Source organism: Dasypus novemcinctus, chromosome 3, assembly GCF_030445035.2.
Source record: "Dasypus novemcinctus isolate mDasNov1 chromosome 3, mDasNov1.1.hap2, whole genome shotgun sequence".
Lineage (NCBI taxonomy): Eukaryota > Metazoa > Chordata > Mammalia > Cingulata > Dasypodidae > Dasypus > Dasypus novemcinctus.
Genome location: NC_080675.1, coordinates 130,935,151 through 131,144,652, shown reverse-complemented (window position 1 = coordinate 131,144,652; position 209,502 = coordinate 130,935,151). Strand labels below are relative to the sequence as shown.

At 43.6% G+C, this 209,502-nt stretch overlaps 1 protein-coding gene across 3 annotated transcripts; it reads right to left on the bottom strand.

Annotated features, from left to right (window-relative positions):
* Positions 1-23,493: 23,493 nt before the first annotated feature.
* On the bottom strand, positions 23,494-205,642 carry CGNL1 (cingulin like 1). Of its 3 annotated transcripts, none has more exons than XM_058294261.1 (19): positions 205,623-205,642; positions 142,104-143,723; positions 140,941-141,035; positions 139,311-139,416; positions 132,890-132,991; positions 132,203-132,351; positions 130,741-130,876; positions 114,376-114,588; positions 54,949-55,155; positions 53,947-54,051; positions 48,141-48,293; positions 47,096-47,266; positions 42,301-42,462; positions 39,331-39,420; positions 29,633-29,716; positions 28,768-28,892; positions 27,732-27,840; positions 27,218-27,381; positions 23,494-26,225 (listed from the first exon to the last, which is right to left on the bottom strand). In XM_058294261.1, the coding sequence occupies exons 2-19, from the start codon at positions 143,706-143,708 to the stop codon at positions 26,090-26,092; spliced, it is 3,912 nt and encodes a 1,303-aa protein (XP_058150244.1). In that variant the 5' UTR covers positions 143,709-143,723; positions 205,623-205,642; the 3' UTR covers positions 23,494-26,089. The 3 variants fall into 3 exon arrangements, with proteins under 3 accessions (XP_058150244.1, XP_058150242.1, XP_058150245.1); XM_058294259.1 differs by lacking the exon at positions 205,623-205,642 and adding an exon at positions 205,286-205,407; XM_058294262.2 differs by lacking the exon at positions 205,623-205,642 and adding an exon at positions 204,680-205,054.
* Between the last annotated feature and the right edge of the window lie 3,860 nt (positions 205,643-209,502).

Below are 209,502 nucleotides of genomic sequence, written 5' to 3'. Positions count from 1 at the left end.
ACCCACTAGGATGGCTATCATCAGAAAGACAAATAATAACAAGTGCTGTGAGGATATGGAGAAATTAGGACCCTCCTCCACTGCTGGTGAGAATGTAAAACGGTGCCTTACTTTGGCAAACTGTCTGGAAGTTCCTCGAAAGGATAAATATAGAGTTACCATATGGCACAGTAATTCCACTCCTAGGTACTCGAAAACACTCCAAGAGACTTGAAAACATATGTCCAAACAGAAATTTGCACATCTTTCCATAGCAACAATATTTATAATAGCCAAAAAGTGGAAACAGACTAAATGTCCATCAACTGATGAGTGGATAAACAAAATGTATAAAAAATAGTACACCCATTTGGTGGAATACTGTTTGTCCATGAAAAGGAATGAAGTCCTCATACATGCTAGAAACATGATAAATCTTGAAAACATTATGCCAAGTGAAAGAGACATAAAAGGCCACATCCTGGGGAGCGGATGTAGCTCAAATTGTTAAGTATCTATTTCCCATGTACAAGGTCCTGGATTCAATCCCCAGAACCTCCTAAAGCAAGCAAACAAAAAAGACCACATATTGTATGATTCCATTTTTATGAAATACCCAGAATAAGCAAATCCATAGGGATAGAAATTTGCTTACTGGTTGCCTAGGGTTGGTCGAGCTTGGGAGGAAATGGGGTATGGGTTTTTCTCTCTGAGTGATGGATAAGTTCTAAATTTGTGTGGTTGTACAACTCTGAATATACTTTAAAACATTGAATTGGACACTTTAAGTGGGCAAACCATATGGTATGGTATGTGAAATATATCCCAATAAAGCTGTTTCCAAAAGAAATACGACACACATGTTAGTAAACAAAACTTTACACACACAAACAATGATTGCCAGGCCATAGGGTGGCAGAATGGGAGTAGGTAGGTTGATTGTGCAGCAGAGCCAGTCTAAATCTCTTGCTTTCTCTGAGAAGCCCCAATGGCAGAGTGAAGACAGCAAGTGAAAACAAAGACCAATAATAACTAACAATAGTTAAAATTTCCTGAGAACTTCTGTGGGCCATGCACTATTAAAGGCTTCACCCACATTATCTCTTTATGTGGGATCACATCCTCACAACTTCACAATGAGGTGGGTACTCTCATATACCCCAGTTTATGCTGAGGAACTTGAGTTCCTGCAAGATTAAGCAACTTGCCCCTGATCTCACAGCCTGTAAGGAAGGCGTGGGGACATGGGCTGGGGACACAGGCTGGGGACACGGCTGACTCCTCAGCATGTGCACCTGTCTGACTCTTGGTCAAAGCTGTCTTCCCCGAGGGTGGAGTCTGGTGCCAGAAGCTAAGGAGAAGTGGGATGCTGGTTCACTGGGAGGGCCCAGACACCCGGGGTCTCAATGAAGGTGAAGAACTTGTTCTGTGAGTGTGGCCGTGGGGGTGGAGAGCTGCAGCATAAGCTAAGGAATATGTGTGGAGACAGGACAGTCTAAAGCTGTGGTGCCTTCCAAGGTGTGCAGTAAGTGAAGGTGGGAGGGGAATAAAGAGCATAGGGATTAGACCTGGGGCTTTGTCTGGGACAGAGAACATGTTGTGCCTCTTCCCAGATGTCAAAATGAAAACTTTATGAATTCTAGGAATTTCTGAGGAACATACATGCCAAAGATACATCCCTGGGGAAAAGGTAAAGTGATTTGTGTCAAATACCAACCAAATGTCAAGACAGAACATGCAAGAACCAGGACCTTGAACATTGTGCCTGGGAATTTCCTCCTGTCAGCCTTCATGTTACTCAAATGTGGCCAGTCTCGAAGCCAAACTCAGCATGTAAATGCAATGCCTTCCCCCCAGCGTGGGACATGACACCCGGGGATGAGCCTCCCTGGCAACGAGGGACCACTATCAACTACCAACTGATGATGCAACTGGAAAATGACCTTATACGGAAGGTTCAATGTGGATCAGCAGAATATCCATGTCTACATAAAATAACATGACTTTAAAATGCTGTTTGACCTAAAGTAAGGGGGAAATGGAAAGGAGAAATGAGTATATATGGCTACGAGTTTCTAAAAAAGAGTCTGGAGGCTGGCAGAAGGATTGCCCTTACGCACAACTGAGCAGAGTCTGAGAGACAGATAAAGCAGATACAACCCCCAGATATTGGTTCCTTTGAGGGCTAAAGAGACCCATGGGAGTTATGGACATGGCCGATGGGGTTAACTACCAGGGCAGATGGCCCCTGTTTGGAAATGGTGTTTATGTGTGATGAACCTGGACTCAGATGGGATCTCCCTTCATAAGACTTTCATGCTAATGTGCTGGAGGTGCAGTTAATGTTGGGGTTTAAGATATACTTAGGGGATTTGAATCTCTGGACTGACAATGTGATAGCCAGGTCCTGAGCCTCAACAGACTCCAGCACCTACAATCTGATCTATTGGACTTACCACACTCAGCTAAGATGGAGTTGAAGAAGGACAACCACCACACCATGGAGCCTAGAGTGATTACAACTGAAAGTGGGAGGATTGCATCCAGCATCCAGGTGGAATCTGAGCCTCCTCTTGACATAGAGGTGCAATGGACACAACCAATCCAATGTCCACATAGAAGAGGTGGCATTGGATTGGGAAAAGTGGACATGGTGGACGATGGGTATGGGGAAAGGCAGGAAGAGATGAGAGGTGGAGGCATCTTTGGGACATGGAGCTGCCCTGGATGGTGCTTCAGAGGTAATCACCGGACATTGTAAATCCTCACAGGGTCCACTGGATGGAATGGAGGAGAGTATGGGCCATGATGTGGACCATTGTCTATGAGGTGCAGAGGTGCCCAAAGATGTACTTACCAAATCCAATGGATGTGTCATGATGATGGGAACGAGTGTTGTTGGGGGGGGGGAGAGGTGGGGTGGGGGGGTGGGGTTGAATGGGACCTCACATATATATTTTTAATGTAATATTATTACAAAGTCAATAAAAAAAAAAAAAAAGAACCAGGACCTTGAAGGGCACATTTCCTCTGTCAATGGTCCCACATTTTCCATCACCAAGGACATCTTTTAATAACACCCACGAGAATTGCTCATTTGTAAAGATGTTGTCTGCCAGATTACATTTTATGGGTAATTAATATGTCCTCACCCTTTTCATTAATCAAAGAGATTTACAATTGCCAGTTAGGGCTTCTGATCAGCCAAGCCATGCCAAGAAACAATGATTTCATTGGCCAGGCGGCACAGTACTTGGATAGCTGGATGGGTTCTCTCTGTCAAGTGCACCAGAGTAGTGAAAAGGCCATTAGAACATCTTCAGGCCCCTGGGCGTCCACGGGGCCATGTGTCCAATATCATTGTCCTCATATTGTCTCTGATGGTTAGGGCTGGCTTATTATTAGGCAGTACATTGGGCAGGCAGCTGTGAATTAGGCCAGAGTTTGGGTCCCTGGAGGAGAAGGTGCTACTTAATTGAAACAAAGGCATGAACACCTCTCCCCAGCTTCCTGGAGTGGTACCAAGTCTGATTCTTTTTTTTTTTTTTTTAAGATTTATTTATTTATTTAATTCCCCTCCTCCCCCCGTTGTCTGTTCTCTGTGTCTATCTGCTGCGTCTTGTTTCTTTGTCCGCTTCTGTTGTCATTAGCAGCACGGGAAGTGTGGGCGGCCCCATTCCTGGGCAGGCTGCGCTTTCTCTCACGCTTGGGTAGCTCTCCCCACGGGGCGCACTCCTTGCGCGTGGGGCTCCCCTACGCGGGGGACACCCCTGCATGGTAGGGCACTCCCTGTGCGCATCAGCACTGCGCATGGGCCAGCTCCACACGGGTCAAGGAGGCCCGGGGTTTGAACCGCAGACCTCCCATGTGGTAGACAGACGCCCTAACCACTGGGCCAATTCCGCTTCCCTGATTCTTGTTCTTTTCAGTAGGGCCACTCATTGGGTCTAGAGTCTAGATCAGTGCTGTCCAATAGAAATATAATGAGTCTTTCTTGTAATTTCCATTTTTCTAGTAGCCATATTAAAACAAAAGGTAAAAAGCGACAGGTGAAGTTAATTTTAAGATTATATTTTATTTAGCTCAACATATCCAAAATATCATTTCACATTAATATTGCAATGTTAACAATAATGTTAAAATATTAAAGAGCTGTTTTATAATTTTTGTACTGTCTTTGAAATTCAGTGTGTATTTTACACTCACGGCACATCTCAATTTGGACTAGTTATATCTCAAGCCACCAACAGCTACATGACATAGGTCTAGTGGCTAGTAAGGAGCCAAAATGAGGACCCCCTTCCTCAGATCCACAAGCTAGCATGGTCCCCACTGCCACACGAAAGCCCTGTTTAGTTCCAGCACAAGTAAATGACTTCCCTGAGGACCCCTCACCCATCCAGGATGCGGCTCTGCTGTGGCCTCGGGTCTGCAGACACATCAGGGCACCAGGCAAAGGGACCTAGCGCCCTTTCGTGTGGATCACTCCCTTCTAGCTCCTCAAGGAGAGTGCATTTCCAGCTGGGACCTCCCCTCCGACCTTCCAGAACGTGGATCCCAGACTAGTTTGTCTTATCCCTTCTCCAAGACCCAAATCACTCCCTACTTCTATGTCCATATGAAGCGTTTGCAGCTCCCTTGGGAATCTGATGGCATCTGCTGGTTTGCCTGCCCAGCCCCCTGTGCTCCCCTATTGTCCCTCTCAATTATGTTGTCATTGTTCTGCTCTCCGGGTGATTTCCTTCACCTCATTTTCTAATTGTAATTTTTCCTTCTACTCTCAGGCTTTGACGTTCCAGGAGTTCTGTTCGTCCCCTGGGTGCTGCCTTACTCTAGCCTCGCATTCCTGAGTCTGTAATCCCGAGGCTCAGTCACCGGACGGTGATGATGCTGGTGCCGCGGTGACTTCCTCCGCTGCCTGGACTGCCTTTTCTTTCCAGTACTCTACTCTCCTTCTTCTGGTTGTCTTCCTCTCTGCCGTTGATATTAGAGGCTTCTTCCCCTCCAATACCTGAGGAACCCTGGCCGTCCACTCATATTAGGAACGAGGCGCTAAGGAGCTCGGGGACGACCCCGTGTGGGAGGCCAGGGCCTCGACTGTGGGGTTGCGAAGAGGGCCAAGGGCTGGGCGCTTGCACTGGGACACAACTGACCTCCGCATTTTCAGGTTCTGTGAGCTAGTGCCAGGCACCTTCCCCAGAAAGGCATCATGGCCTCGTCAGCTTGACGTAAAACTGGCCGCCCGCGCTCTTGGCGCAGTGGGGGAGGAGGGCCCGGGGTCTCGCCGCTCGGCACCTAGACCTTCACTCGGCACCCTGGGCGCAGCCCCGCGCAGGCCAGCAGCTCCAGAGGATGACAGTCTAGGCTTCTGCTAGGATGAGGGAGAGGTCTGGGGACCTACCTGCTTCCTATGCAAACTTCCACCAGAGCCTGCCGTTTGCAGCCCACCACACACCACCATGAGACGACCCTCCTGCTCGGGGCTCAGCCTGCTCTCCACAGGTGACACCTTTCTCTGGAGTCCACTAAACGGCCACTCGGCCATCCCCTCCCAGCTTCCCAGATGGTCGTGCTGTTGTTTCCCCTCCTAGTCTCTTTTTATCATTTATGACTTAAAAAAACCACCTCTTTGTATCATTTTAGCAGGGCTTCAGGAAGGAGCGGTGGCAGATGAGCCTGTTCTACCTGTCGTGTTAGCAACTATGTCATCTTGGTGAGCTACTTCCTGTCCTTAGGCCTCTTCTTCCTCATCTGGGAAAGGCTGTCAATTATACATGACTCACCGTGCTGTTTTGAGAACAAAATGAGAGAACGTTTGTAAAGTACTACATATGGTTTCTAGCACAGAGTATGTGCTCGATAGATAACGGCAACTCTTTTTGCATAGCAGATCCCTTCTGGAAGGAATTATTTGTTAAAGGTGTCCTTTTTCCACACCGATAAAATTTTAAGAATATAATGGATCATCACAGTCTGTGTTACTTAAATATAGTCCTTCCTGGAAGCAGAGGACTGGGTGAGACAACCTCTGAAATCACAAAGACTCAATTTATCTCTGATAAGTAAATGCCACAGGGAAATAGGGCAATGGTAATATGGCAGCCCTTTGTCCCTAGGTATTTGAATTGCTTCATTTTCCAAGCTGGGAGCTTCTTGGAATATTATAGGAGCATATAGATTGACATAATGCTAGGCCAGGAAACGTGCAGGTAGATTACAGTAGTAGGTGGGGTGGGAGTATTGCAAGTGTGCATTTGCATTAGAGCTGGAAAATAAATTTGAATTTAGACAAGGAACACCCAGCCCTCAGCTTGACACAGGGCCTATGTGAACGAGGATGCTGAGTTGCTCGGGTCTGGGAAATAAGCAGCCTTCCTGGAGATGAGTTTTGAGGGGTTCTTCCATGGACTCTGGTATCTTTTTCCTCCAGAGTGAGTTTACACAATAAAAGGTTAAAATACAGAGAATGCTTGGGAATATATAAACTATTGGTGGGGGTTTCTCTAAGGAGAAAGCATGTCTGACCAATTTCAGAGGAAATTAATATAAACATTGATGTTAATGTTAAGGGGAAGCAGTTGTATAATTTGTAGACAATGAGAAAGCATGTGACAAGATTCTTCTGCAAAGGGTATCCTTTCAAAAGAGTCCTGGCTGTGGGGAGTGTTTTCTGGCTTGGGGAACAGGCTTGAAGGCAGGCGGGCAGGACCAGGCATCAACAGGAGCTGTGCTATGGAAGGACTGGCAAGCCCACAGGTGCCTGGGTGCTGAGCCTACCACCCATCTCTTTTTCCTTTAAAAAAATTTTGGTTGTTACATGCTCGCTGTTTAGAAACAAAATAACATAATCAAGAAGAACAATCAATTTCTTCAAATCCTGCCACCAATTCTAGCTTTTTCATAATTGTTCTTTGTATAACAAGGAAGATCTAGAAAAATCTGCTACTTGACCATGGTACTAAGTTCCTCCAACAACGTCAAGCTGCTGGTCTGTGCGTAGAGGAGGCTCCTCTAGAGTCAGATTTGAGAGGGCCCCAAAGGTCATTCTGCTCTGCTTTGGGGCCTGGTGTTCTCACCACCACAGATTCCTTCCTAATGGGCAGATGTTAGGATTCGGGGAGTCCCCTCTTGGCCTTTAACACAGAATAGTGGGGATTGTTTTGCTATAAGGCCAACACCTTGGAAAGCAGAGTACAAACCCTGAAGTCAAGGGTTGTAGAACAAAGCTTTGCAGCCACAGAGACCTGTACAAAGAGAATGTTATTCTTATGGGTCCTAAGCGATGGGATTTGGGGTGAAAGTGTGATAGGAGCGCTGCACTGAAGTCATCAAACTCATGGTTCATGAATGACCACAGTCAGGTATCGATAGAACTACTAGACACTAAATAGAGACAATTATCTAAAAACATATGGCGAGCCAATGTGGTCCTGTGGTTGAGCACCAGCTTCCCACATAGGAGGTACCGGGTTCAATCCCTAGCCCCGGTACTTCCAAAAAACAAAACAAAACAAAAAAACATATTCAACCATGGGGACCAAGACCTGGTAGACCTGCCAACTTGTCTTGCCAAAAGATAAGAGGATCTTAGCTGAATTGAGAATTTCCTCTGCACTATAAAACTGTGAGCCTGGGAGCAGGCGAGCCAGTCAGTGTGCGACTACCTAGCTTTTAGAGAGTCTCATGGTAAGGGCAACTAAAAGCCATGAACTCATCCATTGCTGGTGGGATTGAAAAATGAGGCAGACAATCTGGAAGTTCCTCAAAATGTAAAGCAGAGTTACCATATGACCCAGCAATTCTACTCCTCAGTGCAGACAAAAAGAATTGAAAATATGGGCCCCAAAAAAAACGTATTCAGGAATGTTCACAGCAGCCTTATTCATGATAGCCAAAAAATGGAAAAAACCCAGATGCCCATCAACTAATGAATGGATAAACAAAATGTGGTGCATATATACAATGGACTTTTTCATCCACAGGAAAGAATGAAGTACTGATACATGTGACAACATGGATGACTTTTGAAAATATCATGCTACGTGTATTAATCCAGACACAAAAGGCCAATATTATGTAATTCCATTTGTATGAAATGCCCAGATTAGGCAAATTCATAGAGACAGAAAGTTGCTTAGTGGTTTATAGGGGCTGGGAGGAGAGGGGAATGAGTGACTGCTAAAGGGCATGGGCTTTCTTTTTGGGGTGATGAAAATACTCTGAAATTAGATGGTGATGATGACACAATCCTGTGAATATACTAAAAATCATTGACTTGCACACTTTATTTTTTTTTAAGATTTATTTATCTACCCTACCCCCCATTGTTTGTGCTCGCTGTCTGCTCTTTGTATCTGTTTGTTGTATGCTTTGTATGTCAGCTGGTCTTCTTTTAGGAGGCTACAGGAACCAAACCCAGGACCACCCACATTTGTTGTGTCCTCTCATTGTCTCCTCGTTGTGTCATCTTGTTGTGTCAGCTCATTGCGCCAGCTCACTGTCTTGCTCGTATTCTTTGGGAGGCACCAGGAACCAAATCTGGGACCTCCCGTGTGAGAGGCAGGCACCCAACTGCTTGAGCCACATCTGGTCCCCAATGTACGCACTTTATTTTTATTTTTTTATTTTTTTAAAGGTTTGCTTATTTTATTTATTTCTCTCCCCTTCCCCCCCACCCCAATTGTCTGTTCTCTGTGTCTCTTTGCTGCATGTTCTTCTTTGTCCGCTTCTGTTGTTGTCAGCGGCACGGGAATCTGTGTTTCTTTTTGTTGCGTCATCTTGTTGTGTCAGCTCCCCATGTGTGCGGTGCCATTCCTGGGCAGGCTGCACTTTCTTTGGCACTGGGTGGCTCTCCTTCCAGGGCGCACTCCTTGCGTGTGGGGTTCCCCTACACGGGGACACCCCTGTGCAGCATGGCACTCCTTGCGTGCATCAGCACTGCACATGGGCCAGCTCCACACAGGTCAAGGAGGCCCGGGGTTTGGTAGACGGACACCCTAACCACCCTAACCACTGGACCAAGTCCGCTTCCCAATGTGCGCACTTTAAATGAGTAAATTGCTCGGTATATGAATTTTATTTCAATAAAACTGGTATTAAAAAGAAAGACATAAATCTCAAAGACTGCTTGTTCTTCCCTGTCTGATACCTGGGCAAATCTTAGCCTTCTTCCCCAAATATGTCATCTATTGGTGTCAGCAAGTAATCTGCAAAAGGGAGTGGCGATCTAGCAGGTGGAAAAACCTGGGCGGGAGACTATTCCATTGTAAAGCAGCCAACAAATAGAATGCATGGACCAACTTACGGAATCAGAGGGTGGGGCCAGCCCTCCATGGTCCACCTGTGGTTTTGGTTGCCTAATTCAGGAAGGAAGGAGGTCAACTCCACAAGCACCCCCCCACCGGAAGTGTGTGGAACAGGAGCAGCTGTCCTGAGCGAGGGTGGAAGAGGAGTCGGGATGTACTGCTGCTGATGGAAGAGCTAGAGCAACAGCCAACCGGATGCTGCTGTCACTGTGTTGAACTCCCTTCAACATGAGGAAACAGCGGAGAAAACCCAGTCCGATGCCAGGATCCTTCTAAATAGATAGGTCTCTTTCCAAACTGGTCCTACCTTCCACTGACTTCACCCTCATGTACCCAGCTTTTGGCGTAGACGCCTAGCATATAGCAGGAGCTCAATGAATTGGCAGGAAACAAAGAAAACAACTCAAATGTTCTACAGTAGGCTACTGGCTCATCCACATTTATGATATATCCACAACTGGGCAAGTTATTTCATCTTTCTGTGCCTGAATTTTTTTTTTTTTTTTGAGCTAAAACAGAGAGAATATTATCACCTACCTCCTAGGAATGTAGCAATGATTAAACGAGTTATATATGTAAAACATCCAGGATACTGTCTGGCATGAAAATACAAAATCAACATTAACTATTATTATTCCATGGAATGCTATATAGCAGTTAAAATTATGTTAAGGAAATATACTTTTATGTATGGAAAAATCCACTGTAATTTGTAAAGCAGATTATGTAATAGTGTATTTAGTGTGATTTCAATTTTTGTAAAATAAACAAAAAGTGTAGAAAAAAACCTAGGCAAATATACATCAAAATACTAACAGTTGTTATGTCTAGATAGTAAGATCAAGGGTGATTTTTCTTTTTTTCTTTTTGCTTATATTTTTTAAAACAATGAGCACACATTTGTGTAAGTGAAAAAAATACAAAATTTTCAATTTTATGCAAAAAAAAGTGTTCATAGCCTTTAAAAAAATAATTCTGGTTTGCGGATCCTATTCTAAAAAAATTCCAAACAGAAGAAAATATTGACTCTAAGAATTAGGTAAAATGTGTTTTCCGCACATGGTAGAAAAACACATGGTGATTTTAAAAGATGTTCATCATGTTCAAAACATTAGATGTTCAAAACTGTTCAAGGGGAGCAGATATAGCTCAAGTGGTTGAGCACCTGCTTCCCATGTACAAGGTCTTGGATTCTATCCCGGGTACCTCCTAAAAACAAAACAAACAAACTGTTCCACAACAATAGAATAATGTTCAAAAATATTTAGAAGATCGCTATTATAATATATAATATATTAAGTAGGATTAACTGGTATCTTATCTGAGCCTGGAGGAGCTCCCCACATCTCTGTGGAGGCGGGTCTTGCCTGGAGGAGCTTGCCGCCGCGCCTGGAGGCGGTCTGCAGAGGCTCGGTGATCAGCCAGGGCATTTCGATAATTTGTCAGTAGGTCAAGTGCGGGTTCAAGCAGATGACTCCCTGAGAAGTCGAGGAGCTGATGTGGAAGACCCAGGGCCCTAGAAGATCTTGCTAGCCCAAATCTGAGAAGCAGGTATTTAAGAGAGGAAGTTTTAAAAGGCAAGTGGTAGAAGAACAAGAGATGGGGAGCAGACTTAAGAATGCCCCACGGAAAATGTTAACAAGAGGTGGGCATTTTAAGGTGCCCGTATGTGGAAGGGGCATCAACCAAATGACTGCTTAACAAACCCACTAAAATGAGCTAATCTTGTCGTGTACGGATGGAGGACAGGGTCCAGAAGTATGAAGTTCAGTCTCAGTCAACAAAGTCAAAGTGCCCCAGTATGAGAGGGATAGAAGGTACCATGGGGAAAAGGCTCCAGGAGCTCCCACCTGATGTGGAGAAGGGCACCTACACCCATAATTCCAAAACGTTGTGTGTGAGTCGATGATATGTGAAGAGTGAGTGCAATAGGGGCGCAAGGAGGGGACAGTCTGCCTGGGGGGTACCCCCAAGGCGGTGCTCCCAGGGGCCCCTTCACTTTCAGAGTGATGGAAGGAATGACTAGCACTAGCTAGAGGTGCGGGTTTGGGTTGGGAGTTGATTCAATATCATGTCAAACACAGAATGATTAAAGAAGCAAGGGCTGATAGCTCGGAAGAAGAAAAACCCAGAAGGGGCATACTAGCCTTCTTGAGTAAAGAGCTACCACGAGAAAAGGGAGAAGACTTGATTTGACTTGTTCACACAGAGGGCCCCAGAGGGCAGAAGATACACTACAACTTCTCACATCGCATTCAATTCTGAACTTCCATCAGAATCTACAAAAGGGCACAGGGTGAAACTGTAACTAAGCCCGAGAAAGTCCAGGATGCGTTTAGGGAGGCAGGAGAGAGGATAGGAGCTGGCCTCAGAGGTAAGGGTCCCTGACCCTTCCTTCCACCACTGGGTTGTTGAGGGAAGCCACGACCCCAGGGCAGGCGCCCACACTGTCCCCCAGGTGGTCCCCAGGTGGGAAGCTGCTGATGGGGCCAAGTACTGGGCAGTGGCCCGGGCGCTGCAGAGAGCTGGGGGCAGAATGCCAGCCCACTTCGGTCACATCTTGCTAGTTTCTGAATTGTCTCGGTCGGGGCTGTCTCTGCTGAGACACTGTGGGCAGTGAGTTGCGGTGGGTTTGAGGACCTCAGATAGACCCCACATAGCCACAGCCTAACCCTTCCATTCCCGACCCGGGTCTCCCTTTCCAAGGTGTAGGTCTAGGTTGGGGTTGTAGAGGGGATGTCCTAGAGGAGGAACAAGGTGTCTACAATGCGTTCTTATGCTTTGAGTAGCTATGATTTTGCGTTTGGTTTGAGTTTTCATTTGATAGCCAAGGAGACCTGAATTGAGACTCCTGGAAACAGCCCTCGGCAGCCTCTGCCTGAGGACTCAGCTTTGGCCACAGTGCCGAGCCTGTGGTGCGCTCTGCTGCCACCCAGTGGACCCACTGAGAACACTCAGGAAGTTTAATCCAGAGGCTCTCAGTGCGGTCCCCAGAGCAGCAGCAGCAGCAAATCCAGAAACTGTGGGAGTAGGGCCAACAGCCGTGCTTTAACAAGTCCTCCAGGTGATGCTGACGCGCACTCAAGTTCGATAAGCACTGGTTTAAACTGAGTAGTGATTTGCACCCTGCGGGACATGAAATGGATAATCAGAGATTTCTCAATTGGGAGAAACTGATGCTCCTTCTTGATGAGAAGGAGTCATACCTTTTATAAGAACTAAATTTTACCAGCCTATTTAAATACTAGTCATCTGAATCCCAGAAGAGAAAAAAAGGCAGAAAACCCAACTCCTCTGCTTTTAAACATAGAATCCCCAGCTTAACAACTTCCACTGTTTCCTGTTTCTGAGAGTAGCATTCAAAGTCCTCCAAAAATCTGACCTCACACCCGTTTTCCAGTCTCCCCTCCCATCAGTCCTTCACTTCATTTACCTAAACTCTAATGCAACTGATTCTGATTCCAGCCTCATCTTTGGATTCACCTTTCTATAGTCAAAGACGCACCCATCTCTAAGATTAAAAATTCAAAATAAAATGTTCTAAGACATCGCACTCATTTTTCAGTCCCGCTCGAACACCATTTCCTCTGTGAAGCCACCCCGGATTGCTCCAGCCAATGCTGACCTTTCCCATCAGGAACCACCATCATGCTTCGTCTCTACCTCTCTTTTAGTGCTTTGGACTTTGCCCCTTGCATTTTAGTTCTACCTGGACAGTTCTTACCCCTTTGAGGGCAGGGCCTGGGTCCTCCTCATGTCAGCATAGCCCTATGCAGAGCAGGTACACAGCAAATGCTCTTTGAAAGGTGTAATGAATGACTTTGGTCTCACAACATAGCACTCAACAAATGCTGGAATTAAAATCAGTGTGATGCAGACATTGCGGCAGAATTGATATGGGGATAATTTTGGAGCACCAGATGAGCTTGGCAAGGTTGGGAAGACAAACCTTGATATTGACCAAAGTCCTTTTGGGGACTCTGCCACTGATAGGTGGGGCCCTGGACCCCAATGCCGGGTAATCTACCTTGTCACAGGGGACAGGAAGAGGCCACCAGCTCCCTCTGCTGGCCACTCCAGGTATTACTCCAGGCTCCCTCCAGGCAGCCCTGTGAAACCTTCAGTCCCATCAGGCTCTTAAGAACCCACCAGGAAACAGGCCCCTTCAGAGAACACCGCCCTTGCAACCACTAATACCTTTTTGGGAATGCTGCTCCCCCAGACCCTGAGCTTTTGGTCCAAATCTGTTGCCATTTCAAGAAAACAGGGTCAACCATGCTCCTCTCCCAGGCCACTTCCCCGCGGGCCCCAGCCCACTGCCCTCCTCACCGAGTGGCCCGCGGGCCCCAGCCCACTGCCCTCCTCACCGAGTGGCCCACGGGCCCCAGCCCACTGCCCTCCTCACCGAGTGGCCCGCGGGCCCCAGCCCACTGCCCTCCTCACCGAGTGGCCCGCGGGCCCCAGCCCACTGCCCTCCTCACCGAGTGGCCCGCGGGCCCCAGCCCACTGCCCTCCTCACCGAGTGGCCTGCGGGTCCCAGCCCACTGCCCTCCTCACTGAGTGGCCCTACGTTTGCCACTTTGACGACTGTGGGCCCGCTAGGGAAGAGAGACCCACGAGACCCAGCACGAGCCAGGGCAGCGGGTGCTCTTGAAAGAGAACCAGTGGGAAGCCAGGGGGTACGAAAACCAGGACCTGCAGAGAAAAGCTTAGAAGCGGCAGAAGGCAGTCGCCCCCAAACAGAGAGCAAGCGCTCTGGAGGCTGAGCGGGCAAATGGGGAAGGCCGACCCCCGGGTGCACGGGGCTGGCGCGGGGCCCGGGCCTGGCCCGGCGTGGAGTTTGGGTGTCCGGGGCCTTCGGAAGACCTAGGCCGCTTCAGACAGACTTTGGCCCCTTACGCTGAAGCGCCCTCGTGTATTTGGTACCAGACTCCTTGAAGATAGCTTTGCGGACGGCCTTCTTCTAGGGTCACGCCAAGGTGCCCCGAGTGCGGGGCCTGGCTGCGGCGCCTGGCAGCCGTCCACGGGCAGGCGGGCTCCTGCGCTGGGGGCCGCGGGGAGGCTGCCGAGGAGCCCGTGCCAGGACGGGCCAGCTGGGGGGTCCCTGCGCCCGCACTTAACCGCGTCGTCTTTTACAGATGCCTTCACGCTGCTTTTATTTACCTTCCTATGAATTTGTCCAGTGGGACATTTATAAATTCTGGATGAAACAAGAAGTTGGCTTGAAAGAAATAAAAGAAAGTAGAAATACTGTTGCTCGTGGGTAGAAAAACTGGAGAAATTGAATCAAGGATGGGGATTTATTTCTCATCGTTTTCCCATATTGCACTATTTGAAATTTTTATTATACGCCCTTTTAAAAATAAGCTAAATTTAATAAATGACAATTTAAAAGGCAAGAAGAGACTAGTCACAAAAGGACATCTTATAAAACAAACCTCACTCACAATAAAAAGGAGATTAATCCGATTAGAGAGAGATTAGTCTATTACTCAGAAAAAGACATTAATAATGAAAGCTTGGTGGCTGGGGGCGAGAGGGGAGCAGACTGAAGAATCTTCCACATTCCAGCTTTGCTGATATCGCTGCAAACTGATAACACTTTTAAAAGGCAATTTGGCAGCATTTATAGAGACAAAGATATATTTTTTTTCATTTGATACTTCAGTAACTACTTCTGGTCATCTAGCCAAAGCAGATCATCTGAAATACAGAAAACACTATTGACACAAAGGTGTTCATTTTAAGAAAGCAGAATTTGGAATCCTAAATGTCCAATAATAGAGGGAAGGATAATTAATGGATGGGATTCACTCAATTTAATGTTATGCAGCATGTAAAAAGAGTGATAAAGATGATCCAATAATAGGAAATGTGTTTATTGTATAATGTTAAGTGACAGCCAAAGCATATACAAAACACATTATGGTCATGGCTATGTTTAAAAGACTGCATAGGAAAAATGACTGGAAGGAAATGTACCTAAATGCTAATAATGCTTGCAATAGGGTGGCAGGATCATCTTTTTTTGTGATAGTTACCCTATTTTATATGGAAAACTATGTGAAGAAAGAAATGAGATCTACACACACACACACACACACACACACACACACACCATCTGCACACATGAGGTCTCTTGGCAAGTGGAGGTGTTAGGCTGTTTTCAAAAACTTCTGGCCAAGAAATGCATAGTTAGGGAAAAGCAAACACCATGACACATGACTCCATTTCCAAAGTATTTCAAAACTCCTCCTGGGATGTAAGGACTCCAGCTACTATACTGAAGGTAAAAGGAAAGTTTACCAATACAGTTCAAGCTCCACTTACTTGTAAAGGGTCCAAATGAAGTTTGGCGAAATAAAAATAGCAACTAGCACCCAGCTCGTCCTGAGTGGTGTGCCCAGCATCCCTCTTCACCTGTCAGACCATCCAAAGGCAGGTTGTTAGCACAAGGGCCCTTAGAGACAACAGCCAGGGAGGAACAATGGCCAATTCCAAACTGAAGTTGGGTGTCTCCAGGTATGACACAGGATGTCACTGTTTGTTCTCCACGGGAGGAAGCTGGTGAGACATTGGTCTCTATGAGCCTGGAACTAGACATGTGAGCACCCCAGGCAAGCTCAAATGCCACTTCCCAAACAGGTTAACTTGTGTTCCTTCAAATCAATATTCTTTAATATTTGTTCGCCGTATTTGAGGGACAAGGGGAAGCAGTATGGTAGAATTAAGATGGAGCGAGCCAATCTCAGGTGGCACCCTCCTACCCCCAGTCTCTCCTCCACTTCAGCTCTGACCCAAACTTGGCAGTTTAGTCATCATAACATTAGTTATGGTTTTGCAAAGATTCTTGTAGGGATCTTACCATTCCCTGATATAGCTATTAAGGTATTAACTTCCTTTAGCACAGTTGTTTTAAGCAATTTTCTCCATACAGCTATGTTTCCAATGATACCTTAGTGCCACATCGGAATTTGAGTACCCTACAAAATGGCACCCAACTGGACTCCGCTCCACAGAGTGACTCTGCAAGCTTTCCTGGTATCCATACTCCCCACTATCTGAAATCCCTCTATCTCTGTCTCAGCCTTCAATTTCTAACTGCAGAGGATGATCTTCTGTTTTTAAAAATTCTTGGGTGTTTGATTTATAAACACACATATAAGTGAACACGTACGCAAAGGACATGCTTATGATTTTGCAAATCAACTTCTTTTAAATCCTCCTTCAGTTGTAGGTTTTCAAAGGCCATGCCTGCGGTATAGGGGTTTTCCGTCACTGTACTCAGGAAGCCAATGTATCTGGTTGAAGTGGCTCTTCCTTCTCAGCTGCTCTCCACAGGCCTGTGGATTCTTGTTTTGTCTTCCTTATGATTCAATTAGATTTCCCTACCTTTTGATACTCACTCCCATTATCCTAATTTAAATCTTTACCCACTTTATAAAACACTTTAAAAACAGTTGAAATAAATTTTTATGTTTAAAAATTTCAAATATGCACAAGCCTAAGAGGGAGTGTTACAATGAACTCCTATGGACCCATCATGTAGCTACAACATTTAACCAAATTTTGCCAATCTTATTCCAAACTTTTCCCATCAGATGTTCTTGCTTCCATTTCCTTCACCCTTCAATCTATACTATCATTAGTTAATTTTCTTAAAAATACAGTATGTGCATATCACTGTCCAGAAAAAACTTTTCCATGGCCCCCATTGCCAATGGAATGAAACCTGGTCCCTCACCAGCTAATTCCAATTAATTATTTCAATGTTTCCCTACATCAGTCTCTTAAGGAGGGAGGGAAGGAGAGAGGGAAGGAGGGATAAAAAAAAAAAAAAAAAACTAGAAGATTCATGGTTTTGCAAACATGGAGTTACATATTCCTGACCCTACACATCTGCTCATTTTCTGTACTATTCCTCCTGCTCTTTTTCCTGAACCATTTTTAGGGAAAAGTTCTTCAATTATAAAGCTTCCCCAGTCACTGCTGCCCTTACAAATTTCTCCTTCTTTCTAAATCCATTAGTACTTATTATAGTTATTGTAGTCGGGCCATTTTGAATATCATCATCTTTCACTAACTGGATTATATTTCCCTCTATTCCCCTGAGTATAGGAAACTCAGAATCAGATTTTCTGATTAAGGTCATTTACAGAAGGTCTGCAGGCAATAAATTACCCATTTTTTACTTGTCTGGAAATGTCTCCATTTTGCTTTATTTTTAAAGGATATTTTCACTGGGTATAGAATTCTGAGTTAGCATTCATTTTCTTTTCGTACTTTAAAGACGTCATTCAATTTAATCTTACTTCCTTGTTTTTGTTGAAAACCTAGTGACCAGTCTTATTGTTGTGCTTTTGAAAGTAAAATGTTATTTTTAGTTTCACAGGCTGTTCAAGTAAATACCATGAAATGGTTCAGTTTAAACAATGGGAATTTATTCACTCACAGTTTTGAGGCTGGGAAAATGTCTAAATCAATCATCATTAAGTATATGGTTTCTTCCCAAAAACCAGCATTCTGGGGCTGGCTGCCAGTGATCCTGGCTCCTCGGTCACATGGCAAGGCACATGGCAATATCTTCCGCTCTCTCCCTTCTCTTCCAGGTTTCATTGATTTCAGGTTCTTGCTTCTGAGGCTTTCTTTCTCTCTGTCTGAATTTTATTTTCTTACAAAGGACGCCAGTACTAGGATTGAGACCCATCCTGACTGAGGTGAGTCACATCTTAACTGAAGTGGCCTCATCAAAAGCTACTGCTTACAATGGGTTCACACCCACTGGCATGGACTAAATTTAAGAACATGTTTTTCTCAAGTACATACAAACTACCACAAGTGTCTTCTACCCTCTTGGTGCTTTTAAGATTTTCTCTTTGTCTTTAGTTTCCAGCAGTTTTACTCTGACATACTGAGGTGTAGTTTTCTTGATATTTATTTTGCTTGGATTTTGTAGACCTTATTGCATTTGTGGATTGATGTCTTTTTATAATTTTTGGAGAATTCTCAGTATTTATTCCCATAATGTTTCTACCCCATTCTCTCCTGTAGGGACTTTAATTTCATATATGATGGGCTTTTTTTACTGGGTCTCCTGTCTCTCATTTTTTCCCAAATTTTCTATCCTTTATTCTCTCTGTATTCAATCTGGATATTTTTCTATTGATTTATCTTCCAGTTCCTTAATCCTATCTTCTGCTGTGTCTTGTCTGCTGTTAAACCCATTTATTGAAATCTTAGTTTCAGTTATTTGTTTTACAGTTCTTGGATTTCTATTTGATTTTTTTTTTTCAGGATTCCAGTTTTCTGGTGAAATTCTCCATCTTATCACCTATCTTCTTAAATATATTAATCGCAATTATTTTAAAGTTTGTGTCTGATAACTCCAATATCTGAAGCATCTGTTTTCACTAGCTATTTTTCGCTTGGTTTAGGGTATTTGTTCCTATTTTCTCATGTGCCTAATGTTGCTCTGAACACTGAACATACTATTTAAAATTTATAGAGAATCTGGATTATGTTATTTTCCTCTGAGAAGATTCCATTTTCCTCAGGTAGGCAGTTAGATCCAGTTGAGGCTGGCCACTTTCTAATTTGTCCTTCCTTATAGGACACAGACTTTTTAGGGATGTTAATTGAAAGCCTTCCTTTGCTTTCCACTACAAGCCCTGAACTCCAAATTTTTTCTTTCCAGAACTGTGAAATCATTGTTAGTTCTGCTGATACAATCTCAGTCTCTCAGCAGCTTTCTCCTTAGTTTCTTGGCATCTTGTCCAGCTTAGTAGGCAGCAAATGTGTTAAGGGGAAACTGCACGCAGAATGCCAAGCACACTTCTCTGGAGTTAACTTTTTTCTGAGATCACATCCCCCGAGTCCCAGCTGCCTTTGTTGTTCCTCAACGTCTTTAAATGGCCGTTTTAAAAATCATTCTATCCACCTTTTATAGTTGTTCTCAGTGCAAGGGTTTAGTCTAATGTCAACTCCTGTGCCATACTTGATGCAACACTTAAATTTTTCTTGAAAGTGAATGGCACAATAAGGCAATCAGTATTTTACAAACTCAGTACTCAGCACCTAAAGAGAAATGGGTTGAAAATACACAAAAGCAAAATAAAAAAAGGAGTTGACTAAATCTATCTATATCAAACATAATTTTGAATGAAAAAAGTCAGAGTAAAATGTACGTGATGCTAAAATGTATATAGAATTTAAAAACACAAAAAAGAATATTATATAGCATTTATGAAAACATGTATGTAAAAATATAAAAAATTGAATGGAAGAATGCAGAATTGTGGTTGCCTTTGGGAGGGAGGAAAAGGAATGAGACTGGGAGTGAAGGACAAGAGACCTTTTCAATAGAATCTGTAAGGTTTAATTTCTTTTGTTTTCACATGTGAAGCAGATATGACCATATGTTAATCCCTGTTAATTCTTGGATGAGAACACAAATTTCTCAAGAAAACAAACCCCCAAATCCTCAATTTGGAATTCTTAGAGATCAGATGCCATGTTCGGTTATGTTACCTATATTTGGTGCTCTCTAAATTTCGATGTGATAATGTTGATAGCAAAGTCACTGAGACTAACTCCACAGCTGGCTTCTTAGCATGTGGGAAGCTCTGGATACACACTGGCACTCTGATGCCCAGCCCAGGAACGCCCAGCATCCAGCCTGCACACCTGATGCTTTGGAAGCCACGTGTGACTCAGGAGCAAGCCTTGTCGAGCAAGGCCAGAGCTTCGGCTTACATCTTGGCAGGGACCGCAGGCAGGCAGGCGGGTCAAGTGGCAGCCAGTTCTATTTTCTAGTGTCTTCATTATCCAAATGCCAGGAGGAGTCTCCCAGGGAGAGCAGTCAAGGTTGGATGTCTCCTTCTGGGGAAGCCGGGCACCCAAGAGGGAAATTGGGCGGCAGTCTCCTCCAGATCCTATTGCCCTTGCTGGCTCTGCAGGGAGGCCTGTCCCTATCTCCAAAGGGCCGGGTTTTCATGCCCAGTGATAAGCCGTGAACCACTGGAACCCCATGAAAGGCAGCCCCAGCCACGGAGACAGAACCAAGCAAACCCAGGAGCTTGTGCGCGGCCCTTTCAAAGGCAGGAAGGCATCTGCCTGGAGACAGCTGGTTTATCTTAATCTCCGAGCCCTTTCCTGGAAAACAACCCTGTCCTGGAAGGGCCAGAAGGCCCAGGGGCAGCTGGAAGATGACTAGCTAAGCTGGCAGCACGCAGGGCAGAGAGCAGGCTGCTGCCTCCCCTTCCTGCAGGCCTCCCGCCCCCAGAGCAGACTTGGGATCCAGGGGCCAGGGCACTGTGAGCGCAGACAGAACACCCAGCCGTTGCACGTCCGTGCCCTCTGCAGGGGAAATGTGCGTGGCTATTTCCGAGGGGCAGCAGAGAGAGAATGGCTAAGGTGTGGGGAACCCATGGGTGGGCCAGGGCAAAAGAAATGGGATTTTAGCCCAGCTCCACGATTTTCTAGTTGGGAGACCTTGGCAAGTGATTTATCTTTCTGAACATGTTCCTGGACATGTGAAAGGGGGTACCGCAGGATGCAGATTAAATCAGATAAAGTACAAAAGTTCCTGGCACACGAGTTTGCCCAATTGTGATTCCTACTCTGTTAAGGAATTTTAGGCATTAATAAGGAATCGTTCCCATTGCCCCAAAATACCACTGGGTCTTTTCACAGCGCAAAGTTGATTAGACTTTATTTATAGAGTCCCTGGATGGAGTCAAGGTTTGCCCACTGACTGTTGTGCGGGTGAAGTTTGACTATTAACCCCTTGTGGACACAACCCCCTCCCCCAGTCCAACACACACCACACTAAAGAGGCCAGGTGTCCAGCTTCCCCGGCCAGAGCCCTACTACTCCTGGGGACAGCTGGGAGGGGAGGGGTCCCCTTCCTCAGGTTGTGCCTCTGTGTGCAGCCCTAAGTCCCGAAGCTAGCAGATTTCCTCTCTCCCTGGACACACACAGATCAGGCCCCTGCCCGCTGCCAGCAAAACAGACACATTCCTCCCGTGACCACCACCCCTAGCTTAGCTCATTTTTGACTGAAGCACAGAAGCTGGGCTGGCAGCTCCAGGAAGGCAGCCCTCTGCCATCAAGGCCAGGGTTTCAGAGACTCCCGCCCAACTGCCCAGGACCCTCCAAGGACCTCCTCTGGGTGACCAGCGGAGAGTGCTCTTGGGACAATGTGCTGATTTTGGGGTCAAGTGCAATACTGAGTGCAAGAGTAACGCAGTGAACACTATTGTTGCTATATATTTTTATCAGGTTTTCATCACAGAGCAGCCTGGAAGTTGCGAGAGCGCGTGTTCCCTGAGAAATTCCCATACTCGGGGACTTGCCTGACGACCACCTTCCACACAGTGAGACGGTGGAGGCCTGAGGACCACCCGGCGCGGCCGGGCCCTGAGCTCAGGCTTGGAGAAGTCAAAATAGCCCGGTGGCAGTGGGCCATCTGAAGTGAAATGAGAGATCCAAAGATCGCAGCAGTGAATTGCACCACGGCCAGCCAGGTTAGCAGAGCAGCTACACATCTGTGGCTGGCTGAGGCCACGAGGTCTGTGGCTTCAAAGGTTAACTTTGATTTTCATCTGCCTTTGAGTGCAGGGCTCAGCGTGGGGGCAGGCAGCAGCTGCCCGAGCTGCAGAGAAACCTACAATTCAATGGGATATCTCAAAAACCCGTGATCAGGAGGCCTCAGGAGGCTTCGGGAGTCCCTAACAGAAGGGATCAAAGTAAAGACTTTTGTCCTCTAAGGCATGTTGGTGTAAGTGAGAGGCAGTCAAACTTCCTGGTGGAGATGTGAACTCTAGAGCCAGACCCAGGTGCCAACCCCAGGTCTTCCATTCCCTTCTGTTTACCTTTGTAAAAGTAAGTAACTTCCCTCTGCTGCCTCTTCGGTCAACTGTGGGTGACAACAGTACCTACTTGGGGGGCTGTCAAAGGGATCGAGTGAGTCAATACCTGTGAAGGGTGTAGAACATGACAAGTAAATGTGCAACGCGTGTGAGCTATTGAATTGTGTATGGTCTCAGGGAAAATCTGTCAGTGCGGAGTATAGATAGAGGACAAGCAAAGCAGAAGAAAAACAGTTAAATAACGAACCGCTTCATATTTATATCACAATATTCCTTGAGGCAGTTGTAAATCCAGATCCCTGGTGGTGGTCCTGAATTTCCATTAATTCTCTCAGTGTTCACCACAAACCCATTCCCCGAACATTTAGTTCAGAAACTGGTTCTTGGGCTGGAACTCCACCAAATTCCACTTCTTCAAGTAGCTTCATCATTTACTTGGCTACTTCTTGGAGGTCATGGAGCCAAACTCCAGAGAAAGCAAAAGAGTACAAACTGATGGAAATCCCACCTCTAATTACATACCCAAAAGAACTGAGAGCAGGGACTCAAACAGATATTTGCACACCAACATTAATGGCAGCCTTATTCCCAACTGCTAAAAGATGGAAGCAACCCAAATGTCCATTAACAGACGACTGGATAAACAAAAGGTGGTAAAGACATTTTGGATGGATTTGTGCTTTTCTGATATGTATCAATAAAATTTGTTAAAAAATAAAAATAAATTGGCCATAGAAAAAAGCATGGTATATATACACAATGGAATATTATTCAGCTGTAAAAAGGAATGAAGTTCTGAAGCATATGACAATATGGATGAACCTTGACGACAACGTGTTGAGTGAAATAAGCCAGACTCTGAAGGATAAATATTGTTTGATCTCACTGATCTGAAACAATTAGAATAAGCAAATTCATAGAGTAGGAAGGGTAATGATGAATTGGTGCAGAATTTCTGTTTGGAATGGAAAGTTTTGGTAATGGGTGGTGGTGACGGGGGCACAACATTGTGAATGTAATTAGTACCCATGAATTATACAATTGAGTGGGTTAAAAGGGGATTAGGCTGTATATATGTTACTAGAATAAAAATTTAAAAACAACATAGGATTGTACAATACAGTGAGCTCTAGTGTAAACTATGGGCTATAGTCAACAGTACAATTACAATGATAATCTTTCCTCAATAGTGGCAAAGGTACCACAAAGTGTTAATAACAGGGAAAACTGCCTGTGAGGGGAGTACATGGGAACTTTGTATTTCTGCATGATTTTTCTGTAAACCTATAACTTCACCAATTTTAAAAAAAACATTAAAATAAAATGATAGAGAGTCGTGATTCCAGTCAGGTGACACTTTATTGAAAGGCAATCTTCTTTATACAGGAGCTCACTTACATGGATAGCTGTAATAAGAATATCTCTTCTCCATGACAAACCAAAACAACTAAACCATGCCTGAAAGCAAAAGCTCAACAGAATAAGCCTCTTGGCACTGGAGAATGACATACAGAAACAAGAAAAAAATTAAAAAAGATATATAATGATTGTCTCCTCAGCATTGCATCTGGCCAGGTATTTGTTTTTTTTAAATAAAATATATTTTTAAAGCTAGATAAAGAAAATATTCTTGAGCAGGATTAGTTCATAAAGTAATAAACAGGAAAGAAATATATATATATATATTTAACAAAATCAAAGAATGTAAGCATGCTAGAGCAGAAAAGGATCTTGAGGCCAAATGTTCGTTTTGTCCCCAGGCAATCTGCAGGTCTGAGAGTGAGTACCCTGCCAAGATGAGCCAAGTAAGGAAAAGAACTGAGACTTGAAACCACTACTTTTATTAACTCCCAGCCCAAAGTTCTTCCTACCTCACTAAACCATATATAGCTACCTCACTGCCAACTCCGTTACAACAAAGAATAGCATGTGTTACAATCTAAAACAGCCTATCCTTAGGGTTACAGTCCAACTCTTTTGAATGGTGACCTCCTTTCTCTTGCATGGGCAGCTTGGCTCCTTAGAGCAAGCCTCCCAGCTACCAGAAAGAATTAGCCAGAACAAGGGGCACAGATAGAAACAGACAGTGACTCGCTCCCAAAGTTCTGGGGCCTACTGACCTTTCTCATTTCAGTTCTCTAATTATGAGAGGATGGAGGCATTTTAGAAAGGTTTATCGGTTAAGTGTCGAATGATGGCAGAAGCAGCAGGGAAATAAAGCTCATAGCGAGGACTGAAGACCTGTGCGTTGCAGTGCGCTAGGCGGCCAACCACGGTCCTGTCGTGCCCCCGGAGAACAGGGGCCGAGTGTGGGGACGTTCAGCCTCTGTGTCAGTTTGTGTGACTGTGGTCTATCATCACTCCCTTTCCCCTGACTAAGCTCCAGGAGAGGAGGAAGTGTACGTGTTTGATTCACTGCAGTCTTCTCAGGGCCAAGGACTGTGTCTGGCACATAGTAGATGCTTAAAAAAAAACCTGGTAAGTAAATTCCTTAAAGGGAGGAATCCCTGCACATCCCAAATAAGTGAAGAGAGGCAAGAACTCCCAGCTGTGGTTCTGTGACGGTGACTGACAGCAGCGGAGGGCCCGGGCCTGAGGGCGCCCCTGGCCTCTGGGGCGCCTGGGAGCCCTCAGGCGTGAGCTGAGCCGAGGAAGGGCTGGGGACCAGCATCCTCCCAATGCCACCTTCTGTAATTCTGGGGGACCTCAGACCTCACCCATTCCGTCACCCTGTGCCTGGGGCTGGCCAGTGTGCCTTGCACAGGAAGCTGGAGGAAGCCTTTGGTTTGCACAGCCTGACCGCTGTTTCTGTCCGCTCTCACCTGACATAAACCTGAGACCCTGCTCAGTCTCCCTCTTACCTACACATCCCCCAGCTCTTGAGAACGCGCCTTTCCTTCTCACACCTGGTCCCACACACACCTGCTCATCTCTCTCCCCTTCCTCACACCTAAGCCCGTGATTGCCTCCCCTCACCCTCCCATCCCACTCAGGCACCACCTGTCGGTGCTGAGAGAGCAGTTGGGAGCCCTAGTGAGGAAGGGAGGAGGAAAGGGCCAGTAAGAAAGGCCCCAGGGCTCCATCTTTCCAGAAACAACACTATTGGTCAAACACTTTGCTTACAAGATCCCCTGCCCCCATCTGCATTAAGGAAATTACAATTGCTGATTGAGGATTGGTCTCAACACAGTTCAGAAACTTTAATACGTGAGATAAAATAAGCAACCTAGCCACAGATACAACCTGCCTTCTGCGTTCTTTTCCTCTGTCAGAGAGTTGCTTCGTTAGACGACATGAATTTCTGTTCAGTATTGTCTACTATCACTAAGACAATTCCTTTTCCAACTCTGATTTCCAAAGTGGTCTTTATTCTACCTTCTCTCTCTGTCCTCTGCTCCTTAATACTTAAAACCCAGCTTCATATTTAAGAAAATAATACTCAATAGAGCTGTGTGAACTTTACAAACAAGCCACCCTATAAAGCCTCTGTGGCATTCCAAAAATGGAACTGCAGCAGTCCATGAAAAGGTGTGGTTTAAAATATTTACAACCTACACATCCTCTTACCCCCGCACGAGGGCTGTTAAGTAATAACTAGCACAGTGGACCCTTTTCCTCGGCAGGGGGAGAGGAGGGCGGGCAGGAGCAGCGCTGCAAATGGTCACGGGCAAAGAGCGGTGCAGAACCCGGGCTTCTTCCTACCAAAGTGGATTCTTCAAAACGCCCCAGGGGATGGTGGCTCCTATTTCTCAGGCTACTCGCACTTTAAAACGCAAGAGCCACCTAAGGACAAGAGCCTTCGGAGACCCGAGGGAGGGAGGAACGCTGAGGGATCGGAGCTGGCGGGCGCAGGGAGAAGTTCCCTCCCCTGCCTCCTGCCTGGGTAGCTGAGGAGCTCCTGGGAAGGACCGGCACCTGGACGACCCTGCGTGTGACTCAGATCTGGGTGGTGGCGGTGCCGTCCTTGGGGAAGGTGTAGCTCAGGGGTGCCTCGTAGAGGCTCCCGCCCTCGGTGCTGAGCTCGTCCTCGTCGTCCAGGTCATCCAGCACTTTACTCGGCAGCTTCTTAAGTCTGCAGAAACAAAAGGGCAGGTTTCCGGGCCCTGGACCAACTGCGCACCCCCGAGTCGGGCTCCTGCTCCTCCACCCCACTGAGGGGGTACAAGCACAGGTACCCCCCCCCCCCCCCGTCTGCATCCGCCTGTTCCCTCGGCAACAGGGGGCCAACTGCCCACCAGGCAGGGGAGGCGGGGGCTGGGCGGGCCAGTGTTACCGCCCTTCCCTTCTTCCTTGGGCTCCAACTGGCCAGGGTGGGTGCTCTTTATTGGCCCCGTTTTAATTTAAAACGTGGGTATTTGTTCACTGTTGATTGTTGACATTAATTCTGATTTTTAAAAATTGCTGCATTAAAGTATCATCTCTGTTGACTACTGAGTTTTTTGGTGCCCCTTAAAGTTGATGCCCAAGGCGAGCGTCTCCCTCAGTGTCTCACCTTCTGACAGTGCATAAGACCATTTGTGGGGGCAACTTAAAGCCCCAGGCCACAGTCAGCCTCTGAGAGAGGACCAGCCGAGGGATGAGTGAGGGCTGATCTCACCCCCTCACCCGAAACCCCCAGGCAGTGGCCCTGGGGCAGGGAAAGCAATTTGCCCAATCCCCCCCTCCCCCATTTTATCCCCTTCCTCAAAGCCATGAAACCAGGCTCGGGTTAACCTCATCCTCATGAGAACACGAACCAAAACTTGATCTTCCTTCTCTCTAAGTCAACAGAAGCAGGATTGTAAATGTTGGCCCGGGAGTTGCCCCTCCATTGTGGTATGAGCTACTCTCACCTGCTCTAAGCCTATTGGTATGAAGATGACACAACTGAGGCCCCGGTGAACACGTGGGGCAACTGCAGAGGACACAGCCGCTGTCATCTCTGCAATGCAATGATTACAAGAGGCAGCAAGGAGGAATCAGCTCAAGAAAACAGAATTGAGAGGGCTCTGAAAAGCACCAGCTGCTTCTCAAATGCCAGGGGGCTTGTCGGCCGGCCTCTGTGCAGTCACTGCATTTACTCACCTTAAGTCCTTCTTCATGGAACTGAGCTGCCCCTGCAGCTGCTCATTCATGTCCATCTGCTCCTCCAGCTCCCTCTGCAGCTTCTTTTTGGAACTTTCTAGACGGTCGATTTCCTCCTCCGCTTCCTCCACCTGTCGCTTCATGGCTTTCAGGCGCAAGCTTAACTGCCATGGGAGAGGGGCAGGTTGGATACTGGCCGATCACCTCCCCCAGCAGGGACGGAACACAGCCCCAGCGTGGAGCTACCAGCTGCCTGGCCACCCTCTTTCGAGGCAACCAAAATGTGGGAAAATGTTACATGATTTCAAGATTTTTCCCTGACTTTCAGGGATAAAGTGGGAGTAAGTTTCTAAGACAATAAGACATACACGACCACTTTTTAAGAGCCAAGTTCAGGATCTCCTATGATATAACTAAATAGAATGGAAAGGAAAGAATCCATCTGCCATCACTCCACTGTGCCAGATGAGCTCTAAAACCTCAGCTGAGCAGAAGCATGCAGAGAGCCCCTCACCTGGTCCTTCTGATCAGTCAGCGACAGGTGCTCATCATCCACCTGCATCACCAGCTCCTTCACTTTCCGCTCCAGCCTTCGGTTGCTGAGCTGGAGGCTGGCCCGGTCCCTGGAAGGGCGGGGAAGCAGAACCCAGAACCCTCTTCATTCCCAGCCCCACAGAAGGACCAACCTCAGGCTCCACCAGGGATGACTCAAGGCTTAGGGTCAGAGGAACATGCAACTGGACAGGAGGAAAGAGCTGCTCCTTAGACAGATGCGGAAACCAGGGCTCCGAGAAGGTGAATGACTGCCCAAGGCCACAGAGCCAGAGAGGGGTTGAGCTAGGACTAGAAGGGCCCTGATTTCTCCTAGTCCTGGGCTTTACTTTGGAAGGCAGGCAGTCACAGCAGACATTCTGGATCTATTTCAGGCTGCTCCAACCTAGCCACCCGTAGGAGCTATGAGAAACAGGAGAGCCTCAGAGGCACAGGCATACACACCCCTTCCAGGGAGGTGCGGGGCCAGGCTGTCACATTCAACTCACTGTCGGCCCTCAGGCTGCCATCTGAGTCAGCTGCAGAGAATCATGGCCAGCTGATCCCGTGTCCCCGTCCCCGGCCTGCTGTGGGAGGACTTCCCCACCTCTGACAGATGGCCACTAGTCCCTGCTTGAATACAACTGCCACCAGGGCAGAGGCAGTTCCCTCCTCTGAAGCAAGATGTCAGCAGAGGACAGAAATCTGGCTCAAAGTCGGTAGCCTCTGAGACTGCCTGTCTTATTCAGGGATGAGGAAGGAGCAGCAAGCACAGGGAACAGCCCGTGGCCTTGGACAGGGAGCCCTTAGTCCAGCTACACCAGTGTTCACACGGGCTACCTTGCTCAAGGTGCTCACCCTATGGGCCTCACTGTTCTCGCCTGTTAAATGGAAACCAGGCTGTCCTTGCTCAGCCTTCCTCGCAGGCTCATGAGGATCGAGGAAACTCAGATGGTCAGCGCTCCGTAGGGGGATTAGCTGCCCGCCAGGGCCTCGGCACCCCAAGTGGGCCGGCTCACCTCTCTTCGCTCTCCAGACGGTCCTCCAGCTCCACGATCCTGGCCTCCATCTGCAGCACCAGCCCCTCTTTGTTGGACCTGTAGGAACCTTCCAGGTGGGTAATCCGGCTCTTTAAGTCCTTGTTCTGGAATCAGGCAGGGAGACTGTGAGGGACTGAGTCTGCTCTGCTTGTGCAGGACAGAGCAGAATACAAGGGGAGTCAGGTGTGTGGTGGGTGCTTTCACAAAGGCTGCTTTCCACCCAGGATGCACGGCCCTGAGGGCCCCGGGGGAGCCTAGGCATGTTTCCAGGAAAAGGTCTTGAACTTGGGTCCTAGCAGGCCGGGGGAGGAGATTATATCACATTCCCTTGTAAGCCTGAATGAAATCTTTGGCATGTCCTAAGACTCCAAATATACCTACTGGATGCCAGACAAACAGGCTTGGGCTGTCCTTTTATGAACTTATTAAGGGTGGGGCAGGGGTGGGATGGGCAAGAGAACTAGGTTCCCTCAGCAATCATATTCAGTGAAGAATTTATGTGAATAACATGTAGAAGAAATAATGATTCAATGAAGCTTTCTTAGAAACTCATGTTTGATGTCATGACACTGGTTCTTTTTCATTTCCTTTATATTGGAATTTAGCCATCTTTAGGATCTAGGAAATAATCTGCAAACCCTACCTCACCCTCCTGCCCCCCAGCTGCCAAACTTCCAAACAGATTTAATATTATTCAGAAAAAAACTGTCTGGAAATGAGCTTTAAGATACCTCTAACCTGCCAGGTGAGTTAGACACCACAGTTCTTGGGGTGCTGAGTAAAGGGGTTCCAGCCCGAAGCCACAAAAAGGGAGGGAGGTGCTCATGGGGCCAGCTGCCCTCACCTGCCTCTCGAGGGAAATCTTGTCACACTCCAAGTCTTGCTTCACAGCTCTCTCCTGCAGGAGTTCGCTCCTCATCTGCTCAATCTACAACACAAGGAGACAAGAGCCCAGAGATCAGAAAGATTCCTGGGTATCAAATTCCAGCAACCAATTCAACAATTCTTCATGGAAGAGGGCCAATCTACAGGGCTTGTTGCATCATCTCTTGGATGCAGGATCTATTTCTTAGATCTATTGGTTTCTTGATGATTGCAGAGATAGTGACACAAACAGCAGTAACAGTCACGGTTAATCCCACGGAGCACTCCGCAGGCACTAGCCTCTTGCTTCCCTGCACCAGCCCTGTGAAGCAGGCCATGCTGTCTCTGCCAAGGACACTGAGGCAAGCTGCCTTGTAGATGACCAACCATCCCAGTTTGCCCAGGACTTGGGAAGTTCTTGGGACGTGGGACTTTCAATGCTAAAACTGGGAAATTCCCGGCAAACTATGATGAGTTAGCTATCCAACTTACCCGAGGGCTATACAACTAGTAAAAGGGGAGCTAATATTCACTTGTTGGTATTCACATTCCAACTGCTGCATTACAAGTTCAAACTTCAGAAAGGGCTTCTATCATTAGCATATCTCAGATGCAGCTACATTCTTCCCTTATGCCAGAAACAGAAGTTAGTAAGATCACCAGGCAGTTCCAGATGATCTAAATATTTGTGAGGCTTCCTAGCTGAGAAGCAGCAGGGAAATCACCCGCCACCTGCCTGTCAGCATCTCCTTTCCCTCTTGCCCATGTTCTTGAGCAGGCGTGAAATCGGCATCAGAAGCACAGGCCCCAGACTGTCCTCAGAACTGACTTCCACCGCTGTCCAGCAGAGGGCGGCCCGAGGGAGCCAAGAAAACGAAGTGGGTGAGCCATTGAACTAACGCAGCCCTTTCCTCCTGGGGCCCAACCTGGGTGAGCGTCACAGAGAAGAGCCCCCTGGAAGCAGGGCCGGGGAGTATTTGGAACAGTCTTGCCCAGTCTGACCTCAGCTTGGGTTTTCAGTAAGCAAAAGATGAGCTCGTCCCTTCCAAGCACCTTCCCCCTGGAGAGTGTTAACTAGGGTCCTGGGAATGACATCTGCTCCTACGTCACGTGTGTGGGATGGGCGGCAGGGAAGTGGGAAGGAAGAGGCTGGCCAGGCAGGGCTCGGACAGGGAGGCTTCCCACACCAGGAGTTAATGCTCCCATTCTTGCAATCCTCACTGGCAATTTTCAGAATTTTACAGCAGAAAAAACTCTCTGAGGCCCAGAGAGGCCCAGGGCAGTTATTGGAGGGACCAGGGCTAGATCCCAGGCTGAGCCAGTTCACTGCCCACTATTCCAACTGCCTCTGTCTCTCTGCAACAACAAAGTGAAAAGACTGCAAACAGACGGAGGGTTCAAATACATTTGCAACGTATAAACCAAGCCAGGGGGAAGCAGTCCCATCTCTCCAGGGCTTCCTTACATTCAGCAGGGGGAAAAATGCCAGCAATGCAAAGGGTCAGCAGGCAGGGCACATAAAACTCTGCATGGCTCCAAAGCCCCTGGGAATCACGTGTTGCAAAGGGGACGCCAGAATGATTCCTGTACCTGTTACATGAACACAAAGTCCCCAGGTAACAAATGTGGGCTGCACGTGTGAAGTCACCAGAACGTTGATGCCTCCTGGGGAAAATGGTTGTTGACACACCGGATGCAGAGTACACAGTTAAACTTTTAATGAGACAGGGAGAATTCTACAGACAAGAAGCAGTGAGCTCAGTTCCTCCCAGCTCTGCCTTTGACTTGCATGTGACCTTGACCATCTCATCTCTGGGATGCAGTTTCCTCGTTTCTAAAGCAAGGGCCTGAAGGATACAGCCTCTTGCGGGCCTTGCTGCTAGCCTAAGATTCGTGAAAGCACCCTTGGGGGCTGCTCTTCAGGGAGCGGTGCAGGGCTCCTTCTGAGGAAGCCAGAGGCCCTTGCCTCTATCCTTAGGCTAAAACAGCCACCCCATCTCTCCAAGCCTGCAGGAGTGTCCCCAGAAAAGGCCTGCCTTGTCGAGGTGAGAGTGCGTGTTTGTGAATGCACACGCTGGCGAGCTGGGGTGGGGCAGGCTTGAGGTGGTGAGCAGGGGTTTGTTCATTCATTCCAACAATATTATTCACTCCGTGCTGGACACTGTGACTAAAGACCAACACAGCACTTGACCTCCGAGCCAAGGCGGGTGGGGAGGTAAGCAAACAAGCCCTGTACATGGGGTTGGTAGTACTACGATGGGGACAGAGAGGCCCAGGGGCAGGTATGAAGGAGTGGGTACAGCACAGACTCGGAGGGTCAGAGAAAGGGACTCTCAGCTGAGCCCTAAGTGTGACGCCGGGTTAGCCAGGAGAAAGGGGCAGGGTAGGAAATGTGGTGTTCCAAACCCGGGGGCCACAGGAAGAAAGACGAGGAGGAGAGTGTTCTAAGAACTGCAAGCATTCAGAGGACTGAACTGGACACGCTGGGGAGATGAGGGGATGGGCGGAGAGGGAGGCAGGGAGCCCGGACAACGGTTACCAGGGATAACACCTGTACTGCACGCACTACACCAAGGCCCAAGCATTTGCAGGTTTCATCTCCTTCAGCCCCCAACATGACCCAGTGGCGTAACTTCATCTACCCAGGAGATGCTGCAGACACAGGCAGGGAGGCCGGACGGTGCCAGCTGGAGTCAGGGGACAGAAGAACTCTTCAAGGAGAAATGAATGAAGAGAGAATGTAAAGGGTGCAGAGCCCTGCCTTGGGAAGGATGGGCCACCGCAGGAGGACCGAGGGAGAAGCCACTGGGCTTGGCCAGGAGATGTTTGCTCAGGCAGGCTCCGTGAGGGTGCTTGGGGAAGGCACTGGAGGTGAAGCAGTGGATCAAGAGGCAGAAGGCTCCTCTAGGACCCAGCAGGGGCTGAGGCCAGCACCTCTACTCGGAGGCTGGAGACGTCACAGAAGCGTTTGGAGGAGAGATGGGCTGAACCTGGTAGAGGCCACCGAGGAGAGTCCCAGCTGATGGATAGCGAGAAGGGCAGGAAGTTCCTCAGGGAGGGGAGGGCTGAGACCCAACCCCAACACCGGGGTGAGCGTGAGCAGGGGAGAGAACCTTCCTCCAAGCCCGAGAAGAACCGAGGGCTTAGGGGAAGGCAGGCTCCCATTGCTTGGGGGGTGGGAGATTATAAATTCCCAAAAGTAAGGGGATAAAGAAGCACTGGAGATTTGAAGAGAGGGAAAGAAATTTAGAAACCTAGTTGCTGTGGGTGTGAGGCTGAAAACCACCCAAAGGCCAGCAGAGTGGCGGCGGGGCTCTCATGCCTTCAGCGCGGCAGGTGGGGACGCCTGCAGCTGTGCACGAGCCAGAGGAAGCACTAAGAATCCAGAGCCTCCCAGCAGGCACCGAGCCGGGCGTCGGTGACCCCATTCATCCTCCCGGGAAGTCTGAGGCAAGTGGCATCACCTGGTTTTCCAGGTGAGAGGTTCCGGAATGTGCCTCAGGGCAGAGTTAGCTGGAAGCAGCTCTGGGATTCTAACCCGGGTTTTCTCACGGAAAGCCAGACACTCCTCTGCCCCCTCCCCAACGCGTCTCAGGCAAACCTGTGGGTCCCAGTTCTCTCAAGGAAGTAAAAACCCTTTGAGGAGGGAGAAGGTACCGCAGAGATTTAGGAGCCCAGAAGGAGGAGGTGGCTACAGCGCAGCGGGGCAGCAAAAGCACCAAGGACTGACGAGAGCCGCATTGCCCTGGGCCCTGAGACAAAGCAGCAGCCTCTGGTCAATCTCTCACTTCCGGTGCCCCGGTTGGAAACTCTGGCTCCCACCAGGGAATGGCTCTCCCCATGCAGGAAGGCGCTGGAGGTTTCTGCTGGTTCAAAACTCCTTGGAGAGCCCCCAAGCAAATGGTGAAGTCTCAACTCTTCAAAAAAGACAGCCCTTGTCTGAGACTAAATCCCAAAGGAATTCCGCCATGTGGAGTCCTACACAGAAAACACTCCGTGGCAAGGGCGGCTGCACCTTACTCCAGGAGCATTCTTGTGTAGCTGATTGTAGCTGTGCTACTAAATATGGCGATAAATAGGCCTGCGTCCAATGACCTGGGAATATTCCAAATCAGATTTTTCTTGCCCTGAGCTCACACTGGTCAAACAAGCAAACAAAACCTCCACCACCGCATATCCTCTGGGATGGCCTGGCCGGCCTCCTGCTAGACTAGGAAGTAAGCCCAGGCTGGGAAGACAATTCTTTATATTAGTGTAGTGCTTTACGTGTCGTTTACCCTTCAACTATATTAAACAGGCCAAACAAAAACTCTCCAGTCAAATTAAAAACAGAACAGGAGCTGAAGGCAACACGTTATCACAGCTGGATTTAAAGAATGCTGAAACCTAGCATTTTGATCGGAAATAACAGTATCAGATTCCAGTGCCTTATGTCAGAGGCTCGAATGACCTGAGCCAGTTTCCAGGATTAGAAGCAGCTGCCTTTTGGGCTAATGAAAAGCCAGGGAGATTTTTTTTTTACTGTAAAAAGCAATATTTAACCCCATCACTTGTGTTTATTATTGGCTTAGAAAGGGGTTGGCAAGCTTACATTCCTGGAGTGTATTAAAAATGATAATCACAAGAAAGGAAAATTAGTATTACCCAATTGTACACAATGGATTTTTGAGCAGCTGATACAATGACAGGAAATTTTGAGGCTTGAAAACATTTTAATTAAAAAAGAAGAAAACAAAACCCCTTCTGATCCTCCACTCGTTGACTGCGATGGAGACTTACATCCAGTCTCATTTACTGGCTGCCTCAGCCTGGTGCTGACTGGGGAGCAGGTGGGAGGCGGCCGCTGGGGAGCAGTTGCCTGAAAGTGACTGCAGGTGCCGGCAACTGTATCCACTAGGATCGATCCTGCTGTTGCCAAGGCAACAAGGCGGGCTCCATCAGCCCCTGGAAAAACCATGAAGCTACCCGAAACCCTGAGTCGGTATTTTACCTCCTGCCTGTGGCTGCCCAGGCGATATAAATCATCTTTCCATTGGGCTAGGTCATCTTGGCTTTTGTGGCTGGGAAAACACTCTTAGGCCCGGCACTACTGTGAACTGTTTGCACTCAGCCACCAGCTAATATGCAGCAATGCCCAGTGAGCCAGAGTATCAGCCTGTGGGACTCATTTAAAACACACCAAGCAGGGCCTGCTCTTTGAATCTGGTACTCAAAGGGAGAGTCAGGAGAGGATCAGTTCAACTTAAACCCACAGTAAGAGATGCCATGACACCAATTTCAACTTGCATTTTGGGGACCCTTCAGAGCCTCACGTGGTCTAATGCAAGGATGATGGGAACAGATGCAGGCGGTAGGTTCCATCTGACAAACCCATGGAACCGAAATCATGCTCTAAATCGTAGCTCCATATTTTAGAAGCTGCGATCCTAGGCAGAAACTTAGCCTCTCAAGCCTTGTAAGATGAGGGTAGACCTCAGAGCTTTGTGCTGACATGACAACATGCAGGCAAGGCACACAGCCCAGGGCTCAGACTCAAGGAATGGCCATGAGTTAGGAGGCCACTGTTAAAGGAAACACCGTGTCTGCAGGAAGGAGAGGAAAAAGGATTTCTCTGGATTTAAACAGACCAAAAGCCCATAACATACCTACTACTGAATGGAATTTTCCTTCAATGTGCAAGTCAATCAAAAACATTTCTGTATAAGGTGAAACTCTATATTTGGGTGGGAGAACAAATACTCCTCACCTCTGGCTTATGAAAGAAGATACCATTTTAGAAAACCCAAAGCCGTCCCATCTCCCTTATATTAGCCAGATCTGAAAATAAAATCCAAGCCTCCAAAGGCCTTGAAAAGCTTTTCAAAACTGGGTTTCCCTGTCTCCATCACCTGGAATGGGTTAAAAATAAGGTAAGAGAGGCCGTGGCCAAAACTTTCTTCAGTGTCAAATGGATAGAATGAATGATCTAAGCAAATACCTTTCCTGTCTTCTCTCACTGGGACTGGCCCAGTTAAGGCTCCCACCTCCTCCCAGTCTTTCTCCTCCAGTCATTACCCCTTCCAACCCTTCCTATACCCCCTGCCAGATTAATTTTCCATAACAAAGTGCATGCTTCACTGTTCTGCTCAAAATCCTTCAATGGCTCCCTACTACCTTCAGGATAGGGGCCATTCAAAATCTTCAGCCTGCCTCTCTAAACTTATCTCCTATCATTCCCTTAGGGAAACAAGAAATCTAATCAAACCACACTAGTGACTGTTCCTCAAAATGCCGTCTATTCTACTATCTTGCAATTCTGGTTAACACCATTTATTCTATCTAGAATTCGATTCCATTCCCCTAACTTGGTTTAAATCATATCCTTTCTTCAAGTCTGGCTCTAGGCTCAATTTCCTCTATTAACTTTTTAATGGTCACCTTTGCTTGATGGTCTTTCCCCCATCTGCAGCCTGAATCTTCACTTGGCATTTAGTATCTGCTGCTTTTTTTTATTGTTAGTTATTCATTTTTAGGCATGATCCATATCCTCAAACAAATTGGGCCATTTTTGATCATTCTGTAGCCTTACCACAATGCTAAGCCTTCATTATATATTGCAAGCCTCGGCTGGCAGAACTCAAGATACTAGGAAGTCATTGGTCTCAAAAGTCAAGAGACCTAAGGCAAGCGCTGCAACTAAACAGCTGTAACTCTGGCCAAATCACTGAATGGCTCTGGGCCTCAAATCTCGTTCTCATTACATGAGAATTTTGAGGAGATGAACTCTGAGGTCCTTTCCCAGATCTAAGATTCCATGAGAGGGGCTTGCCATTCGCTAATATGGCTGGAAAACCCTTTGTATGGTTTTTTCACTTAAGCCCTATCACTAAGACTAGGAAAAAGAATAGGAGATGTCTGGAGGAAACTAAAGATTCAGAAGAGAAGCTTGTGAGAATTCAGAATTTAAAGAGAGTTGTAAATTTGTCTCGCTCTTTTTAATTTAAAAAGAGCAAGATCCAAAAAATAAAATTTCCCACACCTTCTCTTTTGAGTACCTAGTAGTTTTCATGGGAGTCCAGGGCCAATAGTATAAACCAGATTAGACATAACAGAGGCACCATTTCGCTTCTTAAAAAGGCATCCCCTTGTTAAATCATAAGGTTAGCAATTGAGTGGGGAAAGGAGCAGGGGTCTTAAATTTGGAAGTTTCTCTTTCCTTGCTCTCCTTCTGGCAGGAAAGCAGGTACATGGCCTTAGACACTTACTCACATGGACTGAAATGGTTGCAGAATCAGGGCCCATCTGTCTACACCCAGGGGCCTCTGCTTGGAGCAGGGGCTGCCTTCCCTTTCAGAGGCAGGAAATAAGACTTGGATTAATCATTTAATCTCAGGATTTTTGTTTTGTTTTTGTGGTGGATGGTGGTTGTAGTTGTTCATACAATTCCTATATCCATTTGAACATGATGCCCAGTTTCTCTACCTAACAAACACCATGCCCTACCCTCCCTACTGCCAAGACAGCAACAAGAAGAAAATAGAGTAAACAGAGCCTTGTGGGGGGAAGACACTATAGACATTTGTAGAATTCATCTTTTTAGGCATGTAATTTAGATACAAAGAGAGAATGGGGAAAATGAAAGGGTGAATCAGACACTTCTGGTCTTATAAAACCTTTTCATAAGATCTTATAAAACCTTCTCAATGTTAGAATTCAAAAACGCCTTCAGAAATCTCAATTTTGTAGACTGAAAAGACTGAGCTCAGAGAGACTGACGTTCCCAGAGCTACATGGAGCTGGTGCAGGAGCCAGGATGGGGACTCTTGGCCCAGTGCTCTTTCCAGCAGACCAAGTTCATTGTTTTTACTTCCTCCCTGCGCTTACTTCAAGCTCTTGGCTCTGTGAAAATATTTTTAATCTTGACCGCATCAGAGAGAGCAATTCTATCCCCTGTGATCAAAGTGCCGGTTGAAGGGGTTAAAAGAAATCCTGGGACCAGATTCTCTCTCACTGGTGGGCTATAAACGGAGTTAAGGGAGGCTGCAACCACGCTCTGGTTCAATTTGTCTGTGTTTTGATTTTGTATTAAAACAGGAGACGGGAGTTTGTTTTAACTGTCTGGTTATCGCGAGGATAACATACCTTCCCACCGCTCTTCCTTGCGTAATTCACAAGCTTAGCTAAACAAATTCATGGTCACTTCTGTCAGTGTGAATGCTTAGCAGATCCTGAAAACCTTTGGTAATTTGGCCCCTTAGCCAAACTGGCAGGAACTCATAACAAAATAGCTTTTATTCCAGTGAGAAAACTTGGAAAATGCAAACCTCAGGAAGAACCTATTAGGGCCCAAATGCCGAGGCTGGGCCCTCCCTCTGGACTTTTGGTTTTCAGGAAGGTTGTTCTCTAAATCTCTGCACTTCAGGGCGAATGGGCCGCCACCCCTCCAGAGGAAGGCTGCCCGCACGGTGCTGGGACGTGCACACAGAACCAGAGCCAGTGGAGACGGGACGGCGTCTCGGATTGGAACTTGCTTCACTCCAAGGAGCAAAGCAAATAACCTGTCAGCCAGGGAAAGGTGGTACATGTGAAAAAGCAGATGAGGGACCACAGGGAAGGGCCCCTTCGGATTGGGAAGATGTCACCCAAATTATTTAAATTTCAGAGTTTTAATTTTAATCCTTTATACAGATAATATCCTAAAGGACACAGAGTATCAACCCTAGGCTTTTAGGTTTTGTTTCCACTGTTTAATTAAGAAAATTCCCAAAGCTAGGCATGCTTCCACCACTTAAGACCAAGAGGACGGCCATCAACATCCAGCACTGTGGGCAGCTGTGGAAAAGAAGAGAGGGCTTCCTAAATGTCTGGGTACCATTCCTTCAGCGCCGTTTTCAGACACTCAGCATACAACGCAGTAAGTTGTCACTGAAAGTGCACCCTGTCACTGACAGCGCATCCACAGGTATCAAGTGCCAGTAAAGGCAGAGCTGAGATTAGTGCATACAAATCAATTCCCTTTGGAGGACTGTGTCATGGAAACCAGCTAATGGCACTACCACTTTCTAGCCATCTGCCACACCTGCACCACCATCACAAGTACATCCCAGAGCCCCTCTGACCCTTTTCTTAATTAAAAAACAGAAACAGAATCCAAAAACCTTGCGGTGACACAGAGCAGAGTTTAGGAAATTACTTCCATCATCTACAGTGTGAGAATGAGAACTGTCCCTGACTGCCTCACAGTGTTGTTGCCAGAATTAAACGTGAGTGAAACTCCTCTCAACCCTACAAAAAAGCATTTACTTGGAAGGTATTGCTATTGTTTTCTGCATGTTTCATAAGTGCCCGCATTGCTAATTAGCCTGCAAAGTTCTTAAAGTAAAAGTCTACATCCTATAATCTACTTTCTGTTGCAGCTAAATAGTGCTAGCTACAATTGTGTATTGACTCAATGATTCTTAGAGCCTCGGGTCTTAAAGCGTGTTGCCTGCTATGGCTAGTGGATTGTTACCCATAACTCCTCTGGAAACTTCTGCTTTATGCTTTCTGTTATCCATTGCCTCTTCCTCCTAGTGGCTTAATCCGAGGAAGTTGATTCGATTGTACATCATTTTCCAGATGGCATGAACTTTCCCTCCCTCCTCTTGCTGGATCCTCAGGTGCCACCTCTCACACTTCTTTTTTCATACAGGACAGTACCTGTTCCCTGCTCCGAGTGATCCTCTCAGACAGCAAATCTGAGTTGTTTCTTTCTTCTTCCAGTTCCATTTCCAGTTGAGACACCTTGTCCTATGAAAGAAGTCACAAACACAGCCCACGTAACTTGCACTTCCTTGGACTAGCAACAAGAACTACCTTGTGGAAGGGAAACTCCAAAGGGTAAAAGAGAGCTGAGTACGACTGGGGTTTGGAAGAGGATGTGTCTATTTCTTGTAGTGCCCAAAGCAGAGATTTTAAAAACAATACATTTTATTCCTTTCATAACATAATTGTGCATATTACAGAAAATTTAGAAAATACAAAAAAGAAAAAATATTACTCCAAACAATAATACAAATACTAAGGCTATTTTAGCTTGTTTCCTTCAAGTCTTTTTTTCCCCTATGAAGTAATATCTTTCAACAGATCTACCTAAGCCAGTTACCTGTTAAAAAAACAATCTAGGGGCTAAGAAATCATCTAAGACTTATTTTTCTAAATTCTTCATACTTGGGAAAATGTTTTACCTCCCTCTGACTCAGGATTTCCAAGAACCTTACAAGATTAAAGCCTTTTTTGCACCTGCCCCTTCCTTCTAGGGAAATCTGTACACTTTGCATTATGCATCCCCAAACTTGCAATGGATTAACATAAAGGCACTGCTGGCCAATTCTGCTAAACCATTCGTCACAGAGGAAGAAGAATTGCTGGCTCCTCATTTAAAATCATTAAGTATTAAGGAATATGCATTTCAAAGTAGCTTTGTGTATAAAGAAAGAAGTTTCTGACACAATCTAACACAAACCATTTCACCAGAACTGCTGGGCTGTAGGGTTTTGCATGAGTTGTTTCTCCTCTGTAATTACTGTCCATTTGGCATATGTCTGGGTTAACCTAGAGCCACAAACACTTAGAAAGCAATCGGCATTGTGAATTTTTAAATGTGAGTTCTGCAGCATTTGTATATAAATATTGTCTCTGCAATTGCCCAAGTTGACTGACAAGCTATGTATGCCTCTATAAGGATCAAAAATAAAACTCAAAGAGCTCATGCCACAGACATGTCTGTGACTAGCCTTCCCTGTTAGTGCTAGAGAAAACTATAGGAAAGCCAAAAAGATCTTTCCCAGAGGCCAAGAGTCCCAAAGACAAATATGGTACAAAGAACTAAGTCCTGCGCAAAAGCTCCTATTTGTTCAGTGGCTCCTAATTTCTCCAAGGCTATAGTGAAAAATCACTAAGGCGTAGAGAGATTAAGAGGTAAAGAGTTTTCCTGTCTGTTTTTTTGTTTATTATTATTAAAATGATGAAAATGCTCTAATAAAGATTGAAGTGATGAATGCACAGCTATGGTTATACCAAATACCATTGATTATACACTTTTGGATGAATTGTATACTTTACTACCCCTCAGGTACACTTCACAGGGATGGGGCTTGGAGAGGAATTCATTTTTGTAATTAATGGTGAAATGCCTAAAATATTGTACAGGGCAAACAAAGCTTAGCTATGCCACTGTTTCTGGCCATAAGCCAGCAAAGGGAGATGCTCTTTTTATTTAGAATATTGTAGAAGGAGACGACCCGACAGCCTAATCTTCAGTGATTGGCCCTTTCACAGGACTCTCTTCCTGCCTAAACTCTGTTATTGCACAGAACCCAGCAGGATCACTCAGGTGGGATCCAGGCCAGGAGTTACCCTATGGGTTCTTATAACTCCATGACCTGCAGAGCCTTTCACTTGCTTTTTTGGGAAGGGGGTAGGGTGGAGATGGGGCGTGGCAGGGGAAAGGTACCTGGGCCGAGGATTGGACCCAGGACCTCACATGTGGGAAGCCGGCATTCAACCACTGAACTACACCGGATCCCTTTAGCTTGCTTTCAGCCAGGTTGTTTGGACCCTAGAATAATCAGTTTGTAGCTAGCTGGGTTGACTTATCATGCCTTAAAATCCTCTTCCCTAAAGAGATCAGAACAAGGACATTAGCAAAATGTGTAGCTAATGTGTAATTAATACTACAAAAGAATAATGAAACTGCAAACAGGTTATTCTAGCCTCTAAAAAGGGGTACATCTAATCTTTAACAGTGGAAACAATCCCCAGAAATAAACTGCTACTAAATTTCCTGGATGTTTTAAATCGTTATTTCTATTTATTTGCAAAATTGAACCAGGAATTCCACTGATTTTAAACTCAAGCCATCTCTCCCTGGCCTTGAGCATTGTCTGCCTTTTATCAGAACCTTGACAATTTAAACTCTCCAGTATGTCTGAGGCTTACTTTTTTTTCTCTCTCTCTCAATTCCATTTCTATGTGTGGGTGTGGGTGTTTATAGTATGGTGTTGGTTTTGTTCTTGAGAATTATTCTTTCCCAAAGTTTAGGTGGACTCATTCTAACATTCTTCCTATCATCATCAGTGGACTGTCATATTTAGATTCTATTACTTCATTTGCATTGTTCTAATTTGTTGTGTTTCAACTTGTGAACAGATCACCCCTTCGGGTGACTACTGGTTAGCACTTTATGATAGACTCTCTTGGACTGTGTATACAAAAATGGACTGAGCCGGAGTGAGCCACTAGTTTTGGCAAAGCTAGATAATCTGTGAGGAAAAAACAAGCCAGGAATACAAAACAAGAATGGAGTATGTGATGAACCAAACGGGCCTTGATTGTCCCTAGGAGTCAGGCGGTTTGGGTTCGAGGTACAGCTGTGCCACTCTGTTCTGCCTTGTCGTCAAGAAAATGTAGATTTAGACTTAATTATTTATATCATGTCCTTGGCACTACGTCCTATGAGTCCATGAACTACCAGCTTCTTGCCCCCAAATCAAGAAATGATATCACGACCCTCTGGCTGTCTGAGAGAAGGAAACTGAAGATTTCCCAAAGACCGAGGAATGACCTGGGAGGCTGCTTCCCTCACGCCCCAGACTTGGGCTACCCCAGTCCCCACCCGTGCTCACAGACCTCCATCTGCTTGAAGAGCCTGCTGCGGTCATCCTTAAGGTGACTCTTGGCCTCCAGCTCGTACTCCAGGTCCTTCAGCGTCTGCTCCAGAAGCTGCCTTTTTGTGATCGCTTCATCCTGGGCTCTCTGGTGGTCCCGTAACTCTTCCTCCATCAAGTGCATCTGGAAGGGGGGGGGCGTGGTTTTCTAAAATGCATCAGGAGCACAGAGATTCCCCAAAGCAGGATACAGGCTGACACCAAAAAACCATCGACAAGTGGACCCCACAAGATTGGAGATCAGCAGGCCTTGAGCAAGTACCACCTCCCTCTGAGCCTCAGTTTCCCCCTCTGTAAAAGAGGTGGTTAGACTAGGTCAGTTGCCCACTATAGGTAGCAACTCACTAGATTATGAATTCAGTTTAATTAATGTTGTCCAGCATGTTTTAATTAAATAACGAAAAAAAAAGTTGGAGTAGAGTAGAAGTAAATAATGTTTTGTGGGACTTTTGTATTAGATATTCATATAGATGTATGTACTTACGTATGTATGCATATAAATATATATTACTGGATTGCAATGTAAGATGTATTTCTTTCTGTGAGTCAAGGTCAAAACACCACTTAAAACCACTAAAGTAGGTAAGTGTTTCCCAGAATCTAATTTATCACCCACCTGTATCAGCATTACCTAAAAAGCAGTTTAAAAATTGGGGATGGGGGAACCTAAATTAATGATCCCAAAGCAACCTGTATGCACAAAATAAAATAAGCATGCAAATTAGGTGACAATCATTGCTCTATAGAAGAAAATAATCAATTGTCATAATTTACAATGCTTTTTTCCATCCACAAGGTGGCACTGAGCTAGTAGTTTTGAAGAAGGTTTATCAGACAAAAACTTGTATTCACAAGGGAATCTCCCCAAGGAGCCAGCATCTCAGGCACACAGTAGGTATACCTCAGACATCTGTGTGGACTGATTCAGGGAAGCCGAAGATCCCCTGGAGATGGTACCGGGTTATAGGTGAAAGCACAGTCTCAGGAATAGAATACACAGGCATTTATCACATCAGGGAGGAGAGATGAGTGGCAAATACCATGACAGACACCACCCTTTTGGGGAGGTTTTCATGGAATAGTTAAGGAAGACCCAGAAATGGCTAGTTCAGGAAAGACCAGTGGGCAGAAGTCAGGACGTGTTTTCTCCTCTTGGAGGCAGGCTGACAGGAACGCCTGATGACGTTTCTGACACCAGCCTCGTCATCGTGCAGAGCTCTCCAGAGAAAAACCCAAGTCTATTTTTTGGTGATAAATGTGAGTTAAAGCACAGAGTAAAAACATCCTATGGAAAAGGGATGATAGGACACTGTCTGGATAAAGAAGGTGCTTTATTCCCCTAGACCATTAATCTCTCTGTGCCTCAGTTTCTTTATCTGCAGTATTGGGTCAATTCTAAAACCCACCTCATACAGCTGTTATAGAATCAAATGAGATAATGCCACAAAGAAAATGGGTTTGAGAAACAGAAAGACCAACAGGCAAATGCACCACCTGTATTTCCTTCTTGGTATCCCTCCTGACACCCACTATGGTCCTCCCAACGCCAGGGCGTCCCTAACATCCACAAGGGTCCCTCACACTGAGAGGACCTGATGAGGATATGCAGAGAAAGTAAGGACCATCGCGCCTCAGAACAACTTACCTGGAATCAGGTAACTATTAATCCTAGTTATTGCTACTTTTAAGTAGTTAAAATTGCCCTTTGCAAAAGAGGATTTAGAAAACAACAGCAAACTTGAGGTTTTAATTCTCTACAGATCTATCTTAATCAAAACCTTACCATCAATGGCTCTCGCCTTCCGATGGAAAAGAGGCTAAATCCCTGGCATTCCAGGCCTTTTATGATCCACCACAAGCTAATTTTCAAGTCTCATCTCCTGCTACTCCCTATGTGGGTGCCCTGCGACAGTCAGGCTGAGCTGTTCACCAACTCCCCAGGATCAGTTCAGAATTTTCTGCACCTTCACTCTCAAGCCTGGCATTAAATCATTGCAGTCAGCCAGAGGGGGAACCATACAGCAGTTTAAGGAATCCAGGGCTAGAATTGCAATGGGAAAGAGCCTGAGGATGTGGAGTTCCCTCAACACCCACATTAGGCAGACCCCAGAGAGCTCATGCAACCTGAAGATGCTCTTCTCTGTGATGATTTAGAAGTTTAAATGAAAGCAAGTCAGGAACAGGAAAACGGTAAAGGACCCAAATAACACATTAAACATTTCCAATAAAAATAAATTAAAAAGACAATTAAATTCACAAATGATCAAAAATGCAAATGAAAGGCAAGCAACATCAACTTAGTCCATGTAATTTGACAAAGGTGTTTTTAAAATGAGAATGTGAGAGGAAAAAAAAAAAATTAAAATAAAACACCATAGAAGATGCAAGTTTGGTGAGGACCCAAAGAAACAGGCAATCTCAACTGTTTTTGCACGGCAGCTTTCTAAAGGGCAATTTGGCAGGGTTCATCAAAAGCCTTAGAAATGTGCTTACATTTTAATCCAGAATTTTATTTCAAACATTATCTCTAGGATCTCATACAAGTTTTGTACTAAAATATATCTACTAGAATGACAATTTCTACTGCAACATTAATTGTGGAGAAAAACAGAAACAAGTTATAAGGCTAACAACAGGAGATTTGATATATTAGTATGATTAATTTAAACTGTCCTTAAAATGGATATTGCACCAAATTTAAAAACAAACAAACCTAAACCTTTTTTATTTTCTAGTTTTTCATCAAAGGCAAAATTGGTAAATGTCTATCTCTACTTCTTTCAGAGCAAAATGACAGGAACTACAGCACTGAGGTTGGAGTCCCTGTACCTTTTTATACTGAGCACTTAAACTCAGTTCAGCCGAAATACGGGGTGAGGAGAGGTGAACAGTGTGGACCTCAACAGAACTGAGTTTGACTTTTTCAAGGATCCAGAGTGACCTTGGCTTGTTAACTTGTTTTAAACCACTCCATTCCTTCAGCAGTTTATTCAAGGGTGTTATCTGGCTGCAGTCTCCCTTCAGAATGATGAGGCGTCCATTTCTGCCCTTCAGATGGAAACAGTTTCTCCCGGGGTTCTGCCCCTGAGAAAAGCTAGGAAAGGCCACCTTTGTCTTCATAGTAGGGAACCCTTTTTTAAATTACTGCTCTTTTATAAACAACACAGGTCTCCATCTGGCCTTAACAAATACCTCTGGGCCCCAGCTTCCTTATCTAACTAGAGGATCTCTAAAATTCCTTCCAAACCCAAAGATCTAGGATAATAGTCATTATGGAAAATCAATGGGAAGTATTGTACATGGGTCACTGTGACACTGATTTTCTGAAATCAGAACAGCAGACCAGGTATTCTGGTAAATCTGAATCCCCCCAGCCCCAACTTTCCCGTAGAAATAAAAATGATTTTTTCCTAATGCCAAAGAGAACTATGATGTCAGCGTGCTGATTTCAGCTGTTGCTTTTGAATCCTGTGCCTTATGACCCTCAGCCAAAGGGGATCTGTTATCAGGGTCCTTTCTGAAGTCTGTAATAAATATCTATTGTTCTTTTTCACAGTTTTAGCACTGACTCATGGGCAACTTTTCTTTGATCATCAAAGAAATGAAAATATTTTTTTTTAACGGAAAACTTGTTTTCCTGTGGACTCTTAGTGGTCTTGGCATTGTACGTGAAAAAAAAAAAAGCCTTAGAATTGAAGAAAGGGGAAATAATATTTATTAAGTGTCTGGGATATACAATATACAGGCCCTCTGCTAAATAGCCTCACATTATCTCATTTAATTATTAAATCATTAATATTTTATATATTTTAAAAAGGTAGAAACAGATTGCTCAGAAAATTGGAGTAACTTGCTCAAGGTCACCTGGCTGGTAAGAGGCAGAGCTAGAAATGACCATTCACTCTACTGGCATTTTAAAGGCTTTGACTCTCCATTAAAACAAAGAAAAACATTCCCTTTGTTTTCCTTAGTTTCTTTAGAGGTTAAGGCTAAAGGGAAGGGAGTGGATGCAGCTCAAGTGGTTGGATGTAGCTGAAGTGGTTGAGCACCTGCTTCCTACGTATGAGGTCCCGGGTTCGATCCCTATACCTCCTAAAAACAACAAAGGAAAAAAACCAACTCTCATTGGGAAGTAGACGTCACTCAGCGATTGAGTGCCTCCTTCCCATGTACAAGGTCCTGGGTTCATTCTCCATTACCTCAGGGGGAGCTAATATTTTGGGTTACTTTGCTCTACTATTCTTAAATATAAAACCAAGAATACGTTTTAATAATTTTAGTAATCACAAATTCTTGAGCATTTCTTTTTGTCTCCATTATTATTCTGAAACTCTTGTCCACCTCCCGCCACCCTAATAAAAAAGTCTGTATTATCAATATCAAATGGTAGAAAACAGTTGGTTACTATAATTCCTGTCCTAGGATTAAATTAGAGGATCAATGCACATTAGCATTTGGACACAGCTGGGCACACTATTGGTGCTCCATAATTGGTAGCTGGGCATTTTAGGCGGAATAATTTGACTGAATCAAGAAAATGGTCAAGTTAAAGTTATGTCAGTTTCGCCTCAGAGTCCACTGGTCCTTTGTGCCTGAGAATGCCATTTGCTCCACGTAACCATCCAGAGTGTCAAGACTGACGAATCAAGTAGAAAGGCAGTCTTAAGAATAATCTACCTGCAATCCCTCATAGAAGGGTTTCAAAGCAATCTTGAAGGATACTTTGAATAAACTATAAAACCCAGGCCAGGCGTTACCTCATCCTGCATTTTCATGGCTGTAAGACGGGACTTTTCTGCCTCTAGGGTTTTCTCCTTCAACTGCCTTTGCATTTCTGCAAGCTCCCTGCGATTTTTCTCCTTGTACTCATCCAGCTGGTTCTGGAGCTCCAGGGTGGACGTGCGGGATGCCTCAACGATGTCGGCCATCTGGAAGAAGTGACACGGGCACAAGCACACTCTGTGATGGAAGCTCCACTGGGGCCAAGGAGCTAGGGTGGAATCCCCTTTAAACACAGAGCACACTCCTCTCTCCCTTCCTTCTATAGCCTCTGCCTGTGGTGGGCAGCTTATGTTTGGTCTCTGACTCGGAGCAGCGTGGAGGAGAGGACAAGCACACTGATACACAGCTCTGGGCTCACACTCCTGCTCTGCATTTGCCAGCCACGTGACCGGGACATTACTTAACTTCTCTGGGTTTCTTCAGCATCCTTATTGGAAAAACTGAAATTGTAATATTTACCTTGCACGGTTGTCAGAATTAAAACAACACATAGGTATAGATGGAATTCTAGCTAGTAAAATGACTGGCACATGGTATATATCAGAAGACAGCAGCCACTGCTGTTAGCATCTAAAAACCAGGGAGCCCCTCAGCTTTGCACCGTTCCCCTTCTGGGTATTTTTGGGCAGAGATGAGCAGAGGAAGAGTTAACTACTGGGCTCTGGAATGGCCCTTTATACTCCTGAGACAAGTCAGATAGGTACTGACCACTCAACAAACCACAAATACAAAGATTCTGGTTCTGGTAACATTTGGTAAGTCTACATTTACATGCCAGACTTATTCAAGTAATTTTTTAAAGGAGCTGGGCCCAGCACCCAGAGGATTCTGACACTGACAGCTTCTCTGTATCTGCGAGTCTCAGCAAGTCCACAGTGCTGCTGAGGGGCTCGAGAAATCCCTGATAGATGCCCCCAACTGGGTTTAGACATGACTGTTCTGCTCCTTTCAGACCCGCAAAGGGAGTTGGGTGCCAACAAAAGGGTTATGCCCTACGCCCTCTCCCTCCGACTCCCTCACCTCCTTCTGCAGTTTCTCGATGGTCTTGTCGAGGTGCCATCGTTCGTTCTCCATTTCATTCTTCAGCCTCCTCAGCTGTTCCTTCTGCTCAGTCTCATCTTTTAACTTCTCAGACAATTGCTTCTGCTCCTGGGTGGCCCGACTCAGATTTCTCTGCAGACGGCAGGAAAAGGAGAGTGCTGTCATCTACCTACCTGGACGGCCACAGGAGGGAATTTCAGTCACACTACGAGGCAGCCATCCCTGCTACATCAGGGAGAAGGAACAAAGGAAAAAGACCAAAATCAAGCTATCACAGAGACACAAGGACATTGTTGGTTCTGAAACTCAGGGACTCAAGAGGAAAACCAAATTAACCTAAAATATACACAGGAATTAAGGGGCAGACAAAGGATATATTACAGAAATCAAGAAAATGGCCAAGGCTGTTGGTGGTGGCATTTCAGGACAGTAGCCAAAAACCTTGATGTTTATGCTCAAAAACTGAGGTAAACTTATGCATTAGACCAACCTAGACCTACTTGGCAATATATATGTGCTGCACAGCATTGCCCTTAATATTTTAGAATGTAATCTGCTCTGCTGATGGGTTCTTATAGTTAGATCAGGGGTTCTTAACCTTTTTGTTCCACGGACCCCTTTGCCAGTCAGAAATGAATACAACTGTAATTTATTTCTGGCATATATTCAGAAGTGAAGAAATGCTAGATTTCAGTTAGAGGTTAGAGAAAACAAAGATAAGTTGATTTTTTTCAATTCAAGCTCACAGACCCCCTGCAATCTTTCTGTGGACCCCTGGTGAAGAACCCCTGAGTTAGACAGGTGTGTAAGGAAGGAGAACATTGTCCCACAGCCAAGAGTCCCCTTGGGTGCAGGGAATTTTCTAGTCAACAGAACCCATAGGTTGGACTCAGATATAGAAGAAATGTCCCACAGATTGACAAACTTAATGAAGAGAAGAAGGTGTCAATGGAAAAGACACTAGACAGAAAAACTATGTTTGGGTGGTTATTTAGAGAAATGCAACCTTCTTGGGTGAGCTCTCTTCCTTGGTTTCCTCTGAATCTCTCTCATCTCATGAAATTACTCAGACAAAAGTCCTTTAAGGGAACAACATGCAGTTCCACAACAAAAATCTTAAAATATCTTAGGAAGGTTATGGTGGCTTCTTTAAATGGCTGTGAGAGCCAAAAGTGTGAGGACGTGAAGAAAGGGGTGTGATTGAGAGCGAGGCAGCATGGCCCAAGCACAGACTAGATGGTCTAGAAAATGTTATCAGATGCCGAGGGCAAAATGTGGAAATGTGGGTTACTGCAGGAGTGATTTGGGGCCCAACTGGTCCTGTCTCCCTGCAGAGGCTGCATTAGAACAATGATCAAGCGCTTAACAGTTTACAAACTGCTGCCACAGGCAGTAACTCAGGCATTTTGGAATCATCCCCAAATCACTTTGGGCATGCCTGGTTTGTAGAGCATAGAAAGTGCTGCTTTGCCAACCATGTGACCTGGGGCCTTTCTGCCCGCCCCAGCTCTGATGGGCTGGCTGCACTCAGAACCAGTCAGCAGAGCCTCCTGCTGAGGTTAGCTGACGCAAGAACCAAGGTCAACAAAAGTGGTAGGGGAAAGGGAGGCAAAAGGAAGGAAGATAATCAGTTCAGCATGTGGGCAATTAGCAGGAGTGCACGCCTCACCGCATCCACAGCTGGGCACACACCCCGGGGATTTCTGCCATGTTGGGGGCCAGGAGTACACTGAGAAAGAAGGAGTGAGGTTCTCAGTGAGGTAGAGTAGTGTTGCGTGGGAACAAACCCCCAAGAATGAACACCTCAAAAATGTGAACTCTTGGAAAACAACAATACAGAGAACCAGCAAAGGTTCCAACCCAACACCTGCCCCTACGGAACCCCCCACCCCCTCCTCTCTCTCCTCTTGGATTCCAACCCCAGGGGCTCCAGGCCAAAAACAAGCCAGTCACAGCTCCATTCGCCCTCCATGCGCTTTGTGCATTTCTGCTTCATCCTATAGCGCAGGCAAAGTTCCCTTCTGTGCTGCTGGAGATGCCACAGGCCAAATTAATATTTTAACTTATCTTGCATGTTTGCCTCTATTGCTAGGTAGTACGACCTGTACAGGCAAGGAATAGATTTTCTTTCTGGGTATGTCTCATAGCCCAAGTTCACTATTATATGATAAAAACTCATTGGTGGAAAATTATTAGCCATCCCCAAGAGTGGTCTGAAGACTTCTTATATCAGAATCATCAAGGAGGGGTGGGGTGTCTCCTATTTTAAAATCCTGGTTCTAGCCTATCCCCATGAAATCACAATTTTTCTCAGAGTGGGGCCAACAAATTTGCATTTGTAGGTTACTCACATAATGCTAATGTATCCTGAATTTTGAGAAGCACTGTGTTACAACACCCTGCCTCTGCAGGTGTTCAAGAAATATGTTCCAGTAAGTCACTGCTGAGAAAACATGACCCAAATTCAAATGGAAAGAAGCAAACTTGGCAACTCTGGTATTTTTTTTAATCCTTCGTATGGGCAATGTTAGGGGTGGTATGCTCTGTATTTCCAAAACCAGCAACCCAAGCTCCCTGATTGATAGTGGGGCAAAGATCTTAGGAAAAACCATCATCCCAGAGAGTCCAAGACAAAGCTGTGGATGTATAGCGCTCTTGAGCTGGGGACCACTATCTGATAATGGATGCAGAGTCTTTTATTATATGACCAACCAAGGACCAGATCAAACCATTGGAACAATATGTTGCAAATGATCCCGTGGGCTTAAAGAAAGGAGAGGGGCTTGAGCAGGAGGAAGCTGGTTTTCTTGGAGCCTTTGCCACATACTAACTGTGGACTGTAGCAGGAGAAGCAATGAGGCTTTTTTTCTGTTCTCTCAATTCACTGAAGTCCAATGTGGTGGAAGGTAAAGGGATACAAAATATATACCATTATCCCTCTTGATAAAAAGAACTGTAGCTTTTCCAGAAAAGGTTTCTTCACCTTCCCATCTGCAAAAGTAATTTTTAAAAGGCAACCATAGATGCCTTTGCCTTGAATGCATTTCAAGGAGAGCCGGGCAGCAACACAGTACTAAACCAAGTTTATGGGGTCGAGCAACTGAGACTGGCTTTTTTGGGACCCTCTGCCACTTTTTGACTGAGTCATAATAAATTGGACATAAGTTCACTGTGATCTTTAGTTACTATGAAATGATATATATCACATATGAAAATGCAATAGATTTCTAAACGCATAAAGATTTTGCAATGCAAAATACTTGCAGGGGGAAAAAAGTTACTCTTTTATCTTCATCCAAGAGTCCAGCTCCCTTTTGGCTGCCAGTTTTGGGACAAGAGGTAGGCAGAAAGAGTTATTCGACAAGAAGGTCTGATAATCCGGTTCCCCGTTTTCAAAGAAAACAGTATTTTTGAGGGATTGTGTGTTTTCACAGCATCATTTTTTTTTTAAAGATTAATTTTTAATTTATTTCTCTCCCCTTCCCCCTTCCCCCCACCCAGTTGTCTGCTCTCTCTGTCCATTCGCTGTGTGTTCTTCTGTGTCTGCTTGTATTCTTGCCAGCAGTACCAGGAATCTGTGTTTCTTTTTGTTGCATCATCTTGCTGCGTCAGCTCTCCATGAGGGGTGCATTCCTTGCGTGTGGGGCTTCCCTACACGGGGGACACCCCTGCGTGGCACGGCACTCCTTGCATGCATCAGCACTGCACGTGGGCCAGCTCCACACGGGTCAGGAGGCCGTGGGTTTGAACCCTGGACCTCCCATGGGGTAGGTAGATGCTCTATCAGTTGAGCCAAATCCACCTCCCCACAGCATCACCTTTTTTTTTTAAACTTTAAAAATTAAAGTTAATAGATCACATAGAACGTTACATTAAAAAAACATAAGAGGTTCCCATAAAACCCACACCCCACTCCCATCATTTTTGTAAATTGTATTTTTTTTGAAGATACATACATCACAAAAAAGGTTACACTATAAAAAACATAAGAGGTTCCTGTATACCTCCAGCATCACTTTCGAGACTAGTTAATTTAGGTAAAGATGGTGAGCTTATCAGGGTCCATTTAAAACTTTTGCTGATGGTGAGTATGGCCAGACACTGGGCATGAAGCAATCTCACTATCTCTACACAGTTGGGAAAACAGCCCTCAACAAAAGGAGCATGTCAGGCAGGAATAACTTCCAAAGCAAGGATAGAAATCTGGAAGGGTAGGAGTGGGTGGGACTGCATGAGGATCTTTAGACGGAGAGGCCATCATCTGCTCTTTATGTGGAATTAACCGTGCACTGTGGGTGCACGGTTAATTCAGCTGGGGAACTACTTCCAGGTGTGTGCAAAGGACAAAAAGGTGTCCTGAGAGACTGTAATTGCTGCACCGAGTGCTTGATGTGTAATGACACGAAGGAGCAGGGACAGGGTTTTGTCCCTACAGAGTACAAACATGTTTCCTGTTCTTCTGCTCATACATTTGAATCCTTGCTCTGGTGGTTCGACTGGGTAACAGCAGCCTTAAACTGCAGCACATCCAGCCCACGGCGACACTAAATCAACCAGCCGAGAGTTGGTAACAATGATCTAGATTTCAAGAGAAAAATACAAGAAATCCAAAGCTGGGGCAGTCACACTCTGACTCAGGAAAAAACAGGTCTTTGCTGTATACAAAAAAAAAACAGTTTTTCGTTCAGAGCCGGGGAGAAGGAGTCGGCCACGAGGGTGAGAGCCCCTGGGTTCAGGCTAACCTGCCTGAATCCTAGTAGCCTGGTTTCCTCTCCTCTACACCCGGAGAAGACTCCGCATATTGAAAGGAGAGCTGCAATTAGTTGTTTAAAAATCTGGACCCTGACTGCTTCTCAGTTCTTAACACTCTTAATGAGCTTTAAACTATCTCCATCCCTCCCACTCCTCCACAGCCAAGTGGGACCCGGATAGAAAATGTTACCAACCTTCTTCTTAGACAACTCTCAAAAATACCAGCTTTGACCACCTCAGAACCTGGCCTGAGGGAAGTTCAGGAGCTGGCTGTTTAAACCTGAGAGCAGGGAGAAGGAAGGACATTCCGTGATCCAGCTGAGGTCACTGTGCAAAGTCAGTTTAGAACTGCAAGGCAGGTCTTTTCTCATTTTTTTTAGAATCCACTTCAAACAATCTTTCTAACCTTCAAATGCGAATATGTAATTTTCTAGGAACCTACTGGCTTTGAGTAGAGATAGCTATCTAGTTTCAAGGAAACTACTTCCTCTAGCTCTTTTCAATGCCACCAGGAAGGATTGTATTCCATGCTGCATTTGCCCCCAGGAGAAGGGAAAATGGCTTCTGCCAAAAAGCAAAAGTGGCTCCACACTTGCCTTGGGGGCCAATCCTGCCCGCCTTCCCACACTGTTCAAATGTTATCACTGGAAGGCTGTCAAGCTCTTAAATGCCTAGGCCCGGGTTTCTCCACCTCCCCACGACTGACATTTGGGGTGACCTTTGTTGGGAGGGGCTGCCCTGTGCACCACAGGTGTTTAGTAGCATCCTTAGCCTCTACCTACTAGATACCCAGTACCATCCCCCCAGTTGTGACAATCAAAAATGTCTCCAGAAAATGCTAAATGTCCTCCTGGGGGTGGGGCAAAATTGCTTTGCAGTTGAGAACCATTCTAGATGGATCGTTCAAAGCCAAGTCTAAAGCTGGGGAGGAGAAACGAAGCAGGCTGGAAGGAGAGGACCTATTTAAATGCCCTTCTATTTTGCTTTCCAGGGCTCCTCTATGAAGGAGTAAGATTGGCCCCTTAGTGTTTACCTGAGCAGCCTCTAGTTCATTCTCCAGGGTTCTCTGGGCTGATAAGGCTTCCTTTTCTTCCTTTGTGGCATGCACAAGGGCCTCTTCTAATTGCTGCTTTTCTCTCTGCAACAAAGCACAGGACCAATGTGTGCTTTAGACACGGGCTTTGCCTGCAAAGCTGACTCAGGGAATAGAAACGAATGCAGGAGACACCCACAGACACAGCAAAGGCTGTGCTCACACTGTTTCTCGCAGGGGCCCAGGACGACACCCAAGAGCCAAGTGCGCGGATGGTTGTGCCTGTCTTAGCTAGGCAGAGGCACCTGATTCACCTGGAGTGCTTTTAGGAAATACAAACACCCAGCCTCACCACCTAGAAATTCAGAAACAGCAGGAATAGGATGGGTCCAAGCACATGCAGGCATGATTCTAATGGATGATTCTAATGGATGGCCATGCTTGGGAACATTTACTGGAATACCTTTCTTTGTCCCTTCTTTCCTTTCTTTGTCCCTTCTTTCACTGTCAACTGCCATTTCTCACTCCCATCTGTGTGTCTCTCTCATAATAGCCTCTCACTTCTAGAGGTCTGGGAAAGCAGATAATTGGTTTGTTTAAAACGTGTGTGACCTCAAAAACTATCAACTGTGTGTTAAAAATGAATAAACAGGCTTGAGTAAATAGGCCTGATCGGGGTGTGAAGGTAGCCTGTTCAGGAGTCTGGAGGCTTCTGTTAAGCATCCAAAGTTGAGCAGGCCAGAGGCCGATGTCTGGGTGAGTGGCATATCTTTTCCCCCCTAACTTCATCAGCCCTGTCCCAGGCCTCTTTAGGAATGTACTTCCCATCCACACCAGTTTGAGGAACAAAACAAACAGCCTGCACAGAGGAAATGTTCACTATTGCATTGGCCTTTCCCACTAAATTGTGATAATAAATCCCTTTCCCACTTTTCAAGCAAGTCTCACAGGAAGGACAGATCAGCAGCTGCCAAACCTGGGCTCAGGCCCAGCGAGCCTTACCTCGGCCTTCTTGAGCATTTCCTTCGCTCTGGCTTCCTTGCCTCTCATGTCATCAATCTGCCTCTGAAGTTGGGCACCGCTCTGCTCCAGCTCTCCAATTCTTCCCTGCAGCTTCTCCTTCTCCTCCTTCAGAGCCTTCATGCACTTTTCAGCCCCCACCTGGTTATGCTCTGAAGAGCTGTTCCGACTGGCCAGGACCTCAACGCTCTGTTAAAAACACGGATGGGGTGAACGTGGAAACCAGTGACAATGGGCAGTTCCCACGCTGCGAGATTGACTGACATTTATTAAAAACCAACAGTCTGCCAGACCCTTCGCAAGCCAGGGGTCGGCAAACTCCAACCCACCACCTGTTAGAAAATGAAGTGTTACTGGAACACAGCCACACCCGTTCATTTCTGTATTGTCTATAGCTGCTTTCATGTTACGGTACAACAGCAGAGTTGAGCAGTTGTGACAGAGACCATATGGCCCAGGAAACCTAAAATATTTACCATGTGGCCCTTGACAGAAAAAGATGGCCAACACCTATGCTAAGTTCTTTAAATGCAATTTCAACCTTTTAACAACACTAGGAGGTGAGTACTATTATTAGCACCGTGTTAAAGATAAGGAAATGGAGGATCCACTAGACACTTAAGCAAGTTATCCACAAACACGGAGAAGGAACTACATTCAGGTAGACTCAATCCAGAACCCACTCTCTTGTCCACTGTCTTCGATGTGTTCACTTCATTGTGCTCTATCGTGTGCAGCCTTCAGAAGACGCAGTTTCTGTTTACAGATTTTGTGTGATGTCCAGTAAAAATAGAAATGAAGGTATGCTTAAAGTGTGATACAGGGAAACGGACTTTGGCCCAGTGGTTAGGGCGTCCATCTACCATATGGGAGGTCCGCGGTTCAAACCCCGGGCCTCCTTGACCCGTGTGGAGCTGGCCATGCGCAGTGCTGATGCGCGCAAGGAGTGCCCTGCCACGCAGGGGTGTCCCCCGCGTGGGGGAGCCCCACGCGCAAGGAGTGCACCCATAAGGAGAGCCGCCCAGCGTGAAAAAGAAAGAGCAGCCTGCCCAGGAATGGCGCCGCCCACACTTCCCGTGCCGCTGACGACAACAGAAGCGGACAAAGAAACAAGACGCAGCAAATAGACACCAAGAACAGACAACCAGGGGAGGGGGGGGAAATTAAATTTAAAAAAAAAGTGTGATACAATTCATAGTGCACAGCTCTAGTTACTAGCATCTGAAAATGAGCTTGTGCCTCACACAGTTCACAACGGAAAGGAACGGCGGCAATTACAGCACGGCTACTGTTAATTCCAGGTATGCCATGGGCTTTTTATTGTTTGGTTTAGCAACTTGAAGTGATGATAAGAGACCTTGCCCAAGTCCCAGCTCTCCCCTGGCCTGCTCTCCCTTTCTCCAGTTCCACAGAGATGCCAATCTCAGTCAGCTACACAGGCCACAGGAACCGCAGAATGCCTCCAGAACGTGCTACAGAGGCCTAGGGCGCAAGGAAGGCCCTGGGAGGGCGAGATGTGCTTCGGCAGCTGTGCTATGGCCCACCTGGGAGAACTATCTGTTGGAATGGTTTACTTGCTTGTGGAGCCTTTTGGAAAGATCTTTAAATCTTCTCCCTGTACAGTAAGCATTATTTTCCTGAATTTAACCAATTAGAGAATTTCAGAAACCAGAGCATCTTTTCACAACCCAAATGTTTGTTATTTACGTCTGAGAAAGGCCACCAGAGCCAAGCAACTGAATTAGAAGAAGGTTAGGCAATACTGCTGGAGGAAAACGAAGGTTCCAGGTAGCGGGGATTTCTCGGGACTACTTGGGGATCATCTCCAGCTGAAACCAGGGAGAGCATAAGCCATGAAGGTGAACAAAGGTGAAATAGGGAAACGGACTTGGCCCAGTGGTTAGGGCGTCCATCTACCACATGGGAGGTCCGCGGTTCAAACCCTGGGCCTCTTTGACCCGTGTGGAGCTGGCCCATGCGCAGTGCTGATGCAGGCAAGGAGTGCCCTGCCACGCAGTGCGAAAGAAAGCGCAGCCTGCCCAGGAATGGCGCCGCCCACACTTCCCATTGCCGCTGACGACAACAGAAGCGGACAAAGAAACAAGACCAGCAAATAGACACAGAGAACAGACAACCGGGGGAGGGGGGGAAATTAAATAAATAAATAAAATCTTAAAAAAAAAAAAGGTGAAATAAAGCCTGGATATAAGCTTGAAGAATAATCTAAAGAACACAATAATTGATCAGTCTAGGGAAAGGAAAAGCCCGGATTGCCTGTTCCTGCCCTAACTTGGATGACTGCTGCCTAAGGTGGCCACTAAAAGACAAGAGACTATAAAGCTGCAGTTCTCATGACAGTTTGGTACTGGCACAAAGATAGACATACTGAGCAAAGGACTAGAACTGGGGTCTAGAAATACACCCTTACACTTGTGGTTTATTGATTTCCATGGAAAAAGAAGAGTCTTCAACAAAAATTGTTCGCACAACTGGATATCCACATAAATGATAATGAGTGTGATGGAGTTGGACTCAGGTGTGATCTTTGTTCACAAGCCTCTCCTGTCACTTTTACCAGACCTGTGGTTGGCGCCAGGGTTTAGTGTATACTCAGGGGACCTGAATCTCTGGACTGTCCATGTGACAGCCAGGCCCGGAGCCACAACAGACTTGTAACTCCTACCCTCTGGTTTTTTGGACTTACCCCAGCCAGCTAACAGGGAGGTGAAGAAGGTCAACCACCATACCAGGGATCCGAGAGTGCCTACAACTAAAAGCAGGAGAATTGCATCCATCATCCAAGTGGAATCTAAGCACCCTCTTGATACAGAGGTGGAGTGGACATAACCATCCAAGGTTCCACAGAACGGAGGAGGGGAGTATGGATTGAAGTGGACTTGCTGATGCTCTATTCTGGAATTGTTGTGATTAGTGATGGAAGTAAATGTGGCGTTGAGGTGGAAAAAAAAATAATGAAATTGGACCCCTTCTTTATAGCCTATAAAAAATTAACTCAAAATGTATTATAGACCTAAATGTGAGATGTAAAACTCTTAAAAGAAAGCATAAAAATAAATTTTCATGACCTTCAGCTAGGCAAAGCTTCCTTAGACATGAAACCAAAAGCACAAGGGTCAAAAGAAATAACAGATGAATTGGACTTGATCAAAATTTAGAACTTTATGCTGCAAATAATAACACCAAGAAAGTAAAAAGATAATCCAAAGAGTGGGAGAAAATATTTTCAAATCACATATCTGATAAAGGAACTTGTTTAGAGAATATATAAAGAATTCTTGCCACTCAATAATAAAAAGATAAACAAGTGAATTAAAAAACGGACAAAGGATCTGAATAGACATTTCTCCAAAGAAAATATACAAATGGCCAATAAGCACATGACAAGATGTTGACATCATTAATCATTAGGGAAATGCAAATCAAAACCACAATGAAATACCATGCCATACCTACTAGGATGGCTATAATAAAAAAGATAGATAATAACAGGTGTTGGTGAGGAAGTTCAGAAATTAAAACTCTCAATACATTGCTGGTGGGTAGGTAAAATGGTGCTGCAGCTTTGGAAAACAGTTCAGCAGTTCCTCAAAATCTTAAATATACAGTTACTATATGATCCAGCAATTCTGCTCGTAGGTATATAAAAAAAAGAAATGAAAACATATGCTGTGGCAGTTTGAGATTATTTATGAATCCCCAAAAGAGAGATTATATTTGTAAACTAATCTGTTCCTCTGGGTGTGATAGCCTTTGATTGCAGTAGATTCAGCTGTCTTTAAATTATGTTAAAATTAGGGTTTTGATTCCACCAAGTCAGTAGGATGTAACTCAGGTTGAGTCCCCGTCCCCTTGGTGTACTGATATAAATGGACACTCACTCAAGAAGACCCAGAAGAGGAGAGAACGTAGTCATTTCAGTCCTGCCATGTGACAGAAAGGAGAAGGCTCAAACAGCTAAAGCCCTGGGAAGAGAGTCAAGCCCTACGCCAGCCTACAGCCGAGGTCAGAAGTAACTGGGCCCAGGGAGACTTAAGAGGAAAAAGGAAGGAGAGACCAGGCAGGGATCACTCCCCATCTTGCTTCAACACATGGCAACAGACTTTGGTGAGAAAGTAGCCTTGAGCTGGACTGTTTAGGGCCTTGTTACTATATGCTTTTACCCCTAATAAAAACCCTTTATAAAAGCCAGCAGATTTTCTGGTACTTTGCATCAGCACTCCTTTGGCTGACTAGTACATATGCCCATGGAAAAACTTGTTCACAAATGTTCACAGCAACATTATTCATAATAGCCAAAATGTGGAAACACGCCAAAGGTCAAAGTGGGATATACCCATACAATGGAATATTATTCATCACTAAAAATGAAGTATTGATACATACTACAGCATGGCTGAACCTTGTAAACATGCTAAGTTATAAAAGACCATACATTTGTATGATTCCATTTATATAAAATGTCTGGAATAGGCAAATCCATAGAAGCAGAAAGTAGTTTAGTGGTTTCCTCAGGTACAGGATTGACGGGGCCTGGGAAGGGGGAGGATGTGGGGAAGCGGTGGGAAGAACTGCTAATGGGTATGGAGATTTTTTGGGGGGTGATGAAAACATTCCAAAATTTTTTTTTTGTCTTTTTTTTTTTTATTGACTTTGTAATAATATTACATTAAAAATATATATGTGAGGTCCCATTCAACCCCACCCCCCCACCCCCCCTCTCCCCCCCCAACAACACTCGTTCACATCATCATGACACATCCACTGGATTTGGTAAGTACATCTTTGGGCATCTCTGCACCTCATAGACAATGGTCCACATCATGGCCCATACTCTCCTCCATTCCATCCAGTGGGCCCTGTGAGGATTTACAATGTCCGGTGATTACCTCTGAAGCACCATCCAGGGCAGCTCCATGTCCCAAAGACGCCTCCACCTCTCATCTCTTCCTGCCTTTCCCCATACCCATCGTCCACCATGTCCACTTTTCCCAATCCAATGCCACCTCTTCTATGTGGACATTGGATTGGTTGTGTCCATTGCACCTCTAAGTCAAGAGGAGGCTCAGATTCCACATGGATGCTGGATGCAATCCTCCCATTTTCAGTTGTAATCACTCTAGGCTCCATGGTGTGGTGGTTGTCCTTCTTCAACTCCATCTTAGCTGAGTGTGGTAAGTCTAATAAATCAGATTGTAGGTGCTGGAGTCTGTTGAGGCTCAGGACCTGGCTATCACATTGTCAGTCCAGAGATTCAAATCCCCTAAATATATCTTAAACCCCAACGTTAACTGCACCTCCAGCACATTAGCATGAAAGTCTTATGAAGGGAGATCCCATCTGAGTCCAGATTCATCACACATAAACACCATTTCCAAAGAGGGGTCATCTGCCCTGGTAGTTAACCCCATCGGCCATGACCATAACTCTCATGGGTCTCTTTAGCCTTCAAAGGAACCAATATCTGGGGGTTGTATCTGCTTTATCTGTCTCTCTGACTCTGCTCAGTTGTGCATGAGGGCAATCCTTCTGCCAGCCTCCAGACTCTTTTTTAGAAACTCGTAGCCATATAAACTCATTTCTCCTTTCCATTTCCCCCTTACTTTAGGTCAAACAGCATTTTAAAGTCATGGTATTTTATGTAGACCTGGATATTCTGCTGATCCACATTGAACCTTCCGTATAAGGTCCTTTTCCAGTTGCATCATCAGTTGGTATTTGATAGTGGTCCCTTGTTGCCAGGGAGGCTCATCCCCGGGTGTCATGTCCCACGCTGGAGGGAAGGCATTGCATTTACATGCTGAGTTTGGCTTCAAGACTGGCCACATTTGAGTAACATGAAGGCTGACAGGAGGAAATTCCCAGGCACAATGGTGCTCTAGGCCTTGTTCTTATTTTAGGTTTATCAGCTCACAAGCATAGTCATTAGCATCAGGGGCTCACTGTTGAACCCTCACTCCCTCCCGGTCCCCGCCGCTGTACCTGGGAGACTGTCGCTGCTCCCCTAGGGACCACGACAGAGCACCACTGGCCAGGAACCCAGTACCCCCCCTGCTGTGGTTTTTAATTGTTGCCACTATGAGTATATCCAATCATTACCATGCACCCTGGACATATGTTCTTTACAGCTCCCTGTCAGCCATATACCACCTGTCATTGGTATCCCATACCAGTATCCCTCCATTGCCATTGTTGAAACACTCTGTGATCCAGAACTCCCCGAAATTTGAAGCGCAATATAATGTCATGGTCCCTTACTAGGGAATGGCATATAGCGATGGGTTTAAAGGATAGATAAAGAACTTGGATAAAGTTAGATAAAGAACTTGGATAAAGAATGTTGACTTGAGAAAATTCCACATCCTATCCTTTTTTTTTTTTTTTTCCCCCCCTAATTATTCAGCATTTCTTCACAGGAGTCCTAGACCACAGCAATGCATATATATAATATACAGCACTCCCATACATCCACCACAAAACCTTTTTCCTTCCACAGCGATACTCTTACACCCTATTCACATCATATTTACTTAAGGTGATGTACAGAGTCTGAGATATTAGCTTTCTAACAAGGTAATATCTGTGCTTACATTATGGTGCATACTTTAGGATACACAGTTCTTTACATTTTTAGTTATCCTATGTTTTACAGAACATTCCAAAATTGACAGTGGTGATGGTTGCACACCTCTGAATACACTAAAATCCATTAAATTGTATTGAACTGTAAATGGGTCAATTGTATGATATGTGAATGATCTCTCAATAAAGCTGTTTAAAAAAAAAAAGAGGAGAGTGAGTTCAATCCCCACTACCTCCAAAAAAAAAAAAGAGGAGGAGGAAAGAAAATAAAATAAATAAAGACAGGAAAACTGGGAAGCAGAGTAGGGGGCAGGTGGTTTGCTACATTTGTCTCCACTGGCTGGGCTGAAGGTTTGCTGGAGGTGTTAATGAGAAGAGGAGACATGATATCTGCCTTAATCTTTTGGTAAAGTAAATAATATGTGTGTGATCAGTGCTCTTTCATTCACCCAGAAATCTCAGGAAGAGCAAGGAGAGGGATGAGGAACAGCTAGGGTGCTGGAAACTGGTTCTGGTTACCTTGGAGTTGGGCCTCCTGCTCACCCTGGTATGCCAAATAAGGGAAGCTGGACTGAACTTGGATGTTTAGAATTTGGTATTTTCTCTGTCTGAGAGCTATGGGAGGCATATTCTGGGTCCTGAAGGATTAAGTGCTGACCAGGCAAGTTTATCTCTCAGCTTGAGGCTGTCAAGGTAGGCTCCAATCCTAAGAAAGTGCTTTCCCTCTGATGATCCAAATAGATTCAGATAAATTAAAAGTTTAAAAGTTAAACAGCAAAAACCTCAAATACCCTAAAGAGTAAGATTAAAAGAAGCTTCACAGGCTGTGTATGACTCCAGGGTGCCTGGATGTGTTATAACTATTTGTGAGGTGTTAATGTGTCTTTCCCTAACTGTACCACACTGTTTACAAGTAAATTCAGCTGTTGGCAAACCTTCCCAGAATCCCTCACTTGCCTCCCCTCTTCCCGCCCCATGCACTCACACATCTAGTTCACTATTTTATATTACGTCCATAAGACAAACGTCCCTTCTTGAAACCATGCCTAATTCTCCTGGAGCAGTTCTCAGGATCTAAAAAACTAAAAGTGATATCCCTTTGTTCAAGGCAAATATACATGGAAGTTCTACTCGACTTCCAATGAAGAAAAGAAAATTAGCTTAGAAGACCTCCAAAAATCCTTCTAGCTCCAAAATTCTTTGAGCTCAGCATCACCTTTTCCAAATGCTTAAGTGTGTTTCTCATGCATGTGGCAATGACAGTAGAACTCCCAGACCAGAGCTGGAGATCTCCTTAGACAGGAGGTCACCGGGGACAACTGCTGTGGGCCTCACTTAAGATGATCACGTTTCTGTGGTTCTTTGATCTGAAATACTGTTATGTAATAAGATTACAGAGGATATGTTCCATCAAAATAACTGAAGAGTATACCACTTTAAATGATTCATTTAGCTATATCATACCATCTATATAATTTCTAGTTTTAAATGGATTATATGGATTCTTTTTTTAAATATTGTTTTTCTCTCACACAGCCATAAACAGTTTTAAAAAATTAACTCCAATTTCTACTCCAATATGTTGGAAACTCTATTTTCTATTGTCTATGCACTATTTTCTATTGCCTTTCACTCCTTAAAATTACACTGACATCATTTTTCCACCTATCTGGCAACCAAGGTCAAAAAGTTTGATAACACAGTATGTGGGTGTTGTATTCACATCCACTGCTAGTAGGGGTATAAAGTGGTATGACTCCTGGCAGGCAATTGGGTCGTATCAGTCAAAATTATAATATACATTTCCCTCGACCCAGCAACTTCTAACACTTTTTTCTACAGATGCACAAAATGACATAAGAACAAGTGTATTAATTGTGGCAGAGTGATCACAAAGGATTGGAAACAAATAAATGCCAATTAGGCACTGGTCAAATAAATTGTATCAGTTCAGTGGTCTATTATGTAGCTGGGGGGAAGAAAAACCAAGAGAGTGAGGTGGGGGGGAAGATACAGAATAGCATATTTAGCATGCTTCTGTTTGTATAAAAAGGTAAGGGGGAGAAATGTGTGTTTATTTGGATACACAATAAAGTGATAGCACTGACCAGCTATGGAGAAGGAAACAACAAAGAGAAGGTGGAGGGAGGTTTTCCCACAGCTAAACCTCTGTACCTTACAAATTTTGAAGAATGGGAATTCAACAGACATTAAATTTTAAAAAATAAATACATTAAAAAAAATAGCTTGCCCATCAATGACCAAAGGCACTTGGACAACCTACCTCCTCAGTCAAGTTCTAACTATCTCCAGCCTCCAGAAATCCTTCCCAAGCTCCTACACAGATGCTTAAGATAGGGGAGCCACGGGAGCAGCTGTGCAAACAGAGCCCAGGGCCAACTCTCCCACAATGGTTTACATAGTTCACCGATTCCTTTTCACCACAGATAGCCGGGAGAGGGGAAAAGGCCCAGATGGCCCAGGACTTGCCCTAACATGAGTGCCTCTCCCATTTTTCCACCCAAACAACCCTAAGGCGAAGTCCATTGGGGTCAATAAGAGATAGCTGAGGGACTGGGAGGAACTGCTTTCCAAGTTTGCCTGTAAAACTGCATGTGAATTTTGTACCCTGCACTACAGCATTTTTCATTCTTTCCCATGTCTCTTTTTATGTTAAGTTCCTGTGCTCATAGTGTTCCAGGAAGATGTGACACTTTATCCTGTGGATTTGCCAAACACTCTCCTCCCCACCCACTCAGCTCACATACAGGTATCCCTGCCTGCATAACACAGATGTAAGTCATCTCAAGAATGGGATTCTCACTTTTAATTCTAAAAGTATGTCTCGGGGGTGGATGGAGCTCAAGTGATTGAGTACCTGCTTCCCAGGTATAAGGTCCCCGGTTCAATCTCTAATACCTCCTAAAAAAACAAACAAACAAAAAAGACAACTCTCATTGGGAGCAGATGTAGCTCAGTGGTTGAGTACCTATATGAGGTCCTGGGTTCAATCACCTGTACCTCCTGAAAAATAAAAAAGAAAATTAAAAAGTAAGTCTAATTGCATAGAGGAAAGAGCACAGGGCTCTGCAGTCAGCCAAAATCAGCCAAAGATTCAATTCCAGACTCAACTGCCGAGCCTGAGTCAACTGCAAAAGCGAAATGAATTGCCTACCTCCTACATTATCTTAAGTATCTAGTTAAAAGTGATCAAGGCTGTTATGGAGGCATTGTTATTATTATTGGGCCAACTTAACCCACATTTATTTCCCAAAAGGGAAGGACCTGCCACAGCTTACCTAACCTTGGTTCTAAATCATCAAACCTAGTTTCAGATGGCAAACTGCAAATTTTTACTGGCTGAAAATCAAGCCTAGGGAAATGGATGTGGCTCGACCAATTGGGCTCCCATCTACCATATAGGAGGCCCAGGGTTCGATGCCCAGGGCCTCCAAGGAGGGCAAGCTGGCCCACACAGCAAGCTGGCCTGTGCGGAAATGCGGCCCTGCACAAGAGTGCCACCCTGCATAGGACAGCCACCCCACTCAGGAGTGCCGGCCAACCCAGAGAGCTGGCGCAGCAAGATGACGCAACAAGAGACACAGAGGAGAGAAAAGAAGACGACGTAGCAGAACAGGGAGATGAGGTGGCACAAGAGAGTAATCGCCTCTCTCCCACTCAGGAAGGTCCCAGGATCGGTTCCCAGAGTTACCTAATGAGAACACAAGCAGACACAGAAGAACACAGAGAGAATGGACACAGAGAGCAGACAACAGGGGAACGGGGGAATAGGACAGGGGTGGGGAGGGAGAGAAATAAATAAAAATAAATCTTAAAAAAAATCAAGCCTAGCTGTCTCAAAACAATCATTTCAGAACAACTGTATACACAAATAAGATGACCCCCTTCTCATGTGAAATGCAAGTCAGGTTTCTTGGTTGACCAATTGATTAGAAATTTAGCCCCTATTCCCAATAGAGGGTGGCCCAGTAAATTGGAAACTAAGAAAATTCTTCTGAAACAGGTGAACACCATGTTTCAATATGGAAATTGCTAAATTTCCACTACTTGTAAAATAGTTAGCTTTTAACCATATGCTCGATTATGGATTTAGAAGGTGAAGGGAAGGTGGAGGCAAATGCAATTATCTGAGGAAAAAGAGAGCAAAACCTGACTCTTGTGCTGGGTACCACCTTTCACTGCAAACAACGACTTTCTTATTACATTTTCAGCTAAAGTCGGCACTCAGAAATGTTCACATGTCCCCTGGAGCCAGGAGAAACTTTTTTCCAAGGCAAGCACAAGCCCCCTCCCTGCCCAAGCAGCACCACCAACAGCCACTTGTGAGCGTGTTCCGTGGTTCAAAGACACTGATGCGCCTTCCTTAGAGGAGCCCGGGACTGACACCTCGGACAACAAGTAACCAACCCCATGAAACTCTCGGTGGGCGAAGACCTCCTAGCCCGTCCTGGCACACAGTGAACACAAAGACCTATCAGGCTTTACTAATTAACAGGGCCTCTGCCACAGCTGGCTTTTGTTTCCTTTCTGTCTTCCTTTTTCGCTGAATGAGTGAAAACAGTCGAGGCGTGGAGGGTGAGTCCAGGGAATGGAATGTTGGTCTGTCGGTTCCATCTCACTGGTCACCCCCACAGTCCCGAGGGTGTTGAAGCTGCACAATCTGAGCTAATAGTACCCGAAGTGTCACTCAGGTCAGGCCATCCCCCTTGGCAGGCTGACTGCCTTTTCATCATCACGGCTGTACACGCTGACTTTCATTTCCACAGTAAGGACCCGGGTCGCCAGTAACGAATTCCTTCCTAACGAGGAATGTGATCAAAAACCAAGGTCCCAGTATTGTGTCCTCAACTTCCCTCTCAGCTGAGCAAGAATAAACTAGATAGAGAAACTGCATATCTTTTTATCATAAATAGCTATCACAAAATGCTCACTTTAATCCTTCCCCTGTGTCCCAGCTTCCCAGCAGTTATGACAAATACCACCTAATGGGTTGGCTTAAAAACAGGAGTTTATTGTCTCATAGTTTTGGAGGCTGGGATGGTTTGAAGCTGTACGTACCCCAGGAAAACATGTTCTTAAAGCTAATTCATTTCTGTGGGTGTAAACCCATTATAAGTAGGATATTTTGATGAGGTTACTTCAGTTAAGGTATGGCTCGGCTCAATCAGGATGGGTCTTAATCCTATTATTGGAGTCCTTTTTAGAAATAGAATGAAATTCAGATAGAGAGAAAGTCACAGGAAGCAAGAAGCTGAACATCAACAGAAACTGGAAGAGAAGGGAGAGGCCAGGAGACACCGCCATGTGCCTTGCCATGTGACAGAGCAGGCGAGGACTGCCAGCAGCCAGCCCCACAACGCCAGTCTTCGGGGGAAAGGTATCGCCCTGATGATGCCTTGACTTGGACTCTTTCCCAGCCTCAAACAGTGAGTGAATAAATTCCCATTGTTTAACCCGACCCATTTCGTGGTATTTGCTGGATCAGCCTAGGGAACTAAAACAGGCTGAAAGTCCAACATCGAGATATTGGCAGGGCTTGCTTTCTCCTGGAGTCCTCTGGCTTCTACTGTGTCTGAACACCCTTTGCTTGTAAGTCATATGAATTAAGACCCACCTTGATTCAATTTGGCTTCATCTAAATGGGATAGTCAGAGAGCCTATTCACAAGTGCATCCACCCTTAACCAGTAACAGCCTCTTCAAAGGTCCTATTTACAAATTAGTTCATACCCACAGGAACACAGATTAAGACTTGAATATGTCTTTTGTGGGGAACATGATTCAATCTCTAATGCCCTAGTTATCTCTGAATTTCACTGGCATAAGCCCACAAAGCCATGGCTTCTCAAATTTTAATGAGCATAGGAACTACCCAGGAACATCAATAAAATGTTCATTCTGAATCAGTCATTCTGGAGCAGGGCCTGGGACTCTACATATCTAAAAAACTCCCAGGAGAGGCCGATGATGCTGGTCCAAGGGTCACATTTTGGATGGTGAGTACCAGGCGGAGGAGACGCTGCTCAGACCTGCAGGGCCTTCCCATAGTGGTTCACAGCTCAATCCCCACCTTTTCAAGCCCTTTATGCTTCTTGACACAAAGCACCTGGGACTAGGCACCGGGAAGCTGGGGTACTATTGCAGGCTTTGCAGCCAGTTCACACTGTGACCTTGTGTGAGCCTTTGACTCCTGGGAGTCTTCATTCCTTCCTTAAAGAAAGTAATAGGTAATAGGTAATACTTTAAATGGGCTAGAGAAAAAATTAAAAAAAAAAAGACAATAGATATAAACATTCAAAAAGCTGAACAATCTATGCAAGTGTAAGATGGTAGATTTTTTCTTCCTTTTTGACTCTGCCTGTTTATCATTTTTGGTAAAAATGAGACTAAGCCATTGGGGAAAAAAATCATCATTTTAAAATCCCTTACTCAAACAGCTACATTACATTTTTCTGAAACTTCCCTCATTGTATTTCCCAAATGCCAACACTATTCCTTCCTAATACGTTTACAGTTCAGAACTCAGTTAGAAGTACTCTTTGCTTTTGGCAAGGGGAGCAATGCAAAGGAGATGGGGATAAATGTGCCAAAGGAAATGGCAAAGAAGTAGAGGGTTCTCATTACTAAAACCCCGAAGATTTTCAAGGAAAGGTTGATTCCAAAGTCAAGAATAGTGAAGGTCAATATTCAGTTTCCTTTTGTTAGAAGATTTGGATATGGGATAGGACTCTGCTAATAATTTACTGAATGATGACTTTAGGCAAGGTCAGGGTCCTCCTCTGTAACATAAAAAGGTCAGTCTAGCTAACATCAGTGTCCCTGCCAATTCAAACAGTCTGTGATTCTAGAATGAACTTGAAGAAATCGTGTGGTAACAGGCAATCATGGAATTAAACTAAGAATTCCAGAGGTTTTACTCCTACCACATTAGGCTTCAGTTTCACTTACAAATGCTGTCACCCAGTATTTGAACTCAGATAGTTTTTAAATCAGTGTCCCTGCCACAGGATCAACACTGAAGACCATATCTAAAAACAGGCAACTTCCTACCACTGAAGTGTGATGAGCTCATTCTCTCCCCACCATCACCAATTGGCCATAATCCACCTAGTTTAAGTGCATTGTGCTTAATGAAGATTTTATTTACAGCCTATATGAATTTTCAGTGCCCTGGTAGTGATATTCCTGCTTACAGGACCACCCAAAAAAGCTTCCTTCAACCATATTCAATTAACCAGTTGTTCCTACAGTAACTCAGTGATTATATAGGTCAAAAGTGCTGTTGGTGTTCTTCAGAATGTCCTTGTGAAATAAGTCAATAGGCCTCCCTTTAAGTAGCTAACAAACCAGCAATATTTGCTCCCAGACTGGCCTGTAATTCAGACACAGGTCAAATACAAAAATTATGGTAATAAAATGCCTCACACTTGCTCACAGCAAGCATTGCCATAGCCACACAGCAAACCTAGAGAAATTCCAAAGATGGGAGTGAAAATGCCTGTGAAAAAATAAGTGCAGAGAGGACAAGGGGTTTTCCCAAAAGGCAATGTGCTCAAGAGTTAAGACTCAGGCCTTGACGTGCTGTATGATTCCATTTGTACAAAATGACCAGAGTGAGCAAATCCACAGAGACAGAAAGTAGATTAGTGGTTGCCAGCAGCCCAAGGAGGGGGGAATTGAGAATTTCTTTTTGGGATGATGGAAATGTTCTGGATTAGATCATGGTAATGGTTGCACACATTGTGAATACATAGAAACCACGGAATTGTTGACTTTAAAATGGTTAACGTGTGAATTTTGTGTTATGTGAATTTATCTCAATAAAATTTTTTTTTTAAGTTTTTAAAAAACAAGAGTTCAGGTCTTGGAGTCAGATAGACCTGAATTTTTCTTCTCCAAACCTCGGTTTTCCCGTTGTTCTAAAAATGAAGTGAGATACTATACAAAGCATCTAGCAATATTTCAGACAGATAGTAAGAGCTCTACTGATGACAGCTACACATATATAAGGTTATGCAGCCATAAGTTGCACCACCAGGACTTGAATCCAGCTCTTGCGACTTCTTGGCTGTGTTTTCTGCTAATTGCCATGTTGTTATTCTGAGTGAGGCAGTAGAATCGGGGAAAATTCATTATAGTAAGATGGAAGGGAAAAGGAGGACCCAAACCTGCCAACAGGGGGGATTTAGCTCCATCCACACATTAATCAGATTGTGTTCAGGGGCTTCTCTGAAACAGAAACCGGATTGCAGACTTTTAATTACGCTTTTGCCTTTATTTTTTTATACAACACTCCTTAGAATTTTCTTGTAAAATTTCTCCCACTTTCCCTGGGTCCTCTCAGTTTCCGGGATATAAAAGTGCCTCACATCATATTTATAAGACACCATTTCTAGCCCCCACGAGGGCCATGCTCTAAGATACCCTTGTGACCTGCACGTTAGAACTCTGTTTATAGAACGCTGCATCCTCCCACTGGGCTGTTAGCTCTCCAAGGAGTTGCTGGCTGGCGGATGGGACTCCACCCAGACAATGCCATGTTTCCAGAGCTCTGCGTCACTGGGAAAATATGAGGGGAGGTGGTGGGAGGAAAAAAGCATGGCTTAGACTCCCTGTTAGAGTCACCTCACTCCTTGACAGATCAGCAGTTTGACAAATGGTTAAAAATTTTGCTGTCAGCACACACATGTCCAACAGGTTGAACCAGATTCTTGAAGACAGAAGATAAACAAGCAGGTTCTCCCAGCATTGCCTGTTGAGGAGTTGTGGGGAGCCCTCCAAGAAAAAACATGTTGAATCTGGACGCAAACAGTTCTGAGTCCACAGTTCTATACAGCCCCTCCTTCTCAGACATCTTGCTTATGAAAAATGGCTCTTCAGTCTGCCCATTTTGCTGCAACCATTTTTCCATAAATGCTGGAAGTATCAACCCCAAGTTGTAGAAATCATGCCACTTATTTTTTTAAAAATAAAAATGCTTAGACCAAGAACTTTTTATTCTGATTGCTATTCTCATTAGTGCCCCTTTGCACCCCAAGATAGACCAAATTTCCATGCAGAAGAGTACTAGCCTCTCCTTTTATCTCCCTTGCTCTATGGCTGTAGGAGCAATGCTAACAGGGCCTGGAGAAAGTCAAGCCAGCCTGATATCAGAATCAGGAGGCCAGAGGCTTTGCCCCAAACTTCAGGGTTGAGACACCCAAGAGTGAACTTTATTTATATTTCCTCCTTCAAACATGCTGGCTGTTCCCTGTCACAGCATCGTGCAGCCCAGGCCAGTCTGCTGGGGTCAGGATGTGCCGAGGCAGCTCTACCTGATGGGCCAAGGAAGCAGGGCCAGAAACAGGAGTGTCCTAATCCAAGTATGGTCACCTGCCCACTCTGAGGTTTTGTCCAAGTAACAACTTCGATGAATTACAGTTTGCTTTTCTTAAAAACAGGATGGCGTAATGGATCCATTCACTGCATGGATCAAGAGAAAAGAAAGATGATAGTGCCAAGTATTAAAGCCCAAGTCAGTACATAATAGCAAACTGTGTCCAGGAAGGAGTTATTATGTACCACCCAGAAGTTACAGAGCATAAATCACAGATTTCCTTCTCGACACATGCTTTAAAGGAGGCGTGGTGACTTTTGGGCCTCTCTCTCTCTGGACCGATTGTTTCCCAGCCACAGCCACTGGCACCGATCTCACTCCTTTAGGAAGGAGAGGAAAAACTAAATGTCACCTTCCCTCTGGGAAAAGCTGGGAGAGACAGAGGGAGAGGGATGGAGTAACCAAGTCGAATGAAATTCGTACCCCAGGACACTCGAGCACCAGCCCCCAAAGGGTGCATCTGCTTTAAAAAGGAACCTATCTTGGGCACCAACCACACAAATGTGTCACCATGGTGTTCATCAAGTATTTCCAGGTTTTCTCTTCCCCAGCATACATGTGATTGTGCCTCCCTGTCCCCCTGACATTGTGTATGCGCATAGGACTAGATTTGGCCAATGACATGTGAGCAGAAGGAACATATGTCACCTCCAGGCAAAGGTCTAAGAGCCAGTCAGTGATTGCCCATATCCCCCCTTCCCACCGCTCTGATGAGCAAACCATCTCCCCCCACAGTGACTCACACTGAGAATGCAGCACAAGCAAGAGAGAACTTTTTCTTACCGAAACCACTGCCATTTGCAGATTGATTGTTACTGCCACATAACCAGGCTATGCAAAGTCTATGACTTGCAGTTTCAGCTCACCAAGAGCAAAACCCTGAGCGGATGGCATGCTTCATTCCCATTAGCCAGTGGGGCTGTACCAAGGAAAGAGCATGGGCTTCCAGAGTCCCACAGACCTCGGTTCAAATCCCAGCTCTACCACTGACGAGTCAATCGTCCTCCCTGAGCCCGATTTCCTCACCTGTGAACCACGACCACTGTCACCTGCCTCAAGGGGTTGGGGTGAGGCTGGCGTTGGAGTGTGTGGCCAGGCATTCTGTATGAACTAAAACAAACAGGAGTGGCGGGAGGGACCCTGCTCCGCCACCTCACCCTGCTTTTGTCTCTCAGCAGCTGTAAAACCGGAGCCTCTGCTTCCTGCTCTGTAAAATGGGGAAGGAGTGCTGTGCCCCCTCTCGGGGCGGCCGTGCGGCTCAGCGTGGGAGCGTCTGTGGAAGCACCCAGTGGAAGCGGCTCAGTTCGCGCGAACACCCAGCAGTCCTGCCTACTCTGAGCTCCTTTGCCAGCCGGAGCGAGCCTGAGCCCTGAAACCGCAGCATCACCCCACCCCACCGCCCGGCGGGACCCGTCCTCGACTGGCCTCCTGGTTGTCCTCCAAGTTCCTACCTGACGGGGGCCCTACCCTGGCCCACCCCCACATCGCTGGCTGCCGTTTCCTGGACCACAAGCACCGCCTCTGCCCAAGGACCCCGGCCTCGGGGACCTGCACGTCAGCACTGACCCCCTCGCTATCCACACCAGCTCTGGTGACCTAGGAATTTGAGAAGCCCTGGTGGTATTAGGCGTAGAGACCCGGCCCATCCCTGGGGCCAGCTCCATAAGGTGGGGGGTTCCCTCACCAGGCGCCTGGGGACTTCCTGGTGAGGATCCAGAGAGCCCGAGGGCCTGCCCAGCCCAGCTCTGACAGTTACCATGAGGCTGGAGGCGGAATCGACCTCACATCCAGGAAGATCTGCCATTTGCCACCAAATCCCTGGCCAAACACTAAGAGCATCCCACACGGTCACGTCCAGTGGCAGTAGCTTAACTGAAAAGCAATCCCTGGTATTGCAACATCCCAAACTGCTCTCAACCTCTGGAAGTGCCCATGGAAGGAGCACTAGAGGCGAGTTGGGAACTGGCAGCCTATCATAGGCAGCCCCTTCCTAGCTGTTTCACAGGTCACCACCTCTCCGATCCCTGGGCGAAGAGTTGTCCATGGATCACCTCATTTAATTCTCACAACCATCCTGAGGGAGGCACTATTATTATCATCCTTCACTTATAAGTGAGAAAATGGAGGCCCTAGGAGGTTAAGTAACTTGCTTAGGGTCTCAAAGTCAGGAAGCAGTAGAGCCAGATGCAAGCCCAAGCAGTGTGACTTGAAAGCCTTCAGGCTAAAGACAACACAGGCAGGATCTCTGCCCTCCTCTGGGTCCCAGGCTAGCCCAGTGCCTGGAACAAATCGGCCTTCCAATTTGTTTACTGAATTCATAGGCTCTCTATATTTTTTTAAGTGTCTAGGGATAAAGTACCCAATGATAGCCACCAAACCACATACAAACATATATATATATGTATGTATCTGTATGTATATGTATATATTTTAAACAGGCAATATACTATTTCAGCTGTGTCATGGGCTAAATCAACTATTATTAGCTGGCCTGAGAACCTAACCCCAATTTATAACATTGCTTCTATGAGAAAAATCCTTTCAACTTCCAAACAACCTACATAAAAATAAATTTTTAGCACTATCCATTCCTAAATTGAGCACTCAAATTAGCAGATTCCATCATTACGGCACCGTTTACCTTTCCATTACTAAAAAGTCTGTCCTGACTAAAGTCTGCCTGGTTGTGCTGCACCTTTGCCTAGAGAAGATGCCTGAATTTCAGAGGAATGTGTGAGTTGGACAATCCTCACATTTTTTACAAAGGTCCCATGATAAATCCAAACTTTCACAAAATTGATAGTTCTCTGAGAGGAATAGGATCTCTCAATCTGATGAATAGTTGCCCTAACTAACTGAGTTTTGCATTTCCTGAGACTACTGGAATTTTAAACTTGGGAGGGGCCTGTCGTCTGTTCTCGCTGTTCAGTTTTTAGATGAGCAAACTGATGCCTGGGGAGGCTAAGCAGGTCAAAAGTCACACAGTGAAACATCCACCTTGGTGGGAACATGAGGGACTTAACTCCAATTTAACTCTGGCATTAGGCATTATCTATTAACTTAAGTAATCCTCAGCTCCCTGGCAATGACAATGCTGTTACCCCAGAGCACACATCATTACCTAACATCTTCTCTTCCTGCGCTGCCTGGGAACCTGGGGCCCCAGAGGAGTTCTTGTGCTCATCTGGCCTCAGAAAAACACTGAAGAGCCTCTCTTTTTGCCTTCTGCTGCTGACAGTGGCTGTTGGCCAAGGGGAAAGACTGTGAAGAAAAACAACTTACATTTCCTTCTCAACCCAAAAGATGTATTCCCCTGTTCCCACTCCCCTACCCAAACCTAAGTTCTCATCTACTCACTTTGAGAAAACTAGGCTCTCCAAGTCTAACATGCACCTCATCATCCATTCCATTTATGATACATTCTTTCCAGAAGGACCCTGCCAAGATGACACGGCCATCACGGAACAGCTCAGCCCAGACTCCAGAATGGCTCCCAACACAGCTAATTGAAGACAAACTCCTAGCCTAGCCTCCAAAACTTTCCTAAATTGGCTTCAGTCTAACCTATCCACTCTGATCTTGCCCGAGGCTTCAACTCAAACCCAGTGTCAAACAGATCCTCTCCATAACGTGTGTCAGGCTAGGCTCTTTCCCAGCTTCAGGCCTTTGTAGAGTATCCAGAACTCTCCAGTAACAAAATGAAGGAAATTATGTAATCCAGCATTTCCCCAAAAGTATTCTATAAAACATAAGTAGAGGAAGATTCCTTGAAAGAAAAATGCTTGTGGTCACATCATTTTGAAAAATTCTTCCAATAGAGTCCTTTCTTGGAGAATCACAGGCCACCTTTAGCACCTTAATAGCTCTGGGAAGTTCTGTAATAAGAAAAGCCATTTAGCTTTATTCCAGCATTTCCCAAATTTATCTCACAATCTATCCTCTTTCTCCATCTCCACTGATACCACTCCAAGCAGCCATCACTTCCTTCCTGATGGCAGCAAGAGCTTCATCTAATCCCATCCCCTCCTCTAGTCTCTCCAATCCATCCCCCCACACTAGGGCAGGAGGGATCATTTTGCATCACAAATCCAATCACAGCAGCCCCTGCTCAAAGGCTTCAGTGGCTTCCTAGTGCTCTTAAGGATAAAGGCAGAAAAATAACAAACCTCTTAACTAGACCCACAAGAGCCCACATGGTCTATCTCCCTTTACAGCCATATCAGATATCACACCCTTCCTCCTCCTCACTCGCAGAGCCTTCCACTCAAGGCACACTGGGCTTTTTTTTCAAGTCCCTCCTATACCATGCTCTCACCACAGGGCCTTTGCACATCTGCCCGGGAGACACTTCCTCTGCCTATCCATCTCATAAGCTCCTACTCAGCCCAATAATCATCTCTTCAAGGAGATGGTCCCTGACCTCCAGAATAGGTCAAATCCCAGCCCCTCTCTTCCATGACCCTTATCACAGCTCCTAATTTTATTTTCTGGTGTGATTTATTTTTCTCCCACTATACACATTCTGAGAGCTGGGAGCAGGTGTCCATTTTTTGCTCACTGCGTTTAGTAGAGTGTCTGACCCAAAATAGTATTCAACAACAATAACAAAAAGATTTATGCAATACATTCCATGTTGTAGGAGAAACTACAAGGGAACCTTAATTCAACCTGGGTAAGATGGGTATAAAGCTGCAAAGTGCTTGGTGCCAAGAAGAGAAGAGCCAGCAAAGGCATTCCAGGGAGAAGGAGCAGACACACAAAGGAATGGAAGCTTGCAAAGGCTGGTTGCTTTCTGGGCAGTTCTGTTTCCAGCTCACCTACCCCATCACCGATTCGCAAGGGCAGGAAGCATGTCTTTTATGTTCTCCTCTCTAGCTTATAGCGGAATGCAGTGGTGAGGCAGGCTAGTTTAGTTAAAAAGGCGAATCTGGGACCTGGCAGAAAAACACGGCTGTGAAACACATGGCCATGGAAACCCCACAAGATGGCTGCTGGAAGAACTCCGTGAGAACTCCCATTTGGAACGGGATCTCATCTGAGTTCAAGGAAAAGCCCTGGAGATTATCAAGGGGCCTTGCCATTGGGACCCCCTGGACAACTGATGGGTGGGGTAACCAATCAAAACAGCAAACAACTGGGACTCCTCCCCTGACATTAGCAAAGGGGCGAAAAGTTAATGATTTAAAAAGCAAATGCAGAAGCTAAATCATCCCTTTTTACCCTTTTTCCTGTTATGACCTTTCTCTCCCTGCCCAGTTAGCATGCAAGCAGACCTGGGGACTTGTAATCTGTAATGCGGACTTGTAGTCTGTAAATCAGCCCTCTTTACCCCTTTTTAGCCCTTTTCCTCTCTCTGTCTGGACCAACCTGCAAATATACCTGAGACCCATAATCTGTAATTTTCTCCCATTTCTCAGTTCCTTAAAAACTACTGGGCTACCTGAACAGATATGCCCTTTTTCTGTAGCATAGCCAAGAACCTAGAGAAAATCTGGCAACACTGGGAGCATGACTGTGTCTGCTAATCCGTGTAAACTCCTCCCCAGATGTCGGCTGTGCCTCTCTCCTGACGGGGATCCTCATGGCCACCTGCCACCATCCATGCCCGTGGAACTGCACCATTTCTGGAATTGTAGGTCCTTCTTTAACCCCACTCTGTGGTTAGCAGCCTTTCCCAATAAATTTCCCTTTTATACCAAACAAGAAGTCTAGAGTTAAAAGGGTCGGGTACCCATGGCTCTTTTCTGTGGGCCCCTACTTCACTGGATCCAAGTGTAAGCATGTGAGGTGTCTATCCTATCTCCCTATCTGAAACAGAGACACATGAAGGACACATGCTTCTCCCAGACTTTATTTTAACCAAGAGGAACCATCCACCGCCTCCCCTTCCCTCCCAAACCCTTGCCCCTATCTAACCAGGCCTGTTCTTTGTTCCACAAAACAAACAGCTAGTTCCGCCTGCAGGGGTAGACAAGGTACACACACACAGAAGCAAACAAAGAGGCCCTCACGCCAAAGGCTTTCTTTCCTGTTGGACTGCTCCTGTCACCAATGCCTTTTGTTTGAAGTCATCACATGTGCCACGTACCCACCAGAACCTGCCAGGAGATCTTGGGCCTGTTCTGTACCTAAATACAGCTAGGCATATCTGGCCTCCCATTCGCACAGCCACCTTCATGCCCCCAAAACAGGACGTGGGGTTGGTGGTACCAGACGTCTGGGGCCTCCCGTTCTTATAGTCTGCTGCCATGTTCTGATTGCTGGTGTGCCGCATCCACAGAAAGTGCATCCACCTCTCTCTACCCCCTCTGAGCTACAGGAGCAGGGAGGCCACAGAGCTGTACCTGGGTCCCCTCATTCTTCTCTGCTTCCTGGTCTTCATCTGTTGGTAGCTGCAACATGCCAGACACGATGGTACCAACCATCTTGAGTGTACTGTATGGTTTCACCCTCAACACAGATCTCTGTTACTTTTCCCCACTTTACTTATGAGGAAATTAGGGCTCAGACTAGTTAACTGAAGTGTTAGAAATCACATAGCCAGGACTCTGAGCCAGTCTGATTCCAGAGCATGTGCTTTTATATGCTATTAGATGGTGCCCAATGTGCCAACTGCCAGCTAAAAGGTCAGGAACCCCTTTCCTTCTTGATCATTCCTTTACAATGCAGATTTGGTGTGGAGTGGAAAGTTGACAAGACAACTCTCAGTCTGCTCAGTATATCATTCTGTTGAAAGGTATAAGAAGTTTCTTGAAAATAAGTCTTTGAGATATCAGGGCTGGGAATTGAAGCTGGGACCTCATACGTGGGAAGCCAGTGCTCAACCACTGAGCTACACTGGCTCCCCCAAGTATGCTTTTTCATTTGTTTGTGTTGTTTTTAGGAGGTGCCAGGGATCAAACCCAGACCTCATGCATGGGAAGCAGGCACTCAAACACTTGAGCTCTCATGTTTGGGTTTTAAGACCTTACAAAGAAGGAAAGACAGCTGTTAGGGTTTTGTTTTTACTTTTTTAATGTATTTTCCACCGTTGTGACACATGCAATTGCACATGGTCTTTAGAACAATCCTGTGAATATTTTCCTTGAAAACACACACTTCCCTCTTCTTGCCTTTCACTCATTTATCTTATCTCCACTGCCCGGAGTTCTTGAGGCTCCATTCCACAGTCATTTCTGGTTATCAGTTTTCCTTTTACAAGCAACATTTATCTGGATTGCTAAGACATTCTTGGCCTTCTGGAAATATGCTTTCATTTTTCTTGTCAATTACTTGCTTTATGTGCTTCCAAAGTTATGATTTTATATGAAAATAGATCCCTTTTCCCCAATTCCCTCACCCTTTACATGGCATCAGCTAAAGCTAGACCTGGGACGCTAATACTTTATTAAAGTCACTCTATCCCATGGGAAATAATGTTGGTCATAATCCAAATCACATTACACACCTTCCAAAACAACGTGGATTAGTTTAATATTATTTCTTGGTGTTTATAAGAACCTCCCAAAAATGTTCATCAATGCTTTCTTTGCATTTTCTTAGAGTCCCTAAGGCTATTTACCATCATCCTTTCTTTTCCTCTCTCTTTGGTGGTGTTCCTAGATGACCAAGTTATATGACCTGATCCTATACCCTACAAAGACTCCAGAAGGACATAAAGATATGAAGACCACTCTGCCTTCAAGGAGTTTCTATTATAGTAGAGACGATGACAACCAACTTCACAGATCCTGTAATACAAGGAATGTGATAAATCCCCAAAAAAGGAGCGAAGCAAAAGCTATTGCATCCAGGGGGGAAGAGGCACTACCTTCTGGCTTTACATTTAGTATTATACAAGACGCACATGGAGATATTTAGAGAGATGGCAAGCGCCAGTGTCTGAGCTCATGCCTAGACACTCAAGTTTCCAGGGAACACCCTTGGCCAAAATCTGTTGGATGGGATACCAGCTGAACGCTGTGCACCATCACAAGTGGCTGGGGTTCAGGAATGAATACAGAGACACAATCCAGTTGTTCTGCGATGGAAAATGTAATACCCACCAGTTTGCAATTAGTCTAAGTCTAAGAATCAGGGCCAGCTAGCCTCAAACAAAAGAACAGAAAGTCCATGGAACTGGGTCCTTTCCCACAAATAAAATCCATTCTTCTTAATGTTTCTTAATTTTCAATTTCTATTTATAACGAACTAAACTAAACTAAAGCCATCCAGAGGAAAAACGTGTTAAATACCAAATCCAAGTGGAGAGTGGAAAAGGACAAAGAGAAAAGGTGGTGGCAGAGATGGACTCTTTCATATCCTGGATTTCAAAAGACCCACAACAGGGACCTGGAGATATGTAGAGAACGAAGAATTCTACCTTTGTATTTCCATGATGAATAAAGCTTTTTTGGCCTCCAATTTATAACACAGATCCTTTTCAATCCTTCCTTCTCACTCACACACTATCCAGTTACAAATACTCATTTGATGGCTATGTCTTTAAAACAATAAGTCACTAGATGAGCCTATAAATATAAAATGTTTAAATGGAAAAAGCACAGGCACATAAAAATGATGGTCTTTTGGAATCTGCATTTCCTTGTCTTGGGGGGTTTTTGAAAGATTTATTTCTATGTGGATTTTCAGGCTTATTTCCTCAATCGGTGTTTTCACGTATCTCCCTGAGAGATTACGGCATGTCTTATTCTTCTGAGTACAACAGGGTCCAAAGTGACATCTGACTTCATCCCTCACCTGCAGAGATTAGGAGAGAAATCCAGGTCTTTTGAGGATCTAAACCTGATTTCAGGTTTATCTTCTTAGCTACAGTACCTGAAACAGTGTCATATATATAACTGGAGCTCAATAAATGTTTGCTATTTGCTGAAGAGAATACTCATAAGTGAGGAAAGTTACTAAGTGCCTATTATACCCATAGCAGATGGAAAGAGTAGTGTATAATTCAGGTATTTATAATCTCTTCAAATCCACCAAGTGGTACTTAGAGGTTTCCAACTTCAACAGCATAAATATTTACTGAAGCATATGAGGATTTCTGTGCTCCTATAAGGATTGATACAGTAGATGATCTGCAGATCATCTAAAGGTCCTATCTTTAAATAAAGGTTCTACTAAGCCATGGATCCTCCATTCTACACTTAATCCCCTAAAAAAGTGGAGAAAAGATAAACACAGGATGTTTCATTTATTACTTTCAAATTAAGACAAGTTATTTTTATTAATAATTCCTTATTTCTACCATCGAGGGTCTGCAGTCTAGCACCTGGGTCTCTCCACCTGCTCTAGGTTACCTACCTATTTGATATGCATGCTTTTTGCATCTTTACGGCAAGGAAAAGAAGTTAACAGGACGGGGCCAAGAGTCCAGTCATCCATCATTAGGAAACTCCTGCCAAATCTGTCTGTAACCCCAATCTCCTTGCTTAGTAACCCTGTCAAAAGGAAGAGAGGCTAGTTTAAATGACTGATGAGTTTTTGCTGACTTTTTCTTCAGCACTTACCTGATCCTTTAGAATTTTCAAAAGAAAGACCAGAGAATCAGTATGATTGAGCTTTATCACCACTAACTTCATGGCAAATTTGAAATAATGAACTCAGTATTAAAAGCATTAATTCTGGTCCAACATACTTTCCTGTCCACTCCTGATGTCACATCAGACATCTCAGAACCATAAACACTCATATATGGCTGTTTACTCCACCAGGGTAGGGTGACATTTTGCTCTCCAACATCTCAATAAGGAAGTAGGATTTGGAAGTAAAGTGCCCATACCCAAAGGAGTGTTCATGTCTCTGGAGCAATGACTTGTTTCTCTTCTTGTGGACATGTGAGCCTGAGAAACGTGTGTCTGGAATTTAGCATCTACCTCTCTCTTTGCTCATGGGGCCCCAAAAACCCAAGCCTAGGGAATAAGCTTGGCTATAACTTTCAAGATTGTTTGTCAAGAGATGCTTTACTAAACCCTGAGGAAATGGTTGTTTTTTTTTCTTTCTTATGAACAGTGAAAATCATGAAGTTGACCATGTTTCCTTTCTCATTTTAGCTGCCAGCAGTCTCAAGGCCAAATTTCCAAATTGCCTTCAGGTTCTTTAGACTATGTGGCTGGGCTCTATTTTATCCCAATTTTCCCAGTACTGATTCTATTTAAATAAATGTTTCCCATGTTCTTTGTTAAATATTTTTTTTTATTGTATGCATTTTTTGGGAGTACAAGCCTATGAAAAATGTCAGGGTAGAAACAAAATTTCAAGCTATTGCTCGCGGATAATTCCCCTGGAAATCTTAAATACTTAATCTTTGAACTGTGCTCTCAGGTAGGATTTGAGTATAATTCTGAATTGTATGTGATGCCCCTGAGGAAGCAGATTTCGTTAGGCCCACCTCTTCCTTTGAGCCTCAATGTCTAAGGCAGCTGAGAGGATCAGATTCTCTAATCTCCATTAAAATCTACTGCCTTATATAGCCTGTTTGCCCTGCTCTGCCTTCATCAGTCAGATACATCTAAAGCTTTCGTTCATAAATAAAGTATATTCCCCCAGATCAGTCATTGTATCTGGGGATTTCAAAAATACAAGTCTTAAATAAAGTCTCTAAACAGAAATAACTGGGACCGAAGCTGGTGGGGAAGCGAAGGGGGCAGTTGGTCCTGTTTGAGTTCCCCTTGGGGTAACACTGAAATTTTTAGGGCACTTTTGCTGACATAATCTCATTGTGAACCTTACATGGCCCTTGAAGCAGACAGAACAGGCACTTCTTTCTCTTAGTGCATCATGGCATCATTACCCCATTACCACCTCTTACCTAACACGTGACCACCTTTAAGGATAAGGATCATGATAGCAAAGGGTGGTCCATGTAGCAGTTTATCCCTTTATTAAATCAGTCAACAAACATACAAGTGGCTCCTGTGGGCCAGGAGCTGTGCATAAAAATGAACAGGGAGAGAAGCGGATGTAGCTCAAGCAATTGGGTTCCCACCTACCACACAGGAGGTCCATGGTTTAGTTCCTAGTGCCTCCTAAAGAAGACAGAGAGCTGGCACGATGGGCAGGCACGGCAGGCTGACACAATAAGATGATGCAACAAGAGACACAAAAGGAAAAACATAACAAGATGCACAACAAAGCAGGGAATGGAGGTGGCTTAAGCGATTGGGCACCTCCCTCCCACACTGGAGGTCCTGGGTTCAGTTCCCAGCGACTGCCAAAGAAACAAGAAGATGAACTGTTTGCCCACCTCTGCCTTCATCAATCAGATATATCTGACTGATGCCACACCCAGCAAGTGCAAACAATAAGGGGGTGGGGAAAGATAAACAAATAAAATAAAAATCTTAAAAAAAAAAAAAAAAAGGAACAGGGAGCTCACAATCTGGTATGGAAGCCAAGAGAGTAAATGACGTGCAGTGCAGTGGGCAAGTGACAGAACAGCGTCCTTGTGTCTCCTTAGGTTTCTCTTGGCATGATAATTTGTTCCTGATGATCATGACAGTTTTGAGGAATACTGGTCAGGCAAGTCTATTGTAGCATATCCCTCGAATGGGACTTTTGTCTGCTATTTTTCTCATGATCAGACTGGAGTTAGAGGTTTGGAGAGAAAGACCACAGAGGTGAAGTGCCCTTCGTATTTCATATCCAGGGTACATGGTTTCAAGATGATTGATCACTGTTGATCTTGACCTTGATCACCGGGCTGAACGGGTGTTTGTAAGGTTTCTCTACTGACAAAAACAGCTACTCTTTCTTGCCCTCTTTTCATACTGTCCCCTTTGGAAGGAAGTCAGTACAGGCATCCATACTTAAGGAGTGAGAGCAGAGTATCTACGTAAATTATTAGGAATTATTCTGCACAGATTTTTCTCTTCTCCCCAATTTAGGTACCTAGTCAATTGTTCATGTCATTATGGGTCCATGGATATTTGTGTTTTTGTACTTTGGGTTATAATCCAATATTACTTTATTTTGTTGCTGAAATTGTTAAAGCTTTGTCCTTTGAGAGGTCTTTGAGTGGGCTTCTGTGTCCCTTTGATATGTCCCCATCATGGTGGGTTTTTTCTTTTGCTTTGTTTTGGGTTTTTTATTTTTAGCAATTTCATATTTTCTGGTACTACCAGATAGGTCCTTATGAGTTCTAAACATCTAAGCCTCACCAAATTGACAACATCTTCAAACACACCAGAATCAGAGAATTTTAATACCAGAAAGGATCCCAGAGACTGTTAATCCAGCACCCTGATTGACAGAGGGGAAATCTGAGAGTGGGTGAAGCAGCATGCCTGAGGTCACAAGTCTTTCTAATAACAGAAAAACAGAGCCATCATGGGGAAATCCTGCTTTCTCTTCCTTTGTTTTGATTCCCACAATTCCAAGCATCCATTGTTGCCCATGTTGTGAAAGTCCAGTCCACAGGAGAAACTGTGCCTGGAGCTGAATCTCCGCAGGCTACCAAGTTACCAAGGGTAAGGTTGTATGTTTAGCATAGTAAAAAATGTGCTTACAATACCTTCGGGAGTCCAGGGAAGATAGCACTCTTTTTATTTTCTAAAACTTGATGTAAATTTCCTCACAATTTCTCACCCATCTGGGATGACAATAACAATACAAATTTAGCAGGTAGCAGTATCTCAGCCTCTTTCCATTTAAACCAGGGAGTTCTTCATATGTTTTGTTCCACGGACCCCTTTGCCCGTCAAGCGAAATGAATACTACTGTAATTTATTTATTGCATACATTCATATGTGAAGGGAATGCTAGATTTCAGTTAGAGGTCAGAGAAAGTAAAGATAAATAAGTTGATTTTTTTTTTCAATTCAAGCTCATGAATCCCCTGAAATCTTTCCACAAACCCCTTGGGGTCCTTATTTAAACACTCTGTTTGGGGCAAATGCTCTAATTCCTTAATGCCCAGTCCTCATCACCAAATTTGGTACCTGGAGACAAACTGGATGGCAGGGATTTGGAATTCATAGCTTAAAAGGAACAGAATAGAACCAAGACAATTAAAGGAAGAAAGAACAAACTTTTCAAGAAATGGTTAGTGGGATAACTGGATATCTATATTGAAAAACTATGTATTTCGAACACTACCTCACAAAGTAAATGTAAGTTAACTGAAAATGGGTCATAAATATAAAAGCTTACACCATAAAACTTTTAGAAGAAAACAGGAGTAAATTGTAACCATGGGCACAATGGTCCCTCACAGATGATAAAATGCACAAGCAACAAAAGAACAAACAGACAAACTGAACTTCATCATAATTTAAAAATTTTGTGCTTCAAAGGAAACTACCAGAAAAGTATAAACACAATCCACAAAATGGGAGAAAATATTTGTAAATCATGTCTGACATAGCTGATAAGATGCTAGATATCATTAGTCATGAGGAAAGTACAAATCATAACCTCAATGAGATACTATTTCATACCCACTAGGATGACTAGACTCAAAAGTTAGTACATAACAACTGTTGGCAAGGAAATGGAGGCACGGGAACCCTCATACACTGTGGCAGGAATGTAAAAAGGTAGTTACTTTGGCAAACAGTTTGGCAATTCTTCAAAAAGTTAGAGTTACCCTGTGACCCAGCAATTCCACTCCTAGCTATATGCATCAGAGAAAACATATGTCCACCCAAAAACTTGTACACACATGTTTATAGCAGCACTAATCATAATAACCAAAAGATGGAAATAACCTATGGTAGGTTGAATTACATGCCCAAATTTAGTTGTGTTCATCTTACCCCACATACCTGTGGTTAAGAACTGACTGTAAATAAGAACTGTTGAAGATGTTATTTTTGGTTAACTTAGTTTTTATGTGGCAAACTGAACTAGGGTGGGTCTTAATCTGTATTACTAGAAGCCTTGTAAGGAGCAGGTCTCACAGGGAAAAGGGAGACTTCAGAGGGAACCTAGAATAGATCGGCAAGGACATCACCATGTGACAGAAAAGTCAAGGAATCCCAGGGACTGTCTGCAGCTAGAACGAGACGTTATCTGATGTCTGGACACAACCCAAATGCAAATCAACAGACAAAGGAAAAACAAAATGTGATATATCCATAGAATGGAAGAGTATTTTTCCATAAAAAGGAATGAAGTAATGATACATGCCACAACTTGGATGAAAATTGAAAACATTATGCTAAGTGAAAGAAGTCAGTCACAAAAGATGACATATGATTCCATTCACATCAAAGTCCAGAAGAGGGAAACCTACAGAGGCAGGAAGTAGATTAAGGCTGGAGGAGAAGGGATGGTGTTATAGGGATAATAGCTAAAGGACATGAGGTTTCCTTTTGAGGTGATGAAGATGTTCTAAAATCACTGTGGTAGTAGTTGCATATATCTATGAATGTACTAAAAACAACTGAATTATTGTCGCTAAATGGGTGAATAGTATGACATGTGAATTATATATCAATAAAGCTGTTTTTTTTTTAAAGAACTATTACAACTCAATTACAAAAAGACCAATCATCCAATTTAAAATTGGGCAAAGGATCTAAATCAGACATTCCTCTGAGGAAGATATACAAATGGCCAAAGCACATGAAAATATGCTCAACATCATTAGCCACCAGATAAATGCATACCAGAACATCAATAAGATACCACTTCATACCCACTATGATGGCTAAAATAAAAGATAATAACAAGGATTGGCAAGGATATGGAGAAATAGGAACCCTCATACACTGCTGGCAGGAATGTAAAATGGTACAGCTGCTATGGAAAACAATTTGGCAGTTCCTCAGAATGTTAAACACAGAGTTACCATATGATCCAGCAATTTCACTTCTATGTACATACCCAAAAGAAAGTAAAACATGTTCACACAAAAACATATATATGAATTAGCATTGTTCTTTTTTTTTTTTTTTTTAAGATTTATTTATTCCACACACCCTCACCCTGTTGTCTGTTCTCTGTGTCCATTCGCTGTGTCTGCTTGTAGTCTCATCAGGCAGCACTGGGAATCTGTGTCTCTTTTTGTTGCGTCACCTTGCTGCGTTGGCTCTCTGCATGTGGCACTACTCCCGTACGGGCTGCATTTCGCGCCGGGCAGCTCTCCTTGCGCAGGGGCCACTCCTTGCGTAGGGGGCATCCCTGTGTGGCATGGCACTCCTTGCACGCAGCAGCATTGCATGTGGGCCGGCTCATCACACAAGCCAGGAGGCCCTGGGTATCAAACCCCTGGACCTCCTATATCGTAGGCAGACACTCTGTTGAGCCACATCTGCTTCTCAACATTATTCTTAACAGCCAAAAAGTGGAAATAACCCAAATGTCCATCAATTGATGAATGGATAAGTAAAATACGATATATTCATTTAGTGGAATATTATTCAGCAAAAAAAAGAAATGAAGTTCTAATACATGCTAGGACAAGGATGAACCTGGAAAACATTAAGCTAAGTGAGAGTAGACAGTCACAAAAGACGACACTTTGTATAATTCCATTTACATTATATGTTCAGAATAAGGAAATCTACGGAAGTAAAAAGTAGTTCAGTGGTTGCTTAGGGCTGGGGAACTGGGAGTGGGAAACAGGGACATGGGATTTCTTTGGGAGGGGGTAATGAAAATGTTCTAAAATTGATTGTGGTGGTAGATGCACAACTCTTGTGAATATCCTAAAATCCATTAAACTGTACAATTTAGACCTATGTATGTGAATTGTATCTTAATAAAGTTCTTTTAAAAAGAAAGAAAAAAAGGAATAGAACAAGGAATTAAGAACATTTAAATTTGAGAGCCAAAGGTTCAAGCAAGAGCCAGAGCTTCCCTCAAACATGTTAGCAGAGAAAGGGATCAGATACACTTAGGCAAGTTTGGAGTAATGGGGAGAAAGTCAGTGAGACAGATTTTTTTTATTAATATAAGAAGACTGAACAATTAGAGCTGCCAACAATTAATGAGCTGCTTTATATAATCATGAGTTTCCCATTATTGGAGGAATTCAAACAGCATGTCTAGGATAGGGAAATTCTTAAACCAGAACTCATAAGACTCAAAATTGCTTGTAGTTGCAATTGTGTGACCACTTTTGTAGTCACAGAAAAATATATTTCTTTTAAATTCTCAAACTAATGCTCAAAACTTATTTAAAATTCACTTGAAGTAAAGTTAATAGTCAAAACCATTGTTATGTCTTGATTCATGGACGTGCTTGTATATGGTGCCAGCTTTTTTCAAGTCATTTTTACGTGGGTTCTCAAAGCACATGAGATTCTAATTCAATCCTCAACTCAATTTCAAATTGTCACCCAATAAGTCAGGGTAGCATAGAACATTCAAATCCACTAAAACATTAAAAATAGACAGGCCATGGATCCATGGCAATAATATAAATTCCAGGTGTCTTGGACTACTCTACTCATTCCAGCCTGTGACTCTGCACTGTTTACTTTCTCCACCCTTGTTGGGAATCAAATTGTGTGCCCCACAAGTCTGAATCCATCCTCCTGTGGGTGCACACACATTTGTAAACAGGACCTTTGAAGATCCTATTTAGATGAGGGCAAACTGAACCAGGGTGGGCCTCAATCCATAAGGCAGAAGAAATTCAGACTCAGAGTCCCTAGAAGCCAGAAGTGAGAAGAAGCCAGAGAATGAAGCAGATTGCCATGTGATGGAGGCAGAGATGCAAGCTGAGGAATCCCAAGGGATGCAGAAGCCAGCACCAGAACACTACAGATTCCAAAAGAAAGCATGGACTGTTGAGACCTTGATTTTGGACCTCCAGCCTCCAAAATCATGAGACAATAAATTCCTATTGCTTAGGCCAAAGTAAGACAACCCTCCAGACCCACTTCAAGTTGCCTGAGATAAACGTACAATATTGAAAGTGAAACAATGAGGTCAATAACCCACTGCCTGTGAATTCCCCCAGAGCCATCCAAAGGGTTACCAGGACTACGGCTGGGAAGGAGCAAATGCTTAGAGCAGGAACCTTGACTTAGCAGGCTCCCCAGGGCCCTAGAGCCCACTGAGAATCCACCGCCTCCAGCAACTGGCAATTCATATGCATTCTTTTTTTTTCTTTTTTTTTTTTTTAGCTATGGAAACCCTTTTTTTTTTCAAGATTTATTTCTCTCCTCTTCCCCCCGCCCACCTCCCCCCCCCCCACTGTCTGCTCTCTGTGTCCATTCGTTGTGGGTTCTTCTGTGACCTGCTTCTATCTTTTATCAGCAGCACTGGGAATCTGTGTCTCTTTGTTGCGTCATCTTGTTGTGTCAGCTCTCCGTGTGTGCGGCACCATTCCTGGGCAGGCTGCACTTTCTTTTGCGCTGGGTGGCTCTCCTTATGGGGTGCACTCCATGCACGTGGGGCTCCCCTACACGGGGGACACCCCTGCATGGCACAGCACTCCTTGTACACATCAGCACTGCACATAGGCCAGCTCCACACAGGTCAAGAAGGCCCGGGGTTTGAACTGCGGACCTCCCATGTGGTAGGCGGGCGCCCTATCCATTGCTCCAAGTCATACACATTCTTAAACTCACTTATGAGGAAGAAAAGCAATCTTCAACAGTCTGGAAGAATATGATTGCATTAAGGATTCCTGACTACTGAAAGATTTAATTAAGAGTGGGTTTTCTCGACAAGGACTCTCCATACTCTGAAACTACTTCTGGACACTAGAATATTGGAGATACCTTTCCAGAAAGGCTATCTAAAGCTTTCAGGTTTATTTTACCAACTAGCATGCCTGGCAGAATCTGACCTTGTCCCCAGCTGTATTCCATATGGGCAGAAGACATGAGATCCAATTCTAGACCCACACATTATGAGAAGTAAAGAAGTAGATGAAGCCAAGATATCAATATCATCACTATCTACCAAACCAGCAACTAATCACAATTCTAATCACCCAGTCCCAGAGAGATATCCATCTCAACTTAGGCCTTTTTAAAAATTTAAAATAATCCGGAAGAAAAGAAAATCTGCGTATACGGTTATTTGGTAACAGTCAATAAAACTTACATTATTACCAATGTCTTAGAACACCAAGTCCTTAGAATTCCTAAAAACACTTAAGAAAGAGAAATGTACTCTAGCCCACTATGCCAGTCCTGGCCAAATGTTCACACTAAGTATCATTTCTGTACAGAAAAACAAAAACAAACCAACCCTCCTCTTTAATGACTTTGTTTTGGTTCTGCACACCTCAGAATAAGTAATGTTGGCTCAAGGCAAAAGTAAGCTAAGAAGGTCAAATAAGCTCAAGAAGAGAAAGAAAAAGTTGTTTGGAACTCACTCTACATTTTGGAAAAATTGCTCTCCCAAGAAGGAGCAGTCCTGCTCTTCATAATAAATATGAGTTTGTAAATAACTCCTCCCATAAACACACATACAATAGGGTGTATTTAGTCCTTTCTATCCTCTGTACAATTGGAGTTTAGCATGACTGCACTGCTAGAAAGACATTTTAAGTCTGTGCACTAAAAGTTTTTCCCCAGTAAACAGCATGGGTTGCATCAAGAAACAGTTGCACTGGGTTGGGGAAAATAGAGCCAAAGAAGTGGATTATTTCCAAAGTGCCTCCAGCATGGCTGATGGGACCAGGCCTACAACAGCTGAGATATTTGGAAGAAGTTCTAGCACATTCCCTCCCAATGGGACCATGAAATGAAGACAGAATTCAAACAGCCTCTCACTGAGCATCGTTAAACTATTGCAGGAGCCCTGTGGGACCAACTCAAATCAGCGTCTCCAGCCCAGTCTCGTGTGCCAAACATGTCTCCGTGGATGTCCCTCAGGCCCCTCAAATGCAACATAGTCAGATTTGATATGGGCAAAACAGAAGTCCAAGTTCCTTTCACCACTCCCACAAGTCCAGTACCTCCTTTGGATTTCTCAACACCTACAATATTCACCCAGTCACTTGGCATAAATATTTGAAAGTCATCCCTGATAACCTATCCTCACTCATTCCCTCCAATCAAACTATGGTTGTAGGCAAGGACTCCAGTTAAAAGGCAAGGATGGTTCAGTGAGACAGAGGAAGAGTGAGAGAATCAGCTAGACTTCGTGAAAAAAAATGTTTACTTCTTCCAGAAGAGCTCACTGCCATCTTGTGTTTTGACCCTGCGTTTCTCTCTGCCTTACTTTGAGTTATTTACCTCTTTCCTCCTTTCCCTACACTATCTTCTCCCTAGTCCTTTGCAAGGGATATCGTTCCCATTTTTACAGAGAGAAATAAAGTCATGGGACCCTAAAGCTTTTTTTTTTTTTTTTTTTACCTGACAAGTAACCTAAAACAGGGGAGGTGAGAAAACTTGACCTGGGCCAAATTCCTTGGGCAGCTCTACGTGCAAAGGCCTGTGGGAGACACTTTAGGTGTCAGCAGAGCTGGGCATAACCCCGCCCTGGAGCACAAGGAAGGAAACTGCTTCAAAAAGGTCCCTGGCCCTGGCCTGTCTGAGTCAGCATGGGACCTGGTCCCACTCATCCTCTCTTCAGATTCCAGTCCTCTGACTCAGCTTTCATGAAGTCTGGATTCCCCAAACTCCTGACTCTGGCCTGGTTTGCTGACTTACCTAGGCAGACACTTTGATTTCTCTAGAAGGTGGCTGCCAGACTATTAGGAGAGCTTACTGAGACTGGGGCACAAGAGATGGCAGGTGGCTAAGCCCCTACTAAGTTGCCATCTGATAGGCTGCACTGCTGCATTAAAGAGAACAGAGGGAAACAGACATGGCTCAACTGATAGACTGTCCATCTACCATATGGAGGGTCCAGGGCTTGATACCCAGGGCCTCCTGACCCATGTGGAGCTGGCCCACGTGCAGTGCTGATGCACGCAAGGTGTGCCGTGCCACGCAGGGGAGCCCCTGTGTAGGGGAGCCCCATGCACAAGGAGTGCGCCCATTAAGGAGAGCTGTCCTGTGTGAAAAAAGTGCAGCCCACCCAGGAGTGGCGCTGCACACATGGAGAGCTGATGTAGCAAGATGATACAACAAAAAAGAGACACAGTTTCCCAGTGCCGCTGAGAATGCAAGCAGACGCAGAAGAACACACAGTAAATGGACACAGAGAGCAGACAGTGGAGGTGGGGGGAGAGAAATAAATAAAATAAATCTTAAAAAAATAAAAATAAAAAATAAAGAGAACAGAGTTGTTCTAAACATGTTCGCCTAAAAAGATGCTCCAAATACATTGTGAGAGGGGAAAAGTAAGTATTGCCATAAGTGTGATCCAAAATATATGTATAATTTTCTATTTTACATTCATACATTGTTTAAATTAACAAGCTTTTTTATCATTTCTTTGTACTAAAGCTATTATAAAGCAGAAAAGTTCTACAACATTACAACTCAAATGTAAAAATCACCCTCAATAGTGAATATGATTCTTCATAAACATTCAACCATCCTCAATAGTGAATAATATGATTCTTCACAAATCTTTAACCACTACTTTTAACATGCAAATACAATTGGATTTGTAAACCACCAAAAAGGATGCATTCCCATTTTATAGACAGTATAACTAAGACTAGAAGAGATCAAGATTCTTCCAACTAGTACAAATCTTTCTACTGCCTCAAGAAAAAGAAATCAACTATTTATTTTTATTTCTGAGACTGACCTGTATTTATTATTAAAAAGAAAATTTCTAGCAAAATACACATTCTTTTCAAGTACCCATGGAACATGCACTAAGATAAACCATATCCTGGACAAACCTCAACAAAGTTAAAAGAATTAAATCAAACAGAATGTGTTCTCTGATCACAAGGAATCAAACTAGAAAACAATAACAGAAAGTTAACGGGAAAATCTCCAAACAATTAGAAATTAAGCAACACACTTCTAAATAATCCATGTGTCAAAGACAAAGCAAAGGAATTTTTTAAGAAATGCAATGAACTGAATGAAAAATTTAAAAGCAACATACAAAAAGTTGCAGAACACAGCTAATGCAATGTTTAGAAGGAAATGTATAGCACTAAATGCTTACAAATTAGAAAAGAGGAAAAGTCTGAGATCAATAATCTAAGCACCTATCTCAAGAACCTAGAAAAAGGAGCAAAAGAAACCCAAAGCAAGCAGAAGGAAGGAAGGAATAAGGAAATCAGTGAAGCTGAAAGCAGAAACATAGAGAAAATCAATGAAACAAAAAAAACACACCTGATTCTTCTAAACAATCAATAAAACTGATAAACGTCTGGCAATACTGACAAAATAAAGAAGACACAAATGGCCCATATCGGGAGTGGAACAGGGGATATCACTACAGATCCTGCAGACATCAAAAGGGAATACTACAGGGAGTAGGTGTAGCTCAGTGGTTGAGCACCTGCTTTCCATGTATGAAGTCCTAGGTTCAATCCCCGACACCTCCTTAAAAAAGGGGGGGGTGGTACGGGAAATAATACAAACATTTCTCACACCAATGCAAGGTGTTAATAATAGGATGCTATAAGGGAGTCCTGTATTTTATGCATAATTGTTCTGTAACTGCACAATTTCTCTAATGAAGGGAAAAAAGGGGGAGGGTGATATTACAAACAATGCTACAAGCATAAATTTCACAACTTAGATAAATGGACCAACTGCTACAATTCATGCAATATGAAATAGATCATTTGAATAGTACATTAGAACCAAGGAAATTGAATTCATAATTTTAAAATTCCCAAAAAAGAATTACCAGTCCTAGATAGTTTCACTGGAGGATTCTACTAAATGTTTAAACAACAGTGAAAAACAATTCCATACTTCTCTCCCAGAAAACAGAAGAGTAGGGAACACTTTAATTCATTTTCTAAGGTCTGTTTTATGTTGATACCAAAACGGAAGGGAGGGAGGGAGAGAGAGAGATGGAAGGAGAAAGGGAGGAAAAGTAATAGGAGAGAAAGAAAGTCAGAAAGAAAGACAGTGGGAAGGGGAGAGGAGGGGTGAGGAGGGGAAGGGAAAGAAGGGCAGGAGTGAGGGAGGGCAGGAGAAATATTCCACAAGAGTAAAGAAAAATGACACAAAAACGAAATATTTAGCAAACAGAACTCAAGAATAGATAACAAGAATTATACACTATGGCCAAGTGAAGTTTATTCCAGGTATGTAAGGCTGGTTCAATATAAAAAAGTCAGAGGAAAAATCACAGGAATATCAAGTGATGAAAAAAAAGCACTTGGCAAAATTCAACACCATTCAAGATAAAAACTCTCAGAAATCTAGGAATATAGGAGAATGTTCTCAACTTGATAAAGAGCATCTACAAAGACATTATGACTGAATGTTTTCTCCCTAAGTGGGAATGAGGCAAGACTATCCACTTTCATCTCCCTTATTCAACATAGTACTGGAAGTTCTAGCCAGCATAAAAATGCACGAAAAAAAAAAAAAAAGGCAAAACAGATCAAAAAGGAAGAAATAAAACTCTATTTGCAGTTTGCAGATGACATAATTGTCTATATAAAAAATCCCAAGGAATCTACAAACAAACAAAAAAACAAAAAACCCGCTTAAAACTAATAAGTGGGTTCATCAAGGTCAGAGGATACAAGATAAACACAGGGAAAAGTATATTCCTGTATTCTAGCAATGAATACATGGATACAGATATTTTAAAATATATACCATTTATGGTAACACATAGATACAGAAATTTTAAAAATATATAATACCATTTATTATAACTTGAAAAAATTAGGTATACTTAGGTTTAAATTAGTAAAATACGTACAGGACTTATATACATAAACTACAAAATGCTGATGAAAGAAATCAAAGAAGATCTAGATAAATGCAAATATACTGTGTTCATGGTTTGGAAGACTCAATATAATAAAGATGTCAATTCTCCCCATTTTGACATGAAGGTTTAACATGATTCTTATCAAAATCTCGAAGGTTTTTTTTTTTTTTTAAGATATAGACAAGATTACTCTAAAATTTATATGAAAAGATAAAGGAACTAGAATAGCTAACACAATTTTTGAAAGAATAAAATGAATGCAGAGAAAACAAAAACAAAACCCTCCAGCTACACTCCCCCAGCTCTCCCCACAGTTTGTCTACCCGGCTGCCCCCACCCTAAACAGACTGGGGCACAGACCTGCCTATGGGACTGCTCCTCAGCAGCTCCCCTGTCCCACAGAGCTGGCTGAGCAGCTCCCTCTTCCCCAGTGCCAGCTGGACACCCCCCCAGCTGCCCTCTCTTATTGGCCCCGTGACACCCCAGCTTCTCTTATGCTCAGCAAGCCTGCCTATCTTCCCAGTTTCTGGAGAAAGAGTGCAGTTGCCATTCCCTCCTCCACCATCTTGGATCTCTCCTTACAATCTACCCAGCTCATTTTTGACAAAGGTAAAAAAATAATTTAATGGAGCCCAAACAGCCAGTTCAACAAATGGTGCAAGAGGAGTTGGACATTCATAGGCAAAAAATTAATCTTGATCAAAACCTCATACCTTATACAAAATTTAACCCCAAATTGATCATGGGCTTAAATGTAAAGCATAAAACTATAAAATTTTTAGAAAAAAAAATACAAGAAAACCTTTGGAACCTGGGCTAGGCAAAAAGTACTTAGACTTGATGCCAAAAGCATAATCCATAAATGGAAAAAATGATAAATTGGTCTTCATTAAAATTAAAAACGTTTGCTCTCTGAAAGACCCTGTTAAGAGGGTAAAAAACCAATCCACAGTATAGAAGAATATGTTCACAAATCACATATCCAACAAAGGTTTAGTATTTAGAATAAAATAAAAAATGGTGTCAACACCAAGTGCTGATGAAGATGAGGAGAAACTGGACCATTCATATATTGCTGGTAGAATGTAAAATGGTAGAGCCACTCTGCAAAAACAATTTAGCAGTTTCTTAAAGTACTAGACATGAAACTACCACATGACCTAGCAATTGTACTCCTAGGCATTATCCAAGAGAAATAAAAACTTAGGTTCACGTAAAACCTGTTACAAGAATGTTCCTAACAGCTTATTCCTAAGATCCAGAAATTGGAAACTACAGATGGACGACCTTCAACAGGGGAGTGGTTAAAAACATCTCTGCCAACACCATGGAACTGGCACCATGGAATACTGTTCAATAAAGAGGAATGAACTATGGATGCATGCAACAACAAGGATGAATCTCCAGAGAATTATGCTGCGTGAAGAAAGTCAATCTCAAAAGACGGTATACTGTCTGGTTCCATTTATATAACATTCTTGAAATGACAAATTTATAGAGATGGAGTACAGATTAGTGGTTGCCAGAGATTCAGGATGGGCCGAGAGTGGGAGGACAGTGGGTGTGGCCAGAACCACAGAGTAATACCACGAGCTCACAGATAGATCCCTGGGAACGAAGAGGGCATCCATCTTCTCTTTTCAAGGCTATGTACAGTCTCAGCTAGAGCACACAATTTTTTTTTAAATGAACATTCATTTTATTCTCAAGAATGGGAACTAGTCATTAAATTCTTCTTTGAATATCTCTCCAATTTTTTAAAGGTCTGTCCAATGACCAGAGGAGACAACTACAACTTGGACTATTTGGTCCTCTTTCCCACAAATAAATGACCCCTGTGACTCTTTCAAATGCTAAATTCATACATATTCTCATATCCATGCTCAATGCCTTGAACAGAAAGACCCGGAAAATATGAGACATAACATTTCCCTCCTTAGGTGACAAAAGGTTCTTCTATCCTCTTCTATTTATTTTCAAAACCATTTATTTAGTAACTGTCTATTTATAACATTGCAATAAAACCACAACTGGCTGCCACAGCTCTTTATCTAGGACACTGTGGGCCAATAACCTTGGAGGAGACATTCCACATGGCATATCTAGTTCACAGCTCATACTCCATCTTCCGCTGCCCCCCTCTTAAACCTTTCAGGCCCATCTTTTCTCCCTCTACCCTCTATATCTGTGGTTACAACTCCTGACTCCTCTTTCGCCGTCTGAGGCTGCCTGCTTCCCACTACCTATCCATGCCACCTCTCACCCTATAACCCTCCCTCTGTACATCACCCCCTACAGCCTCCCTCCACTGAACCTACCTTGTCTGCCCCACCCCACCACACTTCCATCTGGTCCCACCTCTGGGCCTAGTTATCAGTCTTCTCCCTTCTAGAGCCTTCCCCCTTTGTGCAGCCCTTCCTTTTTTCTTTCTTGCTCTGTTTTTCATCCCCATCCTCTGCATACTCCTATCTTGGGCCAGCTGCCCTTCCCTAAAGTATGTTTGTTTTCACAGATCTTGTGTGTGTTGGCGGGATAAAAGAGCCGGCCACATACTGAATACAGCAAAAGGCCAGGAACCAAAATGCTGGCTGCTGGAACCAGCTGTGACACCGCCCCTTCCCCTTCCTGGAGGGCTGGAAGAAGAAGAGGGGTAGTTAGATATTTACAGTGCTTTCCAGCACTAGATAGAGAAGCACTTGATTCCTACTTCACATATCCCTACAGTCCACCTGACTCAGATTAATTTAGATGACTGCCTAGTGAGGTAAAGAGTCTACCTTTGGATCACCTTCGGCCTTTCCAGCAGCTAGCTAGAACTTCTAAGCTCGCTTTCCACCAGGGACAAGCAGGCAGTCATTGCCCTGAAGCTGACCTCCTTTCAGGGAGAGGGAGAAATGTGTACAGTAAAAGGACCTCCTCTGATTAAAGTCCCCTCTAGAAGCAGCAGTGCTGTTGACTTTAAACTGCAAAGTTTAATCTGTTTAACTTTCTCATGGCAGCAGAGGTAAGAGATTCAGAAACTGCTCAAGAAAAAGGGCTGCGAAATTAAGGTAAAATGGAGCTTTCATACTGACCAAGCTCTGCTGCCTGGCCTACAGAGCTTTCAATCACTGTGGCCTTTGTTCTCCTTCCTCGATGAACAGCTCCACATAACGCCAGGCCCCTGACCTTGAGTGACATCCTCCTCTCGTGAACACTGTGAACAAACAGCTCTCCACTGCTGCATGCAAACAGGACCGGATGTAATGAATGTCAACTGTAAACGCCGAGGCAGGATTAACCTCTCAACACAAAGTTGTTTCTGGGTCATATTATCCTTTTAGTTAAATGCCAGGCCAGGCTCTGACTAATTTCTTTTACCAGAGTTTTGTCAAGGTCATAATCGGTGGCTGTACGGAGGTACAGTAAATTATTAACCCCAGTTGTCCGCTGGGCCTGAATCAGCGGCAAATTCATCACCTGCCAGCCACGCTTCCCCCAAATTCAGCAGCAGGAAATTCACAGTACATAGCACGGGCATCAGATTCTGGTTAGAAGGGTCACTGAGACAGATACAGGCAATGGCAACTAGTTGGGGCTGGAAGGAAAACTCTTCCCAACAGAATGGGAGATGCAAGCAAGCAGGCAGAGTAGGGGTCTTGTGGCCCAGAGTCTCCAAAGTCAAGCATAGAGATATTATCTCAAAATCTGTAACAAATGTTCTACCACGGTATGGTGTGTTGGTGAAGGACTGTGTATGGGAAATCTACACATGTGTATGATTGTTTTGCAAGTTCACAACCTCTGTAATAAAAATATATATTTTTTAAATAGGGTGGGATGGGGGAATAAGACACCAAATGTAAGATAGGGACTATAGTTGGTAGTGATATTTTGAAGATGCTCTTGCGTAATTTGTAACAAATGTTTCACAACAGTGCAAAGTGTTGGTGGAGGGGTGATGTATGAGACCCCTGTATGTTGTTATATGTTTATTTTGTAAGTTCACAATCTTTACTACATACTTATTGTTTATGCATGTTCATGTATGAATACTTCAATAAAAAAACATTTTTTTAAAAAAAATTCAAGCATTGAGGAAGCAGCAGAAATCTTCATTGCACAGAAGGCACAGGCTTAGAGACCTGGCAGAAAAATGCCTTGCTCAGGCAGAGGTCCTTGTAGATCAGACAGCATGCGGGGTGCAAACAGCAAGCTGGTCCTTTGGGCTTGGTGCATGCTGGACTCAAGTTTTGGGTCATGTTCTAAACCCAACCAGCTCAAAGAACTCCCCATGTGAATTTTCAAGGACAACCCCACTGCCTATTTTCGAAAGCAAGAATTTGGGGTTTTCCATCTAAATTTTGAGATACTGAAGTCTTCCCTGAGCTGTCATCTAGCTAGCACTTTCCCGGGTATAAAAGAGACATGAACAGGCTCTTAGACAATTCAAGGATGGAAAAGCCATGGTTTTAACATCCTCCCATGCCAAATCTGCCCAGAGGCTTTCAGATCCATCTCTAATATCCCCTCTTCTGCGCTCTGTCATTTATTTGCTTGACTTTATCCCTAGCCGTGTCCCAAAAAGTCTTTGAAGCATATCCAACCTTTTTTTCTAATTATAAGTGAACTCAAAGTTTCCCTAAATCCAGACAGTTCTCTCTCTGGACCACACACTTGAAAAACATGTGCAGAAATTTAATAAATGACACAAAAAGAAAAAAAAGCGAAGCATTAAAAGGAAAAAAATGTGTTTGGCTGTATTCTCCCCTTGGTCTGCAAATCCCCACAAATAGGTTCCATCCACAACTTTGGAAATTCTGAGGAAAGGCACAAGCCCGCTCTTCTGCCTACCTTCCCCAACTTCTACTTACCTCTGAAAAGTAGCATGACTTTTATTCATTACTGAGAAAACTACCACAATCACCCTATAGAACAAATGCCTTGCCCTTTATTTTCTCTTTCATGGAAACAAACTAAAAATGCCAACTTAAACAAGTTCAGTTCCCCAGGGGTCACGGGAGCCAGGAGTTTTCCACTGTATCTGACTCTGACTTGTTCTTACCATTCCAGAACCCTAACGTGTGGTCAGCACCATGAACACGACTTAGTAGTTCAAAACTCACTAATCCACATGTAATCACTTCAGAGGCCACCTGCTACTCCAGCACTCCTACCACAATCCATCCACCACCAACCACGTGCCTAAATCCATTAGCATCAGTCTAGTGCCGGAAATATGGCAAGCACTCAAGAATATTTACTGACTGACTAAATATATGAACACAAAAACAAACTTAAAAGCCAAGAATAGGTCTATGAGGAATTAAAAAAATGAATAAGGGAACCATCTACTCCTAAAGAGGTTTGCAAGTTTCAGAAGAGAATAACACAAGCAAATGTCCCGTGGTTTGGCTCAGATAGTTCCCAATCGGGAATGCCCTTTCCCACCCCTATATCATCTCACTGTCTCCCACCGCTCCCCCAAGCTTCAATCCAAGCCTCACTCCTTCTTAGAAACTTAGATGACTACATTGAGCAAAGTCATCTTTTTTTGTACTTCTGCCTTGCATGCTGCGTAGCAGCCTTTCCAATCCTAGATCCCATCACTTAGGATGCCCAGCAGGCACTGTCAACTTTGCCTGTTTCCAGCACCAGAGTTGAGAGCAGAAATCACCTTGTCCATCTCTGAGCTCTAGGCACTTGCATGATGCCCGCTGTGCTGAGGGAATAAACAAACAAGAGGACAAGTCAAAAAATGTCAGGTGAGGGGCTAAAAGCTCCCAGGATTTCGAAGAGAAAGATCAGCAGCTACTGGGAGACCACATGAAGAAGATGGCATCTGAGTCCAGCCCTGAAGCACAGGCAAAATTTTTTTTTAATATATATATTTTAATTAAATTGTCTTTTTTTTTTTAAGATACATAAATCACAAAAAATGTTACATTAAAAAATCTAAGAGGGGAAGCAGCTGTGGCTCAAACAGCTGGGCTCCCGTCTACCCTATGGGAGGCCCTGGGTTCACATCCCAGGGCTGGAGGCAGGCTCGTCCACATGCTGCAGAGAGCCGCCAGGCCAGGGACCGTGGAGTGCCGCCAGCCCATGAGTGCTGCGGACCGCCGACTCAGCAAGGTGACACAACAAAAAAGGGAGACAAGCAAAAAAAATGCAGAAGAAAGTACAGCGAATGGACACAGAGAGCAGACAGCAAGCAAAAAAAAAAAAGCTGCAGGGAAGCGGACTTGGTTAGGGAATCCGTCTACCACATGGGAGGTCCGCGGTTCAAACCCCAGGCCTCCTTAACCTGTGTGGAGCTGGCCCATGCGCAGTGCTGATGCGGGCAAGGAATGTCCTGCCACACAGGGGTGTCCCCACGTAGGGGAGTGCCACGCTCAAGGAGTGCGCCCCATAAGGAGAGCCGCCCAGCATGAAAGAAAGTGCAGCCTGCCCAGGAATGGCGCTGTACACACGGAGAGCTGCCACAGCAAGATGACACAACAAAAAAACACAGATTCCCATGCTTCTGTTGTTGTCAGTGGACAAAGAAGACACAGCAAATAGACACAGAGAACAGACAACCGGGATGGGGGGGGGAGGGGAGAGAAATAAATAAATAAATCTTAAAAAAAAACAAAACTGCATTATCTACTGCTGCATAACAAATTAAATAGAAATTAAAACAACAACAACAACAACAAAAAACTTAGCAGCCCAAAACAACAGCAAACATTTACTATCTCACAGACTTTCTGAGGTTAGAGGATCCAAAAGTGCCTACAGCTAGGTAGTTCTGGCTGAGAGTGGCCATCTCTGCAGTTTGACTGGGGCTGGTAGATCCCCATCCAAGATGGCGTCCCCACAAAGACACTGACAGGAGGACCTTTCCATAGGATTATCTGAGGGCCCTCAAACTCGGCAGCTAGTGATCCAAAAGAAAGCCAGGTACTCAGTGTCTTTTAGGACCTATCCTCAAATTCATGTTCCATTGTTTCCATAATATCCTATTAGTTACAGAGAGCAGCCCTATTCAATACAGGACGATACCACCACATGAATACTAGGAAGTGAGGATCACTGGGGATCATCTTGGAGGCTGGCTACCACAAATGCCTTACATATATCATAGGTATTTCTATTTCCACACTGCTTCTTAATAAACAGATTTAGAGCTTACAACATGTTTTATTTTCTGCTTAAAGTGATCAGTCAATAGTGCCAAATTTTTCCACAAGGTAGACATCCACTTAGTGATCTTGGCAAGTCCCTAGAAAATTATCCATCAGGAGGAATTTACAGGGTCAGAGAGAGTAGAACAGAGAGAGTGGGAATTGTGATAATACTTTTTTTTCCTTTTCAGATGTTAAAAAGTCAACTGTTTGCAATATTATGGTGGTCACCATTGTCCATGCCTATTTAAAATAGCTCTGCTCACTGCATCCACACATTCCCTGTGATTTGACCTCAGGGGTCCAGTTCACCTGGAAATGCATCTGGTTTCTGGCCCTCACTCATACTCCTCTACTCTGGCAGTATCCACAGATGGTTCAGAGGTCTCAGAAAATCCATTCCTTTTGGGGAGAGAGGCAAGCACCCTACTAGTTGGTTATCAATTCTTCTTCTATAAATTTTTTAAAGTATTTCCAATATTGTCCCATTATAACAGCTAATTAGATAAGGATAAATAAAAGCTTTTCTCCTATAAACCTTTACCACCAACACATCACACTTTTCCCTTCACCCATGATCCTTATATACCCTTGTCCACCTGCTCACAGACACTTGTACAAATCCTGGCAACTAGTACCTGACAAAGAATAAAAACCTCACAAACAAAATAGGGTCTTACATGGTCCCCTTCCATGCCCTGTCTGCCTTTCCTCCACAGGAGTCAGCAGAGAGGACAGGTAACAATCCCACTGAAAATAGAACTGGGTTGCTGAAGAGACGTCAGAGAGCACGTGCCAGCACCTCGAGCGGCACCACAAACCAACCATCCAAGGGCATGCCATCTGGCTTGTAAAGACCTGGGCAGACCCTTTTCATTGAAGGAACCTGCTCACATGTCCTACCACCCACCCTGTTTAAGTCTTTGATTATTTCCACCACTCTCAAGAAAAAGAACGAAATTCTTAAGATGCTCCACACAGGCTTGCATGAGCTGGCCCTGCTGGCTGCTCTACTTCCTCTCGCCCTCCACACTCCAGCCTCACTCACCACCGTTCACCATTTTGAATGACCTCGCTGCCTCCTGCCACAAGCCCTCTAAGCATGCTGTTGGCCCTGAATGGATCATTCTGAGGTTATTTTGGTCTAGAAAATGCATGTCATCCTTCAGATTTCTATCCTCATTTGCCCCAAGGATGCTTCCCACCCCCCACCCTCCCTGCCTCTCTCAATTTCAAAGTGCTTATCACAACTGAATTACACATTTATGGAAGTGATTATTTGAAAAATATCTGCCTCAGCTAGGCTGAAAGTTCCAAACCACACTCCCCTTTTGTCTATTTTATTCCCTAAACCCAGCACAGTGCCTGACATAAAACAAATGCTCAACAGATATTTGCTTAATTAATTAATGGCTATAAATGAATGATTTATTGAATGGAAAGTCCAAAGACTACCAACAATCCATTCCTACCAGTTAGGAATTGATGCTACCTCATATCAAATCTCAACAGTCAGAACAAGGTTTCCACCTTCTTCTCCCAATTAAGTCTCAATACTTTTTCCTCGTGCTGCAGGTGAATCTGCTGTGACTTTCTGAGGTATCCACGTGCCCCAAGTGTCCTGCATGCCCAGCCGCTGGACCCCGTCAGGGCTGCAGGAACACGCCCACCTGCTTCAACCTGCTCATGAAGCTTCATGGCATCTTCACAAAACACTGTCAAATGTCCCACCTATCCCTGTGTGACAAATCTTCCTAATGTCATTCTTCATCATCTCTTCCTCCTGCACTGTGACGCCGATGCCAAAATGCTGTCTACAAAACAAGAGCAGCTGAGTCTACTCACCACAAGCCATAATATCAGACCTGGAAGGCGAGGGCCCTTAATTCTGATGATCTACCCAGGAAAGCTATTTTATTTTATTGTATGAGGTCCTGCTCTCTGGAAATTGTAACCATAACTTGAGATTTTATTGACTTTTAAAAATAAATAAAATATATTTTAACTCATCCCTTGGGGTCAATATTCTTTATATCTAGTATTCAAGCAATTTAAACTTTCTCATTCCTAATTCTTAAGTCTTTGACAGGTAAAGGCCACTTAGGGTTTCAGATGGCCGAAATGATACACTATTTTCTCTCCTGAAGTTTGCCACATAAAGCTATAAGCCTTTCTTGGTCTCCTACCCTACATATTCAATCCCAATACCTATAACTTCATTGTCTTTTCATTTGCAATTTCCACGACTGGAAAAGACCCTCGAAGCTAGAGCTCCTCTGTGACCGGAACTGAGCTGGCACTCAAACACATGATGAAAAATGAATGAGCATATTCCAGACTCCTTTACTCTGTCTCCTACAACCTACAGCAAGTGACTGTGGGGCCGGTTTACACACCAGGAGTGTGAAGTGAAGGGATGTTCTTTTACTGCTTACAGAGGCCCCTTGTCAGGCTTCTCAGTCCCCTGGCCCCTGGAGTTTTCTCATGATGGGCATCAGCCCTCAGGTCCCATGAGGGATCTGGCATCAGAGCCCCAGAACAGGGAGCTAAGGCTTTGGTGGAGGATTCGAGAGGAAAATCCTAGGACACCACGCCAGAGACTGTTATTTATCTAGTATTACTCAATACGAAGGTAGAAGAATGATACAGTTATTACAAGAGTCGATTCTGGGAGAGAGAAAAAAGCTAGAGAGAAAAACTGAAAGGAAAGAGGTTTTTTTAAACATTAACTCTAATCCATTTTCCTTTTGCTAATATGAAGTTCTGTGTCAACCTACGCACATTTGAGCCTGAGGAAAAGAGACATTTTCCGTCTCCTGGTCACCTGACTGCAAACCTCACTGCTTTTCCTGCTTTCAAAGGCTAATTTCAGGGTAAATTGCTCATTTGAAGTAAAAAAGCTGAGGAAATGGAAATTGTTACAGTTTCCCTGACCAACCAGCCTCCCTCAGAGAAGACAGAAATGAGATTTTATACCAAATTAGCCAGGTCTTAAGGGGGGCAATTCCCTTGATCCTGAGATTAGCACTGGTTTTACAATCTGACCCTCTGTTGACCTTGCTCTCTGATGGAAACCATTCACAGTCTGGCAGGGGAAAGGGAAGAGAGAATCTAGAAATGGTATGAGAAAGCAGCACCGAAGCACATATTCATTTTTATAGGATGGACTGACATTTCTAAATTGTTGGATGGAAAGCAAATATACAGACATGATTTGAGGACAGTTTTAGAGGAAAAAAATTTTCAACATTATTGAATATGAACCAAATTTCTGTAAGGGTTAAAGAATATAAAACATGGGCATACAGTCTCGAAGCCAAACTCAGCATGTAAATGCAATGCCTTCCCCCCAGCGTGGGACATGACACCCGGGGATGAGCCTCCCTGGCAACGAGGGACCACTATCAACTACCAACTGATGATGCAACTGGAAAATGACCTTATACGGAAGGTTCAATGCGGATCAGCAGAATATCCATGTCTACATAAAATACCATGACTTTAAAATGCTGTTTGACCTAAAGTAAGGGGGAAATGGAAAGGAGAAATGAGTTTATATGGCTACGAGTTTCTAAAAAAGAGTCTGGAGGCTGGCAGAAGGTTTGCCCTCATGCACAACTGAGCAGAGTCAGAGAGACAGATAAAGCAGATACAACCCCCAGATATTGGTTCCTTTGAGGGCTAAAGAGACCCATGGCAGTTATGGTCATGGCCGATGGGGTTAACTACCAGGGCAGATGGCCCCTCTTTGGAAATGGTGTTTATGTGTGATGAATCTGGACTCAGATGGGATCTCCCTTCATAAGACTTTCATGCTAATGTGCTGGAGGTGCAGTTAATGTTGGGGTTTAAGATATATTTAGGGGATTTGAATCTCTGGACTGACAATGTGATAGCTAGATCCTGAGCCTCAACAGACTCCAGCACCTACAATCTGATTTATTGGACTTACCACACTCAGCTAAGATGGAGGTGAAGAAGGACAACCACCACACCATGGAGCCTAGAGTGATTACAACTGAAAATGGGAGGATTGCATCCAGCATCCAGGTGGAATCTGAGCCTCCTCTTGACATAAAGGTGCAATGGACACAACCAATCCAGTGTCCACATAGAAGAGGTGGCATTGGATTGGGAAAAGTGGACATAATGGACAAAGGGTATGGGGAAAGGCAGGAAGAGATGAGAGGTGGAGGCGTCTTCGGGACATGGAGCTGCCCTGGATGGTGCTTCAGAGGTAATCACCGGACATTGTAAATCCTCACAGGGCCTACATGATGGAATAGAGGAGAGTATGGGCCATGATGTGAACCAATGTATATGAGGTGCAGAGGTACCCAAAGATGTACTTACCAAATCCAATGGATGTGTCATGATGATGGGAACGAGTGTTGTTGGGGGGGGGGGAGAGGGGGGGTGGGGGGGTGGAGTTGAATGGGACCTCACATATATATTTTTAATGTAATATTATTACAAAGTCAATAAAAAATTAAAAAATTTAAAAAAAAAAAAAAAAAAAAAAAACATGGGCATAATGTTAGAAAGAATTTATAATATGAGGAGCAGAAATAGATAAAAGCACAGTACTCAGTATAAATATACATATGAAAATAAGCTGCTTTTTGACATTCCTCAAATGCACCTTTAATTAAGCCAAATAAATGATCTTCCCCTTGCTTTCCTGTCACAGAACTTTGCTGCTTCTCTCCAGGTCTCTGCATCTTTCCTCCCCTATCTTGAGCCCCTTTCTTGTCTCTCCCACCCTTTAGAGCCCAGTGCTCCCCCCACCCCTCCCTCAGGGACTAGCTCACCTCTCCACATAATGACTCCCAGATCTACAGGACAGCCCTGCCTCTCAGTAACCGTGTTTACCCAGAGGCCCCACTGAAACCCCGAATCCATGTACCCCCAAAGTGAACTCAAGAGCTTTCTCAGCAAGGCCTCCTTCCAGGCACCCAGAGTCAAAACCTTGAGGCTGACCCTGTCTCTTCTCTAAGGTACTGCTGACAGCCGGGCCCTCCTCTCCTCAGCTGTGTGGCTCACCGCGCAGGCTCGCCTTTACCAGGAGGTCCCAGGGATCGAACGTAGGTCCTCCCATATGGTAGACGGAAGCCCACTCACTTGAGCCACATCTGTTTCCCTAAAAGATATACTTTTAAAATTGGCCACAACACCATTATCGCCCCTAAAAAATAATTTCTTGATATCATTAACTATTTGGACATTGTTTAAATGTCCCCAGATTCTCAAAATATTTCTTGTTTTTCACAAGTGGTTTGTTTGAATCAGAATTCAAACACGGTCCATTCATTGGATCTGGGTGCCCTGCCTCGTCGGTTTCCTTTAGTCTATAGCAACCTCAACTTTTTTTCTTTTTAAAGATTTATTTATCTCTCTCCCCATCCCCCGCACCCTCCTGCCCTGGTTGTCTGTTCTCTGTGTCTGTTTGCTGTGTCTTCTTCTTTGTCCGCTTCTGTTGTTATCAGCGGCATGGGAATCTGTGTATCTTTTTGGTGTGTCTTCTTGTTGTGTCAGCTCTCTGTGTGCGGCGCCATTCCTGGGCAGGCTGCACTTGCTTTCGCGCTGGGTGGCTCTCCTTATGGGGCGCACTCCTTGTGTGTGGGACTCCCCTACGTGGGGGACACCCCTGTGTGGCACGGCACTCCTTGTGCGCATCAGCACTGCGCCATGGGCCAGCTCCACACAGGTCAAGGAGGCCCAGGGTTTGAACCACGGACCTCCCATGTGGTAGGCGGATGCCCTAACCACTGGGCCAAGTCCGCTTCCCACAACCTTAACTTCTATTGCTCCATAAGGCTCCAGCTCAGAGACACATCTCACTTTCCCACCCGCAGGGCTTTTATTGCTTATGCTGCACTCATGTCCAGGATGTCCTCAGCTCCAATGCCCGTGTGTCCAGATACTTCTCACCCTCAAAGTCCAACTCAAATACTGCACCTCAAAGACTGCATCCTCTTACTTGATTGCCTGCAGTCCTCCTCCAGAAGAGAAGCTGTCTCTGTAGCACTTTATCTCTGCCTGGGAGCATCTACACTCTCTCACTCTGTAATCAGCTGGGGCATTGTTTATCTCCCCTTCAGTCTCCTGGAAAGGCCTTCTATCCCATTTGTTTTCATAATGCTCACAGAACTTAGTACAATGCCCTGCAACTCCTCAATAAATAAATCTGTAAATACCGTATTTAAAAATAACACAAATGAAGAAGAATAGCAAGCACATTTTATATGCCATTATTCTCCCTCTTCTTCTCTCTTACCCATTCATTTAAGAGGTATCTGTTGTGTAACTGCTACGTGGTGGGCACTCTGAAAGTATCTAATGGCCCAGAAGTCATAATGCCCAGTACAAATGTAAAAATCTCTCTTCCATCAAAATCCCTCCAGCTTTAAGAAACAAAATTCATCCTTCCAAGATCAACACTAACATTATAATATTGTTCCCAATGAACAATGTTTGTTCATTTTCATTTTAAAAAGTTAATTCATAAAAGAGACTAAAAGCATCTAATGTCCAGTCTTGGGTTTGTCAGAGACTCTAAGGGCATCTCCCATTTTGTCCGTTCATTCCTCCAATCCACAATGTTGAGTGGGCACCTATTAAGAGCCAGGCATGGTGGGCAAGCTAAGGTGGAAAATGATGATGAGCCCTTGTATGTGGCAGGGAAGATAAAACCAAGAACAAAATTTCCAACAATACCAGGTCACTGTAAACTCTAAGGTCCAAGAGGAACCCAGGGAAGTTCTTCGGTGGAGGTGGAATCCAAACTGAGCCTGTTCTCTGAGGAATCTTAAGAAACTCTGCTTATTATGCTTCTCTTTTGCATAAAAGCTGGAGACAGGAAGAGTCAGGGATAAAGAAGAGAAGCTAACGGCTATGGTCAGTCTTCCTTTCTCTTTCAGGGAGCAGAGCCATTCACATTCCATCGATTGTCTGTTTTTTTCAAGTAGATCCCAGCCACTGCCACAAGCCCAAGAAGAAAGAGGAGGTTTCCTTCTCAAAACTGGAAAGAGTTTCAAAGGACATACAATGGAGAAAACTGTGTTATGAAATAAGGCGCCAAAGCACTTAACCATCCTTTAAAGGAATATTTGATCGAAAGAATCCCAAGCAAAGATCCCTTTCTTTCTCTGCAAGGAAACTTAAGTAACTCACATAATAACCCCAACCACCACCACTCTGCTGGGGACTGAATGAGCAACCCTCACCTAACCAAGGCACTTATGAACTCTCCACTGAGCAGTCACTCTGTTCTTTAAAAGGTGTGGCTGTTTGTGTCTACAAAGAACTTTTATAGTGTATCTGTGTGCAATACCTGTAAAATGTTCTAAATGGGCAGTTTTCACCAAATGTTCTAGTAATTAAAAACTTTTAGTTCTCAAGCTCAGGTCAGGAAAAGAGGTTTGTTATTTGACAATAATAAAACAGTATTTAGAGGGTTTTGGGCCCTGTGGCAGTTGCAAAAATTAGAAAAAACTGAAGGGAAGCGGACTTGGTCCAATGGATAGGGCGTCCACCTACCATATGGGAGGTCTGTGGTTCAAGCCCTGGGCCTCCTTGACCTGTGTGGAGCTGGCCCATGTGCAGCGCTGATGCGAGCAGGAGTGCCATGCCACGCAGGGGTGTCCCCCGCATAGGGGAGCCCCATGCGCAAGGAGTGTGCCCCATAAAGAAAGCCTCCCAGCACAAAAGAAAGTGCAGCCTGCCCAGAAATGGTGCCACACATACAGAGAGCTGACACAACAAGATGACACAACAAAAAGAAACACAGATTCCCAGTGCCGCTGATAAAGATAGAAGCGGTCACAGAAGAACACACAGCGAATGGACAGAGAAAGCAGACAACTGGAGGGGGCAGGGAAGGGGAGAGAAATAAATAAAAAATAAATCTTTAAAACAAAAAATTAGAAAAAACTGTGATGCAAGAAGGCTAGGCTGTCTCCTGAGACTTACCAAGGAAAAGAACTTTCTATACGCAATGCAGTTCCTTAGAGAAATGCCAGCTTTAGCCACTGTGAGGGTGGGTTCTTCCCCTGGAGCAGGGAATTTAAGAACCATCCTTTACCAAATTAAAAAGTTATATGGGATAGTCTACCATATAGGAGGTCCAGGGTTTGATTCCCAAGGCCTCCTGGTGAAGGCAAGCTGGTCTGCACAGGGAGCTGGTCGGCATGGAAAAACTGGTGTAGCAAGATGACGCAATAAAGAGACACAGAGAAGAGATAATAAGAGACACAGCAGACCAGGGAACTGAGGTGGCACAAGAGAATGATTGCCTCTCTCCCATTCCAGAAGGTCCCAGGGTCAGTTCCCGGTGCTGCCTAAAGAGACAAGAAGCAGACAGAAAAGAACACACAGCAAATGGACACAGAAAAGGAGAGAGTGAGTACAATACAACAAGGGGGGAAGGGGAATAAATAAGTAAATAAATCTTTTTTAAAAAACCAAGTTATGTAATTCACTCCCCTTAAAGCAGTTAATAGACTACTATAAAATTCTATTATATAATCCTAACACATAAATAATATTTTTTAAAAAGACCATTTATCCACTAAATACAATTTTTCCCCCATTAAATATGATTCCATCACATAAGCAGCTGCCTTCATAAGCAATAGTTTACAAGGAGCAAAAATACAATAATGTTCCTCTTTAAGAAACTACAGGTAAATTAAATATCAAGGCACAGAAACCCACAGAGTAATAGAAGAGCTTCCTAAAATCCTTCCTACATCAGCATCAGAGAATGCAACAGGAACTACACACCAGGGACTTGGAAACATAGTTGGGAGGGGTACTTGCCCTCAACTTACTTTCATTCAACAGACATTCCACAGATGCAACTGTGCCAGCCACTGTGCTACACAAAGATCACAGACCGTCGGCCTGCAGGTAGGTTGTATTTGGTTGTGTTTTCATTTGAATTTAAAGCAATGCTTAAAAGACAGGAGATCTCACATTAACATCTAGGTATCTGGCTTCTCTTAAAAACTCCAAAGATTTAGTAGCATGGGCTCAGCCTTCCTTCACTGGAAGCTCTTGGAGTACAGAAACAACCGACCTCTCTAGGAGAGAACCCATTCTCCAGTGTGCCATAGTCCCCATCATGCCCTACTGTCACCCCAACAACACACCCAGAACTTCACTCATTCATGCAGCCTGGCTGACCTCTGAGGTATTTGTCAGTTCCACTCTTGGAAAAGAAACGGTATAAAAATGGTCCATGTGCTAATAAGCTCAGTCTGACGGAGGAGACAGGCCCTGATAATAAATTGAAACAGGGAATGATACAAACTACAGTAGAGGGTGACCAGGGTGCAGTTCATTCCCCTGAGGGGAGTGGAGATATCTGGGACACCTTCACAGGGGAGAGGCCATTTGAAGAGGGACCTGAAGGATGAGAGGGGTTTGGTCAGGCAGAAAAGTGGAAGAAGCCATTCTATATGTGCAAAGAGGTGAGAGGACTAAAAGAATATGGAGTTTTCTAGAGATGGAGTTAGGCAGAGAAGGGACTCCTATTGCCTATCACGCTAAGAATTTTGAACTTAAGTCTGGGGGCAATAGGGAGCCAAGTGAAGTATTTGAGCAGAGGCTGCCATGATCAGATTCTTTTAAAAGGGAAGATGCTGGCAGCAGGGTAGAATATGACCTGGAGCAAAGATGCTGACATGCATCCCCCCAGGCGTTAAGGTGAACCTCTTTACGGTAACTCCCTGGTACTCAGGAACTCTACTTTCTCTGCCAAGCATATATGTCTTGGCTAATTCACCACTGATTTTTTTCATAGACTGATGCGGGTCAGTGCAGATATCTTCCTAGAACTGGCATAATGAAAATGTTCTGCACTAAATAAAATATAGACCTTCAAAAGGCTCAAAATGCAATAGCCTAATTCCTAAGATGATCTCAATTCCGTATAATGAAGATATCCTACCATGTTTCCCTTCCCCACTTAAACATCTGTGACAGTAGAGAACCTAGAAGCTTCCAATGAAATAAATACCTTGTGACCCATGGGTGGCAAAAGTTTGATTTTCCTATAGTCAAATCACTACAAACATATGCCCAAACATGGTTCTCCACTACCTCTAAATGAGCCACCTAGAACAGACCATGTTAACTTGAGCTTTGATTCAAAGTCTAAAGGTGGAAAGAAGATGTGGGTGGCTCAAGGGATTGAGCTCCTGCCTACCACATGGAAAGTCCCTGCTTAGGTTCCCAGTGCCTTCTAAAGGAGACAGCAAGCTGGCACCATGGACAGGTGCAGCAAGTGACACAATAGAGACACAAGAAGAAAAACATAATGAGAGACAGAACAAAGCAGGGAGCAGAGTTTCCTGGTACCCCTTAAAAAGGACGAGCCAGACAGCAAACTGACACGATGGGTAGGAGTGGCAAACTGATGCAACAAGATGACACAAGAGGCACAAGAAGAAAAACACAATGAGAGACACAACAAAGTGGGGAACAGAGTAGGCTCTTCCCTCACATATTGGAGGTCCTGGGTTCAGTTTCCAGTGCCTCCTAAAGAAACAAGGAAGACAGACACAGCAAGTGGAACAATAAGCAGGTAGGGAGAAATAAATAAAATAAACCTTAAAAAAAAACCCAAAGTCTAAAGTCCTACCATATAGGAAGGTCCAGGGTACAATCCCCAGGGCCTCCTGACCCCTGTGGTGAGCAGGCTCACCATGCAGTGCTGCGGCGCACAAGGAGTGCCCTCCCATGCAGGGGCGTCCCCACGTATTGGAGCCCCACGCCAAGGAGTGCACTCCACAAGGAGAGCTGCCCCATGTGAAAAAACACAGAGAGCTGACGCAGCAAGATGACGCAACAGAAAAGAGACGCAGTTTCCCAGTGCCAGAGGATAATGCAATAGGACACAGAAGAACATACAGCAAATGGACACAGAAAGCAGACGACAGGGGGGAAGGAGAGAGAAGTAAATAAAAATTAAAAATCTAAAAAAAACCCAGAAAATTAAAAAATAAAAAATAAAAGAAATAATGGGTCTAACTCCATCACAATTAGGAGCACAAATTCCAAAGTAGGGCCCACTGGCAAGGCAGTGAACTCCAGAGCCATCTGTCATGACCGCAGAACCTGTGTGTCTCCACAGCCCTCTCTACATATGCCTCTTCCATCACTTTTATTGAACCTGTGATTGGCACTGGGGTTTGTGTATGTTCAGAAGACTTGAATCTCTGGACTGTCCATGCGCCAGCTGGGCCCTGAGCCTCAGCAGAGTTGCAACACCTACTCTCCAGTTTGTTGGACAGACCCAGGTCAGCTGAAGGGGAGGTAAGAATGGTCAACCACCACACCAGGGAACCAAGAGTGCCTACAACTGCAAGCAGGAGAATTGCATCCATCCGCCATGTGGGATCTAAGCCCCTTCTCAATTTAGTGGTACAGTGTACATTGCCATCCCAGGGTCCACAAGATGGAGAAATATAATAGGGACTGAAGTGGACTTGCTGGTATTCTTCTATAGAACTGTTGTGATTCTAGCAATGGAAGAAATTGTATCACTGATACAGAGACACTGGCCACAGGAGTTGCTGAGGGCAGGGAGTGGGAGGAAGTGATATGATATGGGGCATTTTTTGGGACTTGGAGTTGTCCTGAATGATATTGCAGGGACAGATGCAGGACATTGTTTATCTTGCCATAACCCACTGGATGGACTGGGGGAAGAGTATGAACTACAATGTAAACTATGGTCCGTGCATTGTTGCAGTGCTCCAGGGTGTATTCACCAAATGCAATGAACGAGCTGCACTGATGAAAGGGGATGATGATGTGGGAGGAGTGGGGTGGGGTGGGGAGTGGGGTATACGGGAACCTCTTATGTTTTTTAACATAATGTTTTGTGTGATCTATTTATCTTTTAAAAAAAGACAACAAAAAATTTTTTAAAATAATAATAAACAGGTTCAAAGGAGCCTGTCCACATGTCCCTGCTGATACAACAGCATATAAAGGTGAACAACAAGGGTTAACAGCCTATTGCGCAGAAACGAAACGAGATAGAAACCATCATTTCCCCTCAAAGCAGTGAGAATCAGATCAGTTTTCCTCACCTCCCTCAGATGAAAGCAAATTTCAAAAAGGCAAAGACTGGCAAATCAAGGAGAGGCCTTTTTTTAACTATCTCAAAGTTATAATAACCCAAAACAGACTATTTCCCAGACTTTTTATGTTGTTGCAAAAAACAGACCCATCTTTCACTTCTTGTCATTTGCAATTACCATCCCATAATCGAAAATCCATGAATCACCATGGAGCTTAGGGGTGACAGAGCCTACTAGCTCTGAGCTGTCAAAATAATCATAGCAGAATAAATCAACAGTACCAGGAGTTCTCTTTCTTCATCATCTTTAATCTACATATTGTAGAGTATCTAAAAATTCTAAACTCCCTAATTCCCCCTTTCCCTAAAGGTGGCATGATATTGGAAAGCACTTTCTCCTTTACAACAATTGCTTTTTTCAACAGCCAATATGAGGCCCACCCCGAAAGACTTCAACATAATTTAGAATCTATTTGTAGGAGCCAAGAATTCAATTAAGAGAAAAATTATCTTGGAAGAGTTTGGGCAATTCAGCCAATTAACTCTCTTGAATTTTGCTGAAAAAAGACACTGAATTGTCTAACAAAAGACTGTACACAGAGGGAATGGCTGAGGGCAGGGGTGAAGGGCTCCAGAAGCCTGGGTACCTTCTGCAATGGTGCCCCACTGGCTTCAACCCTTAGGAACACCCAGAAGGGCACGGCTCTCCACTCTGCTGTCCACTCTGCTGCAAAGGCCTGCACAACTTCAGGGGCTCCTTGGGGCGTCTCTAAATCTCACCTTGTGAGTCAACATTTAACCCATGCCCTTAACAATTCCTTAACTTTATAAACTTTTTTTTTTTTTTAATTTATTTAATTTCCCCCCCTCCCCTGGTTGTCTGTTCTTGGTGTCTATTTGTTGCGTCTTGTTTCTTTGTCTGCTTTTGTTTCTTTGTCCGCTTCTGTTGTCGTCAGCGGCACAGGAAGTGTGGGCGGCGCCATTCCTGGGCAGGCTGCACTTTCTTTTCACGCTGGGCGGCTTTCCTCAGGGGCGCACTCCTTGCGCGTGGGGGCTCCCCCACGCGGGGGACACCCTTGCGTGGCACGGCACTCCTTGTGCGCATCAGCACTGCACATGGCCAGCTCCACACGGGTCGAGGAGGCCCGGGGTTTGAACCGCGGACCTCCCATATGGTAGACGGACGCCCTAACCACTGGGCCAAAGTCCGTTTCCCAACTTTATAAACTTAAACTCAGTTGCAGAACTGTTGAGCTTATTCTCTGACAAACTATTTTCACGAAAATTTAATTCCCCTTTTCCTTCCTTTTAATTACACAGTGTAATTAAAAGAAAGGGGGAAAAAACGTGCACTGGTGCAGGAGAGGCGCTCTTACCCTTGCCTCTGTCCGCAGGCCTGATACCCTTGCCCCGTGGCGACATCCTCTACAGTGACAGGGCTCATTCCGGGTGACTCACCCTGGTTGCTTTTTCCACGCTCTCCCTCAAGACCTTCAGTTCAGCGTCGTACTGCTCCTTCAGTTTGTCCATCTCCTGATCGTGGCTGGAAACCTCTTCTTTCAAGGCTCCCTTCAGGGCAGTGAGTTCACGCTCCCGCTTCCTCAAGAGGTCTTCTTGCTCCTCTTTGGCAGCTAGCAGATTCTTCAGATCCTGTTTTGCCTCTAAGAGTTCCTAAAAAAAGGAAACATGAACAGGAGACGTGAAGATTCAAGGTCATTGCCTTGTTCCACGTTCCTAGTGCCTGGCATGGCCCTGCCCCTGTGGTCCTGCCGCTGCACTTGGCTTCCTGAGCAGAGCACAAGATCCACATTTCCTCACAAAACCAGGGCAGCAAGCTCTTCTATAGTTTCACACCATCTACTTCCACCAGTGTCCTGCCAAGGGCTCAGGACTCCTTCTGTCTTTGTCCTAGAGCTCCTCAGTTGTCCTCACGTTTGAGATTCATGCACTCCTGCGGATAACCTTATGCTGAACTAGGAAGGCTGGGGGAGCCCATCATGAATACCCTTCACTGCCCCTCACCTCAACTTTTCCCAGCAACCCACACCTTATCCCCACCCGAAGCCACTTCAGAGAGAACGAACTGTTCCCCACCAGCCAGTCCTTACTCTATCGATTATCTTTTCTTTAGGAGATTTTGTTCTGTTCCTTGAATCTCTGTCCTTTCCCTCAGGGCATAAGAATTCCTTGGGTCAAGGGGAAAAGACCTCTCCATAGCTACTCCCCAAGCTTTACCATTAAATTTTTCGAAAGCATAGTTTCTGTTCACGGCCCCTACTTCTAGACCACCCACTCATTCCTTAATCCCTTGCTTCTGGCTTTTGTCCCACTCTACTAACCCTGCCCCCTCCCAGGTCACAGTGACCTCTTAATCACCACATCTAATGGCCTCTTCTCAGTCCTTACTCTTCTGGATCCCTCTTTGATCCCCCCTGCCTGTCTCCTTAAAATTCTCTTCTGCTTCATAGTTCAGACACCACACTCTTCTGTTTTCTTCCTTTGGGCCACTTTTTATTTGACTGTTTCTGACTTTCCTCTCCCTCTTGCAAAAGGTTAAGATGATCCCGAAGAATCGCAATTTTGCATTCTTTATTCTTTTTTGGCAAGCTCATCTCATTTTCTTAACTACCAATTCTATGCAAATGACTACCAATGTTTTACCTCAGACCCTGTCTGAGTTCAGACCTGTAATTTCAAAGACCTGCTAGACACAGATGAGTTCATCTGGATGTACCCTGGGTACCTCAGATTCAGGAAGGGTATATTTTTAAGCGAATCCATCATGCCCTTTCCTTTTCGCTTCCTTTGTTCATTATTCTTATAACTGACACCACCTGACTCTTCATCCTTCAAGCTCTGAAGCTTGGCAGTAACTTTCACTTCTCTCTCATATTTGTCTCTCACAACCAAAAAGTTAGTTCTGTAACAGTTTAGATCTGGTTTAAGCCCTGTACTAAGCTGAATAATGTCCCTCCCCCACGCACACAGAACCTGTGAATGTGGCCTTGTTTGGAAATAGGGTCCCTGTAGATGTGACAGAGTTAAGATGAGGTCATACTGGATTGGAGAGGCTCCAAATCCAATATGACTGGTATCTTTAGAAGAGAGAATTTCAGATAGAGAAACAGACACACAGAGAACATGGCCAGCAAAGACAGAGGAAGATTCTGGCGTGACACAGCGACAAGCCAAGGAAGGCCTAAGGGGCAAGGAAGGAGTCTCTCTAGAGCCTTCAGAGGGAGCATGGCCCTGCCAACACCTTCATTTCAGAAGTCTAGCCTCCAGAACTGTGAGTGTAAGTTTCTGCCTTTATAAGCCACCTAATTTGTGGCATTTCCTTACAGCAGCCCTAGGCCTTGGAGACAAAAGAACACTTTTCATTCAAGAATTGTGTCACTGATGAGAGGGTAAAATCACTTCCATGTGCTCTGGGGCTCACACAGTCACTGAACCAGGAGAAGCTGCAGAATCCTCCAGTGGAGGTCCCTGAGCAGACCAAGACTTAGCTCTTCAAGGATCTAACAGCAGGCCTTGATTAGCGCAAATGAAATGTCAAGAGACTCTTCCAGGTAAGTAGGGCAAGTCGGACTCTTCTAAGGCACCAAACACAGTGCCCTTATGAAAACACTCCCTGTCCCGGTATTTAGCAAAGGGATGCCCTGCAGCCGCCCCTGCCCACCTCTCCTGAAGAAGCAGCACAGCCTCCCCCCAAACCACTGTTCTGGGTCTCCCTGGAGCCTCTGCCCGTTTCTACAAAACAGTCCTTGTGATTCTGACTCCTGTTTCCTGTTTTTACTCTCACACATTCCTCAATTGTTTTAACGATAAGGTAGTTCCTCTTCCCACACTTATCTTTTCCAGGACATTTCTGTGTTTTGTGTTGCCTTTTGTGTACTGCCGCCAATGCTGTCGAGAATTGAGGTTTTCTTGGTCCATTCTATCTTGCACACTGTTATCTGGGGCGAGGGCTGTTAAGTGGTCTGTGCTGCACAAATCCAATCAGATGACACCTCACCATATCACTTCAGCAGCACTTGAGGTTTTCCAGAATAGAAACCAAAAGGCACACAAGATTTCAAAATCTTCACTTCATCAACGCAGGGTTTTATTGCCAATTACATCAAGCCAAAGAAGGGAAATAAAATACATAACTACCCATTGGATATGAACACGACTCTCTATAGACTCCACTGAAAGAAAACAAGATAAAACTTTGGCTGTTCAGAACAAGCACTTTCAAAACATGAATGCATTCAGAACAGTGCCACACCTGAAAGTAGCCAGGAGATGAAAACCTATTAGGAGAGGGGCGCTGAAGGGAGGAGAATGGGGAGACAACAATAAAAGTTGACATATGATATGTTTGGTCTCTACTACATAATAATAATTGTGCTAAACATTACCAGAAATCCAAAGTGATAGATATTATTATCATCTTTACAGCATAAATTCACATATTGGTGGTCTGGGAGGCTAACTTGCCTAAGGTCACACAGCTTGTAAGTGGTAGAGCCACGATTCAGACCCAAATCTGATACCAGTGCCCATTCTCTTAACCAAGCAGCCTCTATGGACCTGACAACAAAATTACACACTCAAGAGGGACCGAGGACCATGCAGTCTCACTGGGATCCGTCTGTTTGATGCAAACAAAACAGAGCTCCCGTGTTTGGATAGCAGTGCCTATGAATAGGGCCACCATTTTAAATTAAAGCAAAGAAATGTGACCAGAACCTAAAAAGCCAAGAAAGAAGGAAAGTCCAGAGTAAAAGGAAGCACACTATGGGCCGTGGCTATTATTAGCCACAGCAAGTGGCTGCCTGACAGCAGGTGGACCGAGAGGCATGCAGAATGCCCAGAGCAGAGCTTCTCTTACCACCAAATGGGAAATAACCCAAATACACATTATCAGGAAAACAGCCTGGATTGTGGTCTCTTTATTCAAATGAGGAAGGATGTCCACAGTGACATCAAATAACACAAGTGAATCTTTAACATAGAAAGCTAAGTGAGAAAAGCATCTTGCAGAAGATTACACAAGTAACATTTGTTGTGCTCAGAAAAATAGCAAAGCAAAACAATAAATTATTTAGGGTTACACGTGTGATGAAAGCAAACGTCAGGATGGGGAGTCCCTGAGGAGGGAGGATGGAGTGATGGCTGGGAGAGGCACACGCACGTGGAGTACCATGGTACTGATGATGCCCTGCTTCTTAACTTAGCATCATGGATGTTCATTAGATTGTGAAACCTCACAACTTACTTCTCTGTTACAAATATTTGTGATGTACATCAAACATTATATAATTTAAAAGAAGAGAGCCAGTAACAAAGAGGCAAAGGAAATGTGTGTTCTCTCTAGCACTTTCACCTGTATGTCACTATGCCCTGAAAGCATAAGACTCTGCAGGAGGAAGAATTAAGCCAGCTAACAGTATAGCACAAAAGGAAAGCTACAGCTTCTACAACAGCATAACGATAAACAAGAAAAATCCAGAGTTCCACCATTAAAAGGCAAAGGGCAAAAGCCTTTTTATATTTGTACTAACTTTAAAGACAAGATGTCTAGCAACACATAATTTAAAAAGGAACAAGCCCAGGAAAATGACAATGAATCAAGATAATACTGTTTTCTCTATCCAACCCAATAACAAGGACAAATGTTGAAATTTCCTGCAGATCCCGAGTCACCTAAAGCTAAAAAGAGCAGCACCAAATGTACCCAACCAAATTAGAGCACCCAGAGAGTGTTCTCCCTTGTGTGTTCTGTGATGAGAAGGTTCTAAAATCAAATGAGATTGAGAAATCCTGCCTGCAGTATTTCCCTCTTGGAGATTCACCATGCACCCTTGGATTTTCAATACTGAGATGACCTACAACCAAAAAAAAAAAAGGCACCTGTTCATGTTTCTGCTATAGTTTACCCAACTTATTCATCCACAGAAAGCTTTTGTCATACACCATCTACTCATAGATATTCCATGTATAAAATAGAAAAGTACTAATCCAGACCCCCTTCTGCATAAATGCTCCCCAGAAGTTTTACAAAGTCTATACAGCTGGACTGAGATTCCTAAAAGGGTACGTAAAAGATTTTATATCAAAATCGTAGCTGAGAATTATATAATTTCTTTTCCAGAAGGATGACCTAGAAAGCGCAGTATGTCTGATGAGAAATGTGTTTTAGTTGTTCTTTTATTAAAACTCATAAAATGTTTAGTGATAGCACAGCAAGAGAAGTTTATAACGATTTTAGAGATCTCATTTCTCAGCACAATCTATCTCCAGAACAATACAGTTTCATAACAAGAATATTTTAATGAGACGTAAGGGCTTGCCTCTTGGCAAATGCCAGGGATAAAACACAAGACTGTCAGGGTGAGGCTCACCTCTCAGCACTGCAGGCTCCCAAAGAAGGTGTCTGATGGTAAGAAAACTCCAATTCACAGCATTTAGAGATGGCTCATGTTTACCCATTACCCCCAGAATGGAAGCTAATGCACACATGGACAGAGAAGTGGCTGAAACTCATTCTATAATCATTTTTGAAACTTGAGTTAAAAAAAATAAAAAATCCAGAGGTACTGGGTTAACTAAGAAGACAAAAGGCATCCTATTTTTCAGTGGGTTACTTTTTTCCCTTCTCCCCTTCTTTCTTGCTTGCTTGCTTTTTACTATTTTATTTTCTCAATGTTACTTTACTAATACAACATAGGGGTCCTATGTCATTGGGAAATAGAAGAAGAGATTTCACAAAAAATCTGAGTCATTAAGCAGGCCACACAAAATATAGGGCCTTCAATCTTTTTCAAACATTCAAAAGCAGACATGTTTAATATTCATTGTGTTTTATAGTCTATTCTAAGTCACATGACATGGAAAACTTGGCCACAACTGTAATCTGTTGTCCAACCCCAAGGCCGCTTTTCAATGAGATGTGAATAAACTGAAGGTGACAAGGAGATGGAGTCTATTTTATTAGTGATGTAGAAACAACAGAAAATGTTTTAAATGTTGCTGACAAGTCAATAGAAATGGATAAAAACAGTAAGGATAATTTCTCAAGGAGGGAGAAATCCATTTGGGCAGAGGGGCTACTTCTGCCCTAACTCATCATGCAGACAGGAATCAGGAGAAGGGACATTTCCCACTAGGGGAAAGAGACCAACAACCAGAAAGCCAACATCGGAGACATGTTTAAGAAAAGATGTTCCCTATTCCCCATTCCCATGTCCCTCATTCTCATCCTCTGCCTGAACACACATCCCCAAAATTTAGGCTCTTATGGTTACCAAACCCAATCAATCAACCAATCAATCAATTTAATTACTAAACTTAAGTTCATTATTTTGCCTTTAAAAAGGCAAAGATACATGCAGTTAATTTGAGAATTATTCCTTTTTCAAAATAATGATTTTTTTATGTAATTTAAATTCTGAAAATTATTCATTCATTGGCCCTGTTGCTTCACACTCTGCTGGGCATGAGATGGGGAATAAGCAAAGATGGTAGGTTTTTCTACCTAAGAGAAAAAGAGATAAAAAAATAATAATTATAGAGCAAAGTCAAAAGTGCTAAATGGAAACTCTAAAGGGTTACAAGATATGAGCAGAAAGGACAACTAACAATTATAGGTTTCAGTTAATGGGAATATTCAGTAACTGGAAAGAATTCCAGGCAGCTAAGAGTTCATCTTTCCTTTTTAAAATGAACAGTCTTATCTTCTACTTATATTTACACTTTATGTAAATGGAATCATACAATATGTTGTATTTTATGTCTGGTTTATTTCACTTACATTAGTGGGGTTTTTTTTGGTCAGATATTAACATCTTGTAGTATTAGCATCCGTATGTTCAGCTTCAAAGAAAAACGTCTTATATATGCAATTTTTTAAGAAGGTCCTGAGGACTGAACCCACGACTTCGTATATGGGAAGCATGCTCTACGCTACTTGAGCTCCATCTGCTACCCTAATTTTACCCATATTCTTATTTCACATGAGGTTTTACTCTCCTATACAATTCTATGTTACATTTTTTTAGCTTTCCTTTTAGCAATATACACAACCTTATACTTTCCCTTTAAACCAGTTTCATACCCACACATCGTACTGTTAGTTACAAACATGTTGGGCTTTCACCTTTTCTATTCATTTCCAAAGACTAACACATATCCTTTTTACCAATTCTGCACAAGTTAACACTCTGCTTTCCATTCTCTAACTTCATTCTTTTTTTTTTTATAATTTTTTTTTAAATGGGGCTGGTCTCTCTCTTTTTTTAAAAAAAGATTTATTTATTTATTTATTTCTCTCCCCTTCCCATCCCCCACCCCAGTTGTCTGTTCTCTGTGTCTATTTGCTGCGTGTTTTTCTTTGTCCGCTTCTGTTGTTGTCAGCGGCACTGGAATCCGTGTTTCTTTCTGTTGTGTCATCTTGCTGCGTCAACTCTCTGTGTGTGCTGGGCCATTCCTGGGCAGGCTGCACTTTCTTTCACGCTGGGTGGTTCTCCTTACAGGGCGCACTCCTTGCTCGCGGGGCTCCCCTACGTGGGGGACACCCCTGCGTGGCAGGGCACTCCTTGCACACATAAGGACTGCGCATGGGCCAGCTCCACAAGGGTCAAGGAGGCCCAGGGTTTGAACTGCAGACCTCCCATGTGGTAGACAGACGCCCTAACCACTGGACCAAGTCCACTTCCCTCTCTAACTTCATTCTATTTTCTGGTGACCCATATTCAAGTTATTAACTCCATGACATTACACAATATATTTAATTCATAATAGCACAATCACACAGTATTTGTCCTTTTGTGTCTCGCTCACTTCACTCAACACAATGCCCTCCAGGTTCATCCATGTTGTCATATGCCTCATGACTTCATTTCTTTTTTTTTTTTTAAAGATTTATTTTATTTATTTTTCTCCCCTTCACCCTCCCCCCCAGTTGTCTGTTCTCTGTGTCCATTTGCTGCATGTTCTTTGTCCACTTCTGTTCTTACAGCTGCATAATATTTCATAGTGTGAATATACCATAGTTTTTCAATCCATTCATCGGTTGATGGACACCAGCATTGTTTCCAACTTTTGGCAATTGTGAATAATGTCACTATTAACATTGGTGTGCATATGTCTGTTCATGTCACTGCTCTCAGTTCTTCTGGGTATATACATAGTAGTGGTATTGCCAGGTCACATGGCAAATCTATATTCAACTTCTTTAGGAATTGTCACAGTCCTCCACAGTGGCTATACCATTCTACAATCCAAACAACAGGGAATAAGAGTTCCTATCTTTCCACATTCTCTCCAACACATGTAGTTCTCTGTCTTTTTAATAGTGGTCATTCTGAGAGGTGTGAAATATCTCATCATAGTTTTGATTTTCATTTCCCTAATTGCTAGTGATGATGAACATTTTTTCATCTTTGTGTGTGTGTTTTTTGCCATTTGTATTTCCTCTTTGGACAAATGTCTATCCAAGTCTTTTGCCTATTTTTCAATCAGGTCATTTGTCTTTTTATTATTGGATTGTAGCATCTCTTTATATATCATGGATATTATACCCTTATCGGACATGTGATTTCCAAATATTTTCTCCCATTGGGCTGGCTGCCTTTTCACTCTTTTGAGAAAGTCCTTTGAGGTGCAAAAGTGCTGAATTTTGAGGAAGTTCCATTTATCTATTTTTTCTTTTGTTGTGTGTGCTTTGGGTGTAAGGTCCATCCAAGAAACAACCACCTACCACAAGATCTTTAAGATATTTTCCTACATTTTCTTCTAGTAGTTTTATGGACCTGGCTTTTATATTTAGGTCTTTCATACATTTTGAGTTGATTCTTGTATAGGGAGTGAGATAGGGGTCTTCTTTCATTCTTTTGGTTATCAATATAAAGTTCTCCCAGCATCATTTGTTAAAGAGACTATTTTGTCCCGTTAACACGGGCTTGGTAGGTTTGTTGAAAACCAGTTCGCCATAGAGGTGAGGGTTCATTTCTGGACTCTCAGTGCTATTCCACTGATCAATGTGTCTATCTTTATGCCAATACCATGCTGTTTTGATCACTACGGCTTTGTAACACGTTTCAAGGTAAAGCAGTGAAATTCCTCTCATGTCACTCTTCTTTTTTAGAATGCTTTTGGCTATTTAGGGGCACTTACCCTTCCAAATGAATAGATAATTGCCTTTTCTATTTCTGTAAAGTAGGCTGTTGGAATTTAGATTAGTAAGGCATTGAATCTATAAATTCAGTTTACTTAGGATTGACATCTTCATGATATTTAGTCTTCCAATCCATGAACATGGAATGTCTTTCAATTTGTTTAGGTCTTTACTTATTTCTTTTAGCATAGTTTTGTAGTTTTCTGCATATAGGTCCTGTACTTCTTTGGTTAAATTGATCCCTAGGTATTTGAGTCTCTTTGTTGTTAGAGTAAATGGATTTTTTCCCTCTGATTTCCTCAGATTGTTCAGTACTACTGTACAGAAACACTACTGATTTTGTGTTGACCTTATATCCTCCACCTTACTGAACTCATTTTTCAGTGAAAGTAGCTTTGTCATAAACATTTCAGAATTTTCTAAATAAAGGATCATGTCATCTGCAAATACTGAGAGTCTTACTTCCTTTTTTTCTATTTGATGCCTTTTTTTCCTTGTCTTATTGCTTTAGCTAGGACTTCTAGTAAAATGCTGAATAACACTGGTGACAGTAGGCATCCTTGTCTTGTTTTTTATCTTAGAAAGAAAGCTTTCAAACTTTCCCCATTGAGTACAATGTTGGCTGTGGGCTTTTCATATGTGCCTTTTATCATACTGAGGAATTTTCCCTCTATTCCAATCTTTCAAAGGCTTTTTATCAAGAAAGGATGTTGGATCTCGTCAAATGCCTTTTCTGCATTGATTGAGATGATCATGTGGTTTTTTCACGTCAATTTGTTAATACAGTATATTGATTTTCTTATGTTGAAGCACCCTTGCATATCAGGAATATGCTTTTCAATTTTTAAGTATTTTGTTGAGAATCTTTGCATCCATGTTCATTAGAAAAATTGGTCTGTAATTTTCTTCTCTTGTAGTGTTGTTATCCAGCTTTTGTATTACGGTGATGTTGGCCTCATAAAATGTGTTGGGTAATTTTCTCTCCTCTTCAATTTTTTGGAAGAGTTTAAATAGGATTGGTGTTAATTCCTCTTAAAATGCTTGGTAGAATTCAACTGTGAAGCCATCTGATCCTGGGCTTTTCTTTGATGGGAGATTTTTGATGATGGATTCAATCTCTTTAAATGTGACTGGTTTGTTAAGTTCTTGTATTTGTCGTAGAGTCAGTGTAGGTTGTATATTTCTAGGAATTTGTCCATTTCATCTAGGTTGTCTAGTTTGTTGGCACAGTTTCTCATAATATCCTTTTAAGATTCTTTTTATTTCTGTGGGGTCAGTCATAAATTCATCCCTTTATTTCTGATATTATTTATTCACATCTACTCTTTTTTCTTTGTTGATGTAGCTAAGGGTTAGTCAATTTTATTGATCTCAAAGAATCAGCTTTTGGTTTTCTTGATTTTCCTTTTTTGTTGTTGTTCTCACTTTCATTTATTTCTGCTCTAATCTCTATTATTTCCTTCCTTCTGCTTGCTTTGGGAATGGTTTGCTCTTCTTTTTCTAGTTTCCCCAGTTAGAGCTTTGATTTTAGCTTTCTTTTTTTATAATATAGGAATTTAGGGTTATAAATTTCCCTCTCAGGACTGCCTTCACTGTATCCCATAAGTTTTGATAAGTGTGTTCTCATTTTCATTTGTCTCAATATATTTAGTAATTTCACTTACAATTTCTTCTTTGACCCCCTGACTATTTAGGAGTGTGTTGTTCAGCCTCCACACATCTGTGAATTTACCTCTTTCCTGTCTATTATTACCAGTTTCATTCCAATATGCTCTAAGAATTTTTTGTATAATTTCAATATTTTTCTATTTATTGATACCTACATCTTGACCTAACATGTGGTCTATCCTGGAGAAAGATCCATGGGCACTTGAGAAGTATGTATAGCCCACTGAGTTTGGGTGCAATACTCTCTATATATCTGTTAGGTCTAACTCATTTATCATATTATTCAAGTTCTCTTATTTCCTTGTTGATCTTCTGTCTAGTTGCTCTAATTAATTATTTGAATGATACGGTATGTTGAAGTGTCCAACTATTGTTATAGAAATGTCTATTCTTCCTTCAGTTTTGCCATAGTTTGCCTCATGTATTTTTGGGCAGCTGGCTAGGTGCATAGATACTTATGACTATTATTTCTTCCTGGTGGATTGTCCCTTTTATTAATATATAATATTCTTAGTAGCTTTCCTTTTTTTAAGATTTATTTCTTCCCCCTTCCTCCATTGTCCACTTTCTGTGTCCATTTGCTGTGTGTTCTTCTGTGTCTGCTTGTATTCTCATTGGGTGTCTCCGGGAACCGATCCTGGGACCATCCAGAGTGGGAGAGAGGCGATCATTCTCTTGGGCCACCTCAGCTCCTTGGTCTGCTGCATCTCTTATTGTCTCTCCTCTGTGTCTCTTTTTGTTGTATCATCTTGCTGTGCCAGCTCTCCACATGGGCCAGCACTCCATGTGGGCCAGCTTGCCACTCGGGCTAGCTTGCCTTCATCGGCAAGCCCTGGGTATCAAACCCTGGACCTCCTATATGGTAGACAGGAGGCCAATTGCTTGAGTCACAACCACTTCCCTAGTAGCTCTTAGAATTTTTTTTGCATTTAAGGTCTGATCTTTTTTGGTTACTGTTTATGTGGATTATCTTTTTACAACCTTTCAGTTTCAGCAATTTTGTATTCCTGGTCTAAAGTGAGTCTCTTGTAGACAGCTTATGGATGGCTCATTTTTTTGTCCATTTTTGTCAGCCTATATCTTTTGCCTGGGGAATTTAATCCATTCGCATTCAATGATTTTACTGTAAATGCATTATTTACTTCCACCATTTTATTCTTTGGTTTTCGTCATATCTTTTTTTTAAAAATTTATTATTTAAATTTATTTCTCTCCCTTCCCACCCTGTTGTCTGTTCTCTGTGTCCATTCACTGTGTGTTCTTCTGTGTCCGCTTGCATTCTTGTCAGCAGCACCAGGAATCTGTGTCTCTTTTCGTTGCATCATCTTGCTATGTCAGCTCTCCATGTGTGCAGCACCACTTCTGGGTGGGCTGTGCTTTTTTCAAGCAGGGCAACTCTTCATGCGGGGCACATTCCTTGTACGTGGGGCTCCCCTAGGTGGGGGCACCCCACGTAGCACAGCACTCCTTGCACGCATCAGCACTGCACGGGTCAGGAGGCCCTGGGTTTGAACACTGGACCTTCCATATGATAGGCATGTGCTCTATCAGTTGAGCCAAATCCATTTCCCCATATATCATATCTAATTTTCGTCTGTCTTTTTAGTCTTTTGGTTATCCTTTCTGTTCTTCTTTTTTCTCCTCCAAGCCTTTCTCCTGTCTTTTTCTTTCAAGATGTAAGGCTTTCATTAATATTTCCTGCAAAGGTGGATACTTTTTTACACGCTCTCTTAATTTTTGTTTGTGAATATTTTAAATTCACTTCATATTTGAAGGACAGTTTTGCTGGATAAAGAATTCTTACCTGGCTGTTTTTCTCTTTCAGTATCCTAATTGTATCACACCACTGTCTTCTTGCCTCCATGGTTTCTTTTTGTTTGTTTGTTTTTATACAGGGTTTGAGGCACAGTCTTAAGCACTATGGGTCCTGCAATCATTCTGAATAGCAGGAACCCTAGCCTTCAAGAGTTCATGGGAGGGAAGAAGATGTGGCTCAAGCAACTGAGCTCCTGCCTACCATATGGGAGGTCCTTGGTCCTTGGTTCCCAGTACTTCCTAAAGAAGACAGGGAGCTGGCATGCCATATCAGAGGTCCTGGGTTTGGTTTACAGTGCCTCCTAAAGAAACATGGATGACGGAAGCAGATGTGGCTCAAGTGACAGAGCTTCCGCCTACCATATGGGAGAAACTGGGTTTGATCCCTGGGGCCTCCTGGTGAAAAAGAAGAGAAAGCATACCCCCCTGAGTGCCTGCATGGTGGGCCAGTGCCCCGTGCAAGTGAGTCACGCAGCAAGATGATGACGCATCAAAAGAGGACAAGGGATGGGAAGTGGACTTGGCCCAACGGATAGAGCGTCCGCCTACCACCTGGGAGATCTGCGATTCAAACCCTGGGCCTCCTTGACCCATGTGGAGCTGGCCCATGCACAGTGCTGATGCATTCAAGGAGTGCCATACCACGCAGGGGTGTCCCCCACGTAGGGGAGCCCCACACGCAAGGAGTGCGCCCCGTAAGGAGAGCCGCCCAGTGCTAAAGAAAGTGCAGCCTGTCCAAGAATGGTGCTGCACACACGGAGAGCTGACACAATAAGATGACACAACAAAAAGAAACACAGATTCCCGGTGCCGCTGATAAGGATAGAAGCGGTCACAGAAGAACACACAACAAAGGGATACAGAGAGCACACAACTGGGGGGGGGAGGGGAGAAAAAAATAAAAAATAAATCTTTAAAAAAAATAAAAAAAGAGGACAAGGGGAGAGTCAAGGTGAAGCACAGCAGAAACCAGGAACTGAGGTGGCACAATTGACAGGGAACCTCTCTCCCCATCAGAGGTCTCCAGGATCAAATCTCTGTGAATCCTAGAGGAGAGAAAATGAGAAGACAACACAGATAGTAAAAACAGCAGGGCAGGAGGAGGGGAAGGGGGGAAAATAAATAAATAAATCTGTAAAAATTATAAAAAAGAAACAAGGAAGATGAACAGACATAGCAAGTGCAAACAATCAGGGGGTGAGGAGAAATAAATAAATAAAATAAATCTTGGGATAATACAAAGTAAAAATGAACCAACCTGATTTCCATATTTTCATAAAAGAGTTTACACATCTGTATATAACACAGTCAGACTAAAATGGAACTTGAGACTAGGTCAGTGAGGGTGGTTTTATGTGGATCAAGAATGTCTTGGGAAAGAGTTTGACAATGCATTTCTAGTTTTTACTTAGTTTGGGCTTCCATGGTTTATGATGAGAAATCTACACTAAGTTCCTTGTATGTGATGAATTTATTCTGATTGGGGCATGCTATACTTCTTTGACACGTAAGCTCATTTCTTTCATGAGAGTTCAGAAATTTTCAGCTATTATTTCCTCACATACTCTTTCTGTCCCTTTTCCCTTCACTTCTCCTTTTGGAACCCCCATTACATGTATGCTGTGTTTATGCTATCGTTCAACTCCTTGGACCCCTGACTTTTTCCCCCATTCTTTTCTCTCTTCAATTTCAGCTATTCCATCTTTGGTATCACTTAGTCTTTCTTCTATCATTTTGAGTCTGCTGTTGCATGCCTCTAATGTGTTTTTTATCTCACCTATTATGTCTTTCATTCCCAAGAGCTCTATTACTTTTTTATTCAGGTTTCAAATTCTTTGTGCTTGTTCAGTGTCTTCTTGATATCCTTTATTTCTTTAGCCATATTGTCTTTTAACTCATTAATTTCATTTTGGAAATTTGTGTGCACCTTGTTGATTAGTTATCGCAAATCCTGTGTCTCTTCTGGGGCTTTGATATATTCCTTTCCTTGGGCCATATCTTCCATTTTCTCTTGACAGCTTGTAATTTTTTGCTGATATCTAGGCATCTGTTTAGGGTGGAGAGTTTACTCAGATGCTTGATCTCTCTCTCTTTCCTAGGGACTTAGTGGCAGGAGGCTGTGTGCTACTGCTGTTCTTGATTCAACCTGTTCTGGGTCTTTAGGATTATCCCTGTTGTTTGTTCAAATCAGGGTCCTGGAGCCAGTAATGGGTTGCAGATCTGCTTCTTAGGCCTTCGGGAGGGAGGATATAAAGGCCAAATAAAGTCTCTGTTACTTATTTACTTTTAATTTCCTCACATGCACCTCCTTGGTCTGCCAACAGATCATACTCTTTGGCAGCCCTCTCAGTTCAAAGCCTGGTTGGAGTGTGTTTGCTGCAACAGGGACCTGACCAATGTGACAGAGGTTCCTGCCTAGAGGCTAAGAACCTCGTAACGCAAACTTTCTCAGAGGCAGTTCTCCTACCTTTGCTGGCAGCCCCCTCCCTTCTCCCGGATAGAAAATAATTCCACTCCCCTCTGGGTCCTCAGCAACCAGTCCCAGTCCATAAAGAGAGAGACTGAGAGGATTGGATCTCTTTAGTTCCCTGCCGGCTCCCAAGGCAAAAAATGGTAAGGCCCTACCCAGCCTAGAAGGAAACAATCAGACAAATCCCAAATGTGGTCACTTCAATAGGCCAATGAAATGGAAGGAAAGAAGCAAGGAGTAGGGGTTTTGTGGTGGGGAAAGAGAGGCAGAGGACTTTACGAAGAAAAGAAATTTAAGAGACATCATAACGTGTCGTTACTGATTCGATCCTGGCTTGGGGTTGGGGTGGTGGGATGGAAACAAACAATTCTTTAATACACTTGGGGAAATTTTTTGGAAAATTTGAATATGGACTGGGTATTAGAATTAGTTTCAGATTATGTATAACATATTATAGGGAATTACTAATTTTGTTAGGTATGATAATGTTATTGTGGTTTTTTAAGAGAATACCTATTTTTTGGAAGATACATGCTAAAAGAATTCAGGTATGAGAGGTGGTATTAGCAATTTACTATGCTTTTATTTTTAAATCTGTAATTTATTTTGAAAAGGTTAAGCAAACAAAAAAGTCTGACAGATGAATGGATGGAGGAATGGAGGAATGGAGGAATGGATGGAGGAATGAATAAATGGAGTAAATATGGCAAAATGTTGACAACAGTTGGTTGGGTCTGCGTGGGGTTATGATGGTTATGTTCATGCTTCCACTTGGCCAGCTTATGGTGTCCAGTTGTGAGTTATTTCATGGATTTAAAAATCACTGGGGGAAACAGACTTGGCCCAGTGGTTAGGGCGTCCGTCTACCACATGGGAGGTCCACGGTTCAAACCCCAGGCCTCCTTGACCCGTGTGGAGCTGGCCCATGCGCAGTGCTGATGCGCGCAAGGAGTGCCCTGCCACGCAGGGGTGTCCCCCGCGTAGGGAAGCCCCACGCGCAAGGAGTGCGCCCGTCAGGAGAGCCGCCCAGTGCGAAAGAAAGTGCAGCCTGCCCAGGAATGGCGCCGCCCACACTTCCCATGCCGCTGACGACAACAGAAGCGGACAAAGAAACAAGACGCAGCAAACAGACACAGAGAACAGACAACCGGGGGAGGGGGGGGATTAAATAAATAAATCTTTAAAAAAAAAAAAATCATTGATAAACTGATCACATCCATGGCTGATTATGTCTACAACTAACAAAGAGGATTGCCTTCAACAATGAGAGAAATCTCATCCAATCAGTTAAAGGCCTTCATTAGGCGAAGTGATGATTTCAGCAGTCAGAAGAGAGAATTTCTACTAAAGAATTCATGGAAAACTTGCATCAGAGTTCCCAAATTGGGCCCTGCCCAGTGGAATTTGGACTTGCCCATCCCCACAGTCACGTGAGCCAATTCCTATAATAAATCTCATAACATTTGCATTATACACACACACACACACAAATATCCTGTCAGTTCTGTTTCCCTAGACAACCCTAGCTAAAAGAGGGGTATATGGGTGTTAATGTGCTATTATACTTTTCTGTGAGGTTTAAAATTCTCCTAAGAAAATGTTTAAAAATTACAACAAAAGAGGCCTCTCAGCACCCAGTCCTCCTACCCACCCCATCCTCTCCAGGCATGTGGGGCCTCTCTTGTCACCAACCCCACAGCCTCCTTACCTCGAACAGAGCCCCCTTCTCTCCATCCTCAGATCGTTTGGCATTGTCTAGCTCATCGTGCATTTCTGAGAGCTGGTCCTGGAGATCCCTGATCTCAGTCTGGTGCTGTTCCCGTTCCATCTTCACCTGGAACAGCCTGGGTGGGGAAGGAAGCCCATCAGAGACTCTCCTGGGTGCTACCTTCAGACCTTCAACAAGCAAGCAGCCATCTAAAGGCCCAAGGAGGGCCCCTTCCTCCACCTTCCTCTGTTCAACATGGAACAAATACTCACCTGCCTGGAAAAGGTTCCCTGTGAGAACTCATGGCTACTGTCTAAATTTCCTAACAAGAAGACAAGTGAAAACTCAACCAATGAAATGGAAAGGTTATCCAGTGACACTATCTCCTCAAAAGGAGATCGCAGGGCATTAAAATTTTGACATAAAAGATGAGGAATGTATTATAAGAGCACAACTCTTTAAATAATTTTCTTCACTAGGGTCACCCCTACCCCCAGCCACCCCAGGAGAGTCAGCAAATTATAGTTTTGTAAATAAGCTTTTACTGGAACACACCCATGCTCATTCAATTACTTATTACTTATGGTCACTTTCATGATATATAGTGGCAGAGTTGATTGGTTGTATCCGAGAACATATGGCTGGTAAAATCTAAAATATTTACTGACTCTTTACGGAAAACATTTTCCTGGCCCTGAGTTAAATCAAACTTACAGCTCCTCTAATTTTTTATTTTGCAATATTTTTATTATACCCTAAATCTTCTGATTTTTTTTCCTGCCAACTCTTTCCTAAAATTAACTCTATTTAAAGATTTTTTTAAAAGCAAAAACTATGCTATCAAATTGCAAAGGCTTTATTAAATAATGTCCTATTTTTCTCAAATTTCTCTTTAAGTTACATGACTGCTGAACCTTTCACTTAAGACTTCTGCCATGTCTACAGGTCTGCATAGCACTGTGCATATTTGGATTTTTGGATCCTTCTGTCACAGATTTTAGTATGGCACAAAGACATCACTTTCCTTCTCTCAAAAGAGGCAAAAGCAGGCTCACAGAGCCCAGCACCATCCATGATAAAATTCGGAAGCCAGGCAACTCTGGAGGCCATGTGATCTGTGCTTTTTTAAAGCCTGCATCCAATCTCCTTGAAATCTCAGTCTTTACATAGCACCTTTCTGTGTTCCCTGCTTCTCACATACCTTCTTACTTGAAAAGCTGAAACCTTAACAAGACATATTTCAAGGCATATAAAGAATTTTTTAAAATTATTAACCTTTCAGCCTACCAATCTCCACATCACCAAGTTTCACAATTTTAGAAAGTTAAAAGTGGGAGACGAAAGGATCAGCAGCCTCTATAAAAATTTTGAATGTTGGGTAGTAATAAATGGACAATGAGGCTCTGGTCACACATGATATAAGAGCCCAGCATGGGCAGCAGGCTCTTGGCCCAGAACTCACTCCTCCAAGTTTTTCCGGAGCTCTACTTCATTTTCTTCCAGCCGTTTTTGCAGCATAGAGTTCTCTTCTACCTTATTTTCAAGTTGGCTCCGGAGCTCTTCTAAGTTGGCTCTCATTCTCTCTCTCTCTTCTTTGATATTCTGTTGATTCTAAAAAGAATAAGTATAATTTTAAAGTACCTCCCTTATATATTAACATAATCCCTAGAAGCCTACTTCTATTAAACAACTTAAAAGTAAATAATTAAGGCATAGGAGTTTTTAACTAGAAAATATTAAACAAGAAAGAAGTATTATAATACTTCTAAAATACAAACACATCTAGCCTCATTCTGCTATTTCTATTTTTATTACTATTTCTATTGTTTTATATGCATTTAGTTTCCCTTTGGTCTGCCTTATCTCTATAGCTTTTCTTTTATTCTATCACAGGAAACAGTCATTTATGCTATGGTTACAGAAAAAAAAAAAGAAAGAAAAACAATGTTCTTTGGACAGGAGTAGCCAAATATAAAAGAATTTACTAAGTGATAAGAGAAATGTTTCTTTGGGGGAAAAATTGGCCTTCAAATACCTGGGCATCCCAATGTGCTTAACATATTCTGTTTTCTTTTCTTTTGTTTTTATTTTATTTTTTAACATATTCTTTATCAGGAATGAAAAAAATAACATAAAAGACACCAGATACCTTGACTTCTAGTTGAAGCTGTCTCTGAAGTTCAGCCATCTCTGCACTCAACTTGTTTTTCTGTTCCAATAGATCTTTGACTTCAGATGAAGAATTAGAAGTCTATAATTAATTGCAAAGATATTCTAATTTAAATGCCTGGGATGCTTTACTTTAATTCTCTTTTTCCTAAAGTATAATCAAGGCAGTAACAGATGAGGTATAACACTAAACATCTTAAGACCCAGCTAAAACGTCAATCTTAATTGAGCCCTTTCCTGACTTCACAGGCAGAGTTAATCACGCTGGCTCCCTCAGGATTCCAGTGCAATTTTTCTTTCCTCATTTTAACAGCATTTATCAAAATCAAAGCAAGTATTTGATCAGATCTCAATGCTGATTAAATATGGCTAGAACTTGATCAGTCGGCATATTTGCTGGAAATGTGAAATACATTCTATAGAACATTATGAAATACTAACATATTAAATTAGGACAAATACAAATCAAAACCTGCTCCAAAATAAATTCTAGATTTCAGGCACACAGATCTCAATGGTTAATAACAACAACAACAACAAAAACAGTGACAAAAACTATTTGTAAGTATAAGTCAACTGGGAAAAGATATCCATTTTTCAATTCTAATAGCAGATCGTCTCGATTCAGCTTCACTGTTTCTTAAGAGTGCTTGAAAAATTACCACATTAGAAATTCATGGACTTTTTTTTTAAGATTTATTTATTTATTTTCTCTTTCTCCCCTCCCCCCGCCGCCCTGTCCCAGTTGTCTATTCTCTGTGTCTATCTGCTACGTGTTCTTCTTTGTCTGCTTCTGTTGTTGTCAGTGGCACAGGAATCTGTGTTTCTTTTTGTTGTGTCATCTTCTTGTGTTAGCTCTCCATGTGCACAGTGTCATTCCTGGGCAGGCTGCACTTTCTTTCGTGCTGGGCAGCTCTCCTTACAGGGCACACTCCTTGCACATGGGGCTCTCCTGTGCAGGGAACACCCCTGCATGGCAGGGCACTCCTTGCGCGCATCAGCACTGCGCATGGCCAGCTCCACACGGGTCATGGAGGCCCGGGGCTTGAACCGCGGACCTCCCATGTGGTAGACCGACGCCCTAACCACTGGGCCAAGTCCATTTTCCAAAATTCATGGATTTTTGAAGAACACAGACCATGTTTTAAACATCTCTGTAGCTACAGATATAAACCTGCCTATGAATATATTTAGTAAAATCCCATTAAATGACTTTTGGAATTCTGTGTCCAGTCATATGAAGTGAGTAGCTTATATCAGATTTACCCTCCCAGTAAAAAACGATATCAGATTTACTCTCCTAGTAAAAAATATAAAGCTAGAGAATATATGTAACAATTGTTTGAGGCATTGGAAAATAACCAATACAGTTATCATCCTTAAAATGGGAGCCTGTAAAATAGCTATACGTTTACCCTGAGGGCGTTTTCCAAACCACAACACAGGAGAATTTTTAAAGCCCAAACAAAGAGTAGCAGCTAACTCACTAATAGAGGAGACAGTATAGAGATGTTAAGGAAACAGGGATTTCAGGGTCAGGATATTAGGGAGGAGAGAACCCAAGAGAAGCAACTCTAAAAACCTACATAAAATACTTCTTGGATCTGTGGGTAATTATTAAACTATATATGAGCAAAGCAAGACTCCAGAAATCCCAGAAGAAAATAAATGCAGGGAGGCAAAGAGCCCAATAAAGATTTCAGAAGTCACACTATGCTAGCAAGACACTAGAGTTCCAACTCAGTCAAAGTAGAGAAACCTTGGTGAACACTTTGGCATTCAGTTGAGACCTGAGAAAGGAGTAAGGGCCATGTCTTAGATGTAAGGGTAAAAAACTCAAATAGACACACTCTAGCCATGCCTAAAACTAAGCATTCAGGACCAAGGTGATCTGCAACTAATTTAACTGACTGTCAGAGCAAAACTCAACATTCTTCAGAGGAAGATAAAACAAGCCAGAACCTCTACAGCTTACCATCCAAAATGTCCAGCAATAAAACAACGAAAATAAAACCTAGAGAAGCAAAGAAGCAGGAAAAGAAAAGATCACTAAGCAAGAGATGAAACAGACAATAGAAGCAGAAATGATCCAGATATTGGAGTTAAAAAGACTTCCAAATAACTATAAATAATATTATTTAAAACAAAGGACAGGTAAATAAGTGGGGAGAAAGTTCATGTTCATAAATAAGAAGACAGTATTTTAAGATGTCAATTTTACCAAATTTATCTATACCTTTGTTACAACCCCAATCAAATTTCCAAGTGGCTTTTTGTTTTTGCTGAAATTAACAAGCTTATTCTAAAATTTATATGGAAAGGCAAAAGACCTAGAATAGCCAAGACAATCCTGAAGAACAAAGTTGGAGGACATATATCACCAGCTTTCAAAGATTACCAGAAAGCTACAGTAATTAAAACTGCATGGCATCAGCAGAAGCAGAAAAAAGTAGACCAAAATGGAAAAGAAGAGAAAGTTCAAGTGTTAAAAAATATATAACAACTGGAACTTGTCTACCTTCCTGGTAGGAGTATACATTGCTTCAACCACTTTGGAAGATCATTTGGCAGTATTTAAGAACTAAGCATACACCAACTTTATGACCCAGCAATTTTACTCCTAGGTACATATGCAAGAGAAATAAGTGAATGCATTAACACACACAAAATAAAACGGATAAGAATGTTCATAGCAGTTTTATTCATAATAGCCTAAACTGGAAACGTCCATTAAGAGTAGAATGGAAACAAATTGTGGCATATTCATACAACGGAAAGCTAAATGTCAATAAAAAAAAGAACTGCTAGGGAAGCAAATGTGGCTCAAGCAATTGGACTCCCATCTACCATATGGGAGGTCCAGGGTTCAATGCTGAGGGCCTCCTGGTGAAGGCAAGCTGGCCTATGTGGTGAGCTGCCCCGTGCAGGAGTGCTGCCCTGCAGAGGAGTGCCAGCCCACACGGAGAGCTGGCACAGTTAAGATGACACAACAAAAAGAGACACAGAGAAGAGATAATAAAAGACACAGCAGACCAGGGAGCTGAGCTGGCGCAAGAGAATGATCACCTCACTCCCACTCTTGAAGGTCCCAGGATCGGTTCCCAGAGCCCCCTAATGAGAATACAACAGGCACAGAAGAAAACACAACGAATGGACACTGATATGGGCAATATTAATGAATCTCACTGACATATATTGAGACAACAAAGCTAGACATACAAGATTACACATTGTAAGATTTCGTTTATATAAAATTCAAGAACAGTTATATAAAACTAGTTATATAAAACTAATCTATGCAATAGAAGTCAGAATATGATTACTTCCAGAGGGAGGGGGCATAACTGAATGGGAACCTTCTGGTACAAAGTGAATTTCTGTACCTTCATCTGGGTGGTGTTACATGGATATATACCTGTGTAAAAATTCTCTGAACCATACAGTTAAGATTTATGTAATTTACTGTACATACATTATATTTCAATAAAACAATATTAAAATAAATAAATAACTGTTTGTTGAATATTCATCTTTTGCATGAAGTCATACCCAAACCCCATGTTTCTGTGTTCTTGGGGTCCTCTGTACATACATCTGTTACAGAACTTTCATTGCACTAAGGATTATTGCTTCAAAACCACCAATGAGATTTTTCTATTTTATCCTCTGCATATACTTGCAAATAGCAAGTAGTAAATAAGCATATATTGACTAACTCAGCTTTCTTCTTTTAGATGGTATATTTCTTCCATATAGAAGAGCAACGCTAACAGGATTTGATTGAAGTCTATTAGAAAATACCATCTGTGATCTGAGCAGGAATTGTAATCTTTTTTTTCCTCATGGGAATAACAACAGGATGCCCTTCTCAAAAGGATGTGGCTAAAAACCAATCATAAAGTGGTTAGAAAACTGGGAATTGGTGAGGAAGAAATCAAAGCAAAGAGGAAGGATCAAAGCTAGAAAATGCAGTCGCTTGGCTCACATGCTCCTGAATCCAGGTCTGAGCTATGTATGAAGAAACTGGAATGCAGTACTTGCCCTGTGAAGGCCACCAGGACCTAATCAATACATGGGACTTGTAGTGTTCTTAGGAAAAATGAGAACAATATATGTCAGAAGTCTAAATCCAACCCCAGAGAGGGAAATGGCACATTGTTCTTTCCCAAACAAAAACTCTACCTGTTTTTGCTGTTTTGCACTACACTCCTTATCCATCAGGAGAGGGTTCTTATATTCTCTTCTAAGAAATCACTTAACTAACACCAAAAAGATAAAATTCTAAAACCTTTGCCAGCAAATGATCAGATTCATGGAATAAGAGGCAGAAAAAAAGATTAGAAAAATACGGGCAAATTAAACCGTCATGGCACTGGGATGGAAGCCAGAAGTCAAGGAGCTTTAGTTCATCTTCTCATCTTCTCTCACTTGATGTGGCAGCCGTTTCTTAATTGTCTCCCTTCCTCTAATCTTACCTCTCCAAAAGCTACAAAAGGAATGAACTTTTACAAACACAATGCTATTCATTCCTGCTTAAAATCCGTGGATGGTAGCCCATCACCTCCAGCCTGAAATGGAAACTTCTTAATGTAACTTACCAGATCCTTCATATCTAAGAACATCCTGGCTCTATGCTCCAGCTACAGTAAACTACCTCCAGTTTCCTTGTCATAGCAAACATATGCCGCATTATATTCACTCATGCCATTAATCTATACAGAACCTCCTATCTTCCCTCCCTTCTTCTCCTGGAGAATTCTACAATCCTATGTCATTGTCTCCACATGGTTGCCCTGACTGCCCACTTTGGGCTGGATACTCCTAGTCTGTGATCCACAATAGCAGACTTAACATCAAGGCCAAAGGATGCATTTTCCCTAAGAGTATGCAGGTAAATCTCTATTCCTTGTTCTCTTTCAGCCTGAAATTCCAGAGCTTAGGTTCAAACCTCTTCACAAATATTCTCTGAATTCGTCTATGATAATACATTCTTCACTCATTACTTCATTTCATTTTTGCTATGCTTATTTTCCCTTTCGGAATTTCATCACCTATGTATTTCACCGTGTTATATTCTATGCATTTTTTTAAAAAGATTTATTTATTTATTTATTTCTCTCCCCTCCCCCCCCCACCCCGGTTGTCTGTTCTCTGTGTCTATTTGTTGCGTCTTCTTCTTTGTCCGCTTCTGTTGTTGTCAGCAGCATGGGAATCTGTTTTTCTTTTTGTTGCGTCATCTTGTTGTGTCAGCTCACCGTGTGTGCGGCGCCATTCCTGGGCAGGCTACACTTTCTTTCACGCTGGGTGGCTCTCCTTACAGGGTGTACTCCTTGAGCGAGGGGCTCTCCTGCACGGGGACACCCCTGCGTGGCACGGCACTCCTTGCGTGCATCAGCACTGTGCATAGGCCAGCTCCACACGAGTCAAGGACGCCCGAACCACTGGGCCAAGTCTGCTGCCTCTATGCATTTTTTTAAATCTTTTTTTTAATCTCTCCCCACCCCCTCTTTGTTTGCACTTGCTATGTCTGTTCGTCTTGTTTGTTTCTTTAGAAGGCACTGGGAACCAAATCCAGGACCTCCAATGTGGGAGGGAGGCCCCTAATCACTTAAGCCACCTCTGTTCCCTGCTTCGTTGGGTCTCTCATCACATTTTTCTTCTTGTGTCTTTTATAGCATCATCTTGTGTCAGCTTGTCACGCCTGCCCATCATACCAGCTCACAGTCTTCTTTAGGAGGCACTGGGAACTGAACCACAGAACTCCCGTGTGGTAGGTAGGAGCCCAATAGCTTGAGCCACATCTGTTTCCCTATTCTATGTTATTTTTTTTTAAGATTTTATTTTATTTATTTAATTTCCCCCCCCTCCCCCGGTTGTCTGTTCTCTGTGTCTATTTGCTGCATCTTGTTTCTTTGTCCGCTTCTGTTGTCGTCAGCGGCACGGGAAGTGTGGGCGGTGCCATTCCTGGGCAGGCTGCACTTTCTTTCGCGCTGGGCGGCTCTCCTTACGGGGCACACTCCTTGCGCATGGGGCTCCCCTACATGGGGACACCCCTGCATGGCATGGCACTCCTTGCCTGCATCAGCACTGTGCATGGGCCAGCTCCACACGGGTCAAGGAGGCCTGGGGTTTGAACCACGGACCTCCCATGTGGTAGACGGACGCCCTAACCACTGGGCCAAGTCCGTTTCCCTCTATGTATTTTTAATATAAAATGCCTTAATACCTTTCTGAGAAAAGGCAGAGTACAAATTAATGATGTTTATAACATGGTCCTCTACCTTAAATATCTGCTCACTATTTATGAAACTTTTCACTTACTGCTATCAGTAAATGTACAGCAATTTATTTACCACATTTTATGTTAAATGCTCTCTGCAAAAGACAAAACTTCAATTGACCTGATTATTTCCTTGTGCGCTCCCAGCTGCTCTGGACTTTAAAGTCTGGATTTTCTCAAAGACCAGGTTGACCTTCCTTGTAGTAGCATCCTCATTATCAGTACTTCTGGAAAAGAGACAGCAGAAAAAAACAATGAGGCATGCAATCACTGGTCTCAGAATGGGTGAACAACATTTCACATCCCATGGCATACATACAACAAGCCCTTTTAGAAGATAAATTGCAAGAGGTGTGGATCAATTAAGGCCACAAACAAAAACAGTGTGGTAAAAATAGCAGGACTGATGGTGTATTTTTCTTCAAATAAATTGTTATATGTTACCATTCAATTTGGAATGAGGGTTCCCATTTCCAAATACGTGAAAGAGACAGTAACTGCTTTCTAAACAAGCTTGGAGAAAACATCTAATGAAAATTTAATGATTTGTCGTTTTGATTCCAATGACTTGTATTCATGCCAATTAAAAAGTTCTCCACCCTGTCTCTCTCCTTCCCTCCTTTCCTCTCACACACATATACACATACTTGTTTTATTTTTCAATCTCACACTAAGAATGATCTAGAGTGATCCTAACTTGTTTAGCCAAGACGGTCAACACAGCACCCTTTGTCTAACCTGCCACAGGTAATGATTAGATAAAGTTTCATTAATTTCTACCACACCAGCCTGCCCACTGGGGGGAGAAAAAAGATTTAAAAATAAATTTTCCTTACTAGGCACCTCAAGCTAAAATCTACCTCATTAGTATCTCAATAAATAATGAGCCCAAAAAAAGGAATTTAAGGAAAACTTTTTAAAAATCAAAAGTTCTTTTACCTTAATCTACCTTTCACAGGGAGATAAAAATAACTAGTTCTTAGCTAAAAGACTCTTTCATTTCTTTTATTTTCCCCTTTTTTTGGAAACACAGGCCTCATCTTATATATTAAACCTGAACATTTTGTCAGCTTTATAATACCAACAAATAATTACAAGGCACAATTAAAAAAACATATAGTGTTTGGATATCTATGAGTATTTGCCAAGTAACTTTCAGTCATGTCAGGCTATAAAGCTTTTCTTCGTTTTTAATCATATCTGATGAGAGAACTGAAACAGAAACTTCAAATTCCTTGTCTAGAGTTCCAGAGCAGTTAGTATCTATGTAAGCACAGAAAACCAGATTACTCAAACTCAATATCCAAGATTAGTATGGAAAACACTGCTTTTAAATGACTCACACATGCTTTTTAAAATAAGAAAAGCAGGGGCTCCTGGCCAATGTTTCATTTGTAACCTTTAATAAGGGAAGGATGATTACTACTGGGTACCTGGAAGAAATCAAGATGAGAGCAGGCTCAATTCAAAACTGAATACTAGCCATTGTTTCTATTGCTGGGTTTGTTTTTAAAAGAAAAAAGGGTTATTTAAAAATCTATTCATTTTTGATTTTTAAAGTATGACATGCTTCCCTCCATTCCCCTCCCAGCCTCCTACTCCACCCCTCCCCCGCCCCCCCAAGTGGAAATGCTGTTAAGGAAACTTCAGCTCACACCAGCAGGAAAGGCGGTGAAACACAAGGCCTAGAAAAGGAAATTAGGACCACCACCAAAAGTATAATACTTCGTTCCTTAAGGAAAACCACTAACCCTTCTTTGAGGTAATTGTAAAGTATCTGCTTGGCTGTCTCCTCATTGGTTTGCTGAGTGAGTTCTTGCTGGCCTTTTAACAGATCCGGTGTGGCCTGGAACAGAACGTCCATGATTAGAGCACAAGGGCTTCGTTTCTAGGAAGAAGGCAAAACCCTGAAGCAGAGGCTTCCAAACACATTCCCACTTTCCAAAAATGATTCCTCAGGTAAAAAGCCTAATTACAACTAGCTCCACTACTTACTAGCTATGTAACCCTGAGCAAGTTAATTTTCCTCATTTCAATTTTCTCATCTGTATATTGGGGATATGAGCATCTACCTTCCTAGGTTCGGTGCAAGCCTGTAATATATAACAAACAGTGCCATCGCTATCACTTTTTAATTATTATCATTATTATTTTTAACTATTACTACAAATAAACTAACATACCACTTAATTTCCAAATTAACCTAATTTGTCAGACCTGAAGTTAACCTAATGACTCAATTAAAGAATGAAAATGGATATATCCACACAAACCTAAACATTGAGCCTCTGTGTAGAAGTGATATCTGCATACTTTCAGATTTCACACATACAGAAATAGAAAAATCAGGCCTCTCTCTAGTATCTGACAGATTACATTACAGACAAGACCACAGCAGGAATCTAGTTGCATCTGAATTAACCCTGGAAACCATACACTTGGCAGTAGGACATACTCTGTGAAGAAAAGCCCTACATTTTTGGGACTTGAAGTTGTCCCAAATGATACTGCAGGGACAGATGCAGGACATTATATATCCTGCCATACCCACTGAATGGACTGGGAGAGAGTGTAAACTACAATGTAAACTATAATCCATGTGGTGCAGCAGTGTTCCAAAATGTATTCACCAAATGCAATGAATGTGCCACAATAGTGAAAGAGGCTGTTGATGTGGGAGGAGTGGGGGGTGGGGAGTGGGGGTATACGGAACTTCTGATATTTTTTAATGTAACATTTTGTGTGATCTATGTATATATTTTTTTTTAATTTTAAAAAAAAAGAAAAGCCCTAAAAAAATCAGATGGGTAATGACTGGTTCAAGATCAAGAATGTGTATTCCTACAGCCTCCTGCAGCATGGGTTTATCATTTAGAAGAAGAAAAGCAAAGAAAAAGAATCACACTAGTATTACCTGAGTATCTGGAGTGGAAGGAAACGCCTTCACTGAAATCTTCTTGGCACCTGTATCAGGCAAAGTGGCTGCTGCCCGATTCTGCAACATCACTGTAGCAGTGGCTGTTTTTATTTCCTCCTCCTTTTTACTCTGTGCTGGGAGGGAGGATGCACGTACCATTGTACTTTGTTGACTACCCTTGTTGTCTCCAGCTCTTCCATCTTTGTTCTGCTGGGGAGGCCTGGGGTGAGCACCATGAGCACCTGGAGTTGCTCCCTGCAGCTTTGCAAAGGTCCGGCCCATGCTCTGTCTCCCACGTGGCTCCTGGGAGGATGTTTTCTGCGGGCACACTTGGGAAGGTCGGAGGAGGTGTTCGCTTGACTTGCCCAAGTTCCGACTAAATTCATTTAGGTATTCTGAGTTCCCTTCAAGACCAAAAGGAAAGGCACTATCCACACTTCTGGACCTTTTCCTATCATCTGGATTGATTCTGTTTCGCTTCCCAGATCTGCCTCTCCTCTGCAGCCCGGGTTTTTGATCAAATTTTTCGATTAACTGATCCACACCAGGAATCGATCCCGTATCAATATCCCGCCCAGTTCCCGGCAAGAAGGGAATATACCTTCTATTTTCATGACGATTCACATTGTCAGCATGGATGGCACATTCTTGATCATCAAGTAAAAATCTGTACAAAGAGTTGGCTGAAGTGGGAGTTGTCGATGACGAGGAGGATCTCCGTGACCGAGATCCATCCAGCACGGGTCCCACTGAATCTTGTCGCCGGAAGGGAAGAACATCTGGCCTGGTTTTCTTGATTTCTTGGTGGATGTGCAGGTTGTGGGCAGTTAGGGATCTCTCACCACGTGAAAGGGCCTCCTCCACCACCCCTTCCTTAGTGCGGCTCTGAACATTTACACACACTGAGGTCTGCTTCTTGGGGTCATCTATGACCACAGAGCTGCATAAGCGAATGGCTGTCACACTGGATTTGGGCGGGTCTTCCAGGGGAGGGCTTGTGGGCTGGGAATTGCTAGGTTTGGGAAAGCAAGCCCAAGGCTTCTTATCACTGGTACCTTCTGCTGTTAAAGTTTTTAGCCAATTATCCTCAGAAGGAGTTTGGTGATTTTGTAAGTTCAACTCATTCTTCTCAGGGTTGTAGGGCTGCAAAAGTTCTGGATGCCTCTGAAAGTTCAGCATATGGGATGGCTTCGTTGGCCCTTCTTTGCGCTCTAGAACTCCATTCTTGCCCTCGTGGAGGGAAGGCGGTTTCAAGATTACTGGGCTGTGTGGGGCATATGGGTTTTCCGGGAATGGCAAATCTTCAGTACTGTCCTCCTCTAATGCAGACCCATTGCTGGAATGGAGAGGAAGGTTATCTATCACTGGAGATGGAAATGGTGACCCATTTTCAGAAAAAGATGTGCCTGCTAGACAGCGCTCCGTGTTGTTCAGGACTATGTAGGGGTGGCCATCAATGCCTTGTACCCTAATACTGACACCATAGGAGCCTGCCTTAGGGTGCTGGGAATTCCTTGATTTTTTGGTTTCATCACTTGCTAGTCTCAGGTGGACACCGTATTCCTGCTGCACATGTTGATATTCACCGAAATACAGCTCCATGGTTCCCTGTTCCAGCTATCAGAGAAAGACAGGGTAAAAAGAGAACATTAAGCTAGAATTACATCTGTTTAAAGGAAGATTATAGCAATTACAAGGGGGAAACTTCAAAGTTCAAAGAAAACAATACCTTAAACAGCAAGGGCACTTCAGAACCAAAAGCTGAACGGCAACTAACCCCTGCTCATCCAAACAGGACTTTCTGGATGCCCCTGAGTCCCCGTGACCAACGTGTTTGGCAACACAGGGCTTGAACTCTGGCCTTAAAGTGAACAACAGGTGCACTGACCTGACACCTTTGGCATAATAGCATCCAGGCCGTTCTGGCTACACTCTTTTCTCTTGGTTGGTTTCCTCACACTTCATGCTGTTTATTTTTAACCAACAAAATATTCCAGTTACCAGCATTTAAGGACAAGTTATTTTTCCCTGAAAATAATTAAGAGCTAAGGAATTCTGATGCTCACCATTTTTCTCTTTTTTCTTATATGGCTAATTTCCTGGTCAAAACAACACTTTCAGCCTATTTTGTGTACAATCTTGTTTTGAAATCTAAAACACTATTTATTTGGACATACTATTTAAAACTTCTTTTACTTTAGTAAATCAACTATTTATTAGCCCATCAGTGAGAACACATGATTAAATGATTAAAAATAATTCTCAAACTCTTTTCTTACCAAAAGAGTTCAAGTAGCGTATATTGATCTGGAAAATGCTATTTTAAAAAACTGAAGATTCAGGCTTTCTATTTTATGATAAGTTATTGTCTTCACCTTTTTGGTATAGCACCTGTATTAGTCAGCCAAAGGGGTGCTGATGCAAAATACCAGAAACCGGTTGGTTTTTATAAAGGGTATTTATTTGAGGTAGAAGCTTACAGTTACCGGGCTGTAAAGCCTAAGTTACTTCCCTCACCAAAGTCTTTTGCCACATGTTGGAGCAAGATGACTGCTGACATCTGGCAGGGTTCAGGCTTCCTGGGCTCCTCTAATCCCAGGGTTCATTTCTCTCTGGGCTCAGCTCCTCTATTTTCTCCACAAGGTCAGCTATAGACTATGCTTTTCTCTAGGCTTTGCCTCTCTCCACAAGGCCAGCTGTAAACTACCAGGCGACCAGCTCTGTCTCTCCCCAGGGCTTCTGCTGTGTCTAAGGAGCCCTCTCTATTTCTCTGTGTGCTTACTTCCCAGAACTCCAGCTCAAGACTCCAGCATCAAAGCTCCAACTCTGTCCTTTGCCATGTCTTTTATCTGTAAGTCCCCACCCACCAAGGGGTGGGGACTCAACACCCTACTAACAAGGCCCAATCAAAGCCTTAATCATAACTTAATCACACCCAGGTACAGACCAGTTTACAAACATAATCCAATTTCTATTTTTGGAATTTATGAACCATATCAAACTGCTACAGTACGTTTGTCATGTGACTGAACACGGACCACCAGGCTTGACACCTACTCTGCCCCATACTGAGGTACCCTCACCAGAAATTCACTTCTATCTCCAGAAAAGTTCAACAGGAAAGGAGACCCAGGAGGAGCGGTAACAACTGGTCACAGATAACTGCTGGTTAATTTCTTTCACCACTAGGAGTCTTCTGGAGTGTTCTTTCTATTTTGGGGTCAATATGATAGCATATTTCCTAAGAACATCATCTATTTGATCTACATTTTCAAAAGTTTCACACAGAATTTTGCCAACTATAAATCATTTCATTTCCTCTGTATCTGCTACTATTTTTAAAGATTTATTTTTTAATCCCCGTCCATTGTCTGCACTCTGTGTGCATTAGCTGTGTGTTCTTCTGTGTCTGCTCATCTTTTCTTTAAACAGCACTGGGAACTGATCCCGTGACCTTCCAGAGTGGGAGAGACGTGCTCAATCTCTTTCACCACTTCAGCTCCCTGGTCTGCTGCATCTCTTGTTGTCTCTCCGTGTCTCTTTTTGTTGTGTTATCTTGCTGTGCCAGCTCTCCACTCAGGTCAGCTTGCCGTGCAGGCCAGCTTGCCTTCATCAGGAGGTCCCAGGAATCGAACCCTGGACCACCCATATGGTAGACGGGAGCCCAATCGCTTGAGCCACATCCGCTTCCCTGCTACTATTTCTTTTAACCTAACTTTGTGTTTTCTCCCCAATTTTTTTGATGAGGCTAGCTAATCAAATATGTGTGTGTATAAGCATGTGTGTGTAGATACAATTTTTAATTGTTGTTCCACTAAAGAATAAGATCTAAGATTTAGATTTATCAATCACTTCTTTTTTTAATTTTCTAATTCATTGAGTTCTAGGTTGACCTTTATTATTTCCACCTGCCTTCCTTTATTTCATTTTCTTGTTCTGTTTCTAACTTCTGAACTTGGATACTTCAACTGTTTGTTTTCATTTTTTAATTACATCACATAAATTGTGATATTTGTCAATTAAGAATGGGATCCTACTAACAAAGACACCAAAAACAGCTTAAAAAGTTAGGATTTTTTTTTTCTCCAGAGGTAGGAAGTTGAGGCTGCAATGAACTCTACCTCCATGTGACCTATGAGGAATACTTCTTTTCATCTTTCCACTCATCCCTCCTGAGCATGAACTAGACTACATATGATCCCAAAATGGCTAATCCAGGTTCACATATACAAAAGGTTCAGGTGAGTTAACCTTCTTTTTTAAGGAACTTTCCAAGAAGCCTCACCCACCAATAATTCCTTACATCTTATTGGCCAGAACATAATCAGTTTCTGCCACAGTAATGTTTCTATTATTTTCTAGATTGTCATCAATTTGTGGCTTTAATTTCTTCTTTGACCCAAGAGTTGTTCTGAAGAAAATTTGTTTCATATCCAATATTTTTGTTATTGTCCTGATTATTTGAGTTCAGAAGATCTTTTTTTTTTACATGTTCCTAATTTCTAAATTTACTGTATTATGGTCAGAAAATGAAGTCTCTACTATTTCTTTTTTTTTTTTTTTAAGATGCATTGAGGTTTCCTTTGTGGGCAGAAACTATGGATGATTTTTGCATTGTCTCACCAATTTCAATTATTTCATTGTCTCTACTTGCAATTTTATCAAAGTTATGCTAACATTCTTAAGTAACTTAATTTTTAATCAAAGTAAATCAAGACATCATGAAACCTGCACTTTCTAACTCTACCCATTCCCAAATCCTGATCACATTTCCCAGAGGCAACTAATTGCAGATTTCAGCTCGAACTTCTAGTGCTTACCTCCATGTTGCCGTAAGTAACATGTCAGATTGCAATTTCTTGGCTTATCAGTTTTACATAGCTAGTGATTTCCTCTTACGATAATTGACACACCATATGTAATTCCATTTCTCATTCTACTAAACTCCCAATAATAAAATCAAGAACCAATTGTTGGGGAGTGGATGTAGCTCAAGAGGTTGAACTCTTGCTTCCATATACAAAGTACGGGTTCAATCCCCAGTACCTCCTAAAAACAAAACGAACAAACAAATGAAAAAAACAACTCTCAGTGGGTTGCAAATATAGCCAGGAGTTGAGCATGTATGAGGTCCTAGGTTCAATCCCCGGTACCTTCTTTAAAAAAAAAAAAAAAGAACCAATCGTTGACATTATGATGATTATGTAAATATAGAGCCAAGTTGTATGCTACTGTCGTCTTTTCTTTTACAAAACTTTTAGCTTTCCAAGAGTTAAAATTCGACTACTTTTTTACTGCCTAGTTTTCCTGTATCCTTCCACAAGCTATATAACCTGTTATATGCTTGCCCACATTAATTTCCAGATAATCAAAACCCCAGATAATTGGGTCATCTTTTCCCCTGGTGACCTCCTCCCTGCAGTCCTCCATCCACCTGTCCTATCTTAGGGTCTAGTTGCTTTCTCCTTTTTGCTGCTATCTTGTTTTCTGAGTTTCATGTTTTCCTCTTTCTTGGTTTATCCAGATGGTCAGAGGAAGCACACCTTCAATAGCTTTCTAAAAGACCCAAGGGAGTAAATTTTTTGAGTCCTTGTATTTTGGGTAATATCTTTATGCTTACTTTTGAATGATACTAAGTATATAGCTGGGTATAGAATCTAGGTTAGAAATAATTTTCCCTCTGGTTTTTGAAAGTATTATTCCATTATCTCCTAGCTTTACAGAAGTTGTTAAAAATTATTATGCTATTATGATATACTTTCCTTTGTGTGTGACTGGTTTTTCACTGAAAGGTTTTAGAATCTTTTTTTTTTTTAATGCTTAGTGTTCTGAAATTTCACAATGACATACCTGGGCATAGGTCTTTCAAAATTAACATCTTGGACACTTAAGACAGCCTTTCAATTCTGAAATTCAGGCTTTTAGTTTTATGACATTTTCTTATATTAATTTCTGTGATAATATTCTCTCCATTTTTTTCTGTTCTTATTTTTTGGATCTACTATATTAGTAATGTTGAATTATCTAGACTGAATTTCAAATGTTCTTATTTCTTTTCTCTTATATGTTTCAACTCTATTTTGTTCTACTTTTTGAGAGCTATATCCTCAGCTTTTTTTCCCTTCAACTATTGAATTTGTAATTCCCAAAATTTCTTTGTTTTTCAATTGTTTCATAAATGCTATTCCTATATTAGACAAGAAATAGCTTCTCTTATGTCTGAGGATATTAACTGTAACTTTTTTTCAAAAGTTTTCTATAACGGCAACTTCTCCATCTTCTTCAAAGTTCCTTTTTTCCTACTTGTTTGGTCCCTGTCTTTTATGTTGAAGGCTTTTCTAACGTGATGGGTTATCAGTGGCTGTTTAATCCTACTTAAAAGTGAAGTATAAAAAGCAGGTTGAAATCTCGTGTGTGGAGAGGACTTATTAGCAGTGAGCTTCAATTAATATGGAAAAAGAGCTGCCAAGCTTTCCACTGAAGGACCCACAATTTCAGTATCTGGGAGCATTTTATCTGGAGCTGCCCAATTTCCTCAAGAAAAGAATCCTCCAATCCACTGCTAGGGTTGAACATGCCTGACTCCTAGTACACAGGTCAGGGCAGGGGAAGAGCACTGGCAGGCCAGCTCTCAATTACTCCCCCTGACTTCAGTCACCCATACCCACCATCCAACACTATTCCAGCTATATTTCTCCAGAGAACAGACCTCCAATTGTTGCTTGAGTAGGGGACAGGGGAAGGTAGGTGTAAGAAGAACCTGGAGGTCTAATTGATCTAGTTCTCAAGGCTCTTAATAATTCCCTAGAATTGGCCCCTCACCCCTGCTTTTACACATTTCTGAGCCTTTGAGCTGTTCTACAGATGAATTACTTCATTTCCATACTGCAGGCACTTTAAGGTGAAGTTTCTATCACTCTGATGATTCAATTATCACTACTCCCTTTGTTTCAGCTCTACTCTGCTAAGGTCTCCACTGCCAGCCTTTGTCCTTGCCAGTTTTGACAGTTTGAATTTGGTGAATCCCCCCAAAAAGGATTATGTTTTTTAACTATTCCATTCATGTGGGTGTGAGACACTTTGATTGCATTAGACTCGGTTAAGGGGCCTTGATTAGATCACTTTTGATGGGATTCCCTCAGTGAGGCATGACTCAGATTGGGTCTCTGCCCTCTTGCTGGGCCTTATATAAAGGGAGACTCAGATAAAGATAAGAGACACAGAGAAAGGAAGCCACCATTTTGATCCTGCCACGTGACAGGGAGGACTGCAGGAAAACAGAGAAGTCCCAAGAGGCTGAGAGAGGTCCTGGGGCCTAGAATCAGCAAAGCAAAGAGGCATGGAAAGAAGCCCCTGAGGGGCTGGGCCCATGGAGCAGCTCCAGGCTGAGGAGACAAATGCCTGATTGTCCAAAGCTGAAGTCCTGGAGATGGTGAGCCTTGAGGGGAAGACAGGGACCTTGGCAGAGATCAGCTGCCATCTTGCTTTACCATGTGGCAAGACCCGAGGGCCACCAGTAACTGACTTTGGTGAGAAAGCATCTCTGAGGCCTCAGAACTGTAAGCTTTCACCCTAAATAAAATTCCCATTATAAAAGCCAACCCATTTCTGGTACTTCATATTGGAAGCATTTGACAAACTAAGACACACTTACAAACATTTAAAAATTCATTTATTATATTTTTAGTGGGACTCTGAAAAGAAGATAAGTACAACTGTTCAATTCACTTGCTTTTAAACTTTACCTAGCTTGACAAGGATAATAATATTTGTAAAACACTTCAGGATTAAGGACAAGTACAGCAGATGTGCCTTAGACTGATAGAGTAATGCATGATGGCTAAGACCAAAACGAGTTTCTTGATACCTTACTTTCCAAGGAGCACTGGCATTTTGTTTTGTTTTTTCATTCTAGATCTCTAGAGGTGTTTGTGTTTATTCAAGTTTATAACAAATATTTTTTGAATAGAGAAGCTTCTGTACAAGAAAATTTATTCACTGATTCCTTTTCTGTGGTATGTATTAAATGCGGTGGGATTATTACACACACTGATAATCTTTTCTTATGCTGCCACAGACTTTTTGATAAAAATATTTTCCAATATTTACTAATAAAATTCTTGCCTATGGTTCACAGTCCTTTTCATTAATGGTCGCCGCTATAGTCAACACTAATTTATATTTCAATCTTTGAATGAGGTCACCTTGGTTTTATTACAATCTTAACTCTCTGTTGGTAAATTAATCTGCATATTTGAATTTTACAAAATGTCCAAATTTCTTCTCCTTGACAACAACCTCAATCCAGTATTTTCAGGAATGACATTTCTCAGCCTAGCACTAGTGTCTTAAGCAGATGTGGATTTCCTTCCCCAAGTGTAAACAATGAATTAATGAATGAATTTAAGGACACCTGTTCTCCATTTCCAGATACTAGATGTCATCAGGATCATAATGCACACCACAGACACACTTGCTCAGTCAGGGACAAGCCCAGAAGAAGGCTTACATAATTTGGCAGTACATGCTGACCAACTGCCAGGATGTAACATTGTGGGCACTTGGCAAATAAAAGTGGTGTTGTGGAGTGGAAATGATGCTTTTGGAAGGAAAAAAAAAAGACTGCTAAATGATGATAATTGCTTTAGTTAGCGAGATCAGTGAGTGTGTTTGTGACTCAGAACAAAGAGCTAAGCTCTGTGGAAGAACTATGAACATATGCCAGCTAGAAACATTTCCTCTCCCGTTATCGGCTGAGCAGAGATTACTCACATAATGCTGGTCCACACACACCCCCTTTTTCCCACCCTAATTCCCAGCGGCACCTCTAAGACCCAGAAGTATATTCATCAACCATTCCAGAGACCAGCATGGCTACCGGGGAACTGCAGATGGGCAAGCTGAAGCCTTTGTCCCATGACTTATCTTTCCCTCCTGAGGAGAACAGTCCCCACCACCAGGCCCAAGCTGACCCGAACACCAGGCATAGTGCCTGGCATGGGAAAGCAACGTAAACGTAATACATGTTTACTTTCAACGAATAATTCTATTCAATTGTACAAGTCATTTAGAAGTGCACCTAGGCAGCCAGTGGGGCTCAGTGGTTGAGCCCTGGCTTCCCACATACCAGGTCCCATGTTCAATCCCTGGCCTCGGTAACTCAAAAAAAAGAAGTGTACCTAAAGCAGACGCAAGGAGCTAACAAGTCCCAGTTCAGTCTTGAGCTTAATTCCAGGATATAAGAAGTGAGCCACAAACCAAAACATCTTCTCCCCTGTGTGGGATGCTGTGGCCCTCATTCAGCCATTCAGATAAAAGCCATTGCCTGTCTGATTATAAGTAGAGTCCCAACTAGATAAAAACAAAAACCTGGAGCATGGGAAATGTATACTGATTGTATTCTGAAGCATGATAGAAAGGGGCAGCCTTATTTAAACTAAACATTTTGAATTAGCTATTTGTATGTCTATGTGTTCTATAGGAAAAAGACAGGAAATTGACCCCACTTTTAAGATTTCAAAAGAAAAATCTTCACACACAGTCAAGTCTTCAGAACTCCCTGGGAGAACAACTTCAAAAATAAACTTTTGGGTTTGGAAATGAAAGCAGGGTTGTTGTCTTCTCTACACAGTTCAGTATTGTCCAAATCTCTTTAAATGAGCAAGAATTGCTTTTATAATGACAACCGAACTTTTCTATTTTTGGAAAAAATATAAAATTTTTAATATTGAGTACTGTCCTTTTCCCTGAATGTAAGAAAAGGCTGGTGGCAAAGGAGAAAAGAAAAGAAAAGCAAATAGGAAAGTCCTTTTTATATAGGCTTGAAAACCTTGGAGAATAAACTGGAAGTTTGGAGATCAGAGGTCACTGGGACTGTGGGCCCAGGAGCCTGGGTGCCAAGCCAGCCTTCCTCCAGGGACCTCCACCTCCCTCCAGAAGCTGCCTCCTTCTGTCCCCATGGATGATTCCACCACCACGACAGCAGCTGTTTCACTTGGGTTTGTTTGTGGTACCACTTCTCTTTTCTCAAAAAGCATACGACTCACCAATTAATTTAGGGTGTTTTTATGTTCCTAACTTTCATTTTAAAATTCAGTATTTATGGGAAGCGGCTGTGGCTCAATCAGTTGGGCTCCCATCTACCATATGGGAGGCCCTGGGTTCGTGTCCCGGGGCCTCCTTTTGAAGGCAGGCTCACCCACCCGGCCCACAAGCACCATGGAAAGCCGCCCCGCCTGCAAACACCGCAGAGAGCCGACTCAGCAAGGTGACGCAACAAAAAGGGAGACAATCAAAAAATGCACAAGAGCGCAGCGACGGACACAGAGAGCAGACAGCAAGCAAGCTGCAAGGAGGGGAGGGGAAATAAATAAAATAAATACACACACAGAAGAACACACAGCAAAAGACCAAAGAGAGCAGACAGCACACAAAAAGCCATGGTCGCAGGAGGGGGATTTTAAAAAATTCAGTATTTTTATTTTATGTTCCTCATGGTTTCTGAAAAAATTACAGAATGTACAACAAATGTTTAAGATGTTATTCACCCTTTTCACCCTTTGAAATGATTCCGAAAGCCCTCCCACCAATACAGAGCTACCTAAGGTGTTAAAAGTGAACAGTTCGGAAGGTAAGTAAAGGAGCACAACTACCAGGCACAGAGGAGTGAGACATTTCTCGCTCATAGGGTCACCGCCACTCTCAGAAGGGAAGGAGCTCTGGGAGACTTTTTGTTCATGGCACTCTTCTCGCAGAGATAAACAGATGCTTACGGTTCCACAGAAAACTGAAAGAAAATAAAGCTTCTCCCTGCAGTCTGACACCTGGAAGACACACACTACAGTGTCCAGAAAGACATGACTCTGCTTCAGCATGCTGCTGAGTCTTTCTGTCTAATTTTCAGAAACTAACAAAAACTAAAAGATAATAGATTCATTTGAGTATATCAGCTTGCAGCTGCACTACTGCACAAATGTCAAATGTTTGGAAGAATTCTTAATTGGAAATTCTCAATAAAATACACTTTCAAATTTAATTGCAAACATTTTTGAGCAATGAATTTAAAAAGCTGCATATAGACTTTCTCTCTGTAAATCTGTAATGGACACTAAAACACAAAAAAGAAAAAATTTTAAACCCTCTACCATACATATTTTTATCTCTGGACCTCTCCAAATTCCACTCTTTTAAACCCCTACTCCCACTCTGAAGAAATTTTTTCTACCATAGCTTTAAAGATTCCAGCCATTCTTCCTCTTTATTTCTCCTACCATCATGATATCTTAGTACCCACTTTCTACTTTTCCTATCCCTCCACCAGAACTCACCACTCCTTAAAACCAGTCATATATTTTGACCCACTGTCCAAGAGTCCACTGAAGCTGACTGCCAAAGAGAAGGGCAACATAGAAACTACACCACAGAAGGAACACCAGGGAGGTTCCACACATCATAAAAATTCCATTCATATTTCAAGATTTTGGCTTTGTTCCCCGATCAAAAGCTAGACTTTCCCCAGTAGCAGTCAGGTTCACGTTAGTATAACTGAGAAGATGCAAAGTAGGTATGCTGAAAAGGAGAACACACAAGGCATTTGATTCCTAAAACAGCAGGAAAGGAAAATAGAGGTACAAAGCATAAGTTTAAGAACAGACAAACTCAGTTCAAACTCTAGCTCTGGACAAGTTCTTTAATCTCTCTGAGTGTTTTCCCATTTCTAAAGTCTGATTACTAATTATGACTTCGTAAGGTAATTGGGAAGATTAAATCATATACTGTGTGCTAAATGGAATAGTGGGAATCTGGAAATACAAAACTTTCAACATTGAAAACATAAAATGTTTTAAAATACTTGAGGTAGAAGCTAAAAATCCTGCTGGCTAACCAGACAGTATTAACCACCAACATCCTGAAATATTTTGTTACCTAAATAGGAAACCAAAAGGCTGAGAATCTAAGAACAGTGTCGTGCCTATAGCAGGAGTTTAATAAGTATTTGTTTAATAAATAAATGAATACCTTCTTGTTACCACGTACATAGAAAAGGTCTCAACATTTGTTCTACCATCCTTTATGGAGCCTGAGCACAAAACATACCAGTAAAAGCTTATGACCACATTCTCTTATTAAGCCCAAATCTGGCTTCAGAATCCTCAGCACAGCACCCCTGCAGTCACTGCCATTCAATCAAAGTAGACATAAAACACTCACTTGCAATCTCTGATATAGCTACACAGAAGCCAAAGTAAACGCAAAATAAATTACTTCCTAAAACCAAGTGGACTCTTCGATTTCTCAAGCTTGTCCCCTAACTGCATTATGGCTAACGTTGAGTGCTGTAGCGCTACTTAAACTCAAACCTTATTCACCTCAATGGCATTAATAGAAGTTTATCAGTCCACCAAGAGACAGAGAACATTTTTTCAGGTGCCCAAAAAAAGAAGTGTCCATCCTGACACTACATCCAGACTGTTTTTATGAGGTTTACTTTCCACATCTTTTTTTCCTACAGTTAAAAACTATCTCTTCAGCTACAAAAATCCTGGTCTTTGTTCAAGGCTCACCTGCTCCAAGCAGCTTCCCTAACTCTTGCCTAGTATTGCATCACACTGAGTCAATTCCACACAGCTTAGCACAGGTTTTCCAGTAGCAGCTTCTTTTGTGGATCAGTTTTGTCCCAACAACTACAATTAAGTATTACAACCAATTCTGAGTCAAAGAGAATGCTCCATGGTACATTCTTCACAGCACCCTTGCATGGGGGGGATACAATTTTCTCTGCTCCAGAGAGAACAAGAACTACTTTCTCTGATGGCTAAGTCATTTCTCCGAAGATCTCACACCTGGCTCGGGGGCCGCGCCAGGACTTACACCCAGATTTTCTGTCTCAGAGACACTGAGCTTTTCTTGAACAAGGATCAAGTGTTCATTTTTCTGCCCCCCACAGTATGTAGTACAATCACGTAGACTTGGTTACTGGATGGCTGTGGACCAAAAAACATGTCTCTATGTCCCGTTCCACTCATGGGCCAGCAAAGCAGCCTCTTGTCTGTCAGACCCCAGCTAAAGGACCATGCCTGAGTGAAGCCATCCTCCTTGCCATATTCCCAGCACCCAGAACAGTGCCCTGCACACAGTGGGCACAATGAATAAATGAATGCATGCACTAATAAAGCACGTTCAGTGGGCACAGCTTTTAGAATTTGAACAGGGGAGTGGATGTAGCTCAAGTGGCTGAGTGCCTGCTTTCCATGTACTATGAGGTCCTGGGTTCAATCCCTGACCTCCTAAACAAAAAAAGAAAAGAAAAGTCAAAGTTTCAACAGCATATCCCCTCTGCCCATTCTTTAGGCAATCTCTAACTCCAGCTGGAATATTTAAAAACTGTTTAAAACACTAGAGCTAGATCAACAGTACCAATGGGGCTTTCCTTCCCACTGCCATCCTCCACATTCACAAGGTGGTGGTGCTCCAAAAGTGGAAAGCCAGTCCTAGCCACCACACATCTCTTAAGGAAGTGGAAGACCACTGTGGAGTTCTAACAGTGCCAGCTGTAACAAGCCCAATTCCCTGGAACATCCGCAAAGAGGATTTCTGCAAAAGTCAATTCCAAATCTAAACATTCCCCACCCTGTTGGAATATTTTGTGCTTTCTGCAATGTCTCTCTCTTCTTGGCCATTTCAAACAAGAAATCAAATCAGGGAAACTCATTCATTTTTATCCTCGTTAGGGAAAAAATGTGAAGGGACTGGCATCATGACCAGACTTGACCAAATCACTGCCAGAGCCACCAGGGGACAGTCCATTCCCTGCAGCCTTCCCATCTCCCTGCCATCAACAATTCACAAACTAATAGAGCCTCATCAATGTGCCAGTTGTTTGCAAGGGTCCCAAAAAGATGATGCTCTAAATGACAGTGAAGCAGGCTAGTAAGAAAGGGAATCAGTAGATGGGTCTGGAACCTGGCAAAGAGTCCACGTGGACATCAATAACCCCCAGATGGCTGCTGGAAGACCTTCCCCAAGATTCTGCCACTCAGAAGAAGACTTCCCCCAGAAGCCAGGAGAAACCCCAGATATTCACCAAGACTATCATTAGGCCCTTCTGGGAGACAGATGGGAGAAATAAGCAATCAAAAACAGTGAACAGATGGACCTCCTCTCCTGCCAGTTAGCAAAGGGGTGGGATAATTAACAGTTCAAAAAGTGGCCGCAGGCCTGAATTCTCTCTTGCTTCTGGATCCAGACTCCAGCTGCCTTCTCCCACACTTGGATCACTATGCAAGTAAACCTGGGAGTTTATCATCTATAATGGGGAATTGTAGTCTGTAAACCAGTTCTTTTTCACTTTTCAGCCCCTTCCTCTCTACCTGGGACCCCTGATCTGTTATTTTCTCCCTTTTCTCTTCCCTCCCTACCTCAGTAAATTACTGGCCTAGCTCACCCGAAGTGCTCTTAAAATTCATTTCTGCGGCGTAGTCAAAGAACCTAAACAAAATCCAGTAACAAAAGGAATCTGGATTTGCTCACAGAAACCTACTATCCTGTAGAGTGTGGCTACTGAAAACAAATAGTATGATAACACTGTGTAATCATACAAAATATTACAAAAATAAAAAAAGTCCTTCTAAAATAGAAACCATCAGATTCCCACATGTATAAATTCAAGCTTCTGTTGTTCAAGCCCACTTACTACCCCCTAATACCCCGTAAGTGTGACTGGCACCGTAACTTCATTCCCAGCACCATGACCTTGCCCTGAGTGGACAGCGGGGGCGGGGGTGGATGGTGGACTAGAGCAGACCCCCAAGTTATCCCAAACATTCTGCATCCTGTTTTTGCCAGATATCCAGGTGTGGCGGTTTGGTATTGTTTATGAATTCCAAAAATAGATAGTTCATGACTGTGCTTGTAAACTGGTCTGTTCCCCTGGGCATATTAGATTGTATTAAATTCAGAGGTTTCACTTTTACTTGATTGTGATGGGGGTTTTGATTTGGCTGCGTCAGTATGATGTTGGGAAGTAAACACAAAGGAGAAGAACACAGAGGGATAGAGGTGGTCCATAGACACAGCAGAGGTCCCAGGAAGAGAGAGGAAGCTTCATAGTCTACACCTGACCTTGTGGAGAGAACAGAGCAGCTGTGCCCAGAAAGAAAAATGCCCCGGGGAAAGAGGCAAGCCTTATACCAGCCTACAGTTGAGAAGAGAAGGAGCTGGGACCATGGAGCCTTAGGAGGAATTGAACCCTGGCAGACATTGGCAACATGTGGCAACAGACTTTGGTGAGGAAAGTAACTTATGCGTTATGGCCTGGTGAATGTTAAGCTTCTACCCCAAATAAATACCTTCTATAAAAGCCAACTGATTTCTGATACTTTGCATTAGCACCCCTTTGGCTGACTAATACACCAGGTAATTGCAGAACTAGCCATTCTTCTAGATCATCCAAGCACTTCTATGCCGCTCACCGCCCGCTCTGGGTCCCACAAGCACTACCCACCCCTGTTGACATCTTCTGCCCAGTCTTCTTGTTTCCTCAGTTCCACACAGCTGTGAAACGAGAGTCTCAATGTATATTTGGGAGAAGGAAGGATATAAACAGACATACCTTCAAATTAAATATGCATTGGAGAGGGACCACTCAAGTCTCTTCAAAGCAAGAATCTGTCAAGTCCTGAATTCCCTACTCTCTAGCCACTCCAGGTAGAAGAACCTGGAGCCAGGGTGAACTGGGACCCCAGCCTGCAAAGCTTCCTAACACCCAGGGCCTGTAACTGATGAGTACAGGCCATTAACTTACCTTTAAATAGCTTTAGTTTACATAGATAACTCCAGCAAGGAAGTTTCACAATCCATAATGTTTTTCTGTAATTTAACCCAATCAGAAACTAAGGTGTAAAGTATGTGAACAAAAAATAACAACAACAAAAAAACATACATTTTGGCCATTTAGGGTTGTTCAGTACATTCTCTTATAGTCATCTGAAAATGCGTATTTTTGAATTTCATTCTTTTCAAAACATGCTAAAATTTAATAGCCCTCTCAGATCCTATGCTATCCTTATTTTGTTAAAAATGGCTTTTCACAAGCACTTTTAGAATTTAAGACTTTTTCATGAGTGTACCTGTCCTCAATCACACCTTTAATCCTGCTTAATTCTACTTTAGTCATTCACAAGCTTGTATAATGTGCAGATGTCTTTAGAGAAAAAAAATCCTCGAAGATCCTTAGCATTCACTTCAGTTTTTTATAATACATATGATTATAAAACTGCTATAGTTTTTATGTTACCATAAAACCAAAACTAGTCTGCACATTAAATACAAATATAATAACAAAACCAATATAATTCAAATTCACATTAATTTCATAGGCTTATTTCGCTGACACTAAATCACTGTTCATGGTGTGAACAGGAAGACACCCAGGGCTACATTAGGTCACCATGATGTCACCATACACACAGTACCTGGGAAACAGGACACCTCGAATTCCTGCAACATTATTTTATTCACATTATAATGAAGGCCTCATCTGTACAGTCTGCCATTATACTGTCATGTCTTCACACAATGTGACAGCCTCATTTATATGTCTGACCCACCTCACTTTCCAATAGTTCATAATTAAAAGATAGCAGTATAACCTGACATCAAAACCATCATGAGCACAGGCACTGGAATCAAGCGGTAGTGAGGCAGGCAGGCTAGTAGATCAAGGAATCAATAGATGGCTCTGGAACCTGGCAAGAAGCACGTGGCCATGAATACTCCACAAGATGGCTGCTAGAAGAACCTGTGAGAACCCCATTCAGAAGAGATTTCCTCCAGAAGCCAGGAGAAGCCCTGGATAGTCTCCAGGGGCCTTATCATTGGGCCCTCCCAAGGGATTGATGGGTGGGATAACCAATCAAAACAGCAAACAACTGGGACTCCTCCCCTGACATTAGCAAAGGGGCAGAGTAATTAAAAAGCAAATGCAAAAGCCAAAGCAGCCCTGTTCTTGCCTTTTACCCTTGCCTGGAACAGCACACGAATAAACCTGGGCACTTTGTAATCTGTAATGGGGAATTGTAGTCTGTAAATCAGTCCTCTTTATCTCTTTTTAGCCCCTTTCCCTCTCTACCTGGGACCCATAATCTGTTATTTTCTCCCATTTCTCTTCCCTCCCTTCCTTAATAAATTACTGGCCTAACTAAACTGGCTTGCACTTAAAATTCATTTTTTGTAGCTTAGCCAAGAACCTAGAGAAAATCTGGCAAGAGTAGTTCCTATTATCATGTGTCCAGCCAGCACATTTGGAAAATGTTGACATTAATATTTTATTCATTTACAAGAGCCCATGAGTGTGTCGAGTATTCTTCCACGGCTTTTAAAAGGAGAGACAGAGTTCTGCCCCCATGGAACTTATCCCCTAGTGTCACCAGATTCTATCTTGGTTCTTGGCTATGCTGCAGAAATGAATTTCAAAAGCATGCTGGGTGAGTTAGGCCAGTAATTTATTCAGGTAGGAAGGGAAGAGAAATGGGAGAAAATAACAGAGCAGGGGTCCCAGGTAGAGAGAAAGGGAGTGAAAAGGGATGAAGAGGGCTGACTTACAAGCTACAATTCCCCATTACAGATTATAAATCCCCAGGTTACTTGCATGACCACATGGCAGAGGAAAATGGCAAAAGCGGTGCAGAGAGGGCAGGGCGGCCCGTAGGCAAAAGAGTAAGGCGAGAGCCAGCACTCCGGTTTGTGCCTGGCTTTTAAACTGTTAATTATTCCACCCCTTTGCTAATGGCAGGGGAGGGGCTCCAGCTGTTTGCAGTTTGGATTGATTACCCCACCCATCAATCCCTTAGTGAGGGCCTAATGATAAAGTTTCTAGGGAACACCTGGGCTTTTCCACGTTGTCTGGAAGGAGTCTGTTCTAGGTAGCAGAATCACGGGGTTGGGCTTCCTCCAGCAGCCATCTTGGGGGTTTCTGATGTCCACGTGGACTCCCTGTCAGGTTCCAGATCCGTCTATTAATTCCCTATCTTATTTGCCCGCTTCACTAGTGGGGAGAGACCGATAATAAACAAGTGACCTCATATAGGGATGGATGCTTTGAAGAAAATGAAGCAGGGTAAGGGGATAGAGAGGCGATGGTGGGCTAATGAAGGTCCATCTTGGAATCACTGGTCAAGAAGGGAGCACTGCACTGGAGAGGAGTTGATGAGATCGCTGCAAGCCCTGTGAGCACCCCACAGAGAACAGCAAGTTTAGAAATCGGGAGGGCATGTCAGGATGAGCAAGGAAGCCAGCAAGGTGACCAGAGCCCAGAGGGAGCTGGGAAGAGAGCAGAGAGGTGGGCAGGAGCCAACCATTGGAGTCTTGTGAGATGGAGGTCACTGATAAGAGGGGAGCTGTTATTTAAGACCAGGGACTCGGTGAGCTCAGCTAGGAAGCAAAACAGATGAAAAAGGGAAGAAGTTGAGGGCAGAGCTCCAGCACCTTGCCAAGCGAAGTGTGCTCCCTAGACTGGCAATAAGAGCATCACGAGCTTATTATAAATGCCAGATCTCAGGTCCCACCCCAGACCCACTGAAGCCTCCTCTGCATTTAACAAGAGCCATGCAAGCATGCATGCTCTAACACTCCAAAACCCAGGACTTCAGGAAGGGAAGGAGGAGCAGCTAGTGGGATGGAAGGAAACCAGGAGAGTGTGGCCTCCCTGAAACCAAGGGACGGAAGGACCACCGGGCTTCAAGAAAGGAGTGGTCAAGTAAAGCAAATGCTGATAAATAGAGAAAGATTAGGGCTGAAGAGAGGCCATTGTGTTAGGCACACGGGAGATCAAAGGCGACCTTGATGAGAACTTTGTCACTGGAGTGGAAGGCATGGAAGCCTGACCAGAATGGGCTAACAAAAGAATGCAGCAAAGACAGCTCTCTCAAGGAATTTTAATTATCACTGAAATTAAAGCACAAAAATAAAAGGCTGTGGAAAAGTTAAATACCTCACTGACTCACCCTTTCCTCCCCGCAGCCCCACCAAAAAGAGAAGCCCCTAGGCCAGCGTGAAATCTCTGCTATATTTGTTTCCTTGAGAGAGAAAGAGAGAGAGAGAGAAAGAGAGAGAGAGAGAGAGAGAGATGGGTTCGTAAGCCTGGGGGGAAGCAAATAAAAAGGTATAATGAGGGTATTCATGCTTAAAGAATCCTGAACCAGACTGTTACCTAATTTTATGGAAATTACCTTTTTTCCCCCTCTCCATATAATTTCCCCCTCTGGCAGTTACCTAGTGTCATGAGTTGTAGCTGAACCTCTTTCTAAGGGTGTGACCAGACCAGCTGAAGAGGTATGGTGTGTTTAATTAAAATCAATTGCTAACAAAACACAACAATAAAAAGTAAATAATAAAATAAAAACCAATTGCCAGCTCCCAGGGAAGTATCTTTTCTCCCTGGGAATGCCAGAAAAAACACTGAAGAGAAACAAAATCAGAAAAAAAAGTCACTCCTTTTCCCTATCCTCTACAAACCCCTTAAGCTGTTCATGTCCCTCTCCCCCCACCCCCCATGCTTCAGCCCGCTCCCCATCACGCTCATCCTCGGGGCACAGTTGGGGTGGGTACACTCCAGGAAGGAGAGGAACCTACACAGAGCCATTCTAAAGGTAGAAAGGCTTTCAGAGATCACCCATCACACCTCTGACTTTCTTTAGAGAATGCACTTTCAAGCTCCCTAGCTTTCAGGCCCAAACTTCTTCTCTGGGATCCATTTCCATCCCTGTCATCACATCCATCATCATAATAGCAATTCCAGTTTATTTTCCTCTACCTAATCCCACTGCTGGTGTTAGGTCCCTCATCTTTCTTATTGGCGGACCACATGCTATGTGGGAGCAATTCTTTAGCTTGCAATTCTACTACTACCACTACTAATAAAGTAACTCTTAAATACTCTTACCATCCACCAAGTACTCTTCTAAGTGCTTTTATATTGAACATTAACCTATTCAGAATTGTAATGCCCAAAACTAACCTCTGGACGTTAAACTAATGTTGAACATTAACACATATACTTCAGTTTGGGTGGTTAAACTGATGACTGCATTGGAGAAAATGCAAAAATATAGTATTTATATGTCTTGGTTTTCCTCTGGGGCCTCAATTTATTTCCAATGGGACACTCTCTAGTCACAGCAGCCAAAATCAAGGCACGAAGCAGTAGATGAAATCACCCCCTCCTCTTTGTCCTAAGGGCAACAGGAAGCAGGTATTCCTATGCAGACAGGTGCCAAGTTTTGAAGTGAAACAAGCAATAAAAGTAAAGCAAAAAATAAACAAAACAAAATCCTGAAAAAATTCACTACAAAGAAAAGAGCAAAACTTGAAGAGGAAAAGGAAGAAACACACAAAGGAGACAATTGAAAGGAAGTCCCTGTTTGGCAGTTACAGGTTGTTAGTGCTCCTGGGCTGGAGGCTTTGTTTTGCACCTACACTAGCAACAGCCCATGTGCCTTCCCTGTTTAGATGAGGTAGGTAGACAAGTGTAGGGAAGGGCATGATAACCTGTCTCAAGATTCTAAGAATACTGAGCCACAAAAGGGGAAACATTAAAAGCCCACAATCGTCCTGAATGATATTGCAGGGACAGATGCAGGACATTATATATCCTGCCATAACCCACTGGATGGACTGGGAGAGAGGGTAAACTACAATGTAAACTATAATCCATGCTGTGTAGCAGTGCTCCAAAATGTATTCATCAAATGCAATGAATGTACCATACTAATGAAAGAAGCTGATGTGGGAAAAGTGGGGAGGGGGGAGGGGGGGCATATGGGAACCTCCTATATATTTTTTCAAGATTATTTATTTATTTCTCCCCTCTCCCTCCATTGTCTGCTCTCCGTGTCCATTTGCTGTGTGTTCTTCCAAGTCTGTTGTATTCTCATTAGACGACTCCAGGAACCGATCCTGAGACCTTATGGAGTGGGAAAGAGGTGATCATTCTCTTGCACCCCCTCAGCTACCTGCTCTCCTACATCTCTTACTGTCTCTTTTTGTTGCGTCATCTTGCTGCACCAGCTCTCCACGTCAGCTAGCACTCCTGCATGGGCCAGTACTCTGCGTGGGCCAGCTCACCACGTGGGCCAGCTTGCCTTCACCAGGAGGCCCTGGGCATCAAACCCTTGACCTCCTATTTCGTACACGGGAGTCCAACTGCTTGTGCCACATCTGCTTCCCTCCTATATTTTCTAATGTAACATTTTGTGCAATCTATGTATCTTTTAAAAATACATTTTAAAAAATATATTAAAAAAAAAAAAGCCCACAATTGGCATCTAGAGAAGATTCTATCTCAAGGAAACCAAGGTCTCTTTCCAATACCTCATATCCATCCTACATTTTATGGTTGCAAAGTGCTTCCCCATTCCTGATCTCCAGTGTAATGCTACTACAGGCCCTGCCTAGAGGGGAGCCCTCAGGAGTGTTTCAATTGACTGAAGTGGATGAATAGCCAAGACTGGAATTCACCAGACACTCAAACTCAAATCAGTGTGGTCACTCCTGGGTCTGCACTTACAATTCCTAACTCACCCACCACCTCCAGCCTGTGGGGCAGCCAGACAGGGATCCTCATTGCCTTCAGCATGTCACCTGATACAGCACACAGTCCTGGTCAAGTCTCAAAAAACTGCTCCAGGAAGAAGAGGGCAAACAATCTTCCAGAACCCAGTAACTGCCGAGTATCACTTCACAGGTACCTGAAGAGAAGTCCAGCACATTCCCAAGCTTGGGGGACTGCACAAGGTTGGGTGTGAATATGATCTGCATGGTGATAATTTATGAGCTGTGGACAGTTTTCCACAAGTCAAAGAGTAGAACTGAACAACAACAAAAACAAAAGACTGCATCTTATGGGAAGGCGACAGAAGTGGGCTGGGCAAAGATGTATCTTCCCCCAGGTAACATAACATGGAAGCACAGTTTAAATGGAAACACTAAACAAAACCCATACACCAATGTTGCTTCTATAAAAGAGTAGCCTGTCCCACCCCTTCTCAATTTAAGATTCAAAGAATGTGCTCCTCCAAGAGCAAAACATTTATTGGAAGAAAAACCAAAAGAGTTGGTTTAGTCACAGAGCAGAATGGGAGAACGAAACAGGAGGAAAAAAAGAGAAATAAAAGGGACTGGAAGGGGAGAGAAATAAATCTTTAAAAAAAAGGGGGGGGGGGAATTGAGAGCCCAAAAGGAGTAGTTTAAAAATGAGAGATAAGATAGAGGCAATTATAAGGAGAAAGGTATTAATTAAACTAATAATTAACCATAGGAAGACTGACTGACTGGAAACAAGCACCAGAATGTTATTTTGATTGACTATAAAGAGCGGCCAAGTTAAAGCCCCACTTAAAACATTCTCTAATAAGCATCACCTCGGAACTCAAGCTTCCCTGACCTGAATGCAGAAAATCTTTCTCCCTAGTAACAACGCTTTCTTTTCCAGGGACAGCTCTCTTATAAAGGGTCTTCGTTAGCCAGCCACCAGGACCCAGCTACACCTTGATGACTCAGACAACTTGGCCAGGTACCTGCGAGAGCCCAGGCTATAAACACCACCACCCAAATGCTGCTCCTGCTTGGATCTGAAGTCCGTACTGCCAAACCCTGTTGAGTGACTGCCACCCAACGGCACAGATCCAACTCAGAGGTCCATCAAATACCCAGGCAACATCTCCCTAGAACCTCTCTCAGGACCTCGTCATCACAGCAGCTGTAATTTCACACTTCTATGATTTCTATGATTTTCTGTTTTAATCAACGTCTGTCGCCCTTTTCAGATTGGAAATCCCATGAGAACAGGGACTGTATTGCTTTCTGCCTACCATTTTTGCCCCCAGTGCCCCAAAATATACCTGGGAAAATGTGAATGAATGAATGAACAAGACTTCTTCCCCCACAGCCTGTGTCCCCAAATGAAAAAAAAAAAAAGGACATGTCAATTCTGAGTGACTAGTACAGAGTTTGACCTTGCAATAAGTTTACCCCTAGAAAGGGCAATAGCATAAATAGAAATTAGGAATCTGGTGCTAATGAACAAACCAGACACATAATTAAAACAACAGTAATAAATAAGACCCATGATTCATTGAGCATCTACCAAATGCTAAACACTAAACTTAACACTTTGTATACATTTATTTAACAACCAGCCAGGTAGGTATTACTTATCACCATTTTATAGGTGAGGCAACTAAGGCTCGGAGCAGGGAAGTCACTTGCCCAAAGTCATCCAGATGGCTCTGACAGAGTTCACCCAGGTCCATCTGACTCCAAAACCCATAGTCTTCATCACCCCCGAGTTCAGCTATAGAAAAGGTGCATCAGGCATCAGTTGGGGGCCTGGAACCTAAGTACCACTTATTACACTGAATCTTCAAAAAGATACATTCCTAGGTCCAAACAATCAATAGACTGCAAAATAAACTTTTGGAACTCATCTGGTTTACAGGTGGGGGACCGCCTGCAGAGGATTCTGAAGAGAAAGGAAGCGGAGAATGTCACTGTCAAAGAACCAACCACCCAGCATTGTTGGAGCATCTCTGTGTGTACCCCAACAGAGAAGACAAGTTCCAGACACCTGATACAGGTGCCTTCCAAGAGCAGTGCACTAATCTGGCAGTTGTTCCTGGAGCATGTCAAATTCAAAATAGTAGGAAGATGGCTGGCAGACGGCTGCAGGCACAGATGGCTAGCAAGCTATGTTAAGAGCAAGGAGGCCACCAAAAAGATGCTGACTTAGAAGAGAGTGCAGGATGCAAAGGGCTCCCCAGAATTCTAAAGGGAAAATAAGAATGTTCTTGATAACTCTGAAGAGGTGGTAAACTGGGGTGCCAGCACAGGAAACAGAAACAGCTTCTGTACCATGTGAGCAGTAAGACTCTGGACAGTCATCACTCTGTAACTCAGTATGACTCATAAAACGGGGGCCACTGTTGGGGGATTAAATGAAATAATGAATGTCAAAGCACTTTTTTTTTTAATTTCTCACCCCTCCCACCCCACTCCACCCCACTCCGCCCAGTTGTCTGCTCTCTGTGTCCATTCGCTGTGTGTTCTTCTGTGACCACTTCTATCCTTATCAGCAGCACGGGAATCTGTTTCTTTTTGTTGTGTCATCTTGTGTCAGCTCTCCGTGTGTGCGACGCCACTCCTGGGCAGGCTGCACTTTCTTTCGCACTGGGCGGCTCTCCTTACAGGGCGCACTCCTTGCGCGTGGGGCTCCCCTACGTGGGGGACACCCCTGCGTGGCAGGGCACTCCTTGCGCGCATCAGCACTGCGCATGGGCCAGCTCCACACGGGTCAAGGAGGCCCGGGGTTTGAACCGCGGACCTCCCATGTGGTAGCCAAGTCTGCTTCCCTCAAGGCACTTTTTAAATGATAAAACATTAAAGAAATAGAAGGTATTAACACCATAATTTTTAATGGGTTTTTAATCCCAACCTCTGATATTTAAACACACAGCAATAGTTCAGCCTTGGAAAGCAGGTGGATTTACAACAGAGGCTGGTCCATGTGTGAGGCTTTAGGGCAATATCCCAAGCACGGTGAATGAACACCTAGAAAAGGAGTGGCCCCCTCTAGTACTACTCAAGATTCACTGCAAGAAAATCATGAGGCACTGGCCTCACTTCCCTTTCTTGCAAGGCTGCTAAACTGGGAGGTCAAAGAACTGTAATCAGAGCAGCACAGCTGGATTTCTGAAACACATCATCTAGCTTCTCTTAGGGTCTTTTGCTCCACAAGTATTTTCTAAGAATCCACTCCATGGAGGACCTGAGCAGAACACTGAGGGACATAAAGATGACCAAGGAGGTGGGAAGCAGGAACACTACTGCCTCGGAGGTTGGGGAGCTCATTACTGCAAGAAGGTGGGTGGAATTGGGAAAGACTTTTTTTTTTTTTAAGTATAGGCAAGGGAGTAAAGAGTGTATTAAGAAACAAGAAAAGAGTACACAATCTGAGACACAGATTGCAGGCGTGCTGCAGGGTGAGACACGAATGGGGCCCCAGGTTAGGCCTTTTTAAGGCCTTTCCTCATGTTGGGGCAGGGCCCAGCTGTTTGCTGGTCTGATCAGATGCCCCACTTGTTAGTTCTCGGGGCCAATGGAGTGGCCTTTTGTTTGAAGGTATTTGGGTCTTCCCCTTGATCCCGTAAAGAGTTCCAAAGGGGATCTCACAGCCAGGGTGTCATGGGGTCTTTCTGGCTTTGTTCTTTAGTAGCAGCCTTCCCCTCAAGAGGTTTCCGGGTGGGGTCTCACAGCCATGTTCTCTGCCAGGTCTCAGCCACATTCCCTCTCTCCCTATACTAACCTACCTCAACTCCCCCCTCAGAGAATTTACACCCTTATTCTTAAGGGGAGCTGAAGGGCAGTGGTCATTCTTCTGTAGCTGCTTCCTGCTGGTTGGGGGGTAGGCCCTGTCTGACCCAGTGTGAAATCCTCTAGCTAGCCTATTGAGGTTGAGGGAAGATAGGGCCGGCACCATGGTTGGAAATGGATGAAATCATGGCATGACTAATATCTTGTTGGGAAAGACTTTAAAGGAAGGAGACATCTGCAATTGTGCTTTAAACTGAGTAATGCTTTGATCCCAGGGAAGAGCATTCCAGGCAAAGGTCAACAGGAAGAAAGTCCTGATGGCAAGAATGTGCACAGTGCACTTAATGAGGACAAGAATGTTAGCTGTGTGGAGAAGGCAGGAAGAAATCAGGTTGGGAAATGGAGGATGAAGTGGACAGAGAGCGAATCCCGAAGAAGAAAAGCCAGTTGGAAGGCCCCTACCATCAAAATCCCAGTAAAGGAGGGTGAGGTCCTGAAATGGAACAGGAACAGTGGAGACACCACCCAGGAAAGACCCACAGGGGCTTGGTGGATGTTATATCAAGGTGGGCAGCCAGATGGATGCCAGTAACTGGGGGGAGGCAAGTTTGAGACGCCAATAGGATCAACATGCAGGGAGAGAATGTTAAACAGAGAGCTTAGGAAACAGATCTGAAGCTGTAAGAGCTGATAAAAATTGCTCAGGAAGGGGGTGGGGGTGGGAAACAGATAGCTGAGAATGCAGCGAATGGAAAGGATGGACAATTGGAGTGCTGGATGAGAATACAATTAGCTGACTTTATAAGTGAATGAAATACAACACCCAATGAGTACAGATTAACGGATGGAGACTAACCATGAGGGCAGTTTTAGAAGTTTCCAAGAGCTCTACCCTCACACTTACACCTGTTTCTTATGAACTCCAACTCCAGGGCTGCTTTTATAGCCAGAATAGCATCTATCATTTATCAGCATGGGGTGGAGCCTCAGCTGCCACAGTGATTGGACCAGGGAAGGACACGTGCCCCAAGCTGAGCCAATCAAATTCTCTCTTCTAGGAATCTAGAATTGTGACTCAGAGACTACTTCTGAGTTTCTCCAGCAGCTAAAAATGAACCCTGTACTTACAGGACTATGGGATATCAATCTTCCATATTGTATTAGTTTCCTATTGCCACTGTAACAAATTACAACCAATTTAGTGGCTTAAAACAACACATACATATTCTTATAGTTCTGGAAGTCAGAAGTCTCACTGAGCTCAAATTAAGGTATGGACAAGGCTGTGTTCCTTCTGGATGCTTTAGAGGAGAATCCATTACCACATAGCCAGTAACTAGTGGTGGATCTGGAAGGTATGACCACATCTCTCTCACCCCAAAGCCTGTGCCCTTATCTACTGGAACCAGAGGAGGTGGAAAGAACAGACTATGCATTACGTGAGAATTTAGGAGCCAAACATCACCAAACTGGAATAATGGATCAAATCTAACAAAATGACATTTAATAGGGATAATCTAAGGCCCTGAACCCCGGCCTAAGGGGAAAAAAAACAAAAACAAAACCATTTGACTGCAGGATGGATGAAGCATCAAAGTAAACCATGGTTGTTGTTGTCTGTTAATAAAAAATTAAAATAAAAAAAATAAATAGGCTTGGGGAAAATCTCAGTTGACAAGTTCCATATGAAATGAATTTCAAAGACCACCGTGACCTCTGAAAATTTCCTATCCAGATCCAGAACAGTTCTCAGCAGGGCTGAGAACTGCTAAGACCCACCTAGAATCAAGAACGCCTCCCCCCAGCGTTTCCGTATTCACTCAAGCACCCAGCCGTAGGGGGACACTCCTGAAGAGGAGGGCACAAATGAACCCTGCTGATTGGTGCCGTCAGCTCCCCCTCCCACCCAATTTAGGGGCCTCGGACCACCTGAGGCTGATCAGCATGAGCCTGGCTTAAGAAAAGAGTGGCCAGAATGATGTCAGCACTGAGAAGATCAGCGAAGGCCCTGGGCAAAGAGCGGTTAAGAGTAGGGCTAAGAACACAATAAATATAAATATTTATACCATTAAATATAAATATCAGAAGGCTATCATGTGAAAAGGGGATTTAAATTTGTTTTGTGTGGCTCCCAAGGTTTGAACAAGGAACACACCAGGGACACAGATTCCAATTCAATCTGGGAGCGGGGGGCGGAGTGGGGGGGGGCGGTTCTAATAACTAGACATGCCTAAAGATAATAAAATAGGCTCTTCCAGGAGGCAATGAGGTCCCCATCAGTGCAAGTGTGAAAACGGCTTGGCTGCCCATTCACCGGCAGGTTTGAGAAGAGAATCTAGTGGCAGCCCCCTGATAAGAACAGGCTGGCTTTAAGGTTCCTTCCAACTCTGAGTAATGATCCCAGGTCCTATTTACTCAGTAACAATCACTCATTTACACAGGAACAACATCAAGTTAACCATACTAAAGATAAGAAGCTCAGAGGTCAATAGGTGAGGAAGAGCATTTAAGAGCGAAGAGGATACAAAACAACAGAAGAACAAAGAGTTCCTTCCAGATCTTAGCCTGAGTGTTCTAATGTCAAGTCTCTGGACTGAGTGAAGTCCTTCCCGCCTGCAGTTGGGATGAGGGGGGTTCTGGTCCACCCACCAACAACCACTGCTTAAGGAATGGGAAATGAATGAGAATCTCAAGAATTACTTCATATCACCAACAGTCTCATCCCAAAACCATCACCACCTGATTGCCTCTTGGCAGAGGAAGGAAGACAATCCAAAGCTGTCCCTAAGAAAACCTGGGAGTGACAAAAGAATGCTAGTGGGACTTTGAACACTAGCTGGATAATCGACTGAGATCACAGAAAATATGAACCTTGACGAAATTTCCCAAGAAGCACTTGATGCTCAAGGTTTAAAATATCCAACCTTTCAATACTAGGAAAGGGATGGTATTATAAGGTAGTAAGAAACTCATAAAGAAATAGAACCAAAGGCCAATGAAGGACTTCAAAGAATAGAATGAAGAAAACTAGTGGGACCTGAATTACATGGTAAAAATGTCACAACGTCAGAATAGCTAAACTGTAAGTACCCAGAAGGCAAGAGCAACCAGATCTGATTTGGCTTACAAGGCGGGATAGTGCGGCTGGTGTGATGGAAGAATGCATGAACCAATGCTGAGCCAGCTGTGCGTTCCCAAAAGGTGAAAGACAGCATCTAGCTAGCTTTGATGGAGTTTGATGGAGTCAGGAGAAGACAAGCTCAGATCCTGAAGAGGAAGACTCAGAAAGTGGCTCATGTCAGCAAATTCTCTGAATCTCTAGATGGAGCCCCTGCTTCTGACACTCTTTGATAATATTTTGATATTGAGAAAAACATTACCAATATTGTCACTAAATATGGTACAAATTTGATAAATTTTAGTAAAATCCTTCAAAAACTAGATATTTTAAAACTCAATTTTTATAACATAGTCATCATGTTGTCTAAGCTGCTATAGTTTATTTTCAGACTTTTGCATAAAAATACAAATAACACATACTACCCTGTCTTTTTCTACTGACTCTGACAAGACAAACATGATAAATATCAAACTCCTATTAAGAAAAGGATCGCCATTTTTTCTTTTTAGGAAATGAAAAGAAGAAGCTAAAGCAATGCAAATACATCACATTTAATACAAGAGTAGAAGAGCACCCTCATGACAAAATTAGGGAACAGAGGTTTTGGCATTTTTGAAAAGCAATTTCTCTAGGTTCTATTTACAGTTTCATTAATAGATAAAGTAAAACAATTGACAGGTTTTTAACAATTAATAACATCATTAGATGTATTTAGATTTGATTTATATTTTTTATTTTCTTTCCATTATTATTATTGAGCTTTCTCACACTCAACCCCCTAACACAAACATACACATACATACCTGTTGGGACCATGTAAAAAGAGAGAGGAAGTAATAGAAAGGCTCCCAAAGTCATCTTCCATCTACAGACCTAAGCAGTAACATGGAGTAGAAGAGGGGAGAGAAAATGGCTATACCTGCCCAAGGGACCAAGTCTCAGTTAAGACATAAGCAGAAAGCCAGGTTTAGGAAATAAAGCCAGGGTTCCCATCCTTAAGATACAATAAACCCTTACCCCAACGAATGTCCTGAATTCTTTTTTTTTTTATTTCTCTCCCCTTTCCCCCCCCCCGCCCCCAGTTGTCTGCTCTCTGTGTCCATTTCCTGTGCGTTCTTCTGTGCCCACCTGTATTCCTGTCAGCGGCACCCAGAATCTGTGACTCGTTTTGTTGAGTCATCTTGTTGTGTCAGCTCTCCGTGTGTGCAACGCCATTCCTGGGCAGGCTGCACTTTTTTCGCGCTGGGTGGCTCTCCTTATGGGGCACACTACTTCCTCGTGGGGCTCCCCTAGGTGGAGGCACCCCTGCGTGGCAGGGCACTCCTTGCGTGCATCAGCACTGCGCATGGGTCAGCTCCACACGGGTCAAGGAGGCCCAGGGTTTGAACCGTGGACCTCCCATGTGGTAGACGGATGCCCTAACCACTGGGCCAAGTCCGCTTCCCTGTCCTGAATTCTAGTCAATTGAATTAGCTAGTCCACTCCATTGGGGAAGTGGCAGGCCTGGTCTGTTGCAAAGGGCAGAAATTCCTCATCTTCTACATTACCCAGTGTCTTAATTTAAAAATATAATCCAAATTTGAAAAACACTATCTGAGAAAACATTACCTGGTATCTTGATCAGCTTCCCTTCTTTGTGGTTTTGTAGGTAAAAAAAAAATTTTTTAAGATTTATTTATTTCTCCTACCCCACACCTCATTGTTTTGCATTCACTGTCTGCTCTCTGGGTGTTCTTTGTCTCCTTGTCTTCTCTTTAGGTGGCACCGGGAACTGATCCTGGGACCTTCCAGAGTGGAAGAGAGGTGCTCTGTCTCTTGCGGTACCTCAGCATCCCGGCTGGCTGCATCTCTTATTGTCTTTCCTCTGTGTCTCTTTTTGTTGTGTCATCTTGCTGGCCAGCTCTCCCCACAGGCCAGCACTCCAAGTGGGTCAGTTTGCCCTCACCAGGAGGCCCCAAAAATCAAACCCTGGACCTCCCATATGGTAGACAAGAGCCCAATCACTTGAGCCACATCCATTTCCCTCATAGGTAAAATGAATCTTTTCTACCTATACAATAAAAAAAAAAAATAGTTGCAACTTAATTTTATAAGAACTGAATGTCCACCTAACTGTATTTGATTGTAATATAAAGAAGGGACTTGTAATCACAGAATTTTAGAGCTGGAGGAAACTTAAAGGGATCATATAACTCCAAAACCCTCATTTTACATATGAAGTAGCACAAAGAAATTGCCTAAGACAATAAGCTCTGTTAAAGACAGAGCTGGGTCTCTATGGCAGACAGTAAGAAGCTCGTCCCCACACCAGTTCCTCTTCTTCCTAGCACAGGTCTATATCCTGCTGTTAGGTATGGCATGTGACTGAGTCCTGAGCAATGCAATGTGAGGGGAAGTAATGTGAGCCATTTTCATGCTCAGTCCATTAAACCTCCCACACATGATCCCCAGGCCCTTTCTCCTTCCACAGCTCGATACAGAATCACAAGACAGCCTAGGAAACCACATGCAAATGACAGCAGAGCCCAGATGCCTGTATTACCACCTGGAGAGAACCACCAGCAACTTTCTGAGAATGAAAAGTAGACTTTCTTGTTTGAGTCATATTAAACTGTGTATTTTGTGGTTGTTTGTTACAGCAGCTAGCGACACTTTAACTAATAGAGCCTTAGAATCCAGGTCTCCTTTCATTCTTGACTATCTTATTAAGCAAATGGCCAGAAAGAAGTACATGCAAAACATCCAGTGCAGAACCAGCCTCCGCAGCCAACCTGTCTGGATATGAACTCTGGCTTCACTTACTCGCTGAGCCATCTGTTAAGCAAAATTACCACTCAATGGCATTATAAGCCATCTCCCACACTGACTAGAGGAAAGGACCTACAAGTTACTGGGAGCCTACTATGGAGTGCTTCCTAATCCCAAAGAATGAGAAAACGGAGGGACGAGGAGTTTAAGTAATTTGGACAAGGTTATAGAGCTAAAAGACAATAGAGCTGGGATTCTGATGGGAGTCTGTCCAAGTCCTCAGTCTTTGCTTGCTCATTTTACTAGTCCATGCTATTTCCTAAGCATGGTCCTCACACTGCAGAGAATCCCAATTAAACCATAATTCCATTTACTTCAAGTGGGGAGAGTCTTTCTGCAGCAGTTATATAAAATTCCCCCAGGGCTGTGTCTAATCCATTCATATGCTTTTCTCGCTGGGCAAAAATGAACATAGAATGTCTTCGGTTAGTCCCATCAAGAGCTCTCATTGGCCAGAACCCCAAACCCTCTGAGCTAAAATGCCTGCTAGGCTGACAACTGGTGCCTTTAATCTCCCAAGAGCATGGTCTCAAAGGGGAAGGAATCACTGTCACCTGTGAAGCTCGGAAAGGGCAAGGTCCTATCTCAATGCACCCTAACAACAAAGATGCTCTGTGGGGAACTTTCTGTTCATAATTCCCTTCTAGTAGAGTTTGATTGTTCAAACCAGGTTTTTATTGGACTTGTTTCTCTAAATTTGTCTCATAAGAAAAATAATTCCCTGGCTAGACCAAACTCAGAACCACACCTACTCTTGCTTTAGTAGCTTCCATTTCTCTAACAGCCCTACGTTCATATAATCCTTTCTAAAAACTCCAGACTTTCTTCAGGAAATGGCATCAGTGTTGTCATAGGTCAAATAGTGCTCCACCCTCCACCCTCCCCCCAGAATTCACACCCACCCAGAACTCTAGCAGGTGATCTTACTAGGAAATAGGGTGTTAGCTTTTGTAATTGGTTAAGGATGAAGCCATACTGGATTAGGGTAGTAGCTAAATCCAATAATTTGTGTACTTAAGAAGAGAAGACACAGAGGCACAGAAAAGACAGCTATGGGAAGATGGAGTCAGAGATTGGAGTGCCGTTGCCACAAGCCAAGGAATGCTAAGAGCTACTAAGAGCTGGGAGGGGAGGGAAGAGTCTCCCCTAGAGCCTTCAGAGGGAGCATGCCTCTGCCTGCCGGCACCTTGATTGTGGACTCCCAGCCTCCAGAAATGTGAAAGAATAATTCCTGTTGTTTTAAGCAACCCAGTTTGTGGTACTTTGTGAACGAGTCCTAGGAAATCAAGACAGTGGTGAACCCCATCCCCTCTCAGCAATCTGCAAGCATCCTAGATTCTTCCTTGTCCTTATGCATCACCCCCGTCAGTGGCTGCTTCTTGTCGAACCTGCATCCTAAAATAGCTCAGCAGCCCCCCATGCCCACCCTAATTTTTGTGCCACACATATATCTCACTGGACTTCAGCAGTGGGCTCCTAAATTGTCCCTCAGTCTCTAGTCTTATTTTTATCCAACCCATTTTCCACATGACCAGTCTGATCTTTTCAAATTCGTCCATTACACTCATTCTTCGGCTTACAATTTTTCAAAGGTTTCTTCCCTTGCTTTCAGGGTAAAAATACGAACTCCTTAGCATGGTATACAAGGCCTGGGCCCTGACAAACTGTGGCCACATCTCCTGGCTCCCCACGCAGACTCTGTGCCAACTTGCGGTCTCCAAAACCACCGGGCTCTTTTGCTTCCGTGTGCTTGCCTGGTTAACTCTCACTCTCCTGGGCTTCACCTTCCCGGCCTCTCCCCAAACCGGGTTTTGCGCCTTTTGTTTGTCCTCCCCTTGAACTTGGGGCTCACATCAGCCCAAAGCACTTGCAATTGCCTATGGCCTTGTCTGCCTCCCCCTTACAGACTGCAGCTCCTCTACCATTTAGCTCCTAGTGGTCCTCAGTGAATTCACAGATGACAGGAGGTTACAGGTCAAAAAGCAATTTTAAGAACAAACCCCGGCATAATGAAGGAATTTAGGGAAGGTTTGTGGCAATGTGCTGTGCTGTCTGGTGGGTAAATCCTCTAGGATTCAGAAATTTAACTCTAGCAATACTGCCCGAATTTTGCTTTGGGGCTTACAAGTCTTATTCCCAAATATTCAATTTGGTGATTCCAAAGGGAAGGAATAGGCAATGCACTTTGGAAAAAAAGAGATTCCTCCCAGAGAGAAGCTCTCACACAGGGTCTCAGGAATGTGTGTGTTCACCATCCCTGATGTTTTGGGGCCCCAGGAAAATCTAACTTTGTTTTCCCTCCGCTGAAATAAACATTTAACAGGGTGTGTTCTGTCCTCAGTTGCTTAATGGAAACATTAGGACACAGGATACTTAGTGCAGTCACTTAAACCCCCTAACTTCCACCCCACCCTCTCATCTCCATGTCCTTTGAAGATAAAAAGCAAAAGAATATTTATTAAAAATATTTTCAGACATGGTCAGAACTCCTTTTTATGAACTTAAAAATTTCAATATCAAAAGGGGAATATTTTGTTTTGGACATCAAAAAGGCTAAACATTACTCTCCTGAGCTTTCTGATAAGGAATCTCATCCACACTAGGCCTGTTTTCCACAATTACTTCTTTAAACAGTTTTGAGTGGTAAAAATAGAAGCAATTCGGAAAACAGTGTAGATAGGAGTTTCGTTGTTGTTGGTTTTTTCATATCACATTTGCTAAAAACAAATAAAAAATAGACCTGGACATTAGATTGTGGTTAGTTACAGCAAGTGGGTATCAAGGCCTCCTGCAAATGCTAAAACTTAGTTTTTTCACTGCTTCAATGACAAGTTCTCAAACTCTTCAAATATACAGAATGGCCTTCCAGAGCAGGGGCAAGTGACTGGACTACTACCTGGAAAAAATCAGGTGATCCGACAGTTACCACTTCTGTACCCACCAGATAACAAGAAGAAAACAACACGAAAGAGACAGGTGGCCCCCCTTTCCAAGTGTCCTGTGGACAGACCAGGAATAAGCCAGCAGTCACAAACTTTAGTTCTTAACTAATACCAAAAGCATTTGGCTACAATTTGGTAAGCACGCAATTAATATTTTAATAAATAAATGAATGTAAGAAAAGAATCATTCTTTCCAGAATATATTTGGAGCCAGGTGCTAATGATAACTCTGGCAATTGATTCAGTAGGCATACTAATAATTTTCTTTATTTTCCCAGCTTGTCCATGTGAGTTTGATTACTACATTCTGGTGGGTTTACCTGATATTTTTCAGCACATTTTTGAAATAGGACCCTTGGCCCAGACAGACGCTTGGTTTCCTGAGCACTCCCAACAGGCTTTCGGCTCCACTCTTCACCGCCTGCCTCTTCCCCTTTACTACCCCACGGTCACGCTGCAGGGGTTGTGGAACAAATTCTACGGCAGGTCACAGTAGGCCCCCACCTGCTTCCCGCTTCCATGAGCCATAAGCCAGATCACCGTTCTGCTCTTCTCAATACTCTTCGTTACTGTCCAACTTCCATCAAAGAACCTGAGAAGTCCAGCCAGCTCTGGTTCTCCACTGCCCAGCCCCACCACCACGCCCGCCCCCAGAGCACTGTTCCCTCACTTACTCCACCAGCTTCCCTGGGCTCCTGGCGGTTCCAGGACACCCCAAGCATTCCTCTGCCTTGGGGCCTTCCACCGCAGGCTACCCCCCAGGCTACCCCCACCAGCTTCCTTCAGGTCTCAACCGCTGGTTGCTGAAGAGAAGCTCCCTGACCATCTTCCTAAAGCAGCTTTCTCCTCCTGCCCACACACTATCTTCACAATCCTTCATATCTTGCCATATTGTTCTTTTTAGCTCTAATCACCCACTGATGTGTCTTTATTCCTTTGTTTACTGCTGTCTATGCCACTAAAAAAAGCATGCCCTGAGTGGGAACTTTGCTTTGCTCACTGCCATATCCTCAGAGTTGAAGCTAGGCCTGGCATATGAGCACACATAGTAAATATCTGTATTGAACAGCTGGATAGATTAAAAAAACATTTGTAAATTGTAACCCTGCAGGATTAAGAAGGTCAACATCATTTTAAGAGCTTCCATTTCATCTTAGAACCCTTGGGGAATGGGTCAAAATCTTGGAGGAATTCTTGGAGAGAGGCAGTAAGTGTCCTCTTCATGAATTCATGAACTTCATGAGCTCCCAGAGGAGAGTAGGGTCAGCCCGCACCCATTTCCCCCTCCCCACACACTGTGCTCATCATCACCCTTTGAAAACTTGTAAATGACAAAGCAAAGAATGCTACACAGATGAGGGAATTTAGACAGAGAATCAGAGCAGGAAGATTTGGAAACAGAGTATCTTACCTGAGGGCAAAAAAGCAAAGGCCACAGCTCCTCAATCAGAAGCAGCACCAAATGGTGTCCCTGGGTATAAGACAGTGACACGGAGGGAGAAGACACACTGGCCTGAGTGGGAGAGAGGAAAATGACCCACCAGAGAGACAGGGACCATGATGCTGATGTCACTGTTGACAATGGGGAAAATGGGACGCATGGAGTGAAAAAAGGAGCCACTGTCTTAATAACTAATATTTACACAGCTCTTTACAATTTAGAGAACATCAACCAAACTTGGCTTTATTGATTCACACAAAAAGCCAGTGAGGTGGGTAGTATATAATGATTAGCCTCTCCATTTTACTGGTAAGGAAACTGAGGCTCAGAAAGGGAACATCATCTCTTGTTCAAGGTCACACTGCAAGTAAGTAGCAAAGTTGTTGTAGGGATCTTGATTCCAAGTGCTAACAATTCCAAAAGAACTCAATTCTTAAGAATCGACTCTAGACATGATTAAAAGAATTTTATCCATATTACACTAAAATCTATTCAAAAGCAGGGTGACCCTTTTGAGTTCCCCCAGTGATTTATTCTCTGACCCCTTTACTCATTAGAAATTTGTTCCTCTCAGCCTAAACTTTCCAAGCACACTTGAAAGCTGAAGTGACCAAAGAGAAATCAAACACAGGCCCTTGTCTCAGGGTGCTGTGAAACCATAGCCAAGTAGAAATCTGCAGAATAACTGAGCTGTCACTGAAAGCATTTTTATGTAAAAATCCACCCTTTGCAAAAACTTTTGCTAGAAGGGCCCATATTTTCAATAAAGTCCTTCAAAACTTCACTACCAGGGAACGGATGGATGTGGCTCAAGCAGTTGAGCGCCCACTTCCCACATGGGAGGTCCTGGGGTTGGTTCCTGGTGTCTGCTAGAGAAAAACAAAAACAACAAGCAAACAAATGGAAAAACTCAAGGGAGCTGATATGGCTCAGTGGTTAAGCACCGGCCTCTTACATATGAGGTCCCAGGTATTTAAAAAAATAAAAATGCCATTACCATACAAACTTGTTTTCATACAAACGTGGTTTCACAAAACCCATGAGAGGTTCACTGGATTTATTAAAACTACATGCTTTATTCGAAAATATCTTATATGTTACTAAACAAGAAAGACCCTTCAACATTTATAAATCCATGAAGATGCTCTTCTGGCTTCTGTCACCAGCTGGTAGATGCAAAATTGATGCGGGAAAGAAGTGATTTGCCTGGGATTCCAAAGCCAGCCCTTCCAGAGCAGGGAGGAGAGAGTGTTAGAGAGATCAGCCACTTTCCTGAAAACACTGCAGGGCTTCCAGAGCCCTGGACTTCTGGGCATGGTTAGCATGAACAAGCACGCGGTTTCTCAGCCGCCTTGAAGAAGGGTTGAGGGGAAACAGACATTTCTAGCAGTCTAAATCAACACCTCAAACTGCACTGGACGCAGATGAGAAGTCAAGGCTGACCGCGGAGCACTGGCCAAGAGCACTCTCTGGGCAGCAAACACACCTCTGATCTGGCTGCCGACTGGTGATGCGGAGGGCCCCCCTCCATGGAAACCTTGGAAGGCAGAGGTAACTGGGCTCTGGACCTGAAAGGGGAAGTTACAATCTCCCGAGTTTACGCTAGAGAAAAACTGATATGGCCCATCTGTCTCCAGAAAGCCAGGGTAACCTGCAGCTTCAGGGAAGAAGTCAACCCCAGGACAGGGCAAGGGTGTCTGTCTCTCTCCATGTGGACACTGAGCCTCCCTGGCCATTCTCGCAGGGAGTTTTCTTCTGCACAACGTCATCTCCATCTACTTAGACTGAGTATTGCCAGCTTGCCTCCATTCAGCCAGATGTTGCCTTTCAAGGATTGCGTATTTCTGTAATCATTTCCAGGAGAAGCAAACACTCTTGAGCTCCTGGGGTTTGCCAAGGAATTCACTTTTTCCCAGAGAGAGGTGTGGGTCTACAAATGGGGTGGGCCATCCAACTCTCTCTAGTGGATGAAACCTGTTTTAAAATAAAGTCTGTGGCATCAGCGAAAGGTTCATTCACCTCCTAGGTTTTGTTTTCTGTTTGTTTGTTTGTTTTTGTGGCTGTTTGGTGTTTCTTTAAGCAGGGTATTTCTTTGACAAGAACTTTATTATTGAGGGAGAAAGAGTTTTAAGCATACTCCCATTAGCCCATACTGCAAAAACAACAATATCATATTCTTAGCAGCAGATTCTTGGCCTAAATGCTTCCAGGAAACCAGCATGTTGTCCTGGGGCCCAGAGAGGGGCGTTTCAGCCTGGCTGACAAAGCTCAGCATGAGTCGGGGGCAGGCTGGTCTGGCCAAGACCACCTCCGTGGTTGCCACTGAGAAGGCAGACCCCTTCGTCAAGAGCTGGCAGTCAAGGCTCCTTAATAGTCACTTTCAAAGACTTTCCTAACTTCGAGTTCCTGGCAGGCACTGTGGAAAACACAGCCTCCAAATGACAGCAAGGGATTTGATGGTGGCCCTTCTGATCATTTGGAGCACCATCTACAATTTTTTGAAATTTTTTTAGTAGATTCAGGAAAGTGCCCACTCTCTCAATTTTCATTTCTGAAAAAAAAAACAAAACACATGCATCCATTTGGAATCTCAAATACCTACTCCTCACTGCCTGTCAAAATACTTAAGCTTAAAGGCCTAAGCTTTGCAGAGGATTGAGAAATACCTTCCTGGGGACTAAGAAAAGGTGAAAAAAAAGCCCCTATTAGCAATTAAATCTAAGGCAGTAAGGGCAGAAGTCTGAGCGTCTAGAATTTTGAACCCCCTTCTCTATGCCACTGGGCATCCAATTTGTCAAAAACCAGGTATCTACTATATGTAGGTCATTGCCCCTTCCAGATGGTATAAAGGACACATTGTGAAGCTTCCATACCGTAGGGGTATTGGGTTAGTTAGGTAAGTTGCATATAATGGAAAACTCAAAATAACTTTGGTCTAACCAATAAGAAAGAAGTGTGGAGATAAGCAGTCCAGGGCTCGTCTCCTGGCTCCATGGTCATTAGGAACCCAGGATCCTCATTTCTTTGTGCACCAATTACTTAGAGTATGCCTTCCACCTTTAAGGTTACCTTGTAATCCAAGATGGTTACTGGATTTCAGCCATTGTGTCCATACTCAAGTAGTAAGTGGAGGACAGAGAAAAGCAAAAAGAGTACATTCCCATCCAAGTCAGTCCATGGAATCTTCCCATAAACCTACACAGAACACTTCCACCTTTCACTAACTAGAGCTAAGTCACATGCCCACACCTAGCTAAAAGAGAGGTGGGAGATACGTTGTTTAACACATTGTTACACACACACACACAAACACACTCGCAAAGTCAGGCCTTTGGTTACTAAAGAAGGAGAGAAGGGATATTAGACATAAAATTAACAGTCTACCACAGCATGCGTAAGAGAATTTGATGATGAGCTAATTTGGATCTCTACTAAGATCAGACAAGTTGATAGTGGAAAAAAAGAATAGGTATTATTGGATGGGGCCTCAAATGAAATTATTCTTCAGGGACAACTAAAAACTTTTATTAAGTTGAGCAAGCAATAAAACCTATTTTCCAGAACCCCCACCTTTGAATTGAAGATATTTCTTGAAAAAATAAAGCTGGCATGAAAATTTCTTAAGTGTTCTAGGACTGTGGCTACACCAGAATCACTTGGGAACATTTAAAAAATACAAATTCCTGGGATGCAGTCTTTGAAATTCTGATAGATGATTCTGGGTTGAGGCCTAAAACTCAACATTAAAAAACAGAAAAACAACTCAGGTAATACTTAATGAGTGGTCTGGTTTGAAAACAGTGAACTCCTCACTGTCAACCAAGATGGCATGAGAAGTTCCAGGGTGCCATTTTCCCACAGAATCTTTGAACAAGTAAAAAATCTGGCAGGGCCATCTGCGTCAAAACTCCTGAAAATAGCTAACGGGTTGCAGTAACTGGTAAGTGCCTAATTAAGAAACACAGATTTAAAAATAGTAGGAAGAGCCCATGGTGCACTTGCTGGCTTCTCTCTCACCCTCTCTCCAGCACAGTGTGGAGCCAACCTGACTCCTACTGTGGGTCTCTGGCCCTGTTCTAGATGGAGCAAAGTTATCCCTATGCACATACTGTGGTGCTCGCATGTCCATGCCAACCTATCAGGTGAGAGCCTGAAAGACTCCATAGGACACTAAAGCCAGAGACACCGGTCTCCTGCCCCCTCTCCCAGAACTTAGCCCAAAGAAAGAAGCAGTTTAAAGGCAGGTAACCCAGGGTAAGAAACAAGTCAAAGTGGCCTGCAGCAAAGTCTACTGAACAGGGAGTAGAGGAGGCATTCCAATTCTTATAATATAAACTAGGAAATTCCTAAGGCCACTAGCAAGCACAAGCCCAGGACAAGAAACAGGCACATAAAAGACAGCAAGAAGCCTGCACTCAATTTCTCCACCAGCTGACCTTCTTGATAGTAGGGTTAAACTCTGAAGGAGAGCACCAAGCAAAGCAGAGCAATTTGCCAGGACTATTAAAGGTGTTTGTTTTTGCCTTGGTTTGTTTGTTTATCGTAGCTTCTGGCACTCAAGGAAATCCCTGTCATATCACCAGCTGGATATAAACTGAAGCAAGAGAAACCTCAGGGACTAAATCCCTGAGTTAACACTTTAAAATATTAAAACGTACAATGTGTAACAAGATTATAAGACAAATAAAGAGGAAATGATGGTCCATCCAAAGGCACAAGATAAAAGTTCAGAAACTAGTGAAGAAACTAGACTTTGGACATACAAGTCAAACACTTTACAAAAATGATCTTCAGTATGCTCAAAGAGGTCAAAGAAAATATAGAGAAATAAACTAAAGCATTTTTTAAAAAAAAGAATGAACAAAACGAGAATCTCAATGAAGAGATAAATTTTAAAAAGGAACCAAAGAGAAATACTAAAATTGAAGACCGAAATAACTGAAATGAAACTTTTCCTAAAGGATCTCAATACCAGATTGGCACTGGCAGAAGAAAGACTTAGTGAAGTCAAAGACAAAACAATAAAAAAAATTCAGATTAAGAAGCAGAAAGGAAAAAGAATGAAAAAAAGGGAAGCGTCCAAGAGAGTTCTGGGACACCATCAAGTATACCAATATATGCATTATGAGAGTCCCAGAAGGAGAAGAGAGAGAGAAAGCGGCAGAGGAATATTCAAATAAGTAATGGCAGAAAGTGTCCCAAATTTAATGAGACATGAATATGCACTTTTTTAAAAATTTCTCTCCCCTTTCCACCCCCACCCCCCACCCCAGTTGTCTGCTCTCTGCATCCATTCGCTGTGTGTTCTTCTGTGTCCACATGTATCCTTGTCAGGGGCACTGGGAATCTGTATCTCTTTTTGTTGTTGTTGTTGTTGTTGAGTCATCTTGCTGTGTCAGCCCTCCATGTGTGCGGTGCCACTCCTGAGCAGGTTGGACTTTCTTTTGCGCTGGGTGGCTCTCCTTAAGGGGGCACTCCCAGCGCGTGGGATCCCCTACGCAGGGGACACTCCCGTGTGGCACGGCACTCCTTGCATGCATCAGCACTGCACATGGGCCAGCTCCACACGGGTCAAGGAGGCCCTGGGTTTGAACCATGGACCTCCCATGTGGTAGGCAGATGCTCTATCCATTTAGTCAAGTCCACTTCCCAATATGCACTTTTAAGAAGCGCAAAGAACCCCAAACAGTAAAAAGTCAAAGAGAACCACACCCAGACCAATACTAGTCAAGCTGTGAAATGCCAAGGATAAGGAGAGAGTTCTAAAATCTGTAAGAAAAAAGCAACGTGTTAAGTAAAAGGGAGTCCCAATAAGATTAAATGCCAATTTCTCATCAGAAACCACGGAGGCAAAAAGGCAATGGACCATATGGGAGGTACAGGGTTCAATTCCGGGGGCCTCCTGGTGAAGGCGAGCTGGCCCATTGGCGAACTGGCCCGAGTGGAGAGCTGGCCCACACAGAGTGCTGGCCCGCACAGCAAGATGACCTGAGCAGAGAGCTGACAAAGCAAGATGACACAACAAAAAGAGACACAGAGGTGTCTAGGGAGCTGAGGTGGTGCAAGAGATTGAGCACCTCTCTCCCACTCTGGAAGGTCCTGGTGCTGCCTAAAAAGAATACAAGCTGACACAGAAGAACTACAGCAAATGGACACAGAGCAGACAACGGGTGGTGGTGGGGGTGGGGGGGGTGGAAATAGATAAATAAATAAATCTTAAAAAAAAACAAAAAGCTAAGGGAATTTATCACTACTAGACTGGCCTTTTCAGCAATTCTAAAGAGAATCCTTCAACCCAAAAAGAAAAGTTACTGGACAGTGGATTGAAGAAGTATAAAGAAATAAAAATCTACAGTAACGGTAACCATATGGATAATTATAAATATAGGGTGTATTAGTCAGCCAAAGGAGTGCTGATGCAAAATCTGGTAGAGTATTTATTTGAGGTAGGAGCTTACAGATACCAGACCATAAAGCACAGGTTACTTTCCACACCAATGTCTATTTCCATGTGTTGGAGCAAGGCAGCTGCCTATGGCCGTCAAGGTTCAGGTTCCTGGGTTCCTCTCTTCTCAGGTCTTGCTTCTCTCCAGGCTCAGGGTTCCTCTCTTCCCAAGCTTGCTTCTCCACGCTCAGGGTTCCTCTTTTCCTGGGGCTTACTTCTCTTTCCTCACAACCATGCATCTGTGTGTGCTTACTTCCTGGGGCTCCAGCTCAAGACTCCAGCATCAAACTCCAACATCAAAATCTCCAACTCTGTCCTTTGCCATGTCTTTTATCTGTGAGTCCCCACCCTTTGGTGGGGACTCAACATCCTACTGATGTGGCCCAATCAAAGCCCTAATCATAATTTAATCACACCCAGGTACAGACCAGTTCACAAACATAATCAAATATCTATTTTTGAAATTCATAACTATATCAAAGTGCCACATATGGTATTGTATTTTTTGGCAATGGCAGCACAACAGCTGTGAATATAATTAACACCACTGAGTTATATATTTGAAGGTGGTTAAAGGGGGAAATTTTAGTTGTATATATGTTACTAAAATTTGAAAATTTGAAAATTAAAAACAAAACACCATAGGACTGTACAGCCCTAATGTAAACTATGGACTACAGTTAATTATAAAGGTACAACAAGATTATTTCATCATCTGCAACAATGGTACCACACTAATGCAAAGTATTAATAATAAGGGGTGGGTATATGGGAACTCTGTATTTTTCTACATGATTCTTCCAAAAACCTATATGTTCTCTAATAATATATATATAAAACATTATATTTTATAATAACCCAAGTGTACAATAATAGGGATTTGGCTAAATTATGATATATCCATATAGAGAAACAGCAGTAGCTATGGAAAAAGAACACAATGATTCATATATACAGCACAGAAAGTATCAAGAAATAATGTTGCTAAAAAAAAAAAAGTCCTAGGGAGGAGTGCCTGCTTCCTGCATACGAGGTCCTGGGTTCAATCCCCAACCCCAATATGACAAAAAAAAAACCAAAACTAAACAAAGTATCAGAATAACATGTAGCTATCAAGTAGCCCCACTTCTGTAATATAATTTATATATATAAGTGTATAAAGTTATAGAAAACTCTAAAAAAATAATCTACCAAATTCTTAATGAATAGATATGACTGGAGGTGATAAAACAGGTAACTTTCCATTTAAATCACTTCTATAGTGCTTAAATTTTTATAATTAGCACATGTATTATTTTTATAATAAGAAAAAATTTAAATGGGACCTGAAATGGCCCTTGAGCATACTATGGTGTTGTGAAGCTTGCAGTTTCCTTTTCAGGCAAAAGGCTGTTTCAAGGTGTAGCACCCAGCATGAAATACAATTCCACATCAGGTTCCTTCTTCCCTCCTCTCTTATGGGTTACTCTATATAGTTGGAAATTAAAATCCCAACCCCAAAGCCAACTAGAGGCAATAAAACAGACGTGTAAGCTACTATAGAAGCAAGCAAGGCGTCAGATACCGAAGACAACAGAAGAGCCACAAAAAAGAAGTCATGGGAAATAGAAGCACAGCAATTCCCACAACTATTTAGTGTAGGGACACTGAGGCATGCACCTACAGCCTCTAAGGATATCCCCGTGTGGTAAATAAGATTAATAAAAATGAAAATAGTAACCTAGATTTCGTGTTTTAGATTCCACTTCACACTAAGATTATGTGATTTCTGGGTCCATCTCCCTCAGTGGACTGTAAACTCCTTGAGGACAGAAATCAAGGCTGTATTCATTCTGGCTGCCCAGCGTCCAGCATACTGCCTGCCTCTCAAGGGCGCTGTAATTGTTAAAGTGGATATCACCGTGGTTAAGAGCACAGACTATGCACAACCCAAACAGTGAACCCTAAGTTAAACCACGGAGTACAGTTAAGAGTACAGTTAGAGAAATGTGCTTTCATCAATTGTAACCAATGTCCCACACCAATGCAAGGTGTTACTAATAGGTTGGTACATGGAAAACCTATATTGGATGCATGATTTTTCTATAAACCCACAACTTCTCTGGTTAAAAAAAAAAAAAAGCAAGAGCATAGTTTATGGAGTCAAAAGCAAGTTTAATACAACACAATTCCTCTACACACTCACTGTAATGATGAAAATGAAGACAACAAACAATACTGATTGTTGACAAGGATTTGGAACCACCAGAACACACACACACAGCTAGGTGGGAATGTAAATTGGCTCAACCACCTTAGAAAACTGTTTTACCATATCAACCACAGCTCCACATATACTAAGGCCCAGCAATTCCACTCCTAGATAAATACCCAAAGAACTACATACATGTAACTACCAAACGGCATATATAAGAAAAGTCAAGAATGACAAAACAACCCAAAAGTCCATCAGCAGTAAAAGAGTTCACTAATTATACTGTGGCATATTCATATAATGAAATATACAATAAGAAACGAAGCAATATATTTAGCAATAAGAACAACAAATTATGGGTACATGAAAACACATGGATGAATCTTACAGACATAATGTAAAGTGAAAAAAAACCAGATACGAAAGAATTGCATGAACATAATTCCATTTTTAAGAAGTTCAAGAACAGTCATACCAATATCCTGGTGGTTACCCTCGCTGTGGAATATTAACCAGAGACAACACAAAGAGATTTCTGAGGCACTAGGAATATATTTCCTTCCTTCCTTCCTCCCTCCCTCCCTCCCTTCCTTCCTTCCTTTCTTAGGTACAGGGGCCAGGTATTGAACCCGGGATCTTATATGTGGGACGCCAACGCTCAACCACTGAGCCACATAAGATTCCCTGAGTTGGTTTTTTCATTTGTTTTGCTTGTTGTTTGTTTTTTCAGGAGGTACGGGGAACCAAACCCAGGACCTCCCATGGGGGAGGTGGGCACTCAACTGCTTGAGCCACATCCACTCCCAGGAATATATTTCTTGATCTAGTATTTTTTACACTTATGATTTCTGCATTTTCTACTTAGAAAAAAAAACCCGGATCTGAGCCACAGCTCTAACCACTTACTAGTTGTATGGCCTTGCACAAATTACTTAACCTTTCTAATCTTCCATTTCTGCATCTAAAGATGGACACAGGAACAGCACCTACCACGAGAATGTGCTGAGAATTAAATGAGGCCATGCATATAAAACTGCCTACCACAGTGCCAGCAACAGCTGGAAACCCAAAACACGACATCAACCACAGAGCAGCAGAGCAGCAGAGGCATTGCTGGGTGCCAAGCACCAGCCTAAGCTCTAAGCCCTTAATCACCTGGAGAGACCATCTCTCCCAGTTCCCTTGCTTATCTATTACTCAAGACCAGAAGCTCCGGCAGGGCCCTGGGCTTTCACCAGCACAGCACTGTAGCGTCCACGCACAGCATCAACATGTACAACGGAACTCATTTCGAGGAGAAGAGGGAATCACTAGTTACATTGCTGCTGAGGATTCAAAGACAGGAAACTGGCAGGCGTCACCCATCAGGATTCCTCACAGACCGCTCAAGAGGAAAACCGGCTTTCGTTTCTGAAACCCGGAGCTGCTTTTTGCAGGAGGAGAAAGAATTCCTGTGCAATAATTCATTTTAAATCGAGGAGTCATTCAGGAACTGAAAGAATTCATCTTTCTTCCCTAAGGAAAGAAAGGAGACAACTAACTCCCTATTTTAAGGTTTTCATGTTGACTAGCTAAATTTACTATCTTTACTGATTTCAGATTTACAACTAAAATTATTTTTAAAATACTGGTCGTGAAGCAAAAAACTCAGAACACGTAAGATTATTTTAGTTAAATCAAACACTGTGTAGCTGTCTTCAGTATACAAGATTAACCGTAGATCTAGGAATGGTTCACTTCTCATGAATTTTTGCTTCAATTAATTTTTCACTACCTTTCAACTAAGAAAAGGCAGGATGCCTAGGTTTGAACCTAGCCCTGCCACTTACTAGTTGTATCACCTAGGGCAGGTTACTTAATCTCTCTGTGTCTCAGTTTCCTCACCAAGGAAACTGGATTTTTATAAGGATTAAATGAGTCAATATATATTAAGTGCTTAGAACAGTGCCAAATACTGCTGACTGCTGAACAAGTGTTAATGCTATTAATTTTTATTATTATATTTTCTGAGGCAGTTGCAGAATTCATATAAAATTATTAAATTTATATGAATTTATAGCTAAAGGATAGGCTGTCTGAAAACCAAAGAACATGTACTAAGATTATGTCAAATGAGTACGAGCATTTGGTTTTTTATAGAAATACACACTCACACACACATGGGTGTATACACACACCCTGTAATAAATAATTTAAAGCACGTCCACTCTAGAACATAATGTATGAATGAGCCCAGGTTCTTTGGATCCAAAAATGATACCCAAAAATTATCTAAGGGCACTATTAAAAAAAAAAAGATATATTTACTTTTTATATTTTAAAAATCTGCTGGAACCTTTCCATAGCACATTTGAGAAGCCAAGAAGAGGATGTTCAGACTTGGATTATTTTCAACCTATAGCAGAGGAGTCCTACTAAAATTTTACATTTTCCTCCAATTGTGAACACTGAATGCTTTTCATTTTGTTCCAAAGGAAATGACCTTACCATAACTCAATGATATCATCATTGTCGGAGTGAAGTAGGTATCCGGTAGATAAATGGGCTAAATGCTAAAATCCTAGGGTATTAAAGTTAAAAGCAACTCAATGGAAATGTCAGTTACAATATTCTTTCTTTTTATTTACAGAAATCACACTCAGAGAGACCCCTGAAACAAAGGAATTATAAAGAATACCAGCACAACGGAATGATAGCACCAAACTTCTCCTTCCTCCAAACCTCTCCAATAAAGACTTTTCAACACCCATATATGCCTTTGCATTTCTATGTGGATGAGAATTATACTTCAAAATACTACTACAGTGAAACGGATGTAGCTTAACCAATTGGACTCTTGTCTACCACATAGGAGGTTCAGGGTTCAATGCCCAGGGCCTCCTGGCGAGGGCAAGCTGGCCCACACAGCAAGCTGGCCCACGCGGAGGGCAGGCCAATGCAGGAACGCCACCCTGCACTGGAGAGCCACCCTGCACAGGAATGCCGGCCAACACTGAGAGCTGGCGCAGCAAAAATGACGCAGCAAGAGACACAGGGGAGAGAAAATAAGAAGACATAGCAGAACAGACAGTTGAGGTGGCGCAAGAGAGTAATCGCCTCTCTCCTACTCCAAAAGGTCCCAGGATCAGTTCCTGGAGCTGCCTAATGAGAAAACAAGCAGACACAGAAAAACACAACAGTGAATGGACACAGAGAGCAGACAACAGGAGGAATGGGGCGGGGGGGGGGGGATAAATAAAAATAAATCTTAAAAAAAAAAATACTACCACAGGAGGCAAACGTGGCTTAAGCACTTGGGCGCCTGCCTCCCACATGGGTGGGCCTGAATTTGGTTCCTGGTGCCTTCTAAAGAGAAAATGAGCAGACAACAAGCAAAAACAACTAGCAAACAGAGGAGGGAGCGATGGGGGTGAGGGGTGGGGGGAGTACTACTACATATAATTCCTTCATCTCACTAATAAGCACATTGATGCTTTTCTACTAACATTGGCCAATCAGGTTGAAAATGCCTATCTCACTACTGTTATCTTTGTTTTTGCTTTTTTATTATGAGCATGACATAATTAAGAGAGCAGTTTTCTGATGTATTAACCCACGGTATCAAAGAACTTCATTCTGCTTAAAAAGTAACGGTTCATGGGAAGCAGATTTGCCTCAACTGATAGAGCATCTGCCTACCACATGGGGGGTCCAAGGTTCAAATCCAGGGCCTCCTGACCCATGTGATGGGCTGGTGCACGCGCAGTGCTGATGCGTGTAAGGAGTACCATGCCCCCCAGGGGTGTCCCCCATGTAAGGAAGCCCCACGCACAAGGACTGCGCCCCATAAGGAGAGCCGCCCGGCACAAAAAAAGTGCAGCCTGCCCAGGAATGGCGCCGCACACACGGAGAGCTGACACAACAGGATGACGCAACAAAAAGAAACAGATTCCTGTGCCGCTGACAACAGAAGCGGACAAAGACGATGCAGCAAATAGACACAGAGAACAGACAACCGGGATTGGGGCGGGGAGGGGAGAGAAATAAATAAATAAATAAATAAATAAATAAATAAATAAATAAATAAATAAATAAATCTTTAAAAAAAAAAGAGTACAAGCAGACACAGAAGACACAGCAAATGGACACAGAGGGCAGACAACTGGAGGGGAGGGGAGGGGAAGGGGAGAGAAATAAATAAAAAATAAATCTTTTTAAAAAAAAAGGTAACTATTCATTCTGTACTTAACAGACTTTCACACATCTAGATTCCTCACATGACAAACATGGCTGCCCTACAACAGCAGCTTTCTCCTTTGCTCCCCCATTAGTTGTAAGAACCTTATTTAGCTTTACATACAGAGCACAGAAGGCTTCAGCACCCAGACCGATTCCTTAGCAATGAATTAGATTCTGCATGCTCAAGGAAAAAGTTGGAAAGGGCAACCATATTTTATCTGCAAGATAATTTTCCAGTGGAATCTGTTTTCTTGCTGAGTTGAGCTGCTTGGTTGGGTTTTGGTACTTGATAAAGTTGCTCTGGATCTTGACCGAATCATTCATTCATCTTCAATCATGTATTTGACTCTACTATGTGTAAGACACTGCCAGGTACCAAGAGAGATAAACAACGACCTTATTTCACTCCCGGACTTTTTCTCTTCCACAACCTCCCTTCAAACCAACCACACACAGTCAAATGGCACTCCCAAAACCTCCCAACCATGTTTTTGATAATGCCTATGTTAGGTGCTGGCATCCCTCTCCTTAAGCCCCTGCATACAAAGAAGATACTTATTTTCTTCTTTACTCTAAAGGTAATACATACAGTTATTTTTATCAAATTAAAATAGTAAAGAGAAGCATGATATGGAAAGTAAAATTTAACAGATCACCAATCCCCAGCTCAAAAACAAGAACATTTCTTGGAACCCTTCTAGAAATTTATATTTATAATTGAGAATTAAGACTTTTTTTAACCAAAAATGAGATCACAGAATACATACTGAACTGCATCTTGTTTCTGTTTTGAACTTAAGAGTGTTTATTTTGTGATTTTTTCCTATATCAATACTTACAGACTTGCCCAATTCCATACTGTGGTTATAAGTTAATTAATTTAACTAGTCCCCTAATGAAAAGCATTTAGGCTATTTCCAATATTTTCCTATTATAATGCTGCAAAAAAATGTACTTGGACATTTGCCAGAACCTTTGCACAGTGCCTCCTAAAGAAGATGAGCAGACACAACAAGCTGATAAAGTGAGCAGGGAGTGGATGTGACTCAAGTGGTTGGGCACTCATCTCCCATGTGGGAGGTCCTAGGTTTGGTTCCTAGTGCCTCCTAAAGAAGATGAGCACATAACGAATGGTTACAATGAGAAGATACAATGAGGAGACACAGCAGACAGACATTGAGTGGGAACAATGAGCAGTCAGATGAGGGAACCATCTGGGGGTACAGCAAACCCATCACTCTACACCTCCCACAGAGAAGTGGTTCTCCCAGGAGCACTGTCACAGTGAATGAATGTAAAGGGGCATTCACCCAGCTAGAATCAGTACTTGCCAGGGTAATTTATTGTAACTGCCCCAAATCTCCAATGCCTGGGCTGGTTGTGGGCAAAGAGTATGGTTCTTCACCAAGCTGGCCTAGGTGTAGCAGGCTCCCACAAGGCCAGTTTGACCTATAGTTCCATCTTCCTTCTCATTCATTCTCTGCCTTTCTGGAAGACTGGATTATTGTTCCCAGGGCCTCAATCTCCTGTGATAGGATTATACACCCATCCTCTTGTACTTCCTCCAACTAGAATGAGCCAAGGGTACTTCCGCACCCCAATGATGTCGCACCCCAATGATGTCGGGCTTAGTCACATGATTTGTGTTGATCAATGGAATGCTCAGCATTGTGCATTTCCACTTGCCCTCTTCGCTTCTGTGATCTACCATGAGACCAGCATGCCACTTCAGCCTGGCCCCAGATATAACACACATGGAAGAGCTAGGAACCCAAATGGAAGCCTGGAGCCAAGCGTGGCCCAGACAAGCCCCAACTAGGTCAGCCAAACCACAGTTGATCTGAAGACAGCTGAAGGGGGAAATAAATGCTGGTGGTTGAAGCACTGAGATCCACAATTGTTACATAGTTATATTATGCAGCAAAGACTAATAAAATCATTGTGTACTGGTATGTACCCCAGAAAGACCTGTTCTTAAACATAGCCCATTCCTGTGGGTGTGGATGTATTGTATGACCTATTAACAAGGCTACCTCAGTTAAGGTGTGACCCATCACATTCAGGGTGGGTCTTAATCCTCTTACTGGAATCCTTTATAATAGAGTGAATACAAAGAAAGAGAAAGAGAAAGGCATGGAAGCAAGAAGCTGAAATCAATAAAACCAGAAGAAGGGACAGACCAACAGGCACTGCCATGTGTCTTGCCATGTGGCAGAGGAGCCAAGGATCACCAGCAGTCAGTCTTCAGGAAGAAAGCATTGCTTTGATGATGCCTTAATTGGGACATTTTCTAGGCCTTAAACTGTAAGCAAAGAAATTCCCATTGTTTAAGCCAAACCATGTCATGGTATTAACTTCAAGTAGCCTATGAAACTAAAATACATTGGTAGTTTGCCTGACACATAATAGGAACTCAATAATAAAATATTTGTGTTTCTATTAAGGAAATTATAATTCATTCCATATTAAATTGCATGTAAAGGACATCCGACACAACAGGCTCCATGCTAGGCACACGGGAAGCTGAGCCCCGTGAAAGATATAAAAGCAGGGAAGAAGCGGATGTGGCTCAACTGACAGAGCATCTGCCTACCATATGGAGGGTCCAAGGTTTGATCCCCAGGGCCTCCTGACCCATGTGGTGGGCTGGCCCATGCACAGTGCTGCCACATGCAAGGAGTGCCGTGCCATGCAGGGGCGCCCCCGCGCAGGGGTGCCCCACACGCAAGGAGTATGTCCCACAAGGAGAGCTGCCCCACATGAAAAAAGCGCAGCCCGCCCAGGAGTGGTGCCACACACACAGAGAGGTGATGCAGCAAGATGACACAACAAAAAAGAGATGCAGTTTCCCAATGCCACCTGACAATGCAAGGAGACACAGAACACACACGGCAAATGGACACAGAGAGCAGACAATGAGGGGGAAAGGGGAGAGAAATAAATCTTAAAAAAAAAAAGAAGATATAAAGGCAACTAATTCCTGCTTGTGTATGTGTGAGTTTTGTTGTTGTTGTTGTTTTGGGGGAAGGCAAACAAAATTTCAAGTTTCCTGAATCCTATTGGGAGAAGGTCTGTGTTGACAATACCTCCATATTTTTTACTGGTTGTACCTACTGTCCTGGGATATTCACAAAAAGGATGAAATTCAGCATCTGAGCATTTAAATGATTTAACTGACTCATTTATTAATGGTACTCTTCCTGCTACATTTACCTAATGACAGGAGGGGCTAAAAGTTATTTTTTAAAAGATGGAAAGTACTCAAATTATTTTTTAATGAACCCCTTGGTTCTACTAAATCTTCACTTATTCATTCAACATACATTTACTGAGAACCTAAAATACCCCAAGCATATCATTTCTGTAGCTGTGCTAGGAAACAGCACACAGGAGTCCTGATTCCAACCCCCAGCTGCCAAATGAATTGTTTAAAAGTATAGTCTAATCTCCATGTAGTACCCAAATTTTTAAAAATATAATAAAGACTTTTTTAAAAATTCAAAAAACACCGCCCTAGAGTTTAACTCAAATGGCTTTGCATTTTACTTTTTTATAAGAATTGCAGAGTTTCACCTGCAAATGTGATTTCACTGTGCCCTTTTTCCAGTTACTGAGGATAATATAGAAGAGCGGTTGTGGCTGGATTCCTCATTACATTCACCTTCTCCACTCAGAGTTATGGGAGACTCCCAGTTTTAAGAACCTTTGGCATGAAGTCTTTTCACAGATTTTCAGACGTCTAAGCAAATTCTAAGCACTGGTTTGCCCTTCTTCCCACACTTACTTTCTCCCTCAGAGAGCGCTAACAGATTCATCAGGCAGGATTTCTCTATCTGCAGGACCCGTTTTCTTCAGGGCCAGCCAGCCCTTTCACCCTTTCCCATGGATTCCACAAGCCTGCCAGAATGCAGGTGTATGTGTTTTGACCATAAGAAGCATTTCTACAGTTCTAGCTGGGAAATCACAAAAGTGAGGCATCAGTATAGTAAGAAGAGCAAGCACACATGCAGCTCTCCATTCAGGGTTCTAAGTGCTTTACCCGTATTAACTCAAACAACAGAAGCCCAGGGCCAGGATTTGATCCCAGGGCCAGAGTCAAAGCTCTTAGCCGCCAAGGCTTGCCGCCTGCCACCAAAGTCCCAACCTTTGCTGGTGCTGTGGAGCTGCCTCTCCCTCCCATTCTCCTCCAGCACAAGGATCCCCCGAAATGCAGCACAAAGGGGCAGCCACCCTACAGCTTCCTTTACTTCAGGACACAGCTTTTCCCTGGACATTCTTCCATAAAAATGCAAAGGTCTCCACGCAGGGACCTCCATAAGCCTGCCAGAGCACCCTACCTGCTGCTTGGCTCTGCACAATCAGAGCAAAAGGCAATGCTCCCTAGAGCCCAGAGCTCCTGAGTCCAAGCAAGCTCCAAAGCCGGGCCTGAGACCTCAGGCCCCGCACCCAAACCCCAGCGTCTCCCCGGCCCTGCGCTGCTCCCACAGGTGCTTTGGCTTCTTCCTCCTGAAGCTCTCCACCCGTGAGGAAGCCGGCATCTGGGAGGAAAAGGCAAGCGGAAACAGCCCTCCCTGGGTAGGAAGGAAGAGGTTTCACTCCCTGCAGCCAGCCCAGTCTCTCTTCCAAGAGTTCATTTTACATTTTTATGCAGCTTTAGGCCTTTCTGAATCTTCTACCAGAGGCTGCGGAGGGGGAGGGGCGGGGGGATGGTAGAAAATAGAGTCAAGATCGGCCCCTACCCCTTCGGCCTCACCCCACCCTCCACCTCCGTCCCGCAGTCTGGGTCAAGGACAAGCTACAAATCCAGCCCAGGCCTCCACCTGGAAAACTGAAGCAAAGGACATGATTAAAGTCACAGGTTAAGGATCACTCACTCCACAGCTCCTCATTTAGAAGGCTGCAATGGCATTAAATGTAAACACTTCCTAAGAATGCTTTAAAACAGAGAGCTCTGTATTAAAAGACTTGATTGAGGGCCACTTCTCATGGTGGAAAGCTTTTAAACTGAGCGGGGGCGGGCCTGGTGGGTATTTTCCAGAAACTTGTTTTTAAAATCTGCTGTCATGGGGAAAGAAGCACAACTCAGGGTCCTGTGTGTGCTCCGGCCGCTGACTGCTTTATTAGGAATAAAACATCTAAGAAGACCTGCTCCCCAGCAGCACCAAGAACCTGGCATGGGCACATAATCCCAATATTCATTTCAAGGGTCATTAGAATCACTGGATAGAAAGAATGGAAAAAATAAGACTGGCCACAAAAGATGAAAATAAATGAAAGAAGATGTTTTAAAGCTTGAAAACAGGCCACAACCTGGGAGGAAAAAGGGGGCGTGATAAAACAAAACAACATCAGGTAAAAAAAGAATAGAATACTGATACATCCAACCACATGGATGAACCTCAGAACCACTGTGCTCACTGAAAGAAGCCAGTCGCCGAAGGCCACACATTCTATGAGGTCATCATAGAAAATTTCCAAAATAGGCAAATCCAGAAAGAAAGTAGATCAGAGGTGGCCAGGGGATGGGGGCGGGGGTGGGGAGTGACTGCTTGATGGGTTCAGGGTTTCCACTGGGGGTGATGAAAATGCAGGGAACGAGACAGTGATGTCGCACAGCGTGGGGACTGTACACGTGCCACTGAACCGCACACTTCCAATGGCAAAAACAGTAGACTTTATGGTATATATACTTTCCTACAAAATAAGACACCAGGAACTCGAGAAAAATCCTTGTTCAGCTCCTAAAGCAGGAACAATGCCCCTTCTCACCTGGATAAAAATATACATGCTACAGGCCAAAATAAAATAAATCACAATATTTACTAATAACAATTCATTTCTGGAGCTAAGTTTCCCAAGTGCACTGATCATTTCACAAGGACAGGGACACTAAATCCTCACATAACCCCAAGGTGGGTGTGATGTTATAGTTAGCCTCATTTTACAGGTGAGGAAACCAAGGCATAATGAGGTTGAATAGCTCACGCAGGGTGACACAAGAAAACAGAGGAAAAGCCAAAATTGAATCTGGATGTGAGATGACTATAACTCACATCCCCACCTCCGGCTCTTACCCCAGAACCACTCTGCCTCTTGCATCACACTCTCTATCACAGGAATTGTGGAGCACTTTGTCCCTAACGCAGATATTCTTTGGCCCGATTCTTTTTTACTGGCATTGACTGAGTGATCACTTATGGACCATGTTCTCTGAAAGGCACACTTGAACAATCATACCAGCACCTCCCCATGGGTAACTGCCCATGTTAATTTATTTAGTCCTCAAAAGAACATAATGAGAAAAGACGGCAGAAATGACGACCTGCCTTTATCAGAGGGCAGAAAGCGAGGCTCATGGCGGGGTGAGGGGGCGCACAGCGCCGCGGAGCCCAGCTTCTCCTCCAGCTGGCCCCACTGCACCAGAGCCTCCCTTAAGGGCCGGTTTAGCTCTCCTAAGACTTGAAAGTGTTTGGTTTTGGCATATAAAGTGTTTCTTTGTAAATGGATATAAGTAAAAACAAATGAATTTAAGGAGCATTTAATGGAGAGGAAAATATTTTTCCCACTTCAGGGGCACCTGTGGGTTAACGCAGAGGCATCAATAAAAGGTTAGATTCTATTCCTTCCACCCTAATTAGCGAGGGTGCCGCTGGCCAATCAGAGAAGCAGAAAAGAGCTAGTACCACTGTTGGAAGCGCTCAGCTCCGTACCAGGTGTCTCAGCTGTGGCACCACTGATGCTGAGGGCTGATCACTCCTGGTTGGAGGGCTGTCCTGTGTACTGCAGGGCGTTTAGCGGGATCCCAGCCTCTACCCACTAGGTGCTAGGAGCCTCCCACCGCCCAGCTGGAAAAATGAAAAACGGGGGTGGGGGGGAGTAGCTCAGGAGCAGAGCTTCTTGCTTCGCATATAGGAGTTCCCGGGTACAATCCCCGGTATCTGCCCCCTCCAAATAAAAAGGAAAAAATGTCTCCAGACATTACCAAACGTCTCCTTGGGAGCAAAATCGCCTCCATTTGAGAACTACTACACTATGTCAAATAGATGTGGCCTTAACGATTTTGAGGCAGATGCTATGCCCTATCCAACATATGAGGAAACAAACCCAAAATGAAAGAGGACCAGGTCCAGGACCACACTTCTAGTGACAGACAAACAGGGCTTGCCGTCCCAGTAGGTGGGACCCCAGTGCTCTTACCCATGGTGTGAAGAAGGAATGAGAAAAAGTATTTTCTACCGTTCACGCATTTAAGCAGTAAATTGACTCGCCCTCGGATCGTGGGCTTGAACCCCACCTGTGTTTTGTTCTCAACCCAAAAAAAAAGTTTCTGCTGGCTCTGATGGCAAGGGCAGCACCCAACAATGCCTACGAGTCTGAAGGGCTTCTTTTGTTTACAAAATAATCTGCAGAATGGGTGTAAGGATGCCCTCCAAATAAATGCTTTAAACACAGATCCAAGTCAAAGACCACACCCAGACTGTGAGACCTTGAAATACATAAAAAATAACATGCTTTACCAAAAATTCCCTCTCTCAGTTACTTTTGGAAAACACTCCCCACACACCCTCATCCTCCTTAGGGCTCAAGTGTTTTTTGTTTGTTTAGAAATCCGCTGTGGCTGCTAGAGAGACACTTGACATACAGGGATGTCTAGTTCCCAAAGCCTGATGGCTTCTGCCTCCCTGGCTTCGTTCCTCCCATCCACAAAATTTTACGAGCGCCTATTTTTTGCTAGACACTAGAGATTCGAAGTGAGTAAAGAGATTTCTCCTCCTTACAGGCTTGACCAAAGGTTGGTGGGAATTAAGACATGTAAACAGGGGGCATTGATGGTGTTTTAATTGCTGAGATAAGGGCAAGAGGTCAATGATTTGTTGGAGAAGAAATGAATGAGTGGCGGGTTGAGGTGATGAGTGAGGCAGTGAGCCAATCAGAGCACCAGGTCTCTAGCACCGCCGCGGGCCAGGTGCCTAGGTTCTAGGTCCTGACTCCTGTTCTTGGAAGCTGAGTTACCATCTCCTAGGGCCCATTTCCCTCCACTGTAAATGAGTTTACCATAGTACCTATCACTTAGAGTTGACATATTAAAGTTCTCAGCAGCATTTGCTATTATTGTTAGAATTTCAGACCTTGGACAGGCACCCTGGGTAGAGTAGTGACCCGCGCTCTCTTCTTTACACCACACTCTAGGTTCCTGGACCTGTGGTGAGAGGTTCTCGTGCTTGAGCAGACCAGACGAGGTAGCAAGTAACCTGTGGCTTTAACCACCCCCACGCCCCAAAGCTTACAGATGGCCCAGGGCAGTGCAGAAAGTTAGGGCTGAGCTGGTCTGGCTACACGTGGAACACGCGGGCTTAAACCCAAACTAGAAACTCACAAGTAAAAGAAATTCTAAGGATAAGCGCCACCCTGCAGTCCCTTAGCAAACTGTGCTCTTTAAAAATCTCTCTTATCTCTTCCTCCATTCTTTGCTCTGTCAGTCCCCCTCTTAGCTCCTAAAGCTTTCACAGTAATCACCACTCTAAGTAAACCTTCCTGGTTTTTGATTCTTGATTAGGGCAAGGAGAGTGGCTAATCAACTTTTCAGGAGCTAGTGTGTAATTTTGAGTAGGCTCTTGTTTTTATTAAGGAGGATAAACATCTCATAGGAAAAAATGGTGGAGATTTTTTTTAGCTATCAAAGCAGCTGCAATGATGTTCAGGGATGTCATGGTTCATAGGATAGACTAGAACTTCATCAGGACTTTGCAATCTGGGCCATTTCTTCTTCCTTTGTAATAAAGTCAAAAGAAAGCAAAAAGAACACAGCTGTTTAGAGTCTGAAACTCCAACTTGGAATCCCTAAGCTCCACTTGTTCCTGCCTCTGACCTCACAGAGCCAGGCTGCTCACCTGTGAAATGGACTAACACACCACAGGTTTCCTGAGAGGCATTAACCCTGACGGGGACGTGGCTGCAGTCGCTCCTCCTCCTTTAGAGACTCTACATTCACAAGGAAAAACAGAGGATCTGGGCAACGCCGTGAAAAAGAAGAACAGAAAAGCAGGTGAAGAGGTCTAAACCAAGAGAAGTATTGAGACCAAGATGAGAAAATCTTGGTCTTCTTGCCTCAATCTGCTGGCAAAGAGATGAGTAATAGCACACAAAATTATTAACAGTCAAGAGGCCTTCATTTAAACAGTAGATGTAGAGACCTAAAAAACTACTAAATAATGGCTTAGGGAGCCAATGTGGCTCCGTGGTTGAGCGCCGGCTTCCCATATATGAAGTCCTGGGTTCAATCCCCAGCCCGGGTACCTGAAAAGGAAAGGACAAGAAAAAGGCCTGAACCACTGCTTGTCTGCCCAAGGCAAACAGAAATCCTGATTGGGTGGCAGGGAATAAGCTCCACCCTATAAACAAAGAGACTGCCAGCCAGGCTGGCAGAAATAGTCCACAGTCATAATAAATGCCCTGTGCTCTAACCCCAAACACTCTAACTCCATGACGACCCTCAACTAAATCCCCTGGAAATGTTCCCCGGAGCTGATCCGTCTCAGAGTTGAAATATGGAGCTTTAGTCCATTGTAGTAATGAACACTCATTCACTAACACTGTTTTAAACTCATCTCCACTAATCATAGCTACATACAACCTCTGAGCCCTTACTACCTGTAATTTTAAGAGTTTGAGGTAATTACTATGCAGCAAAGATTTGTTTTGTTGCAAGTACCACATAAACAGGAATTGAACGTGCACAGCTCCATTTTACTCCAGAAGGTTCAACATTAAACTCTGTTTTTAATCTCTTACCCAACAACCAATTATTCACAGAAACTTGGAGGTTTGTGGCGTTTAAAGAAGTGTGGAGATAGCGTTCTTTAATTTAGGATTTGGGGCCCATTTAGAGCCTTTCTGAACAGTGTAACCTGCCCGCTGCTGTAATACCCAGAAAAGTAGGATTCCATAAAATTTCCCATGGGATCACAAGCCCTCAATGGCCTTCAGTCTGATATTATAAGTCATCTAGTAGAGGAACACAATAAATCAACCCAGATTCGAGGAGCCTGTGAAGTAAAAAAAAAACAAGGGACTGAAAGCACAATTTCTTCATGAGTTCTACGTAAGAAGAGTGTGGAACACTGGAAAGAACTTTGCATTCACACGTGAGCACTCTCAAAACAACTCTGCCACTGTGATCCTTGGCAGGATCCAGCACCTCTTTGGGCCTCAGTCTCCTCATCTTTAAATAAGGCTACTGCCAGCTGCCTCTCAAGAGCATAAGAGTTCCGAGCAATGGAAGGAAAGTGCTGAGCATGCTACCTGGCACTTGGAGGGGGTCAATAAACACACGGGAACTATTCTTATAACCCTGAGGTTGTTAACCCCGTGGGTCAGCGATTTGGAAACCACCTTCCCAAAGGAAAAACAGTGTGAAGTCCAGTTGTCAGTCTGTGCAAGGAAACAAGAGCTAAAGTGACAATGGGATTATACGATGAAGGAGTACTATCCCCCTTCTGACTGGAGCCAGATTTGGACCAAGCCACATACTCTAAAAGGCACAGCAGCGGCTGCTTCAACGGGATGCCTTACACTCTCCTCCCAGCTCTGCTGTAGAGGTACCCACTACAATCTAAGCTGGTTTTGCCAGGGGTCAACACGCCAAAAATGGATCCAGCCACAGCTTCCCAACCCTGGGCGGAGCTGACCCCCACCCTCCTGTCAGCCAGGATCCTTAAGCAAAATGCGTTCGCCGAAATCTGGTCTCCTCTTTCTTCAATTCCACTTCCCCTCTGCATGATCAGTAGATGCACCCTTCCCTCTCCTCCATCAGAAAAGTATCTGAAATCAGTTATTTTAAACTTGGTATGGGGTCTCACTAAAATAACACCTCATTTAAGCCCAGGTGAAGCTTTTCTTCTACTTGCTGTGCTAGTGATTTGAGGAAGTATCTACCCGGGTGAGGTTGATTGGGTGCCTCAGGGTGCCCCGAGGCCCTCCAAGTTCATTAAGATTAGAAAGGCCTCCAATATTCTATAACCCTGGTTACCTCACTCCCACCCTCAGACTTCAAGCTGCTTTCAGCAAGACTCTACCCTATTTACCACCACCATTCACAGTGGGTAATACAAAGATTGGCCAATAGTAGGGACTTAATAAGTAGTGGTTGAATAAGTGAATAAAAAAAAAAGAAAATGCAAGTGTTAATGACCGAATGGTATATGGGTATCTTGTATTTTATCCATGATTGTTCTGTAAACCCACAACGTCCCTAATTTAAAAAAAAAAAAAAAAAAGTGGAGGAGGGAGGCAGAGGAAACTGAGGAAGATATGACTTCAGAAAAAAGGCACCAAGAGACACAATATTGCTGGCCTTGAAGATGGAGGAGGGGGCCGTGAGCCTACAAACGCCAGCAGCCTCTAGATGATGGAAAAGGCAAAAAACGGATTCTCCTCCAGCACCCCCGGAGGAATACAGCTCTTCTAACACCTGAATTTTAGTTCAGTGAAATCCATATCAGACATCTGACCTCCATAACTGTCAGAGAATAAATATGTGCTGTTTTAAGAAAGAAAAAAGAGAGAGACTGTTTTTAAAAATTGGTGTGAATTTAAGGGGAAGCACTATCTCACCCAAGGATATCAGCGTGGTAGACAGAGGAAGTTGCAGGAGGAAAGAAGGTACTTTAGTGGGTTGGAACTGGGGCTTTTAACTTAAAACTCTAGTTAGGTATCCCCTACGTGAAAGGCCAGTCAACCCAGGCATTATTCCCAGCAAATTCTATTTCCCTCCCTCATTTTCACAGTTTTCACGTCATAAATTATTTCTTGATAATAGCAATGTCAAGTGCCAGGATAAAGTAAAGTGCTTGGTCATTCAGGGAAAATTACCCAATTTTCAATTCCCCTTAAAAATGTTGTTTTTCTTTTCTGATGCCAACCTCTTGGCCATTTCACTGCCCTTTAGTGAGAGAATCAGAAAAGGAAAAGCAGAAAATCTGTTTTGTTTTGTTTAAAAAAAAAGTCAATAGCATTACTTATAGAGTTTCGGGAAAAAAGAGAGTTGAGGAGACCATTAAATTTCATTTAATTGTACTGAGGGGATGTTTGTACTCATACCCTCAATACAAGCAATCTGTCACCCTACTTAAAGAAAAAAAGAAAAAAGGGAAAAAAAAGTCAAGTAATCTATCCTTAACACAAATCAAAGGCTTCTCTTCTGAAAGGTGTACATCCTTCTCATAAATGAGTAAGCCCCTTGCTAACTCTTTCTTCATATTTTTCTTCACTTACTTTCTCCCAATCACTTTAAAATATTAGAGCTGCTACCCCAAAGTGAGAAATGTTTCAGGAAATCTATTTAGATCTACATTTTTTACATACATTTTTTTCTCTTCTTTTTTGGAAGGATGCACTATTATATGCACAATATAATACTGCTATTCATATGCAACTTTTCAAACCCCAGCAGTTCAACAGCATCCTTAAATAAGTATTTTTTCCCCAAATGGTAACAAAACTCACAAGTTAATAAACCATTCAAAAACATGGCTTCATTATATAGGCCTGGTCTGGGGGGGAAAAAAAAAAAAACAGCAGTGGGAAAACACTTTCCACATGTTCTTGTTCCCCACCAAAGGTTGAGGATTTGGGTCGGGGGCCACCCTGACAGGCCACGCACTCCACATGACCCTCCATTCTCAAGCCAAGACAATTAAGATGGCTCTCATGGTGACCACACTTCCAGCAATTGAATACAGGGATAGCAGCAGAGCATGGTGGTGGAAGGTGGGGGAAAAAGAAAACCAACTGGGAAAACAATATAATTTTTAAATTTTCAAAATGCATGCTATTTCTACAATGGTAGAAGCTAGCAATGAACAAAAATATTCATCCACCTCTGTTGGGCATTCTCTTGAAAGTATAGCATCCCATTGCTAATAAAAATGCAATATAGAGAATCATTACCTTAGGAAAAAAAAAATCCACTGATTTGTGGCCAAATACATCCAAGTGGCCATCTAATTACAAACATCATACTTGGGGTACCACAATAAATTAACCAGGATCCCAGGACACTGCCATGTTGGTAAGAAGGACACTTAAAACAGATTTTCTTAATTTCCTTAGTCCTCTTTCCCTATCATTTTTAAGATCATTTGACAGGTGGGTAAAGTCTCACTCCAAATGTTTCAAAAGTGCCATGCTACTGTATGGCATTAATTCCCTAACTAGGACATTATTCGATCAACCAGAAATATACACTGTTACATCTGCAGGGTTTTATCACACATCTGGAATAAGTTTAACCCTCAAACACACATACATTAACACAAGCATAAATCACAAAACTTTAAGGATCCTGTTACCTTAGCTTCTGGAATGAAAATTTATGCAAAATCATTATCTGTTGGGGGTGGGGGGAGTCCTCAAGAGCTGAGGGATTCCTAAGGTGGATTTCCTCTTTTTTAGTCTGAAATCCCTTCCAAATATGACAAGTAAAATTATCACTTAGGGCAACACTGTATTGTAACCTTGACCCTTGTAAGGGCTTTGGAGTTTCAATTCCAATGCCCCCACCTCCTTGGCAGAAATTTCCCTGGCAATATTTACTACAAACATAGAGGCAGAAACAAAGGGAACTCCATGAAGGTACCACCCGCAGTCGACAGCTGGGAAGCACCAACCAACGGGCTCTTCAGGAGGAGACGTGGACCACCGGAAAGTGTGCCTGCGATGAGTTGTAACGACTGATCTTCTCTAGTGCTTCCAAAAAGAGAGTAACCACCAAAGCAAAGGTTCTCAAACTTTGCTACACATTAGAATTGCCCAGGCTGCACCCCAAACCAACTAAATCAGAATCTCTGGAGGTGGGACCCACTCCCTGAGACGGGCAGCCAAGTTTGAGAACCCAGTGCTTCAAAAGAATTCCCATGTTGAGAGCAGCGGGAGCATCGCTGAAGCGCATCGCTTCCTCGGGGACTTCGGGGAGGGGATACACAGTAAATAGACAAAACTGTAACATTTCCTGCGACACGAACTCCAACATGACAGCCCAGTACCTGTCTAGTGTCCAAACTGCGAGGCCCCTCGGCAGTAAGCCGTGCGTGAGGCGGGGGCTTCCAGGAGCGACCTGCCTGAACGCCGGAGGGTGTGGTGTTCCGGGGGCGCGGAACAAGCCCGTTCTTTCAGGGGATGGTGTGGACCAGCACGCCGGGAAGTCATGCACAAGGGGGTAAGGCAGGGACTGAGCTACTCCACGCAGGTCTCGAGTGAACCCTGGCTCTCTCCCAGATGTCACCCGACTCCGGGGTAGAGGTCGGGGTGCGAAGGCTGTGGACCCCTCTTCCGCAGGGAGACCCACCGCGTCGCCCTGCCCCGCCGCGGGCTCCCCGGAATTCCCCACCATATGGTCTGCAAGTCTCCCGGCAGCGCTCGGCGGGCACCGGCCAGGAGCGCACCCTGGGAGGCGCAGGACCCGCGGCCGGCGGCCGGGGCAAGGCGCAGCGCGGGGCTCGGGGCGCGGGCTGAGCGGGGCGCACCTGGCCGAGCCGGAGCCCCTGGGGACCCGCCCGCCCTCGGCCGCACCTCGGCCGCACCTCGCCCCCCGGGCCCGGGTCGGCGCGCCCCCGCGGCCGCGCTCCCGCCCCGGCTCCGCGCTCACTCACCGCCGCCGCGTCCCGCTCGCGCCGCAGCCAGCAGAGCCCGGCCCGACTGCAGGGGCCGCGGCGCCGGGAGGCCTGGCGCGCTCTGGCCCCGCCCCGCAGCTGCCCGCCCGCCCTCCTGGGGAGGGGGGCCGGGGCCTGGCGGGGGAGGAGCTGGCGCCCCTACTCTCGGACCGCGGGCCCCACCCTGCCCCTGCCGCTCGGCGCCGCCCCCTTCACTCCCACCCCCCTCGGACACACTCGCAGTCTCACCCACCCTCCCCCGCCCCACCTCCGATCCGGGACGCACCCTCTCCCCGCCCCCTGCCTGAGCCTCTTCCCCACCCCATCCCACCCTAACCTCACGCTTCTCTCGCGGAACGCTTTGTCTTCGCCATTCCGCGGATCGAAATGTCCTCCCACCTCTCCTCCGCCTGCACTGGGCATTTATGTCCTCAGGCTTTCAAATCTCCCGCCTCCAACAAGCCTTCCCTATTTGGCGCCCTATCTCCTCCCCATTACCCCTTAGCTCCTTTTCCCCTTCACCCTTCAGTGCTGTCCTGTGCTTGCCTTTAGGACAACTAATCAGAAACTTAAAGCATAGCTCTTTTCTTCTATCACATCAAGGCCACAAATATTTATTGAGCACTTACTATGTCTAGGCATTGGTGGGGAGGTATAACAATAGCCACCACTTAAAATCTAGGAATAAATGTCTGTCTCTGTTAGGAAGGCAGAGAAGTCACACGCCCAGGAACACACAGCTGATGGTGGTAGGGCTGAGAGTAGAAGCCATTTCTTCCCTTCCTAGCTCAGTGCCCATTCCAGGGGAAACAGCAGGGTGCCTCTGACTAGCTGTGGGTCCTGTTTCTGAGCCTCAGTTTTCTCATCTGTAAAGTAAGGAACAGGACACCCACTCCACCCCACCTAGGTTGTGAAGATTCCTTGTCTATATGGAACTGTCCTGCCCATCAACTGCACACAAATTATACTTCATAAATAAATATTTGCTGACACACTGAACAAAATAGACACTTGAAAATTCAATAACTCAATATAAAAAGACTTCAAAAAACAATAATGAGGGGGAATGGATGTGACTTAAGCAGCTGGGCACCCGCCTCCCACACGGGTTTCTGTTCTGGTGCCTCTGGTGTGTAGTTGTGCAGAGAAGGGATATGACAGGGGTATAGCAACACTGTTGGGTTGGGCAGTGCAGGTTTGACAGGGGATAGGGTGGGGAGGGTGGGTTGGATGGTCCGTGGAACTGGGGGGAGGGTGGGGGAGGAAGCAGGTGAACAATGGGTATTGGAGGGTTCGTGGTTGAGACTACAATATTGGGAATGCCCTTTTGGCAATATGACAAGAAAGGGTCACTGGTTTAGGGTGTTCGATGGGGGGGGGCATTGGGGCAGGCTTCTAGGGAGTGTGAGAGTGATCATTTTGTCACAGTGTGTTGTATCAGTGGGTGGAGACCCACATAATGAGAAGGAAGGAGTTGGACTGCCATCCTGGGAAGACCAGCTACGTTCTCAAACAGAGGGGCAGAGTCTCTCGAGAGCATGGGCAGTGCCTAATAGGGAAGGACAGACCGGTGTGTGAAGCCCTCAGTGTTGTTCCAAGTGACTATCAATGAAGGAGTGAAGCCTGGGGGTTGCTGTGGGCCCCAAGGGGAGGGGGGAGGAGGAATAGAATAGATGGAACAGGGGGTATTTTGGAGGCGATGGAAGTTACATGATCTTGCAATGATGGATACAGGCTATGTTAAATTTCATCAAAATTTCATAAAAGTGTATGGTCCAAAGTATAAACCATAGTGTAAACCGGTGACCATGGTTAATAGATCTGTTTCAATATTTGTACATCAGTTGTAACAAATGTATCATCCACATATAAAAAGGTTATTAATACAGGAAGGAGGAAAAGGGGAAGGATGTAGGGTAGATGGGAATTCACTTTGTATTCTGTTTGTGACTTTACTCTGACCTAAAACTTCTTTGAAGACAAAACGAAAAAAAGTAAGACACTGGGGGAATAAATGGAAGAAAATGTACATATAGGACAACAGATCTTACAGTGATGAAAGGCAAAATGTCAAAAAAAATTAAATATTTTTCATTACTTAATATCCTAATTTTTTTATTTTATGTTAGTTTTTGTTTTTTATTTTTCTGTATTTTATTTCTTATGTTTAAAAATATATTATTTCATTTTCTTATTAATTGTATTTGGCTATTTTATTGACTTCATTTTTTAAGAAGTTTTGGATCAGAGAAGGATTACAGCTGTGGCGGGGAGGATCATTGGTGTAGGGTATCAGTGATGGGGGATACATGGGAGGAAGTTCACCTGGGCATACATATAAAGCATATATAAATGTTCAGATGTTAGTGGGGCATTGTCACAGTGGGTGGAGATTCACACAATAACCAAAAGAACATCAAATTCCCATCCTGGGGAGCTCTACTACATTTTCTAGTGGAATAGTGACAATCCCCCAAGTACAGGGGTAATGACCAGTGAAGGAGGATGGTCCATTGATGGGCCCTTATTATTGATAAGTAGACTTATAAGTCTTTGCTCTTGAGTTGAAACCTAGCTTAGTAGAGCAGAGTGCCTAAGAGTTACCCACTGGGAGCCTCCTTGTTGTTCAAATGTGGCCTCTCTTTAAGCCAAACTTAGCATATAAACACAACAACTTCCTCCAAGCATGGGATATGACTCCCAGGGATGAGCCTCCCCGGCACCATGGGATTGCTACCAAGTACCAACAAGCAGTGGGAAGAAAGAAAGGAAAAAAAAAAAAGACCGTGACCAAAAGGGGGAAAAGGTGAAGACAAATGAGTTTATATGGCTACGAGTCTTCAAAATGAGTTGGGAGAGGATGCAAAACACTTGTATTCAGAAAACTATAATGCATTGTTAAAAGAAATTTTAAAAGACCTAAATAATTGGAAGAACATTGCATGCTCATGGGTTGGAAGACTAAATATCATTAAGATGTCAATTCTATCCAAATTGATATACAGATTCAATGCAATCCCAATAAAAATTCCACCAGCATTTTTTAAGCAAATGGAAAGCACAATTATCAAATTTATGTGGAAGGGTAAGAGGCCCCAAATAGGCAGAAATATCTTAAAAAGGAAAAGTGAAGTTGGAGGACTCTCACTTCCAGACTTTAAATCATATTACCTAGCTACAGTGGTAAAAACAGCATAGTATTTGCATAAAGATAGACATATAGACCAATGGAACTGAATTGATGGTTCAGAAACAGACCCTCACATCTATGGCCAAGTGATTTTTGACAAGCCTGTCAAGCCCTCCCAGTTGGGGCAGAACAGTTATTCAACAAACAGTGTTGGGAGAACTGCATATCCATAGCCAAAAGAAAGAAAGAAGACCCCTACCTCACACCTTCTACAAAAAATTAACTCAAAATGGATCAAAGAACTAAATATAAAAGGAAGTACCATAAAACTCCTAGAAGAAAATGTAGGGAAACATCTTCAAGACCTGGTGGTAGGTGGTGAATTCTTAAACCTTACACCAAAAGCATGAGCAACAGAATAAAACATGGATAAATGGAACCTCCTCAAGCTTAAACATTTCTGTGATTCAAAGGACTTCATCAAGAAGGTGAAAAATGGGAAACAGACTTTGGCCCAGTGGTTAGGGCGTCCATCTACCATATGGGAGGTCCGCGGTTCAAGCCCCGGGACTCCTTGACCCGTGTGGAGCTGGCCATGTGTGGCGCTGATGCCCGCAAGGAGTGCCGTGCCACGCAAGGGTGTCCCCCACGTGGGGGAGCCCCACGCGCAAGGAGTGCGCCCGTGAGGAGAGCCGCCCAGCGTGAAAAGAAAGGGCAGCCTGCCCAGGAATGGCGCGGCCCACACTTCCCGTGCCGCTGACAATAACAGAAGCGGACAAAGAAACAAGACGCAGCAAATAGACACCAAGAACAGACAACCAGGGGCGGGGGGGAAATTAAATAAATAAATAAATCTTTAAAAAAAAAAACAAGAAGGTGAAAAGGTAGCCCAGTCGATGGGAGAAAATATTTGGAAACCACTTATCTGATAAGGGTTTGATTTCCATTCTATATAAAGAGATGTTCCACCAGGGTGTGGAGTTGTATGGGAAATCTATACATCTGTATGTTTGTTTTGCAAGTTAACAATATCTGTAACAAAAATGTATTTTTAAAAAAATAGTATGGGTTGGGGGGAAAATACACC

What these genes read in the sequence shown, in the direction of transcription:
- CGNL1 (XM_058294261.1), bottom strand. Translation starts at nt 143,708, where the DNA reads ATGGAGCTGTATTTCGGTGAATATCAACATGTGCAGCAGGAATACGGT. An exon ending in GCGCACAAGGAAATAATCAG is followed by an intron (nt 132,992 to 139,310) that starts GTCAATTGAAGT and finishes AATTAATTATAG; the next exon opens with ACTTCTAATTCTTCATCTGA. An exon ending in GCGTGGAAAAAGCAACCAGG is followed by an intron (nt 55,156 to 114,375) that starts GTGAGTCACCCG and finishes TGTTTTTAACAG; the next exon opens with AGCGTTGAGGTCCTGGCCAG.